The 280,046-nt window shown below is 52.1% G+C and overlaps 9 protein-coding genes and 1 pseudogene across 17 annotated transcripts in view; 5 read left to right on the top strand and 5 right to left on the bottom strand.

Annotated features, from left to right (window-relative positions):
* The window catches only part of OSGIN1 (oxidative stress induced growth inhibitor 1), a 10,634-nt gene extending 8,924 nt beyond the window's left edge, over positions 1-1,710 (top strand). Inside the window, 3 exon segments of the mRNA XM_071209522.1 lie at positions 162-823; positions 825-995; positions 997-1,710. Of these exon segments, the coding sequence (XP_071065623.1) occupies positions 162-823; positions 825-995; positions 997-1,314 (1,151 nt within the window). The 3' untranslated portion in view covers positions 1,315-1,710.
* A 4,270-nt stretch (positions 1,711-5,980) lies between these two features.
* Positions 5,981-31,983, top strand: NECAB2 (N-terminal EF-hand calcium binding protein 2). 4 transcript variants are annotated; one of them, XM_058279521.2, is made up of 12 exons: positions 5,981-6,005; positions 12,303-12,411; positions 14,176-14,201; positions 14,333-14,430; positions 21,560-21,696; positions 23,762-23,880; positions 24,051-24,121; positions 26,504-26,557; positions 26,959-27,071; positions 29,768-29,845; positions 30,720-30,811; positions 31,474-31,983. In XM_058279521.2, the coding sequence occupies exons 4-12, from the start codon at positions 14,350-14,352 to the stop codon at positions 31,500-31,502; spliced, it is 774 nt and encodes a 257-aa protein (XP_058135504.2). In that variant the 5' UTR covers positions 5,981-6,005; positions 12,303-12,411; positions 14,176-14,201; positions 14,333-14,349; the 3' UTR covers positions 31,503-31,983. The 4 variants fall into 4 exon arrangements, 3 of the variants coding, with proteins under 3 accessions (XP_058135504.2, XP_071065145.1, XP_071065144.1); XR_011646264.1 differs by lacking the exons at positions 5,981-6,005; positions 12,303-12,411 and having other exon boundaries at positions 13,578-14,201; positions 29,743-29,845; XM_071209043.1 differs by lacking the exons at positions 5,981-6,005; positions 12,303-12,411 and having other exon boundaries at positions 13,593-14,201.
* Positions 31,984-36,871: 4,888 nt separating this feature from the next.
* SLC38A8 (solute carrier family 38 member 8) lies at positions 36,872-58,064 on the bottom strand. The gene is made up of 10 exons (XM_058279649.2): positions 57,882-58,064; positions 54,917-55,115; positions 51,507-51,639; positions 50,446-50,547; positions 49,204-49,261; positions 43,765-43,879; positions 41,747-41,894; positions 39,884-40,092; positions 39,744-39,795; positions 36,872-37,180 (listed from the first exon to the last, which is right to left on the bottom strand). Exons 1-10 carry the CDS (start codon positions 58,062-58,064, stop codon positions 37,087-37,089), a joined length of 1,293 nt encoding a protein of 430 aa, XP_058135632.1. The 3' UTR covers positions 36,872-37,086.
* A 10,768-nt stretch (positions 58,065-68,832) lies between these two features.
* On the bottom strand, positions 68,833-127,789 carry MBTPS1 (membrane bound transcription factor peptidase, site 1). Of its 2 annotated transcripts, none has more exons than XM_004470882.4 (23): positions 127,203-127,789; positions 114,812-115,291; positions 113,841-114,098; positions 110,003-110,206; positions 107,777-107,887; positions 107,226-107,335; positions 105,689-105,805; positions 105,090-105,157; positions 101,966-102,068; positions 100,080-100,231; positions 96,865-97,026; positions 90,569-90,713; positions 87,545-87,733; positions 84,538-84,710; positions 83,495-83,610; positions 82,806-82,962; positions 82,088-82,212; positions 80,206-80,283; positions 77,460-77,600; positions 75,673-75,804; positions 74,314-74,440; positions 70,969-71,099; positions 68,833-69,691 (listed from the first exon to the last, which is right to left on the bottom strand). In XM_004470882.4, the coding sequence occupies exons 2-23, from the start codon at positions 114,978-114,980 to the stop codon at positions 69,495-69,497; spliced, it is 3,165 nt and encodes a 1,054-aa protein (XP_004470939.1). In that variant the 5' UTR covers positions 114,981-115,291; positions 127,203-127,789; the 3' UTR covers positions 68,833-69,494. The 2 variants fall into 2 exon arrangements, with proteins under 2 accessions (XP_004470939.1, XP_058135631.1); XM_058279648.2 differs by lacking the exon at positions 127,203-127,789 and adding an exon at positions 116,121-116,233.
* A 1,556-nt stretch (positions 127,790-129,345) lies between these two features.
* Positions 129,346-157,012, bottom strand: HSDL1 (hydroxysteroid dehydrogenase like 1). Of its 2 annotated transcripts, XM_058279646.2 has the most exons (6): positions 156,862-157,012; positions 148,026-148,087; positions 143,293-143,524; positions 142,214-142,659; positions 141,779-142,006; positions 129,346-131,673 (listed from the first exon to the last, which is right to left on the bottom strand). In XM_058279646.2, the coding sequence occupies exons 3-6, from the start codon at positions 143,510-143,512 to the stop codon at positions 131,575-131,577; spliced, it is 993 nt and encodes a 330-aa protein (XP_058135629.1). In that variant the 5' UTR covers positions 143,513-143,524; positions 148,026-148,087; positions 156,862-157,012; the 3' UTR covers positions 129,346-131,574. The 2 variants fall into 2 exon arrangements, with proteins under 2 accessions (XP_058135629.1, XP_004470937.2); XM_004470880.4 differs by lacking the exon at positions 148,026-148,087 and having other exon boundaries at positions 156,862-156,960.
* Positions 157,013-157,071: 59 nt separating this feature from the next.
* Positions 157,072-190,256, top strand: DNAAF1 (dynein axonemal assembly factor 1). Its single transcript, XM_004470879.5, has 12 exons — positions 157,072-157,328; positions 159,263-159,398; positions 159,847-159,938; positions 161,487-161,708; positions 161,832-161,998; positions 173,102-173,223; positions 179,191-179,357; positions 180,792-181,061; positions 185,845-185,951; positions 187,514-187,570; positions 188,838-189,189; positions 189,865-190,256. The coding sequence occupies exons 1-12, from the start codon at positions 157,193-157,195 to the stop codon at positions 189,954-189,956; spliced, it is 1,920 nt and encodes a 639-aa protein (XP_004470936.2). The 5' UTR covers positions 157,072-157,192; the 3' UTR covers positions 189,957-190,256.
* On the bottom strand, positions 187,521-199,822 carry TAF1C (TATA-box binding protein associated factor, RNA polymerase I subunit C). Of its 4 annotated transcripts, none has more exons than XR_011646263.1 (15): positions 199,679-199,822; positions 197,139-197,277; positions 195,555-195,636; positions 195,242-195,339; positions 195,082-195,171; positions 194,918-194,991; positions 193,945-194,381; positions 193,725-193,842; positions 193,567-193,638; positions 193,314-193,449; positions 193,009-193,152; positions 192,158-192,332; positions 191,924-192,061; positions 190,741-191,848; positions 187,521-187,655 (listed from the first exon to the last, which is right to left on the bottom strand). XR_011646263.1 is itself a non-coding variant. In XM_058279644.2 (15 exons), exons 2-15 carry the CDS (start codon positions 197,274-197,276, stop codon positions 190,956-190,958), a joined length of 2,514 nt encoding a protein of 837 aa, XP_058135627.1. In that variant the 5' UTR covers position 197,277; positions 199,679-199,822; the 3' UTR covers positions 190,261-190,955. The 4 variants fall into 4 exon arrangements, 3 of the variants coding, with proteins under 3 accessions (XP_058135627.1, XP_058135626.1, XP_058135628.1); XM_058279644.2 differs by lacking the exon at positions 187,521-187,655 and having other exon boundaries at positions 190,261-191,848; positions 193,917-194,033; positions 194,143-194,381; XM_058279643.2 differs by lacking the exon at positions 187,521-187,655 and having other exon boundaries at positions 190,261-191,848.
* Positions 199,823-204,184: 4,362 nt separating this feature from the next.
* ADAD2 (adenosine deaminase domain containing 2) lies at positions 204,185-209,694 on the top strand. Its single transcript, XM_023592397.3, has 11 exons — positions 204,185-204,419; positions 204,522-204,665; positions 207,195-207,335; positions 207,615-207,662; positions 207,747-207,872; positions 207,970-208,120; positions 208,188-208,355; positions 208,438-208,667; positions 208,768-209,011; positions 209,269-209,389; positions 209,466-209,694. The coding sequence occupies exons 1-11, from the start codon at positions 204,185-204,187 to the stop codon at positions 209,568-209,570; spliced, it is 1,713 nt and encodes a 570-aa protein (XP_023448165.2). The 3' UTR covers positions 209,571-209,694.
* A 4,075-nt stretch (positions 209,695-213,769) lies between these two features.
* On the bottom strand, positions 213,770-234,713 carry KCNG4 (potassium voltage-gated channel modifier subfamily G member 4). Its single transcript, XM_004470884.2, has 2 exons — positions 233,964-234,713; positions 213,770-221,976 (listed from the first exon to the last, which is right to left on the bottom strand). The coding sequence occupies exons 1-2, from the start codon at positions 234,711-234,713 to the stop codon at positions 221,170-221,172; spliced, it is 1,557 nt and encodes a 518-aa protein (XP_004470941.2). The 3' UTR covers positions 213,770-221,169.
* A 10,634-nt stretch (positions 234,714-245,347) lies between these two features.
* Positions 245,348-247,521, top strand: LOC101434963 (DNA repair nuclease/redox regulator APEX1 pseudogene; annotated as a pseudogene).
* Positions 247,522-280,046: the final 32,525 nt, after the last annotated feature.

Below are 280,046 nucleotides of genomic sequence, written 5' to 3'. Positions count from 1 at the left end.
GCCACTAGCTGCTGCCAGGTTCCATCCTGAGGGCTTTCGAGCCATGCACGTAGTCCTCTCAGCACTCTCCAGTAGGAGGCACTGTCACCATCCTCCTCATCGTACACGTGAGGAAACTGAGGCACAGAGCCAGATTTGCGCCCAGGCAGCCCTGGGTTGAGCCCCACCCTGCCTGCCACTCTGGGGTCGGGGTCCACATCAGCTCCACTTTGCAGAAGAGGAACCCGAGGCTTTGAGCGGCGAAACCTCTGGCCAAGGCCCACAGCTGGTGCGTGGCGGCGCAGAGCGGTCAGCTCCGGGGCCCAGCACCGCCCCCTGCCCAGGAGGCTCGCTGACCGCCCACCCCTCGTCCTTCCCCACAGGGGTCCTGCGCAACAGCCGGGCCACAGCCGGGGACATTGCCCACTACTACAGAGACTACGTGACCAAGAAGGGCCTGAGCCACCACTTCATGGCCGGCGCCGTGGTCACGGCCGTGCGGTGGGGGGCGCCCGGGCCCAGCGGCCCCGGGGCCCAGGAGCCCGGCCCCCTCTTCCAGGTGAGCGGCTTCCTGGCCACCGAGGAGCAGAGCCCACAGCCCTTCTCCCTGAGCGCCCGCAACGTGGTCCTGGCCACAGGCATGTCCGACAGCCCCGCCCGGCTGGACGTGCCCGGGGAAGACCTGCCCTTCGTCCACCATGGCCTGGCGGCCCTGGAGGCGGCCACGCGGGCGGGCGCCGTGACCCCGGCCTCGGACCCCGTCCTCATCGTGGGCGCGGGGCTGTCGGCGGCCGACGCGGTGCTCCACGCCCGCCACTACGGCGTCCCGGTGATCCACGCCTTCCCGCCGGCCCGTGGACGACCCGGGCCTGGTGTTCAACCAGCTGCCCAAGATGCTGTACCCCGAGTACCACAAGGTGCACCAGATGATGCGGGAGCAGTCCATCCTGTCACCCGGCCCCTACGAGGGCTACCGCAGCCTCCCGCAGCACCGGCTGCTGCTCCTCAAGGAGGACCCGCCGGGCCGTCTTCCGCGACGCCCGGGGCCGCGAGGTGGCCTTCGACGTCTCCCTGGCACTCGTGCTCATCGGCTCGTACCCCGACCTGTCCTTCCTGCCCGGGGGCGGCGCCGACCTCGCCGTGGACCCCGAGCAGCCGCTGAGCGCCAAGAGGAACCCGGTGGACGTGGACCCCTTCACCTACCAGAGCCCCCACCGCGAGGGCCTGTACGCCCTGGGGCCGCTGGCCGGGGACAGCTTCGTGCGCTTCGTGCAGGGCGGGGCCCTGGCTGTGGCCAGCTCCCTGCAGAGGAAGGAGATCAGGAAGCCACCCTAGCCCGGCCTGGCGCCCAGGCCCTCAGCGAGCTCCGCAGCCCTGCCAGACGCAGGGCCCCGCCAAGACGCCCCGGTGCGGGGAGGGGGGACACGGGCCTCTCCTTGCAGCAGACGGGGGGGACCGTCGGCTCGGGCGCCCGCCCCTCGGTGAGCAGGTGCGGGAGAGCCAGGCTGCCCGGATCCTCGCCAGAGCCCAAGGTGTGAGCAGAGCGCCCAGGCCCCGGGCAGGCCCGGACCCACCACGTGGGGTGAAGGCGGCCGGCAGCCGCGGGGCCCATGCGGCCTCGCCCGCTTGCCCAGGCCAGCCGCCACCAGGCTGGGAGGGCTCCGGGCCCCCGCTCCTTCCGGGAATCTGGAATAAAACCAGAATCCCAAATAAAACCAGGGCCTGCCTCCACTCCCGCCCGTGTCCGAGGACTCTGTTTGGGGCGGGGGCCTGGGACCCTGTGCTGGGATTGGTGGGGAAGCACAGGGCTGCGGGGGTGATCCCAGGGTGAGACCCATGGGCTGGCGTGGGGGGCACAAAGCGTGGCACCCAGAGAGCAGGTGAGAGGGCAGTTGTTTAGAGAAGCTGAAGGCAGGGGGAATGGGGTACTGCAGGGGTGAAGGGGGGAGTCACAGTCCCTGCCCACAGCTCCATCCTTATCCCTGCCAAACTCCATTCTAGCTACACTGTCTCTGTTCGGTCCACTGTGCCCCCCATGCTGGGGCCTGCCCCAGGGCCTTTGCACAGGCTTTTCTCAGCTCTCTTCCTTTGACTCTTCGCAGGGGAAGGATCGTTTCCCCTAAGAAGCCTCTTCTCACAAAACCCTCCACAGCCCCCAGGCCTGCGCTCCACAGCAGTGCAGCTCTAACCCCCCATTGCAGGCACGGCGCTGCCCACTTGGCTGTGAGCCCCCAGAGGCCGAGGGCCCGGTCTGCTGTGCCCAGCATCGGAGGGCCTAGCCCGGGGCCCCCGGCAGGTGCTCTGCAATGGGGCCCTGCGGGCGGATGGACGGACGGGTGGACGCACCGATGAGTGCGCCGTCAAGAGGGCGTTCTGGGGTGAAGATTCCTTTCGGGCCGTCGTGGGACAGGAGGGCGGTCCGAGGGGCGCGCACGCCCGCTCGCGGGAGGGCGGGAGTGGGCGCCCGCGGGAGGACGGGGCCCGCCCGGGGCGCGTGGGCGCGGAGCCCTGGCGCAGGCGCCGGCAGAGGGCGCTCGGGGCTCGCCGGACCCCGCGCTCCGGCCCCTGCGGCGCCGCCGGGAGGGGTGGGGGGTGGCTACTTCCAGGGAGGGAGGGGAGACCTCGGGGCGCAGCTCCCAGGTACGTCCCTTTCCCCGCAGCCAGACCCCCCCCCCCAGCGCCTCGGGGTCCGGCCGGGGTCCCCCGCCTCCAGGCCGGTCGGCGGGGGCGGGGCGCTGGCCGCGGGCATGTGGCCGGGGCTCGGGAGGCGCCCCCCTCCCCCGGCCCCCCTCCGTGCCCCCCCCCCCCCGCCCCCTCTCCCCGGCGCCGGCGGGTCCCGGCGGTGTCCGCGGGCGCGGGGGCCGAGGCGGGAGGGCGGGGAGCGCGGGGCGGGCGGCCGGCGGGCGGCGCCGGGGAGGGGGGTCGCGCGGGGGCGGGCGCGGCCGGCGGGGGTCGGCGGGCAGGCGGCGGCGGCGGGCGCGGCGCGATGTGCGAGCGGGCGGCGCGCCTGTGCAGGGCCGGCGCGCACAGGCTGCTCCGGGAGCCGCCGCCGCAGGGCCGGGCGCTGGGCGGGCTGCTGCGCTGGGTGGGCGCCAGGATGGGCGAGCCCCGGGCGCCCGCCGCCCCCGCCGCCCCCGGGCCCGCGCCCGCCGCGCCGCGCGGGGGCACCGCCGTCATCCTGGACGTGAGTACGCGCCGCCCGGGACCCCCGCCGCCGCCCCCGGCCGGCCTCCCCCCCGGGACCCCCGAGCCCCTCCCTCCCCTGTCCCGCCGGCACCCACCAGGACCCTCCTCCCCGAGCGGGGGACCCCGAGCCCCTCCTCCCTCCCCTGTCCCGCCGGCACCCACCAGGACCCTCCTCCCCGAGCGGGGGACCCCGAGCCCCTCCTCCCTCCCCTGTCCCGCCGGCACCCACCAGGACCCTCCCCGAGCGGGGGACCCCGAGCCCCTCCTCCCTCCTCCCTCCCCTGTCCCGGCGGCACCCACCAGGACCCTCCTCCCCGAGCAGGGGACCCCGAGCCCCTCCTCCCTCCTCCCTCCCCTGTCCCGGCGGCACCCACCTGGACCCTCCTCCCCGAGCGGGGGACCCCGGCCCATCGCCCCGGGGGGCAGGCCCTTCCCCCGGCCCCTCCACGCCCCGGACGGGTCTCCCCCACCGAGTCCTCTCCCCTCCCTGGTTCTCTCCCTCCACTTTCCCCCTGGCCCTGGCCACCTCCCCCCTACTTTTGTCTAGGCAAGCCCCGGTCCTTTCCCTAGCCCGGCACCCCACCCTTTACCCCCATCCCTTTCCAGACGGAACCCCTGCAAGCCACAGCTCCCTCCTTCTCTGGATGCCAGATCCCTCTCGGAGTTGCTACTTTTTGGAGACCCCCGCCCCGCCCTCCCCCCCCCCCCCCCCCCCCCCCCCCCGCAATCCCAGCCCCAACCTTTCCTCCTCTTCCTTGTTCTAGACCCTGAAGTCCTGTCTTTGCATTCCCAAGTTAAAGCCCCTCTCGCCCCCCAGCCACCCCCCCCCCCATGCCGTCCCCCCACCTCCACACAGTCCCCTCTCATTTCCAGAGAACTAGAAGCACCCGCCCCACCCACCCACCCTGAGCCGGGACCCCTGGGGACTTCTCCCCCGTACCACCCCCACTCTACTCCCAGCCCACTTCTGATTTGCATTCCCTCTCCCCGCCACGCTCCCCCCCACCAGGAATCCTGGACCCCAGACCCCTCACCACCCACCCCCCTCTCCCCATCCTCTCAGGGACCCAAATGGCCCACCTCTAAGGAGCCTCCGCCCCTCCCGCCCAGCCCCTGTGGTGGGGGGAGGATTCTCTGGGTCCATGGCTTGGGGGGACGGCGACCTCCCTCTGGAGAGGGCTTGGGGGACATGGACAGGCCCCCGTCCCTGGCTCCCCCCACGCTGTGCCCTGAGGGTCCAGGGTGGGGTGCGGCTGGGGGACCCAGGAGGGATTGCTTCTGGGTGTGTCGTGGGTTTCTGGGAGAGTCGTGGCTGTGTTTCGGTGAGCGTGACATGTGCGCCACGGGTCCCTGCGCGTGGGGGGCGCCTCGGTTTCCCCTCTCCCTCTCTCCATCCCTTGCTCTCTCCTGGAACCCGAGGGCGGGAGGGCTCAAGGAAGGCGGCGCTGGTGGCCCCTGGGGGCTCGTTGGCTCTGAAGACCCCAGCAGGATCCAGGGCTGGAGGCCCCGGGCGGGTCTGTAGACCCCTCCCTGGTGCCTCCCCTGAGACCACGAGGGCGGGGCCTCTGGGCGCCTCCTCCCTGGCTCAGTGCGGGCTCTGAGCCCCCATCTCCTCCTCTGTGAAATGGGGGAACCCGCAGGTGCCCCCGGAGACTCCAGGAGCTGGCGTCGGCGGCGGTTCTGGGGCTCACTGGGTTAACAGGCCTGCCCAGAGGGTGCCAGGCTTGAAGGAGGCCCTGGGGATCCCCAGGGTGGGACCCCAGCCCCGAGGGGCTTGCAGTCAGGAATAGGGGCGCAGGGTGCCCAGGCCGGCTCCCGAACCCTGGGGCCTTCTCCGGCTTTTATTTGCATACACACTACCCCCCCCCCCCCCGGGCATCTGCTTAAAATGCAGGTTCTGATTCTGGGCCTGGGTGGGGCCCGAGACTCTGCATTTCTGACCAGCTCCCAGGCACTGCTGCAGCCTGAGCCTTGTTGTGTATAGCAGGGTCCTCACGGGCGGGTTTCAGCATTGGCTGCACCTGGGTCCTACCCCCAAAAGGCTGATTTAATTGCTCTGGGGTGTTCAAAGTCCCCCAGGTGATGGTTGCTGCTTCAGCTGGGGGAGGGCTGTGCTCTGCCCGTGCCAGCCCAGCCTGGTGGCCGCTGAGCGGCTCTGCCCCAGGTGTGCGCAGGTGTGCACAGGTCACTGGAAAGGCTGGAGGCGAGGGCACTCCCTGGCTCTGCCTCCCCCAGCACAGGAGGGGCCCCCCGAGGAGAGAGCCTTCCCTGCGGGTGCAGCCGCCGCCTTCCCGTCCCAGGCCTCCGGAGCCCCTGGCAGCCCCCTTCGACCCACCCCGCCCCGTGGGGTCTAGCCAGTCCCTGCGCCTCGCGCTCCCTTTGGACCCCTCCATTCACTCTTGGTTCCCCTCCGAGAATACCGGGGGCCCCCGGGGCCCGTGGCGTGCGGTGGTGTAAGGCGTGCCCGTGGGATGCTAGTTCTGAGCGTGGTTGTGTCAGTGGGTGCAGCGGCATGGGCGATGACTGTGCGCACTGCACAGGTGTGAGTGCGTGTGCGTGCGTCTGCCGGCGTGGCCGGGGGCAGGCTGGCAGCACCGAAGCGAGAGTGGGCGGCTGCTTCCGCGGCGGGCGGCTGCGAGAACCCTCCCCCCCAGTCCTGCCTCGCCCGGGGGTCTCCTCCCAGCCAGGGGGGCTCCTCCCCGCTTCGCCAGGCCTGGAGCTGCTCCTGGGGGAGGGCGGGATTGGGCGCGGGGTGGCGAGGCGCTGGGGGGCACCCCCCCCCGGCCCGGGCTCACTCCGTCTCTCTTCTCTGCAGATTTTCCGCCGAGCGGACAAGAATGGTGAGTTCCCCAGGCAGGTTGCTCGGTGCGTGGGGACCCGACTCTTCTGCCCTGATGGTCCACGGGAAGGCTCAGGGGGAGGGACACGGATGGCCAGAAACCGAAAGGTTATGAGCACGGGACTCTGAGGTCAAAGCCAACTCGGGGCGCTGCTCACTGCCTCGGTTTCCCCATTTGTAAAATGGGGTTCTTCATGGCCCTTCCCTAACAGGAGTGCTATGAGGATTCATGAGTTGATGTCTGTGATGCCAGGAGGGGGGCCTTGCCCTGGTAAGTGCCTGGTGTATCTACCTGGGCTGGGTCCGAGCACTGAGGAGGTTGTGCTGATGCCAAGCCCAGAGAGGTTAAGTGACTTGCCCAGGGCTGCCCAGAGGTTAAGTGACTTTCCCAGGGCTGCCCAGCCAGCGTGAAGGGAGCCAAGGCTCTGCTGCGGGCCCCCGGCCTTTCTCCCACGTCACCCATCCTCCCACAGCTGTCACCAAAGGAATTCATGCCACTAAACTGCCCCTGGCTGCTGCTGCTTTATTTTTTTAATTAGAACAATTTTTAATTGAGGTAAGACTTACATAACAAAGTCAACCATTAACCGTTTTACAGGATGCAATTTGGTGGCATTAATAACATCACAGTGCTGTACAACCCCCATTGCCCACTGTTTCCATGACATTTCCACCACCCCCAGGGGGAGCCCCCTCCCCACCAGCAGTCACTCCCCCGATACCCCTTGTGGTCCCAGCACCCGGCAGCCACGCATCCGCTCTCTGCCCTTGGATTTGCCTGTTCTGGACATTTTGTGTGAATGGAATTCCCCAACATTGGTCCTTCCGTGTCTGGCCTCTCCCACGGGGCATGGTGTCTTCAAGTCTTCAAGGTTCATCCGTGTCGTCGCATGCCTCAGAGCCCCATTACTCTTCACGGCTGAAAAGGACTCTGTGGTCTGGCTGGACCACGTGTTTCTCCATCGTCTGCTGATGGACACTGGGTCGTGCCCGCCTTTTGGCTAATGTGAATAATGCGGCGGTGCGCATCTGTGCACACGTATTTTGGAAGCCCTGTTTTTCACTTCGGGGTTAACCCCTCTGTTCTCTTGACTTCTTGGAAAGGCTCCCCACACGGCACCAGGAGAGCTGGGTGCTGAAGAGTAACGTGGGTTCCAAAGACCTTCACAAGGGTGGAATGAAATAACAACTAGTACCCCACCTTCTACAACTACCACTATCGTTTTGATCAGACGCGGAGCAGCTCCTCGTCTCCCTGAACCAAGGCACTGTCCCCAGCTGTGAAATGGGGGCAGCAGCACTTGCCCCGCCTGCGCTCCCGGGCGGTTGGGGACCTCCAGGAGGACTTGTGGCTGGCAGGCTTTTGAGGAGCATCAGGTCGTGCTCAGCATGTGCTTGTTTAGAAAGGCCTGTGCTGGGGAGGCTAGGGACCAGTCTGGCCTCGTGCCTGACTTCAGGGACCCTCCGGCCTCCCCCAGAGCACCCCCTCACTGTTCCCCGGCATAGCCTGGAGTTCAGGATGGTCCAGTGGGGACCTGGGCTCCCTCCCTTCCCCTGCAGTCGCTGTCGGCTTGTCCTCCCCAGTGACTGCGGGCAGCTGGGACGTGAGGTCTTGGGGGATGGACGGGGCGCCCAGGCCGGCGCTGGCATTTGTGGCAAAGGGGTCTCGCTCCGTCGCCCCCTGGCCCCTGAGGGTGATGGCAGCCCCTCCCGGGGAAGGACCCCGTGACCCCGTCTGGAGGGGAGGGAGGAGGGCAGAGGGTGTGGAAACGGCCCGGGGGGCGCGCAGCCCATGGTCGGGCGCTGGCCTGGAAGCTTGAGGTTTGCTGAAGACGGTCACCGGGATTTGCCCGCGGGAACCGCCGTCTGGGTGGTTCTTGGTGGGCGGTGGGCGTGTGGCCGCGTGGTGATGTGTCCCCGGGCTGGGCCCGAAGCCCACTGGGCAGGGGGTCCTCGGCGGGGGTCATAGAGGAGAGCCGCTGAGAGCGCAGCAGCCGCGGCCAGGGCTGTCTCCGTGGGACTCTGCGTCTGTGTGTCTGTACCGTCTGTGTGTCTGTACCGCCGTGAGTCTGAATGACTGGGCCTCTCTGTACCTGTTGACGTACTTACCTGAGGATACCTGTGAATGGGCAGCCCCGGCAGGAGCTGCTGCGGCGCGGGGGTGGGCTGTCGGGGGGCCGCCCAGTGCTGCCCTCCCCTGAGAGGCCGTTCCCCCGGGCCCAGGCCAGCAGCCCGGCCCAGCACAGCCGGGGGCCCCCAGGGGCCGAGCCCGCGCCTCCTCCTTGGCTCAAGTCTCCCCAGCAGCCGCCGCGTGGCCGTGGAGGCTTGTCACCGAGTTTAACGCGGGCCTCGTGGCCCGTTCCGCCGGAGCACCCCGGGTGGGCCCCAGGCCCCCTCCTCTGTCGCGGGCACCGCGAGGACACCGGCTCTGGAGCCAACTGCCGGGGCGCGATCCTCAAGGCAGGTCACTAAACTCTCAGGTTCTCGGTTTCCCTGGTGGCAAAGGAGCAGGACGATAATAGGACCTTCCCCAGGCTGGTGGGGTGAAGTCAAAGGGCGGGGCCCCGGGCTTGGTGCCCGGCAAGAAATCAAGCCCCCCACTCCCGCGGGGACCTGAGGAAGCCTTCGAGAGCGGCGCCTGCGCGCTTCCCTGTGCACAAGCGTCTGTGCCCGCCCTGTGCTCCCGGCCTTGAGGTCCGGTGGAGGCTGTGGTCGTCGTGGGGCACCTGCTGCATGCCAGGACTCGGGAGTCTTCCTGTCTGCGACCCTGCGGGATTTGAGGAACCCGCCCCTCTCTGGACATCTTTTGTACAGGTGACAAAGACAGGACTCGGTGAGAGCAAAAACTACATGTGAGATCCTCAGTTGTCCAGGAGTGCAGGCAGAGTTCCAGTTTAAGTCAGCACGGTGTAAAAATACTGCATAGTTGTGTGTGATCTATGTATCTTTAAAAAAAAAAAAAGATTAAGAAAATGAAAAAGAAAACACTTTAAAAAAATACCGGAGAGGAGCAGGTGTAGCTGAGAGGTTGAGTGCCTGCTGTGCACGTATGAGGTCGCGGGTTCAATTCCCGGCAGCTCCTTTAAAAAAACTTGTATGGGTGTGGGGCCCAGGTGTGAGTGTGGGTGTAGATACAGATGTGTACTTATACATATATTTGTTTAACGCAAGCAAATGCCTGGCCTGCCCGGGGGGCCCCAGGAGCTGGAGGTCTCGGGATTGGGTGCTGGGATCAGGGGTCTCTGTGGGTCAGTTGGTGGCTGGCCCGTTCTGGCGGCCCCTCTGATGCGCTTACCTGAGGACAGGTTGCGTTTTCCTGGCCTGAGGGGGTGGTTAGATGGAGGGGCTTGGCTCGTGGTCCGGGATGTAAACCCCCCGAGCGTGGCGTGTGGCAGCCACAGAGGATTGAATGCCAGCCTGCCCTTCTCTCCGGGGACGGGCCCTTGGGAGGCACCTGGCATTTGAAAGGCCACCCGCCGCAGCGGCTGAGCGTGCTAATGAGCAGACGGGCCTGGCGGGGCCTGTGCCGGAAGCAGAGACGCCAGGCGCGCTGGTCTAATTGGGCCAGAGGTCTGCCTAGGAGATGTTTTTCCCCTCATTAGCAGATACGGGTTCATTAGGCGCGTGGTTAGACATTCAGGATAAATGTCAGCGAAGAAGGCTTGGTGATCGGGAGACTCCGCGGGCCTCTCTCTGCCTGTCTGTTCTCCGTCTTGGTCCTCCTGAGTGCAGAGTGGGCAGAGGTGCTGGGACAGGCACAGGGAGACCGGGTGGGAAACGGGGACCTTGCCACTGGGACTCCCCATGCCCGTGCAGGCATGGCTAATCAATCCCAGCACTCCTCCCACTGGATCCAGCTGTGGCCTCAGAATGTTTCTCCATGCCCACACCGGTGCAGACATGGCTAATCAATCCCAGCACCCCTCTCATTGGATCCAGACTTGGCCTGAGGATACTACCCATGCAGCCCAGCAGTGACTCTTCAAGACGTGACCACTGGCTGTCCCTTGCCAGAAAGGTGGGGAGCCTGCCAGTACTGACTACATGGAAGGTAGAAGGAGCTCTCTGGAGGTCATGCCCCAGTTTGAGTTGAGAGCTTGTCCTTGGGAGCCAGAGCCTGCATTGAAATTCCATCTGTGCGACCTGGGCAAGGTCCCTAAACTTCTTTGTGCCTCAGTTTACCCCCCTGTCAAATGGGGGTAAAGTACTACCTATAATATAGCGCTGTTAGGAATTCTAAATGAGTGACGTTTCCAAGATTCCTCTGGCACAGAATGAAAAGAATCATAACTTATATTTTGTGTATCTCACAACTGACTTTGTGTCCTTTTCAAGGTTGGTTTTTGGGTCTTTTGTTTGGTTGGGGTTTGTGTGTGTGTGTGTTTTGACAGTGACAGATTATTTCTTGGTCTGTGATGTGCTGTGGCTCGGGGTGTTGGCGGCATATGGGGTGTTGGCCCTAGCCCCCCAAGCGTGCACATACACACGCTCATGTTTACCTCCCTTTTCCCTTCCTGACCTTTATACTTTATGGGACCAGAGCGAAGGCAGGTGGGGTGAGGCCAGGGCGAGGCGTGAGGTGCCCTCTCCAGAGTTTGTGCTTTTGCCCCACCCTGAGCAGAGCCGCCAGAAGCAGAGGCGGGCACAGGGGCAGAGTAGTGGCTTCCGTTCTGGGCCCCACGTCCGTCCACCGCGTCCGCTCGGGCAGATGCTGCCGGGAACGGGAGGGCCTCCAGTGCAGCCTGCGCTCCACTCCCAGCTTGTGCTTCCTCACCCAGGGCCATCTCCCCTCTAAGGAAAGAGGGGGCAGCTTTTCATAATCCATAGTATGGACTAGCCTCGTCCTTGTCCCAGGCACCCAGCTTTGATCACCCAGTGGCTGTAACAGAAGGGGTTCTGTGTAGAGAGGCTGGGGGCCGGGAAATGCCGTGGACTTCCCTTCTCACCCTTCTTGACCTCCACTGCCTCTCTTGGGCATCGCTCCCATTCAGAAGGACCAGGGAATGTTCTGGATCCTTGAGGAGGAGGGGTAGCTGCAGGGTTGGGACTTGTGTGGCTGGACTTTGCTTGTCCATGTAAGAGGAGCTGAGGGTGTTGGCTTGGGGACAGCCTCTCCTGGGATCACTAACATTCTGTTTTGAGTCTTCCCTCTCAGTGGCCCGGTCTGATGCCAACTCCCAAGATCTTCCTGGTGGGGCCAGGAATGAAATGGACACTGATGCCCAGAGCCACCACAAGCGCAGGGAGCAGGGGCAGGGATGGGATAGGGGGCACGCATCAGCTGTAGGACGCTCTCCATGTGGAGGCTGGCAGAGCCCTGCCCTCCCCACCCCAGAGCCGCAGCTCCAGCCCAGACCAAGGACAGGGCAGTGCTGAGCCAGCGGTCAGCTCCCAGTGCCTTCTTCCCTCATGGTTTGGCATCTGACAGCTGTGTCCGTGGCCTGGGGAGAGGAAGCAAGAGCATGCCAACGTTTTGGCAGCCATATCCAGTCAGACCAAGCGAAGGCCGCCTTGGGAAGGGCTCGAAGTTTGCTGTGTGGACGGGAGCAGCAGGGGCAGAGAAGAGGGAGGTTGTTCCCTCTCCTGGAGTCTGGAGTTAGGTGCTGGGGTTGGGGATCATCTAAATTTGGAGAGAGTCTCTGAGCATCACATTTGGTGGTTAATCAGACTCCCCTAACCAATCATGTTACCTTGGGCAAGTGATTTAAACTTGGCTACCTTAAATAGCCCAAGTGGTCATGTGAATTAAGTGAGAGAAGATTGCTGGCAGGAAGCAGACACTCTGTATTTGTTGAGTGCATTTAAAAGGCATGGTACATAATGAGCCTCCAAAACTAGTTATTAAAGTTGCATTATTGTTGGCTTGGAAATTATCTGTAAACAGATGTTGGTCTGTTGTTTTGGGAATTAGCTGAAAAAGTCAAGGACTACGTGTACTGGAGTTTACTGGTTAGTTTGGGAATTATCTGCATGGGCAGGCATTCTCTAAGATGGGTTCAGTCTGTTAATTTGTGAATTAAGTGAGGTCAAGGTTATCTGAGCTGGAGCTTCTTTTAGTTTTAAGAATTACCTGTGTGGGCAAGGATTAGCTAAGCTGGAATTTAGCAGAGAATTAGCTGAGTAGACAGGGGTTATCAGAGCTGGAGTTATCTTTTGGTTTGGGAGTTAGCTGGGTAGGCAGGGGTTATCTGAGTTGGAGTTTGTCTGTTGGTTTGGAAATTGGCTGGATTTGCGGACCATGTAAGCACAGTCTTATCTCTCTAGACACCAACTGCTTTCCCTCCTTCCTTCCTTGCAGATGATGGGAAGCTGTCCTTGGAGGAATTCCAGCTCTTCTTTGCAGATGGCGTCCTCAACGAGAAAGAACTCGAAGATCTCTTCCACACAATTGACTCTGACAACACCAAGTGAGCCTAAACCCTGTTTCCCAGTGCGGGGATGCTGAGTGGGTCCATGGAGGCAGCATCTTCTTTCTCATCCAGTAGCAAGGCTCCATTTTCCACACTCTTGTAGGGGCCAGCGTGCTGAAGAGTCCCCAAACTCACTAATCTGAAAGTCAGGTCTATAATGCCTCATTGCCTCAGTTGAATTGGGGTGGGAAAATTGATATTGCATTGGCTACTATCACAAGTTTGTCTTTTCTAAACACACAAGACTAAGCAAGGAGAGAGCCTAGAATTTTGCACAGTAGACTCAAGATAATGGAAATGGAAGGCTGGTGATGGCTTTATCGTTCTGCTAACTCAACCCAGTTCAGACTCTACCCCCAACCCTAATGCCTAACTCTCAGTAAGCCTTGTGCCTGCTCCCAGTGCCCCCCTGCAGTGTGATATTGAGCCTCTAACCCCCATTCCAAACCAAAGCGAAGCCAAACACTAACCCTTAATCCTACTTCTAAGCCTACACCTAATTAAATCTTTGCTACCAATCCAATCAGAACCCTAACCTGCCATCTCAGAATTAACCAAAACTCTGACTCTGACCCATCTCTAAATCAAGTGCGAAAAGCGCTTTCTATTCACACATACCTCTGATCCTTCCCCGCCTTCCTCCAAGCTCAGCGCTTTCCTTGTGGTTCCCCAAATAGGATGAGGCCTCCCCCTTTCCTTAACCCCATCTTCAGAAGGGACCAGACCCCCCCCCCCATCTGATTACCTGCCTCAGGCCCACTTGGGTGATCCAGAGTTCCTAAGGGGTTGTTTAGGGAGGACTTGGTCAGTGGGAGTCCCCTGAGACTGGCTAGAGATGCTCTGGAGAAGGAGCTGCCACCTGGCTGGCGTGCAGGGGACCCAGACGTTAGGGCTGAGGATGTCCTGGGATGTGTGAAGAGGCCTGGGCTGGGGGCCAGGGCGGAGCAGGTGGAACTGGCATCACCTGGGGAAAGCCCCTCTGAGGCTCCTGGGTGAAATGGCTGCAGGCTGCAGGAGAGAGGGGCATGGTCTCCAGAGTGGGTGCCTGCGCCTGGGACACTTCAAAAGGGCCATCGGTTAGTGCCTTTTGTGGTGGGGGTAGGGAGAAGGAGGGGGTTCAGGTTTCAGAGTTCATCATGAGAGTGGGGGGTGGGGGAGGGAGGGGAGACTTGCCATTGTAGAGTCAAAACCGAAGACCCTCAGGATTCTTCTCTCTAGCGTTCCCCAAAGAGTGTGAGGTGAACATACGCTCCTTGGGATGCTGCGTGTGCATTCTGCCCAAAACAGTTGGTGGATCAAAAAGATTGGTTAAATGCTAGTTTAAATGAAATTAAACAGGTTTCCTTTCTGCAGGACTTGTCAGAACCTTTCTTACGCAGCATACACTGGAGAGACCCCAAGAGTGGCGAGAGAGCGTGCAAAGCGTCTGAGCCCAGACTCATTGGGCCACAGCGCCCAGTGATCAGAAGCACCTTGGGGGCCAGGTCACACCCAGCAAGGTGGCCAAGGCCAGCCCAGGTGGGGGAAGGAGGGCCCAGAAAGGGGAGCTTATCAGAAGCTGCACAGCACTCCAGCTCTCGGCGTCTGGCTAGTACCGTCCACCTCCTCTGGCCGCAGGCGATACCTGTACCTTCACCTCGTGCTCAGCCTCCTCCACCAGGAGAGGCCAGGGTCCTTTCCCCTGTTGTCGATGGGGATACGGGACCCAGGACTGTGGGGCAGTGGATGGGACAGGCCAAACCTCTCTCTCTCTCTCTGCAGCCACGTGGACACCAAGGAACTATGCGGTAGGTGCCAGCTGCGCAGGGGCCACGGATGGGGGTGCTGGGATAGGACGGGGAGAGGCAGTGTGGGCAGTGGCCACGCAGGGGGGAGGGCCTGGGGGGAGGGGCCGAGTTCCCTGTGACCCTTCCCCCAGATTACTTCGTGGAGCACATGGGGGACTACGAGGACGTCCTGGCCTCCCTGGAGACCCTGAATCATTCGGTCCTGAAGGCCATGGGCTACACCAAGAAGGTGAGTGGGGGGCGTGGCCCCGGGGTCAGGGCCTGCCTGGGTGGGGAGGGGGCCGGGGAGGCAGGCGAGCGGCTTGGTGCCTGCCCTGTCCGAGGGAGGCCGGCAGCACCATGGACTTGAGCCTCAGGGTCTGCTGTGGCGCTGGAGGCCCCTCCCCCGAGCCGGGTGCCTGTTCGGGGGGAGCACGTTGGGTGGGTGTCCCAGGAAGGGATCCCGAAGGCAGCGGCGGTCACGCCGAGCCCTCGGACCTGCTGTCGGACCTGCTGTCATACCTGCCAAGCACGTGCCCTTCTTCCGCAGGGCCCCTGGCCTGGAAGGGGAGGGACTCAGGGCGGGTTCAGTGCACGTGAACTAGACCAGGGGGTCTGACATCTCGTACAGGAGCGTCACAGCGGAGCGGGACCCCCGCGCTGGGCCTCCGGGCCCCGCACAGGTCCGTGGTGTGGCGGGCTGTCCCCCTCCCCTTGCTGCATCTGTGTCCCTGGGGAGGACAGGGCCGGCCGCGTTGGGGCCGGTGCCGCTGGGCTGCGGGCCCTCGGGCCCTCCCCGCATGACCGGGGGTCTCTTGGATGGATGTAAGCAGACCATTCCGGAGCTTCCCTCCTGCCTCTGAGTCTGTGCCCCCCCGGGCCAGACTTCTGGAGGCCCACACAGTGTGTCCTGTCCCTGAGTCCTCAGAGAAGAGGCGCAGTAGGTGCCCCGAGAGTTCCAGGTAGGGTTAGGTTAGTGGCGTCTAATCCTTCCCGCGTGCCTTCACCTGCCCGCGTTACCACTGTGGGAATGGAGGCTCAGAGCGGTGAAGCCGTAGCATCAGGCTGAGATGAGTGGGGGAAACTGAGTCAAGGACCTGGCAAGAGATAGAGAGCACAGCAGGGGGCTCCATGCCCAGGGGCAGCTGGATGGAGGTTGCTCAGCCGGGACACGGCCCGCCCGCAGGGTGGGAGCGAGGCCACGCAGACCCCACGGGAAGCCCTGAGCCCCGGTAGCTCAGGGAACGCCCACCTCGCCTGCCATGGGCACAGGGGGGGACCTTCAGGGATACAGCCAGCCAGACCTGGTTGAAGGACCCCCAGCAGGTCACTTGCCTGAATGAGCCTCAGTTTCCCCCATCTGTGAAATGGGAACGCCCACCTGAGGGGCTTAGTGAGGGTGGAATGAGGTAAGGCTGGCAAGGCGCCTAGCGCAGGGCCCGGCACCGAGCAGCCCACGGCGGTTCTCCCGATCCGGCGGCTCTCACGTGCCCGGGCTGAGCAAGACCAGCGCGCTGCGTTCTCCCAAATGCTGCTCCCCTGTGGCCCCGCCGTGTAGTGGGGCCCCCTTCTCTTCCCACCTGTCCAAAAGCAACGACCCCTCTTCCTGCCCTCTGCCAGTCCACACTGCCGGTTCCGTGCTAGCGTGGCGCTGGGTTGAGTGTTGCTGTTTTAAAGTATATTTTAATAGCACGCAAGGCTGATTTCCCATAGCCAGTCGTCTTTTTAGAATATCATTTGATATTCTGAAAGTGTCGCGGCGGGCAGGGGAGCGGAAGGGGGTGTGGCAAGGTCCCAGGTTTCCGAGCCACCCGGAGGGCGTTGGGCCCAGCGCTGCCCTCCTGGGCTGCGGGAGGGTCCCCTGAGCCCGCGTGGGCTCTGGGCACTCGACCTGTGCGGCTGCTTCTTGGCCTCTGGCCGTGCTCTTCGGGAGCAGCCCCTCGTTCTCCACCGAGGAGGGACCCCTGACCAGCCGCCGCGCAGCTCACACCTGCCTTGGGGTCTTGTTCCGTGAGCCGTGATGTTCGGCGGCCTCGGCGCGTTTTTAGCCATGGTGGGTCATTGCGGGAGCAGAGGGCTTTTTTTTTCTGTTGGATTTTCTATGGCTGGTTTTGTTGTTAGGACCGCAACTCGTTGCTTGTTTTTCTGTAAAAGGCTTTCCTTGAATCCATCGATCTTCGTGGACGCCTTTGCTTTCTCGAGGCAGTCACAGCGTCAGTTATTAACTCTTCTATTCCCATTTCATTTCTAATATGTGGCCCCCTTATTTCTTTGGTATATCCTCTTGCATTTCCCCCGATTTCTAAGACATCCTAATGCTGCTTCACCCGGCAGCCTTCTTTGCCTGCTCCATGTTCAAGGGCTTTTTAGATTTGCTCCACTAATTATTATATTAGTTCCAGCTCTTGTTGTTAGAATCCTCTTCAGCGTCTTAAGGAAATATTTTTCTGCCTTCCCTTTGTTAAGTTTTGTCTTAGGAGGTGGTAGTGATTTTTTTTTCAAATGCCTTTTTGGTATTTTTAAATGATCATATGATTTTTGTTAAGCTATTGATGGGGTGGCTTCTATTATTAGCGTCCCTTATTGGGCAACCCTTCGCTGCCTGAGATAAACCCTAATTGTGCAGTATTCTCTCATTGCACTGCCGAGTCCTGTCCCCACATGAACATTTAATCCTCCTCTCTGCTGGGAATTGAGTTTGGTTCATAGTTTGGGAATGAATTGAGAGGTGGTTTTGAACGCTTTCTGTGCGTGAATCAGCGTCGATGTAGAATCATTTTCCTATTCAAAACGGAAATGATTTATCCAAAACACTTGTGTCAGGGTTCTAAACGGGAGGGGATTATTTTAATACTTTTTTTAAGGTCAACCCTAGTTTTAGTCAAATTTTTTACTGTGTCCATTTTAGTGTATGCATGTAGATGGTCATTTTTATGATCAATGATGCAGTTAGTAGTCTTTAAAAAACCTAAAACCTTGTTTCGCCCAAGACAGGCACTTAGTACACATTAAGTTCAATAAAATATTGGTTATTATAGCTTAGGTCTCCTTTTAAATTTTACATTTAAATTTTAAATTTTTAATTTTTAATTTAATTTAATTTAATTTTTAAATTTTAAATTTAAAAATGTAAATTTGACAGAGGTTAGCCTGTATGAATTTGCTTTTTCTGACAACCAACCCCAATTTGTTTATTTAAATTTCACCCTATGCTTTCTGATTTATAGTTTTGACATTATTTCCTTCCGCATATTTCCTTGGGTTTTTTGTTGTTGCTGTTCTTTTTCATATGTGAAATGGAATGCTTAATTTTTTCCTTTTATAATAAAGTCTGAAATTTTTAAATTCTTCACTTTTGAAGGTTTTAATCTATATTGTTTTCATTGTCGTTTTTTAAAGTCTGTCATATTCTCATTCATTTCCCATGTCATTGTGTTATAAGACTGAATGATGAGTGAAAATTCTCTATTTTTTTAATATGTTGTGATTTTGTCATATTACATATTACATCATATTTTCTTTATGTAATTGCCTCATGGATGCGTGGATCATGGTTTTGGAATATAAAATTTAAAAACAGTCTTTTCTTCGTTATGAAATCTAGATTGTTAAAGATGAAGTTTTAAAATGGTAAAATCTTGTCTCTTATAGAAATATAAAATGAACATATGCCAAAGATTTTATTAACTAATTAGTTAATGAGGGAACTAGAAAGACGTTAAAACTGAAAGAATAATTCCAAAAACTCACGTACATATGTAGGCAACCAGGAATGGCGAAATGACTCTGTGAATAGATGTAAAACTGATCACCATCTACAGGTGCAAAAGTTAGTTGCGTTCTGCCAGACATAATTAATTTGCATTTCTGTGGACAAAAATCATTTGTGTTTGTAGTTTTCTGTGTCTTAAAAGAGTTTTAAAAGGAAAGACTTGGGAAAAGGGTATCCTAGCCAGGAAATCCAGTCATCTTTTTGGCCCATTTCACAGATTTTGCCAGTTTTTCCTAACAATGCCTTTTGCACCCTTTGTTGTGTTCTCAAATTTATCTGTCCCCTGGGACGGCAGTGAGCTGATTGCTGTTACTAACTTGCATTTTGTCATTTAGTCTTTATATTTCCCATGTTTTTCCTTTCTAGATTTTAGTCTTTATTTTTGTGCTTTTTTATTATATAAGTAGTACATGTTCAATATGCCAAACTTAGGAAGTAGAAGAGCATAAAGAAAAAGTTCAGATCACTTCTCATCCCCACTCTCCGTAACCAGCGCTAACATTTTAATTTATTTCCTTCAAGCCTTTGCCCACAAATATTTCTTTAACATATGTAAATCTTTCTGCAAATGGAAGTTTTTCTGCTTTTCTCACCTAATATTTTAACATAAAGCTTGCCCCCGTGTTGTTAAAACTGCTCAAAAGCATCATTTTAAATATTCTTATTTAAATTTCTTATGAGTTCTCTCTTGTTGGGCATAATTAGGTTATTTCCAAGTTTTTGATATTCTGAATAACAACACTAATTAATACCACAGGGCGTAAATCTTTGTCCACATTTTGGATTAGTTCTTAAGGGTAGATGATCAGAAGTGGAATTACTGGATCGAAGAATACGTGCTATTGAAGTCTCTTAATCAAAAAGGCTCTCAGATAGAGCAAAATTATAGAAAGGGTGTATCCAATACCTGTGCCCCAGTAGCCACATTTATGTCAGTATATCGTCCAGTGCCTAAAGATTGAACAGCGCCTTGTCCGTGGCACGCTTATGCCTTTTGTCAATAGATTCTTACCCTTATCTTGGGTAACACCATTTCATTCAAGTTCTAACTTGGGAGTGATATTACAGCATGTCCTGTTTGTTCGGCCACATTTGGCTGCAGAATCTTTGCACAGGCTTTTCTCTGTAAATCCTTCTGTGCTGCTTCGGTTGAGCTGTTCCTCTAGTCGGGTCTTGTTCCATCAAATCTGGGGCTCTGTCTCCACGTAGGGGGTTCAGCTGCTGTTTTTATTGCTATGATTGGTACATCTGTCTGCCCTCTGCCCGCTCTCATACTTGCCATTTTTGGTGCTTCCTTCGAGCCCTTTGTGGTTTACCTTTCCACGGGTCTGTTCTCTTTGCTTTTATCTTGGATTGCTATTTGGAAGGTAACCTTCTAGTTTTCATTTCACTAATGACTTTAAAAAAACATGTTGTTAAAGTTCTCAATTCTACCTTTATGCTTAGCTAATAAGAAGAAAAAACTTTCTATTTTGTAGGATAAAAAGCGTTTTTGAGGGGAGCTGATGTGGCTCAGTGGTTGAGCACTGGCTTCCTATGTACAAGGTCTGGGGTTCGATCCCTGGCCCCGGTACCTCAAAAACATAAAAATAAAGCATTTTTGAGATTTTTAGCTGTTTTCCTTCCACACATTTATATTCTTCATTGTCTTAATCCATTGCGGTTAAAATTAAACTATGAGTGGTTAATGTTTTTATTTCCTGATCCCTGTGACCCCTATGTCTTATTCGAGTGACTCCCATGGCTTCTTTTCACAGCTTCCCTATTCAAGAATTCGTTCTCTAGTTCAACCCTGGGTGATGAAAACATTCTTTGCAGAAAAGGTGCTCACGTGGTAAAACTTCAGAGACTTTGCCAATTTTTGAATGTCGCCCTGGTGCCCTGCAGATGAGGAACCTGCCCCCCGATGGGAAATTCTTAGAGCTTCTCCTCTCCCCTGGGATCCGTGCAGCTGGTGGGTTGGCAGAGGCATTGATTGTGGTGGCAAAGAAATCTGCATGAGCCGAATTGTTTTCCTTCTTTCAAAATGAGTTGTCTTTTTCAGAATTCCACTCATAAGTTACATTTATTGACCCCTGAGCTAGGTCCTTTTAATATTCCTGCTGCATCACTCCCAAGGGCCTTTATCTTTGCATTTAAAATTTTTTTTTACCAAGATGGGTCGTCCTGTTGGTTATTGGCCAGTTGTTGGGAGCCCACTGATGACGGGACTGAGTGTGGTTTCTGCTAGGAAGCTGGGTGGACACTTCCGGTACATTAGGATACCAGCACCTGATGTCCTGCCACACATGGGGCCACTCTGGCTGGCTCTTGGCCAGGACATGCTGCCAGCCAGACCCCGGCGCGCCTCTGCCTTCACCCACAGCCGGCTGCCCCGCTCCCACCCCCGCCTCAGTCTGTCTCTGGGCCTTGGTCCCCACTGGGCCATGATTGCTAATTAATTCCCAGCCCCAGTGAGGGATGGCTTTATTTGCTTTCCTCGAGAGCCCTGCTTTCCCTGGCCTTGCCAGGGCCTGGGCGGGATGCCAGGGTGCCTGGGGCAGGTGCTTCAGGAAGCGAGGTCTTGGCAGAGAGGCCCGGAGAGCGTCACAGGCGAGGGCCTGAGGGCAGCGGAGTCCCCCGACACAGGGTCAGCGTCGGCAGCACGGTCCCTGGGTGACCTTGGGGAGCCCGCGCTGTGCCGATTTCCGCCGGAAGCCCGGTGGTTCCAGAAGCCTTGGAAAATGTCTTTGTTAAAGACTCGTGGCAAGGGAAGAGATTCGGTCTTGTACTGCAGAGCATATTTGCAGAGCCCCCTTTATCCATCTTGCCCCCCGGCTACCTCTCCAAGTGGCATCGGCTCCTCTCCCCGCTTCTGTTCCTGGGCTCGGGGTCTCCCCCAGACTCCTGTGCCCACTTCTGTTCCTGGGCTCGGGGTCTCCCCCAGACTCCTCTACCCGCTTCTGTTCCTGGGCTCGGGGCCTCTCGGTGGGGAGCAGGTCAGCCTCCCTGGGCTGCTTGTAATTCTCTTCTCCTGTTCTCTGAGCAGCAGCAGGGAGCCCCAGTGAGCCCAAGAGCTCCTCCGTGGAGGAGAACAGGGAACAGGGGCTCTGGACGCTTCTCCTCCAATACAGTACTCCTGTCCCCAGCAGTGACAGTGATGACACCATCACTGCTGCCACCATCACCTCCATCAGCACCCCCACCCCTGCTACCGCCGCCCCCACCGTGGCCTCCACACCCCCCACCCCCACCGTCAGCACCGCCACCACCGTCTTGGTCATAGCAGCTCTGCGGTTATTGTCCACTGGGTATCTGCTACTTGGCAGGCGCTGGGCTGTGCATTTCCTATGCATTCTGTGCATCAGCCCTTACCACAGCCTCGGAAGACAGATGCTACAGTGACCGTTATGCTCAGGGAGGCCAGGTCACTTGTCCAAGTCCCATGGCCTGCGGGCGGGGCCGCCGGGCTTCGCCCCGCGCCTCCGCGAGCCTCTGGGGCGCAGGGGGCAGTGGCCTCTTCCCGCACGGGGCACGGGCACCCGCATATGATGGCTCCTCGCTGTGCCGGCGTCCGCCCAGCCCCTCCTCCGGCTGCCCCGCCCTCACCCCTCACCCGCCCCCGCAGGTGTACGAGGGAGGGAGCAGCGTGGACCAGTTTGTGACCCGCTTCCTCCTGAAGGAGACGGCCAATCAGATCCAGTCGCTGCTGAGCTCCGTGGAGAGCGCGGTGGAGGCCATCGAGGAGCAGACCAGCCAGATCCGGTGGGTGCGGGGCGGGCCTCGGGGACCGTGGGGGGGACGCGCGGGCTCGGAGGCTGGCACCCGTGTGCCTCCGTTTCCCCAGCTTCCAGCACCCGCTCCTTGGGTCGCTGGGGACTAAACGAGAGCTGCGCCCGCAGAAGCACCTGAGCTCAAGCGGCGCCCGTCGTTTGCCACCTCCCCCTCCACTCCCCACGCGGGGCTCCCCGGACCCTTCTGTTGTTGGCCTCGCGTCTAAAACGGGATAAAGTTAGGAAACCTGGCGAGGCTCCCGCAGTTGGAATCCCAGTGTCACGCGCCCGCGATGAAGTGGGAAAGGAGCAGGCGCGGGTGCCGCGGTCCCTCACGTGGCAGGAGCCTAGAGGTGCTGGAGACACAGCAGCTCCACGCGGAGACCGGCTCCAGAGACTCTAAAGAGTTGGAAACGGGATGACTGCCTCACCACGCGGTTTAGTGGTGGTTATGGCCCGGTTTGCACCCTTGAGACCACAGAAACGCGCCGGGGGTCCCTCTCTGGCGGGGGGGTGGGAACGTACCTGGGGTCCCAGGGAAGAGCAGCCCTGCCGAGGGCCAGCTTTCCTTCCGGCTCTGAGCGCCAGCCCCGGGGTCCCCATTTGCTATCCCACGTCAAGACAAACTCCTCTTGGCCTGGTTCTTCCCGGAACATCTGACCTGCCCAACGCAAAGAGGCCCTGAGAGGAGAGCAGGTGGGCTGACGGGCAGGCGTCCGGGCCTCGGCTGCCCAGGTCAAGGTGCGGCGTGCCGTGTGCCGGGGCTGGAGCGTGGCTCACTGGGGTGAGAGGCCGGCGCCCGGGCAGGGAGGAGCGCAAAGGCCGCTGAACTGCGGTGCTGCTGAGAGCAGCTGGGCCCTGAGCGCCTGCGGCGGAGTCACCTGGGAATCTTAGAATGCAGGTTCCTGGGCCCCGGGCCAGACCCGCTGGATTCAGATTCCAGGACTCTGCATCCGTGAGCTGTCTTATAGGGATTCTGAAGACAGATAGGACGCGTCACCAGATTTCACCCCTGACTTGCTGCATTTTGCCATTCCCATCACATTTCAGGGGCTACACCTGTTCACCCCATGTGGGGACTTGATTTGGGGACATTGGGAGTCGGCTGCACACACACACACCCCAGCTTCAAAGATCCCCTTTCTCAGCTCCCAGCTGAGCTCTCAGCTCCTGCCCTGGGTGCAGCCCCCCCAGGATCCGGGGACCCAGGCACAGGGCCTCCGCTCCGCTTGGCTCCTCTTCACGGCCTGAGGGACGCGTTTCATTTGCAGGCGCTGCAAGCCTCTTCCCCTCCCTCGGGGGTCTGGTTTGCCCCTTGGCACAGGGGAGGGGCTTGCTGAGCTTCAAGGTTCAGGGATGGGTACAGGTGGGGGTGGGGGTGGGCCCTGGGGCGTGCCAGGCGTGCACATGGGAGCCGTGTGTGTGCGTGTGGGTGCCTGGGCATGCATTTTATGTGGCCGTGCAGGTACTGTAGGCCTGTCTGGAGTTTTTTGGTGTCTGTCTGCACAGGGGGCTTCAGTCAGTCCCCCAGCCTTTGTTGAGTACCTACTGTGTGCCAGGAACCGGGCTCCGTGAGCAGCATGCATATTTGTCTGGCAGCCGTGGGAAGCAGGTGGCTGTGCACGTGTGTGCGTGGAGGGGGCTTGTATGGAGCCAGGCGCCAGGCCCCCCTCTCCCCAGGGACGTGGTACAGCCCCACTCTCAGCCACCTCTGCGAGCTCCCGGTGGGGAGTGCAGGTGGGGGCCCCCCCAGACACCAAGCGGGCTCCTAGTGGGGCTCGGCAGGTGCCCCGGCGGGGGGAGCAGCCCCGGGCTGCAGGCTCTGCCCTCGGCTGGCTGCGGGACCTTAGCCGAGGCCCCTGCCTCACCAGCCTCAGTTTCCCTCTCTGCAAGGTGAAGGGGATCCTGGCTGCCTCCCAGGGCGGGGCTCCCTGGGTGAGTTCCATGCTGGCTTCAGCCCCCAGTCAGTGCTCGCGGAACATTCCTCGAAGCTGCTGAGAGGGCTCAGGCCTTGTCACCTCTGCCATAGCCCACGTGCTACCCCCCTCCAACTGCAGGCAGAACCACGGCAAACCCAGCCACGGCGCCGTGGAGGCCTGGCGCGGCCACCCCGCTGCTCCCTGCGTCCTCAACCACCAGCCGGCGGCCCCGGAGCAAGGAAAGGGCCTGCCTTCTGGTGAGAGCAGTGCTGGGCTGGGGCCTGGCTGGGGGCTTTGGGGGAATTCTGAGAGTGCCCAGCTGGGGCGTGGGCCTCCAGCCGGGCCCTGGGGCGCTGGGCATCTAGGGCGCCAATGGGGCGTCGGGCCCAGCCTCCACCAGCCTGTGTCTCCTTCCCAATTTCTGCAGACCCAAAGGAGGAGGGCCTGGAAGCCCAGGTCAGCCGTTTGGCCGAGCTGATCAGGAGGCTGGAGAGCAAGGTGAGCCCCTCCCGCTCCCCTGCCCCACCGCGGGGGGAGTTGGGCCTGCAGCTCAGGACAGAAATCAGGCTGCAGAAAGTTCCGGGAGCTTTTCAACGGGGATCACCCGGGGAGAATGCGGGAATGGAGTGCGCAGCTGAGAAAGGACTGGTGCCAGGGAAAGGGGAGCAGAGCGGGCCTGCTGGGGTCACAGGCCACAAGGGGGATGGGGCGCCAAGGGACTCTTTGCTCCAAGGCAGGCGGTGCCCAGAAAGGGTCTTGAGTGGTGAGTGAGAGACGGAGGAGAGGTTAGAAACCACCAGCAGTGGGAAATCTATTGAATAAGATATGGCACACGTCCACAGGGAGAGGAAACGAGCTAGCCTTGACAGAATCTTGTCAGCAGAGCCTTTCAGGACTCCGTGGAGTATTCACAAGACAATATGGAAGAAAAATCCAGTTTGCCTTAGGGACTGCCTAGGTTCAAATCCTGATTGTACCTCTAACCAGCTGTGTGCCTTTGAGCCAGCGACTTGCCCTCTCTGAACCTGAGACCTCCACTAAAGATAAAAGACAATAACGGGGACAGTAGCGCACCCTCATGGGGATTGTATAGTTTGTTTATGGCATGGCAGAGTCTGGTGTGTGGTGTGCATTTAATAAATATTAGAAATTATTATATTCTTACAATTCTGATACCAAAAAGCTATACACACATGCCACACTCTACCTCCGAGAGAACAGCCATCTCCTGTTGGGATGGGAGGTGAAGGTGGGCGGAGGGGGATTTTGCATTTCTTCTGCTTTTCTCCATTTATTATTTTTTTGCAAAAGGCATGCAAGTACTTGTGTGGTCCTGGGGGGTGGGGGGCGGGATTCCGAGGGATTGGTGCGGGCTGGGGCTCCCCACCTGCGGGTTTGAGGCCAGGGCGGCTCGGCCCCGGGAAGCCGGCTGTGGGGTGTGGGGTGGGAGCGCTCGGCTGGGCCCCTGTAGCCCCGGTTGTCATAACAACTCAGTCGGCGCGCGAGGAGGGCGGCTCTTTGAAGTTTATTTTTAGCGCCCGGGTCGCCGTAACAACCGGGCAGGTGACGGAGCTGGGCCGCCTCGCCCGCCTCTGATTGGCTCGGGCTGCGAGCAGGAGCCAATCGGGGCCTGGCTCCCCGCCCCGCCCCCGGGGGCCCACCTGAGCCGCCACGTGGCCGCCCCGGAGCCCCGGCGGTGGAGGGCGCTGTGTGCCCTGGGAGCGGGTGGGGTGGGCAGAGGGGGTGACCCCCGTGCCTCCGCCCACCTGCCCCGCAGCCCCTCCTGGTCCTGCCCTCCAGGAGCCCCGGGGCACCCCGCCCCTTGCCAGCGCGGGCACCGGGTGCTTGGGGGGATTCCCCGCTCTCCAGCACTGGCGGCCGGGTTCGCAGGGAGGTGCAGAAGGAGCGTGCCCTGTGCCTTCTTCAAAAAGATTAAGAGTTGAGAAACCTGTGCGCTGGCCCTCCGGCGCGGGAAGGCCCTGGAGCCGGCCTGCCACCCCCTCCCCTAACACCCTAACAAGGCAGTGACCTTATGTTTGAGGGGGAAAGACCCGGGTGCCGGCGACTGAGGGAGTGCCCGTCCTCACGGTGGATGGACGGGGGCGACTCAGAGGCGTGTGTACTGGGGTGCCCGCGGTCGAGGCAGGGGAGCTCGGGCCTGTGTCAGCGAGGCTCTGCCACTTAACCAGCCTTTGTGACAAGTGACTGTCTCGTTGAGCCTCGGCTGGGAAATGGCTGTCATTCGTCCCACACCCCTGGATCACCTGTGGGATGCTGCGTCCTGGTCTGGGCACCGCCACCTGGAGATGAACAGGTCGCAGGTGCTTCCTGCTTGCCAGGGGTGCACGGTGGGCGGTACCTACTTAAGGGGCCTGGAAAGTTCAGACGTCTTTATGAGCTTAGCCCAGGGCTTGGGTGGGATGCAGCGAGGATCGCACCCCCTCACAGGGACCACTCCATCTCAGACGTCAGGTGCGGGAGGCGCCAGGGCTTAGGCTGAGGGTGACTTCTGCCCAAATCAGCGTCCTGGGTTCGCCTCCTGAGCCCCCACAGCTGCCTGGCCCGAGATTCCCCTGCACAACTTGAGCCTGCTTTGCCCCCCGCGGGGATCTGCACCCCCCTCTGAGCCTCTCAGAGGCCCCAGCTGCCGCAGCCAGGAGGGACTCTCCCCCACCTCCGGGTGGTCCCCTCCGTGGTCGGCACTGCATGGAGGGTGGACTGACCCCTACCCAGCAAGGCTGGCCCCCGGGGAGCTGCCTCCAGCCCAGGAGACTCCAGAGGGCCCTGGTGGCTGTGGGTGCTGGGGTGTCATCGTGGTGAGTCCCCTCCTGCCTGGAGGAGCTGGTGTCTCCAGGATCACCTTATGGTTCATTGTTTCAGACCCTCTGGTTCGACCTGCAGCAGCGCCTCTCGGATGAAGAGGGCACCAACATGGTGAGGCCCCCCCCAGGCCCCGGGCCCCCCTCTTTTCCTGGCAAGAGGCAGATGGCTCCACGTCCCTGGCCACCGTGTAGGGAGATGCCAGCCTCCAGCTCTTGATCCCCAGGGCCCAGCCTCCCCTCCCAGGGCTGTTTGTTTTTGAAGCTCTAGATGCTTTAATCAAAAAGTGCAGGCATGGGTGTGTTAGTTTTGTTTTGGGGGCAAGGAGCCAAACTGTCCTGTTCTCTTCTGAAGAGAGGAAGTGGGGAATGGGGTCTTGAGCTGTGGCAGTGGGGCTGGGAGAGGGCTTGGCGGGGAGCCCGGGGTGGCAGGCAGGCCTGCGGGTGTCCTTGTCCCCCTCTTGCCCCCCCCACGCCCACACACCCTTCCCCCCGCCCCGCGTCTCTGGCCCACAGCACCTGCAGCTGGTCCGGCAGGAGCTGGCCGTGTGTCCCGAGCAGCTGAGCGAGTTCCTGGACTCCCTGCGGCAGTACCTGCGGGGCACCGCCGGGGAGAGGAGCTGCTTCCAGTGAGTGAGCGGCCGGGAGGGGCGCGGGGACAGGGCGGGGGGCTCTGTCGGGGCTGGAGGGGGCAGACCGGCTTCACCCAAGAGCCAAGCGCCCCCCAGGGAAATGGAAGTCGGGTCTTCGCCCTGGCACTTCCTGGCAGGTGAACCTGGCAAGTGACTTCCTCTCCCTGACCTCAGTTTACCCATCTGTAATATGGGACTGACGGGCCCCCTGCCCAGGGTGGTGAGAAGGTGCAGAGGGGATGACGAGCGAGAAGGGCTTGGACTGGGGCCAGGTACACAGTGGGTGGCACTCGACAGACGCCGCGCCTGTCGCTGGCCCGTGTGCCATAGATACTGGAGGAAGGAAGGAAGGTGAGGCCCGAGGGGAGCGCCCAGGAAAGGTGGCCGCTGTCCTCTCCTCGTAACCCCGGCCTGTGCTAGAGCCCGGCCAGGAGTTGTCCTTGGTGGGAGGATGGACAGCACCCCCCGGGGCCGCGCTGCTCCCTGGCAGAGCTGAGGGCGTGGCCACCTCTGAGATGTCCTGTCCCCTGATGGCCCAGGGGGCTGTTGGCACAGCCAGCCAGGCTCTCTCCCCGCCTCCGCGGCCAGCCCGCTGGTCCACCCTCCCGTGCCTTGTGGACGGCAGCTGTGGCCTCGGAGGTTTCCCTGCCTCAGTTCTCTCCTCCTCCAGCCTAGCTGGCCTCTGCCCCCTCAGCGGGCACATCTGTTCCGCTGTGGGCCCAGGCAAGGGGGCTGGACCGCCCCGGCAGAGAAGGGTGACTCTGGATGGCGAGGCATCTTGGGAGGGGGCGGCTGGTGGAAGGAGCTGCATTGGTGGAGGGGCTCCTGGCGGAGGCACGGCCCAAGCTGCGAAGTCGGAGGGCAGAGCATTCTGGGCAGGGGCTCTGCCCTGCCAGGATCTGGGGCCGGGACAAGTGTGGCAGATTTGGGGACGAGAGAGCAGCCGATGTGGCTGGACAGTGTGACGGGCGAGGGCCTGGGTGCTCTAAGAACGGCAGCCAGTGCTGGGGGCAGGAAGGCGGCACCGTGAGTCTCCACTGGGAGAAGCAGCTCTGGCCGCTGCCGGGCAAAGGGGCTGGGTGGGGGGCAAGCCTGCAGCAGGGAGGCCCGCGAGGAGGCCCGGCAGTCACCCCGGAAAGGGGCCGCGGGGCGTGGGTGGCCGGTAGGCAAAGCTGGGACTGTCTTGCTGCAGGTGTGACCCGATTTGCTAAGGGCTTGGGTAGAGGGAGCCAGGCTGACGCTCGGAGCCTTCGGCCATCTGCGGGGGAGAGGGGGAGCCACGCATGGGGTTGGGGCCACGTTCGATTGAAGAGGCCAAAGTTCAAGTCTGGAGGTCCTGGAGAGGGCCGGGCTAGGCAGGGGCTGCCAGGAGCCCGCGCTCGCCACTCCCCCCTCCAGGCTGAGGCAGCTGCTCTCTGCCCTGCCTCCCCCACCCCTCCAGCTCTTGGCACCCCTTCCAGGATGACTTTGGCCCACTGAGTTATACTGGCTTGGCACAGGCCTCCCCCCCACACACACATAGCCCTTCTTGGGGGCTGAGATCAGGGTCCCCTCAGGGTCTGTTTGTTGACAGTGTGTCCTCACGGCCCCCATGCTCGCCTGCCGGCCCTTCCCACTGTCCCCAACGTGCATATCAGCTGAGCAGATGCCCTCAGCAAGCTTCCACCACCCCGCAGTGAGCGAAAGGAGAGGCGCCCATTGCCCATGGTGCCCTCTGCCATTCACTGGGGACCCCGGAACCAGAGCCTCCCAGCGCGGGCGCCCCTCCCCTCCACTCTCGGCAAGAGCCCCGCAGAGCCATGTGGGATTTCAGGCTGGGAAGCTAAGGAACTAATGACACGATTAGCGGGCTTGTCCCCCGACTGCCATCGTGCACCACAGAACCTGGAACTGCCGGTGATTATCCAGGAACATCGCCGGCCGCCGCCGCTGCCTCGGGCGCGTGGAAAAGCAGAGCGGCCCGGGAGCCGCACCGGGCCGGATCGGGGTGCGGGGAGAGCTGGGCCAGTCCTGGAGGCGGGCCCCCGATCCCCCCAGCTCCAGTACATTCCGGGAGCGTGCACATCGCTGGCCCTTGCCCCCTTGCCAGCCCCAACAGCGTCTCCGGCTTGCATGTCTGCACCCGGCAGGGCCCCAGAGAGACTGGGGGTTCCAGCGAGGCCACCCAAGGCTCCAAGTCCAGGGCCAAGCCCTCCCCAGGCCCCGCCTCTGCCAGGTGTGACAGGGACTAAATGAGGCGGGTTCTGAAGGAGAGCTTGGCAGGAGGAGGAGGTTCCTGCTTTTAAAGTTAGGACTTTAAAAAATGACGGTGAAGTCTTAAAATGACACTCCATTAGGGTTAATTCAATAAAGAATCGCTGGCCGCCTCCCAGGCGCCGGGCCTTGGTCTGGGTGGCTGGGACCCAGCCCGGAGCCAGCCAGACCGGGGTGCCATCCGCGCACGGCCCCTGACGGCTGGTACCAGTGCCCTGAAAGGGGGACCCGAGCCCCGGCTCCTCCACGCCCGCCCTCGGGGTTGCGGGTTACGCCAGAGCCACCTGCCACCCGTGCTCGACTTCCGTGGGGTGGAGGGAGCGGGTGGAGACGGCAGCTGGGTGTCCGCGTCCCAAGGAAGAGGGCCCGGGGCGGGGCGGGAAGGGGGTCTCCGGCTGATCCGGCTGGCCGGCAGCCTGCTCCTCTGCTCCCTCCGACAGTGTCACCGCCGTGAGGATGGCCGACGGCCTCACCTTCGTCGTCTATGAGTTCTGGGAGACAGAGGAGGAGTGGAAGAGGTGGGCACGGCCCGTGGGCCCAGGTGATGGGGTCCCACCCAGCCCCACCCCTTCCTTCTCGCCACCTTGGACTGAGTGTCCTCAAAGGAGACACAGGGGACGGGATAACGAATCCAGGGTGCAGACACATGAGCTGACGTGCGCCCCTGGGAGGGTCGAGGCCCTGCTCGGCTGGGGGCGCCCCCCTCCCCCACTGCGCGGCCGGCCACCCCCTGCCGAGTCTCGGGGTCTGGGGCTGAGGCACACGGAGTTTGAAAACCCCCCCGGCCTCTCCAGCTCCCGCCCGGCCCCGAGCCCCCCTGGCAAACGTGTCCATGGGTTGACGGGCTGAGGACCCAGGTTGGGAGGGCGCAGGGGGCTGCCACGTGGCTCTGGGGACACGTGCTGGGGGACGGCCCCAGCTGGCATGTGAATAAGGGGCTCTGGGTACAGCGTGGCCATCGGCACCATTCCCCTCCTGGGGTGACACGGGTGAGGCCATGCTCTTCCTGTGGGCTGGTCCCCTCTCATCAGTCCAAGGGGGTGGCTGCTGTTCCCAGGGAAGGCCACCCTCAGGCCCGATGGCCTCCCAGACCCCCGAGCCTGCAGGAAAGTTCTCAGTCAGGTTCACTCCCTGGGAGGCAAGGACCCGCTACGCTTCCCTAACTCCACCACTCAGACCCCGGGGTCGTCCTCCTGGGACCAGCCTCGTCGTCACACCAAGGCTTCGCAGCCGCTGAGCCCAGAGCGCACCACGTCTCGGTTTTGAAGCAGCTTTTCCTGGGCTAGGGGTCCACTGGGGCCCCAGGCCCCCGGCTCCTCCCCCGCAGGCCTCCATGACCCCCTGGCCCCCCGCCAAGCCCCGAGAGCCAACCCGTGTCCCCCTGGCCCGCAGGCACCTGCAGAGCCCCCTTTGCAAAGCTTTCCGGCACACCAAGGTGGACACACTGAGCCAGCCCGAGGCCCTCTCCCGGATTGCGGTTCCAGGTAAAGGGCTGGGCCAAAGCTCTGCTTCCGAGGAGCAGCGGCGCTTTTCCAGGGCAGAGGCTGCGTCAGGAGTGGGGCCGGAGCCCGGGAGTGGGGGCCCGGGCCCCAGAAATAGGAGGGTGGAACCTGAGCCCAGAGCTGGCCCCGGGCATCTGATCACAGAGCACAGCACGTGGGGGAGATGCAGGGGGACGTGAGAGAGGCGGGGGCCCGAGAAGTCCGCCCCATCCCAGCGGGGTCCCCAGAAGTCTGCCCCATCCCAGCGGGGTCCCCGCCAGCGCTCGCTGCCAGACCCACCCTGCCTGGAGCTGGTGGCAGGACAGCCTGGGCGCCCAGTGAGCGCCCCTGCACCCCCAAAGGGGCTCCAGGGCGGCCTTGCTGTGCCCACTGCCCCCTCCCAGCCCCCCACTGCCACCGTGCTCCAGCAGCCCCCCGGCCGCTCGCTGGCCAGGGCACAGCTCGGGGTCAGCCCAGCCAGGGCTCTCCTGCCCACTTAGCTGGGGGAGCAGAAGTTTCTTGAGTTGGGGGGGGTGACAACACAGTGCATTGCCTGCCCCTCCCTGTCCAGGGATTCCGTTGCCCCCTGCAGCCTCCACGGGACAGGGTGGGGAAGGGGCTGCCCCTGTCTCCCTGACGCCCCCTCCCCTCTCCCTCCCCTGTAGCCGCCTGGTGCACTGTGGCCCGAGACTGAGCACCCCAGCCCAGCCGACCAGCCAAGCCTGCCCGCCGCCCTCTCACGACAACGGCCTCCCCCTTTTCTAGAAACTTCGGTGTCCGCGCTCTCTTCTCAATACACCTCTAAACAAGAATGTACACTCCCACTGTTTGACGGGAAGGAAGCTCCTGTCCCCGGTGCTCCCCAGGGCCCCGCCCTTGCTGGCAGGGCAGCGCCTGAGCTGCGGGGCCCTGCTGCAGCCAGAGGCAGGTGGGGGTGAGGCTCCGGGGCCAGCACCCTCTTCCGTCCCCACCTGTCCCCCCGCATGCCCCAGCCCGGTAGCAGAGGCTCTGGGGAAGCAGCCCCGGCCACGCCGTTCTCCTCTCCCCTGCTGCACCCGTAGGAACCGTGCCCCCCGCCCCAGCCGGGCTCACGCCAAGCCCCTGTAACCAGGCCCAGGAGGGGGGCACTGGCCGCTGCCGGCCGCAGGCCCAATAAACTCTGGCTGGGAACGCCGCGTGCTACGTGCTTCTTGGTGTCTGTACTGCTGGGCAGCCGGTGGGGTCCCGCGGTGAGGGCGCCAGGGCCCTGGCCGCCAGCTGGAGGATGAGGGGGCCCTCGTGGCCGCAAAACCTTGAGCCAGGCGTGCTCTGAGCCCCAGTGGCCTTCTCTGTAAAATGGAGGTGACTGCCCAGGCCACTGCAGAGAAGCTCAGGCCTGGGTGCCAGCTGCCCACCCAGACAGGCGAGCAGGCCCTGCGGGTGGAGAGGCCTTTTAAGTCCCGTTCCAGAAGCTTTGTGGCTTGCCCTCTTCTGGTCTCTGTCTTGGTGAGCACAGAGGCCTCGAGGGGCCCCGAGGACAGAGAGAGGGGTAAGGGACAAGGCTGGGTGGGGAGAAGGTGCTGGGCAGGCCCAGGGCAGGCCTTGGGCCAGGCAAGTGGGACCCGGAGGGCCCCTGTGCCGTCCCACTCCGGGCCTGGCCCAGGGCACGTGGTCAGCACAGCACAGCCGTTACTGATGGCCCAGGCCACGGGGCCCCCACTGGCTGCTGGGAGCCCCCACCCCTGGCAGGCCTGCCCACCGGGGGTCCTGCCCGCTCCCAGCCCCTGCCTCGCAGCACGTAACGCTGCTCACCCAGGACGGGAAAGCACATCACGGACTTGCAGAAAGAAGAAAGCGCGCCTTTGAATTCCGGCTCGGCCTCCTGAGCTGCATGTCCCACCCCTGGCAGCTCCGAGCCTCTGTTTCCCCATCTGCAGAGAAGACCCCAACCGAAAGGCCAGAAGCTGCCTGGCTCGGGAGAATGCGCAGAGGCTGCCATTTTTCCAAACAGTATAAAAATATTCTCGGGGCGTGGGGGGAGGCTGAAGGTCTTTGGGGTGCAGTGGGGAAACCCACTCAGCCAGCGTCAGGCCTGCTTACCCCCAGCTCTCCCCCACGTGGTCATGTCATGCGCACTCAGCACCTGCCAAGCCTCCTGGAGAACTTGAGTGGGCGGGATCGGCTCTGAGCAGCACAGGGCTGCTCGCCAAAAGGTGGAGCAGCTCCCACCGAATTCACACTCCAGAGCCCGGTGCCGAGTCAAGCACTTTGCAGGCACCATCTCGCTTGATCCTCACTCCGCTGTCCCTATGATAGGCCGATGTAGACAGAGACTCAGAGAGGTCAATAACTTGCCCGAGGTCACACAGCAAGGAGGCCCAGCGGGGATGCAAAGCCACAGCCCACTGTGCCACATCAGCACCGAAGCAGGGACAGCTCCCGATCAACCCAACCACGTTCCTCAAAAAGCTACGCAGAATTACCACGTGACCCGGCATGCGCCCCAGGCCCGTGCCCCGGAGCACTGAGAGCGGGCCCGGCTATAAGCCTGTGCTGACAGCAGCAAGGCGAGCTAACCAGAGTGTGGAGAGAACCCAGTGCTGTCAGCAGCTGCATGGAGAAACTGTGGCAGAGCCACACAGTGGCTGCTGAGAGCCACAAAGAGGAACCGCGACATACTCGTGCTACAGCAGGGACGAGCCCTGACGTGACGCCAAATTAAGCCAGTCCCAAAAGGCCATACGAGTCCATTTGGGTGAAATGTCCAGAATCCCTAAGTCCGGAGATGCAGAACAAGGATTAGTGCCAGGGGCTGGGGGGAGGTGATGATGCTAGTGGGGGCGGGACCTCGTTTGGGGGTGAAAACGCCCTGGAATGGAGCGGGGCACTGGCTGCACAACACTGCCCGCGCTAAGTGCCACTGCAGGGTGGCTTTAAAGTGGTTGGTTTTATGTGATGTGAATCTCACCTCCATTTTCAAAACTCTGGATGGCATACCTGCCCCAGACAGCAGCTCCCCACCTGTGCTCACCTGGCCCACCCGCAGCCTTGCCAGACCCGGTTCAAAGGCCAGGCCTCCCGCGGAGGCAGGCAGAGGCCGTCCTGGGCCAGAGGGGCCGACTCCTCAGGTGCTCTGGGCCAGCCATGATCTCACCCGGGCAGGTGCCCCTCGGCAGTTACCGGAGGGCACCTGAGGCAGTGGACAGGTGCTTCCCCTGGGCACCCGGTGGCCCTCATGGCATGTCATACGCACTACAGAATGTCACGTGGCCTCGGTCGCAGTCATTATTCGAGACAGATGGGTCCTCAGCCCCCGTGGCCACCTGAGGGCTTGGCAGGTGCCATCCCAGCTCACCTCCCAGCCCTCCTAGGAGGCGGGTGCTGCCATGGGCTTGGCTTTAGAGGAGAAAAGTCTGGACGAGGACAAAGGGGACCGAGAGGGGACCAGCTGGTGTGGGCCAGCCTCGGCGCCCTTCCTCTGGCTTAAGACGGCGCTAATGAAGGGTTTCCTGCCGTAGCAAGCTGGGGCCTGCTTGCTGTGTTCAGAGAGGGCACGTGCCTTGCCCGAGGTCACACAGCTCCAGATTCAGAACATGCCCCAGGTCCCACATGGTGCCACCTAACCACTGAGGACAGTGGCAGCCCCAGTCATGCAGGTTCTGGGAGACGGTTTGTGACCTGCCCTTATGATATCAGACATGACAGGGTGACACCCCAGCCTGAGTTCTCTGACTGCACGAGGCTACAGTCTTGAATTACACCTGCAGTTTTTACAGCTAGTTCATTTGAGGCTGAGTTTGCACCTGTCACAGATTCAAGTAATTACTGTCCCCAGTGGTGCTATTTGGTCACCCCTTAAATTGAAAAGCCCACCCTTGGCTCCTCATAGAAAATGTTTAATGCCAGACTACACCTGCTCTGATGTGCTTTCCTGCTTTGGGGTGAGCCCTAGGGTCCCCATATTGTCCTTTTCCCCTTGGCTGCTGGGAAGCTCAGTATTTGCCTCCCCCACCCCCACTCCCCAGGCTCCACCTAGGTGTTTAGGGACTGGTGCTCCCACTGCTGGGTCGCTGCTGGGTGAGGGGCATCCCACCAGCTGCTCCAAACTTGCCTTCTTGCCCTTAATCCTCCCACTCTGCCTGCCTCTCGCAGCATTCCCATCTGCTGCAGAGGAAATAGATTCTTTGAAGAGGTTCGTATGTAAATTTACCCAAGATCCTGAGAGAGCAAATGGCAGAGCTGGTATTCAAAATTCAAAACCAGTAATCCCACTCCAGAGCCGGTTCACACACTTTATTCTTATTCTCGGACTCCCGTGCGTGGTCCTCTCTTCACCCTGGCCTCCTGGCCGGCGTCAGCAAAGCCTTTTGGGAGGCAGCTGGGAGAGGTCAGGGAGGAATGACCGCTACGCCTTCTCGCTGGCGCTCCAGGGCAGTGAATGACCAGCACCAGTCCCAGCTCCTGAGGCTGTGCCCGGGATCAGAGCCTCCACCTGTGGCCACACCCACCAGCCAGATGGCAGTGGCCAGGGTGCAGGAGGGCAGAGGCTGCCCCTCCTTCTCAGAGTTCTGCAACCCAGCCCCCGCTGTTTTGGCCACACCTCAGAAGATACGGGGTGGAAAGAAAATAGATGATGGAATCCAGCCCCAAATGGTTCTAACCCAGGGCAGGTGGCCTTGACCTTTCCAAGCCTCAGTCGCCTCATCTGTCAGATGGACACGTCTGAAAAACACGCTGCTGAGTGAAGGAAGCCAGGCACCAAAGGCCACGTGTGGAATGATGCCGCTTACGTGAAGTGTCCGGAAGAGGCAAGTCCACAAAGAAATCCACAGTCGATCGTGGGTGGCTGGGGGAGGTGGGGGGAGGACCACCAATGGGTACAGGGTTTCTTTTGGTGCGATAAAATGTTCTGGAACTCAGTGGCCTTGTGAATGTACCAAAAACCACTGAAGGGGAGACTTTAAAAAGGTGCCTGGGGAAGCGGCTGTGGCTCAACCGATAGAGCATCTGCCTACCACATGGGAGGTCCAGGGTTCACACCCAGGGCCTCCTGACCCATATGGTGAGCTGGCCCACGTGCAGTGCTGAGGCATGCAGGGAGTGCTGTGCCACGCAGGGGTGTCCCCAGTGTAGGGGAGCCCCACATGCAAAGAGTGTGCCCTGTAAGGAGAGCTGTCCCACGGAAAAAAGCACAGCGTGCCCAGCAGTGGTGCCACACACACACAGAGCTGACGCAGCAAGATGACACAACCAAAAGAGACACAGATTCCTGGCGCCCCTGACAAGAATACAAGTGGACACAGAAGAACACACAGCAAATGGAGAGAGAGAGCAGACAACTAGGGGGGGGGGAAGGAGAGAAATAAATTAAAAATCTTTAAAAAAGAAGGTCCCTGTATAGTCTGGGAATTTTATCTCCATAAAGAAGGTTCCCGCATGAGGGCCAGTGGGAAAAACCAGCAATAAAATGGCCGATTGGCCGCCAGCTGGCATGGCACTCTCTGCCTAACCCGGCTCTGGGTGCCACCAGCTTCTAGGGGGTTCCCCACGGCAGAAGCAGCGTGGCCTGAGTCCGTCAACATCCAGGACGTCCCCGGGGCCCTGCGCGGGGTCAGTGCCAGCGAGGACACAGACACGGCTCGGCACCTGTCCCACCCCCCTTTCCCGCGGCCATCCCCGCATGGACCCTCCCCTCGTCCCCTCTCACCCACTCCTCGCCCTCTGCGGCTACGGGCGACCCTAGGCCCAGAACCAGGGGTGGCGAGGGGGGCAGGAACTGCGGGGCAGGCAGCCCACCCTGCCCAGCCCCTCCAAGCCCGGCGAGGCAGCAGGCAAAGGCGGGGCTCTCCGCGGGGTCCCTCCCCGTCGCCGCCGGGGCTCGGGCCCCTACACGTTGTGCCGCAGGATTCCGGCATCGCCCACGCCCCGGCCCAAGGGCCGGTTGGAGTCCCCCATCATCCCCAGCAGAGGTACCCGGAGACCTCCCAAGCCCCCCGCCCCGTCCCTTTCTTTCCCATGACCCCCAGCCCGTCCACCTCCTGGCCGTGCATCCCACAGTGCATTGCCCTCATGCACTGTCTTGGCTCACAACACCCCCAAAGTAGGGTTCCCGGGCCTCAGCCCCCCCCCAATTCCCCCAGAAACCCTTTGAACAAGGACAAGCCCGAAGGAGCAGTCTGACACGGCGACACGGAGCCTCTTCTCCAACATCTTTATGATGAAACACTTTGCTCTGCCTCCTGCTGGACGGGCGCAGCTGAGCGGGCCGGCCCAGGAGGCGCGAGGGCCCCTTGCTGCGCTCAGGGCAGCTCCAGGACGGCCGTCGCCACGCTGTGCCCGAAGATGAAGACGCCCACCAGCACAGAGACGGCGCCCCAGAGCTCCAGGCCGCACCTGCCGAGCAGGAGAGCCGCGTCAGCAGGCGCCTCGCGGGATAAGCCAAGTAAACGTGTAGAGATCTCTTAATATTTTGAAGCCCAGTGGAAATGCCAATTTGGAAAAAAAAATTCCAAATATCCTTTACCTGCAGAGATGGGTTTGGAGCTGATGGGACAGAGTACCAAGGCAATCACGAAAGCTCTCCCTTCACCTGCTATTTCACAACCTCGCCGCTCCCCAATATTTAGCAAAGAAACGGGGGTGAAGACACCCGTTCCAAACCCCCTTCCTTTCCACTCCCATCGCAGGTTGAATCATATTCACCACCACTCCACCCCCAAAAAATGTTCACGTCTGAATCCCTGGTCCCAGGAATTGGTCCTCTTGAGAAATGGGTCTTTGAAGGCATGCTTAGACGAGGCCACGCTGGAGTAGGGGTACCCTAAATCCAACGACAGTGGCCTCAGAAGAGCAGGAAACCTGAGTCCCAGACACCCAGGAAAGACGGCGAGGGCAGCCGGGGCAGGCGCGGGAGCAGCTCCCCCCGGGAACGCGGGCACTGCGGGCGGCACAGGTGCTGGGAGGGGCCGAGGAGCCCGCACCTGACCCCAGGCCCCTGCCCCCGCCCGGGGGAAACCCATTACTGCTGTTTTAAGCCGCCCCGTTTGTGGGCCTTGGTGGTGGGGGCCCCAGGAAACTCGGGCACCCACCGCTGAGAGCCAAGAGAGAAGAAAACTTTCAACCACCCTCGCCCAGAGCGGCCCCAAGCTCCGGGTGCCGAGCCGAGGCGGCTGGGGCGGGCGGCCGTGAGGCCCACTGGCGAGCTCATGATGCCCCCGTGGCGGCGAGATGCAGACAGCGAGGCAAGCGCCGTAATAAGATTCCCACAAGATGGCAGGGCCGACGGGAGAGTTCTGGCCCCATTAATAAAGGCCAAAAGGATCCGTTGCCATGGAAGGCGCGTCTCTAGCCAAGCAGCATGCTGGAGCAGCTGTGTACGCCGCAAAGGGGCAGGAAGGGGCAGGCGTGCCCGGGGCTGCAGCCCGAGAGCAGCTTTTATGAAGCACAAGGCCCTCAAGAGCTAAAAATATCTTGAAAGCCCGTCGGTAAAAACTGCTGTGAGCTTGGATCAAGGCCCAAGCGAGATGTCAAAAAGTCAGCATGGGGAATGTCACTCACAGGGTCCCAGGACCCCTGGGAGCCTGTTCTGTGCCCAAGTCAGGTTTGGAGACATCCAGAAACACTCTTCTCCACCCAGAAGTCCCCCCAGCCAAGCCACCCCTTTGGGAAAACCAAGCTCGGCTCGATGTGGCTGGAGGAGCAAGGAATGCCACAGCACGAGTCGGCCACGGGGCCCCAAATCCATGGCTGTGGCGCCTGCGGCATCTGTGGTGGGGTGAGTGGTGCCCCCAAAAAAAGACCCATCCACCCGGAGCCCGTGAGTGTGAGCGCATGTGGAAATGGGGTCTTAGGGTTGTAATAAGTTAAGGGTCTCAAGGCGAGACCATCCTAGATTAGGACGGGCCCTAAATGCAATGGCACGTGTCCTCGTGAGAGGACACCAAGACGGGGAAGACGGCCTCGTGAAGACGGAGGCAGAGCGGGAGGGACGCGGCCGCAAGCCGAGAACGTGGGGTGCGGCAGAGCAAAGCAGCCCCCCTGGAGCTTTGGGGGCGGCACAGCCCTGCCCACCCCTGCCTCTTGTCGCCTGATCTCCGGAACTGTGAAGAAGTTTCTATTGTGTTCGGCCTCCAGCTTGTGGCCTCTGTCAGGGCAGCCCCAGGAAACGGGTCTGGCCTCTCTTTACCTCCCTCAGCCTCAGTTTCCACATCTGTGAACTGGGAATGGTGCCGGCCACCCCTCAGGGTGCCCGAGGATCTGCTGAGGCAGAGGCGACTGCACGCCCCTCACGCTGCCCTTCCAGCAGGGTCAGACCAGGCCCCCCGAGGGCAGGGTCCCGGGCTCTCAGCTCCCCAGGACAGCCCCGAGTAGGAGGGACCTCGGAAAAACGGGCGCTGAGCCAGGAGACGGGCCGCGCTCCCATCCTGCCAGCAGCAAGGGGAGGGAGGGGGTCGGTTCAGGCTCCGGCTCCGGCAGATGGGCGTGTGCGCCAGCCCTGCTCGCACCACTGCCAGAGCTGGCGCGTGCCCAGGCTCCCGTGGGACAGGGAGCCCACGGTGCAGGAGGGCAGTGAGCGTGAAAGGGACGTGGCCGGGTGCCTGGTCAGAGACGGCCGACTAGGTCTGCTCCCTGGCCGTGAGACGTGCCGTGCCCGGGAGCTGCCCGGCGCCAGCACCTCCGCGCCATCGGCCCCTGAGGACCTGCTGGGCCTGAACTCAGGCCCGAGGGGCGCGAGAGTGACAAGCCGGGGCCTCCAGACGGGCAGGGACGTCCTGAGGCTGAGTAGCCCCCACCCACAAGAAGCCCCAGACCCCTAGAAGAAGGGAGGCGCAGGTGGGCCTGGGCACAGGCCCCCTCCCTGCGGCCCTGGCTGGACAGTGGGACCTCCATCGTCCACTGAGGCCCTCACGCCTGGGGGGCCCCTCCACGCCGCTGCCCCTGTCTTGGGGACACGTACTTGACTCTTGGTCCCAGGGGCTCGGCGTCCAGGGCACGGATGAGGCACAGGCCTGCAAAGGAGAGAGGGAAGGCCAGCTCTTGGGGACCGACTCCCAAGCGGCCCCGAGCGCAGGGAAACGCGGGACGCAGGCGACTCACCTGGGAAGATGAAGATGAAGAAGGCGCTGACGCCCCCGATGGCGCCGATGATCTCGCTGAGGTCAGGCACGAGCAGGGCCACGGTGAGCGTCAGGGCGACCCACAGGACGGTCAGCGGCATCCGCACCCACAGCCCCGCGGGGTCCACTGGGGCCCTGGACCCGCGCGCCCAGCGGTGGGTCCTCCTCCAGAGGTCCTGCATCACCGACCTGGCCACAGAGGACCCAGGTCGCCTGTCTGCCGGCTGCCCTCCCCCCAGGCCAGGTGGGGGGCTGCACGCCCACGCACCCACTCCCCCCGCAGAGCTCGGCCAGCTCGGTGGATCGCCCACCATCAGGCAACCCTCGGAGAGGTCAAGTGCAGGGACTCCGAGCCAAGTTCCAGGCCTGGCTCCGACCTTTGCCAGCTGAGTGGCTTGGGGCCAATGACCTAAACCTCCCATGCCTCCAGTTCCTCACCTATAAAGAGAGATGGTGGCGGCCCCTAAAACAAGGAGCTAGCGCAATGCCCCGCACACGCAAAAGTACCACAAACACGGGTCGTCACGGGGGTCCTCCCCAGGGTGCCCCTGGCAGAAACAACACGGGCTTCCAGGACAGGGAAGCGAGCAGCCACAGGAAAGAGCGGCCAATGATGCTGTCGGCAGAGAAACAAGCCCCAAGCTGGAGGAGCGGCAAGCTGTGCTGCTGGGTCAGGACAAAGCGGAGAAGCCCCTTCTGGTCCTGGCCCCAGGAACTGCCATGTGTCCTGAGCAGTCAGCTCATGTTCCCCTTAAAGACCTGGTGGACCATGTGACTGACCAGCTTTCCCTCTTCACTCTGGCTGCTGGGATGCTCAGAGGTACTTTCTCAGCAGGTAGAGCCATATTTTTGGTGATGTCTTCATCTAGTTGTAATTTGCCTGTCTTGTTGTCTTGCAAGCACCTTATAAGCCAGTTTTGTGCTTATTTATCTGCCAAAGGCATGGAATTGGATGGGATCAGCATCGGTAAGGCTGCAAGGTGTGGAATGCGCTAGAAATGCCCACCTTTCTGAATCCAGTGCCCACACTGACATTTAAACCTGCTTGGCTCAGCCTGCCCTACCCCTCGCTCAGGTTCCTCTGCTGTGGACCGGGGACTGGTCATTCAACAAAGAGTTGAGTGTCCAGCTGAACCTCTCCTTTCGGGGTCCCCAGGTTCTTTAGGACAGATGTCCTCCTCTCGACCCCACTGGAGACACATGGTGAAACGTCCCCACCAGCAAACAGCCAGGGGACCAAGAGCTCAGAGGCGGGGCTCGACCAGCCAGCTCTGCCCCCCAGCTCCGTGACCTTGGAGAGTCACCTCAACTTCCCAGCCCTCGGCGGCTCCATCGGAGGCCAGGATGACGGGGGGGAGGTGGCTGCGCCCCCTTCACGGGGTTGCTCTGTGAGGGCCCCGCACGACGCCTACACCAGGAGCTCCCCCAGTCCTCCCAGACTGGGCTGAGCTAGGTCCCCGAAAAGGACACGGCCAAGACCTAACTCCCAGTAATTGCGAAAAGGCACCTTATTTGGAAATAGGGTCTGCTTTTTTGCTTTTTTTTGTCGAAATAGGGTCTTTGCTGATGGAATTAATCAAGGTGAGGTCACACCAGATCGGGGTGGGGCCCATGGATATGACCGATGCCGCTAGAATAAGAGAGACAGCGGCCCGGGGGAGGCCGTGGACGACGCTGCCATAAGCCAAGGAGCGCCGGAAGGGGCAGGGAAGGAGGGCGCGGCCCGCGGGCTCCCCGATCTGGACTCCTGCTGTTCCCAGCCCCAGCAACCGCCCGCGCCCTCCCCGACCCCAGCCTGAGCGGGGCCAGCGCAGGAAGGGCCCCACCCGCCTGCCCGGCCCACCTCCCCAGGAAGAGCACGATGGGGTAGACGGTCACGACGGAGACGGCGAAGACGACTCGAGCCACGAGGACGGCCACGTCATCAGCTGGGTAGGACATCAAGATGTCAGCAGACGCTTCCGTTCCGAAGGTCAGGAAGCCGTAAGCCCCTGAGGACGGGAGGAGAGGGGGCCGGTGAGCCATGCCACGGCCCCCCCGCGAAGGCGGACGGCACCCGGCGTCCTCCACCTTGACCCGAGTGGCGCCGGGGAGGGCAAGGCAGCACCTGTGGACGGGGGCTTCCGAGGCACGCTTCCGGAAAACCGACCCCCTCCGAGACCCGACCCTGGGGCTTCTGCACACACGAGCTGGACCGTCAGGCCACGGCGCAGGACGAGCCCAGCCGGGCCCGGAACCTTCCAGGAGGAGCCCCTCATCTCTCTTGGAGTTAGTAAGTGGAACCGAGTCGCATCATGGCCGTCATCGTGCTATTAACGCACGGACACGGGCTGGGCGCTTGCTGGGCGCGGGGCACCATTCACACGTTGCTGAGAGGCTTGTTTCAGAGGGCACAGCTAGTGGGGGGCATAGCCAGGACTTGAAGCTGGGGAGTCTGGCCCCAGAGTCAGGCTCTGGGCCCTCCGGCCTCTTGGGAAAGACTAGGACCCTCCCAGAGAGCTCAGCCTCTCCTGCTGGCTCGCGGGCTCCTGCCGCAGGGCCTTTGCACCTGCTGTGCCCAGAAAGCTCTCCCCCCCACCACTCCCCAATATCCCCCAACTCATTCCCTCACCCCCTCAGGTCTTCAAAAGTCCCCTTCTTGGAAAAATGATCCCGACTCCCCCACCCAGGCTGTGCCTCCACCCTCCAACCATGTCCCCGACTCTTGCTTGCCCCTTCCCTGCCGTCTTCCTCTGTAACCCTCCTCACCGTCCAACACTCTCTGCCTTTTCTTATTTGTCTCCCTTCCCTGTCCCTGTACCCCAGGACGTGGACTGATTGAGGGCAGGGACTTGCCCATGTTGTGTTCACAGGGGCTCCCCAGATGCTCACATCCTGGATGGACAGACGAACGGCGAGCGGAGGCAGGCCTGGGGGCCCGGGGGCGGGAAGGCCGAGTCCCTGCATCCGTTTCTCACCTGCGATGATCTGGGGCGAGAGACCCCACCTGCCCAAGGGTAGCTCCTGGGCAGGCACCTCGAGGGACCAAGAGAAATGGCAGGTCCAGGCCCTGGGGGTGGAGGGGCAGGGACAGGGGGTGGGGGTGGGAGCTGCTTCCCAGCCGGGGGAGCCTGGGCCCCTGACGCTGTGTTGGAGGTAGAAGGGCCGGGGTCCAGAAGGAAATCTGAGCACCGGGGAGGGTGGCAGGGGAGGAGACAGAGCTCGCCCAGCTCACGACACCCAAAGCCCCCACCTTCACAGGGGTGCTAGGTGCACCCAGGGCTGTGCGCCATCACACATGCACGACGGCCACAGAGAGCAGCCGGCGGACGTCCATTTTCCAGGTGGGCAGAACCAAGACCCAGGAGTCACTGATGGCCAGCATCACACAGCTCGGGGTGGTGGGCTCGGGGCGGCAGGGCCCCACACCCCGCAAAGCTACCTCCTCGCGTCCAGGGTCCCCTGCCCCATCCCGAGACCTCTGGCCAATGTGGAGGCTGGTCTCGGCTGCAGGGTCCTTCTCTCTGGGCCCTACCCCAAAGGCCCTGAGGTCCCCGGGAAACGGGGTCATCTGGGGTGGCCGGAGTCACGGGTCCCAGCGCCCCAGGCCAGCAGGGGCCTCCCAGCTCTCAGCAGGTCCCTGGGAGCCGCGGCAGCCCCTGGCCGCCCCGACCCGTCAGGTGCAGCCCCAAGGTCCCGGCTTTGCCCTGACCTTGGACAAGCCACAGAAACCCTCTGAGCCTCAGTTCCCACGTATGAGACACGGGGACGTCTCTGGGGCATTAAGCATGACGGGTTGGGGCCCCTGGCGAATTTTCAGTGAGTCGTGGTCACTCCCGTTCCACACGGCACCCACCCACGCCCCGGCTGCCCGGGCCATACCTGTCAGCGAGTAGACAAGGCAGCATGCCAGCAAGGACAGCACGGAGACCAGGGCCCAGTGGGACAGAGCCCGGCTGCGCATGCTGCAGTAGACAGAGACAGCAGCTTCGTGGCACTGCAAGACAGGGGGTGGCCGCAGGTTCCCGGGCCGGCTGGACCTGAGGATCCCCTGGACCAATTATTTTATTTTATTTTATTCTCCCCCTCCTTGCAGCTTTTGCTTGCTGTCTACTCTCTGTGTCCATTCACTGTGCGTTCTTCTGTGTGTCTGTATTTTTATTTTTATTTATTTTTCCTCCCCCCCCCCTTGTGGCTTGCTTGTTGTCTGCTCTCTGTGTCCTATCACTGTGTGCTCTTCTGTGTTTTTACTTGCCTCCCTTTTTGTGGCATCACCTTGCAGAGTCTGCTCTCCATAGCACTTGCAGGTGGTGGCGCTCCGCAGCGTGCGGGCTTCACAAGCAGCAGGCCCCGGGACGCGAACCCAGGGCCTCCCATATGGTAGACGGGAGCCCGACTGACTGAGCCACAGTCGCATCCCCCCTGGAGCAATTTTTATAATACCCATGTCCCAAAGACTTCCGGAAAACAACCCAGACATCCATCAACAGTAGAATGTAGAAGCGAAGCAAAAGAAATTCACGTGGAATAGCACACAGTGATAAAAAAGGACAAATGCCACCACACACCTCAGTGTGGGTGAGTCTCAGAAATCCGACGTAGAGCAAAAGAAGCCAGAAACGAGAGAATGCACTCTGCGAGGCTCTGTCGAGGTCAAGTTCAAGCACAAGCCACACAAATCTGGGGCAGAGTTTCTCAGCCTCGGCTGTATCAGCACTCGGGGGCAGAGAATTCTCGGCCCGCTGCCCTGTGCCACGTCCTCACCTCTCCCACCCGCGGGCTGCTGTTCGCCCCCCGCCCCCCAAAGGTCTGCAGGCAGTGCCGCGTGGCCTGGCTGAGCAGCACTGCCATGTGGTGACGGAGGCAGAACCGGACAGCCGTTGCCTTGGGGTGGGGCTGGCTGTGCCCCGGGTCCTGGCCAGGCACCGGGCACAGTGACATGGGAGCACGCAGGCTTCAGGGGAGCCTGGTTTGGTGTATATGTGATATTGTGATTAAAGACGTTGCATGTAAAATACACATAACCGAAGCCAAGCGCCCATCCTGCGGCTCCAGTGTAACCGGGCAGCGGCAGGTCCTGGACATGACAGTGTAAACGCAGCCCAGGGTCGCTCAGGGGCTGTGACACTCCGGGTCCTTCCCAGGGTCCTAGGAGGGTCCCACCGCTGCACTCACTCTTTAAAGATTTACTTCTTTCTCTCCCTCCCCAACCCCCCGTTGTCTGCTCTCTGGGTGTTCTTCTGGGTCTGCTTGTCTTCTCATCAGGCGGCTCCGGGAACCGCTCCTGGGACCTTCCGGAGTGGGAGAGGCGATCACCCTCACACCACCTCAATTCCCTGTTTTGCTACGTCTTATTTTCTCTCCTCTGTGTCTCTTGTTGTGTCATCTTGCTGCGCCAGCTCTCAGCATTGGCCAGCATTCCTGCGCGGGGCGGCTTTCCCGCACTGGGCGGCATTCCCACGCAGGGGGCACTCCTGCGCAGGGCGGCATTCCAGCGTGGACTGGCACTCTGTGTGGGTCAGCTTGCTGCATGGGCCAGCTTGCCCTCACAGGAGGCCCTGGGCATCAAACCCCGGACCTCCTCTATGGTAGGCAGGAGCCCAATTGGTTGAGCCACATCCATTCCCTCACTCACTTCTGACCGACCCTTTCCCGGGGCCCCTCCTTTTCTGGGCCCAGGGCCTCTGCCTGCTGGCCCTGGCCCAAGGGCCACGCTCCCCGCTCTCCAAGCTCAGACCACCTCCGCTCCTCGGGTGACCCAACTCTGCGCTGCCTCGGGGCCTCTGCCCACGCTCCCTCCTCACCCAGGGTCTCTTCTCCCGTGACGGGCTCCGCCTCGTCCTCCAGGAAGGCCCGCCCCAGCCCCCGACCCCACACTAACATGCCCGAGGTGCCTGTCCAGAGGCGGGCGCCACGGCCCCGTCCGTGCTGCTCTCCGCTCCAAGCTGACGGCTGAGCCCAGAGCCGGGCACGCGGCGGGCCGCTCTTGGGCTCGTCCGTCTGAGGTCGTGGCTGCCACGGGGCCTCCATCTGACCCCGGCTCTTGTCACCCCGGTGCTACCTGGCACCCCACCAGGTGAGAGCTGGGGTGTGCAGTAAACAAGTCCCCACAGGCCCTGCCCTCCTGGGCGCCCACTCTGGAGGGCAGGGTCAAGCCAGGTGCAGCCCCCCGAATTCCAGCCGCGGCTGTGCTTCTAGCGCCGCATGAGCTCAGGGAGCAGCCTCTGGACGCGCCGGGGGCCGTGGGAGCAGCCTCCTTGCCAGCCGTGAAGCAGGCAGTCTCGGCCGGGCAGAGGGTGCCTGATGGCCCTGGGACCTGTGGCCAATGGGCAGCGGGACTCGGCAAATCAACGTGCCCCCTGTTCTTCCATGGGCCTTGCTGGGGTGCGCCCTGCACCCGTCCGGCGGCCCAGGGGGCCAGGAGCCCCACTGCCCACCCCAGCACCCTGCAGGGGGTCCCTACTCATCTCACATCCCTGCTCCAAATGGACCACAGCCCCCAGCCTCATCTTGGGGGTCGGTCCCCAAACCCAAGGCTCCATGTCCTGCAGGCGGCAGCAGAGCCCACGGCTGTCGAGAGAAGACTCACGGTGGGAAAAGATGCTGGCATGGTGGGCACTCATCCCTGCCTCCTGCTTTCCCCCAGACCACTTCACCAGGCTCCTGTGGGCTCGTCAGGACGTCCAGCAGTGCACTGCCCAAGGTGGGGCCTGTGCCGTCCCCAACAGCCCTGGGGTGGCAGCGCCAGGCCTGTGCCGTCCCCAACAGCCCTGGTCGCTAGGAGATGGATGCAGGAACGGGGACGCACATAAGAGCCCCAAAGCGGAGACGCCCCGCGTGTCTCTCAGCTGATGAATGGATCAAAGTGCAGCTCATCCGTGCGATGAAATACTATTCGGCCATGGAAAAGGACTCAGGTTCTGCCCGCTGCTGCCCGTGGACGAGCCTTGGAGCAGGTGCGAGAGCCAGGCGCCGGGCGATCCACCCGCATGAGCTCCAGAGCGAGCAAACCCACAGACAGAAAGTAGGGCTCAGGTGTCGGGGTGACAGCTAAGGGGTTCAGGGGTGGTCAAAGTATTCTGGAATTGACTGTGGTGACGGGTGCACAAGTCTGGATGTATTCAAAGTCATGGGCTTAAAAAAAAATAAAATAAAAAATATAAATAAATAAATAAATAAAAGCCATGGGCTTGAACCTGAGGTGGGTGGGCCGTGTGGTAGGGGGCCCAGAAGGCAGGAACGCTGGTGGAAAGGACAGCAGAGGGTCAGGGAGCAGGCCAGGAGGCTGGGGCGGGCCCCACGGCCCACCTGGGCTCCTCCGTGGCCCCTCCACCGACGCTCGTGGAGCAAGGCGGGGGTGCTGCCCCATTTCTAATGTGTTTGGGGGCGTCTGAATGAGGCCAGAGCTCCTGATGACAACAGGTGGCTTTCTCACCCCTCCTCCGGCCGTGCCCCCACCCCCTCAGCCGATTTCCTGCCGCCTTCACCTGTATTTATTCACCCCCCCTCCCCCAGCCCTGCCTCTCCATGCCAGGTCCCTGTGCCCTGGGGCTCACGCCGCCCCTGGCCTGTCCCGGCAGCCCTCTCGCTCACATCCACTCCAGCTCTCCACCGCGGCGCCCGTGTCCCTGGCAACGCAGCCCGGGCCTGGTTGCCAGGAAAACGGGACGGGGGGGGGCCACGGCAGAGGAGGGGCAGCCCCACGCCTTGGGGAGACGGGCGCCCGGCGCGGGCCCATCCAGCCATCTGGCGCTCGGGGATGGAAGAGGGGGATTGCTGCTCGAAATCCAGACGCCTGACAGCCACGTCGTCGCTTTAGAGCTTTCAAAATATTGGGCACGCGAAAGGAAATGCGAGAAATGCCTCTGAGCTGCTGGCAAAGCCACGGTCCCTCGTAAGGAAGGGAGATGGCAACCTTTCAGAACTCCAAAAACAAACGGTAGTCAAGAAAAGCGCGATGAAGACTGGCGTGGCAGCTAGTTGATGGAGAAAGGATATTCTGCTATGGAACCATTGTGACTAGGAATGGAAGAAAATGTAGCATTGAGGTGGAGAAAGTGGCCACAGTAGTTGCTGAGGGCAGGGAGAGGGAAGAAGAGATGTGATGTGGGGGCATTTTCGGAACTTGGAGTTGTCCTGAGGGGTGCTGCAGGGACAGATGCTGGACATTGTATGTCCTGCCATGGCCCACTGGATGGACTAGGGGAGAGTGTAAACTACAGTGTAAACCACTGTCCATGCAGTGCAGCAGTGCTCCAAAATGTCTTCACCAAATGCCATGAATGTGCCACGATGACGAAAGAGGTTGTTGATGTGGGAGGAGTGGGGTGGGGGTGGGGCGGGGGGTATATGGGGACCTCTTATTTTTTTTTATGTAATATTTCAAAAAAATAAATAAAGAGAAAAAGGAAAAAGAAAGGACACTCGAGTGGCTCAGAAGCTCAGACACCGCCTCAAAGCCTGGACGGCGCTCCCTGGGCGCTGCGGGGGCGGCGGGGCGGTGGGCATTTCGAGGAGACAGAAGCACATCTTCCCTAAAGCAAGCAATGAGAGCGCGGGGCCGGCCGCCACCCTAGGACTGGAAAACCAGAGACCCACCAGAAGATGGGGCACCATGCCACGCCCCCAGCTCGCCCCCCACGGTTTGATTAGAACCCCCAGCCCTGAGGCACAGCCGTCCCAGGCACCTGGGAGCCCCCCGCACACCTCCCCAGGGCTGTCCTCTCCCCCTGCCCGCCCGCACCCGCCCCAGCCCTCCAGGGGTCCAGGGCCCCTGGGTCCACCCTGGGGCCACATTGGAAGCCCCTGCACTGGGCTCCCCACGCCCACCCGTACTCCAGCCCCATCGATGGAAACTTCTGTGCATCCTCAGCCTCCACACTCCTGCAGTCCCCTAGAGCACAAGCCCCCTAAGGCGGGAACCAGCCCACACCTTTGCTCCCAGGTCTCCCCGTGGCCCCACCTGCGCAAAGTCGGGCTGCGTGAGCACTCAGGCGGCCCTGAGGCTCCAGGCAGGGCGACGAGCCGAGGGCCCGCAGAGGGGCAGGCCCAGCGCCCCCTTCTCCACCCCACGCCCGACAGCGTGCTTCTGGCACCGGCCCACCAGGGGGCCGGGCCCCCAAGTTCAAGGGCAGTTTCCACCTCAGCGAGCCCAGGCGCCAGCCCCAGATGCACGATGCTCGGGAGACGGCCCGTGGGCAGAAGCGGTGGTCAGGCCATCACGTGCCTCTCCCCGAGGGAGGCAGCGCTCTCCCGAGGGAGCAGGGTGTCACCCGACACCTTGGAAAGTGCCACACGCTTCAATCCAGACGCTGAAATTACCTGAAATCCAAAGCAGATGGTGGGAAAGACGCTGAATACAGAGGTCCAGGACGAAGGGCTGGAAATAGACAAGAAGAGGTGTTTATTAGACTAGAGATGGACTCCAACACCTGTCAGCTTGAGAGAATGACAGTTAAGCAGCACCAGGAAAATACACCTGGGCACGACCGCCGCATGCGGCTGTAATTACTGCAGTGCCAGGTTTGGGGAGATGGGAAAGGAGGCTTCAGAATGCTGCCCTTTCTAAATAGACCTTGGCAGGTATTTGGCACCTTGACGCTCCCATCGGCTCTCCTCCGACACCTGACGGGCTCGGGGCCACCCATACCCCCTCTGGGCCTGCGCCAGCCGCATCTCCCTCCTGCCCTTGCCTCTAACTCCACGCGCTGGTCTGCTCGGCGTCTCCACTCAGATGTCTCAAAACTGTCCAGCCCCCCGGCTCCCCCCTCCCCGCTGCGGGTGCTCAAGCCCACAGCCTCAGAGTCAGGCTTAGCTCCCTGGCACTGTCCACTCATGTCCACAGCACCAGCCGCGTGGCCGGCAGGGCCCAGTGCCAAACGGACGTGAGTGCATTGTTTTTGCAGCTGTCCTGAAAGTTGGTCATTATTTCAGAATAAGAAGTTTAAGGTAAGAAATGAAAATGCAGGGCACCTGTTCAGCAAGGATGGAGCATGTCCAGGAGGACAGCAGGCTTGGGGCCCTCGGGCGCAGGGACCCGTGGGCCGCACAGATCATAGGCCATGGGGTGGCCTCAAAGGCCACTTCAGCCACCCCAGGGTCTGAGCAGCCCCCAGTGCCTCCAGTGCCACCCTGCTCTGAGACGCCAGGCTGCGGCGGGGGCCCTACCTGCTCTGCCCTTGACCCTGGCAGACCACCACGTGGCCGGAGGGATCCTTTTAAAACAGAAGCCATGTGGCACGCCCCCAGCCTGCCCCTAAGCACCAGCACGTCCGCCCTCACTCTGCCTCCTCTCCTCCAGCTCGCCCCTGCCCAGGAGCCTCCAGCCACACCACCTCCTCACTGTCCCTGAGCCGGGCACCGCGTCTCACTGCTGTGGGGCGACAAATCCACCACCCCCACCCCAGCAGCCCAGGCTGCTGGGCTGTTCAGGGCCCCTGTGACCCTGGTCCTGGGCCCCGTGGCTGAAGGAGAAAAGGGACCTCCACGCCGCTTCCTGCCATCGGAGCCACCGCGGCTTTTCCTCTGCGTCCCCGCCCCAACACGTCACTGCCTGAGACTCACCTCCGTGACAGGCGCAGCTGGCGGACCAGGCCCTCGGGCGGGAAGTAGTAGTGCAGCACGATGACCAGGGTGAGGTAGCAGGCAGCCCAGGTGCCCAGGAAGCTGGCACAAGGCGGGGGCGCGTCAGGGGTGCCCCATCAGGCAGGGGGCACGTGCCCCGAGGCACGGGTCAGAGGGCCTGCCAGGAGGCCCACGGGCTCGGATTCCAGCTCTGCCCCTTGCTATGGGGCGTCAGGCAAAGCAGGCCACCCCGCGAGCCTCGGCTCCTTATCTGGACAACGGGGACGGCAGTAAGGCCATCTCGGGCCCAGAGGAAATCAGACTTGTCGGGTCACAGTAACAGGGCAGCGTTAGGAGCTTCCACCTCGCTGGCCGGAGCTGGCCGGTGGCCTGGGTGGCAGCCCAGGCAGGACCCTCCCGGGCTCAGCCACACCTCGGAGGCATGTGGGAGCCCCAGCTTGGCCCAGCGAGGGGCTGGGGCTGCCGAGGAGGCGCAGTGTTCCGCCCGCCATACCTCTGTTCTACTCCCAAGGTGAAAAGCCTACAGCAAGGAAAAAGGAATTACGGAAACTCCCCGGGATAATTTTGCCAGGTTTTAATTGTTTCAAAAGTGGATGCAAAGCCTCGGACCATAAAGTGAAAAGTACGTGTGCATCTGTGTCTGTGTCTCATGCATCTGTGGGGCTGTGTGTACACACCTCTGTGTGTACATCTGTGCACCCGTGTGCCTCTGTGTCTGTGTGCACATCCTTGTGTGTACATACGTGTGTGCCTGCGCACGCCGTGTATCGGGGTGTGCACCTGCAGGTGTCCGTGTGCCAGCGTGTGCACCTGTGCCTGTGTGTACATCTGTCGCCACTGTATGCAAAACCAAGTGTAGAACGACTGAATACCACAACTCCAGCAGCCCCCGCTGATCTGCTGGGTTGTGGACTTTGTTCCGCCCGCACGGACACGCTTTCCCCGTGTCCTGTAGAAGTGTCCTCCCTCCTCCGGATGGGAAGTCCTTCCCCAGCGCCAGGCAGGCAGAAGGCGCTGCGCGGACGCCCGCGCCCCCGTACCTGGTGTACTTCTGGGAGCCGAGCTCGCGCGGGGCCGACAGCGGCAGGAGGACCAGCGCGGAGAGCAGGGTCAGGGCGACGCGCTGGTCGGCGTACCAGGGCGGCGGGCTGCCGGGCAGCAGCGAGGCGCTCACTGGCGGGGGGAGAGGGGACGGCTGCAGCACGGGCCCGTGCCCCCAGCCCTCCCGCCCAGCCCTGGGCCCTCGAAGGGTAGGGGGGCTGCTGTGGGTGCCAAGTCAGCCTCAGGACCCTGAAGGGTGACGAGTGTGATGGGGGCACAGGCCCCCACCCGAACTCGTTCGATAAACGCGCACCCAGCACCCCGTGCTCCGGGTTCCATGTGCCAGGGGGACAGCAACAAGCTGCCTGGTGCACAGCCCTCGGTGCTCGGCCATGGAACTTGGGTGCGTGGGGCCCAGCAGGGCTGGGGGTGGATTCGGGGCCACATCACCGGGGGGTAGCTCTAAGCGGCTGCCGGGCCCCAGAACGCGGTGGCTTAGAGCCACCACCTCCTCGTAGCACGTGGTGTGGTGGGGAGTGATGGGGGCAGGACTCAGTGGGCCCTCGTGGCACAGGGAGGGTCTGCGGGGCCTGAGGCGGCGACATCCTCTCGCCGAGATCCCACTGGGGTCTCTCCAGCAGCAGAGGCACCCTCTCCCACCGCAGCTCAGGGCCCATGAAGCCACGGCCAAAGCTGCCCGAGCGACCGAGGCCCGGCCCCGAGCTGGCTCGGCCCCACGACCGCCGCATCCTGCTGGCCACAGCCGCTGCGGAGCCACCCCGATTCAAGGGCAGGGGGTGCAGAGCCCAAGGGGAAAGGTGCGCCCACGAACCGCGGAGACCGTTGTGTATTGAAAGGATATTAAAGCCTTGAATCCCCAAAATAGTGTCAACAGGGAATGTAAACCAATTGGGAAAAACGTGCCTTCGGAACAGCGCCGACCAACGTTTGTGCCAAGATGAGCTACGGGCTGGCTTGATGCCAGCCAAGGGCTGCCCTCCCTCAATAAAATAGTGATGGTTGGACCTCGGAGGCGTAAAAACCCAGTGGACGCTGCTTGCGCGCGCAGCACGAGGGGCAGGCTGACCCGGGGGTGCTGACTGCCAGCCCCGGTGCCCAGGCCTTGCCTTGAGGCCACCCCGCCACCGCGCTGCAACCGGCTGCAGGCCCTCCACTGGTGCTGCCTTGGTCGAGCGCCCGAGCTCCCCTTAAAGGTCCCCGCCACCTCCTCCGGGCCCCTCGGCCAAGGCACCATAGAGACTCTTGTCCCTCCACCTTTAAATGCCTTGGGTGCCCTTGACCTGGTTCCGGGGCGTGCTGGCAGCTGGCAATTAAGCAAGCGAATAAATTGCCTTGAGCATCCGACTAGCGACTGGTCCACTGCTGAACTGACTTTGAATTCTGTCTGCTTTCAGTTTGTTAGGACAGCGACATCTACACAGCGGGGACCATGCGTAATCCAGCGCAAAGAGAGGAACGCAAGGGGGGAGGGAGGTGGGGAAGGGAAGAGCGGAAGGAGGCTGGGACGCGTGCGGGGTGGGGGGCTGCGAGTGCCCCCCACGCTCCTGCTCCCTCTTAGAGGAAACCTCGAGTTCCGGCGACGTCCGCCTGGCCGTCACGGAACCCCCTTCCTCGTGCTCACGAGCAAGTGCCCTGCCCGCCTGCGAGGGCTGGGGGCCTCCGCCAGGCCACAGACGCAGCGTGGGAGCCAAGCGGGCGCGTCCGCGGGCTTCCCTCCTCCGCGTGGCCATCTTATCTAGCCGACCCCTGCGGCCAGGAAACCGGCTGACAGGAGGGCTACAGCGGCCCCTTGCTGAGCCCGCTCCTCGATGTTCTCAGTACCAGTCACTGCATTCAAATCATTTGCACCCGACTTCTGCAATGACTCCCCCAAGCACCCACCCAGAGGAGACCCTCCCCTCCCCCCTCCCAGGACGGAAACAAAGACACATCCCTGAACACACAAACGCACACTCCTAAGCAGTACGGTCTCCACCCGATCAAGCACCCAGAGCTGGGGGGCCATACCCTAATCCATGCTCTAAGCAATGGCACTCTACTACCAAGCCTGAACACAGCCTCAGAATCCTTCTTAACCCAGCAACACTGCCAGCTGACTGGAGGTGAAATGGAGGTGAACTCTACTTGCCACTGGCAGGCAGGGGGGCATTTTTGGTGCCCTTTCACACCTGGAGGTGCAGATATACGATCTTGGGGCTTTGGGGGATAAGATGTGTTTCCCAAGAGATGGAAGCGTTTCATTTCAATCTCTCATAGCCACAGACCTTTTCAGTCATGGTTCAAAAGACAGAGAAGAGAGAAAATAAATAGCAAAACAGCAGACCTAAATCCAACAATAATTACATTCCCGTCTAAAAGTCTACGCCCTCCAATTAAAGCCTGAGATTGTCAAAATGGACAAAGAAGCCAGACCTGACCATATGCTGCCTACGAGATACCCATCTTAAAATCCCAAGCCACACGGGTTCAAAGTAAACAATGGAGAGAGAAACGCTGTGCAGGCACGAATAGTCAGGAAGCTGGAGCTACACATTAATATCAGAGAAGGTAGATTTCATGGGAAGAACCCCCAGAGACAGAAATGGACGATTCTTCATAACCAAGCGGATTGACTCTTCATTCGCACGTGCCTCACAACAGAGCTTCAAAATCCACAAGGCAAAATCTGACAGAAAGGGAGAAACAGACAAATTATCAGAGTTGGGATTTTAACACCCCCTCTCTCAGAAATTGATAGGATAATTAGAAAAAAAAAATCAGTAAGCTATGGGAGAGCTGACCAAAACTGTTGACCATCTCGACAACAGACCTTTCTAGAACATCGCACACAACAACGCAGCACACACGTCCTTTCCAAGAGCGCACCGAATGCACACCAAAGCACGCCCGGCGTGTTGGAACAAGTCTCAAGACATTTCAAATGACTGGAACGTTACAGAGAATGTTCTCCGACCACCATGCCATTAAAGTAGAAACTGAAAAGATAATCTAGAAAATTCCCACGCAATTGGACATGAAGCAGCACGGTTCTAGACGGTGCCTGAATCCAAGCAGGCAACCCAGGGAAAATTCTGAAACCGTCTGAAAGGAATGAAAATGACCAGAGAGTAGGTCCAGCTGGGTAGGGTGCGGGCAGCAGCGCTTACAGGGAGGCGTTAGGGACCCCCGAGGGTCAAGGACGGGTCCTGAATCCAAGGTGCCGCCTCTCCACAGGGCTCCCCCTGGCCGGCTCGTTCCGCCGTCTGTCGCTCGGGGTGTCCCCACATGGCCTGGCCACAGCGCCTCCTGCCTCCCGTCGTGCTGTCCCCGCGAGTCCCAGCCCCCCTCCCCGGGAGCTCCGGGGTGGTCTCTGCGGGGGGAGGGGGCTCCGCGCAGCAGAGGGACTTACGCTTCTCCAGCTGGTCCCCGATCACCCGGAGCAGGGCCACGGAGATCATGAGCAGGTTGCCGAGGAAGCAGGCGTCGCAGAGCGCGCCCGCGGCGGGGCCGCACAGCCCGCGGACCACGCCCTGGTAGGTGCCCTGGCCGCTGGCAGAGGCCGCGTAGCCCAGGACCACGAGCCCGCTGGCGAGGAAGACCAAGGACACCTGCAGAGCAAGAGCGTGGAGCCAGGGCCGGCCCCGGCCATCCCCATGGCCCCCACGGCCCGGTGTGGCCAGGCAGCTCGCCGGCTGCGAGGCTGCAAATCTGGGATGCTCCTACCATTCTGTTCATACCATCCTGTTCCAGCTGAATGGAGCAGGCTTCAAAAACCCAGAGAGGTTGAGCTGCTCCCCCAACGTGGCACAGCTCAGGGGCAGGGGCCAGGAACCAGAGGCAGAGAAGCCCTACCTGGGCTGGGTCTGTAGCTGCCACGTGCCTGCTCTGCGGCCTGAGGCCATCGCTCGCCTTTGCTTTTGTGCTTGTGAAGGTGGGCAGTACCACCTACCCCACGGGGGCGGTGACCCATTAGGACTGAACAAAGTCTGGCACAGGGTGGCGCTCAAGGAAGGGTGGCAGCATCCACTAGTACCTTCAGGACTCCCTCTCCAGTGCTCCCTCTCCAGACTCCTTCTCCAGTGCTCCCTCTCCTTCAGCTTAAATGTTTTTCCCCAACATTTATAAGAAAAATTTCAAGTATATAAGAAAATTGAAAGAATTTTCCAGTGAACATGCACACCCCACTACCTGCATTCTACCTTGAATAGGCGGTCCTGCTTTCTCACATTGCTGTGTCTTTCCCTCTGTGCATCCATCAAACCACAGTGATGTTTTTTTGTTTTTGTTTTTTTAAAGATTTATTTTTTATTTATTTCTCTCCCCTTCCTGCCCCCAAAACCCTGTTGTCTGCTCTCTGTGTCCATTCGCTGTGCGTTCTTCTTTGTCCACTTCTGTTGTTGTCAGCGGCACGGGAATCCGTGGCTCTTTTTTTGCGTCATCTTGCTGTGTCAGCTCTCCGTGTGGGCGGTGCCATTCCTGGGCAGGCTGCACTTTCTTTTGCACTGGGTGGCTCTCCTTATGGGGTGCACTTCTTGTGCTTGGGGCTCCCCTATGCAGGGGACACCCCTATGTGGCACGGCACTCCTTGCCCACATCAGCACTGCACATGGGTCAGCTCCACACGGGTCAAGGAGGCCCGGGGTTTGAACCTTGGACCTCCCATGTGGTAGGCGGGCGCCCTAACCACTGGGCCAAGTCCGCTTCCCCACAGTGATGTTTCGATGCATCTCGAGGTACAGGCATCAGTGTGCTTTTCCCCAGCATGCCTATCACAAATTAGAGCTTGGCATTTGTTTTCAGCCCTTTTTCTCCCTTGTAAGGAAAAGTTCATATCGAACGAAACTCACAAACATCCACTGTTTGGTTTGAAGAGTTACGTCAAACGTCCCAGGACAAGCCAAACCCCTCTGGAGCGAGACCAACGCCTCCTCCAGGGAGTTCCTCGTGCCCTTCCCAGGCCGTGCCTGCCCCCAGCCCGTCCCCAGAAGCCACCAGGGATGGGCCACGTTTCCACGGCCGCGTCCTTCCGTGTCAGCCTCTCCCACCGGGCACGGCCATGCGGGGCGTCTGCCTCGGTGCGGGCATCGGTGGTTTCCTGCAGGTGCTCTGTTATCGGGGGTGTTTTCAGTTTGCAGCTTCTGTGAACAACGCTGCGTGGAGTGTTCTAGAACGAGGCTCTTGGAGGACACAGCTGTCACTTCTCTCAGACACACGCCCGGGGCTAGAGTGACCGGGTCACAGAGGAGGCATCGGGGCGCTTTGTAAGAAGCTGCCAGAAGGCTTTGCACAATTTGGACGCCCCCACCAAGGGCGAGCACCAGCCCCGGGCGCCCGGGCGGGGGTTTTGAGCCCCTCCTGTCCTGACTGCGCCCAACTCTCCGCAGAAATCTCAGACGCCACCAGCCCAGGCCGCTGCCCGTGGCTCTTGCCGCGTTCCTCCAGAAGCCACAGCGTACCTACTGGACAGGGCACCGAGGTGCCTCGCGCGTGGGAAAACGCCATCCTGGCCCCGCCACGGGACCCCTGTCCATGCTGCTTCCTCTGCTGGGGCCCGCCCCGGCCCACTCCGCCCCTGCGCCCCCCCCCCCCGCCCCCGGCTCCTTCGTCCTGCTGCTCCTGCCCCAGGCGCCGACAGCGCCATGCCCCTCCTGGGGTACCGGCTGGCCCCCGGAGCCTGTAAGGCGACCTGCCCGGAAAGGTCTTTGCGGAGATGAGAGCAGCCGGGACGACTCGGAACCCAAGGACCAGTGCCCTCTGGGAGGCAGCAGAGGAGACCGAGTCGGCGGCACGGGAGGCCGGGGCAGCGAGGGGGGAGGGCTGGGCATCGAGGGGGGAAGAATCTTCCAGAAGAAGGCCCTGTGCTCAGCGGGAGGCTCTTCGGGCCCCGCAGCGGCTTTCTGGGAGGGGAATGCAGACCTACAGCGCCCGGGGAGGGGCGGGCTCCTGCGCCTTGGCCCGCGTGTGTGCGACGCGCGCGTGGCGTGTCACAATCAGTAGGAGGCCTGAGCTGCAGGCCCGGATTTAGGACTCAGTTACCCCGCTGAGGCCAGCAGCCAACAACGGTCACTCGCAGGCGGGATGGTGGCCTGCCAGCCGGACGGGGCTTGGCGCCATCTCTACCTCGCGCCGCGGGGCTGCGGGTTGGACCCAGCAGGGGCCGTGGGGGATGCTCTGTGCCGGGACCACTGTGGGATTAACTTTCCCCCCGTTCGCCGAGCGGGAAAGAAAACAAAATCCCAAAGGGGCTGTTCGTAAGGCAGCTGTGCCAGTCTGCACCAGCGCCCAGGGCCCCACGCGTGGCCCCCATCGCCCTGGCACTCACCAGCTCCACCGGCAGCGCAGCCCCCGCCGCCCCCCGTCGCCCCGGCACTCACCAGCTCCACCAGCAGCGCAGGGCCCACGCCGCCCGCCCTGGCGAAGGCCCAGGGGAAGCTGAGCAGGCCGGCGCCCAGGGCCGACTTGAGCAGGATGACGCCGGCACCCAGGGCCGACAGGCCGGGGGGCGCCGCGGCCGGAGGCGGGTCCTCGGGCCGGGCCCCGCTTCTCGGGCCTTCCATGGCTGCGGGCGCAAACGGAGGGCGCGGGGCGGGCCTCCCCAGCTCAAGGGAGCGTTCTTGAGACACGACGTGTCCCACCAGCGGGTCTGGTCCGCCTCTTCCTTCGCCTCTGCTCCCCCATCCACACCGTGGCACTTCCACGTGCCCCCAGCGTGTGGTCCTCGGCCCTTCCCCACAAACCAGCGCCGCCCCCTCCCTCCCCCTCTTTATCCTCACCCTTTCCAGCCACTCAACCCCGCCAAGACCCTGACCCCCTCCCCAGGCCTCTCTTCCACACCCCCGCCTCCTCCCCCATCTCAGGCCACTCTCCCTCCATCCCCCCCACTTCCGGCGGGCTTCTGTGGCTGGCAGTGCGCCAACCCTTAGCCCTTACCGCGGAGGCAAGCTTCAAGGTGACAAGGTGACCGTCAGCCCTCGGCTGGGGAAGGGGCGTCAGGCTGGCTCCAGGTTTAGCTGCATTTCCCGGGGGTGGAAGGAAGGCTCTGGCTCGCCCGCGCTGGGTAGCTAATTAAGGAAGCCCAAGACAGTATGGGCAGGGGTCACGCCCCCGGTCCTGGGAGGACAGGGGCGAGTGGCCAGGGTCATCTGCCCCTCGGCTTCTGAGCCGGGCTGGTCTGAAGTCTTAAGACCCCCAGCCCCCACCCCAGGTGCAGACCCCTCCCTGGGGGTGGGGCTTTCTCCCACTGCCCGGTGGCTGGCTCAGGAGAGCTCAGCTGGGGGGGCAGGGGTCCCCTCCTCAGGCCCATGCCGTGACCTGGGGCAGCCTCTCCAGGCCTCCCTTCTGAGGCCCCAGCCTGAGGAAGGGGCATGGAAAGAGCACAGACCCCCCAGGCTGGTCCGTCCCCTGCTTCAGGGTGAGCGCCGGGCCTCAGTGTCGTCTACAAAAGGGGGCTTAGACGCCGCCTCCCAGGGGCGGGGGGTCTGTACCCTCCTGGGAAGGTGCCTCCCCCGATCGCTTCCTTCCACTTTCTCTCCCTTCCCCTCCACCAGCTCCTCCTGCGGTTCCAGGCCTTGTCAAGAGGCACCCTGGGGCCCTCCAGGCTGGGGCGCTGGGTCTGCAGCTGGCACCCGCGCCCTGGCCTCAGCTGCTGGCCCCGGGACCTCAGAGGAGCGGAGCTCTGTCTCTGAGCTGACATCTCTTGGAGACCAAATCTAAGTCGCCACCCGATGCGGGGACAGCTAAGACGGAAGCGCAGACGGGTTCTGTTCTGGGCACACAGGCCGGGGAACGAGGCCAAATCTGGGGTTCAAACGGGCCTGTTTGTGCCTCCCTCCAGCTCCCGCTTCCCGACGCTGAGCCTGCAGCAGAGCCGGCCGGAGCGGGTAGAGCAGACCCCCGGGCCCCACTCAGCGGCCCCTATGCCAGAGGTGTGGGCTGGGGTCTGCAAGTGGCTCCTGCTGCCTGGCCCCGCCCGGAGGAGGGCCGCCTGGGCCTTGGCCCTCCCCCCGCCTCGCTGTCAGCCCCATTTCAGGCCCTGGGGGCTCTTCTCCAGGTCTCCAAGGACCCCGAGCCCTGCTTCTGTCACCTCCCGGCAGGAGGGTTCTACCCGCAGCTGGCAGCGCCTCTCAGGGCCGCCGGCGAGAGGGAAGCCAGGGCTAGGCCGGAGCTGGGTGGGGGGCACGTCTGGGTGGCACCCGAGGCGCCGCCAAGTCACGAGGGCTTGGGAACTGGGCTCGGCGGGAGGGAACCTACTTCCCACTTAATGCTCACTCCAGTTCTCCACCAGGGTCTCTGCTGCCCCCACCACACGGGCGGGAACTGGGCTCAGGCACATGAAGCCAGTGGCTCCGAACGTCAGAGCTGGCGTGTGCCAGTCTTGGGACGCATGCTGAGCCTGCCTCACCTCAAAATCCATGGTGTCGTGCCACCCCTGGCTCTGACGGCGCCCTAGAGAGCTAGTTCTCAGTGGCAAATGACTGTGGGAAGGAATCAATGGACAGATGGTGGAATAAAGAGATGGAGGAACAGACTCCAGAAAAGGAAAGCTGCTTGGTTTCCTCCACGGATCTGAATCTGATCAGTCATTCAACAAACACTGATGGATTAAGCACCTACTACATGCCAGGGCCTGGGAATTCAGAGAGGCAAGAGAATACCAGTGCTCCTGAGGAGGGGACAGTCCCGGGGGAAAGGTCAAGACCAGATCAGACAAGGATCTCAGTCCAGTGGGAGAAAGGGTGAGCCACCAAGAGGAGGGACTTCCCAGAGAAGGGCCCTGGGGGGCCGACCTGCAGGCTGAGAGGCTAGAGGTGAAGGGTGGGCGAGAAGCCTCCGGGGAGCAGGGCCCTCCATGGGCGAAGGGTGTCGTGCTTCTGGGGCTAGAGACCCAGCCAGGGCTGGCAAGGCCGTGCCCTCCAGGAGGGAGCTTTGCGAGGGAAGGCGGCGTCACGCCTTGGAGAGGGCGCCGGGCGAGCTGGAGGGGCAGTGGGCGAGGCGGTGGAGGGCACAGAAAGCCCTGAGGCCCACTGTGCCCGGGCAGGCCAGCTCCTCCCCCAAACCCGGCCTCCTGATGGCAGTGAGGGAAGATGAAGAGACCTTGCAGGGGGCTTGGCGGCGCCTTCATCTCGGCTTCTGGGGGCCGATGGGTCCCCCGTTAGCTGCCCATTAATGCGCGTGACTTCGCGATCGGCCACCGGGCTGTGAAATTCCAGGCCGGGAGAGCGGCTTAGCTCCCAGGGCTTTGATACCCACCGCCCGCCGGCATCAGAGGGCCGCGTGACCTGCCCTCTTAGGGGGAAGGCGCCCCCCCGCCGTGCCCTCATCTGGGACACCGCCTGCTCAGGCCCAGCTGGGCCTGGCGCCAGCTCTGGTGTGGAGACCGAGGGTGGCGCAGAGGGGCCCTTGGGGACCTCTCTGGAGTCAGAGCAGGGGAAGAGTGGGGAGGGGGCCCAGGACGCAGAGCTGACGGGCCGACCACACCACAGCGCTCTCTCCCTGGCCGGCCGGCCATGATTCCAAGTACTTGACTGGCACTTCTAAGGGGCTGGGGAGGTTCATAGGAAAAATGAAAGGGCCAGTTTGATCTAACTGCTACAGGAGTTAGCACATAGTCCTTATTGCCTTGGCTGCGGGGAAGCTCAGAACTCTATTCTGGATTTGGTTACAGGCAGTGTGGCTTAGACTTCTCTAGAACACTTATTTCCATTTTTTTTCTCTGTGGCCCTTATTCTTTCATCCTGTCATGGCCCTGTCTCAAGGTTGTCATTGCAGGAAAACCTTGATTTTGGAGGTAAATGGTGGTATCAACAGCCCAGGGCCATGTGGGGTTGGAATTTGGCTAGAGCAGGAAGACCCAAGCAGGGGCCACTCCTCCACCCGCGTCTCTCCCTGCCGCCTTCCCCCAGGTCCCTCTGCACTGGCAAGCCCCGCGGCTGCGCTCTCTCTCTCTCAAATCAAGAGCCCGGGCTTGGGGAGTCCCAGGGCTTTTGCCACAAGGCCAAGAGAACAGGACTAAGGCGATGGACCATCAAATCTGGGCCTCCAGGAGGAGCCTTGGAGGAAACCCTGCCTGGTGCCGCTCGAGCTGGGAGGTGGACGGTGCATCCCAGGGACCAGGGCGGCCTCCAGCACAAGGCCACCGGGCCAGGGAGCGTCCTGGGCCAGCGGCAGCCCAGAGTGTCCCCCTTCTCCTGGAGGCCGCGTGGCCCCGGGGGAAGGCCACAGGCCCTGAGGTTGGACACGGCTGGCCTGGCGTCTCACACTGGGGCCCACCAGGCAGGGTGTCCTCCCGGTCCAGGGGGACGACGTTAGGACCCCAGCACGGCCGGCGTGGCGGGTCGCGTGCGCGCGGGGGCTGCTGACCGCACAGCCCCTCCCCTCCCCCTTTCCGAGCGTCTCCCCTTTTCAGCCGCCACCTCTTCTTCTCCCGTCCCCCACTTGCCTCCTTCCAGGGAGGCCACCGGCCCAGGCCCGAGTCCTGGTTCAGAGCCCGACCCGAGGCCTCGGACCAGGCGTCACCTCGCGGCCTCCTGGTCTACAAACATGGCGGGAAGGGGACCCACGCGTGTGGGGCGCGGCCTGCGGGGTCCCGCGGGCGGCAGGCTTCGCTTCTCCCCTCTTCGGGGCTGGCGCGGCCCTCCCAGGCAGGCAGCAGGGGGCAGGCCCCGGCTAGGACTCCCGCTCTCCTGACCTCACGTCCGCCAGAACATTCTGGATGGACAGGCAAGGGCCAGGCCTCGGGCCCTGGACCCGCACCCCGGCCTCACGCCCTGGAGCTGTCACCGTGGGTCTCGCTGGGGTCGTCTGTAGACTGTCCGGGTGAGTGAGGACGCGCTCGCGGCACAGAGGCGGGCCGTACGTGTCCTCCTGCACTGCAGGGCTTTGTGCTCCTCGGCTGGGCCCAGAGCTTCTAGGAGAGGGGCCCGGCCTGAGCTTCCGATGACCTTGGTCCGGGTGGGGGGCATCGCCGTGCTTTAAGGCTCACCCCCACCTCCCCGGCCCCGGCCCTCCCCCAGCCTTCCGCACCGGGCAGGCCCACAGAGGGCAGCGCGACACAGCCCGAATGCAACCATGGACCGAAGTAGACAGGATTATCACAGTAATGGAAGAACTTTGAGCATTGATACAAAGATAATGGTTACCGGAGGTTCTCAGGGGAGGGGGAGGGGGGATAGTTGGAACATAGGACATATTTTGGTCATTGGAATTGGTCTGCATGGTATTTCAATGACAGATATAGGTCATTATATTTTTTGTCAAAACCGATAAAACAGCATGATGGCAAGTACAAACTATATTGTAAACTATAGACCGTGGTAAATAGCAATGACACATTTGTTCACCAATTGTGATAAATGTACTGCGATAATGTAGGGTGCTATTAATAAGGGAAACGCGGGTGGAGCCGGGGAGGTGGTGGGGCATACGGGAAGCCCCGAAACTTCCAGGGTAACTCTTATGTAATCTATAACTTCATTACAAGTAAACTTTATTATATGAAAAAAAACACAACACATTGGACCGGACGCTGGCGGAGGACAAGCACGTGGCGGACTCCAAGGGCAGCTCCACCGCAGCGCAGCAATCCTGCAGAGAACGGGCCGCCCCAGGACAGGCCGCCCGACACCTGGAACGTCCTCGCCCTAATCTCCAGAGCCTGAGACCACGCAACGACACAGCGAAAGGATTTGGCAGGTGGGGTGCAGTGAAGGTTCTCGCTTGGGAGATTATCTGGGATGATCCTGGTGGCCCAGGGTCACCACAGGGGCCTCATGAGGGGGGGCCGGGGGGTCGGGGGTCGGAGGGAGCCCCGCAGAGCTCAGGGCTGTGGAGGAGCAGGAGGGGCCCTCGGTGCAGGGAGGGCAGGCGGGGAGGTCCTCCCCGGGCCTCCCGCTGGAGTCAGCCCTGCGGACCATGGCTCTAGCCCAGTGGGACTGAGAGCTATGACCCACCTCCAGAAGCGTGAGAGAAGAAAACAGCGGCCATTTGTCCCGGGGTGAGCACTGCTGCAGCCAGCAGCCAGGCGCTGCTCCTTGGGCAGCTTGGGCTGCCCCTGGGCGCGACAGCAGGGTCCTCTCTGCGCAGAGCTGAGGCTGGGAGCTTCCGGGGGCGCAGAGGAGCTGCTCGAGTGTGGAGTGTTTGGGCCCCCTCTCCAGGTGGAGGAGAAGGGAGTCTGAACCTTGGCAGGCAAAGGACACATTCTTAAAATGCTCTCCGAGTTCAAGTTGACTTTCCTTCTTTCCACAAAATGCTTCCAAAGGAGGACACTTCAGAGAGCTTGCAGCAGCCAGACTTGAGGCTAAGCCCCAGGGCAGGGAGCACGGGGGTGGAGGAGAGCTGGCTGATGCCCCTGCCCCTCCAGAGGCTGGGGCTCTCCTGCAGGGCCAGGGTGCTTCTCCCGGTCTCCAAGGGGGTCCCCGCCTTGTCTGGCTACAAGAGTCTCCTGGTGGCTTGTTTTAAATTGTGGTAAATTTTAACTGTTCTAATGAGCACAATTCAATGGCAGTCTATTCACAGTGTGCTGCCACCATCAGCTCCACCTCGTTCCAGAATGTTCTCATCACCCCAGCAACCCTGGGTCCATTAGGAGTCCCTGCCCAATCCCTCCCCCAGCCCCTTTCGGTCCCTGGATTTGCCTGTTCTGGACGTTGCATCTGAACGGGATCCAACAGGCGATGCCTTTTGGGTCTGGCTGGTCACACTCAGCCTCATGCTTTCGGGGTCTGCCTGTGCCGCAGCAGGGATCAGGATTTCATTCCTTTTGTGTCCAAATACGAGTCCGTTCTCAGCATGGGCCACATTTGGTTTCTCCATCTACTGAGGGATGCTCGGGCTGCTTCTACCCGTTGGCAGGAATAACACTGCTCTAATATCGTGTCCAAGTATGTGGCCAAGTCCCTGCTTCCGGTTCTTTGGGGTCTAGAACTAGGGGTGGAACTGCCGGGTCATATGGTAATTCTGTGTTTATCCTGGGAGCTTTTAAAACATTTTCAGGCCCTCTCCAAAGAACATATGCTTTAAGACTAAGCTGAGGCCCAGGAATCTGTATTTTTAGGACACTTTCTACAATGCCTTGATGTCACTACCATAAAGTCAATATCCTGGGTGTTAACATTCTAAGCGGGGGCACCATTTGTTTAAAAACACACAAGAATTTTAGTGTTTTTATGGAAACGTCTATTTAATCTGCATGGGAAAGAGAAGGCACTCTTTTAACTAGCCTTAACTCTCTTCATCTTGTGCCCAGTATCTCTCGAACAAAATGTGCATTGTTACCTGAACGTCTGCAAGCAGGGAAGCCCGGGGCGTTGAGCAGTTGAGCGCTCAGCCAGGCCAGGCCTGCTTTGAAAGCCGGTGGTGCCTCAGTTTCCCCATCTGAGAAGTGGCAGTGAGGGCAGCGTAGGATGGAGCCTACAGGTGGCATCCTGTGAGCAAGACTTCAGCCGCCCCGGGCAGGCAGCAAGGCCCACCGCTGCCGCTCGGCTGTGCCCGTGGCAGGTCCCCCACGGGCAGTGCCTGGGTTTGCACAGAGGCGCCGTGCCCGGGAGAGCCGCTGTCCGAGCACGGGGTGGGCGGCTGCACCTGCAGAGGCCTCACACTTGGGTCCTCACGCTGGGGGCAAGATGGTGTGGCTTAGCTCCCTGCACGGGTACCCGTCACCACAGACGAGCTCGGCTTCAACAAGCAGCAGGGATTGGCTCATGGTTTTGAGGCCAGAAATCTAAAATCAAGAGGTTGGCAGGACCAGGCTCCCTCCCCTGGGCTGGGGGTCATCTCCGGGGCCCTTGGCCTGTGGCACTGCCTCCCACCACGGGGCACTCTCCCCCTCGGGGTGTCTCTCCCCACGGATTCTCCAACTCCAGCTTCCAGCTTCTTCTCTCTCCAAGGCGTTTGGATGAAGACCGCCTCGTTGGGCCGGCCACACCCTAACTGAAATCAAGATCCTATTTGCAACAGGTTCCCGGGCCCAGGAACGCAGACCAGGACTGAGAAAGCGTCTAAGCTGGTGTGTGCCCTTCGACCTGCCACGGGGTGGGGTGCCCAGCTGTGGTCGTTGCCGCCGCCTCACCTCACACCACACCTGACATGGTCCCTGCAGTCAGGGCCCCTGCCCGACTCCCAGAGGAGAAAGCGTGGCTGAGAACGAAACCTGGGGCCCGGCCTCGGCCACTGGCCCTCGTGGGGAACCCAGGGCCCCCCGCAGGCCCAGGAGTTCTCATGGTCTAGGTGTGTTGCTGGCTTTTTGTTTTTTCAAACGATGTCACTGTTGGTTGGGCCTGACGGTGAGAGTCCACGTCAACGCAGAAAAGGATTCCTGCGCGGCAGGGAGCGGGCCTGGCCTGGCCAGAGCAGGGGGCTTGGGCCCAGCCCTCAGGGCACCGCCTCTCAGCAACAGCAGGTGCCGTTTAGGGAGCTGTGGCTCCGGGTGGAGTGGCAGGCTGTACCACTGCTTGCAGCACCTCACTGAGCTCAGAGACGTGAAGGCACCTGTCTTGAGGTCCACCAGTAGAAGTGGCCAAAGGTGGACCTCAGGTAATGAGTCGAGAGTGCTGGCCAGGGCCACAGTTCAGCATCCAGCCTCTCTAGAACATTCCTCCCAGGCAGAGACTGGGTGTCCCACTTTAGCACAGGGCACATCCCTTCAAGACCTCCCACCTCAGACAGGCACCAGATGCTGGGCCCCATGGATCCGGCTCTTCCGAGACCGAACCCCTCCCCGTGTCGGCTCACCCCGCTAAGCCGCTTTCCTCCAGGCCAAAGCTCACCCGCTCCTGCATCCACGTCGTTCCTCCTGTGGCTGTGTCCAGGCCCCATTATCCCAGATGCCCAGACACGGGACCTCAGGCAAATTCTGACTGTGATGCTCGTGAGTCCACGGGACAGGGCCCACGGCCCCACCCTGCAGTGCTGGCATGGGGATGGAGCTAATGCGGGTGCTGACGACACTGAGCACCTGGCACGTGGGCTACCAGATGGACACAGCTCGGCCTCGACAGTGCGCCTCTGTGGACGCGGCCTTGGCAGCACACAGCACCGAGGCTGCTGAGCAGAGACCCCCTTCACGCTTTGTTCACAGACTCCAGCTCTTCACATGTGCTGCTGGTGATGTCAGTTAAAGGGCACCCCCTCCCACGTGCCCTAAAACCTGCGGTTCCTAAAATTCTCTCTTCTGTCCTTGTCTCAGCTTCACTCTGTGGCCTGGGTGTCATGCCTGTCCATTCTCTGTCCCCCTCCGGACCTCACCAACACCAAGCCCCAGGTTCACGGGCCACTGCGAGACAGGCCGCGCAATCCCTGGCCAGCGGGGCCCGTCCGTCCCAACGGGAAACCCACTTGGCACCTCTGGCTGAGAGACGCTGCCAGGGAACCCTCTTCCAGCCTCTGGAGAAGGCAAACGGAGACGTGGGGAAGGAGATGGGGCCAGGAGAACTGGTCGTGGAGGCAAACAGCGTGCAGATGTGCACCCCACACACAGCCCGGCGCCGGCTCCGCCGAGCAGGCGGGATCGAGAGAGACTCCCCAACTGGAGGCGCGCTCTCCAGGCCCCCATCCCAAAGCACACCACCTACGGTGCTGGGATGAAGTTAGCAGTGTCAAATGTGTTTTACCCGATTATTTCCCAACACTGAAAACGGGGAGAATTTCCATCACCCCGATTTCAGGCTTCTCTGGAAAAATCAAAAGCGTAGCTCCCTGAGAAGGGCCTGGGCGACCAGTGACCTGTGTACACCCAAACCATTTCCTTCCTTCTGGGGCCTGCCTGGGCCATGGGGGCTGACGGTGGGCCCTGGGGTCCCAGCCTGCCCGGCCCCAAGGAGCAGATGGCGGCTGCCCTCACCTCTAGAGAACTGGCAGGGAGAGGACAGAAGGTGCCACGCCTGCGCGCCAGCTCGTTTGGGTACACAGAGACCACACGCACACCTGTGGCCGGACTGCTGCAAGTGAGCACAGGGAACGGCCTCTCGGCGCCGCCTGTGAAAGCCCCAAGCCAGGGGGGCTTCCTGGGCCCTTAGCAGCACCTCCAAGTCCTCGACACCACAGGGGCCCCTGAGCAGACATCAGAGCCGCCAAGGAGGAAAAGCCACCAGGGCCTCAGCTGCTCCTCGCTCTTCCCGTTGCCCACGACCCCCTCTGCACCCCAGGATCCCACACAGGCTCGCCCCCCAACTTCCCAGTCACTCCACCCTCACCTGTGAAGGCGCACGTTTGGTCAAGAAGGACTGAACATTAACGGGTTGTCTTGAATGAAGCCACCCACAACACAAACAAAAACAGATAAATTGGATCTCACCAAACTTAAAAACTTTCGTTCTTCAAAAGACATCAAGAAAGTGAAATGACAACTTACAGAATTGAAGAAATATTTGCCAAACGCACACCGGATGAAGGACTTCTACCCAGAATATATTTTTAAAAGTCTTACAAGAATAATAGAGACAATCCAAGAAATGGGCCAAGGATTTGAACAGACATTTCTCCACAGAAAATACAGAAATGGCTAATGAGCAAATGACAAGATCGACCCCAGCCACCAGGAAATGCAAATGAAACCCACTTCACAGCCACTAGGATGGCTACACTCGAAGAGAAAAACAAGCGCTGGCGAGGCATGGAGAAACTGGAACCCTCACACAGGGCCAGCAGGAATGTGAAACGATACAGCCACTGCGCAAGAGTCTGGCCATTCTCAAATGATAAAACATAGGTTTTCATGTGCTTTCATTCCTAGGTATATATCCGAGAGAATGGAAAACTTAAGCTTATACAAAAACTTGCACTCTAATGTTCACAGCAACTTACTCCTAACAGCCAACAGGGAGAAACAACCCAAACGACCGGCAGCCAGGGAGGGGATACATACAATGGGGCTTATTGGGCGCACTGGAATTTCACTTGGCAGGAAGAGGGAAGGAAGTACTGTTACACGCTCTAGCATGGATGAACCTTGGAAATACTGTTGGTGGAAAAAGCCAGTCACAAAGAGCCACATACTGTACAATTTCAGAAATGTCCAGAACAGGCAAATCCAAAAAACCAAAAGCAGATCAGTGACTGCAGGACTGGGACGAGGGAGAAATGCAGAGCAGCTAACGATGGTTCAGGGTTTCTCTTGGGGTGATAAAAAGGTTCTGGAATTAGGCTGTGGCGATGGCTGCCCACACATGTGAAGACACTGGAAACCACCGAACAGTATACCTTACGACGCTGAATGACAGTATGTGAGTTATAGTTTAACTGAAAATGACAAAAGGCGGATTCAGAACCCCATCTAGGCTGACACTACAGGGAAATGGAGGCGGAAACAGAGCTGGCCATACATGCCTCAGCTTCAGGTAGGTAATGCGTATTTATTGAAAATTTTCTTCACCGACAACGGTGAAATCAAACCCCAAATTACAAAACATAATGGCAGATCGGACTTATAAAAATAAAGTGAAGGTCTATGTTTCACAGATTTGTGCTCGTTTCCTTCAAACCTCAGTCTGTTCTTTTCAACAAAAAGGAAAGAATGGAACCTGTGTTATTCCTCATGATGTAAGAGTAAAAAACTGCATTCCGTTGGAAAAAAAAAAAAAAAGCTTTGCTTCCAAACAGCACAAGTCTTTAAAGTGACTCTTTCCCAACAATAAATATAGAAAATAGCCGTTAGCCTCTTCTAGCTTGGTCAGGGTTGTTTCGTTTGTTTAAAAAGTGTCTCTTTCCTCCCGGGTCAGAAGACCCCAGGCGGTTCTCCGGGTCTTTGGTGCGCTCAGCTCCTCGGCATGACGTCCGCACTCGGGTCGACCCGCCAAGTCCCTCCTGCTGGGGCCCTTGGCTACAAGATGCTTCCAGAGGTCCCACGAGCCTCTGCCACATCACAGGAGGGGAGGCCTGTCTAGAACAGCTCTCACCCTTCTCGAACAGGTGGCCTCCTGTGGAGATGCCACCAGCTCACCAGCCCACCAAAGGCAGTCCATGAGGCGCTCCCACCCTCGCAGCAGAGGCGTCAGTCACACAGAGGGCGCCTTTGGCGGGTGGGCCTGCTGCATGAGCTGTGGGCGCTTCACCCTGGGTTTCCTCCGCTTCGGCCTGCTCTTGGCCTTGTTGATTTGGACCACAAAGAAAGCCAGGACCACCATGGCCCCCAGGAAGGCGAAGACGGGGATGGTCTGGCCCACCTCCTGGTTGTAACGGCCGGGCATTATCCCTGCAGGAGGAAGGGAGACAGCGGTCGGCAACGGCCTAGAGCTTTGGGCTCTCACTGAGTGCTTCATCAGGAGCTGAATGCAGACTAACATAACTGAACTTGCAGGCAAAAAGGTGGTTGAAATCTTGGCTAAGTCCTGACCCACAGCCCTCAGAGAGAATGGGTGAGAGGGTCTGCAGCTACATTCTCAGTGAGCGAGGCTGAAGCCTCCTCATGGGGTGGAGGGCGCAGGAGGGCCTGGCTCCGCCCCCGCCTCTCCTGACCTTAGACAGGTGACAGGACAGCCTTTGTCACATGCAATCCACAACAGGGGTGCCCAGAGTTGCTTTCTCTTTCTCTAAGCAGGGAAAGTGGACAGGTCTCGGTCCTGGGAAGGAAAAGGGCCTGCTGGTGTCATCCCAGCCGAGTGGCCTCTGGCTGTGCCCGTGTGTTCTGGGAATGCCCTCCTCAAATGGAGCAGGTGGTCCAACACGAGGACCCCTGGTTGTAAATACAGTCTAAGCACATGACTGAGCAAATGCTGAGGGTTCCAGAATCTACCACCTTCGGTGCAGCCTGTGGCCTCCAGGCAAGGCCCTCTGGACCTTGGCATCACCAAAGTTACCAGCATTGCACCGCAAGTGCCAGGGCACCTCATCCTGATGCCCAGCGCTTCTGGCTAATTCCTGGCACCCATGGAAATGCCCCTCAGGTCTCGTTGACTCTGGGAAGGGGGGGGGGGGACGTCCAGAGCAAAAGGGCTGCCAGCACTCCTCTGGGGTGCGCTGGCACTGATCCTCCAGTCCAGGCAAGCCACAGGCCTGGCCCCACTCTCCTCAGACCCCAAGTCCCTGTGGGGACAGACATGTGTCTGCCACTCAGGGTGAGGGGACAGTCCTCTCACCGGAGGGGCACACACCACATTTGGCTGAGAAGCCCAGCTCAGCAAACCCCCACCACAGATGGGATGTGCTATACCCAGTGATGCCAGGGCAGAGAATGGGTGGAGAACCCCGGGTTGAGGAGTCGGGGGTCAAGCTGGTTACCACCACCAGCCTGGACCAAAAGCAGCAGGTGACCAGTAGGCCCTGTGGTGCCAACACGTGTTACAGCACTTGAACAAGGAGTGGGCCAGTTTCTCTGCTGGGAACAGCTGAAGTGTAACGCCTGGCCAAAGCCTGTGTACAATCTTCTAAGCAGGCCAACACCTTCATCTGTCCAGAAGGGCGGGGGAACAGCGAGACTGCTTTGAACAAAACGACAGGATGAGAGCAACAGGAAAGCCCTCGGGCACTCACCTCCAGGGATGTCCCAGGCACCACTCTCCCCAGGAGACAAGGGCCTTACTTGGGGGCGATTTGATCTCAAGCTGGGTAATGCCACTTTGTCCAGGTCAATGGAGAGTAACTTCTGGTGTTTCCAAAGATTACTTCAGGAAAATGGAGTAAAACAGAATTAAAGTTAGCAATTATCCTAGCGTAGGAAGTTTAGCAACACCTAAGGAATGGGAAGAGATTTAAAGACAAGTGTAAAAGGACATCCCTGTCCATCGCTCCAGAAGTACAAGTGCATGACAATCACAGGGACAATCTGCAGGTCCCCAGCACCAAGATGACACCGAAAAACCAGACTCAAATCCTACCGGGTCTCTAATACTACCAACCTGGGAATGTCACCAAGCAACGTAAGAGGAAACAGTCGGAGCACAAGGCAAGAGCCACTGAAGGCCTGTTGGACAGGGAACTGGGTACAGGAGGCACCCGAGGGCCTCTGGCCACGACAACCACTGCATCAGAGCTGCTTTCTGACGAACTCAAACCCCTGCAGCAAGCAAGACAGCTCAACTACAAGAGGGAGCCAGACACCGCCCTTGACCTCAAGGAGACTACCTTGGGAAGCAGAGTAAGAAACACGCGTAACCACACAGCAGAGGGCGGCTGGGCAGGGAAGAATGACGAGCAAACGCAAGCCTGTGCTCTGTGAAGTGCACTGTACTAACGAGGGTAGCAGCGCTGCCACTGCCGTCACACCAACACACCTCATAACTGAGGAACACAGAGGGCTGGTGGCTGCAAATAGCAGCAGAAGGCTGGGGAGGACTCCAAGATTAGAGCAAAGAAGACAAATGGGAAATATGAACCCTGTTCTGGCTCAAGGAAGGGAAAGGAGTGAAACAGTGTGTGCAAAGCAGGACCTCCCTACTTTTCTGCTGCTGCTTCCTTTGGAAACGGCTGGCCTGTCTCTTGAGCGCTGGCAGGGGGAAAGCAAGCCAGGCCGCCCTTAGGCAGAGGTCTGCCGTGAAGGCTGGAGCCTGGCTTTCCACGCGGGAAGGAAAGAAACGCTGCACTACCGGATCCTTCCAGCTGGGCTACTGCTGAGAAAATGCCAAGGAGTCTTTTCATCTGTTCCATTTTATACAATTAAACTTTATATTTCACGCTTAATCAGTCTGAAAATTAAAGTGACAATATTATGTTACAGAATCAATGGCATTTAAGCTTTACGATTTTCTAGCTGAATACCTATGGGGCTATATTTTAATTCCAATCGATGATATCTTACTCTGGAATTTAACTGTTTGATGAAGGTGTTTTCCAGGTACTGCTGTACTAGAACACTTGAACTATCGTTACCAGGCCTCACAGGATGCTGGGGGAAGGAAAGCAGTGTCACCTTGGGCGTGGGCTCCCACTGGCCTGGCTGCTGCTGCAGCCACCTGTCCTACAAGGACACACACCGCTCCCGGCCTTGGGGCACAGACACGACCGTGGAAAGCCGTGCTAGGCACGAGCAAGGGGATGTCCCGGGTGTTGCAAGGGCGGTCTAGAGCTGCTGAACATGAAGTCTCAAATCTCATTTTGAGATACAGAATGTATCTCGATCCAGGTCTCAGAGGACTGAGAATAATTTCCAGCAAGATGTAAAACGAGAGATAAATGTGAAGCCTGATAGGTGTAGCTGGAAGGAATTGCTGAGCATGATAGTAAAAAATCAAATTCTGGGAGCTGTGCATCAACATTCTCGAGGGACCAGGTCGGCATCTGATGGACTATATGACAAGTGCAGGCAATACCCAAGGATATTGTTATCTGTGTCTCAGCGTCCTGAACTCCACCATGGAGAACAGCTGGGTTTCTGGAACTTTAGCTGACACTGACTGTCCACTGAATAGGAACTGCTGACCGTGCCTGAATAGAAAGTCTGGTTTGAATGATAGGATAATGAGCACTTATAAGTAAGTGGGAAGTAAAAATGGACACTTATCAGAGATTTTTCTACAAGATGGGCTGTGACCTACAATGACAAAGTCCTCAGAAATAAAAGTCTCACGAAGAGGACTGCTGATGGGAAGGCAACGTGCAGAGCCAGGCCTTCTGCTGCCTTCTATTAACCACTTTCCCCATGAAGACACCCGGCACCTCATGAGTGGTCTATCTAGCGCTTTCTGTCCATGACGACGGCGAGGCAGAAGGCTTTGATGCCTGCCTTCACGCACCCTCTTTGCGGTTTCATTACAGCCTCGACCATGGCCCCCCTCTGACCCCTGCCACACCCCCCAGGCCACAGCGACAGCTGAAACCTCACTGAGGTCTGAGTAAAGGGCACAACTGAAAGGCAGCCTTGTGAGGGAGAGGAGAAGGCACAAGACACTGCTGTGGGTGAGAACGGGGAGGGCTGATGGCCAGGCAGCGGCCGGCCCTGGGGAGACTGGGAGCACCTCCCCTGCTGGCGTGTCTGAGGAGGGCCTGCCTGGCAAGCAGGGAGAAGGCTGCTCTGCCTGTGCTCGGGCAGCAGTCGCTGGGGGGAGGGAGGCTGGTAGTAACAGCTCTCCTTCAGACACTGGTCCCTGCTTTGCCATGCCAAGACCTCTCATCAGGAAAAGCTCCCATATCCATGAAGGAACAGGATACTGTCCTGCTCAGGCCAGGGGTGCCAGCAAGAGAAAGAGGGGAGAGAACTGGAGAGACAGAAACCAGCAGGCCAAGCTGACTCGCTCGGCCCCAAGAGGCAACCGCAGGAGGGGGCTCAAGTTTTGGCTTCGGAAAGGACATGTCAGGAGGGAAGGCTTGCTAGGTAAGCAGGCGGGGCTGTATGGGCACCACACACAGCTGCGAAGGCAAGGGGGAGGTTATGGGATGCCGTTGCATAAGCTGTTTCTGGAGAGGGCCAACATGCAGCTCCACCCTCATCCAGGCTCTGACTGCAGAACCCTGAATGCACTCAGAGGATCCTCCGCTGCCGGGATACATGGCAAGAAAAGGCTGCTCTGTAGCTGATAAGCTCCACCGCCTCAGACAGGGCACAGCCCCGATGGCAGTGCTCGACTCCCTACGAACGGGCAGCGCCTCAGCTCAAGGCGCACCACCCTGCTGGGTCACAGCTTTTTAAACAAGAAGCAACTGAACTGAATGAACTTCAAATAATCGAAAGCACTTTTCAAGCTTTACCACCAAAAAACTTACTTCTAAACGTCGTATTGAGGCTCACTAATTTAAACAACCATCCCAAAATGACAAGTCAGAAGACCTGATTATTCAAGAATGATGCCAGTAAAATTCCATTCTCTCTTATTTAAAAAAAAAAAAAGAGCAACGACTCATAAATGCTGCAGGAAGAGCAGCACCGCCTGGGAGAACACTGACCTGGGAGCCGTCTCGTTCAAGGGTTGTGGCTTGGCCCAGGACAAGTGTGGGCAGGCTGGCAGAGCCCGCGGCTTCGGGTCCCCCAGGTGGGCCTCGAGCACCTTGGAGTGCCGGTGAAGGTGGTTCCCTGCAGTCAGCACAGGCCGTGACAAAGGAAACCGCCGTCGTTACTAAAACTCAAGGACGAACAAGCCTGTCTTGGCCCGTCCCTGTGCTCCCCTGCCGTCGGGGCCAGGCTGCGTGCAGCTAACCTGGCTTCCAGGTGTCTTTTCCAGCAGGGGCTTCTCCCAGGCCACTTGTGTTTCACAGCTGAAGGTAAGCGAGGAAATCAGAGCAGGTGTCCCTGGCCCATGCCGGCAGGGGGCGGGCACTGGCTGCTCAGCCCTCACTGACCGTCAGCTACGAGTGCAAGGCTACCCGGGGACCTAACCCGTACACCTACCCCCTCCACGTAAAAGTCTTCCTCTTCTGAAGTATTAAATTCCATGGCCCAAACAGGCAAGCAAACAAACAAAAAAAACACCCCAAACCAGCCAACCAACCTGCCATTTTAGAAATTCCAAGTTCCCTCCAATTCTTAGATCTGCACCCTTAATACTGCCCGCCGGCCCAGGCACCAGAGGCCACAGAGCAGCTGAAGCGGGTTAGCGCCACGAGCTCCAGCAATCACTTTTGATCCTTGAGCTAAAATCTATCACTAAAGTGAATTTCATCTGTTTAGACTTCTTACGCGGCTACTGGAAAGTAGACCAGGGCCCATGAGCTCGCATCCCCTGCTGTCAGGAAGCTGGAGGTGGCCACCAGCCCTGTGCCAGACAGGCACTCAGGGGCTCTGCCCCATGTCGCTGGCCCGGCCTTGGAGCTGCGTGCCCAGCATGCTCCATGGCGTAGCTGCCTAGGGGATCCCCAGCCATGGCTTAATTTCTCTGGCCCTCCGATTCTTCATCTGTACACTAGGAATAACATCTATTTTCACGAGGATGGTGAGAGGTTTTAGTGGGGGAATTCGCATAAAGTCCCAGCCCAGGGACAGTGCCTGGAAAGTGCTCAGAAATGCTCGCTGGCCTGGCTGAGAGCCTCCAGGGGCCAGTCTCCTCCCTGAGGAAAGCAGGGCAAGGAGCAGAATGAGAAGCCGTGTGAGGTGAGCACCGGGCACTCAACAGGCTCTTAGTGAGTGCCGGCTCTGTCAATGGGACCCAGTCAGCTGGGACCCAGCCATTAGCTATTGTGCCTGCAATCGTTTACAAAAACACCCGGGCGCAGGCTAACTGGCTCCGTTTTCTGGCAGGTACACACTACCCTGAAGCAGCATCATGTGAGCTTGATCCAAGTACCCGGAGGTGCTCTGGGCCCACTTACCTTCCATCCGCTCCGGAACGACAACGCCTGATCCGCTGGGAGGCCGCTGCCGACTTCCAGAGTGACTGAGGCTGGGGGGGGTCACCCCGTACGACGTGTATTGGAGGAGGGCATCCAAGAGCCAAAAGCAATCTGTGGGTTTAACAAGCGGGCTGATGAGGGGCGAAGGTTTTTAAAAAAGGAATCTCAGTAGGAAGATAAAAGAAAGGCAGCACCCAAAATGAGGAGGGGAATGGAAGGTGAAAGATTCAGGCCAAAATAAACACATGGTCCAGGCTCCCCTGCTGTGAGGAACCTGCAGCCTGAAAGGTTAGCGCCCAAGCACCCCCCTCACAGTCCATCGGGACTGACCCTGGGGCTCGGTCCTGGTGGCCCAGTGCTCCGGGCGGCGTTGGCACCGACTTTTCCTGGACCAACTGCCCAAGCGCCACCCTTGGCTCCGGGCCCCTCATGAAGGAGGAGAGAGAGGCACCCAGAGACCAAGGCCAGGCAACACCCACAGGGTGAAGGGAGGTCCCGAGACAGGGACTATGAGGCAGAGGAGAAAGCCCTCCTGGGCAGGCCGGGGCCGGCTGTGGCCACCGCAGGGGAGGGTCCATGTCAGGGGGCTTCCAAATGCACAAATGATGAACGCAGAGAACGGGCAGTTATTTTTCAGGGACAAGATGGGACTCTAGGTCCTGGGCCACAGGCAACGCCTGTTCCGAGAGCCAGGCAATGGAGCTGAAGCTGCTGTCCGCAGCTTCCACCTAAAGCCAGTGTGTCCACTGGCTTTTCCATGCCTGCCCATTTCCAGGACCATGGACACTAACCTGGACAGACCTGGGTTTAGAGGAAAACAAAAACACCATGGGGTCTGCTCTCTCGAGCACTTCTGATCAAGTCCTTAAAGCCCCTGAGAGACCCTAAAAACTGCAATCGGAAAATGTAAGGGCTAGGACCACCTCTTCAAGCATTTGAAATTTTAACAAAGACTTATCAGGAGAGCCCAAGTCTTAGAGGAAAATTCCTGTAAATAAAACATGAATCTTCTCTCAACAGTCACACTAACCCTTTTGATTTTTAAAACAACCAATTACATCCTAAGGACTTATATAAAATGCTTTAAGTGTAGCCGCTTATACTCAGAGCGAGAAGGTAGAGTGGTGCACGACACGTGGTCACCCTAGCAGCTTCGTTTTCTTTTCACTTAGGCCTTTTCACTCTGCCCCCGCCCCCAAGTTCTCATTTCCTGAGTTAAGATGCCCAGGTTTTGTTCCTGGTTTTGCTGCTACCTTACTGGGTGAAAACATGTAATACTTTCACCACTCCATTTCCTCCTTTACCAAATGAGAAAAACAAACAGCTTGTAACCAGGCTCAATGCTGCAAAATGTGGAAGCTGCACAGCCAGAGCCTGGAAAGAAGAACGGGGTGGGGCAGCAGAGGGCGCCCCCCTGCAGCAGTGCCGAGACAGTCCCAGCGGGGCCAAGGGAAGGCACCGAGGGGCAGAAGCCCAGGAAAGGGGTCTCTCCGCCAGCACGCCGGTGAGGGGCGCCCGTAAGGATGAAGGTGGAGGAAGGAACTGCAGCCTGCAAAAGCCGTTTCATTTTTTAAAATGTGTCCAAACTTAGAAACCTATCAAAAAATTCCGAGCAACCAAAGCAAGTGGGATTTCCCCCGCTGTCCCTGGGGACAAGGACCTGCTTCTTCAGCGTCTAGCCAGCTCCTTGCCGGGGCAAGCAGGAGCAAGGCCCTGCCAGCGACTCGAGGAAGCCCACATGCTCTGCGCCACCCACCCGTCCTTACCCTTCTGGCGGTGACTGTCATCCAGGCAATTGGAGTCCCCATACAGCACAATGCGGCCTCCACCCTCAGCTGGAATCTGATAAAGTCCCAAAATGGGGACATTTTCAATGACTGCTGTTTCCTGCTTTAAAACCTCCAGCCCTAAAACAAGACAACAAAAAGAGCACTGAGAATTTTTGTTGAGAAAAGAATTACAAATTATTTTAAATTGCTAATTAACCTGAGATTTAATTCATTTGACCAATGTAAAATCACAGCAAAGTCTAATTCTCCGTCCAAACAGAACAAACTTTTAAGGATAAGGAAAGTGATGTTTTTAAATGTCATTAATTTGGGTATTAGCAAAATTCACTAATTCCATCCTCTTTAATGTTAAATGTTAAAATTTGATGTTAAGTGCTGGAACATAGCATTTGGTTCCCAGCCTTGAAACTGTCACTGTCATTTCTCCTTTTTTTATCCTAAAACAAAAACAAAAGCCACCGACACCACTGTCCTCTCTTGTTCTAGACTGCATATACAAGGGCAAACAGCCAGCAGCTCTTGCTAAATACATAGACAGCCCTATGGGTAGCACTATGTATATACTTACACTCAGGTTTCGTGTTTTATTACTGAAAACTATGACAAGTGGAACTACTTTTTAAAGTGTATGTCCAAATAACATTTTGACATTTAGTTTAAGGTCCTTGTTGTTATATTAATCTCACAAAAACAAATGTTCCAGCAGCAGAACCTTGGAGAGCACAGCCTTCTTACCTCTGCCCAAATAGACAACAAAAATTGTTTGATGTAGTCAGAAGTAAAACACATGTAAATGCCACAGGCACACCCTGTGCCTTGTGATCTAAGAGTCTGTTTCCCTAAAGCAGGTGCTTTCCTCGGCACTAGAAAATGACAGACAACTTCATCAGAATCTGGCATGTGCTGTCTTAATAACATTTAAAACGGCTGGGCCATAAAAATGCAACATTTCATGCTCTCCATGTGTAGTCCCCTAGGACCTCAGCAGGAGAGAGTCAAGATTTCCTTCAGAAGGAGAGAACAGAGCAGCGGAAAGCGAGAAGGGGAAGAGCACGCCACACGGCCTTGTGGCCTGATGGGGTTCTGTTTCTGGCAACAGGGTCATTTCTGATCCGGCAAAACCCAGATTTCTCAAATTTCTCTTTTGTATACCAAAGATTATTCAACTAAAGCTTTTTTTGGAAATAAAAAGCTTTATTAAAAACAAAAAACACACACAAACAATGACAATGGAACTATACAACACAGTGACCCCTACGTTAAACCATGGATTTTAATCAATAGTACAATTATTAAAATGTGCTATCAATTGTAACAAATGTTGCACAGCAATGCAAGGTACTGGTGCTAGTGTATGGGAATCCTGTATTTTATGCATGATTGCTCTGTAAACCTACAACTTCTCTAATAAAGGGAAAAAAAAGGTGTGTGTGTGTGTGTGGGGAGGAATTTCCAGGTAATGGATTTATTTTCAGACTGTAGTATAACTACTTAACCCTAAATTTGATCCCCTCCCCCACCCCATCTGCCAAACAAAGAGCCACCAGATGGCAACAAGCCAGCAAGGAGACCACTGCTTTAACCTCTTGCATGTACCTAGTACTATAAATGACACTGTCCTGGAGAAACTGACTTTAGGGAGAATCACTGTCCCAGTGTAAACTGTGCCAAGTGACTGGGAAGACATCAACACTTACGAGCTTCAAGTTAAACTATAACCCTAGGAAACACAGATCCATTTATTGACTGACCTTGCTTTGATGAAAGGAAAAACCATTTCCAGGTGATACAAATGGGTAAAGACTCTAAAAATAAATTTGACCTTGCAGCTGCAAACACACAAATGAGAAGTGCTGCCTTTTCATCATTTTCAACTAGAAAAACCGTCAACTTACAATTACAGACTACGGGAAACATTAATGTGGAGGGGCCCTCTCTGTTCTGCAATACAGAAATAGCAGGCCAAGTAAGGAAGCGGATGCACCTCGTCACTTTTCACAAGTCTCGTTTTTGCTTTGTAGTATATCTCAACTCCTGCCAGGCACCAAAGGCACTAAATCATGGCTCTGGAGCGCCCTCTGCCTGCTGCCCACCAGCCCAGCTGTCCTCCACCCAGGGCAGGCTGACGGCGGCCTGTTCCTCTGCCAAGCAGAGGCATGCTCTCCAGGCTTCCTGGGAGAAGGCAGACCTCTTAGTGAGATCACAGAACCACCGCGCACAGAAACGGCACGATTCATAAACAGTAACAAAAACGTCAAGCAGCTCTGAAGGAAAACAATCTATCTACACTAATATTCAAAAGCCCCTCTCCTGAGGACTTAGGTGTATTCTGTAGGAGTTACTACTATGTACATATATATATTCAGATTATCTGCAAGAGGCTGCCTTACTATCCATCTATATACCAATCCCACCCACCAAGCCCTTATTCTTGCCTAAGTAAGTATAAGCAAATAATACTGCAATAAATGTAAAAGAAACCAAAGCTGCTGATGGTGCAAGGTTTCTTTTGGGGGTGATGAAAACATTCTGGAATCAGGGGTGATGGCTGCACAACTTTGTAAACACATCAAAAACCAGTACATTTTGCACTTAAAAGGATGGTATATATATTTAATAAAGCCGTTATTTTCAAAAGAAGAAGAGAGGAAGAGGAAGAGGAGGAGGAAGAAGAGAAGAAAAAAGAAAAGAACCCAAGAAGCAAATGACTAGCATCCCTTACCTTGGTCCTTAAAAGTCTGCGTAATCACTATGCCATCTTCTGGAAATTTAGCAATGCTGCATCCTGATGCGTAATACACTAGAAAAGAATTGTTTCACTTTATAAGAACATGGAAATATGGAACAGTTGTTTCAACAGCTAATCATTTACCCAACATACATTATTTAGAAATTATATATATTTTTAAAAATTATTTTTAATCTCAAGAGCTGCTATTGCCTGTCACCCTCAAAATACAAGCAATTACTTCAAAATTCAAGTTAAAAATATATATTTTTCTTTCAACTAGAAAACGACCTTGAATTAAAGGTTCAATGCGGATCAGCAGAATATCCCTGCCTACATATAATAACATGACTTTAAAATGCTGTTTGACCTAATGTAAGGGGGAAATGGAAAGGAGAAATGAGTTTATATGGCTACGAGTCTCTAAAAAAGAGTCTGGAGGTTGTCAGAAGGATTGCCCTTATGCACAACTGAGCAGAGTCTAAGAGACAGATAAAGTAGATACAACCCCAGGTACTGGTTCCTTTGAGAGCTAAAGAGACCCACGGGTTCTATGGTCATGGCAGAAGGGGTTCACTGCCATGTCAGATGGCCCTTCTTTGGAGCTGGTGTTTCTGCGTGATGGAACTGGACTCAGATGGGATCTCTTTTCACAAGACTTTTATGCTACTTTACTGGAATTGTAGTTGGTGTTGGGGTTTAAGATATATTTAGGGGATTTGAATCTCTGGACTGACAATAGGATAGCCAGGCCCTGAGCCTCAACAGACTTCAGCTCCTACACTCTGATTTATTGGACTCACCTCACTCAGCTAAGATGGAGTTGAAGAAGGACAACCACCACACCATGGAGCCTAGAGTGCCTACAACTCAAAGTAGGAGGATTGCATCCAGTATCCATGTGGAATCTGAGCCTCCTCTTGACATGGAGGTGCAACAGACACAACCAATCCAAGGTCCACAGAGAAAAGGTGGCATTGGTGTGGGAAAAGAGGCCATGGTGGCTGATGGGTATGGGGAATGGGAGGAAGAGATGAGAGGTGGAGGCGCCTTTGGGACTTGGAGTTGCCCTGGATGGTGCTTCAGGGGCAATCACCGGACATAGTAAACCCTCCCAGGGCCCACTGGATGGAACGTGGGAGAGTATGGGCTATGATGTGGACCATTGACCATGAGGTGCAGAGATGCCCAGAGATGTACTTACCAAATGCAATGGATATGTCATGATGATGGGAGTGAGTGTTGCTGCGGGGGGAGTGGTGGGGTGGGGGTGGTGGGGTTGAATGGGACCTCATATTTTTTTAATGTAATATTTTTACAAAATGAATTAAAAAAAAAATACCTCTCAATTGAAGTAGAAAAAAATATATATATATATATATTTATTGACTTAAGGTTTCACTGAACAGATCTTGTAAGTCAGAGCTGTCAGACTTGAAACAATTTATGTCAGGACCAGCAACAAAATAACTGATAATGATGCTCAAGATATTCTAAAAACTAGCTACCAAAACCTATCTGTGGGGAAGCTTCTTACATGAGATATGCAAACTTATTGCATAAACAGAATTTTATAACCAAGAACCTACAAGGTATTTGCTATTTGGGAATATATATAGTGTATAAAAAATCTATCGGGGGCCCTAAAATTAGGAATATATTACAGAAAATATTTCAATGTAAAAAATCTGGACAAAACTAGAGAAGTCAACACAAAGTTTTACGGATACACCTCTTGAAAATATTGACTAGTTCTCCCCACAGGTCATAGCTCATTTAGGGATCATTATCATTCCACCACTTGGAAACTCAAGACTTCAATATACACGTCTTCAGCTCGGACACTCCCAGAATACTGTTGCTATTAAGCCCTTACTGTCGTGGTTCGCCAAGGTGAAGTCTCCCTCATACAGGCCATCGCTGAAGCCCATGTTCCAGACGGAGAGAAGTTCATTGAGAGCTGGGATATTAGCTCCTCCTGTATCTGGCATCCACCACTGCCTGTGAAAGTGACAACATGGTGCACATGCTCTCAGGACACCGAGAATTAACATGCCACCATCTACATTTCATCTGTTCAGGCAAAAACTCCCTCTCTCCTGCCACGACCAGTCCACACATTCAGGCCACTGCTGACACTAGCTGCTCGGGCCTGAGTCATACTGTAAATGTCAACTGCTTCAACCCATGCATAGAAAAAAGTCCACTTAAAGCGATTTATATGACGTGAAAATCAGGACTTCACTGAAAGATACCTCCTAGGACTGCTTAGCCTAGACGCAGGAAGGATAAGGAAAGAAAACAAAACTTTAAAAAGCTGAATTCACAGGCTCTAAAGCATTTAAATTTGCATCAATTCAGTAGCGGAGAAGGGAGGACAGAAAAGAATTAAACAAAACATAAAGGTCAACTGTCTAAGTCCAACAGGAAAAGATAACGAACCCTCCGTGTTCACACTGGGAACCATAAGCATCTTACTTACACTAACTGAAAACACCACCCACAGGTCAAATAGTCACGACAGTTATTTGCTGGGTAGAATTTAATTCCCAAAAAGTCACATTTCTTATCCAGATTCCAGCTCCTATCAGTACCTTGTGTTTTCATCATAAAACTTTACTTTTCTCATAACGGACGTGTTGTACCAGTCACTGAAGACGATGAGCGAGAGGCCGCTGTCCGCGTCCCTCCTCAGCTTGGCAATCTCCTCGGGAAAGTACTCCTCCTCGCTGTCCACCATCAGCAGGGTTCCTGGGGACATAGGGCCAAGGCCCCAGGAGTTTCGTCTCTGAACGACAGGGCAGCACAGTTCCAACCCAGCGTCTCACTGGGGTCCATATCTCTAGTTCTCAGTTCCTAAGGTTTTGGTTCATGCCCCTGTACCACCTTAAAAAGGGGTGAAAAGTAAAGGACCAGGTTCCACAATGCACAGGGACCAACTGACTGTGGCCTTTGGTTTCCATTTGTGATGCCTAACGTAAAGATTTGTCACTGATTTGAGAAGGAGCAAAACAGTACTAGAGCTTCTTTTAACTTAAAAAAAAAAGAAGTACAAATGTCCTAGTCCCCCGTCTGACAGCTTTGCATTTTAGCTGAACAAGAGAACCATCGCGACCAACCAGGAAAGCACAGCGTGCTGTAGCAGCCCATCCTGCCCTTCACAAGGACGAGGCGCCAGAAGGAGGCTCCCTTCGCAGGCCTCCAACCGAGACACCTTTTAAAGACTTAACCAACAAGCAGCCGCAGCGGAAAGCACACGGGACAACACATCGCCACTGTTTACCATACTGATTAGCGTCAAAGCACGTGAAGGGAGAACCGAGCACTTCCACAAAGTAGCCCATGCTTCTCAGATGCTGGTACATGTCCCTGAAGTTGGTGTGAATGTGGTCACCATTCCTGAAAGAGAGTAGGCCGTGGCATCAGAACAAGCACCTTCTCCTCATAATAAGGCCTGCCTAGCCACAGAGTTCACTGCTGGGGCCCTTCTGTCTCAGAAGGGGTAGAGCTAGAGAACCACAGGGAAGGCCTGGGATGTCTGTGAGGTTGGCCCTCACTGACCTAGTTTCTCTGGGCTAGACATATAAAAACTGATAATAAAAGAAAACCATGTGCATGGCATATGTGTAAAGAAGATAAAATAAGAAGAAACTGCCAGAGAAATGTTTTCTAACGTGCTGTGAAGCGCAACCCTAGCGCGCTGCACACACGTAAACTGCTAGGAACCATCTGCGTTCCTAGGCGGCCTGGCCGGCAGCCAGGTGAGCACAGTGACGCTGGAGTAAAGTCGCACAGCAAACATGGGCGGGAAGGACCGGCGAGAAGCGAGGCTGTGTGGAAGTCTGAATGAGTTTGAAGAGGCAGCCACGGTGGCACTGCCTACCAATCCAGACTCAGGCGAAGGAGGTTACTGTGGCTGCCATGCACAGAGTGGCCCAAGGGACGCGAGCCTGGGAGCAGTGACGCTTGTCAGGAGGCTGCAGAAACCATCCTGGTGAGAGCAGGGGCAGGGGCAGAGCTGTCAGATACAGGAGGCCTTGGGTGACAATCTGGAGGTGGAGCTCAGGGGACTGACAGCCTGATTCAAGGTGGGACGTGAGGAGGAGGGCAAGGCAAGGATGACCTCCACAGTGATTTCATTCCAACTGTGACAAGCTTCACAGGAGAAATGCAGGGGCTCTCAGAGCATGATAAAGGACCCACCAAGTCTAGGGGTCCTGGAGGTCATGGCACCCCAAGATGATAAGCAACATTGACTCCCCAAACAGGAGTCCCACTGTGGAGGGCTGGGCAGGTGGCAAGCATCTGGGTCTGACAGCTGCTTACCAGTCCAAAGGGTCGTTTTTCATCCTTAAATTATCCCTGGGGAAATAGCCAGGTGGATAGCGAAGATTGTGGTACTGATCCCAGAGAACTCTCTTGCTTCGAGGAGGAGTAGGAATTATCTTCACCTTAATTGGGAGCTTCACTGTTGAAGTCTGCTCTGCACCATTTTTGGACTGGAGAAATAAAGGAACTCATCGAGTCAGAATCTAGAATACAGGTTTACCAGGGGACAGGGTGGGGACAGGGTGGGGACAGGGAATGGAAAGTTAAGGCTTAAAACATACAGGGTTTGCATACAGGGCAATACTTATTGCAGTGATGGAAGGTAAAACTTCAGAAACAAAGCTTTTGCATCTTTTAATTTTTTGATACCCCAATTTATTTTTACTGTAATTTTTCCAAATTAATATTTATTCTATATCTAACCTTCAAACTCATCACTATATTCCATTTTACTATTAATGGAACCTGGCAATATATTGGGTTTCACTTTTCAGGAAGTTTTGGATCACAGAGAGGTTCAACAATGGCAGTGGAGGAATACTGGTGTGGGATGTTATTGACAGGGGACACATGGTTGGCAGGGAGTTCTCCAGGGCATATATCCAGGGTACATAAAAATGTTTGGATATTTTCATAGTGGATACAATTAAAAACAACTGAGGGAGTGCTGAGTTCCTAACCAGGGGAGCTCTATCACAGTCCCTAAAGGAACAGCAACAATCCCCCAAGTGCAACAGCAAAGACCAAAAAAGAATGAAGGTCCAACAATGAGCCCGTGATACTAATGACTATGCTTGTGAGCCTGTGCACCTGAAATAAGAACAAGGCCTAGAGCTGCAGGGTGCCTAAGAGTTATCTCCTGAGAGCCTCTGTGTTGCTCAAATGTGGCCAGTCTCGAAGCCAAACTCAGCATATAAATGTGTTGCCTTCCCCCCAGCATGGGACATGACTCCCGGAGATGAGCCTCCCTGGTGCTGAGGGATTACTACCAAGTACCAGCTGATGATACTTGATGAACTAGAAAATGACCTTGAATAAAAGGGTCAACTCGGACCAGCAGAATATCTCAGTCTACATATAATACCAGAAGTTAAAAATGTTTTTGACCTGGATCAAGGGGGAAACGGAAAGGACAAATGAGTTTAGATGGCTATGAGTCCTCAAAAAGAGCCGGGAGGTTATCAGAGGGGTTGTCCTTATGCACACCTCAGCAGAGTCCCAGAGAAAGATAAAGTAGATACAACCCCTTGTATTGGTTCTTCTGAGGGCTACAGAGACCCACAGGTTCTATGGACATGGCAGATGGAGTTAGTGTCATGTCAGTTGGCCCTTCTTTGGAGTTTGTGTTTCTGTGTGATGGAGCTCGAATCAGATGTGATCTTTTTTCACAAGCCTCTCCTGTTACTGTTGCCAGAACTATAGTTGGTGCTGGGGTTTAATATATACCCAGGAGACCTGAATCTCTGGACTGACCATATGATAGCCAGGCCCTGAGCCTCAACAGACTTCAGCTCCTACACTCTGGTTTATTGGACTTATCCCACTCAGCTAACATGGAGTTGAAGAAGGTCAACCACCACACAATGGAGCCAAGAGTGCCTACAACTGAAAGCAGGAGGATTGCATCCAGCATCCATGTGGAATCTAAGCCCCCTCTTGATATAGATGTGCAGTGGACACAACCATTCCAAAGTCCACAGGATGGAGGAATAGAATATGGATTAGAGTAGACTTACTGATATTCTATTTATGAACTATTGTGATTAGTAATCAAAGAAAATGTGGCCATGGTGGCTGCTGGGGGTGAGGAATGGGAGAAGAGATGAGATGTGGGGGCATTTTCGGGACTTGGAGTTGTCTGGGTGGTGCTGCAGGGACAGTTGCCGGACATTGTATGTCCTCCCATGGCCCACTGGGTGGAATGTGGGACAGTGTGGGCTATGATGTGGACCAATGACCATGATGTGCTGCGGTGCTCAGAGATGTATTCATCAAATGCAATGAATGTTTCATAATGATGGAGGAGACTGTTGCTATGGGGGGAGAAGTGGGGTGAGAGGGGTGGGGGTATGTGGGGACCTCATATTTTTTTAATGTAATATTTAAAAAAATAAGACAAAAAAAAATAAAACACATTAGCACTGCCAAAAAAAAAAAAAAAAAAATACAGGGTTCGTATCTGGAATGACTGATAGAAATGTTTCAGTAACAGATGATGGTGATGGTAGCACAATACTGTAAATACAATTAAGAGCAATGAATTACACGATTAAAAGGGAAAATGTTAGATCATATATACAGTAACAGAATTAAAAAAAATTTTTAAATCCATGTTTACCACACAGTGAACCCTAAGTTAAACCATGGACTTATACTTAAGAGTACATTAATTAAGAGCTATCATCACTTGTAATAAATGTCCCACACCAATGCAAGGTACTGGTGATGGGGTGGTGCATGGGAATCCTGTATTTCATGAACGATTGGTCCTGTAAACCCACAACTTCTCTGATAAAGGGAAAAAAGTCTAAAAAATAAAAGAAACTTGAAGTGCCCCCTTTGCCCAAAAGAAGTCTCCAGGTTTTGTAACTTAAAACACCATTTTTATTTATCAATTTAATCTACATGTTTTGAACACAACAATTTCCAAAAGCAACATTCAAGTACCACAGTTAATTCCAGTGACTTGTCTTAAATGAAAAATTAAAATGCATGGTTCTTTATCACTAAAACTTACCAGAGCTGCACTGGATTAACCCTCCATTCCATTTTAGGATTTCTGGTCCCACCCGCGCGAGCCTGAAACCTGGCACAATACAGGCATCTCTGCTGCTGCTGAGCAGCAGAGAAGAGCCCTCTCTAAGTATGGGGGCTCTAGAGAGCTGGGGACTGCCACGCCTGCCTTCCGGCCACACTGCTCAGCAGGTGCACTGCAGGCCCTGGGACCACTCTAAGCCTACCCTGCCCCTCCCGGCAGGTGACCTCTCTTCTGGCAGGTACTCACCTCCAGGTCTGCTGGGGAGGCCACGGTGATCATGACGTGTCCCTGGGCGATGCCTTCCCATGAAGCCGCCTTCTTGGTTACAGAGATGGAAATGGCCAGGTAGCCCGACCAAGGCCATAACACCGAGGAGTAAGAGAAGGCAACTTCAATGTTGTCCCCATTCTGTGGCAAATAGGGCTGCCACTCAGGCTGCAGGGAGAGAGAAACAAGCAGAGCTGAAGCGAAATGCTCAGGGAGAAAATGTCTGGAAACAATATATCATCTTAATTCCTAAGCTATTTTTATCAGTTTTTGAGAAATGTTTCATTAAATAAGGCAAAATAAAATTCATATGCAGATAATGAGCAACCTAAAACCAAAATAGTCTATGGAATATCATCATCCATTAGGGAAGTCTAAAAAGCACTCCAATTTTAGAGTCCTTATATTCCCAATTTAAAATAAAGGGGGGGAAGCACATACAGTTTGACAAAAACCTTTTACCCGATTTGAGGACTTATGTAAATGAAAAATTAGTTACATGCATAAAGACTCACATAAACTGAAAATAAAATGACAAGGATGCAAAGAGTTCACAATCAAATTCTAAAACTAGCGATTGGGCCAGCAGAGGCTTTGGAAAAGCCCAGAACCAGGGTTGGCACGGCTTGAGAGGCAATTGAGCTTTCAGTATCTCCTAGGCTTAGGGAGGGTGGAGAGGGTAGCACGAGAAGAAACAAACGAGCTTTTGCAATCAACCCGTCTCTCCAACTAACCCAAGCTACCCATTGCCCTCACAAAACAGATGGTGAGAGTGCACTCCTCAAGTGAGTCAGGAGATTAAAAAATACTCTAACAAAGAAGTCAAGGAATGGGATTTTTAATAAATGCTCCACTGACCACAGGTCAGCATTTGAGCAAAAAGTTCTTTTTTCTATCTCTTACAGCACATATCACAACTCCACGCAGATGAAAGAATCAAAATATTTAATAAGCCATATAAAGGAAAACTAGTAGAGAATAGAATTAAGAGCTTTTTCTATATCTGGAGGGATAAGTTTCTAATCTGTGCAAAAAGAGGAGAAATCACAGATAGTTTCAACTATATGAACATGTAAAACTTTCACATCCCCCCAAAACTGTGAAGACTGCCACAGTAACTAACACTTAAGGGAATGGAAAACAATAATGTGGGCAGGTTCTTTGCACACACACACAAAATGGTTAATTTAGCTATGATATGAAGATCTGATAAAGAATGGTAGGGAAAATCCTAATTCCAGTAGAAAAGTAAACCAAGGAAATGAAAAGATAATTCACACAAGAAGAAATGCAATTGGTAAACAAGTTTAGAAAGATTATCTACATCTCACAAATAAGGAAAGATATGCAATAACAAGGTAGCCATTTTGCCCCCTCTAAATTTAATATTGAAAGATGTACCATCCAGAAATAACCCAGATATCCATCAACTGAAGGATGGATAAGCAAAATGTGGTATATCCATGCAAGGGATGATTATTAATCATTAAAAGTAACAGAGTACATGCTACAACATAGATGAACCTTGGAAACATTATGCTAAGTCAAAGAAATCAATACAAAATGTCTTGTGTTACACGATTTCATTTATAGGAAATGTCCAGAATAGACAAACCCATACATATAGATATAAGATCAGGGGTTTCCAGGGGGGTGGGGTGGGATTAGAATGGGAGGTGACCGCTAAAGAATGTGGGATTTCTTTTTGGGGATGATGAAATGTTCTAGAATTAGACAGTGATGATAGTAGCACAACTTTTTGAATATACTAAAAATCACCGAATAGCACATTTTTAAAGGGTGAATTTTATGGTATGTGAATTAGATCAGTTCTTAAAAGCTCACAGAATCAAAGACAAGGATGCAGCATCCACTGCAGGCACAGCAGGGATGGCATCGCCCTGCCTGGCCTGGACCCAGTCTGGACTGATGTGACTCTCAGAAAGCAGCAGGATGTGTCAAGAGCCATAACAACATTCACGTCCTCTGACTCAGGACTTCATGTTAGGGAAATAATTCAGAGGCAAAGAAAATCCTACATGCCAACATACCCAGTGTGACCAAATTCAGATTTCAACCTAAATATTGAAAACCACCTAACTGTTTAAGCCAAACGTCAAAATGTTAAGCAACCAGGAGAAAGCATATGCAGGCTGTACATGTGATTACATTTTTTAAAAATGTTTAAAATATGAGAACTGAAAATAATTATTGACTGTACATCGCTGCCTGCTGGCTAAGGATAACTAAAACTAGGTATTTCCAATAAGTCCTGAAAAAGATTTAAAAAAACAGTGGGCACATCAGTAAGCTGGGGCAGGAAATGGTGCTTCTGTCCTGTCCTGCTGTGACAACGTTAACCCAGTAAGTAAGAAGGAAAAAAATGATCAAATTGAAATTTAGGGGAGCAAAGGTGGCTCAAGCAGTTGAACACCTGCTTCCCATACGGTAGGCCCCAGGTTTGGTTGCTGGTGCCTCCTAAAAACAGGAAAACAAGCAAACAAACAAAAATATCCAACTCAGGAGAGCTGATGTGGCTCAATGGTTGAGTACCAACCTCCCACATACAAGGTCCTGGGTTCAATCTCTGGCCTTGGTACACCCCCCCCCAAAAAAGAAATTTACAAAAAAGGTCATATCTTCCAAACACCAAGGTCATACATGTTCATAACACACAAAGTAATTACAAATGGGCCTTTAATTATAGGTGGCAGATGGTAAAGATGAAGATGGAAAGGTGATGAGTTAACTCCAGAGCAAAGCTCAAGATGCCAAAGGAAGAGGAGTAAAAAGCTGGATTCGGTTGTTTATACTGATACTGTGAAAAGAATTTAGGGTCAGACCAATTGTTGCTCCCATCATCCCCAGGCCCCAAGACAGGCAAAGAGAATCTTTCTTCTCATTTCTTTTCACCACTTCAGAGGTAACTGACACCTAAAGAAGCTGGGGGCCGTGTCCAAGACCCCCCACAAAGCCCAAGAGCAAGGCTGAAGGAAGCGTCACCTTCTCTACAATTCGTCCTGTGACTCCCATGCCGTTGAGGACCGTGACATTAACAATGGTCGGCATCCCTCCATAGTAGATGGGCTGGGAGCAGTAAGGCCACATGTAGGGACACTCAGTCAGATCTATGTAGCTGGGGCTCAAACTGAAACAGAGAACAGAATGTTAGAGCAGACAGGACTAGGAAACTGCAACAAGCACACGCGTGTACAGGAAGGAGTTCCTGAGGAGGGCCTGTCTGCGCCTCTAGCTTCTGGATCAGAAACTTTGGTAGCTGTGGCTGGCAGAGAAGGCGTCCATGAGCAGCCTCCATAAAACCCTTGGCCCAAGTCTCCAGCAAGCTTCGTGTTGGTGCAGGTGGCACTGGGGAAGGGGGCACGGTCTGTGTGAGCTCCCAGCAAGCGGGAGAGAGCAGAGGAAGCCAAGTCTAGATGTCTGCCAACTCTGCCTGACGTGTCTTCTCTCCTTATGATCTGGCTGTGTCTCCATGAGACCTTTGAGAGAAGCATGAACCGGGGGTGGGGGTGGGACCCCGAGCAAGTGGCACCAGAAGTGGTAACATAAGGGCTCCTGCAATCCTGTTTCCCCTCCTGTTGATCCGACCATGAATTGGGGCTGCATCGGTGAGAAGCCCTTCAGGAGATGAGCACTTCACACTGGACATGGCCCCAAGACAGCCCCGCTAATAAAGTACAACAGGCACTCCTGCACCTGCTGGGGAGGCAGCACCTACTGCAGGGGATGCAACTCTGCTCGGCTGCTTAATCTTATTAAGGATTTCCAGCCTACTTAAATCAACTAAACAAAGAGGACTTTATGTTAATTCACTTTAACAGAGATTTATCAGAGCCAAACAGATTAGCTTAGTACATGTTGATTATAACTGTCCAGGAAAGTCACAATCTGTCTACGGATAAGTTTGCTTTCAAACAGAATCAGTGATTTAGAGTAGATACTACCTAGTTTCCCGAATTGGAAGTGGACCGGCTGTGTGGCTACCACTTTATTTAACTGCAAAGGTAGCTGATCTACCTGAAAAATGTTGATAAACTCTGCTGGAACCTGTGCTCTACAAACAGCTACATTCAACTAATAAAATTCAAATAAGAAATTATTATTAGCAAACAGAATTGCCCACCACATAAAGAAAAATATTACACCATGATCAAGTGAAATTTATTTATAATCCTTACAAGGAATCTAAGAATGGTTCAGTATTAGGAACATCACTGATATCACAAGTCATGTTAATAGATCTACCATGATTATCTCCAGAGATGCTGAAAAAGCCTTTTACAAAATTCAAAACACATTCCTGATGAAAAACACTCAAGAAAACAGCAACTGAGGGATAATCTCTTACCATGATGAAACAGACGGCATGAGAGGCATTTCTGCTGAGAAACAACATAAAGATTTCCACTATCTCCACTACTACTTAACATTAGCCAATGCAAGTGGACAAGAGACATACATTAAAAGCGTAAGAATTGGTAAAGAAGCAGTAAAGCCATCTCTGTTTCTATACTATACTACCTGGTAAACTTTAGAGAATCAATAATAAAACAAACAGATAATAATTTAGTAAGTTAGCAGGACAGTAAATTAACATACAGAAATCAATCAGCCTGTATATGCTACTAGAATAAAACTTAATAGAAAAAAAAAAGTAAAAAAAAAAAAGTTTAAACCATCGAAATTACTAATCAAGGTAAGTCATACATCAGCTAGATACTATAGCCTTATGACTTTTAGTACAGATTTATTTTATTTGTAAAACAAATGTGCACCGAGGACCTTCTATTCCCAGGACCTGTTTTAAGTAAGGTAATATAGTAAACAACACAAACAAAATTGTAAGAAGTTACATATTGCATATATCTATTTACATGAAATGCTCAGAAAAGACAGATTTATAAAACAGAAAGGAGATTAGCAGTTGTCTGGAGTTGGTAGGAGCCAATGTTAACTGCGGAGAAGGAATCTTACATGGGAGACACATATGTTCTAAATGTGGATTGGGTTGATGTGCACACAGCTGTGTAAACTTACTGAAAATCATTGAGTAGTATATTTAAATGGGTGGATTTATGGTATGGAAATTATACCTCTGTAAAGTGTTTAGAAAAATAAAAACAAACCAAAAAAAAAAAATCAGTCAATAGGTTAGAGGATAAAATGTAATAGTAGAGAAAAGCCCATGTACAAGAACAGCAAGAAGATTAAATGTTAATACTTAGGAGTACACTTAACCAAAACCATGTAAAACCTACAGGAAGAAAATTACAAAATCCTTCTGGGAAGACACATAACTATACTTGGGCAAAGGTACACCCTGTTCTTGGGTAGAATGACTCAATATTATAACAGTATCAGTTCTACCTAAATTCACTGAAAATTTAATGCAATCCCGATTAAAAATACCCACCAGCTTTTCCATGGAATTATATGTAAGTAGATACTAAAGTTCACAGGAAAAACATTCACAAATAGCCAGGAAAACATTAAAAAGGAAAAATTACAAGGAGAAGTAGCCCTACAAGACATGCTGTTTCTGTAATTAAAGGGTGTGGGACTGGTACAAGGACAGAAAGACTAGTGGAATGGAATGGGAAGTCCAGAGGTAGATGCAGATACCGACAACAATTTAGTGCACGATGAGGACAGCATCCCAGACCAGGGGAGCAATGGGGGATTTTTAAATAAACTGTGCTGGAGCAACTAGGAGGCCACTTGGATGAAATCAGAGCCACAATTCACACCACACTCAATCGACTCCAAATGGACCATGAATTTCAGTGTAAATAAAAGATGCAAGCAGGTACTAGAAAAAACCTGGGGGAATCCCTCTTAACTTCGGCACACAAAGAAGCTTTCTGTGACTTGAAATCCAGAGGCAAGAACACAAAGATTGACAAGTTTGGCTACATTTAAAAATCGTTTTCCGTGGTAAAAAAACACAAAAAACCTTGAAGTCAAAAAACAACCAACAAATCAGAAGAAAATATCTGCAACAGATATCCCAGACAACGGACTAATATCCCTAGTAAATAGAATACTCTTAAAAATAGAGAAAAGGATATGGACAATTCAAAAGAAAAATATAACAATGGCCCTTTAGCAGAGAAAAAGTGTTCATATGGACTTACAATTAGAGAAATGCAAATTAAAATACTGAAATACCATTTCTCAGTTATTTGACTGGTGAAGAGTAAAAAGGATGACAGTACATCCTGTTGGCAAGGCCACGGGGATACAAATGCTCTCGTATATTATCCTCTGGATGAGAACCTGACAATACCAAGCAAACTACCTCCATACTTTACTTTGACCCAGCTATCCCATTCTAGGAATATATTCTGAGGATACACACCTCCAGCAAAACTAAAACACACAGGCACAAATTATTCACTACAGCAGCTTATAACTGCAGCATATTGGAAACAACTTCAACCCACCGAACGGAGAATGGCTCAGTCAACCAGGAGAGTGGCTCAGTCAAAAAGGAGGGTGTCTCAATCAATAGGTGCCCCTCAACACCATATAGCCTAAGGAGGAGGACACTCTCTATGACCGGGCAGAGAGTGGGCTACAGGCTATGTTAAGGGAACAAAGCAAAGTGCAAAAAAATACAGCAATGCTAGTTTTCATGTAAGGAAGGGAATATGAGAAATGGGAGCGAAGAAAACACACAGGTTATTTGTGTGTTTGTACAAAAGAAATACAGGAAGGAAGAATAAAACAAAAACCAATGTGGGGCAGGTGGGAACGGGGTGGGTGGGGGCAGAGGGGGACTCCTTGGGGTATACTCTTTAGTGCAGTTCTGACTTTAGCACTGTGGTCACATTTCACAGACCCAAAAAATAAATAAATAGTTAAACTCAACCAGGATGTGGGGGGATCCAAAAGGAACACAAACACTAAAAGTTAACCCAACTATATTATAAATAAACAAAAAACCCACTCCAACAGGGGTGAGGGAGAAAAGAATAAACCTGAGTAACTTTGGAAAACAGTGTGACTTTATTCTGTAAGTCTAAAGATTAAAAGAACTGTACAAAAATATTGTACTCAGATTAGTATATATGTTTCTCATGAGGAGATGGGTTAGCAGTTCTACAACTATGCATATACACGAGGACTTAGTGGACTAAGCAAACAAGGGACTACAAGGTAATTAATCAGAGCCCGGTTTCTCACTGTTGGAGAAAGGCATTACAAATAAGGAAGGGGGGCAGGCAGGAACCTGCGGTGTTGAAGGGAATCAAAAGGAGCCATATGCACTCGTGTTTTTAATACATGTACAGACAGATGGACAGCTACAGAAGCGGGCAGAGACAAGTATGTGCATGTGTACATACATACATTTCCTAGCTCCAGCTGAAAAGGCCCAGAAACATCTACGAGCACAGCTTCAAGCACACAGAGAACCCAGATCTTGGCTCCTAGAACATCGTTCTCCCACTAAAGGAACCAGGACTGCTTGAAGAAAGACCTGACACCAAGGCTGGGGCAGGGAACTACACAATGGAATCTCCTGAGGTACCCAAAAACGATGGAGACATGGAAAGACAGAGAAACCAGCTAGAAGGAACTCCCAATGGCCAGATTTGGGACAATCTGAATAAGAAAATAATGATAGTAATGTATAAATTATAACCCATAAAATAAAATAAATATCCATGTTTTTACCCAGAAATAAATCAATGTATAAATAAGTGAATGAGAGAGGAGACAATAAATACAGAAGGAATAGACGCAGAAAACCACGCGGCCAACTCCACAGGAATCAACACTGGAGGCAAGAACCCTAGTGAGGGAGCTGAGGAGCAGCACTCACAGCCCCACGGTCCACATGAGGCGCCTGGCAGTTACCGAGGGGAGATGAATAAGCACAGTTGCTGCCGGCAGCCTTCCCCTGTGCTGCTCCGATCTCCAGCTGCGGGGCAGGTGGCTGGCGCCTGGCACCTCTGGTCACCGCCCCTCCAGATGCACCCCCACCACCACTATTCCTTGCCAAGGCCACACCCCCCAGGCTGCTCCCAGCCACTAAGGAAGCCTGGTGGAGGCAGAAATGCAGGCTCGCACCTGAAGCCCACAGGCCTCTGCTGAGGGGTGACTCTGGCTCAGGGGTGACTCTGGCTCCAGGGCTCCGACGTGGTCTGAGACTCTTCCCCGAACCGCGCCCTCAGGCTCAGATCTGCCTCACAGCCCTGAAGCTCTTCCTTAGACTCAAGCTCCCTTCCCTTTATCCTTCATTAGTAGTCCCCCCAAAAATAAATCTCCCACACGCCTAGCCCATGTTGGCATCTGTTTCTTGGAGATTCTGAACTGACACACCACTTTAACCAAATGATCAAAACAAACATCACCAGACAAAGAAAAACTGAGGACCTAGGCAGACTGAAAAAGACAAGGAGACGTGGCAACTAAGGGCAATGTGGTTCCTAGACAGGATCCCAGCTCAGGAAAACGACATTAGTGGGACAATGGGCAAGAACTGAGTAAGGTCTGTAGCTCAGTTAACAGGACTTTATCAACATTAATTTACAGGCTTTGAAACATCTATCAGGCTGATGTAAGATGCTGGCATGAGGGAAAACTGAGTGAAGGACATAAGGGTTCTCATGTATGACTACTGCAACCTTCTTCTAAGTGTAACATTTCAAAATAATAAGGAAAAAAAAATCTTGCCCAAAATATATGTCCTCAAACTAGCCTTCAAGAAACATCGCATATCCCAAGCAGAGGGACCTCTACAAATAACTTCAAAGATGTCAATCAGAAATGACACGAAATGACAACTGGACTGTCTGAGACTGGAGGAGACCCTGACCACAAATGAAGGTGGGGGCACCCTGGCCCCGGGTCGCAGAAGGTCCCGAGTGGGAGCACGGATGACTGATTCCAGCGCAGCACAGGCGCCAACGTCCTGGTTTTAACACTTGCTCCAGGGCCACGTTACGGGAGCCTGGGTGGAGAGCCTAACGGAAACTCACTAGAATTATATTTGCAAAATCTCCAGAAATCTGAAATTACTGCTAAAGAAAAAGGTTTTAAAGTGAAAAAAGGAAACAGAAGCTCATGATTTAACTATTCACATTACAAGTAAAAGAACATGGGACTATGCCAGGCAGCCAGTACCACAGAAGCAGCAGCAGCACGCGCGCTCCCTGGCCCAGTGGGCTGTGCGAGGGGCGGGCGCTTGAGTCCTGGGCTCGCACCGTGCAGAGGAGCGCCGCCCTGGGAGTCCCGGGAGGAAGAGAAGGGCCGCCGTGACGGCGAGGCATACGGACCTGGCCTGTGGCTTGTAGCTGTTGAGGATCTGATAGGCTCTCAGGAGGTCGAGCTTGCCGTGGCCTTGCTCAAACATATTAACACCAGGGAGCCTGCGGGCGGACGCGATCAGGGCCTGCTTCATGCTGGCAGGGTTCACCAGTTCCCGCTTCTGGACCGTGCTGCGGGGAAAGCACATGTTTGCTCATTTTGTCTCAGGAGAAGAACGAAGACCAGTCCCTCCCCCAGCCGCGAGGTGCTGGCACACGCCCATCAGCCTCGCCTGACAGCTAATGGGGTCGGGTGTGGGCATCGATGCGTGGCGAGGAGGAGCACGTGCCGGCTGCTGTACCTGCGTCAGAACTGACCACTGAGGAACCTTCCGTATGCCTTCCTGGAACAAGGATTTACAGGGCTCGTGCCTGCTCACTCTGAAGTTAGCAGCAGCTCTCAGCTAAATTGACCGCACAGGCTTCAGGAGGCAAGAACATTTAGGAGCTTTCTCTTCCCTTCCTGGGGAGGGAAGGCTTGCTGGGATGGAGGCTGGCCGAGAGAAACAAAGTCAAACAGGTGGATTCCAGGGAGGGAGCGAGATACAGGACCATGAAGGCACAGGGGAGAAAGACTGGCCCAGGGCCTGGGGCCAATCCTGCCTTTTTGTTTCCAGGCCTGGAGGCCTGTGTGCATGAAGGCCCCCGCCCCTGTCCAGGCAGCACTAAGCAGCCAGACCTGAGGCTGCCTTAGCACTTCACCCCCAGGATGCATCTGGACAACCGGCAGCACTCGGCTCTACTCTGCTAGGAACCTGGAGACACTTAGCATAATCAACTGCTTAGGAACACAAGCACCGAGGCCTTCACTTTTGTATAGCTACGTGTTATAAGGACAAGTAAATTTTAATTCAGAAATGCAGGCAAAAAATCCCAAAGGCAAAGAAGGGAAAACCTACTCTCCTATGTTCCTAAATGTTTTTCTATGGCAGAGGTTGGTCTGGGCATTTAGGCAGGTTTTTTAACAGGTCTAGATGGGATATCTAATAGAAAGAGAAGAACAGAGCCAGTGGGACTGGTTCTTAATGACAGAATAGAAGAACAGCTAAAAGCTCAGCTTAGGGCAACCCTCCTCCTCCCTTCCTGCCTACAGAAAAGCAAAGGTGAGGTTCTATTGTCCTCCAGAGGGCTGGAAGGTTAGGCGCTAAGGATGCGCTTCCTTGTTGCTGAGCATCTATTACAGGGGTTCTTAACCAGGGGTCCACGGACGCCTTGATTTCAGAGGGTCCGTGGACATGAATTGAAAAAAAATCAACTTAGTATGTTTATTTTCTCTGATCGCTAACTGAAATGTAGCATTTCCTTCATTTATGAATGTATACATTAAGTTAATTACAGTAGTACCCATTTCACCTGACTAGCAAAGTGGAACAAAAAAGGTTATGAATCCCTGATCTATTGTGAGCTCTTTGTCAAGTCACAGAACTATCTTTGAACTATCACAATGGCATTTTTATCTACTGCAGAGGAATGAGGAGTGCTAAAGGCATCTGTGACGCTGAAAATATCTGTACTCAGAGATGCCTACAGGAATGACCTGACAGGCGCAGTGGTGAGTCCTAAAGGCCCATTTCCTGTTAACAATCATGGCAAATGGGGAACCTGAACCACTATTTTCAGTTTTTATAATTAACAAGAAACAGACACCCTCACTCCCTTCTCTTCACCAGGCTGATCTAAGACCAAGAGTGAACCAGGTACCAGCATAGTCTGACTTCCCTTCTCTTGTTTTTTTTTTTTCACTTCCTATAACATGAAAAAGAAAGATGATTTTCCCTATCGGAATGTTGGCACGAAGGGTATCGGGAATGAAAGACAAAGAGAGACTGGGATCAGGGTTTTGAGAGCATTGAATCCTCAAGCTCATCAGACAATGTTATTGTTTACAAGTAACATATATACTCAAGCTACTGTAAGCACAAGCGATAGCATGTAGCTGCACTCAAAAATTCTCACAAGCTGCAGGACTAACATCTTATCTCAAGATGAGTTCAAGGTCGTAGTGCCCTCTCAGACTACAAAGTGTGTTTTCTCATATTGCTCCCAGCCCCAAGACAACTTCGGTCCTGTTAACTTTCTGCATTCCTGTGTTAACAGCGTAACCATGGAAACAGCACCACCGTGCCTTAGTTTCCCACATTTCCCAACAAGCAGATATTTATTCTCCAGCTAGATTACCCTAGCCAATTTCAAAACCTTGAATAATTTGGCTTTCTATATAAAGAACGGACAGGAAAGGAGGCAAGAGCTAGAAACCAACCTTAAGGATGACTCAGAAACAAAGGAACCTTGGACATTAGAAGCTAAAACCAACATAAATTTGTTTTTAAAGAGAATTTTATATATAAAAATATTTTGTAACATTTACCCGTTTTTAATTTTAGTCTGAAATTAACTTGGAAAATAAAATCTTTCAAATATACAGTTTTGGGTATTAATGCCACACAAAAACTCAACTAAAAACCTCACTGAGACAAAAAAGATTTGGGGGGAAGACTGTGACAAAAATGCCAGTTTGAAAGACACCTTTTTGTAACTCTTTGACTATGAGAACATGGTCCATCAAACTAAAAGTCAAAGCGAGTGTGTTTTGATGCCAGTTCTACAACCTTTGAGAGCTTGGCAGTCTTCCGGTTTCATTATTTGCAGAGTTAATGGCTGCTCAAATGTGTACAAGATTCAACGAGGCAAAGAGGATAAATACATTACACAGAGAAACTTGCCTTTCATAAAGGAGCAGGGGCAGACTGGTTTGACGTTTCATTAGCTAACATTAAATGGAGGACCTGGAAAGGAAAATATCTTATTTTTTCCCTCCCAGATGAATACACTTGTCTGGCTATACCAACCACAATTCTATCACACAAACAGTATATTTAACAGAGAAGAAAGAATTCAAATATGAAATAAAAACAGTAACGGGGAGTTTACCTTGAGTTGTGCTTTATAATGCAGAGTTCACCAAGTGAGTGCACATGTATTTCATCTAACGCTCAAGGGAGTCTCTACAGTAAGACAGCCTCCCCGCCTCTTCCAGAGAGGAGGAAACAGAGTCAGAGCAAGGCTCTATGGTGTGCTGAACCGCACGAGCCTAGCTGATAGCAGGGGCAGGGCTCGCCTCTCAGCCTCAGGCCCCAGGTGACCTACCCTGACATTGGAGTCCGTCTCTGATGAGTAACACTCACCTTACTAGTAAGGTGACAGCACCCGCCACCACCGGAGAAGCGACACTGGTCCCAGAGAGGGCCCGGCACCCCCCTTTCACACCGGAACCCCTCACTCCAGCACCGTAGGTGACAATGTCAGGCTTCACACGGCCATAGCCTCCTGGCAGCTCCTGTGGATAGAAGCAGCCAGTCCCTCTCTGTCATACATGCTGGCACACTGCTACGTATAGTTGGGTCAGTTAAACAGAGCATTAGCTTGGAGAGGTACTGGCTGTAGTAGGAAAATCTATTTTACGTGTTTGATAATAACACAGAAAATAAAATTATTTTTGGTATGTTTTACTAACAGTACATTAACAAGGTCATAAGGCAATAAAAAGCTAATATTTATATTTTGCTAACATGCAAAGTCCAGAAACTGGAAATGGAACTTAGTAACTACTAAGACCAGAAACTGGAGACTGATTTATCTCTAGGTAAATTTAAAATTACAACTATGTTAGAAGAATTATAAAATTAATAGAAAAAAATTAGAAAAGAAACATGTTTCTGACAAGGAAAAAAGTTCATGCCATAACTGAATATTACAAACTATCATAAAAGGGGAAATAAGAAACTCTCTAGAAAAAGAGTTATAACAACAGTACGAATAACCTAGGATCAGATTTTAATTGAGGATTACCCAAAGCTTCCTGGAAATTTGGGCCAAATGAGAATTAACAATGGGCTCTTACATTCTATCAGATAAAAGTATACCAATTTGAAGGAAAGTCTTTTCTGGTCATCAAATATAAAAGGCATTTGGATCCACTTATGTTGGACACAGTAAATATTTCTTCAACTGCAGCTCTGTAGATGAGTCAGGAACATTTCTCAAAATGTCATTAAAAAACAGACCTTTGATGAAGGCCAGGGGCATGACATTCCTTCATAATTCAGTGAAGGTATTTACACTGGGAGCTGGGCATTGTTTCCTGGTATTTGACAGTACAAAGAAAATGCTTGGGAAGCACAGACAGATACACAACATTTCCCTGGGGGCTGACTTTCTCCAGGAGGGGGTCCACCAGACCACAGGAGGCAGGGGCTCTGGTGGGGCCGACTACCTGCTTTAAGCCATAGACAAGGCGAAGGAGAGTCGATACAGCCATGGTCTCAGGGTGCCAATGGAAGGCCACCCTGCCAGGCGGGCTGCAGGTGTGCTCAAGGCCCACCGCGGCCTCTGGAAGTTCAGAACCTTTCCGAAAGGGACTCAACCCTGAGGCCTCGGAGCTTGGCAGGCAGCAAGTGAGGGCACAAGAGACAACGTGATCCCAGGGATCACCAGGGGCCGTGCACCCTGCAGCCACCTCTAGGGTCAAAGCATATCAAGTGCTGCCCAAGAGCACCTGATTTTGAACCAAACTCTATTTTAATGGGTAAAGCAGGATCAATCAGCCACACAATCAACCCCAAGTAGCTGAAGCAAGTGCCAGTTATTTAGATTTTGTCCAGCTAAACATAATCATTTCAGTTGCAGGGGAGTTGATGTTAAGCTGTTCTTGCTGGCTTCGTCTGCTTCTTCAGGCCAAAACTGCTCAGTTTCCAGATCTTCTCACTAGCAGAGAGGAGGACTGCCTACCATACTACTAATGAGAACAAGCAGGCATGAATCCGATGCACCTACAGAGGCAATTATTCAGAAATGAGTTAACAAGTAGTACTGGGAAAGATCTTGCTTTCCCCCATTTGTAGCCGTCCCCTGGCCTTCTGGCTGGCTCTGAACTGGTCATGGTGAAATGGCAGGTGTGGAGGGTCAAGCAGGCTTCCAAGCAGCTTCTCTACATGCGTCTTCATAAACACACCCCGAGACTCTTAAACAAACGACACCCCGTGGCATGTTAAACTAATAAAGAAAAGCTCACCCAGGTTGTCATTCCCCTAGAAGAAAAGCGGGCGATGTTATCTTCAAAGTCAATGCCTCCCACTCCAATCACATCCATTTGATCAGCAGGGTTATTCAGAGTGCTAAATGGAGGCACAGAAAAACAGGAAAAGAGAGAAGAAATCATGCAAAATGAGTAACTCAAATAAAGGCAACCAACACACAGAGAAACTTAAGACTCTATCTGGTTCCTTCTGCAGCTGTGGTGGACTGTTTTTTCTAGAAACACATCCTCCCAGCTGTCCTGTGAAAATGCCATGGCCCTGCCACCTTCGTGCTGTGCTCACAGGACTGTCTTCCACCTGGAACACTGGCCTTTCCCCGCTCCTCTCCAGCTTATCATCTTCTGGCCCCACTCCAAACTTACTCTTCCCCTCACTACTCCAGGGTCAAGGCTCTCCCTGTTCTCTAATCCCCATGACACTCAACACTCTCACGATGCATCACCTAATCACACATTCTCTTAGCACTTCAAGAGTTTCAAGTGCACTGCTGGGAAGGCTCTGTATTTGCCACTGCATCTGCCATGGTCAGGAGGGGAGACAGGGAGTGACGGGGCTGGGCCCTGAACAAACGTGAGAAAGGGGAGAAGCGGCTGGTGTGCATTTTTGTAGTGAGTTCCTCCCGGGAATGTGAGAACGGCTGTAATTATTCTGTAATATTGAGCTCCTTGGAGGAAAGACAAGGAATGGCAAGTAAAAACCATGCCATTCTCTTCAGTACCTCAAATGCACTGGATTTGCAAAAAAAAATTACTGTGAAATGAATAATGACAAAACTGTTTAAACTATAAAAGGCAAGTCAAGATGAAGCTGAACTATTTAAAAGTATGAAACAATAAGTTATGTAACTCATTTCTATCTGCATTTCTGAACCTTTCTATGATGGCTTTATGACCCAAAGACTGCACCCTTTGACAAATCGATAATGACACGTGATCCCAAGTGGCTTAACGGATATTAGAAGCAGGACGTCTGGTGCTTATTTTTTCAACCAACTATGCGGATCACACTGGGTCTAGACTGGCACTGCTTTCTTCACTCACTGGCCACCAACACACTACCAGGTTATCGTGCAGAAGCACCCACAAGTGTTTTTGCTTGGCCGATGTTGAAATTTTATCAATTAATTTCCATGAATTCAAGAAGCAAAAGCTAATACAGAAGTTGCTGAAAGAACTTCTCATTGAAGCTGACACAAAAAAATGCCACCTTCCTACCTTCTCCCTACCTGGCAATCCCTATAATCTTCAGTGTGCTGTGAAAGCATAAAAGTAAGGGAAAGCATTAAGATGAACGGACCTCTGGAGAAAGCCAGCTGGGTCTCGCTGGCACCATAAAGCTTCAGAGGACCAAGCGTGCAGGACCCAGAGAAAAAGCCCTGTCCTGGGGCCCCGTGGGGGTGGACACATTGTTTCCCGAGCTGCTGTGATAGTGGGATTGTGTCCCCTCAAAAAGATCCAGTTAAGTCCTCGCCCCAATAGCTCAGAACAGGACCTTATTTGGAAATACGGTGTTACTGACGGAATGAGTCAAGACGGGTCACCCTGGGGTAGGGCCCTTCACCCAATAGGACCCATGTCCTTAGAGGAAGGAAAGAGACCCCCCAGGGAGAAGGCCATGCAAAGACAGAGGCAGAGACTGGAATGGTGCAGGCACGAGCTCAGGGTGGCCTGCGATGGACAGAAGCTGAAGAGGGAAAGGAGCTTCCCCGAGAGCTACCAGGAAGAGCAGGGCCCTGCTGACACGCTGGTGTGGGACTCCTGGCCTCCAGAGCTGTGAAATGAGTCTGGGGCACTCTGTCACAGCAGCCCCCTGAAAAGGAGACAGGTGCTGCCAGTGCAAGGCCAGCGGGGACGGGCTAAGTGCTTGAAGCACGTCACTCCTGTGGAGAGCACGAAGGGCAGCTGCGCTGATGCCCCAGCAGTAAAGTGGTCACCACCGGCCGGGCTGCGATAACCTCATGCAGGACACGGGGCTGGCACCAGGGGCATAAAAGGCATGCTGGTGACAGGGCCTTTCCCTCCACGGATTTCTCCTCCCATACACTATCCACCAACAACTCCCTGATCAGAAGCTATGAGAAGTCCAACGGGCCAGAAATGGCACAGGAGTCAGAAGGGAGACTGGCTGAGCGATAGAGTAGTCAGAAGAGCAGGTGAATGAGCTGATCACCACAATGGGAAGATGAGAAAGAAAGGCACACCAGGAAGACCAACGACAGGAGCAGGCATCTGGAGATGGAAACACACAGCTTGCTACAGAGAGACCGAGGAGGAGATGAGATCTGAGGAAGACGTGCACGGGCCAGTGGAAGACCAAGCGGAAGCAAGAGGTTCAGGCTAGCAGAGGGACTGGCAAACTACAGCCCGCGGGCCACACCTAGCCCACCCGCTTTCGCAACTCATTCATTTACTTGTCATCTGCGGTGTTCAAACACTGAACTGAGTAGTGGCAACACAGACCCTATGGCCCACAGAGCTGAAGCTACTTACACACCCACTCTGGGCTGGAATCTGGAGGACCTTGAAAACCAAGAAATATTTGGATTTGACCTATTAGGCAGTAAGGAGCCAGTGAATACCCTTAAGCAAGAAAACCGCGAAAAAGTATACTTTAACAGTAGAAACGCAAGGGCAAAAAGGAAAATTGGGATCTCTGACCCAAAGAAAATTAACTATGAGTCGAGGAAAGATGTTTTGTGCCTGATGAGCTTTAACATCCACACCTTTTCCATGTTCACACACGGTGGGTCTCAATAAATACCGTGGGAGCCATTCACCTCTCAACAGGTTTAGTTTCCCCATTGATGATGGGGAAAAAAATAATTAAAAAAGAAACTTTAAGCCTCTAACTTACTATGTCGGGCAAAGTAACCAAAAAATTCAAAAACAGGTTCAGGCTTGAGTCAGTAACCACTAAAGCTGACTGCTAGGTGCTTGGGAATTCCTTATATATTCTCTTTATTTTAAATATAGTGAAAATTTCAGGAACATAGTTTTACACAGACAGGCTTATATAGCTACACAGGCAGAAAGACAACAATTCTTCAGTTGTTTCAAGAAATGCCACCTTTGAAGGTCAGGCTGCTGCAGGGCTACTTACCCATAAAGAGGCCCGTCGTTGCCGATTGCAGAGACCATGATGACGCTGTTTGCTGTTAACTCCCACACCTACCAAGTCAGAGAGCACTTACTCAGGAAATCACACTGCTTTTAAACAATACACATGTGTCCCAAAAAACTATTTCTAGAAACAGTCCTAAAAAATAATCGAGGGGAGGGACAGGGCAGGGAGTGCCTCCTCCAGGGAAGGGAAGACGGCAAGTCGGGACCGTGGACACATTTGGTAACTGACAGGCTCAGAGAAGGCCGACGCCAGAACACTGGCCCATGCACTGTGCAAGCCGGGACACTGGCCTCCCAGGCAGCTTCAGGAAACCAGGCTGTGTGCTCAGATAAGAAGGAATCAACAAGGCACTGTGGGCTGCAATAAATCCGTCCTTCTGCCGCATCTAACCCACTGGATTTATGACATGCCAGTCCCAGGGCTCGGGTCAGTAACATCTGCCCCACGAAGCTGGGACGCTGGAGTGGGAAGCCCCCAGCCTAGCAGAAACACAGCTCTCCAGGTCAGCGTCCCAAGAGCAGGAGCCACCCTCAGACCCTCAGAGCACAACGTTCCCACCTGGTGGCGCGACCCACCTTGTCAACAAAGGGGTGGTCCATGAAGTCGGGCCCGCCGATGCTGAGGTTCAGCACGTCGATCTTCCTCAGGATGGCATAGTTGAAGGCGTCCAGGAACCAAGACGTGTAGGATACCTGGCCAACATTAAACCACGCTGTCAGCAGTACAGCCGAAGGCTCACGGGGCGACCACACAGGGCCCACAGTTAAGGGCATACACAGACTCTTAGCGTCAAGACTGTCTAACATTTTTGGACTAACAAATTGCAGAAATAAATTCCAAGTACAGATAATGCTCTGAAATGTAAACTGCTGTGCCAGAAATTGCAAGTCCAGGGCTAGAGTCAAAGGTGAGGGGGCTGTCCCAAGGGCGGTCGACCCTTCCAGTCTGACTGTGCAGCTCTTTCTCTTAAAGGGAACCTTCCCTGAGGGAACCCCAAGTCCCCCAGTGTCCCTATTATAAAAGAATCCATCCTAAGACAATTCTAGTGAGTGGAGTGTTTCTAAATCGTCTTGTGCATTTGCCTAGCACACTAAAGGATAAATGGCATTGATTTTTAAAGATCTTTATTTCATAGGATTATTTCCCTGATGTTCACATTCTCCTGGTTTCCTTATAGAAGTTAAATTCCTTCATCTATTACCATTTAGTTGCTTTTTAAAATCCAGAAATGTATGGTGTAAAACATAATTAGTCTCACAATGAAGAATTACTTTTTTTTTTTAGTCCAGTAAAAAGAATTTATTTGGAAAATGGGGGAAAGAATAGAGCTTGCTGAGAAATGGGAGAGAAAGAAATACACACCAAGATTTTGTTCCTCTGGGCAGAGAGAGCCAGAATTACTTATTAAAAGGCTTAAAAACAGAAGTGTACATATTTACATTTGCTTGTAAATCAAAAGAAATCCTTGGAGGAAATGGCCTAATAAATTAATAATACCATGAGAGACGAGGCGAAGCAGACCAAGAACCTTCTGGCCGGAGGACAGGGTGGGGAGACTGACTGCTGTACTGCCTTTTGATCTTTTTGAACGATACATTACTTATTAAAAAATTAAACTTTAAAAATAAATAAATGGTAGGACCTTCCCTCTTTTTTATCAACAGCCTCCAAATGGAGAGCAGGAAGAAGAAAGCTCTTAAGCGCACACACCAAACATAATGCTCGGTGCTAGGGACGCATAAATAAAACCGCCCCTTCCCTTGGCAGTTGCAATTCAATGGAGGAAGAAACTAGGGAAACATGCAATTATCATCTCGTGTAGAAAGCACAAGTGTGCCCAAGCCATGGTGGTGCAGAGCCTTAGGCAGGCCTGAGGTCAAACAGAAACAGAGCAGTGTCTCTGGGGTCAGGGTGGGCGGAGGAAGGCAGAGGAGGACAAAGGGCAAGGTGCACAGAAGGGAGAGGGATGAGACCACAGGGCACGGGGGGTACCAGAGGCAGCCAGGATGGCTCACCTGCACTGCTTTCACACACGTCAATGATTTCAGTGCTGTTACTTTTTACATTTCCTTATCGATTCTTCCAAAGTCTCCGAGATCTTAAAACACTTACCTGGTTGTTGGTGAAGACCCTGAAAATGTGGAGTTCTGCGTCTGGAGCAAATCCTTGGCATTCCCTCATGCTGGCTATGACTCCTGCCACGAATGTGCCGTGACCCAACCCTGTGGCCCACAAGGGAAAAAAAATCATAAAACATAGATGACGATGTAAGCCAAAATGAAATATCTCAACTCATCAATGCAATACAGACTTTCTTCTCAGAGTCCTGATGGAGACTCTGCCGATTCTCTCCTGCCTGCACTCAGAGGTTCTTGAGGCCCAGCCACCCCCGCTTCCTTCCCTCACCAGGCACCCCTCACTCTCCTCAAACACTATTTCCAGGCATCCTCCAAGGAACTTAGAAACATTGCTGCCATAACAAACGGCCACAAGAGCATGGGTTTGTCTGAATAATTGCTGTACATATTTAATCATTAGCACGCACAGAAAATACACTCTGAATGGATAAGCTCAGAGGATGGCAGTGATACAATCAGTCAAAACACAAGGTCCGTCTGTGATGAGAGAATGCATCATCATGCCCCCGCCGTGCTGCAACCTACCGTCATCCAGCGTTCTCTCGTTGGTCCAGTTGGTTCTCTCCTTCACGTTTTTGAAGTGGGGATGCTTCTCGCTCAGCCCAGTGTCAAACACAGCAACTCTGACATTAGCACCTTATCCCGTAAGAACAAAAACAATCACATTTGGAGCAATCACCTTTTGAGATTTTTGTCTATACAATAAATTCCTCCTTGGGATTCACTAGGAAGGACGTGTCAGAGAATGCCAAAGCCAGCCCAGAACAGAACTCAGGCCAGACACTCAGCTCCTAGGAGGGATGTCCCAGGATGCCTCAGCAGCCAGTTGGCCAAGACTTGAAGCAGAGGGGGGGAGTAACCACTGTTAACTGCTAAACAAAAACCCACCCGGGAAGCGGACTTGGCCCAGTAGATAGGGTGTCCGTCTACCAAATGGGAAGTCCACCCGTCAAACCCCAGGGGCCTCCTTGACCTGTATGGAGCTGGCCTACACACAGTGCTGATGCGCACATGGAGTGCTGTGCCATGCAGCGGTGCCCCCGCGTAGGGGAACCCCACATGCAAGGAGTGCGCCCCGTAAGGAAAGCCGCCCAGTGCGAAAGAAAGTTCAACCTGCCCAAGAAAGGCACTGCACACATGGAGAGCTGACACAACAAAAACAGATTCTCGTGCCACTGACAACAACAGAAACGAACAAAAGAACAACACACAGCAAATGGACACAGAGAACAGACAAATGGGGCGGGGGGGGGGGGGGAGGGAATTTAAAAAAAAAAAAAAAGAAAACCCACCCAGATGCCCCTCCCTTCTCACCGATGTACAGGAATGGAACTGCCCCCTCTCAAGCCTAGAGTCCCACCAGGCTACAGTGTACCACTATGACTGATTTGCCCCTTTGGGCACCTTCTGGCAATTTCCTCCAGGTCTTCACCCCCCACCTCCTTGGAGAGGCCCTACGGGGTGAAAAGCTCCCACAAAGGACAAATCTAAGAAGGGCGTCATACCCGAGGAAAGAGGAAACCATTCCCACTCCTGCAAAGGCCTGTGATTTCCTGACTGACACTCAGTAAGAAACTCTGCCAAGAGGGCCATCAACAACATGCAGGTACAATCCCATTTTAAGGAAAACCACCATAATGTGCACTTTTCTACAAGAATGAGTCTATTTTGGATACTAACCCAAAGCCACCTGCACCAAAGTGAAATACAATTTCTTCTGTCAGATCAAAAAATTCTAAAAAAACAAGGTAGTTTTATTATTTAGCAGCGAACTGACAAAGAAAGGCATATCTGTGTGGTAAGAGAGGTGTGTTGAAGCATCAATATTATGTTAAATAATTATACTAAAGTAACAGTCAAAATGTATTGCTTACTTTTGGAAAATGAATACATAAAATTGGGAACCATTTGGTTTTTGAAATAAAAAGTGCTTTTCTGAGGATTAGAGAATTGTGAAGAAGTTCTCATGTGAAAAGAAAGATAAAAACAAGACGATCATTTTAATAAAATGATCAGGCAATTTGAAGAGCAAGGGCTAAGGAAATCCAAGGGGTCAGAGCCTAGATATCCAGGAGATAAAGGTGAGGAGACCTAGCCACACTGGGACACACTGGCAACCAGGACTGGCTTGCATTTAAAAGCCAGGGTACAAGCCTTCACATTAGTTAAAACAGGAATTTTCTGCCATGATGAATCACTAAGGGGGGAAAAAGTCTTTTTGGTTCTGAGTTTATGTCATGTGACATGGTCATTAGTATTGTTTCCTATCCTGAAACAAACGATCAGCAAATAAGATAGCCAATTACTTAGTCATTCTGAGTATATGGCACTGAACTAGAGGGATAAATTAATTTTCATCAAATTGCCCACATCAGGGTAACCATCCTGTTCAAAGTGAATTATTTTCCTGAGAAAGAAATCACAGAAGTTTGCTGGACTTACAGCCAGCTCTGGCTCTGGCTGTGAGCAGTGGCATGTGGATTCACGTATGTGGTAGCAGGAGGGAAATCCTTGGTCACCTCCCTCTCCTGGCCCCAAAAACAATAAACAAATGATGAAGAGATTAAAAAATTAGGCAAGCCACATACACAGATGCCCAGACTAAAAGGAGACAAAGATAAGAAGCGGTTGACTACATCAATTCCACAAATATTTACCATGACAAGATGCACAAGGTCTCACGGCTTCAGTGCTAAGCACCTCAGATGCTTGCCCCAAGCCCCTCGCTGCTTCCAGGCCAACAGCACCCACCTGTATATCCCATCTGCCAGAGCGCGTCCGCCTGCAGAGTCTGGGCGACCTGCCGCGGGATGGCTCTCAGCAACCGCCGACTGGAGTGTCTCCCCGTAGCGTGCCAGAACCCAGAGCCCAGGGAGAGGCTGGCTCTTCGAAGGGGACGTGAGGATTGCCATTTCTGGCTCCATCTGGTTTCATTACAGGGTGCTATGGGATCGGCTAGATCCGAGGAAGGGAAAAAGAGGAAACACATTTACACCAAACTATATTCCTGATGAAGAAAACCACCTGAACACAGAAATGATTCCCTTTTGAAAGCCTGTTTGAAGGACAGTGAAATTCTCTCCCTTTTCTAGAAAGACTTTTTCCAGTGGTAATTATAGGATATTAATTAGCTATCACATATTTTCCAAATAGTTCTTAACCTGGGGTGCTCTAACCAATGTGAGGCAGAGAAGGAGTGATAAAATAATTTTTAAAGAAAAAAAGCCAACTGTGATAATAAAACTAAAAAAACAAAATTGACATTTTCATCAGCAACTTGTTCTCACTGAACTAGAGAAGGAAAAGAAAAAAGCTGGAGAAAACAACCCCAAGCTTATAGCACTAGAGGGACACAAAAAAGCCAGGTCACTCCATTCAACATACTTCTGGCCCAACATCAAAGGGACCTTTCTCCAATCTTACATTGATCAATGGCCTTCATATGCTCATCTACGAGAATGTCACCTTTCCAAGAGGAAAAGAACTACAAAGTGGCACAGGGGGCTTTGGAGAGGGTGACAGAACAAGTCTCTATCTTTATCCTCTTGGTACAGACACAACTATGTATTCTGTCAAAACTCACCAAACTGTACACGAACTTTACTGTCTGTAAATTATACCTTGATTTTAAAAACAGGAAAAAGGGAAACGGACTTTGGCCCAGTGGTTAGGGCGTCCGTCTACCACATGGGAGGTCCACGGTTCAAACCCCGGGCCTCCTTGACCCGTGTGGAGCTGGCCCATGCGCAGTGCTGATGCGCGCAAGGAGTGCCGTGCCACACAGGGGTGTCCCCTGCGTAGGGGAGCCCCACGCGCAAGGAATGCACCCGTAAGGAGAGCCACCCAGCGCGAAGGAGGGAGGAGCCTGCAGAGGAATGGCGCCGCCCACACTTCCCGTGCCCCTGACGACAACAGAAGCGGACAAAGAAACAAGACGCAGCAAAAAGACACAGAGAACAGACAACCGGGGGAGGGGAGGGGAATTAAATAAATAAAAATAAATCTTAAAAAAAAAAAAAAAAAAAAAACGGGAAAAAGGCAAAAGAAATATCCCAAGGGTTTTCCCTTTACCTTCCAAACTCCATGCTATAATGAAGAACAAATCCTATTTCAAATCAATTTTAAGATGAGCCAATCTTTAATACTCTGAAGTTGTTTCTAATGCAAATTGCTCTAATTTTTACTCCAGCCTTCCCATGAAGTATGGGAGGCTGGGAGAATATATACTCAAGTCAACTCTATGAAGTAGTAATTTACAGAGTCCAGCTGAACTGTTCATCTCTGTTGACTGTGCTGATTAGGTCAACAGCAGGGAAAGTCTTGGAGGCACTAACTGTAAAACAATATTTAGAACAAGGGAGGGGTCTGTTCTTCACCTCAAACAGATCAGACTACACTTGGAGCACTGAATTCAGCGGTAAGCATCATACTTTATGAGCAATTTAGAGAAATGAAGAGGTTCAAAGGAAAGCGAATACAATGGTGGGGGGACTGGAAACCCTGCTATATGAGTAAACACTCAAGCAACTGGAGATTTTTATTAGCCTGGAGAAAAGAGACTGTCAAGCGGAACACACACAGACATATGAAAGGCAGATATCTTCACAATACCTTCCAATGTGGTCTTGTCGAAAATAGGTTAGCTGTGGTGCAGCCCACTGGATAATGCCAGCAGTGCATGGGATCCAGAGGGAGTGGGTTTCAGCCCAAAACAAAGCAAAATTTTCTAACACTAAGAGTCACAGAAACAGCATTTAACGTCTATTTACAACACCCTAAAAACTCTGCTAAACAATATACACATTTCACTTTATCTTCAAAAGAACCTTATGATGCAGGCAGTATTATCTCCATTTTATTGGTGAGAAAATTGAAGTTATAGAGGAAAAGCTGCCTACCACTCAAGATCACCGCTACCTTGTCTTGTCAGGAAGTAACAAGTCCTAAGGAATGTCAAGCAGAGCGTAAGACAACCACAATGGGTGTGATGAAGTGATGAAGGGAATTCCAATATTGAGATTCTGATTCCTGAGCTAAAATTAGGCATGTTCATGTTTTTAAAAATATTCTAGAGCTCTTTAAGGTAAAAAATAAAATAAAATAAATATAAAACACCGATGCAGCAACAAGGACTCTGAAGAAGACAGGTATCTGAATTCTTCGGCTGACCCAAGAAGTCACACTATACAGATGATTTAACCTCCTCCCATATGTGCTTTCTAAAAAATTCAGCAAAACCTCAGAGGCCTCATACATGACAGAGAGAGGAAGAAGAGGGAAGCAGACTGGGCCCAACGGATAGAGAGCCCACCTACCACATGGGAGGTCCACGGTTCAAACCCCGGGCCTCCCTGACCTGTGTGGAGCTGGCCCATGTGCAGTGCTGATGTGCGCAAGGAGTGCCCTGCCACGCAGGGGTGTCCCCACATAGGGGAGCCCCATGCGCACGGAGTGCCGTGCCACGCAGAGGTGTCCCCCGCATAGGGGACCCCCTCCATGCAAGGAGTGCGCCCCTGTAAGGAGAGCTGCCCAGGGAGAAAGAAAGTGCAGCCTTACCAGGAATGGCGCTGCACACATGGAGAGCTGACACAGCAAGATGATGCAACAACAACAAAAAAGAAACACAGATTCCCAGTGCCGCTGATAAGGATAGAAGCTGTCACAGAAGAACACACAGCAAATGGACACAGAGAGCAGACAACTGGGGAGGGGGTTGGGGGAGAGTGAAGAGAATAAATAAAAAATAAACCTTTAAAAAAAAAAGAGAGGAAGAAGAACCAAACTATTTCCTTTCCTTCCAATGAAAGAAATGACAGTAAACAATACTAAAACTAGCAATTTTTTGTCTTGGATTATGCAAGAGGGAAAAAAGTTTTCTTTGGTAATACATATACTTTGGAAAGTAGTATATAATAAATACTCAATTTATTATCTGAGCATAAACTTTATCTTGACAAGCCCAGGTTGTAATGAAATAGGAAGGAATAAGCTCTCCAGCTGATGAAGGAATCTTCACATTCCTCCATCCTCACACCTGTTCAGCTGACGGTTTAACTGTGCACAGCTGAGCCATCATCCTGAGCATTCATGAGGCTCTGGGAAAAACAAAAGGAAATCCAAGGAAAAGATGTTTTGTGAAACTGCCTTAAAAGATAAAACATAGACTGCCAGAAGCAAAATGAAAGTAAAGAGGAAACTCAATAAGATAACTGTTCTTCAAAGTGCAAAGAAGAACCTTGCCCTAAAAAAGTCTGAAGGCTCTGAAATTAACTGGAGTGAAAAGCAATTCCAAAAAAAAAGAGAAGATAGCACTATCATCCTCTACTGCAAACCCTCAGATTTATTTTCTTCCGACAGAGCATGAAGCCTTACTTAAAACAATATATTCTTGCCAAGAAAATACAACAGGTGAAACGAAATGAAGAGATACGGGTGTTCACTGTACTATTTTCCAATTATTCTGCAAGGGTAATATTTTACAAAATAAGGAGTTGGGGATAGATTGGGAATTTGTGTGAATATGAACATCTTCTCTCCAATTCAAAGTGAAACTGAAGTGAGGGAGATTCACTGGCAATCAAATACTCACATTCAGCATACTTGAGGGAACGTAAGACTTTCCTTTGGGGGGTCACTCGTTTGATGTTTGGATGGTCTTCCAGCGTCAGCAGCCCAGCTTTCTGTTTTTCTTTTATCTGAATCACCTCAAAATCACTAGGGTAGTCACTGGATGGATTGTTTCGAGGAATAATTTTCCAATTGTCTATTTCACTACTCTTCAGGGCACTTGAAATGAATGAATTTCTAGCTTTGGCTGTAAAGTATCCAGTGAAAGCCACAATATATTCTGAAATCAATAGCCAGAAATACAAATAAGAATTTATGTACATGTAACACAGATTATACTATATCCACTCCAAAATCTCAGAGTGAAAAGACAATTATGTATCTTAAAACCCAAATTAAAAAAACAAACAAACAAAAAACCCAAAAAGGCTACTTTTAAATGCCATGGGCAGTAGTTTGCAGAGCTTTGCCTTAAAATGACCTGTAGAGATGCCCCTGTCACAGAATACATCATTCAAAATCAGATACATGTGCTATTTTAAATAAAACAAAGATTACAGGAGTTTGTACAACAAAAACATTTCTGTGAGCTTTTCAAATAGGAAAAAGGAATTCAGAGAAGTCAATCATCAGTTTTTAGTGTAAACAATGACAACTTCCTGGAGTGATTACATGAGACTATTTATTTAGTCACACTGGGTCACTGGACCTCCAGAACATAAATATTCCTACCTCCGACGCCCCTACCCTCCCCACCCACAAGGGCATCTGTTCCTGGAAGTGTTAGGTAAATAATCCAGAGTATCAATTTCCTTTTTCTCCCCAAGCTAACTACGTCGGGACACAAAAAAACTTGTTATGTGTTCTTTCCCCATCTGAAAGTTATAGTTTAAATTTTACAAAAGGGGTATGTCCTTTGGCAAAAGCTAATGTTTAAAGTAAACTAGGGGGAGCGGGCAGGGGAGGGGGGTCCTCACATTAAAATAATATTACCATATTCCACAACTGTGGAAGAGAATTCCACCTTCAAAGTCAGGTGGGAACAGCCAGGGCACGGGGTCTTTTCGAAAGGTTTCTTTTCCAGTCTGTCACCCAGATGTCTCTTCCCAGAGAGCAAAACAACGAGCAGAGGCAGCCAGATGTTGACAAGCTTCATGGTCATCCGTGAATATGGTCATAAAATCACAAATTCAAATCACACTTTCTGCTTCCTTATCAGTTAATTTTTGCTTCTGCGAAAAGCTGAAGCATTACTGATCAGCCATCTTACAGTCTTGTCCAATGTAAATAAAAGTTGAATTTCATGGCCTTTTGTGGTTTGGCCTGAAAGAGGCTTTCATTTCTTTCTTCGCTTCTTCTCCATTTTGGATATTAAGGCTTCACTCACTGGCTGAGACTACTGAGTCCTACACTCCATTTGACCACGAAACCAAAGTCCAACGGGGGACGATCGACCCGTCTGTAAGGCAATTTCTGAAACCAAACACAGCACACTCAGAAACGAGCAGCACTCGGACATACTCAGGTATGATTTACTTACATTCACGATGTAAGTAAGAAGACCAAAAAGATACAGCATTATAAGGCAAATGAATGTGTGATACAACCATGAAACTTTTTATCTCACTTTATTTATTTAGTTGTTCCTTGTCTCTTTCAGAGGAAAGAGTTTGAGGGCAGCTTCAAAAGCAAAAAAGAATCAAATAAACGAGGAAAATGGATAAAATGAAGGATACCAAAATAGCACCAGGAAAAGCAAGCACCTGGGGCCTAAGCATCCTGGCAGTCAAAGAGAAGAAAGACGCACGACACCAGAGTCTGATTAGCAGTTGCTTGTATTTCAGATTTCATAATTGCCAGTCATTTGCACTTCTTCATCTCCAGGGCATTTTCACAATTATCACTTTAATTTCCTACAAATTACACCAATTTTTCAGGCAAAACCTTGATAAACATCCTTACTTTCTGTTGCCTAATATCTAAGAACAAACTAATTTCCATACAAGTCATGTATTTAGCACCCTTCTTGAAATGTTAAATACATTGTGCTTTAAAATGATCTCAAATTACACCTTTTCTTAATTTGAAATATTTTCTGCCAGGTGTATGAAAAGTAAACAGAAGGGTTTTTCCTGTGATTCAATTTATGTTACCTGAAGCCTCAAGCTTAAAGAACGTAACCTGCTGATATAAAGCCAGATTAAACCTTTACTGGAAGTAAAAACAGGAAAGGACATTTTGTGCTAAAAGAAAACATTATCTGATTATAAAATTACACATGGGCAGACATCTTTCAAAATACCTGTATGGAAGGAAAACCACCTTTCTTGATGTTGAAAAGGAACAGCGGTTAAGACGTGATGCTGTGGCAGGCACAGAGGGTCAGCTACTGATCCCAACTGAGACTAACAACCCACTGGGGGGAGGGGGGCGAGAGGAAACAAGACAGGCCTGCCACTGCTAATTGCTGGAAAACAGAAACGTTTACGACAAGAAGTTGGCCTCCTCTCAAGAAAGGTGGGTCACTGTGTGAAATCCATTCTCTGTCAAAATCTGGTGCTTTATATTAACGAGATGCTTTCGCTTTCTTGGCAACTACCCATGTAAGCTTCTCTATGCAGAAAAACAGTGATAAAGACTAAGGACTAACGAGTCTAAAGAATTTTTCAGAGTTTTTAAAGTGTAATAATTAGGACTTCCATTACTGTACTAACAAATGATTCTGAAAAGCAAGCCGATCTCTAGAAGTGGAACTGGAACTGGAGACTAAATTAAGGTTGGTGGAATGGAACTCAGCACATGCAGATGAAAATTTAAAAGTTACTTTCCTATCAACATGAAGAACAAGGAGAATATCAACCACAAGAACAAAGAAAGAGAAAACAGCCCCAAAGAGAAAGCACAGAGAAGGCGCAGAGGACACACAAAGTCACCCCAACGTATTTACAGTAATCCGCTCAGGAGTGAGCCCCCGCTTTTCCTGATATGCTTGATACTTCCAGACAGGGGGTATCCGAGAATGTGATTACATGAAGCATATACCTAGCTTACTTCAAGTATTACTGGTCAAGGAAGAGAAGGCTAATCACCAGTGATAACCGTCCTCATGTTATATTAGAGGAAATCATATTCAAAAACTGAAACAGATCCCTGACTTAATTAAGGCAATTTTAAAAGTACAAATGAACAAAAATTTCTCTTAAAACTCTTCTGCCTCAAGCTAAAGAATCTGTGGCTCATCTGAGCTACATACAACACAAATATTAGTGAGCAATAATAGCAAGCAAATCTCAGACCTAACTAAATTAGACCAACTTTAATTAAACCTGCTCCAAAATAACTCACTCACAAGTAAGGCAGTGCATGTAGAACGCAGCCTGCCGATGCTGTAAGCCCGGGGAGAAGCCTTACTTTAAGGGAAAGAGAATAGAGAGGGGGTAAGTGGGGGATTTATTTTAAAAGGAAAATGATGCCCACAATAATCAGTTCACCCCAAATTAAAAACCGTGTCAGATTTTAAGGTTTTGGGGCACCAGGACACTGAGAAGGCAGTCTCCTAAGACAGCGTGCTCTAGTTGGTGTGTGGGTGCAGTCACCCAAGGGTATGGAGCGCTCACCAAGCGTCAGCCCGCACCAGGCTCTGGCAGGCACAGGCGCAGCTCAAGGTGCAGGCTGCAGAGGAGGCTGCCACAAACGCAGGTGCCTCGACGACAGGCTGGCAAGGAAGGGGCCAAATGGACAGCAGGAACAGCGGCCCAAGGAAGAGCCCTGAGTCGTGGGAAGGCTCCTGGGGGCTCTGTAGGAGGTCTGGAGGACAGAGATTGAGACATGCAGTTGATTCTGCGCAGAGCACCCCACAGACCAGGGCAGCAAGGGCCAAGCATGGAGAGCAGCCAGCAGGAGGGGGCCGCGAGGTGCCAGGAGGAAAGGCTGCTAGGCAGAAAGCAGGACAGGACGCAGAACGAGGGGCAGGCAGAGCATCTCACACGGGGGGAGTTAGCTGCCAAGCTCCTTCCTTCACTCTCCCATGCTTTTCCTCAGCAACTCCTAAAGGCTAGGCACTAGGGACAGAGCAAGGAACAAAACAGGAGCAGGGCAGAAATGTCTGCCCTCGGGGAGGAAAGGTGGAAGATGAGGGGAGAGCATAGGGGGAGACAGGCCACGGGGCCTTGTCAGTTGGAAAAAGGGCTTCATCTTCTGGAGTGGGAAGGGAAGATGGAGAGCAGCACAAGCCGACCTACATTTTAACTCATCACTCCAGCTTGTGTGCGGAGGGCGGCAGGGGACCACAGGAGGGCTCCGGGGTACAACAACCCAGGGAGAGACGACAGAGGCTTGGACCAGGGCAGTGCAGTGATGGTACGAGGCGGTCAACTTGGGCTTATAAAGGCAGAGTTGACAACGTGCTGACAAACCAGATTGGGAGCCAGGAGGGGAAGGCGTGTGCAAGCAAGAAGTCAAGGACAACACCAAACTTTGTTGCCCAAACAACTGCAAGTATGGAATCTGCCTTAACTGACCTGGAGAGAATCTGGTTTGGGAAGCATTATCAGGGGCTGAGTTTTGAGTATGTTAAATTTAAGACGAGAGAAGTGGAATGTATGGCTTAGGTCAGGCTCTGAGGAGGAAAAAGGAAAAGAGGTAAAAAGAAAACCAGTCAATGGAAAAGAATTTCCATGAGGAAGGGTGGCCAATTGTGCTAAATAATTATAGAGGAGTAAAAGAGACCCCCAGATTAGTTAATGAAAGGGCACCAGCTGACCTCTTTCAAAAAAGACTACACTGGAGAGCATGAGCCTGGCTGCAGGCTGCACCTTCAGATGCCCTGCTCTAGTCACCCACATGGACAGGGGAAGAAGACGGCCTCAGGGAAAAAAGACTCATGGGAATAAATGATGGCACAGGGAGAAGCCTCCCTGTTTTGTTTGGATATGGATGCCCTAATGATATTCTTAAAAGGTAGACTAAAATCTGGGTTCCAAGGCGTTCAAAAAACACTTTACCGTTTTGGAGGGCCGGAGTCCAGCACAGGTCTCGGTGGTCTAAAACCAAGGTGCCGGCAGGGCTACATCTCTTCTCCTTGCCCTTTTCCAGTTTCTAGAGGCCACCTACACTGAACTATGGCTTGTAAAATCTGTGACAACTGATCCTGAGGTTTCCCAATCCTAGAAGAAAAGGCTTCAAAATACAAATTCCCTTTGAGGAAAACATAAGCAACACATGGGAGCTAGAGGCTTGGGAAACAGCCCGGCCACTGGTCGGTGATGCCTGCCACCTACCAGTCAGCTCTGTGCTCTGGGGCCTGCTGGCTACCCCACTGACTCGTCTACATCTCACTCTCCAGGGCCAAACCCTTTCATTCGCCTCCGTGGTTCTCCTACAGGATGTGAACCTGGTGAGCATTTTCCCTGTGCAGGCTCGCCACCTAGAGGCAAGCAGGTAAGCAGCAAGCTAGAGAGAGTGCACGTGTGGGGAAAAAAGTACTTTTCAAAACCAGTTCTTACTTCTCCTTTTCTTCTTAGAATAATTAAACTGAGGCCAAGATGACAGGTGATCAGGTGCCACAGGGGCCTGGTCCGGGTGTTGGAGTCTAAGTAGGGTGAGGAGGGAGGAGATGTCTGGAGAGGGGTACAAGAACCTGAGTGGGTGTCGAAGGCACCACAAAGGCGACGGTGTGATGATGACAGTGATAACAGAGGAAAACTAGCAGCAGGGGCGAACTTATGTGATCAAATGAGCAAATATGTGAAGGATAATGAAGCCAGGTTTCTCACTGCCAGAGAGGAGAATTACAAATCTGAAAAGGGAAATAAGACTGAATGAATTGTGGGGTATCAGATGAAAACTGGAAGCAGTGGTGTGAACTCAAAGGTTTCAATATATAGATGGAGAAATAAATATATGCAAATTTATGTATGTATATGCACATGCATATATATGTATGCATACAAGCATAGATATATACACACACACAGCTACATTTCCCAGCTGTGTCTCTTAGCCAACAGGTAAGAACAAAGAGAGCCTGGACTCCTCAGGAATTGGGAATAAAATATGGACTAGAATGGTCTTACCCATATTCTGTTACAGAATTCTTGTGACTCTAGCAATGGAAGAAACTAAACCACTGATGTGGAGACAGTGACCACAGGAGTTGCTGAAGGCAGGGAGAAGGAAAAGAAGGTGTGATGTGGGGGTATTTTCAGGACTTCGAGTTGTCCTGAATGATATTGCAGGAACAGATGCAGGGCATTATAAATCCTGTCGTAACCCACTGAATGGACTGGAAGAAAGTGAACAACAGTGTAAACTATAATCCATGCTGTGCAGCAGTGCTCCGAAATGTATTCACCAATTGCAATGAATGTGCCACACTAATGAAAGACGTTGTTGATATGGGAAAAGTGGAGGGTATGGGGGGGCATATGGGAACCTTTTATATTTTTTAATATAACATTTTGTGTGATCTATGTATCTTTTAAAAAGAAATTAAAAATACATTTTAAAAATAAAGAGCCTGGACCATCTTGTGCCAGAAGGTAAAGAGGTGTTCTAAGAATGATGGGGATGTGTCAAAGGACACAGAGGACAGCAGGGAGGGGCTCCCACTGGCCAAATGTGGGACAATCTGACCATCAAAATAAATAATGAAAGTAACAGATCCTGACTCACTGAATAAAACAGGAAACCTTGAGTCCATACTGATAAATTATAAAATAAACTGAAGGCTGGAAGAAAAATGGGGTTATTTACGTAGTCTCAAAATGCCTCCCAACAAAATTCTTAATTACAAAGGGAAAAAGATAACTTTACAGGGGAGAAGCGTATCAACTTCAGAATGTCATACAGATGCACCAAGAAGAACACGGCATCTTGTCTGAGAGACTCCGGCCCAAGATGCACAACTTGAATTGCATGGCAATGAAAAGCCAGACAGATCCAAATTTGGAAACATTCTAACAAAATAACGGCCTAGAATCTTCAAAAGTATCAAGGTAATAAAAGTCAAGGAATGATTGAGAGAACTTTGCAGATGGAAGGAGACCAAAGAGACATGACATTGAAATGTAACTCATGATCCTGGACTGCACTGACCTGCTATAAAGGACATTACTGGAACAACCAGCGAAATGTGAATGGAGCCTGCCAGGAGATTACGTGGTAGTGAGGTATCAATGCTCCTTTCCTGATTTTGAAGGCTATTCTTTGATTATATAGGAATGGTTGAGGGAAGAAAAGGTTTTGTAAGCTCATGTAACTTTTCTCTTAGGTTAAGACCATTTCCAAAAACAGCAAAAAAAAAAAAAAAAAGTTTTATATTTAGCCTTAGTTGCCAGGAATGCACTTGCAAGGGGAAAGGGAGACTAAAAAAAATTTTAAGTGGTGGTGGGGGGAATCATGTCTCTTTTATTAGACTTAGTCTGTGCATAAACAAGACCATATACTATATCTAACAGACTTATATACATCAATTGTATAGAATGATATCTCCACAGACAGAACTGATCTAATCAAGGTGAAACTGAACTATACCTCATTCTAAGGAATTCACAGAATTACTGATAAGATAACATGGTCAAGTAAATTTTTGCTAAAATGAACTCCAGTGTTTCTGTGATTTATAACATAAAAATAAGTAAGTTTCATGTTTAAGAATTCAGCAAGTTCAAAAAAATGAGTACTCTCAGACACTGCTGGGAAATGTAAAAAATTATATCCTTTTAGAGCAGCAATTAGCCAATACATAATTAAAATCTTCAAAACTTTTTTGTTTAATCTTCAAAACTTTTGATCTATATACACAGCAAATCTAGTAATAACAGCAAACACTACCACTTACTGAACCTTTCTCATCGGCAGGCACTATTTCAAAGTAATTTGCACATATTTATGCCCCTAAGCCTCACAATAACCTATAACTAGCCCCATTTTCAGAAGAGAAAGACTTTTGATCTCGAGCAGCTGAGCCTGTTGCTTGGGGCTGCACAGCCAGAGAAAGGTTAAGCTGGGTGGGAATGCAGGGGGTCTGGCCACACACTTAAGACAGAGGTTATAGTGACTTTTTTTTAATCTCCTCTAGGAATTTATCCCCAAAAAAGTGAGAATCTCAAAGCATACAAAGATTTACATCCAATGATGAGAACTGCAAGATTATAAATGGGAAAAAGCAGAGAGAATCTAAATGTGTAAAAACAGGGGACTGGCTAACCAAATTACGGTTCATTCATGCTATGGAATGCTATGCAGCAATTTCAAGCTATGGTCCTGTGGTGGTCTGAACAGTGCCATCCCCAAAGATGTCCCCATCCTAATCCCAGAATCTTTGGGAAGGTCCCCTTGTATGGCCAAAGGTACCTGGCAGGTGTGATTAAGTTAAGAATTCTGGGTGAGGCGTTTACCCTGGATGAGGCTGTAATTATCCAATGTCAACACCACAAAACTCCTTATCAGAGGCAGGCAGTAGGAGATGGAAGGACAGACACACAGGGCCGGTGTGATGTAAGAAAGGGGTCAGGAGCCAAGGAAATGGGCAGCCTCTAGAAGCTGAAAAAGAAGACCTGGAGACGGATTATCCAGAGAGCTTCCAGAAGGAATCAGCCCTGTGGACACCTTGGCTTTAGCCCAGTGAGACTGATTTTGGACTTCTGATCTCAAGACCTGTAAGACAATAAATCCATGTTATTTAGACCACTAAATTTGTGGTAGTTTGTAAGAACAGCAACAAATTACCCAAAGAACATACTTTCCAAAGAATACTTAAGAATATAGGGAAACGCTAATGAAAGAGGAAAAAAAGCAATTCATGTAGTTTTATCCAAATTCTTATTTTTTTTAAAATGTGACTATGTGCATAGTGAAAAAATAACACTGAAGGTATATGCCAAAACGTTAATAGTGGTCCTACTTTTTAAATGGTATGATTGCAGGTAGTTATTTTCTTCTTTATCCTATTTTAAAAACATGTTTTTAAAATAAATTTTAAAGAAAAAATCATATTTTCTGGTAAGACAATGACACAGAATCAAAATATGTTCAAGAATTCATTTTATTGGGAAACGGACTTTGGCCCAGTGGTTAGGGCGTCCGTCTACCATATGGGAGGTCCGCGGTTCAAACCCCGGGCCTCCTCGACCCGTGTGGAGCTGGCCATGCGCAGTGCTGGTGCGCGCAAGGAGTGCCGTGCCACGCAGGGGTGTCCCCCGCGTGGGGGAGCCCCACGCGCAAGGAGTGCGCCCGTGAGGAAAGCCGCCCAGCGTGAAAAGAAAGAGCAGCCTGCCCAGGAATGGCGCCGCCCACACTTCCCGTGCCACTGACGACAACAGAAGCGGACAAAGAAACAAAAGCAGACAAAGAAACAAGACGCAACAAATAGACACCAAGAACAGACAACCAGGGGAGGGGGGGAAATTAAATAAATAAATAAATCTTTAAAAAAAAAAAAAAAGAATTCATTTTATTTGTACACATAGCAGAGCTTAAAAAGGACACAGAGAGCAGACAACTGGGGGGGGAAGGGAGAGAAATAAATAAAAATTTAAAAATCTTAAAAAAAAAAAAAAAGGATCTATTTCCAATGAGTTATTTTCAAAAATCTACAGCTAGCCTAAGGAAAGAATACCCTTTGAAAACATTAAGTTTTTAGGCAGTTCATTCTGAAAAAGCTTATCTTTTGAAGTATCACTTATTCACAGGGCCTGGTTAGGGCTGTTACCAGATCTGCTAAATGTGTACTGGATTTAATTTCTATAAATTCTTTATGAAGACGACCTGGTTATCTGTTCATAAAAAGGTATAGCCCTAAAAGATTATTTCTAGAACTACAGATCTCTTTAGTAGGGTTACACCTCTAATACAGGTCTAAATTTTTTATTTGGGGAGGGCGTGTTCGGAGTTTGAACCTGGGACCTCATGTGTGGGAGGCCAGCACTCAACCACCGAGCTACATGGCTCCCCAAGGATTACGGTTTGTTGTTGTCCTCGTTAGGAGATGGGGCAGGGATGACTGAATACAGCACTTCATACATGGGAAGCAGGCTCAAACCACTGAGGTACACCTGCTCCCCCAGGTGTAACTATGTGACATCAAATACTAAATGGAAAAAGCACAGTTCCAGTAATGTATACCAGGAATAAAATTTAATGAAATATATGTGAAAGAGGGAGACGAAGGAGAGGAAATCTACTACTTGGGCAAGCAATCCATATGTCTAGCTGACAGTTACTATTTCTTGCCAACTCTGAGATTCTTACAATTTGCATAAAAAAGAATATCACTAAGATGATAATTCTAGGTATAACAATATAGCTGAACTTATTCCTTTGAAAATAATTAAAGAACACAACTCAGGTAGGAAGAAATGACATATCACCTGATAAACGTCTAATTATGCAGATATGCTTTACTTCTTAATAAACTATTTTATCAAAATAGCTCTAGAAAAGACTCTGAATTTCATGTTTGGGCCACAAAGAGGGGCTGTAAAATATCACTTTCGTAACTAATTGCATACTCGGCTCTAACACCATTGTTTGATAGGCTGTCACGTAAGCAGTGCCAGACCACACTACCTTAAAATAAAGATGCACTCTTAACAGGGGTTCTTAACCATTTTTGTTCCATGAACCCCCTTGTCAGTCAGGTGAAAACTACAGACCCCTTACTAAGTCCACACTATACTGTGTATTATCTAATAAACATATCACTCTCGCACCAACACATCCCCATAAGAATTTTTTTTAAATTTCAATTCAAGCTCACAGGCCCCTGGTTAAGAACCCCTGCTCTTAAACCTAAATGAGCCATTTCTTCGTGAACATTCTATCAGTAGACCTTGTACAAAACCCCACAAATTATCCCGCCCGAAGAGTCAATAGTACCAAGGCTGAGAAACCCTGGTCTAGATGGCCTTTTACCAAACCTATTAATTCACATATGCTGTTCCTCTCCTTTCATTCTTCTCTTATTCAAGCCACCTGAGGACTCCAGAGTCAGTACCTTCTTCACAATTTGTTTTCTTAGGCGGAAAAGAACTTGTCAAGACGAATAAATCTAGTTAACAGATTCTGCAGCACTTCCAAACTGATTAGGCCAAGATGAAGGGGAAATCCACTCAGTAAGTCTCTTTTTACCATCTCCTTAACCTGCCTCAGACAAAACACTGAAAGAGAACGAGTTTCAACCCTCACTCTCTTACCCAAATATCAAGTACAAGGTCTTATACACATGGCCCTCCAGTCTTAGTATTTCAGATAACTCAGGGCTTGAGTGGTCAAGGGTTCTAATAAAATGGAACCATGCTCTTCACTCCCTCCAGATGGAAATCTCACAAAAAGAACCCATTTACTCAGTGGCTGAGCAACTGCTTTGCATGTAGGAAGTCCCAGATTCCATCCCGGGTACCTCCTAAAGAAACAAGGCAAACAAACAAAAAAACACTAATGGAGTAAGGTGCATAAGGTGCATTTGCCCCAGCCTTCTAATTACAGGTGGCATTTACTGTGTCTGCCATCTAAATAAAACTGCAGCTAGTAAGTACTGTCCGCCCCCAGTGATAGAAAATGGAATCCAAGAACATGTGAACTTGAAGGGAATGCTAAAAATCTCTCAACTAGATGAGTTCTCACTTGATCCATGGAACCTCATGTACTTCAAAGGCTCTGCAAGCACGGAACAGAACTTTTCTTTTTACAAAGATATGCGAACTCTGGGTTATTGGGGATGCTGGGTTACTGGAGATACCTAATGGGGCCAACCCAGGTCACCACTCCCAACCCCAGTCAACAGCTCTGTCATCTCTGTATCATACATGGGGCATAAAACAAAAGTGTATTTATGAATGGATAGACAAAACGTGGTATACCCAAACAACTGAATAGTATTCGGCCATAGAAACAAATGGAGGATGCACTGATTCATGCCAACAACACTGATAAACCTGGAAAACATGCTCAGTGAAAGAAGCCAGTCACACACATTATTCTATCCATATGAAATATTCACAAAAGGCAAGATTTAGAGAGTCAGAAACTAGATTCATGGTTGCCTGGGAATGAGAATGGGTGCTAATTACGAATACGCACTGGGGATCTTTTTGGGGTGATGCAATTATTCTAAAAGTGGATTGCGGTGATAACTGCACAACTCTGTAAGACTACTAAAAAATTACTGAATAGTAAACTTAAAACAGATGAATTTTATGCTATAAATTTTAGAGTAAAGCTCTTACACAAAAAAGACAATTAAAAAAATGCGGGGCTGGAGGGAATCACTGCTCTCTCGAAGTCCATCATTTTTATACAAGCACAAACTGAGACCTAGAAGTAAGAGACAGTTAATTACTAGTATAGTTAAGACTATTAAGAGCCCGTTTCCAGGATTCAACACTTAGGTCTTATGGCATGCTCATTTGGAAGTTATCATGCAGAATCTAAAGTAAACGCACATATTTAATTCAGCTTGTGTAAATCAATAGGTCAAGATTCTCAGGGGCACAACCCAAAAGAAGGTTGGGTAGATGCTCTCTAACAGTCGTAAAATGGTACAAGCATGACACTGCAAAGCAAGATAAGAAAATCTACAGGTTTAAAAGACATCCTGGCCCTGAAAGTGACACAAAAAGTGTCACGGGTCCATGTTGCCCACAGTTTTTTTTTAAAACCATAGTTTTAAAAATCACCGGAGCAAAGTGTACAAACTGAGATATGGCAAAGACAAACGCCCTGTCCTATGGCAATGAACTATGCTACCAGGAACTGAAGTCAATTCAAGTCTAAGAGCATTTCCTCCCTGGGTGCATACCTGGAATTCTGTGTTACGTCTGGAAGCTCAGCACCAGAGTTGGGCATATTACTTCACTAAGGTGAGGTTTACTTCACATGAGGAAAACGTTCAAATGGAACAATCTACCAAACTGTGCAAACACCTGGAAAGCGCCAGGCAGGATACAAAGCTGTAAGGCATGGCAGGGTCTGGGGAGAGGGAGAATGAAGGGACCGTCCCGCTCGACACGACAACGTACTGTACTTCGTGGTTAGAAACGCCTACTTCGAGAGTGTACAAGCTCCCGTAGTTAGAAAAGGCCATCTTTAATACATGACCCCAAATGCCCCCAAACCTGTGCGCCCAGCTGCTTCCTGCACCTCGACATCCTGGCCACGCGGGGCTGCCCTGTCGCAGTGCAGTGCCCAGGTCCCGCGGCGCTTCCGCGGCCGCCGAGCTGGAGGCCCCCGACCCGGCCCGGACCCGCGCGGACCCCCGCCCCCGCCTCGCCTCCCGCGCGTCCTCGGGGCCTCGGGTGCGGCCGGGACACCTGAGGGCCCGCGGCGGCCGTGGCCGCGGCGGACGGGCCGGGGGAGCCCCGAGCGTCGTGCGCGGCCGACGTACCTGCGGCCGCCCTAAGCTCCGGCCCCGGGGGCCCGGGACATCGGAGGTTCCGCTGCTAACACGCCTCGGCTCGCCATTCGGGGCTGTTTACTCCCAACTCTCGCGAGACTGAGCGGCCGGGGCGGGGACACCGAGAGTGCCCGCCCCTCTGCCGGCCCGGCGTGCGCCGCGCGCCCCGGGGTCTGCGTGCGTGCTCCCGGTGCCGGGAGAATGGGCGGAAGTCTCGCGACATCTGAGAGTCGGGGGCCCGATGATAGGCAGCGCGAGACGGAGCGCCTGGGCGGTTCCGGTCTTCGGCCCGGGGTTCCCGAGGCCCGAGTTCGCGAAAGGCCCCCTTTTCCGCCCGGAGCTTGCCAGCACTGGACCCTCACTCCTACTCCTGCGGGGCACCGTGGGGTCCACAGTCCAGCGCCAGGCCGCGCCCCTTCTTCCCGCCCTTGGGCAGCCGAGGGTCCCAGCCCTCGCTTAATGGCACCGCCTAGACACCTACTCTGGGGATCTGTGTCCTCGTCGCCCTCTACCCGGGGACTTCCCAGGTGCCCGGGCCAAGCGCTAGTTCACTGCTTCCTCCCCATCCTCCCCTCCCCGCTGCGCAGAGGCGGAGCGGCTGCCCAGTGCGACTCCCACCCACGAGCCAGACTTTGTCCCGCAAATCCCACCTGCTAGATCTCAACCCTTCCCCGCTCTGACCTGTTTAGGGAAGGCCCGAGAGCAAACGTCAGCCGTCTGGGATACCTGTGCCTTGAGAAACGGAGAATTTTGATGGCTCTTGTTTATGTGTTGAGCTCTCTGAAAGCTTTGCGTCCCCCAAAGTGTCTGGGAGACATAAATACGAGGATGGCAGATTGTTTCTAGTGGCATTGGGCACAAATGAGTGACCGAAAGCCTTTTTAGGTGTTGCTCACGAACAGTGATACTCAAAACTATCTTGTCTGAACTTTCCATAGCACCACATTAATGGTGAATTTCGCCAACAGGACAAGAAGTCACAGCACTTTATTTCTTCCCTTTAACATTATTTAACCAAAGTGATTTAATACAGTGGATGGAGAATCCCAAAGTATCACATCCCACTTCAGGAACTAACTAGAATTGTGATCTTGTGGTCTAGTTGTTTAACCTCTTTGTACCTCAGTTTCTCTCCTGAAAAATGGAAACAGTATTATCAACATCAGAGGTGAAGATTAAATGAAAAACTCATCAAGTATCTGCCCGGTGTACCTCTTCAATAAAGGGTGGTGGCTGGTATCCAGATCAGCCCACCTCAGATTCTTGAGTCCTTTCCCCCATTCTGAAATGGCATCTGCTTTTATGAACTTTCAGAGAATTCTTGACTCTTTTGCATTTGTAACTACTCCAAGTTAAGAATTCTGCTGCCTCCACATAATGGACTTGAACTTAAAACGGTGTTGTCCTGACCTGGGGTATATTAATTTTGGTCAGAGTTCCTTTAACAGTCCTTTAGTCACCACCCAATAGAATACCTAGCCTGGCCAGTAGGCACTATTAGGAACTGGGCAGTAAATATACTTGTCCTGTGATAGTGAGGCCCCAGAGCAGGGGAGAGGTTAGGGCTGTTAACCCCTGAGAATGCCTAGAAATTGAAAGAAGTAGCTTGGAGGTAGACCAAGGAAGATGGAGAGCTACAGGATCCTGGTCGACTGGTTTTCTACCAAACCAGGTTCTAAAATAACTTCCTAAACCTACTGCTTCAAGAATATAATAGAGCATTTGTGATTGCATGGGAAAGTAAATATTTCTTTAAAACTAAATGTTATTTGAAAAAGTAACAGCCAAGCCATTAATGAGACGGAGACAGACAGATGGGCTGGTTTTAGAAGAAACAGAATGTCAAAACTGAGGCCACAGCACCTAAACCCCTGGTTCCCAGATGTGACAAGATTTTAAGTAACTGAGGTCGGAAAAAAAAAAAAAAAGAGACTCCTCAGAAGAGCCGTGTCTATTTGCGGCCTCCCTTCTCTACCTCCCAGTCTTTCTTGAACCCACTCTGCCAGCGAGCTTTCATCCCCACCATTCCACCGACCGAGCTCTACTGAAAGGCCTCAGTCTTCATCTTACTTACCTAGGAGAATGAGAACAAGTAAACAACTTGGTAGTTTCAAAAGACTTACTAGAGACATTGTTATGTACAATTTTCTGGCTTATCAGCTTTTAATGAATCACTACAGGTGTTCAGAGGTTCAATTAATTTTTCATAAATTGTTTATAATTGTTTCTATGGGAGAAAAATGTGCCTCTAATTTCCAAATAAATTCTAAACACATGTGGAGCAAACCCTCTTCCAAAGAAAACAGAAGCAACTGTGAATTTTCAGTTCACAGATGAAGTTTCAAAGGCTCTTCTTTCCCATACTCTTAATAAGAAACCCATACCCACAAACAGTGGTCCAAATAAACCTCTCAAATAAGCGCTAGCAAAAAAGTGTTATGAAACATAGAAGCATGGGAGATTCTAGGTTGTGCTTTCACTAAAGCTATGGACAACCTTGTACCACTTTAACACTGGTCAACATTTTACTTACGTCCTGCTAAGCAGAGAATTTACACATCACTGACATGGTTTATTTATTCTCATTACGTAACAATGACTGAACACCTAATTTATGAATATAAGCCATTATGTACCATATAACCTTAGATATATTTATCTGATGGTATTTTTATGTGAAGTTGTGGCTTGTTACACATAAAAACTTCAGGTCAACGTGGCATGAGGACAAATTTTTTCTGTTCAACATGGCATGAAGTCAAAATGTTTCTGGTTTTACTGATCATAGATTAGTTGTGGGGTAGGGGAATATCACGTATGGCAAAATAAAGGCTTCTGAGATAACTCCGTCAAAACTTTCAGTGCTGTGTAGTAGCTCCAGGGCATAATTTTTCACAAGTTATTTTCCTTAGGTTAAGGATACACGGTCTACAAGGGAAGGACTTCTGAACTTAACGGCTGTTCTTCTGAGAAATACTGAATGTGAAGATCACCCACACAATTGTCTACAGGACATAAACAGGTGCTTAGGCACACTGACAATGGAACTGCATCTCCTAAGAAAACAATTCCATTGACTTTACTGATTTACTAGCTTCTGCATCAGAGTTACAAGATTAAACTCTGAATTTTAAATATGTGCATAATGTCACAGTATGTTGTCCTCAAAAAGTGTTTGGCTTTATATGACCTGAACCAAAAACGTTTCACAGTAGGTTTCAATGCTAACTCATATTCCGGGGGGGAGGGGAGGTGGTATAACCTTTACACCAATTAAAGTATTCACTCTAATGCAGAAATTCATTACATGAACCAAGAATGAGCTTCTAATTTCTTATTTTTACAAATACATCACATCACACACATAATTTGTCCATATTTTAACTATTACTCCATAAATACTTGATGTTTGTACTAATAATGCTACTGGAATGGAATCATAATACATAGAAAAATGTCTGAAAACCAGATATAACAAGCTCTAAAGGGCTAATTTTCACTTATAAAATGGGACTCAGGCTGAGAAATCACTATTTATCCACAATAGTTATCTGAAAAAAATCAAGAGATGACTCAGGGTCACTCATTACATGTCCAAATCTAGGAGTGAATTAATTCCATAATAATTAAAACAAACAAACAGAATATAGTAAGCAATGTTATACATGACAAACCAATAGCACAAAATTGGGTGAGCTTGTTTAGTATCAAAAGGAATAAGGCTCCACTTTAAGCCATCCTGACAATCTTTTTTAAAGTAATTTAGCCATAAATAAAATTACTCAGACACACACAATACACATAACACATAAGGTTTTCTAATGAAATACCAATCAAAGAGCATTTTCATACATAAACAACTAGATATGCAATATAATACACACAAATTTTTACAGCTAATAGTACCAGCAATCTTAGTTCTAAATAATGCTTTTAAATAGTCTTTCCTGATGAACATTTGAAAACCAACACTGTGAATCATCTAATGAAATAGTAATTTCCCTTAAAAACATATTTTAAGTATATTTCATATGGTAAGTACATTTCAATTTCAGATTGCCTTGGTTCACAGAACAACATAAATCATACAACATTAAACAGCTTAGGGAAAAAACTATCAAAATTTAGCTTTCTTCAATGTATTCTAGTTGGCCATTATTTACTCAGTGCCATCCAAGTGACACTTGAGGTCTTTCCACAGCTTCTCTAAAAGCACTACGTTTGCTTTGCAAATGATGACTCAACAGTAGGCTACAGTAACCAGTAATGAAAGAACAGACGTAAGATCAACTGTGTCCTTCCAAACATCAGAATACTGTCAGTTCCCAGAAGTTGGCAAAACTTCCTAAAGGATCTTCTGGATTCAGGCTTTGCAGGATAAGGCCTCGTTGCGTAAAGAACGATTGAGAATATTTGCTCCCCACACCCAGAGCCATTCAGGCATATACTGTGCAAAAAGAAACTGAAAAGGAAAAAGCAGAAGGTTCTAAGTTAGAGCCCATGGTCATCAATGCCGACTGGAATGCTAAGACCCGCATATGACTTAATCCAAGGTACACTCACCAGGCTCAGGAAATACAACGAGGGCAAACGCAAACACTTCCGTGGTGCTCAACGGAGCGCCTGCTATTGTGTAAGACCCTCCACTAGACGCTTCGGGGAGCAGAAACATGATCACCGCCTTCCAGCTTTCTCTACTGAGGCCTGACCAACAGGCAGGAACATAAGGGTCATAAAATCACTCCAGGAATAAAAGGCAGCTGAGACAGATACTGTGTGAGAAAATCGAGTTGAGGGCCAGGATGGACCTAGGTTAAATAGAACTGAGTTGAAAACACCAGGGCCTTAGGACGCACCTTGGGAAATGAGTGAGGAGGCTGAGGGGACCGGGGCAGGAGTCCTGTTGTGCTGCTCTTGCCAGGGGACCTCCAGGGGACACTGGGCAGTGTCTGAGTTGTCAGACACTTTGGTTATCCCAACTGGAGAGCTGTGCTGCTGGCCCAAGAGGGGATCGCCAGGGACGCTCCTGAGCATCCTAAATGCACAGGACGGCCCACCACAAAGCTTCCCGGCCCCAAACACCAGTCATTCCGAGGTGAGAAACCCTGCGCTCCTCTGAGGGTTCCGTCCTGTCAGGCAGGGCTGTGGACAAGCCCCTTGGCAAGTGCTGCAATTCTAGCCTTAACTGAAACTGGAGTGTGACGACAGAGGTTACCCAAAAGGCCGCAAACGGGCTCGGAAGGGTTTGCTTCCTAGCGGCGGGGGTTCCTCAGAAGCTCCAGATCAGCCTCCCGGGGGGAGCCTGTGGTCGGAGCCAGGAGCAACTTCCTGGGGAAATGACTATGGCCTCCATGGACCTCTTTAAGAAATCAGGACTCTGTTGGGAAGATGCCTGAACACAGGCCTGTGCCCGACAGCAAGCCATCTAAAACCCAGGAAAGAAAAGAAGGTAGCTGAGGGTCCAGGCATCAGCGCCCAAGCCTAGGTCATCAGGGTCCCCTTCCAGGTGACATTCTTTACATATTTTCTCAGTTTATTTAGCCAGGAAGGGATCAGCATCTTAAACTGATTTGTCGTTTCCAGCCATGGCCACTGTCTATTTCAGAGGGATCAACAACATCAAGGAATAGTTTGCCAGTTCCCTCAGGAGGTGCCATTTCTGGCTCAGTCCAGTAGGATTTCAGCACCTGGCGAGCAGGTGGTGGAGAGAGAGAAGGCAAAGTGAGCAAAAGGTGCTGACTCACCCATCAGTTTAAATGATCACATCGTCAGAAAGGAATGCCAAGTGTCTCCCACTAGAAACTGCAACCAAATGCAACCAAAGGACCCGTTGAAGTAAGAGGGGGGATGGGGGGGGAGAGAGAGAGAGAGAGAGGGAGAGGGAGGGAGGGAGAGAGGGAAGGAGGGAGAGAGAGAGAGGGAGGGAAGGAGGGAGAGAGAGTGTGTGTGTGTTGAGAGAGAACTGGGTTTCTATCCTTTCTCGAGGTCCTGACCCAGGCTGAAGCCCAGGCAGGCCCGTCTCCTCTGAGAGTAAAATGCAAAGGTCATACTTGCCCCAGAGACCAGGCAGGTGGAACTTAAAAGAGGTAAGGAATAAATGCCAACGGGAACAGAAGAGCCCGAGGATGCGGAGCTGGAATCCTGCCTGGAGCCACTGCCAAGTTAGGAACACGCTTTCATGACGGTGTATGGAGAGCAGAACAAAGCAGTGCAGAAGGGCTTGGCCTGGCCTGGGGCCTCGGGTCTGGCATCCTCAGCCCCACCCAGCTCCACTTCTCCCAAACACCACTTATCTTTCAGTCACAGTAAGATACACAAATAGACACATACACACACATTCGATACCTGTTAACAGACACATCAAAAATAGGTACTAATTCAGAACAGAATGTGAGCCCGAGCTAGGCACCTCACACCCCCCAATCCAAGCCGCTCTCCGATCAAGCATGAGTTTTATAAGCAAGAGCCTTACTGGCCAAGTTACAGAGCTAATCGTGTTTCAACCCAACTATACCAGAAGCTTCTGGCCTTGCCGTGAGGCATCACAAACAGAAGCTACAGCAGAAAGGCTCTTTGTTTTTTTGTCAAGTGCACTGTGAGTTGTGAGGCTGACAACGTAGTAGGCACATTCACTAGTGCCTACTGCTGAAAATAAAAGGCTTCCAAAATCAATACTGACCATTTGTTAAGAAAGCAATACAGTTTGAGCTTATTTCTAGTTTGTTTTATAAGTCCAAATCATTTTTTTTCTACTTTTAGCTTGCAAAACTTTTCTAAGACACTTAACATAATTCAGCAAGAAAAAACTGCTACACTGGCCCAGCAAAAAGAGCCCTGTTGCGCATCATCTCCCAGGCTGCTCATTTTTTGAAGTGCTACTTACTGATACTCCAACGAGGACATGTGTGACAAAGTCCCAGGCCCTGGGAGCAGTGAGGAAACACGTGTCCTCACCTGTGCGCACGCTGGGCAATCTTTTTTTGTTCTTGTTAATAACGATCACTTGATACATTATATTCTCAGTAAAAACCACTGTGAAAATTGCTTTCGATGCCATCCTCAAGACAGTATCACACGTCGAAATGAAACACGCCGAGACTGAGCAGGCTGGAGGCGCCATCGGCTCTTGGCCCCATCGTCACCTCTGCCAGGAGGAGTCTCCCCAGCCAGCTCACTCCCCACCCTACACTATTATTTCGGACCTTCCCTCTCCCTGCAACCTCTGGCGCCTTCCACGCCCTCCCTCCTCCCAGTGCAGGCACTCACGCAGGAGCTTCAGCAGAACCTTCCACCTCTCCTCTCGCCCTCCCTCGCTTCCCAGCTGTTCTAAGTTGGAGTCACAGGTTCCCGCTCCTTGTGCACTGGGCCCTATCCCTCCCATTCCCGCAGGAACCCCTCCTTCTCCACAAGCTCCTGCTCTCCAGCAGCTCATTATAGTCAAGTCTCCCCTAGCCAAACAAATTAACGAAGAAACAAACAGAACCTTCCTTGGACCAGATCCATTTCTCCTCAGCCCCTGCAGAGCCTGATTTCTTGAATGAGCTTCCTCTACCCACGTTCTCCACTTCCTCATCTTGTCGACTCCCTGCTGTGTGGATTCTGCCTGAAATGCCTCCACAACTGCTTTTATCAAAGTCAACGCAGATTTCTAAAACATTAATCCCTACAGACTTATGCTCCGTGACAGCTGGCTTCAGCTGGCCCTGGCGGCCATCCTGCGTCTCTGCTCCCGAGACCCCACAGCCTCCTGTTCTCCTGCCAACCCTCTGGCTCCTGCCCCTGCTCAGGCTCCTTTGCGGGACTTTCTTCCTCCACAAGTCCCTGGAAAGGTGGAGTTCCTTGAGACTCTGACCACACTCTCTTCTTCTCTTGAGACACTCTTCTCGGATGACGCCACTCTTCGCCACAGCCTACCGTCCAGCTAAACGCTGATGATCCTCAAAACTAAACCTCCTGGCTGTGCTCCCCTTTATCCCCTTGCCAATTCCACTGCTTCTCATAAATACTCACCAGGACCTTCAAATCCAACATCTGTAAAGCTCTAGTCCTCCTTTCCCCTAAAACCCGCTTTCTTCCTTTCGTCCAACCTCTCTGGGCAAATGGCACAATGAAGTTTCTGAAGCCATAAACCTGAGAATCTTTTTTGATTCTCCCTTTCCTTCAATCCTTCCTATTCAGCCCATCACTAGATCTTGCAAAGAGGTAAAAACAAACTATCATTCTTACCTAATTCATAATGTAGAAGACTTAAATGAAAAAAGTAGCACAAAATAAAACTAATAACATGTCAAATTTCATATAAAATTCTTACAGACTGAAGATTGACAAAGGATGGAAATCTTGACAAAATTGAGACCTGCAAAATTCAACCTGGAACAATGGAATACTATCCAGCCATAAAAAGAAATGAAGTGTTGATCTATGCTACAAGATGGGTGAACCTGGAAAACATGCTGAGTGAAAGAAGCCAGGCACAAAAGGACAAACAGTCTATGATTCTACCTAAATGAAACATCAGATTAAGCATATTCACACAGACAGAAAGTGGGTTAGAGGTTATCAGGGGCTGGGGAGGAAGACTGGGGCGTTACTGCTTAACGGGGTACAAAGTTCCTATTTTGGGTGATAAAGTTTTAGTACTAGGAGCTAGTGACGGTAGAAAACCATTGTAAAGGCCATTAATGGCACTGACATTGTACATATATAAAGTCGCTAATTTTATGATATATATATATATATATATATATATATATATATATAACCACAATTTATAAAAAATTCAACCTGGGAAATTGTATTCAAAAGAAATGATGACTACAAAAGAAAAGTCTTAGTGGCAAATGCTATTAGAGAAATCTACTATGGACAAAAGAGCAACTGAGGGATCAAATCTTTGTTGTAAAATTTCAGAAAAACAAAAATCAGGAACTGATTATATTCAAAACCATTTGAATAAAATAAAAATGAAGATAGAAATAAACAGTTAACAACTTTGTATAGATGACTACTCTAGGAATTACTTTGGCCTAACAGAGTTTCTTGGCAGAAAAAAATATATATTCTCAATAAAATTTCATCAATGTGAACAAAGCTTAATTGCAAATAAAATACAGGTGTTTACAAAATGCTGTCAAAATATCTACTACATCTAAACTCTATTCCCATTATATCTTCATTTCTATGAGGACTTGGGGACTACTAGGACTACTTTTTAGATTTTTAGGTTTCTTTTCTTTTCTCAAGTAATTAAGGAACTGGAAACAACCATTTAAATAAAACTGATTCTAATTAAACAAACTTTTAGAGAAATCTTGAGATAAAAGTAAAAAATTAAATTCTGATTTACTTACATATTAACTTGGTGGTGCTAAATCTAATAATCTTTAGAAAATATGTGTTTGCTAATTACAAAAGTCTATGATAATTACAAAAGTCTATACAAAAGAACAAATATTGCATGGTATCATTAATATGAACTAAATATGAATAATAAATGCATGGAATTAAAACCTAGAGTATAGGTTATTAGGAGATAAGAGGAGGGTTCAGAAGAACCACTGTGGCTTAATGTATGGAGAATTTTTAATTGACTATAAAAGTGTGAAATGGGTAGAGTTGGTAATACATTATGGTGAGAAGCAGCTGGTTTATAAATGGGATTGTGATTGAAAAGGGTAGTCTGGGGAAGTAAATGTAACTGAGAGAAAGCTAGAGAATGAATAACACAGTGAACCCAGAGGTGGATGAGAATTGTGGTTGATGGTACAGATACAAGAGTATCCTTCTGTGAGCTAGAGCACACATCACTATTGCAGGGTGGTGGGAATGGGAAGAAGCATGGGAAAACTAAAATTGGTGTGACCTATGGACTATGGTTAACAGCAATACTGTAACATTCTTGCATCAATGCAAAAGATATACTGTGTTGATGGGGGGGGAGGCCATGGAAAAAGTGTGCCAAATGTACACTATGGACCATAGTTGGTATATAACAGTTTGATGATATTATTTCATAATTTGTAACAAACATTCCACCATGGTGTTGTGTGTTGGTGAAGGGGTGTTGTATGGGAATTCTACACACATGCATGATTGTTCTGTAAGTTCACAACCTCTGTAATAAAAATATACTTTTAAAAATAGGGTGGGTTGGGGGAAAAATACACCAAATGGAAGATATGGACTACAGTTAGTATAATATTTTGACAATGCTATTGCATAGTTTGTAACAAAGGTATCACAACAATGCAAGGTACCCCTGTATGATGTTATGTATGTTTACTTTGTAAGTTCACAACCTTTATAACATACTTATTATTTATGTATGTTCATGTATGAATGATATACTTCAATAAAAAATATTGAAAAAAAAAAGTCTATGCAAAAGATTATGGTAACAGGACATGCACCAAATCAAGAAAAAGGCTAAATAAAAGTGGTAGCAGAGCCAGCCCTTGCTTCTAGTGTGGATCCTTGGTCCTGATTCCAGAGGGAGCAGAGTAACTCTCGGGAACATACTAGGAGCATGTATGTCTGGCCCAGTCCGTCTGGTGATGGCCTGAGGGACTTGTCCTAAGAGCTGCACGTGGAAGGCAGCTCACCAAGCTTTCCGACAGAACCCTGTGGGAGAGCAGTCAAGTGGCAGCCTGGGGCAAGGAATTGCTGGTTGTAGGACACACAGTGCAATGCCCGGGACCTTGGGGAAACTGTTTCCTAGTGAGGAGGGGACATTTGGAACCATATAAATGGGGGAATTCCTAGGGCCAAACACACATACCCAAGACAAGAAACATGCAGAAAGGATCAGGGAAGTCCCCACCCGTTGGCCTAGTGCTATTCTCTAGACTCATTGTACGGCTAAGCCCTGTAAGCCCTGAAGGAGAGCAGTCACACAGGCCAATCTGCGAAGACTGGGAAAGGGGTTTTCTTTTCTCTTAACCTCCTTTTTTTTTTTTTTTTTGGTTAGTGTCTGACAATTAAGGAAAGCCCTGTCATAACACGAGCTGGATAGACGCTTAAGGAACAGACACCCCAGAAGCTAAATCCCAGCAATAACACATTAACTACGAAAACACCCAAGTTTCAACAAAAGGCTAAAAGAAATAAAGAAAGAGGAAGCGGTGACCCAGGCAACAGAGAAGGCTGAAGCACTAGAAACCTTCAGTGAGGAGGACCAGACCTGGGACACGCAGGACAAAGACTATGGACCTAAGTATCCTCGAAGAGCTGAAGAAAAGCAGGGGCAAAGAACCAAAGAAAATCAGGAAGACGATATATGGACACAAAGAGTATCTTTAATAAAGAGATGGAAATTATGAAAGGAACCAATAGAATAGATGACTATAGTAAGAGAAATTAAAAATTCCCTGGAGGGGCGCAACAGCAAATCCAAGCTGGCAGAAGAAGGAAGCAGTGACCTTGAAGACAAGAAAAGTAAAATCATCCAGTCTAGGAGCAGAAAGAAAAGAGAATGAAGAAAAATGAATAGAGCCTGAGGAACCTGTGGGACACTGCCAAGCCTACCTATGTGTGCACTGTGGGAGTCCCAGCAAGAACAGAACAAGAGAATGGGGCAGAGAGAACATTCAAAGAAATAATGGCTGAAAACTTCCCAAATTTTCCAAAAGAGAGGCATATACACATCCAAGATACTCAGCATACTCCAACCAGGAAAAAAAACAAACAGGGAAACGGACTTTGGCCCAGTGGTTAGGGCGTCCGTCTACCATATGGGAGGTCCGCGATTCAAACCCCGGGCCTCCTCGACCCGTGTGGAGCTGCCCATGCGCAGCGCTGATGCGCGCAAGGAGTGCCGTGCCACGCAAGGGTGTCCCCCGCGTGGGGGAGCCCCCACGCGCAAGGAGTGCGCCCGTGAGGAAAGCCGCCCAGCGTGAAAAGAAAGAGCAGCCTGCCCAGGAATGGCGCCGCCCACACTTCCTGTGCCACTGACGACAACAGAAGCGGACAAAGAAACAAAAGCAGACAAAGAAACAAGACGCAACAAATAGACACCAAGAACAGACAACCAGGGGAGGGGGGGAAATTAAATAAATCTTTAAAAAAACAAACAAACAAACAAACAAACAAACAAATACACACCATGCCATGCTCTAATCAAACTGCCAAATGCCAAACATAAAGAGAATTCTGAAAGCTGCAATAGAGAAGCAAAGTGTCATATAAAAGGGAGCCTCGAGAAGATTAAATGCCGATTTCTCATCAGCAGCCATGGAGACAAGGCGGCTGTGGGAAGACATGTTTAGAGTACTGAAAAGTCAAAAACTGTCACCTAAGAATTTTTTTTTTAAAGGCCACTCTCTAGTCTCTTTTTTTTTTCTTTTTTTTTTTTATCATAAGAATTCTATATCCAGCAAAACTGTCTTTCAAAAATGAGGAAAGAATTAAGACATTCCCAGATAAGCAAAAGCTGTGGGACTTCATCACCACTAAGCCAGCCACAAAAGAGATGCTAAAGGGGGTTCCAAAGGCTGCAAGGAAAGGTCATTAGACAAGGGAGCAAAGTCACATGAAGAAATAAAGATCTCTGGTGAAGGTAATGACATGAGTAAATAAAAATACCAGTACTACTGCACTTTTTATTTGTAACTCCACTTTTTACATCCTACAGGCGCTAAAAGGTAAGTGTATAAAATGTAATTAAAGGGAAGTGGACTTGGCCTGGTGGTTAGGGCGTCCATCTACCACATGGGAGGTCCGCAGTTCAAACCCTGGGCCTCCTGACCCGTGTGGAGCTGGCCCATGCGCAGAGCTGATGCGCACAAGGAGTGCCGTGCCACACAGGGGTGTCCCCTGCATAGGGAAGCCCCACGCGCAAGGAGTGCGCCCCGTAAGGAGAGCCACCTGGCGTGAAAAAAGTTCAGCCTGCCCAGGAATGGCGCTGCACAGATGGAGAGCTGACACAGCAAAATGATGCAACAAAAAGAAACACAGATTCCCATGCCACTGGCAACAACAGAAGCGGACAAAGAAGAACACTCAGCAAACAGACACATAGAACAGACAACTGGGGCAGGGGAGAAAGGGGAGAGAAATAAATAAATAAATCTTAAAAAAAAAAAGCCAATTATCTTCTAAAAAATGTAATTAAAAATCAATGGTTTTTGGACTCATATATAAATATGCCATTTGTGACAAGAACTACAGAAAGGTGGAGAGACAGAGGGATATAAGAACATAGTGTATGTACATTATTGAAGTTAAGTTGGTATCAAAGCAAACAAGATTGTTATAGATTTAGGATGTTCAATTTAAGCTCCATGGTAACCACAAAAAAAGTATCAGAGAATATGCAAGTTCATAGAGATAGGAATTAGAGTGCAGGTTATGGGGGAGGGGGAGGAGGTAAGAGGAAATTTATGTAAAAGGAGATTAGGAGGAAGGGACAATTTTAGTGCTGGCTGGTGGCGAGGGTACTGTAATGTTGAGACACTGAATGGTGCTCATGGTACGTGGTGGGATGGGAAGAATTATGTTGTCTATATGTTTCCACAATTGTAATAAAGAGATAATGACAATTCAGTGCAATACATGATCCAGCATGGGACCTGAGAATGGAGGAGAAAAGACTCAAAAGGACATTGTAAGAAAAAACTTGAATATAAACTATGTTCTACATCAACGTTAAATTTCTTGAACTTGGTAACTGCTTTGAAGTGATTACATAATTGAATACCTTGTTCACAGGAAATGTGCATGGAAGTATTATGTGTTCAAGGAACATGGTATGTACCACCTGCTCTCAAATGTTCAAAAAGAGAGCAAGCAGGGCAAGGGTGGCAAAATGTTAAAACTGGTGGTTCTAGAAACCTAGGAGGCTGGTGTTCTCTGTATGGGGTTTGTATTTTTTTTGCAACTGTCCTGCAAGTTAGAAATTTTTTCAAAATTAAAAATTGAAAAAAAAAAGAAAACTCTATATATTAGAGGAAAAAATCTCTAAACAAGGGCACTTCCACATACTATGTCAGATAAATACAATTTATTAAAATAAATCACTTTGAGTTCTCTAACTAATACTTAGAATTAAAATTTCAAATATGTAACAAGGTTACTTTCTAAAATACTAAAAGGCCCAAATCTTTCATTCTTGAACATACTTTTTAACAAGTTTCTATGCCTTTTGAATAAACAAATCCAAGACCGTACTGAGATATTATCTGACACAACGAATGTAAGAAATAAAGACCCAATTTACAGTTATATGATTTTCAGATTATACTGTTGACTGAGAAGTACCCTGTAAACATTTCTAGAATCTTTTTCCATTGAAATTACCATATAAATACTCAGTATTTTTATATTGCTATCATCTATTTATGTTAAAGCAGCATATTTCATCTCTTAGCTATCATATGGATTTCACTTCTGAATATTCTTAATGTAATAAGTCCGACAAAGAGAGTTTCATGATTTACCAATCATTAAGTGTCAGGTTTAAGAATCAGAATTCATCACTTTCCTCTCTCAGCATCAGGCTTCGACCAGATTCCTACATGTCATTTAGAAACGTTTAGGATGCACTAATCTAATTTCAAGAACTGAGCGTATACCTGAATTGAATGGGACCAGTATCCTGTGGTCCTTTTTGAAATTCCAAGGGTAGAAACTGCATGGTGTGCATAAACTTTTGGTGAGGGCACCAGCCACCGGCATTTGTGCAGGAAACTGCTCTGCGGAGTCCCGTTGGTAGCTATGTAAAATGGGATTAGGCTCTGTACAAATATCCCTTTAGAAGCATATTCATATTGCAATGCACGGCTGAAGTGGTCTAAATAAGCCTGTTAAAACAGAGGGGAGAAAAAAGATTTACTTTTAATTTTTCAGGAAACTAAAAAATTTCAGGGAAAAAGAAGACCCATTTATTCATCATTTCAGGAAATAATAAGCTAATATGAGTTGCTAATAAGCCGCTCAACCAACCAACCGAGCAATGGAATAAATGCTCCGCTGCGTCCTATTTCACTGTCCCATCAGTAACACATCACCTTAGAAGCAGAAAACGCAGCCAGCTGGGGCGTGGGTTTACAGCAGGAGCCAGACGAGATGGTGACGATGGCCCCTTTCTTTCTCTCCACCATTCCTGGGAGCACAATATGGACCATCAAGCTGGCAGCGGCGATGTTGACGTTGACGATGTCCCAGAGCTTGTCCTCGGAGACCTGAGTGAAATACTGGGGGTAGGGGTAGAACACGCCCACGTTATTCACTAAGATGCCAACGTCTCTGTCCTTCAGGGCTTCTCGAATTGGGAAGTAGATCTCACGGCCACTGCTGAAGTCCGCCACGATAATATCAGTTTCCACTTTGTAGGTGTCAGCTAGGTCTTTAGCAACAGTCTGCAACTTCTCCTTGTTCCGACTGATCAGGACAATGTTGAGGCCTCGGCTTGCTAACTCCTCAGCATAGGCTTTTCCAATCCCATCCGTTGCACCTACAACGCAAGCCAGGAGAACTGAGCATTCGTTTCAAGGCGTGACCTCGAAAATGGGGAAAAAAAATAACACGAAATAAACCCGGTTCTAATATTTGTCGGTCAAGGACAATGTTGAGTCAATGTGAAAGATGCATGCTAGTTAAGTACTCTCCCAGACACTGGGAGAAGCCAACGGAGAGCCCAAGGTAACTGAGATGCAGTAAGGAAGTGTTTTCAAACTTGACTTGAATGTACACCAGGTGGTACTTTCCTGAAAAACAATGATAAATTAAATGAGGTTTAAAATAGGTGAAGAGTGCTAACACTTCCCAAGGACAATTTCAAAATGGGCAGCAAAAAGGAAAAGCAAGGGGTAGGAAAGTAGATCTGCAGTAGGACTGGGAATAAGAGAGTGCAGAAGAAAAAGGATAAAAACCAGGAGGAAAATTCTTCCTAAGGAGAGGTCAGTAAAAAAATGGGAATGTAACTACAATAGGAGTAGGAAGTTTTCTTTCTCTGTCAGCATGGTCCCGTGAAAACATCCCATTAAGTTCCGTAGTTCCTTGACTAATGCATCTGATTTAAAACATAACTGACGTGAAACGGTTAGTGCAATTTTCACATTCGGCAAGAACTGATCTCTTTTCTTACCACTGATGACTGCCCATCTTCCGTACTGCTTGATCAGATCTGCTCTGCTCACCAGCCGAGGAATAAAATGCAGCCTAATCAGGCTGTAAAAGTCACAGACAACGGTGATGCTTTTTCGGGCCGTGTACCAGGCTCCAACCAAAGCCAACGCTTCCATATAGCAATTGCAAGACCTGGCAATTTCCCTGTACAGCAGGTAGAAGCTGTCGACAGCAGCCATGGCAAAGGCAGCCTGCAGGGGAGAGAGAGAGAGAGAGATCCGCTTAATCAGTTAAAGGAACATGCAGAGTTTGAATTTAGAAAGACACCTGGGGACATGAGATCTTGATAATTTTGCATTCAAATAACAGTAATTTTTCAAATGCACATATCCAGAGATCCAAATCAGTCAATTTATGATCTCATTATTTAATAGCTGTAGCTTATCAAGTTCTCTTCTTCCCAGGAGATCAACAGCACCAAGGGTTAGCAAATTCCTACTAAAATCCAGACATTGGCTACATGCTGTGGATACAGAGATAAACACAGTATGCTTTGTGCCCTAAAAAAGTTCCTTGTCTAACATCACGGCAGGCAGACAGCGTGTGACTCATCCTACAGCAGAGTGGTGCATTTCTCGCTTTACCTGCCATTAGGAAGCACAGAGGCCCTGCTCTGCACGGAAAGACCAAGCAGAAGAAACAGCATTAAGTCATGGCCTTGGCCTCCAAGTGCTTACAGTCCATATGAGACAAGACTAAGCTTTACTCAATCTGAGCATAAGTGAAAAGTGTATATTTTTAAAAGATACCCCCAAAATTGAAGTAATAGACTTTTCAAATAGTGATAGAGGAAGCACGCCTCTATCTTACTAACTTCAACTGGGCACTGTTATCTTTGCCTGGCCCTGTAAGTTTGAGGAAAAAGAAGTCTAATACTCCTCTTCTAAAAATGCAGACACAAGCAATTATATGTGCCAGAGACTGTGACAGATTCAAACATGAATGAAGAGGTTTTACGCAAAGAGGCAGACATATAAACCATACTTCAAAATGCCATCTGGTCAATCAGATTACTGTGCAGAGGTGGACAAAGACCAGGTCACAAGACGACCTGATATGACTAAAGGATGTGAACTTCATCTTAGGAGAACTAGGCAGTGTACCATGAGGGACAAGCTATCAAAAAGCCCATGGCAGACTAAAACTAAATTGCAAGGAACTCAGATATGCACAAACACAAGGTTACAGCACTCAGTATATAGAAAAAAAGTGGATTGTAAGTTAAAAAAAAAAAAAAGATGAAACATAAAACTTCTAGAGGCAGCCCCTTACAGAAATCCCATTAAAATAGCAGGGGCAGAGGAGGGAAGGGCCTGAAACTAACAAAATACACAACGATGGCAGCGGAAATCGGCCCAACCCTCAGGAAGAATGAGTGAATCCCCCTCCTCCAATGCAATGTAATATGAGCCCAACCGAAGTTTCCCAGAGTAAAAAAAAAAATTGGGGAAAATAAACTAACCACCGAAACGGAACATGTACAAGAATGACACCCTACTGTAATAAAAGGCACATAAAATAATGAAAAAATGGGGAATATATGTGTGTTAATTTGCAAACCAATAAAACATACAAAAGAAATGAGAGAAAAATGAAGAAATGGATAGGCAGTGGGATTCCTAAACATTCCATAAGATGAATTTTAATGCTCTTTTTGTAAAAGGTTTATTTATTTTTTCTCTCCCCTTTTCCCCCCATAGTTGTCTGTTCTCTGTTGTCTATTTGCTGCATCGTCTTCTTTGTCCACTTCTGTTGTTGTCAGCGGCACGGGAATCTGTGTCTCTTTTTGTTGTGTCATCTTGTCGTGTCAGCTCTCCGTGTGTGTGGTGCCATTCCTGGGCAGGCTGCACTTTCTTTCCCACTGGGTGGCTCTCCTTACGGGGCGCACTCCTTGCGCGTGGGGCTCCCCTACGCGGGGGACACCCCTGTGTGGCAGGGCACTCCTTGCGCGCATCAGCACTGCACATGGGCCAGCTCCACATGGGTCAAGGAGGCCCGGGGTTTGAACCGCGGACCTCCCATGTGGTAGACAGACGCCCTAACCACTTGCCCAAGTCCACTTCCTAAGATGAATTTTAAATTTCTACCATATTATTAATTAAGCTGACATGGCATAGATTAAGTGGAATCAATAGGTGCAAATTTAAATTGTGACCATAATATAAAATCTTACGATCCACTTGAAACAAAATTAAGCTTTAATAAACATTAATGTATATTAAAATGCATATTTTTAAAATTCCCCCTAAGTTTAAAAATTGTTTTTCTCAAATAAGTTGGGCCCCTTTATTTTCTATAGGTAAAATGCCACACGTTAGGTTCTGTTCACAGAAACAAGAATGCCAAAATTCATTTTTAAAAAATTAGAATATGCCATTATAAACATTTCTGAAGTACTTAAACCAAATTCTTAACATAAAAACAATGAAATAAATGCTCCTTTGAGGTAATTTTTCTTCATGGGCCAGGCTAAGATTTCCTAAGATAAGAGAGCAAGATCAGTGACATTTGGACTGAAGAGCCTCTTTTTAACTGATCAGTCTTCCATACAGCAAGCACTGCTTATTGTTCCCAGATACTTTAAAATATATTGTCAGAAGCGGACTTGGCCCAGTGGTTAGGGCATCCGTCTACTACATGGGAGGTCCGCGGTTCAAACCCCGGGCCTCCTTGACCCGTGTGGAGCTGGCCCATGCGCAGTGCTGATGGGCGCAAGGAGTGCCCTGCCATGCAGGGGTGCCCCTGCGTAGGGGAGCCCCACGCACAAGGAGTGCACCCCGTAAGGAGAGCCGCCCAGCGGGAAAGAAAGTGCAGCCTGCCCAGGAATGGCGCCTCACACATGGAGAGCTGACGCGGCAAGATGACGCAACAAAAAGAGACACAGATTCCCGTGCTGCTGACAACAACAGAAGCGGACAAAGAAGAACACGCAGCAAATAGACACAGAGAACAGACAACCGGGGCAGGGCACAGTGGGGCAGGCGGGGTGGGGGAAGAGAAATAAATAAATAAATCTTTAAAAAATATATATATATATAGTCACAAAAACATTCATTCTGGAGTTAAACTACAGCGTAAAGGTTAGGAGGTGACAGAACAGGGGTGGAGAAGGGGGAACTGATGCTAAATGTATGTAGAATGTTGAAGGCTGACTGTACATATGTGGAAATGGATAGTTGATGGTAGCACACTATAATGAGTATAACTAACACTGCTGATTTATAAACGTGTGACTGAAAGGGGTAGGGAGGTTAATGTTAATTGAAAGACAGCTGGAGGATAATCCAAGGAGCGGATAATATAGTGATTTCAGTGGTAGATGAGGACTGTGGTTAATAACACAAACACAAAATGTTCCTCTATTATGAGGTAAGAATACAGAGATAGAAGCTGTCAGGATGCCTGAGTGGTCTAAAGCGCCAGACTCAAGAAATCGGTGATACATAGGAAAAATACAACTAATGTAATTTATAAGACTATAAATTGTAATATTTTTGTAGCAAAGGCAAAGAAGGTACTATATCGATGCTAAAGGTAAAAAATATTTATATATATGGGATTTAGTTTTATGAGATGTGAATATGATCAAGCATTTTTTTCCTTCATTTTCTTCATTAACAAGGAGACCTTCCTTGGCCACCTCATTTAACCAATCTGCACTCATCTTTCAGAAATTAGAGAAACAACTGAGATCGTTTTTAGGATTAAATAAGATAAATGTGCCTGAACAGGACTTTTTAAAAGTAATGCTTCCATAATTGTTAAGCTATTATTTTTTGAAGCTGAAATAAAGCTTTAAAAAAAAAAACACTCATTCTTCTTTTGCTGTGAACAAATGCCTCTCCACGGTCTCAGACAGTAGAGATGAGGGTGCGCCCGTGCTCTCCAAGGTCCCTGCTCTGCCAGGTCAACAAGTCAGGGAAGGACCCACTGATGGGGGCTTGTGAGCTGGACACACCACTGCCTGGACAGGCTATCAGAGGGCAGTGCCAGCTGCCATCCCCGAACAGCCATAATTACAGGACTTCCAAAGAAAGGGCCACACATCACGTTCTCATTAGAAGGAACACGAAGATTGAGAGTCCATATTAAATCAGCTTAAATTGGGCATTCCTGAAATAACTTTTGCAATGTGTATGAGTGCCTTTTGTTGTAATTAATCAACTTTTGCAATGTGTATGAGTGTCTTTTGTTGTAATTAATCAAATACTAGACCACAAAGAAAGTAAAGGCAAAAAAACAGAAGTTATATGCAATAGTACTGTTAAACTAAACGTAATCAGATTAGAAACAACAAACCTATGACTGGAAAAAAAAAAAACCTATGCACTTGGAATATCAAATCTATTCTTCTAAATAACAGGTGATTTGGGACACATACCTATCCAGGTTTAACACATGTTTTTCAATGACAAATACCACATGTCTGAAGATCTCCAGGCCACCACCACAGCAATACTCCTGGGGAAATTCCTTACACTGAATGTTATAGCTACGTTCTAGCTAATGAGAGAGAGGCCGGGTGTGCCTCATCCAGTGACACACTGGTGGGAAGCTGGGCAAGAGGAACTGGTTCTCCGCTTGAGCACAGGTTTTTCAAGAATTTCACTTAAACCAAAGGTGACTGCCCACAAGGGGATCTCCCGATATCCCCTGCCCAGCCCTTACCCTGGAGCCTTGGTTCTCCCATACCTTATCTCTGCCACTTCGAGGCCTTCAGAGATGGGCTGCTTTATCTTTCTTATAAGGCCAATCTGTGGATAAAAACCCACAAGAAACAAGTTCTTTTGTTTCACTTGTAGCTCAGCTGGGAAACCTTATTTAAAATTAAGATACAAGTTTTTAAAATGTAAGAAAACACAAAGGGTCTTATACCATAAATTTCTGTATAGGCAACAAAGCATTTATTAAACTCAAAATAACCTCATCTCAGAACTAGAAAGGCACCGAGAGTGTCTCCCTGGTGAGGGCGCACTCCCCCTTCAAGGCCTGGCTGGAGTATGCTCCTCTTTTGCTAGACCCCCCCACCCCACCCCCGTTGTCTGCTCTCTGTGTCCATTCACTGTGTCTTCTGTGTCTGTCGTATTCTCATTAGGCAGCTCCGGGAACCCATCCTAGGACCTTCTGGAGAGGTGATCATTCTTTTGCTCCACCTCAGCTCCCTAGTTCCCTGTCTCATATTGTCTCTTTTCCGTGTCTCTCTTTGTTGTGTCATCTTGCTGAGTCAGCTCTCCATGTGGTCTCCTGGGCGGTCTGCTCTCCTGCACGGGGGCTGCACTCCTTGCGCAGAGGCCTCTTCTTGTGTGGGGGATACCCCTGTGCGGAGCAACACTCCTTGAGTGTGGCAGCACTCCACGTGGGCCAGCTCGTCACTCGGGCCAGGGGGCCCTGGTTATTGAACCCTAGACCTCCTTATACGGTAGGCGGAAGCACTATCTATTGAACCATGTGCACTTCCCTTTTTTTTCCTTTTTAGGAAGTACCGGGGACTGAACCCTGGGGAGCAGGTGCTCAACCCCTGAGCTACCCCTGCTCCCCAGGACCTTTTTTCTTAAAGAACATTTCATCAGATGGAACAAAAACCCATTCAAATTAGCTTCAAGGAGGCAAACTGCAAAGCTACCAGGGACAAAAAGCAGGGGAAAGAGGCAGGGCCTCCTGGGAAGAGCGTGCAGGCAGCTACTACCCTAACCATTCTCTGGAGCGGGTGGGCTTTCCTCTTTGCCTCATTCTTTCTCTCTGTGAGCCACCTTCCTCCGCTCCCCCTGCAGAGTCCCCCTGGACTTCTGAGTCAAGAAGCCAGTGCTACTTGGTGTCTCTACTGCCACTTCGTGCTAGAGATTCTGGCTGGCCTCCCTCAGCCATCCCTGTGCAGTCGGCTGTGGGGAATTGGGGGGTGCCAGGCGTCAGGCAGCGTTTGGGGTAAGCCCTTCTAGGCTGTGAGTGGGGCAGGAAGGGCGAGGACTCCCCAGGAAACATTTTCCCTCTTCTCCCCCAGACATATTCTGTGATCACTGTCTGGGATCTGGTCCACCTCCAGGTGGCTGAGCTCCTCCAGGGCAGTGGCCGAATCTGATTCCTCTCTGTCCCTTGGGCACCTTCCACAATTCCCAGCACAGAAAAGGAGCCCAAGAAATGCTGAACTAAACTGTGCTACTGAGGCTCCAGCTGGAGCTCTCAGGCTGAGGTTTTTCCTGTCTAGCTCGCAGTCTTCACAGCAGGCTCAGGAGTGGGCTACAAACAGGACCCCTCGATCCTGACAAGCAAAATCTTGTGTGCAAAAGCGGCCAGGGTTGCCCTGCTCAGGCCCAGCGGACGAGCGGCACGTGCAGTAGAGCAGACACAGGGGCGCATGCCAGGGCGCCCCCCCCCCCCACCTGGGCCCAGCTTCCCCACACCACCCTTTTGATTCCATCACCGTCTCATCAGGGGAGATTCTGCTGGGAAAGCTTCAGTTGGAGTTCTACCGTGTGCAGATACCGCCAACATATTAGAACACTGCTACCTTCTTAAAAATCAGAAGAGGGCTAATGGATTCGAGGTCCTCAGCTTTGACGTACTGAAACAGGATTTTATCTTTGCTTGGATTTGTTCATACCTCGATGGAGCAGAAGTGGAAAATAATAGGAAATCATAGATTCATACATCCTCTTGATCCTTTTCCCCACCCTTAAGCACACAGGGGAAAATGACATCTCTCTAATGAAAGCAGCCAATTCTTCCACCAAAGCCTTTGAATTTCAGGAAAGCTTGCAGCCTTACCTGAAACACAGTTTTAAAGGAGCTTATTACACATTTAAGACTAGAAGCCAACCAACATATGAATAGATATCAAGCTGCATTTAACTTGTTTTGGGGGTCTGATTGGTTAATTTTCCTGTGAATTGATCAGTTAAAAGTATTAGTCTGGGGAAGCAGATTTGGCTCAATGGATAGTGTCCGCCTACCACATGGGAGGTCCAGGATTCAAACTCAGGGTCTCCTGACCCAGATCGTGAGCTGGCCCATGCGTAGTACTGATGCGCACAAAGAGTGTCATGCCATGCAGGGGTGCCCCCCGCACAAGGGAGCCCCCACGTGCAAGGAGTGCACCCCGCAAGGAGAGACGCCCTGCGCAAAAAAAGTGCAGCCTGCCCAGGAGTGCGCCGCATACACGGAGAACTGACGCAGCAAGATGAAGTGAGAAAAAGACAAATTCCTGGTGCCGCTGACAATACAAGTGGACACAGAAGAACACACAGGATATGGACACAGAGAGCAGACAACTGGGTGGGCGGAAGGGGAGAGAAATAAATAAAAAATAAATCTTTAAAAAAATAAAGTAATATTCTGTAACTTAGAGAAACCCATTATTTAGAAAGCAGCAAGAGAACACAATAGAGTTCTGACCCCTGGGCTGACCCACCTGTAAAAAGGCACTCTGAAGTTTTGTTATTTCAACAGAAAACTAAAATGTCAGTGAAAAAAACAAAACATAACAGAGAGAAACAAGCAGAGGAAAACGGTAAATCAGAACTGTTCCAACAGAGAGAGAGAGGAGCAACTCCCTTCCTGACTTCAGGCATTTTCTCCCTCCATAGCGCCCTGGCGGTCAGGGCTGACTCACCAAAAACCCAAAGGTAATATCACAGCAGCAAAAATGTCCCAGGAGAATCACAAGCAAAGCTGCAAGGGCAAGGTAACCTCTCCCAAGCACAACCGTCAGCCTGGTCTACGGGTTAGCCCGCTCGACTGAGCCCTCCACCAAACCCAAAGCCCTCCATGCACCAGGAATTCTGGAAGAAAAGTCTTGGCTGAAGCACAGACATCACCAAGTTAACCAAATGAAGGCGACCTGGGGTAGCTGGTAAAAGCACATAAAATAGATTGGCCAAAAGGCTGTTAAAGAAAATAGAGCAAATATGATAGAAAAGAGAGAAGCAGCGCACAAGCAAACAAAGACTGTGTTGTGGATGGAATCCTGGCCTCCAGAGATGTTCACACCCTGATCCCCAGAACCAGCTAATGTGCTACCTCACGTGGCAAAGGGGCCTTGGTCGATGGGATTAAGTTAAGGACCCTGAGATGGGAGATTATCCTGGGTTATCCCAATAGGCCCTAAATGTAATCATACATGTCCTTCTAAGGGGGAGGTGCGAGAAGACAAAGATGACACATCGACAATGAAACCAAGGTCAGAGAAAGATCGGAAGATGCTGCCCACTGGATATGAAGAGGGAGGAAGGGGCCCCGAGCCAGGGGATGCGGGCGACTTCTAGAAGCTGGCAAGGGCGAGGAAATGGATTCTTTCCAGAAAGAAAGCCAGCCCTGCTGACACTTTGACTTTAGCCCAGTGTGAATGACTTTAGGCTTCTGCCAGAACTTGAAGATCATCAATTTGTGTTGTTTTAAGCCACTACATTTGTAGCAATTTGTTATAGCACCAAGAGGAGACAGGAAATTGGTAGGTGGGTAGGTAGATGTATAGCCAGACAGCAGACAGGCTAGTTTTTAAGCGGGTAAAGAGACACACTGCCAGTTCTCTACATCCCTTGAAGCCAAAGCCTTTGGGTGTATTCAGGAGCCAGAAAGCTCCTTAGACTCCTGCAATCGTAGCCTGCGCGGGCAGATCCAAGGTCCTCCTCACCGTTCCCCTCAACAGCTAGTATTACCCAACTTTCCAGTAAGTCCCCAGGGCTGTGAACTTTATTTTCATTAAAATGTTCACTTCTGGGAAGAGGACGTGGCTCAAGCAATTTGGCACCTGCCTACCACACAGGAGGTTCCTGGTTTGGTTCCTGGTGCCTCCTAAAGAAGACAGAAAGGTAGAGCGACAGGCAGGCATGGCAAGCTGACACAACAAGAGACACAAGAAGAAAAACATAATGAGAGACACAGCAAAGCAGGGGAGAAGAGGTTCCAGGTGCCTCCCAAAGAGGACAACAAGACTGCAGCAAGCTGATGCAACAAGATGATACAACAAGAGACACAAGAAGAAAAACAGAATGAAAGATACAACAAAGCAGGGAACAGAGGTGGCTCAAGCGATTAGGCACCTCCTTCCCATATCAGGTCCTGGGTTCGGTTCCCAGTGCCTCCTAAAGAAACAAGGAAGACAACAGACACAGCAAGTGCAAACAAGGTGGAAGGGAGAAATAAATAAAAATTACTCTTTTAACTAAAAAACAAGTTCACGTCCTAGCGGATCTCACTTCTTGATTTCAGATGGGAGTTCAAATCTGCCTTGCTCTGAGCACTCTGAATCCTGTCAAGCCCCGTTTCCTCTCCTCAACTCAATTCCAGCACTTACCGGTAAGGCCCTGAAGTGCCAGGCCTTGGGGCCTGCAGCCCCATGAAGCCCTTCCTGTCCCGGCCCTGGCACTGCACTCACCTCCCAGCTCCTCGCTGCCTCTCCCACCCCTTCGGCACTTCCAACAAACCGCTTTGGATTTCATTTAAATGTTCAACTTATTTATGTCTTGGTTTCTCAACTAAAGCATCAGCTTCCTGTGGGCAGGAATTGGTTCTAAAACTAATTCAAGAAGATTTGAAAAATAAACATAAAGGAATATAAAGCCTATTATGAACAGTTCAAAGAATAACAAAACACATCACCTCCACAGCCACCGCCCTTTTTAACAAATAGAATGAGTTTCTTTAGGAATCCCACCGGCTTCTTCCTTCAGCACAGGCCTTTCCTCCGCCCTGGAAGTAACCACTCTCCTAAATCCCAAGGAATCATTCCCATGCATTTTTGGTCTGCTTAGTTTGTGGGTGCTTTTTAAAAAATTGCTGTACCCCCAAGCATGTATTCTGAAACAAGAGTAATGTTTAGTTTTGTCTGGTTTTGAACTTTCTACAAAGGAGCCACACTAGGCACCTGGTGTCTTTCACTCAACGTTGGAGGTGCCGCCAGGATGGTGCCGGGGGCTGTCATTCACGCACGTTCACTGGAGAGCAGTGCAGTTTGATATTACTGATGAATTCCAAAAGGAAATACTGGATTCTGTTTGTAAACTGAATTTTTCCTCTGAACATATTAGATTATATTGGATTCAGAAGTATACTTAAGTAATTACATAAACCTCTTGTGCCAGTAGGGCCTTGAGTCCCCACCCACCAAAGGCATGGCAAGGGACAGTTAGAGGTTTCTGATGTTGGAGTTTGCTGTTGAAGCCTTAAGCTGGAGCCCCAGGAAGTGAGCTCACAGAGGAAATAAAAGCAAGACCCAGGAAGAGAGAAACCCTGAGCCCAGGAAAAAGAAGCCTGAGGAAGGGGGAACCCAGGAAGCCTGAACCCTGGCAGATGTTGGCAGCCATCTTGCTCCAACACGTGGAAACAGACTTTGGGAGGGAAGTACCTTATGCTTCACGGCCTGGTATCTGTAAGCTCCTACCTCAAATAAATACTCCTTATAAAAACCAACCAGTTTCTGGTATTTTGCATCAGCACCCCTTTGGCTGACTAATACCAGGAGTATCCATTCGGTTTTGTTTTATAGTGACAAGCAGTGCTGCCACATACATGCTCAGCCAAGTCCCCTGGGCACATGGGCAAGAGTTTCTCAAAGAGATGTACCTAAGAGTCCAACTGCCGGGTCACAGAGTGACCAACCAAAGACTCCCCCCCGCAGCACGGGCAAGTTCACAGGCAGCCTGAGCAGTGGCCGGCACTGTCCAGCAGTTCACCTTCTGTCAACAAGGCAGGTGAAAAAGGTATCTCCTTATGGTTTGGGTTTACATATCCCCAATCACTAACACAGTTAACATTCATTTGATGTTTACGTGTTGTGTTCTCACATTTATGAAACACCTGTTCCTACCTTTTGCCCGTTCCTCTATGAAGTTGAGTTTTTCTTTCAGAATTATAAGAATTCTTTATATATTCTAAAGACATTTTCTGCATCTTGTATTTCTTTAAAGGAGTCCAATTTATCAATCTTGTTCATTGACGGTTTGTGCTTACGTTTTTTGTTTGCTTGTCTGTTTTCAGAAATCCTGGCTTAGCCCCAGGTTACAGAGATATTTTCCTATATTATTTTCTAAAAGTGTGGCAGTTTTGCTTTTCAGATTTAAGTCCTGAAACCTCCTGAACTATGTGATGGTGTGAGGCATCTCGTATGTCTTTAACACTCCTCCACAGCACCTGACCGGCTGCTGGATTTGTTGACACTATTCATACAATACTTACATTTATTTAGTAAATAAAATCAAAATAAAATCAAATATTTCCACCTGTGCATAACAAAGTTTTACTCTTAAGGAGAAAAAAATTGAGAGGGTTCTGAAATTTTGTATCAGCACTTTGAAAACCATATGGGTATTTAACAACTTTTTGCAATGTTCTCACCTTCCTTTGCCAATTGCCAGCATAGCATTAGACTGAATAGTAGTGAAACTGAGTGGTAAGAGCAGCAACTTGGACTTGGAAATCTGGATTCTTATCCAAAAGTCAATACTCTTAAATTTCCTGTCTCCACTTGTACAGTAGGAATTAAAGTAACATTTCACTTCTCAGTATATACCCGAGAGAATTGAAAATGGACGTTCACACAAGAACTTGGACACAAAAATTCATGGTAGTTTTCATAATGGCTAAAAAGTGGAAACAACCCCAATGCCCATCAACTGAATGGATGGACAAAATGTGGTCTACACAGACAAAGGACTATTATTTGGCCATAAAAAGGAACAATGTAGTGATCCATGCTACGACATGAACGCACTTGAAAACACGAGGCTGAGTGAAAGAAGCCAGGCACATTGAGTCCATTTATATGAAAGGCCCAGAAGAGCCAAACGTTAGAGGCAGGAAGTAGACTCGGGATTGCCAGGGGATGGGAAAAGGGGAAATTGGGAGTAACTGCTAATGGGAATTCGATTTCTTTTTGGGGTAATGGAAATGTTCCAGAATTAGAGAGTGCAGATGGTTGCACAGCTTTGTGAATATATTAAAAACCACTGAAATGTACCCTTTAAATAGGTGAAATGGTGATTTTACCTTTTAAATCAACTTTTATCTAAACAAAAAAAATTCTACCTAAAGAAAGTAATAATAATAGCACCAATTTGTTGAACTCTGTGTCCCTGGACTATTAATTAGTATAGTGATTAAAACCACAGACTTCAAGAGAGACAGGCTGGGTTCAAGGCCAGACTTCCATTTAAGAGCTACGTGTCAGGGACAAGGCAAAGCTACTTCACCTCTGTGCCTCCCTGTCGGGTGAAAACCGTGGACCTCTTACTAAGTCCACACTATACTATGTATATTATTTAATAAATACATCACACCCACACCAACAAGTCCCCACAAGAATAATGTGGGGTTTTTTTATTTTCCAATTTTCAATTCAGCTCACTGACTCCCTGAAATCTTTCCACGGACCCCTTTTAGGCATCCGTGGACTCCTGGTTAAGAAGCCCTGCTCACATCTGGGAAAAGGGGGATAACAGTAACAGGTCGTGCCTGAGATGATGATGAGAATTAAAGGAGGTAAAACATACACACTGAGAACAGAGCCAGGACGGGAAGCGCTGGTGACCCTCGGCTCCCGCCGCCGCATTCAGCACCCAGCGGTCACCGCGGGCTGGCTGGCACTCAAGAGCTGGCACTGCGCGCCGACTTGCTGCACGACGCTTTGCGAGGAGGCTTCATTCCTATCACCTGACGGTGTTCTCTCATCAGCCTTACGAGGGAGGATTATAATCACCTTTACAGACGGGGAAACCGAGCTCTCGAAGGACCGGGGGCTAAGCGGCCGGCAGGAATTCGGATCAAGGTCCGTGAAGTCCCGAGCCCCGGCCCGCGCCCCCAGGCGACAGCGCCTCCCAGGCCACGCGGCGGCGTTCCGGTCCGCGGGGCCGCGCCCGAGCCGCAGGGACCCGCCTAGTCCTCAGACCCCTCCAGCGCCCGGCCGGGCCGTGCGGACCGGGGGGAAAACCTCGGCGATCTGGCTGAGCAAATGCCCGCGCGTTCGGACGCGTCTGTGCCCCTTCTTTAGGAGGGCTATCATTCTTAATTATTTCAGAAAGAAAGAATTCTAAACCCCACTCCAACCAAATCGTTTAGAATGCGCGTAAAGACGCAGGGAGAGAGGGTGACCCGAGCCCTCAGGCAGGACCCGGGGTGGGGCTGGGGGTGGGAAGAGACACGTGCCTGGGGTGGGTGGGGCCGCCAGGGGTGCCGGGTCCCAAAGGGCGGCGCTGCGAGGGCCAGGAGGAGGGGCCCCCCGGGTGTGCAGCGCCGGGGCGGGTGGAGATGGGAGTCTGGGAAGGAGGTGCCCCGGGATTTGGGGGGACGGGCCTGGGGGTGCGGGGTCCTAACGGAGGGGTGCTGGGGGCGGGGGTCCGAGAGCAGGATGGGATGAAGCGAGTTCCGGGGGGGTCCGAGGGACCAGAGCGCGAGGAGGCGCCCACCCCGGGGGGCGTGGTTGGGGGGGTGCAGAGGGAGGGGCGGGCCAAGAACCCCGCGAGGTCCTGGGGGACCGGAAGGGGGTCTGAGGGCGGGCGAGGCGCTGGGGGGCGCCAAGATGCGCGGGGGGGCGCGGTACCTGCAGGGCCGGCGCAGTGTCCGGAGATAGTCCCGCCCGAGCCGCGCGGCCACCGCCCCCGTCACCGCCGCCGCAGCTGTCGCCGGACCGAGCCCCCACGTGACGCGCGCACGCGCCGGGGGCGGAGCCGTTGCAGGACCCGCCCCCTGCGTCTCCGGCGCGCTGGTTCGGAGTGCGCGTGCGCGGCGGTTGCCGTGGCGACCAGGGAAGCGTTAATCTGCCGAAGACGCGGGCTTTAGTGGCCGGCGGGAAGGGTAGCGAGACCTGCCTGTGGCGGCCGGGGACCTCGGCGACCGCGCGGAACAGAGCTCCCACTCTTCCCGGACTAGACATGTATCCCGAGGCCTCGGAGCCAGCGGGGGACGGGGAGGCAGAACAGGACTGCGCCCAGGAGCCCGGCGGGGAGCCCGGCGTGGACGAGTCTGCGGAAGACCACGGCAGCGCAGGCCCAGGGGGCCGCAAGGAAGGTGCTAGCCGCCGCCCCAGGGAGGGAAAGGGGGACGATGGGCCGGCCCGGCCGGGCGCTCCGGCTTCCACGCAACGCCACACACCTGATCTTCACAGTCAATAATAAGACTAATAATAATAGCCGCTGACATTTATTAAGCGATACGTGCCAAGCACTACCCGCATTTGAGCCTCTGCTGCAGGCACTCCTCTTCCCCTTTCGTACAGATGAGAAAACCGAGCCTTAAAGAGGTTATAAAACTTGCTCCAAACAAATCACCCTCAGCTAGTCAATAACAACAGAAGCATCTGGATAGACCGACTGCAGGTTCTCTCCTTCCCCTTCGCCCCTCTTTTTATGTTTTGAAGTAATCCCTTTCTTGGTTTCGCCATCCAAGATTAAAGCCCTCTCCCCGTCCAGACTGAACGCAATGTCAGGGCTGCATATCCTGCTTGCATCCCAGTGCCCAGTCCAGTGCCAGGCACGAGTCAGACAGAGAGAAAAGCTGGTGGTTCTGAGTTCAGTGATCTCTCACCAAAGTTTCCCAGAATGAGCTTGGAGCACACACTACATCCTCTGCTCCCACTTGGTTCGGAGCCCAAAGGGAAAATGTCTAATGACCAGATTAAAAATGTAATTTATTTTTTTAATTTTTGAACCAATCGACTAAGATGTATTGAGCTGCTTCCATCCGGGCAAGTCCTGCATGAGGAGTTACTGGGAAGCCATTTTACTCAGTGGAAAGATGCAGGCTTTGGAGCCAGTCACGTTGGCTTCAGATTCTGGCTCAGCAGCTCGCCAGCTTTGTGGCTGCTTAACCCCAGAGTTCAGCCTCTCTAAGCTTTAGTCCCCTGATCTGCAACTGACTTGCAGAATATGTAAGACCAGGTGTTGGTGCTTCTGGCACATAGTAGGACATTTATAAATGGTAGCTGTTGTTATTATTGTTATTATCTTGTTATTATTAATAGTAAAATCAGCCCATGATTAAATATGTATTGAGCACCTCTTCTTGAGTGATTCCATGAACATTGATCTAGTGCGTCTTATGACTGCATTGTATGCATTGGAAATGGAGAAGGGTAAAGACTGTTGAATCTCATCCAACAGATCACAGGAATACACAGAGTAGCAGCCAACAGCCCTGAAAATAAGTGCATTTGAATATGCTCTTTTTTTTTTTTAACAGGAGATAATTCCTTTTTCTATTGTTCCATTTTTGGTGGTTTCTTTTTTGAGAAATTTCTAAAAAGAGAAAAAGAACAGAACAATGTAACAAACACCCATGTGTTGCCATCCAGAATTGAAAATTACTAACATTTTATCATATTACTTGAAGTCTTTTTTAATAGAATAAACCATTGCAGATAAAGTTGATTGTCCTCCCTAGTTCCAGTCCCTTCTCCCTCTTCCACAGGAGCCACCAACTACTGTGGCTTGGTGTGGCTTCTTTCAGTCCTATCTCTAGACCCATATCTTATGTCCTTAAACAATATATAGTGTTGTATTGTGTTTTTAGTTTATATGAATGGTACCCTGTGCTTACAATGAAACTTGCTTTCATCACTTAATATTTGTTTCTGAGAACTATCCACGCTGATTGATGTAGCTCTCATGCATTCTTTCTTAAAGGCAGAATATAAATCCATTGAATTAATATAGCATGTTTTATTTGATCAGTTCCTGAGAGTGACCATTTTAATTGTTAGCAGTTTCTGTCACAAACAATGCAGAAGTGAATATCTTTGTGTACCTGTACAAGAGTTTCAACAGAGGGTCTCCCTAGAGCAAAATATATCCAGTCCTGGCCAATGCTTTCAAAACTGTCCTGCATGTAAACATACCTGGGGGTCCGTACTAAACAGTGGAAAGAGTCAGGAATCAGATTGAAATGGGGGAGTTTTTAAATACATTTCTTTGATCTCTATTGCACCCCTCTCTTTTATGTTCCAGAAATTAGCCATCCAAAGGAACCATGTACAGGTCCTTCAGATGCCTCCCACCAAAGCGAGCAGAACCAAAGTGGTGACAGCAGGTCAGACCGTCGCTTGGCACCCCAAAGAGATGACAAGGAAGATCACAGCCCCAGGTATGTGGACCTGACCCATCCTGGCACACGTTTACCAAGGACAGTAGATGGTGTCATCACCCTCTTCTAAGATAAAGCGATTGAGGCTCATGGAGATTAAATAGCCTGCGCAGGGCCTGAGAATTCAGTAGGGAAGCTGGGACAGCACTACTTATGTTACACGGCTCACCTCCATCTATTAAGCTTTCATGCCAGTCCTGGAGAGAGAAACTTGATGACACGATTAAAAATATTTTTTTAGAATATACCTTGCAGGGTTTAAGAATGCTGAAAGTAAGAATATTGGATGGAATCCCTAAAAGCTATTTTAAAAAAAAAAAGGCTGTAAACTAGCTATCAGGCATAATAGGATATTATGGTATTACTTAGGAGTGGGGGAGGTTGGAGAATCTATTTTATAGCTGACAAATTGAAATAAATTTGTAGTTCATGTTTCTCATTTTAACAGGATAACTAAAAGTTTCCTGCAAAAACTCTGCAAGCAACACAAGCTTTATATTACCCCAGCATTGAATGATACGCTTTATTTACACTTTAAAGGTAAGGATCCAGGAGTTGCATTATTAGGCAGGCACTAGTGGTATAAAAATTTATTCTCAGGGATCATCTGGAGTTCTCAAATTATAGCTAAGTAGCAGTCTGAGATTTTAGTGGAGACCTATGGCAAAGCAGTAATATTTCTTTGACAGAAATGTCTTTATAAAATTGGAAAAAGGCAGGCCTTGGCCCATTGGGCTGGTTACCTCAGTACAAAGAAGACTGGAAGCAGGCTCTAGCAATTAGGATGTCAGAGGAGGGCTTAGCCCAGTGGTGTCAGCAGCGGCAGGCCAGGGAGGGACTGGCCTCAGCGAGGAGTGAGTTGGAGGCAGCCCTGTGGAGCCAGCAGAGGGCCTTTCCCCGCGTCGGACAGTGAAGGGGAAGGAGGTGGCTGAACACTGCACAGGGCAAGTCCAAGAGAAAATCCAGACTGTCAAAGACAGACAAGCCTGTTTCTTCAACAAAAAATTGCAGGCCAGACAGACAGAGACTGTTAAAGAGACTTAAGAGACATCATCATGTGCAATGTATGGACCTTATTTGGGTCCAGATTCAAACCGCAAACAATTAGAGGAGAGACGATGGATAAATGTGAACAGCGAGCGACTCCTTGATGATACTAAGGAATTGTGGTTAAATTGTTTAGGTGCCACAGTAGTAAAAAAGAAAAAAGCCCCTATCTTTAAGAGATACTTCAGTCTGAAGACTTTGAAGCAACATAGAAAATGTTTCTGTTATTATAATGTTTTATGAAAAAATGACAGCCTTCTTAAAAATATATCTATAGTATTCCTATAATTAAATGTGTTCTGTGATTACAACTGTATAAACGTTATGTATGTTTACAACAAGGTTGGAAGGTAATAGAGAAAATGATTATTGGGGTGGCAGGATCATGGGTACGTTTTCTTTTACTTACTATTGGTAGTATAATTTTTAAACCAAAATTCTTTCAGTCAACAAAATAAATAATTTTACAAGTTTTGATAATAGTGGATGAGCCATAAATTGCAGATCGCTAATACTTATTAAAGAAAACAAAACTGTTTGCTTCCCTAACCCTAAATTTGGCTCAGAAAACTGAGAACTAAAACAAAACCGAGGGGCTGAACCAGCTGTAGGCTTGGCCGGATCCAGGTGCTCATGGGAGCTGACTCCCTTTCTCAGGCCGGCTCTCCTCTGTGATGGTTTCAGACAGATTCACCCCTCACCCCCACCCGCCCCCACCCACGAGGGCATGATGGCTACAGCAGCCCCCCTCCCCCTACCAGGCTGGCAATTTCAACCGAAAAGGACCCTCTTTCTGATGGAGCCGGCAAACCTTCCCCAGGGTTTGTCCCCATTGGGCCCCCTTGGCTAAGTGTGACAAGCCCCAAATAAAAAGTGCCTCTGATTGCCCAGCCAGAGAGCCAGGGACTAGAATTAGGAGAGGGATGTTCCCCCAAAAGAGTTGCCTTGGTGTTAGGAGAGGAAGGAGGTGTGCCTGCTAGTGGAGAGCGGCAACGAGGGCGGCCTCTGACCACTTCCTCCTGCCCCCTTCCTTCTGGCTAGGTTTCGATCGCATCGAGAACTTGGAAGAGTACACAGGACTGCGCTGTCTTTGGCTGGAGTGCAATGGGATACAGAAAATCGAGAACCTGAACGCCCAAACCGAATTGCGTTGCCTCTTCTTACAAGTGAACCTGATTCATAAAATTGAAAACCTAGAACCGCTGCAGAAACTGGATGCTCTTAACCTTAGCAACAACTACATCAAGACCGTTGAAAACCTCTGTAAGAATGCCATCTTTTAATGTCACCGTGTTGATCATTTTCCCTTGGGGGAGTGTTAAAAAGGTGTGTTATGGGTGAGAAACCTTTTAATGCTTGCTTACTTGTGCTGACCTCACCTTCCAGCCTGCCTCCCGGTCCTGAACACCTTACAGATGGCACACAATCACTTAGAGACAGTGGAAGACATCCAGCATCTACGGGAATGTCTGAAACTTTGTGTCCTTGACCTTTCCCACAATAGGCTGAGTGATCCAGAGATCCTGAGCGTCCTTGAGAACATTCCTGATTTGGTAAAGAAAAAGAAATCTTGCTTTATTCTATGTTCTTTAAATATCAAATAGCTTCTTTTTCCCCTTCCTTCCTCCCTCCTTCCCTCCCTCCCTCCCTTCCTTCTTTCTTTCCTTCTTTCATGCTTTTTTCCTCTATTTTTTTTTAAAAACTGGATTACCTTAAAGCAAATGCCAGACATCATATCATTTCACTGCAAATATTTCAGTGTTTATCTCTAATAGATAAGAACTTTTTTCTAGTATAACCACAGTACCATTATACCTAAAATATTATAATATCTGCATTTAATACCCAGTCCATGGTTTTATTTATTTTTTTATTTCTTCATTTTTATTTTTTTTTATTGATTTTGTAAAAATGTTACATTAAAAAATATATATATGTATATGAGGTCCCATTCAGCCCCACCACCCCCACCCCACCACTCCCCCCCCAGCAACACTCACTCCCTTCATCATGACACATCCATTGCACCCGGCAAGTACATCTCTGGACATCTCTGCACCTCATGGTCAATGGTCCACATCATGGCCCATACTCTCCCACATTCCATCCAGTGGGCCCTGGGAGGATTTACAATGTCCGGTGATTGCCCCTGAAGCACCATCCAGGGCAACTCTAAGTCCCAAAGGCGCCTCCACATCTCATCTCTTCCTGCCACTCCCCATATCCATCAGCCACCATGTCCACTTTTCCCACTCCAATGCCACCTTTTCTCTGTGGGCCTTGGATTGGTTGTGTCCATTGCACCTCTATGTCAGGAGGAGGCTCAGATTCCACATGGATACTGGATGCAATCCTCCTGCTTTCAGTTGTAGGCACTCTAGGCTCCATGGTGTGATGGTTGTCCTTCTTCAACTCCATCTTAGCTGAGTGAGGTGAGTCCAATAAATCAGATTGTAGGAGCTGGAGTCTGTTGATGCTCAGGGCCTGGCTATCATATTGTCAGTCCAGAGATTCAAATCCCCTAAATATATCTTAAACCCCAACACCAACTACAATTCCAGTAAAGTAGGATGAAAGTCTTATGAAAAGAGATCCCATCTGAGTCCAGTTCCATCACGCAGAAACACCAGCTCCAAAGAAGGGCCATTTGACATGGCAGTGAACCCCATCTGCCATGACCATAGAACCCGTGGGTTTCTTTAGCCCTCAAAGAAACCAATACCTGGGAATTGTATCTACTTTATCTGTCTCTTAGACTCTGCTCAGTTGTGCATAAGGGCAATCCTTCTGACAGCCTCCAGACTCTTTTTTAGAGACTCGCAGCCATATAAACTCATTTCTGCTTTCCATTTCCCCCTTACATTAGGTCAAACAGCATTTTAAAGTCATGTTATTATATGTAGACAGGGATATTCTGCTGATCCACATTGAACCTTTAATTCAAGGTCATTTTCTAGTTCCATCTTCAGCTGGTATTTGGTAGTGATCCCTCGGTGCCAGGGAGGCTCATCCCCGGGTGTCATGTCCCACGCTGGGGGGAATGCACTGCATCTACATGCTGAGTTTGACTTCGAGACTGGCTACATTTGAGTAACATGAAGGCTGTCAGGAGGAAACTTCCAGGCACAGTGCTGCTCTAGGCCTTGTTCTTATTTCAGGCATATAGGCTCACAAGCATAGTCATTAGCATCATGCTCTCACTGTTGGAACCTCATTCCTTCCTGGTCCTTACTGTTGCACCTGGGGGACTGCCACTGTTCCCCTAGGGACCATGACAGAGCAACCCCGGCCAGGAACTCAGTACCCCCCCAGCTGTAGTTTTTAATTGTTGCCACTATGAGTATATCCAAACATTACCATGCACCCTGGGCATATGCCCTGTACAGCTCGCTGTCAGCCATATATCACCTGTCAATAGTATCCTATACCAGTATTCTTCCGCTGCCATTGTTGAACCACTCTGTGATCCAAAACTTCCTGAAAATTGAAGTCCAGTGTAATGTCAGGGTCCCTTACTAGTAAAATGGCATATAGCGATGGGTTTAAAGGTTAGATATAGAATATGTGTTGACTTGGAAAAATTCTACATCCTATCTTTTTTTTTTTCCCTATTTACTGAACTTCTCTTCACAAGAGCCCTAGACCACAATAATTCATATATATAATATACAGTACTCCCCCACATATACCATTAAACCTTTTCCCTTCCACAGCGATATTCTTATAACTTATTCATATCATATTTACTTAAAGTGGTGTACAGACTCTGAGACAATAGCTTTCAAACAAGGTGACATCTGTGCTTACATTGTGTTCCATACTTTAGGATATACAGTTTTCTAAATTTTTAGTTATCCTATGTTTTACATTATGGTTTACTTTATTAGTCTGTCGTCCCCTTTATGTTTATGGTGTAATATTACATGTTTTATATCCATCCTTGTGTACTCTCGTGAAAGTCCTCTCTTACCCCACATTTACTTTGGTTCCACACATTTAACATCCATTTTCCCATCCCCTTGGTGCCCACAGTGACAGCCAGCCTCCGTTTCCCAAGGAGCCCCGTCCAGAGACACTTGCAACATTGTTCCAGGCCTAACTTGCTCAATTACCCCAATGCCCTGGGAGCCACCCTTTCTCTCGAGAGATACAGTTCCCTCTATCTGATGGCATTAGTCTTCCCCAGGATGTGGGTACCCCCACTCTCACTACTTGGGTCTCTACCCAATGGTATCACCCACTCTGGCAAAATGAGCATTCAGACATTCCCCAGGAGCCCGTCCCGCATCCGACCATCCCCTCTGAGCATCGTAAACAGGTAACCCTCTTAATTATATTTTGATATGATTTTCTCAGCATTTTACTCTCGACCAACACCTGACACTCTCCTATGTTTGCATGCTACCCTTCCCTCCCCCCACTTTTTGGGCAATATTACCCATCCGCCCATCCCCAGCCTCCCTCAAACCCGCAAAGCCCCATCCAAAGGCAACCCCATACCCCCATTTTATCTCTTCTTTGTGTTCATACTTACCGCCAGCTCATCATAAATTCCATCCCTGCAGACGTCGGCTCACATCCTTCCTCCACCCCCCGATTTCCTGTAAGCCTATCGTTCAGTCTCTAACTCTCTGAGGCAGCTTTCTTATTTCATATCATTGAGTTCATGTAGTATTTGTCCTTCAATGCCTGGGTTACTTTATTCAACATAAGGTTCTCAAGATTCATCCATGTTATCACGTGTGTTTGTAGTGTATTTGTTCTTACAGCCAAGTAGTGTTCCATTGTGTGTATATACCACATTTTATTGATCCACTCATCTGTTGATGGGCATTTGGGTTGATTCCAACTTTTGGCGATAGTGAACAATGCTGCTATGAACATTGGTGTACATATATTGATTTGTGTCCTTGTTTTCAGTTCTGCTGGGTATATACCCAGCAGTGGTATTGCTGGGTCATATGGCAAATCTATGGTTAGTTTTTTGAGAAACCGCCAAACTGTCCTCCAGAATGGTTGGATCCTTCTGCATTACCGCCAGCAGTGGATGAGTGTTCCCATTTCTCCACATCCTCTCCAGCATTTGTATTCTTCTGTTTTTTTCATAGCTGCCAATCTTATGGGAGTAAGATGGTATCTCATTGTAGTTTTGATTTGCATTTCCCTGATAGCTAGAGATTTGGAGCATTTTTTCATGTGCTTTTTAGCCATTTGTATTTCTTCTTTGGAGAAGTGTCTGTTTAAATCTTTTTCCCATTTTTTAAATGCGTTGTTTATCTTTTTATTTTCAAGATATAGGAGTTCTTTATATATGCAAGTTATAAGTTTCTTATCAGATATATGGTTGCCAAATATTTTCTCCCACTGTGTTGGCTCCCTTTTTACTTTCTTGACAAACTCCTTTGAGGTGCAGAAGGATTTAATTTTGAGGAAGTCCCATTTATCTATTAGTTCTTTTGCTGCTCATGCTTTTGGTGTGATATTCATGAATCCATTTCCTATTACAAGGTCCTGTAGATGTTTCCCTACACTGCTTTCCAAGGTTTTTATGGTCTTGGCTCTTATATTTAGGTCTTTGATCCATCTTGAGTTGATCTTTGTACAAGGTGTGAGATGGTAATCCTCTTTCATTCTTCTACATATGGCTATCCAGTTCTCCAGGCACCATTTGTTGAATAGCCCACTCTCTCCCAGTTGAGAGGGTTTGATGGCTTTATCGAATATTATATGACTATATATGTGAGGTTCTATATCTGAGCTTTCAATTCGATTCCATTGGTCTGTGTGTCTCTCCTTATGCCAATACCATGCTGTTTTCACTACTGTAGCTTTGTAGTATGTTTTGAAGTCAGGTAGTGTGATTCCTCCAATTTCATTTTTCTTTTTCAGTATGTCTTTGGCTATTCGGGGTCTCTTTCCTTTCCAAATAAATTTTATAGTTAGTTTTTCTAGTTCCTTAAAGAAGGCTGTGTTGATTTTTATTGGGATTGCATTGAATGTGTAGATCAGTTTTGGTAGGATAGACATCTTAATAATATTCAGTCTTCCTATCCATGAACAAGGAATATTCTTCCATTTATTTAGGTCTTCTTTGATTTCCTTGACCAGTCTTGTATAGTTCTCGGTGTATAAGTTTTTTACCTCTTTAGTTAAATTTATTCCTAAGTATTTGATTTTTTTATTTACTATTGTGAATGGTATTTGTTTCTTGACTTCCTCCTGTTCTTGCTCATTATTGGTGTACAGAAATGCTACTGATTTTTGCGCATTGATCTTATAACCTGTGACTTTACTAAACTCATTTATGAGTTCTAGAAGCTTTGTTGTAGATCTCTCAGGGTTTTCTATGTATGGATCATGTCATCTGCAAATAGTGAAATTTTGGCTTCTTCCTTTCTCATTTGAATGCCTTTTATATCTGGTTCTTGCCTCAGTGCTCGAGCAAGTACTTCTAAGACAATGGTAAATAGGAGCGGAGACAATGGGCATCCTTGTCTTGTTCCTGAGTTTAGCGGGAAGGATTTTAGGATTTCTCCATTGTAAATAATGTTGGCTTTAGGTTTTTCGTATATACTCTTTATCATGTTCAAAAAATTTCCTTGTATTCCAATCTTTTGGAGTGTTTTTATCAAGAAAGGGTGCTGTATTTTGTCAAATGCTTTTTCTGCATCTATAGATACAATCATGTGATTTTTTTCCTTCAATCTGTTTATATGGTGTATTTCATTGATTGATTTTCTTATGTTGAACCATCCTTGCATACCTGGAATAAATCCCACTTGGTCGCAGTGTATAATTCGTTCAATGTGTTGTTGGATATGATTAGCAAGTGTTTTGTTAAGTATTTTTGCGTCTAGGTTCATTAGAGAAATTGGTCTGTAATTTTCCTTTCTTGTAGTGTCTTTGTTTGGCTTTGGTACTAGGGTAGTGTTGGCGTCATAGAAGGAGTTCGGCAATGTTCCTTCTGTTTCGATTTTTTGGAATAGTTTCAGCAGGATTGGTGTTAGTTCTTTCTGGAATGTTTTGTAGAATTCACCTGTGAAGCCGTCTGGCCCTGGGCTCTTCTTAGTTGGGAGATTTTTAATGACTGATTCTATCTCTCTGCTTGTGATTGGTTTGTTAAGATCATCAATTTCTTCTTTCGTCAATATGGGTTGCTTATGTGTTTCTAGGAATTTGTCCATTTCCTCTACATTGTCATTTTTGTTGGAATATAGTTTTTCAAAGTATCCTCTTATGATAGTCTTTATTTCTGTGGGGTCAGTGGTGATATCGCCTTTCTCATTTCTTATTTTGTGTATTTGCATCTTCTCTCTTTTTTTCTTTGTTAGTCTCGCTAAAGGTTTGTCAATTTTGTTGATCTTCTCAAAAAACCAGCTCTTGGTCTTGTTTATCTTTTCAAGTGCTTTCTTATTTTCTATTTCATTTAGTTCTGCTCTTACCTTTGTTATTTCCTTCCTTCTTCTTCCTGTTGGGTTACTTTGTTGTTGTTTTTCTAATTCCTTCAAATGTGCAGTTAGTTCTTCAATTTTTGCTCTTTCTTCTTTTTTGATATATGAATTTATGGCTATAAATTTCCCTCTCAGTACTGCTTTTGCTGCATCCCATAAATTTTGGTATGTTGTGTTATCATTATCATTTGTTTCAAGGTAGTCATTGATTTTTTTTGAGATTTCCTCTTTGACCCACTGTTTTTCTAAGATTGTGCTGTTTAATTTCCACATCTTGGTGTGAAACCTGGGCCTCTGTCCCTTGCAAATTTCCAGCTTGACTCCACTGTGGTCAGAGATATTGTTTTGTATGATTTCAATCTTTCTGAATTCATTAAGCTTTTCTTTGTGGCCTAGCATATGGTTTATCTTGGAGAATGATCCATGTGCGCTTGAGGAAAATGTATATCCTGCTCTGTTTGGGTGTAATGATCTATATATGTCTATTAGATCCAGCTCCTCTAATATACTGTTCAAATGTTTTGTTTCTTTAGTGATTCTCTTTTGTGATGTTCTGTCCAAGGTAGATAGTTGTGTATCAAAATCCCCCACTATAATTGTAGATGCATCTATTGTTTCACTTAGTTTTTCCAGCGTTTGCCTTACGTATTTAGAGGCACCCTTGTTAGGGGCATAGATATTTATGATTGTTCAATCTTCTTGACAGATTTTCCCTTTCACTAAAATGTAGTGTCCTTCTTTGTCTCTCACAATTGTTTCACATTTAAAGTCTATTTTGTCTGATATTAATATAGCTACTCCTGCCTTTTTTTGGTTACTGTTTGCTTGTATGATTGTTTTCCAGCCATTCACTTTCAATCTCCATGCGTCTCTGGGTCTAAGATGTGTCTCTTGTAGACAGCATACAGATGGGTCATATTTCCTTATCCAATGACCCAGTCTGAATCTTTTGATAGGTGAGTTTAATCCGTTGACATTCAGTGTTATTACTTTCAAGGAATTATTTGTGTTAGCCATATTTTGATTGGATTTGTGTTTGTCATTTTTTTTTTTTTAAAGATTTATTTATTTATTTAATTTCCCCCCCTCCCCTGGTTGTCTGTTCTTGGTGTCTATTTGCTGCGTCTTGTTTCTTTGTCGCTTCTGTTGTCGTCAGCGGCACGGGAAGTGTGGGCGGCGCCATTCCTGGGCAGGCTGCTCTTTCTTTTCACGCTGGGCGGCTTTCCTCACGGGCGCACTCCTTGTGCGTGGGGCTCCCCCACGCGGGGGACACCCTTGCGTGGCACGGCACTCCTTGCGCGCATCAGCACTGCGCATGGCCAGCTCCACACGGCTCAAGGAGGACCGGGGTTTGAACCGCGGACCTCCCATATGGTAGACGGACGCCCTAACCACTGGGCCAAAGTCCGTTTCCCTGTTTGTCATATTTTGTTTGTATTTTTTTTCTTCTATTTTTGTCTTTTTTTGTTGCTCTTATACTCTCCTCCAACTCTGCCTGTCCTGTTTTTTCCTTTCTTCCTGCAGAACTCCCTTTAGAATTTCTTGAAGGGGAGGTTTCTTGTTGGTATACTCTTTCAGTTTCTGTTTATCTGTGAATATTTTGAACTCTCCATCATGTTTGAATGCTAGTTAGCTGGATAGAGTATTCTTGGTTGGAAATTTTTTTCCTTAGTACCTTGACTATATCATACCACTGCCTTCTTGCCTCCATGGTTTCAGAAGAGAAATCAGCACTTAATCTCATGGAGCTTCCCTTGTATGTGATGGTTTTCTTTTCTCTTGCTGCTTTTAGAATTTTCTCTTTGTCTTGAGCATTGGATAATTTGACAAGTATGTGTCTTGGGGTGGGCCTGTTGGGGTTTATGACTAGTGGAGTGCGCTGTGCTTCTTGGATATATACATCTGTCTCTTTCAGTAGATTTGGGAAGTTGTCAGCCATTATTTCCTGCAACACTCCTTCTGACCCCTTTCCCTTCTCTTCTCCTTCTGGAATGCCTATAATATGTATGTTTGAGCGTTTTGCATTGTCATTTAGGTCCGTAAGTCCTAGCTGGATTTTTTCTATCTTTTTATCGACCCCTTCTACTATCTGTTTGATTTCTGATGTACTGTCTTCCACATCACTAATTCTCTGCTCTGCCTCTTCTAGTCTGCTGATATTTGCTGCAAGTGTATTTTTGATTTCTTGAACTGTGGTGTTCATTCCCATCATATCTGTTATCTTTTTGCGTATGTCTGCAATTTCCCCTCCGAGTGTTGTCTTCATGTTGTTAACCTCTTTCATTACTTCATCAAATTTGTCGGTGATAAATGTTCTGAGATCTTTCATTGCTTGAGCGAAGTTCTGCTCCCCTTCCTGATTTTTAGTTTGTTGATTGGATTCAGCCATGTTTTCCTGATTGCTGGTTTGGTTTGTAGGTTTTTGTTGCTGTCTGGTCATCATTTTATCTTGACGGGTTTAATCAGTTCCTTAGCTTCTTTGTCTAGTCTTGGAGATTAATTAGCTGTTGTTTTTGCGTAAGTGTTATATCTTCTCTTTGTCACTTTGTTCTTCTTATTCTAATTTCTTGTTGCTGGTTAAGTTCACTTTAAAGGAAAGTTTTAGTGCCGGGGAAAGGTAATTGTGTAAGCAAGGAAAAAGTGTTAAGTAGTATTGGTGATATATGTTAACAAAGCAAGAATATGAGATCTGGGAGGATGGAGATTAGATTCATGTAAAATTGTGTAGAGTTATAGCAGTAGGTAGAGTACCTATTATGAGGTAGCTGACTGAATATGGGAGGAATATGGTATGAGCTAAAAAGCTATTGCTTTCGTGAGAGAAGGAAAGAGAAAAGAAAGGTAATAGTTTCAAGAGTGTATAACAGACAGAAAACAAAGCAAGGGTATTAGGAATTAAGAGTTAGATACTTTGTGGATCAAAGAAAGGGAGATGGGAGGTGGAATATAGGAGAGACAGTAGATGATGGCGGATATCAAGATGTAAGGGAAAGGGGATAGTGTAGGTAGCCTAAATCAGTTCACATAGAAATGAGGCAGTGGAGGATGAGAAAACCCAGCAAATGTGAGGTGTTCCCTGCAGCACCTATTGTATAAATGAGTTAAAATAAAATAAGTAGAAAATGAGGGACAAGAGGGAGAGCGAAACAGAAAAAGAAAAAACAAAAAAATGAAGAGAGAGAGAAAAAAAAAAAGAAAGATGAGAAGAAAGGAAAAAGAAAAAGGGGGGTGGGCAAAGGGTGGGGAACAGGTAGGGGAAAGAAAAAAACAGATATACGCAAACCACAATTGCAACACCAACTACAACAACAACAACAAAAACAACCCTAAATAACTGAATAAAAAAAAAAGACTTTGGGGAATACGCTGGGAGAAAAGACTAGGGGATAATGCAATATTAGCACTCAGGACATTAAAAAAAGTAAAAAATAAGATAAAATGAAAATAGAAACAAAACAAAATGAAACGGTAAAGAAAAAATGCAAACGTTGAAGGCTAGGGCATTCAAGGACCTCAGATGGACCTCAGGGCGTGATGGATTCAGGGGTGGAAAGTCTGAGATATTGAAGACTCAAGAGGTGTGAGTCTCTGGGGTGTGGGCCACCAGAGTTTAGGGGATTCAGACCTGGCAACCTCTGATCTCGTCAACAGGAAGCCTAGGAGCCCCGCAGTGTAACACAGCCCTCAGGGATCCCCGCAGCTGGGTGCCAGCTCTATGGGGGAAGTCAGATCCGCAAACTCTATATTATGTCTGAACCCTGCAATTCACTTACTCACTAGGGTTTATTTATGTGGATATTTCGTCAATTCAGCTATCTAATTCCGTTGCAGATCGGCAGTAGGGCCTGTGGCGGCGGGGCTCCAGGTGGAAGTGCTATTATTTGTGTCCACAATCAAAAATTCCCCGCTTCACAACAAAACACCGTCTGTCTCCCCAAATCGATCCGCAAAGGCGGCCCATCCCATCAACTCCCCAACAGCCCACCCAGGACTCTCGAATTCCCCTGCACCGCAGAGCCACCAAAAAGCGCGGCCACAGTGCGGGTTCTGCGGCTCCACCCACCCCCAAGGAGGGAGCAACCCGTGTGCAGATCTCACCTCCGGGCAATAGAACCCAAATTATATCTTATAGACCAATCCTCTCCGTTACCTTCCCACCAAATCGATGTCCACACACTTCCTGCCCTGCAAAAATCCCGAAAAAGCCTGGTCCCGGAGAACCTCCAGCAGCGCCCAGCTGCCTCTTCCCAGGAGAGACAGCAAGGCAAGCTCACTCAGCCACCATCTTGCCGGAAGTCCCAGTCCATGGTTTTAAGTCTCTACAGACGATGCACCCTTTGGTGGCCCACCCTTGAGGCATCTTGCGCCCACCATCAGCCCCCCTCCCTTTGGTAGTAGATCACTGGAAAATATAACAAAGTAGTGAAAAGGGTGTGCAAATGAAGTTTGGGAAATGCAAAACTAATTAATTTAATATCTTCCTCCAATGACAAAAAGCACTTTTAGATATGAAAAAATGTTTAATCAGTTTAGGGAAATGGTTTTTAAAAAAACAGTTCACCCACGTATCGGCTTAACCACTCACTTTCCTTGCGCTTCTTCAGGCAGGAGAGGGGATGAGCTCAGAAGGGGGGAGGAAGGCCACCTGGCTTGAACCCATATCGGCGACTCCCTTTCTTTCTCCTGGTGCTGAGCTGACTTCAAGCCGCTCTGTGAGCCCGGCAAGAAAGGCCCCCTGTCTAGCGGCACTCAGAGCTGACAAGTGGGCACTTTAAACTCTCGTCCCTTAGTCGCCATTTCTCATCTGTCCAGCTATTGTGCATGTTCCCATAAAATGTTCTGACTGCAAAGGAAAGAAAACAGCTTACTCTCAGTAAAAGAGACTGGTGGGCAAAACTCATGTAATGACTATAGTGGGAAAGCCTCTGGGACTGTTTTCCAACATTGTTCCATAAGGACTGAGCTCTCGGCTGAAATCAAAGTAGAAGAGAGGCTGCTCAATTATCTGGACAGTTCCGCAGCACAGAAGCAATGGAAACCTCCTAGTTTCCCTGATAATGTCGCCAGGACACGAAGATGGCACTTCCTCTCACTCAAGAAAATATATTTTATTAAGTATTCTTAGAGTTCATAACATAGAAAACATTTCAATCACATATAATACTTTTTTTAGTAATTCCTTTGGTTCTGCTTCTTTGCTTACAGCGTGTACTGAATTTAATTGGAAACCCCGTTATTCAGCAAATCCCTAATTATCGAAGGACCGTTACTGTTCGACTAAAACACCTAACCTACCTGGACGATAGGCCAGTTTTTCCAAAGGACAGGTAAGAAGTGACAAGTGCTTTGATCATGTTTTTTGTTTTGTTTTTAATTTATTTCTCCCCCCCGCCCCCTCTGTCTGTTCTCTGTGTCCATTTGCTGTGTGTTCTTCTGTGTCCACTTGCATTCTTGTCAGTGGCACCAGGAATCTGTGTCTCTTTTTGTTGCGTCATCTTGCTGTGTCAGCTCTCCATGTGTGTGGCACCACTCCTGGGCAGGCTGCACTTTTTTTGCATGGGGTGGCTCTCCATGCAGGGTGCACTCCTTGCGCGTGGGGCTCCCCTACGTGGGGGACACCCCTGCGTGGCACAGCACTCCTTGCATGCATTAGCACTGAGTGTGGGCCAGCTCCACACGGGTCAAGGAGGCCCTGGGTTTGAACCCTGGACATCCCATATGGTAGGTGGACGCTCTATCAGTTGAGCCAAATCCGCTTCCCTTGATCACGTTTTAATATTTGAGCATACTGAACTTTTGTTTATTTCTGGTTTATGAGCATTTTCATGTCATTAAAAATATTCTTTGTAAGCAACTTTTTTTTTTAAGCATTAAGTATTTGTTGTATGAAATCTTTAGTTTTAAGCAGTACAGAGTTACAGAGCATAATTTTAACACTTAGTTGCAGGTATATTAAGTCTGGTATTTTTCATCGAGTAGAGGAAAATGGGCATTTTTGTCTTCAAATTTACTACTGACAACTTATTCTGAACAGTTCTGCTAAGCATTGATGTTAGAAAAGTAGAAATCAAAGTGTTTATTGTTGCTTTTTGCCATTTGGTAGCACTTTACACACAGGCTTTGGTCTTCAGAATACCCTGGATTCAGTAGAAAAACCTTTTAAATGAAGTGTAAGTAGTTTTAATGGCTACATACATAATAGAAAATTCCTGTTTTTGAACACTTTCTTTATATTCGATTTTCCCAGTTCTTTGACAAATATCCTTTGATAAATATCCTTGCTTATAAATCATTGCCCTCATCACTGATTGTTTCCTAAGGACTGAATTCTAGGAGTGGTGTTAGTGGCTGAAAGAATGTAGTTTTTTGAGCAGTTTTAAAAGCTCTTATCTATATTTTCTAACTGTATTCTAAAAAGTTTGTACCTACGTTAACCTCACCAGATACAGCCATTTAAAGGAAATCTTTGCCAAGTTGATTGGTAGGTGAAGATTGTGTCTCATGGTTTTAAATTTGCATTTTTGGATACGTGATGAGATGGGTCTGTTTTTCACCTTTATCTGCCATTTACATTTCTTTCTTTATGAATATTCTGTCCACAACTTCTTCCCGGTTTCCTTGGAATTTTTCTTATTGATTGGTGAAGAACTCTTTTTTATGAGGAATATGACCCCTGGACCAGCAAAGAATACAAGATACAAAGAAATGTATCTTCTAACATGTTTTTTTAAACTCAGGAACTTAAATGGAACTAACTCATATGTCAAATAGCAAATAGTTGGCGCCAGCCCTGCAACTAGGTGAGGACACAAGTGGAAGCCCTGCCCCTGGGGAGCTCAGCAGAGGCGCCGGCCCCGGGCTGGGGCGGATCTCCCAGGCCTCAAGTTGCTCACCTGTGAAGTGGGGAGAACAGCACGAGCCACTGTGAGGAGCCTGCGGGGCCTGGCAGGTGCGGCTCAGGGAGGGTTACCGAAGGCAGAGAACGCAGGGCTCCGACCTGGGGCAGTGCCCAAGAGCAGGATGGTGAAAACACGGATTTGGGCCGGGCCCTTTGGAAAGGCTCACCGTCCTTCACAGTCTAGACAGCACGAGACTATCAGGGATCCGAGGCACCTGCTTTGAATCTTAATTCACGCATTTACCAGTCGTTCAATATGGAGCAAGCCAGTTTGTCTCGCTGAGCCTTGGGTCCCTTGTGGGTACTTGGGGGTGATGCCTCTTGGGGTTGTGGGGAGGCTGGACAGGCAAGAAAGGGGAGGGGGAGGAGAAGGGGCGGAGCCTCCGAGTACTTAGCACGAGGCCCCGCCCCGGGAAGCCCCCGGCCACCCGCAGGAGCAGGACGGATTGACCTTGGTCACTGAGGACGCCGCCTCCACCTCCCCCTGGCGCGGCGGGGGAGCAGGCCGCCGGCTTCAGAGGCAGGCCAGTCCGGGCATGGGTCCAGGCCACCATTTAGGACGGGTGGCCGAGGTCGCCCTTGTCCTATCAGAGCATCTGGCCGGCTTTGCACTGTGGTTGGGGAGATCACGGCACCCTCTGGAACAGCTGGTCCTGGCCATCTCCAGGCTCAGGTGAGGCGAAGGGAGCGGGACAGCAGCTGGAGGGCACAGCACCCCCCGTAGGGGTCACCTGCAGCCAGACGCCCACTCGGATCCTCCTGCCATACCAGCCCCTCCCCCACCCTCCCCCTCTCGGCCAAGGGCAGCTCCATCCTTCTGATGGTGCTAAAAAAAAAACCTTGGCATCACCCAAGACCCCTCTCCTGCCCCGTGGCTCACAGGCAATCAGTCCTCAAGCCTGACGGCTTCGGGCCACCTCACCTGTGGCTCCCCAGTCCAGGCGGGCTCCCTGCTGCTGCCCCTAACCACAGTCACCCTGCCCTGCCCCCACCAAGTCTGATCTCCACCCAATGTCAGAGCAGCTCCCTCCTCGGCCCAAATCCTCCCATGACTTCCCAAAGCCCCCAAGTCCGCAGAGGCCCCAGGCCCTCCTCTGCCGCTGGGGGCCGCTGTCTTGTCCATGCTGCTCCAGCCACGCTGGCCTCCCTGTTGCTCCTCACGTCTGCCAAGTGCCCTCCCAGAGGAGGGCTTTGGCACCCCCTGCCCCCTCCGCCTGGCTCACTCTGCCCCAGGCACTTGCAAGCGTCTGCTCGCTGAGCAGTTGTACTAAAGAGAGCTGCGTGGCCACCTTATTTCAACAGCACCTTTTGCACGTGATCTCCCTTTAGCCTGATTTCTTCTTAGGTGGCATCAGCCTCCGGCATGTGCTTGTTTCCTTGCCCCTCCCCTCCAAGAGAGCAAGAAAGATGTCAGTCACCCCTTTTGCTCAGTGCTCTCTCCCCGGGTTCTGGAACACATAGGCAGGTGTTTGCTGGGTGTCCGTGCCTAGGTGAAAGGAGTTGAGGTTTTCTCGCTGATTGGGTAAATGGACCTGAACATAGTTTATTCACTTCAGTGCAGTCTATCTAGTAACCTGCTACGGCATGCTTCACAAAACCCTAGCGGACTATTTCCTCTCTCTAAAGCTAAGACTCCTGTTTTTAAGCCATTAAATGACTTAAAAAGTATATATATTAGCACTATTGTGATCTAATCCATATACCATACAATTCACCCATATAAAGCACGCAATTCAGTGGGTTTTAGTACATTCACAGTGTTGTGCAACCATCACCACATTCAGTTTTAGAGCATTTTCATCACCTCAGAGAAGACACCCTTACCCGCTAGCACTCTCTCCCCGTCCGCCCCAACCCGGCCCTGGGCAGCCGTGAGTCTCGGTTCTGTCTCTGTGGGCTTTTCCCTGTTCTGGATGTTGACATGGGTGGAATTATCCGGCATGTGGTCTTTCGTGCCTGGCTTCTTCCACGTGCAGATTGTTTTCAAGTTTCATCCAAATGTAGCAGCCGTCCTTTTTATGGCTGAATGATGTTCTGTTTGGAAATACCACATTTTGTTTATCCATTTGAGTTGTTTCCACTATTTGGCTATTATGAATAATGCTGATGTGAACATTTGTGTGTATAGACATATGTTTTCAATTCTTTGGGTATTAGTCAGCCATAGGGGTGCTGATGCAAAATACGAGAAATCTGTTGGCTTTTATAAAGGGTATTCATTGGGAGTAGGAACTTACAGACACCAGGCCATAAAGCGTAAGTTACTGCCCTCATCAGAGTCTACTTCCACGTGTTGGCGCAAGATGGCTGCCGCCGTCTGCCAGGGCTCAGGCTTCCCGGGTTCCTCCCTTCCCGGGGCTCGTTACTCTGGGCTCTGCTGCTCCGCTTTCTCCACAAGGCCTTCTGTAAGCTGTCAGGTGAATGACTCATCTCTCTTCCCCAGGCCTCTGCCTGTGTTTAATGGAGACTTCTCTCCTTCCTCACGGAACTGCTTCTCTGTGTGTTTTCTTCCCAGGCTCCAGAATCAAAACTCCAAACTCTCTTCTCTGTGGTATCAAGGGGGCGGGACTCAACGTCCTACTGACATGCCCAATCAAAGCCCTAGTCTTTATTTAATCTAGTAAAAGGAGAATCTCTGACTCCAATAAAATCTAATAAACCCAGAAGAAAAGACCAGTCTACAAACATAATCCATTGTCTATTTTTTGGAATTCATACACAATATTGAACTGCTACAGGTATATATCTAGGAGAATTGCTGGGTCATATGGTAACTCTAACCTTCTGAGGATTTGCCAAACTGTTTTCCACAGCGACTACACCATTTTGTATGCCCACTGACAAAAGAAAAACTTTTCCTGTGCTTTAGGATCTCACAGCTTTGCGGAGCGTTTCATGACGCAGGCAGCATCCCATTCGGAAAGTAGAAGGGAGCTAGGCTGAAGGGGTGGAAAGCGGACGCCCACACAGGGCCAATGTGGAAGCCAGTGAGAAACTGTTCTGATTGGCTGCCATTATGTTTCCATTTTACCTGGAGGGGGTGTCTTCCTACAAAGTGGGGAGCAGCTATCCATTGGTTAGCATGGCATGCCTGTCCATTCTGATCAGCTCTCTCTACTGGACCCAAACTAGTTTTATCACCACCTGTCGCTTCTCAGGGACCCTGTAGGATGTGTTCCATTTTCTCAGAAAATCCCTGCAGGTCAGCTGTCTTTGTCTTCTGAAAAAGCCTTCTCAGAAAGGAGGTCTTCTCCTGGCAACACCCAGGGCAGGCGGTCATTTTATTTTACTCACCACCACTATCAGCGTTTGAGGGTTCCAGCTTCTCCCCTAGCCAACACTTATCATCTCTCTTTTTTATTCTAGCCATCCTAGTGTCAGTGCAGTGGAATCTCACGGTGGTTTTGATTTGCATTTCCCCAATGGCTAATGATGTTAAGCACCTTTTCATGTGCTCATTGGCTATTTGTATATCTTCTTTGGAGAAATATCTATTCAAGTTCTTTGCTATTTTTAATTGGGTTAGTTGTCTTTTCATTTTTTGAGTTGCAAGTTTTCTTTTACATTATTCTTGATATAAAGTTCTTGATGAGATATACGATTTGCAAATACTTTCTCCCATTCTGTGGGGTGTATTTTCACTTTCTTGATGGGGGCCTTTGCAGCACAATCGTTTTTCATTTGGTGGAGTCCATTTTATCTATTTTTTCATTTGCTGCTTTTGTTCTGTGCCATATCTAAGAAGGATTTGTGAAAACCATGAGATTCTTTAAAGATGAAAATGCACGTGTGTTCACTTTTATCCGCACAGTCAGGTTTCATGTGCCCTTTATTCTGATTCTAAAGAAAATGAGCAGGGAGGAAGTGGACTTGGCGACAGTGGTTAGGGCGTCCATCTATCACATGGGAGGTCCGTGGTTCAAACCCTGGGCCTCCTTGACCCGCATGGAGCTGGCCCATGTGCAGTGCTGATGCGCGCAAGGAGTGCCGTGCCACGCAGGGGTGTCCCCCGCGTAGGGGAGCCCCAGGCGCAAGGAGTGCGCCCCCGTAAGGAGAGCCGCCCAGCGCGAAAGAAAGTGCAGCCTGCCCAGGAGTGGCACCACACACACGGAGAGCTGACACAGCAAGATGACGCCACAAAAAGAAACACAAATTCCTGTGCTGCTGACAACAATAGAAACGGACAAAGAACACACAGCAAAATAGACACAGAGGACAGACAACTGGGGCTGGGGGGGAGGAAGGGGAGAGAAATAAATGAGTGAATGAATGAATGAATGAATAAATAAATAAATAAATAAATGAGCAAATTTGAGCAGACAATATATTTTGAATATTCTTTTAACCTAAAAAACCAAACCTCCCTTTTTCTGTTTTTTCATTTATTCTTTAATAGGGCTTGTGCTGAAGCCTGGGCGAGTGGAGGGTACGCGGCTGAGAAGGAGGAAAGAGAGCAGTGGGAGAGCAGAGAGCGGAAGAAGATAACGGACAGCATCGAGGCCCTGGCGATGGTCCGGCAGCGGGCTGCCGAGAGAAAGAGACAGCAGGGGAGGCCGGAGGCAGGTACGCGCGCCGGGCAGGGGCCAGGAGCCGGGGACGGCCGAGCCGGCGAGCAGGCCTCCTCTCCGGGATTTCTTCTTAGTCGTTTGCACACATTTACCTGCGGATCCATCTTCTCCACCTCCCAGGGGCAGCGAAAACCCTCGACAGTTACGGGCAGCTTCAAACCACTTTTACTGATTAAAACACAGTTTGTTAAAATACTATGTTTTTAAAAATAAGTGATGTGTAGGTCTTTGTTGCGCTCTATCTGCTCCCAATGTGTTAGTTTTTTATAGTTATTGTGACAAACCGCTGCAAAATTTGTGGCTTAAAATGACTCAGAATTATGATCGAATTGCAGTTCTGCAGATCAGAGGTCCAAAACAGGCCTCCCTGGGCTAAAACCAAGGTGTCGGCAGGGCTGCCTTCCTCCCGGAGCTTCTTGTTGCCTGTGCTTCCCGCACGGGCTGGCCCAGTGCTTTGGCTCCTGGCCCCTTCCCCACCTTCAAAGCCAGCAGCAGGGCAGCTTCGAAGCTCTCTGACTCGGTTTCTCCCGTCACACCCCTCCGACCATCCTGCCTCCTCCTCTACTGCTAAGCCCCCTGCGGTTACATTGGGCCCATCTGGATGATCCAGGATAATTTCCCCATCTCTGCAAAGTCCCTTTGGTTGTGTCAGGTAATCTACTCACAGGTTCTGGGATTAGGACACGGGCACCTCCGGGGAGCTGTTATTCTGCCTCCCATGAATAATTATTATTCATTCTAGCTGGAGCTTTATAACAAAGCATTATAATACTGCCTAATTATTTTAGATACATTGAGTGTCAATAATAGTAATAAAAACAGGCAACATATGTCCTGGGGCTCCCTAACTGCCCTTTGTGCCTCATTTTCTTGTGTTTTGTTTTGCTTATTTTTTTGAGGTTCTGGGACCACGAGTGTGGGAAGCTGGCACTCAACTGCTGAGCCATATCTGCTCCCCTGAGCTGATATTTTCGTTTGTTTGCTTGTTGTTGTTGTGTTGTTTGTGGGGAGGCACCAGGAACTGAACCTGGGACCTCCCATGTGGGAAGCAGGTACTCAACTGTTTGAGCCCCCACTGCTTGTTTTAATCAGAGTTATGCTAATCTTCATCTTTTTAAGTTGTTTCCATTTAGAACCAATGATGGATTTTTTGCCACACATCTGCTACACACACACGTTGTATTTTCTTAATGACTATGTCCCATTTCATTAAATGTATATGCGAGCAATCTCTTCTTGTGGACATTTAACTCCATTTATTTGGCAATTGTAAACACTTTGGTAAACATTCTTGCATGTCATTTTCTCTGCATCTCTGAATAGTTCCATGGTTTTCTTTCTTAGACATTCATCGTGTGTCCCCAACAGACATGCAGACAGCCTGTCCTCTTAGGAAGTTTCAAGGTCACTTTTGACTTCTCTTGTTTAGGGGAGACCCCACCACCAAACCACGATGAGATTGCAGCTGCCCATGTAGAAGGAAAGGAAGAGCCTTTTGTGGACCAAGAAACTCAGCAGAAGATGGAGCTGTTTGTTAAGGAAAGCTTCCAGGCTAAGGATGAGCTATACCCAGAAAAGTCCAGTGGAGAAAAGGAGCTGCCTATGGAAGTTAACGGAGAGATTGAAGATCAAGCGTCAGGAGGCATGCTCCCAGCAGAGGCCCCGACACAGCCGCCAGCTCTTGGTGCTGCCCGGGAAGGTAATGGGAGCTGAGGAACAGGGGTCAGCACAGGTTCTGCTCCAGGGAATCTTATGTGTGAGACCTGGGGCCTGAGTCAGTTCCTCTTTATTGCTATTTCTATGAGATAAAGTATACCAGTTGTCTCATTATCTAAGGCAGAGCTGATCAATAGAAGTATAATAGGAACCATGTATGTAATTTAAAATTTTCTAGTCACCATGGTCAAGAGTAAAAAGAAACAGATGAGACTATTAATGATACATTTTATTTGACCCAATATATCTAAAACATAATCATTTCAACTTGCAGTCAACATAAAATACTAACCTTTTGCATTTTTTTTCAAACTGTCTTCAAAACCCAGGGCGTATTTGATATTTGACACAGTACATTTCAATTTGGACACTAATTTTCCAACATGAAAGTGAAGCACAGTCCTACCAAAACAAGCAAGTTGTTTTGTACTGCTTCCATCTAAAATTTTAAATTACAATTAATGAAAAGTAAATACAATACAATACAATTTGGGGACACATTTCAAGTCCTCAGGAGCCACCCGCGGCCTGTGGCGATGGTAATGGGCAATGCAGCTCTAGGGAAGAGGAAAGCCCTTGGCAGCTTCTAGCCCTGTTCCTTGCCTTCTGCAGACAAACAGGCCAGCCCAGGACTGCCCTGCGACCCCATTACTGTCGCCGTGGTGTTGGTGGGGACAAATGGCCCTGACCAGGATCATCCCTGGGAGAGGGGAATCTTCTGTGCCCCACCCCCAGCAGGATTTAGCGTCTCTGGCCGAGAATAGAAGGTTTCCCAGAACAGAAGCTCTACTGTCTGGGAGAGACGCTGAAGTCAAGCTCTCCTCTAGGCAGCCGTGGACACCAACCAAGGGAGAAGGGGCCATGCCCAGGCGCACAGGGGTTCTCCTTCGAGCTAGAGGACGTGGACAGAACAGAGCAGCTCAGGGATTACACCACCTGCACCCTATTTAACTCATTGACCCCACTCCCCACCTCCAAATACTTCCTGCTCTTTTACTCGTTTGTGTGGCTCACTCACCCCCTTTTGTGCAGTAATATCTGAAAAAACGTATCCTCTAGCTTAGGATCTTTAAGAAAATATATGTGGGAAATAAGGGGAGCAGGTGTAGCTCAGTGGTTGAGCATCTGCTTCCCACATAAGAGGTCCCAGGTTCAATCCCCGGTACCTCCTAAAAAAATATATATATGGGAAAGAAAAACCTGTGATAGGAAGGGGCATGCAGATGTCCCAGGAGCTCAGGGTCAGTGTTCCCTCCGCTGGCACTCAGGAATTTCCCAGGGATTCTGAGCCAGATGACTTAAGAGGGACTGGAAGGAAAGAAGGGAAGGAGCAGGAAAGAGACAGAGTGAACAAAGCTCAACAATGGAGGCCCACCTCCAGGGGCTGCAGGGAGAAAGAGAGCTTGAGGGTGCCTGTGAACTCCACAACTGCCGAAAAGAGAGACGTTCACCCCAATCTCTGATGCTCTGCTCACACCGTTCTGGGTGTTTGTTGCAGCTGCCAGTGGCTGTCACTTAGGTCAGCTTTTTAAAAATTTGTGATGAAATACACTTAACCAAATTTGCCATTTTAACCATTTTTGTGCATACAATTCAGCGGCATTAATTATATTCGCAATGTTGTGCTACCATCACCACCACCCATTGCTAAAACTTTTCAGCACCCGGATCAGAATCCTTGCACTATTTAGCAATAACTACCCACCCCCTTCCCCCCAGCCTGCTAATCTACTTTCTTTTTTTTTTTTTAAGACTTATTTTTTATTTATTTCTCTCCCCTCTCCCCCCCTTCCCCAGTTGTCTGCTCTCTGTGTCCATTTGCTGTGTGTTCTTCTGTGACTGTTTCTATCCTTATCAGCGGCACCAGGAATCTGTGTTTCTTTTTTGTTGTTGTTGTTGCGTCATCTTGCTGTGTCAGCTCTCCATGTGTGTGGTCCCACTCCTGGGCAGGCTGCACTTTCTTTCGCGCTGGGCAGCTCTCCTTACGGGGCGCACTCCTTGCGCGTGAGGCTCCCCTATGTGGGGACACTCCTGCGTAACACGGCACTCCTTGCGCACATCAGCACTGTGCATGGGCCAACTCCACACGGGTCAAGGAGGCCCAGGGTTTGAACTGCAGACCTCCCATGTGGTAGGCGGACGCCCTAACCACTGGGCCAAGTCTGCTTCCCTAATCTACTTTCTATCTCAATAGATTTGCCTATTGTGGACATTTCATGTAAATGAAACCTACAGCGGGTGACCTTTTAGGCCAGGCTACTTTCACTTAGCAAAATGTTGCTGAGGTTCATCCATGTCGGATGATGCGTCAGTACTTCATTCCTTTTTTATAGCTGACTAATATTCCTTTATGGGTAGACCACCTTTTGTTTCTCCATTCTTCTGTCGACGGGCACTTGGGTTGTTTCCACCTTTTGGCCACTGTGAGTAACGCTGCAATGAGCACTGGCATACAGTGCTCTTGGGCAGACACCTAGGAGTGGAATTGCTGGATCTTATGGTAACTGTTTAACTCTTTGAGAAAGCTCAGTCTTCTTTTGACTTTGAAATGAGACTGGTATTGGGATGTTTCTCAGAGAAACATGACTGCTTAGAGGAGGAGCCTTGATTTGGTTTCATTTTTCCTCATGAAACCCTTAAGGTGCTGTCTGTGGCTGGCTGGATCCTTTTGCTGGCTGAGGATTTATGACCTCACCAGCCTGATGACTCCGTGGCTATCTGGAAGAGAATTTCTACCTAACATTCTTCTAGAGCTTTTCAGAGATGGAGCGGTCCTAGAGCTAAAAGGTGCAAATGTCTCTGTTCTAAACCTCTAGGGGGCGCTATCCTGTGGGCTGGACAGACACCCCGAGGGCACCGCCCAGCCCCCCCCTTGAAGTAGCCGAGGGACCTCAGGCAGCCCCTCTCTGAGCCCGGAACTACCCCCCATGCCCCGGGCCGGAAGGAGCTGATGCAGGCAGCGCCCCAGGCCCTGCTAGTCTCTTCCCCCCGACGCCTGCCCCCAAATGAAACAAAGCACAGGGGGCAGATTTTAGTAAAGGAGAAACAAAAGGTCCTGGCGGCCGCCTGGACACAGCTTCGCAGCCGGGGCACCTGGGGCACGGTGCCCACGGACAGGAGGGGGGGGGCTTGGACAGAGAGCCAGTGCGTCCCGGGGGCGCAGCGCAGCAGGCATCGCCCCTCCCCGGTTCTGGGGCCAGGGGTGGAGGCTCAGGCCCGGGGCGGCGCCTTCCCGGATCCCCCAGCCCCTGTGGCTGCAGCGCGGTCCCTGCCTCCACTGCCACGTGGCTGCCTCCCCCAGGCCCCTGCGTCCTCTTCTCACCAGGACGCTGGTCATCATAAGATGACCCATGGTAAGATGAGCCTGGTCTAAGCCAGAACCATCTCATCTTGAGAGCCTTAAATTAATTCGACCTGCAAAAAGGGCCGTTCCCAGGTTCTGGGGGTCAGGAGTGTGGACGTGACTTTTGGGGGCCACTGTTCAACCCACATCTGAAGAGGGACGTGGAGAGCCGGCCATTTAGACAGAGGGGATCTGAGAAGCCATGGCGACAGCCAAGCAGAGGCTGCAACAGTGAGGGACTCGAGGGCAAGGCCGGGGGCCAGAGCTGCAGGGCGGCGCTGGGCCCTCCCCAGGCAACTGCGGGACACCCTGGCCCCGCTCCTCGGCTCATCCCCAACGGGTACCCGGACGTGGCTATTGGAGTCAAATGGGCATGGTTGACGTGCAGGGTAAGTTTGTGGTTTCTTGACCTGTGTGGAATGAGGACAGTGCAGGACAGTTCATCTCCAGCAGACTCACTGCAGAGAGAGCAGCAGCCAGGCCCAGGGATACCGCCTGGGGACCCGCGAGAAGAGGGGGCCTGGAGGAGGACGGGAGCCACCCGTATTCCCAGGCCACCTTGCGCCCTTCAGCCAGCATCCCCGGTGCTGACTGGGGCACGGGCGGTGGATGGGTACCTGCTCGCCAACCCGCCTCGCCTCTGTGTCCTGAGCTGGCCGCGTCATTACAGCACATCCTTCATCTCCTTGTTCATCCATCTGCCGCCGCCTCCACGGCCGCTTGACTCCAGGCTGCTCCCTGCACCTCACAGGGTCACCGACCGTGCGGGAAGGAGGCAGCTCTTCCCTTTTTTTTTTAAGATTTATTTTTTAAAATTTATTTCTCCCCTCCCCCCCAGTTGTCTGCTCTCTGTGTCCATTCGCTGTGTGTTCTTCTGTGTCTGGTTGTATCCTTGTCAGTAGCACCAGGAATCTGTGTCTCTTTGTTGTTGTTGCGTCATCTTGCTGTGTCAGCTCTCCGTGTGTGCGGCACCACTCCTGGGAAGGCTGCACTTTCTTTCACGCTGGGCGGCTCTCCTTACTGGGTGCACTCTTTGCATGTGGGGCTCCCCTACGTGGGGGGCACCCCCGCGTGGCACGGCACTCCTTGCACACATCAGCACTGCGCATGGGCCAGCTCACCCCATGGGTCAAGGAGACCTGGGGTTTGAACTCTGGACCTCCCATGTGGTAGGCGGATGACACTCTATCCGTTGAGCCAAATCCGCTTCCCAGGCAGCCCTTCTAGCCTTGGCGACTGAACCTCATCCCAAGCCTGTGCCTCCCCGTGGCCTCCCCGAAGGGCAGGCGGGCCTTGGCTTTCGGACCCGAATGGGCTTTGTCCTTCTGTTCTGGAAATCCGTCTGAGCCCTGGGCTTGTCGAGCTGACCACCGTCAATAAAACAAGCTCCAAGATGGACCCCTTTGTTGTTGTCGTTCCTTAGAATCGACTCCACAGACTGTGGCCATCAATGGGGAATTCCTTACGGAACTCGAGGACGCTGAAGAGTTGGAAACGAAACTGGAGACCCAGGAGAAGTTCTTCATCCAGGTAGGAAGGTCCCTGCACTTGGAGTTAAGTAGCTGTTTAAGGTCATCAGTAAAACAGGCTCTAATAAAAATCCTTAAAACCCTCACTCCCGGAGCGTGGGCCTGGGCCCGCAGCCCGGCGTCACCTGGGGGCTCTTCCACCTGCAGCGCCCAGGCCCCACCCAGTGGGCTGAGCTGCTCGCAAGCGGCGTTTTAGTAGGAGTGCCAGGTGAGTCAAACATATGCGTATTCAAATTTGAGGAGCTCTGGCCTAAATGACCTCCCTTTGAACTATATCTAGAAAACCGTTGTTTTCCCCCCAAAGAAGTTACATTGCCAAGCAATTCTGACCAGTTCGGCCTTTGAAAAATTGTCAAGAAAGGTCCATTTTACCGTCTGAGCTTGCAATCCCCCGTCAGCCGGCTGCCCTCGCCGCCGCTGGTGCTCTCAGGGCCCGTCGCTGTCCTGGCTTCCAGGGGGCGCGTCGCGACCTGACTGTTCAGTGCCCCACATGCTGGGGGCCTGGCCACGTTCGGTGGCTCCACGTGGACACTGGTCCCATTTTGGGCCCCAGGAATGAGTCCAGGTTGGAATGCAGACATTTGACCATGACTCCTGGAGCTGAACTTCGACGGGGCCGGGAGTGAGGGAGGCGGCCTGGCCCCTCCCGGAGCACACCAGCTGGGCAGCTGTGCCCGCTGTGCCCGTGGACTTCCACCCTTGGGCGGAGCTTTGCCCACATCCTTGTTTCACTTCTAAACTGGTGCTCCATTTCTAAATGCCCAAACTTCAGATTTTCACATGGCTCAATTAGTGTCAAAGTTCACGTGGTCAGTGTTCATGGTGGGTTCCTAGTTTTCTGGACAAATGTACAATTAGAAGCAATATTGGGCAATTGATTTCTAACATTTTAGAACTGTATACAAAATAACAGCTTATATATATATTGAGTTCTTACTCTAATCTTGACAACTGTTCTGAACATACATTGACTTAACCTTTCCAATAATTCTTAAGGGTTAGGTACTATTATCATCTCCATTTTACAGATAAGCATACTGAGGCAAAGAGAGGTTAAGTGAAACGCCCAGGGCCACACAGCCTGATTCCATCTAACTACCACCCTTTGCTGTGTCCCCTCGTGTCTGAATGATTGGTTGCTATGGGTGAAGATACCAAAAAGGCCTAACAGTTTGGGGGCATATGTTACCAAAGCCAACTGAATTTATGCCACGTGGTGTCCAGAAACTAAATTTATACAGAGGAAAAGTGGGAGCATTTGGTTTGGGTGCCAGATGAACTGGCTGTGTCTGTAAGCACAAAGTGGAGTGGGGAAGATCCAGAAATTCCTCCAACATGCCACTCCTTACACACCCCGGTTCATCGTTAGATCCAGATCCTTGAGTTGCAGTGTCTGTTCTGAGAGGGTGCAGGGGTCGGGCCGGGGTGCGGAGGGGTTTGGGTCACTCGCTCCTCCTCTACACTGACTGCACGTTACTGAAGGCTGAAGGTGCTGGTGTCTGCACTTGCTTTGCCTGCCAGGACGCTCACAGGTGATAGAAGGCTCATCCTTTGCTCTTTCAGGACCTACCTGACTTGGAAGACGTTGATTCAGGCGGATTTTTTGAAGACCAGGACAAGGTTATCAGCCCACATGCCCCTCACCCCCGTGCCCCGGCATCTTTCCACTTCCAGTCTTGTCGTTTACGAAGTCTACCGTCTTTCCCTGAAAGAAATGCGATGCCGCTTGATGAAAGCAGTGTGCGACCAGCCTCCGCACGTCACAGATGTCGTTTGCTGTTGCTCACGCCTCGGGTTTTGATTAGCCACTTGGGTCTCCTTGAACGTGTATTTTATCATTGACTCGTGTGTCCTGTACATGCCTGAAAGCATTTTCCTGCCCTTGGAATGTATTTAGATGTTCATGTTGTGAATGCCTGAGTAGAGCTACACAGAGAGGGGATGAGGGGGTGTAGGGGGCACAGGGTGGGGGGCATTCTCCCCAGCTGACCTGAGCCTCCCTCCTCCTGGCATTCCTGACAAATGTGCCGGAGCCGGTGTACCGAGAGGGAAGGAAGGGGCAGACGTAGCTCCTGTGCGTGAGCCCAACATCAAACAAAGGGGACAGAGACCCAAGGGCACCAAGTCCTAATGCATTTTAAAAATATTTTTTAGAAAGATTTATCTATCCCCCTCCACCCCATTGTCTGCTTTCTGTGTCCATTTGCTGTGTGTTCTTGTGTCTGTCTGTCTTCTCTTTAGGCAGCACTGCGAACCAATCCTGGGACCTTCTAGAATGGGAGAGGTGCTCCATCTCTTCCGTCATCTCAGCTCCCTGGTTTGCTGCGTCTCTTGTTGTCTCTGCTTTTTCTTGTGTCATCTTGCTGTGCCAGCTCTCCTCTTGGGCCAGTACGCCACACGGGCCAGCTTGCCTTCACCAGGAGGCCCTGGGAATCGAACCCTGGATTCTTACGGTAGACGGGATCCCACTCGCTTGAGCCACATGTGCTTCCCTCTAGTGCATTTTTGAGCAGAATGCTACCAGGCAACTGGGTCAAGGTGGACACCAGCCCGGCTGAGATCAGCCACTGGGGAGCTGAGCCTACACTGGGACGGAGCAGGCAGGGGACAGTCGTGGGGACCCTATAGGGAGCTGGGAGTGGCTCAGAAGGCTGCAGACTTTGGCCATGGAGCTCATTGTGACTTTGGGGGCACAGAAACGGTGTGCCAAGGAGCACCCATGCCCAGGCCTAACTTTCAAAGGGCAGAGTCCTTTGTTTTCTTGGGCCTTTCTTACATGTGGCAACAGAATGTTTGGTGATAGACTTAAGAAATAATTTGCATAATACACTTGAAGTGACTGTTGTGAAAACAGAAATGTTCCACACATTTTTTCTTCTCTCAATAGGAGACGTGCTTTCCAAAGATTGAGACAATTTCATGCTTGAGCGATGACAGTGACCCGGAGTCGGAGCCCACGGCACTCCCAGTGTTGGAACACTTGCCCCCAGACGCACTTTCAAATATATTTACAATTCCTAAAGATCCCCCCCCGAGGGTCGAGACACCCTTCACAGGCATATTTAAAAAAGAAACAGAGAGGGACCCGGGGACGCAGAGCAAAGCAGCCCAGTGCCCACGACCACTGATTGAAGAGCTCGACAAGCCATTAGATCCCCTGCCAACGTCCCCAGTGAGCAAGAGAGGTGTCCAGTGCCCCCCTGCATGGGAAGACAGAGAACTTCCAGCTTCTCTGCCAGGTAAGGCAGCCCTCGGCAGCGCAGGGGCTGGGGCCCTGGTGGAGAGGCCAGCAGCTTGAGACCCCAGCCCGGGGTGGGCAGCCCGTGTCCGGGCCCAGAGTGGCCTCTTCTCGGCTTCTCCCCACGAGCCGCGGCGAGCGTCAGAGATGGTGTTCCTGAATTTACAGCCCCTGGGCTGGGAAGCAGCTGAGCCCACCAGCCCAGGGTCAGCCCTGGGCTCTCTAGAGGCTTCTGAGGGACAGGACCACTGACGCCTCAGCTGGGGAAGTTGGGACGACAGTGACAGCAGGCCTGAGGAAGTAGGTGTGACAGTACTGGCTGGGCCAGGACAAACAAGGCCAGAGACTGGACGTACCGGGCCTCTCCTAGAGCTGAGGCCTGACCACGGCGGCTGCAGGAGGTTTGTGGGGGCAGCTGGCTCGCACTTCCCAAGGCCAGCAACCGGTGGCACTTTTTTCAGTCTTTAGATGGCCAAATTAGGGAGTGCCAACTTACAAAACAGAATTTGGTTGAACCTAGATCATTCCCATTTTTAGTCAACACTAATGTATAGCCAGTTGTGTTCTTTTTTTTGGGAAAGAACTGGTATTGTTGACTGAAGATCTGCATGAAGGAAGAAATGGGGGTGACCCTATTTCCCAAAAATACCGAGGTACTTTCTTTTTTTTAACTTAGGAAACAGCCCTGAAAACAATGAAGCAAGGTCTGAGCCCGAGGAGCCCATGGAGGGGGAAGACCGCGAGGACATTGAATTTGGGTTGGACTGAGCCCCGAGGTGGCCCCACTGCACCCCTGGGCCAACGTGACAGCCAGCAGGCGGCCGGGCTGCAGGCCTGACCCCATGGCTGGCAGAGTCAGCCCCTGGGCCTGGCACCCCTTCCTTCCAAATGCCGCTGTCACTGTGACAAGGTGTGCGAAGTGGCACAGCTCGTTCCTGTCTGCAAACGTGGCGCGGTGCCGTGCTCCTTGTACTTAAGGTGTAAGACAGTTTTCCTCATTTGTAGTGAAAACTGTACAATGTTAAGTGTCTCGTCTGAGCATTATAAGTATTTTCAAGGCCATCTGAACCAGTGCTGTTGGATTCTTTAATATCCCTGAGAGTCCCATGTGATTCCTGTTTCATCAGCTACTTTGAGAAAAGATCCCTCCCTCTCTTGATGTGAAAAGAATCGAGTGCAGATACTGGTCCCAGACACTTTTAGTGGAGGTTTCCCCACCAAAGAGCAGAATCTTCCACTGGAGCTACAGAAATCCAGAGGAAGTGGGACTTGAACTTCAGGCCCCAGAAGCTAGGTAAGGGGGCTCCGTCCAGTCTGAACCCACAGGAAACCATGTGCAGACAAGTCCACCGATGCCGACACCTGGGAGACACCCAGTAAACACAAACCACCACGGCCACTACCGCTGCCAGCTCTGCACGTGCCTCACCTCCCCCTTACAAACTCAGGGAGGTGCTGGTGACTCCCTGGTCCCCAACTCCACACGAGGGCCCCGCACCCCCTCTGCCCAGCACGCCACCATGCACCCCTGGCCGGGAAGCCCAACGCTGACCTTCCCAACAGGCCTGTCAGGCTCCTTCCACGTGCCTTTGGGAATTCTCTCTCATCCTTCTACCTCTGCTCCTCTAACTGGCTCCAGGCTGTGTTTGGAGGCCTTGGTTACCACTGGGCCTGGGGAGGCCACAGGCCAGCACCGCTGGTTCCTCACTGCCTGCGTCCCACCAGGGCAGGCAGGCCTGGCCCAGGAGGACAGCTGTCCCCAGGCCCTCAGAAGCCCATGCGGGGCTTCTTCCGGGGCGGCTGGGAGCCAGACAGGCCCGGGGCCTGCGTTCTGGAAGGCGTGGTCCGGACACTTGAGGTCTGGGAAGGGGTGGCAGGGGTGAGCGTGGCGGGAGAAGGCAGCTTGGCCACGTAGTCGCGGAGGGTCTGCTGCCGCTCCACTGGGACGCCCCGGGTCCACGGCTCCTGGGTCAGCGGCTGGGAGGGGGGTGTGGTGGGTGGCCTGGGCCTGGGCTCCGGGGACGCGCGGCCTGGGCTGAGAGGGGGGCTGTTGCCGGTGGAGAGGTCCAGGCGGCCGCTGAGCGAGGAGAAGGTGCTGGACAGCGGGGTGCGGCGCTTGGGCCGCCTGGGCTGCTTGCCGGACCCTGAGGCCCCACCCTGCCGCCTCTCCCACCACAAGGCCCCCCGGCCCTCCCAGGCTTCCGCCAAGCGCTCGCTGAGCTCATCTTCGGGGCCGGACTCGGGTGCTGGGGGCGGCTCTGCTGTGGGCGCCGGGCCCAGGTCCCTGGGCCGCAGGAGCTGCCCCTGGGCCATGGCCACCCGCAGACCCTTCCTCACGGCCCCCTCGTCCACTGGCTGCTCCTGGCAGCACAGCAGGTGGCGGTGGGAAAAGGTGGGTGCAGTCCACACAGGGGGTCCCAGGGGCACCTCCTGCAGGGCCTCTAGCCAGCGGCTGCAGTGGGCAGTGGCCTGGGGGCTCCAGGCGGCCAAGGTGGGGACGTGGGGGCCGGGCCCGGGGTCGCCAGGGGGCCCGGGCTCCCCATGGAGGCTGGCGTCCTCCTGGAGACAGAGGTGCTGGTAGAAAACGTCTCCGGCCGCTGAGAGCTGGAAGAGCGACAGGACGGGCCTGGAGGCCGAGGGTGGGAGGGTGGCGGCCAGACCTGGAAGGGAAGGATGGTGACCCTCCAGCCCCCAGGCTCTGCGCCGCCGCCCCTCCCCTCCCCCACCCGGCGCACCTATGGTTGGCGCTTCCAGGCGCTCCTGCAGCTGCCGCTGCCTCCTGGGCTCCAGCAGCGGGAAGGCAGAGAGGGTCTCGGTCCTCGAAGGGAGCGACTGGGGAGGGCCCGCCAGCCGGGGCGCCGAGGCCTCCTCCGCTGGCAGACAGACAGACGGCTGAGGCCAGCCGGCCCAGGGGCCCGCCGCCCCGGCCCTCCCGCCGCCCCGGCCCTCCCGCCTCGCCCGGCCCTCACCTGAGACGTGCAGCAGCTGCAGCTGCCCGCCCCGGCCTCCCAGGAGCAGGGGCGACGGGCACCCGGGGCGGGGCGGCGGCAGCAGCTGGGCCAGCAGGGGCGAGGAGGGGAGGCCGTGGTCCCACTTCAGCATCGGCACCAAGGGGAGACGCTCGTCCACCAGGTAGAGCGAGAACTGGGCCGAGGAAGGAGCGAGACGAGGCAGGTGAGACGGAGGTGCTGGAGAAGGATCTGCTGAGGAAAGTCTCTCTGGGAGCCCCAGGGGCCCTTTCATCCCACGAAGCTTCTGGGATGAAACCCAACCCCCCCCCCCGGGGGGCCCTCAGCCGTCTGCCCCACTTCTCCAGCTCAGCCCTGACCCGGGGGACACCTCCCAGGGAGCCCATCCCGCTCTCTAGTCCTGCCCGACCCAGCTCAAGGGGGGATCTCGGGGAAGGCACAGAGGGCTCCCACCACGCAGACACCCACCCTGACTCTTACCTGCCATCCCCAAGCTCACCCAGGCCTGGGCCCTCGGGGGAGCCACACCTCTCGGCATCCTGAGGTGGGGGAGACCCTCAGGCGACCCAAACCCTCCACCCCTTCTCCTGGACACGGCAGGAAATCGTCCCGTTTTGCAGGCTGCGCCCCCAGCCTGGACACCTTTCCTCCTTTCCCCTGGGCAATCCCTACCCACCCCCCAAAGCCGGAATAGATGCCACCTCCCCTGCGAGGGGACTCCAGAACTCGCTGCACCTTCTAGCTAGACTCCCGCCGGGGCTCTCGGGTCCCTGGTTAGCCTGAGACTTGTCCCGGAAGCAGTCAACCTCTGAGAGGACAGGTGAAAGGAGGGGAAAGAAAGTGCTGCTCACCTGGGTGCAGACGAGGTGGAGGGTGGGTGGGAAAGATTCGGGGCCGGATGCCCCCAGGTACTGCGTTAGCAGGACACGCTCCCCTTTCTGGCACGAGGCCTCGGCACCCACACGAAAAAGCATCAGACCACAGCCCGGTGGGCCCTGGGGGGAGCACGGGGTCAGCCCTCCCTGACCGCCCCAGGCCTGTGCCATCATCCCCCCGCCCCCGAGGTCACCCCGGGCCGGGCCTCCTGTACGCTGCTGCTTCTCGTGCACCTGGGGAACGCCCCTGTCTCCACCCGGGGGCTGCCCAGGCCCCGCACCTGAGTGTCCATCATTTTCATTCCAGTGCGATCAGCAACTGTCAGCACCCGGGGGTGGGCGGTGAAGTCCGCCCAGCGCCAGGGCGAGGGGTCTCGGAACACAAGGGTCTCTGAATCCTTGTAGAATTGCCGCAGCCTTGGGGAGATCAGAGAGGCATGGCGGGGAGAGGGGCTGGGGGTGGGAGACCAGGGGCCCTGGCCTTGGGGCTGGGCGGGCCGAACAGGGAGCAGGGGAATCTGGGGAGGGCCCTACCCATCCTGGGGGGTCCACAGGCAGACGGCTCCCGAACGGCTGCTGACGGCCAGCTCCCCGGGCAGGTGAGGGCTGCGGGCAACGGGGCGGTGACCGGGGGGTCGGCGTCCCCTCTCCACGCCCGTCTCCTCGCCTCCCGCCCTGACTCGCCGCCTCACCTGAGCTTGACGCCCGTGGCACCCTTCTCGACTTGGAGCACCTGGAGAGGGGTGGGCCGCCCCTGCCTGCCGACCCTCCACACGGCGCAGTGGTAGTCAGAGCGCACAGCCAGCAGCGCTGCGGGGGAGGAGAGGGTCAGGGGCCGAGGGTCACCCCGGCAGGCCAGGGGCAGAGGTGCTGAAGGGACTCACATTCTCCCTGGACGGTGAGGGTCACCACCTGCCGGACGGGTCCCCGGAGCTGGATGTGGCTGGGGTCCCCGTGGAGCTGGGGCTCGCCGCTTGGGGTCACAGTGAAGTTCTGGAAACCTGGGCTTCTCACTAAGGATCAGTGCGTGGGCTCTGCAAGCCCCAACGTCCTGCCCTCTCCCGGACCCGGTGGGAGCCAGGCGGGGCCCTGCCCAGCGGGAAAGGATACGCAGCCTGTCCAGCGCGCCTCCAGTGGGGTAGATCAGCTGCCCGACCCGGGGGCTCCTCCCCGGCACCCAGGCCAACGCGCCCCCGGTGAAGGCGTCGTCGAGGAGCAGCTGCCCCCAGCGCGTCGCCAGCTCCTCGTGCAGCAGCTCGCCCAGGAGGCGTGCCATGGAACTGGCCAGGACGGGGCCCCCCAGGACGGAGAAGCGGCGCTGTCGGTGGCTGAGGTAAGCCCAGGGACACCTGGCGGGGAGGGCCCAGCAGGAGGGTCAGCGCAGCCGGGGAGGGGGCTCAGGCGCCGCCTGGGGCGGGCGGGCGCATTGGCACACGCTGTCTTCTCTACCCAGACTGTCCCCGCCCCAGGGCAGACGCAGGACAGAGGCCCCCACGGCCCTGGGCCAGGGACCGGCTCCCGGATGGACATGATTCCCACGTCAAACCAACCCAACGCCCTCTGGGGCTGCTGCTGGTCCCCCCAGGAAAGATGCTGCCCCTTCCCTTAGAACTTTAAGCCTTCTTCCTACCACAGAACAGCTTGTCTAAGAATTAAGCCAGGCAGAAGCAAGTGGATGCAGCCATGCCTGAAATCCATGAATTCCCAAGTGGCAATAAATTTCCTTTGCCCTTTAGCTAGTAGTTTTACATAAGGAAGTATGAATCATGACTGCACAAGGGAGGGGGCGGTCAACTGCGGCAGGGCCGGCTCCATGTCCCTGCTCTTTCCACATGCCATCGCCAGCGGGGCCACCCCGTCCCATCCCTCCTCACTAGCCACTTGCCCCCAGGGCTGGTGTCCGCTGAGGTCCTGGAGCAGCCTCTTCACGCTGACCACTGTCTTCCTCTTAGCGCGGCTCTGCAGAGAAAGGCCTCGTCACGCTCACACCCCCTGGGGCCACCCCGAGCCGAGGCGGGGAGTCCCTGCCCTGGCCAGCAGGCGACTCACCCGGGCTCCCTCCAGCTTGAAATTCTCCTGCATCAGCTTCCCCAGGGGTGCGAAGGCGACGTCCCCGTGATCCCACAGGAACCGGCTGAGCTGGGGAGGAGAAGGGGTCGTGACCACCCGCCACCTCCAGCGCCGGCACTGTCTACCTGGGGACACCCACCTGCTCAGTGACATCCAGCGTGGCTCGTGGCTGTCTCCGGAAGTGACGACTTTCCCGGAAAAGCAGATCCTTGGCAGTGAGCCCAGGCTCCCAGGGCTCTGAGGGAAGAGGGAGGTTGGGGAGAGGGATCTGTCCTGAGGCTGGGGCCTGGGCAGGGGGCGAAGTGGGGCCAGGCGTCCCAGGTGACTGGAGGGAGCCCTGGGTCCTGGGAGAGCAGAGGGCGCCACAGGGAGAGGGAAGGCTGCAGGGGCTGGAGCGGAGAGAGACGTGGCAGGGGGCACTGGGGGCGAGAGCAGAGGAAGGAGGAGCTCACCGGGACTCGGTGGAAGCAAAGGAAGGGGCCCGGGGGTCTCCGGCTCCCACCGCAGGACCCTGGCGGAGGGCGGCACCGCATTCTGGAGGAAAAACCACCATGGCACTAACGTCACACAGGGCACTCTCCCAGGCCGGCCCTGCTGCCCACACTCCACTCTGCGGACTCCAGCGACACAAGCGCCCTTCAGAGGTGGTGCAGCGCTGCTCGCCATTTTACCGGGGAGGAAGTGGAGGCCCAGGGAGGTCAAGCCTTGTGCCGCGGGGCACAGAGCCAGGAAAGAGAGGGCACACACTTGAACCCAGGCAGCCTCACAGCAGAGCAGTCTGTTTTTTTGTTTTTGTTTTTTTATTTCTCTCCCCTTCTGCCCCGCCCCCCAGTTGTCTGTTCTCTGTGTTCATTTGCTGTGTATTCTTGTTTTGTCCGCTTCTGTTGTTGTCAGTGGCATGGGACTCTGTCTTTTTGTTGCATCATCTTGCTGTGTCAGCTCTCCGTGTGGGCGGCACCATTCCTGGGCAGGCTGTACTTTCTTTCGCGCTGGGCGGCTCTCCTTACGGGGCGCACTCCTTGCACATGGGGCTCCCCTATGCGGGGCATACCCCTGCATGGCACAGCAATCCTTGCGCGCATCAGCACTGCGCGTGGGCCAGCTCCACACGGGTCAAGGAGGCCTGGGGTTTGAACCGTGGACCTCCCATGTGGTAGACGGACGCCCTAACCACTGGGCCAAGTCCGCTTCCCTAGAGTGGCCTGTTTACACCTGGCCTGTGCTGCCTCAGAGAGGAGGCCCTCGGCCACTGCCTGATGAGCCAACTCCCCTGACTTCTCCCTTGGACGGCAGAGACTGTGGGAGAACTGCCCCTGGGAGCCTCCTAGGTTCTTCATCCTTGGCTGATAGGGTGGGCTCTCAGAGGGACGCCAATCTGATGGCACACCTGTTCTCATCAAGGTGGTCCTTCCTCCTCCCCCATCTGTCTCTCTGTTTCCCGACCCACTTGCCCTGCTTGGCTCAATCCTTAGTCAGACGGTCTCCAAGAGTCACCCAGCAGGCTCCTGACTCCAAGGAAAGAGCCAGGGTCCTAGCTGAGGGCAGTGGCGGGAGTCCTGGGAAGGCCGAGCCCCCTCACCCCCACCCCGCCCGCTCTGCTCCGCTCTGGCGTTCCTTTGCTTCCCCCAAAGCTACCATCACAACCTGTAGTTATTTCACCTATCCCTCTGTTCACTTGTTGTCTCTCACTGGTCACACTCTAAGTTCCACGGGGGCAGGGATGACGACTGGACTCTCTCCACTGTGCTCCCCATGCCCAGTAAGGAGGGTGGGGCCTGGGCAGTACTGCTCAGCGAGTGTGTATGGAACAAATGAAGGACTGGGGGAGGCAGGTGGGACCAAGTGAGCCAGAGCTCCTGTGGGTCCAGGCGTCCCCCACAGCCTGACGGAGGGGACTCTGGCTCAGCCTGTGCCTTCGCTGGGTTGGGCTACCATCACCCACCCTGGGCCCCTGCCAACTGGCGTGCCTGCTTGGAAAAGGGGCCCAACTCACGGGCCCACTGTGACGCTCTCAGGGCCCCTCCCTGCCCCCTCACCTCCGGATTCTGGGGCTTGGACACTGGCAGGGTCAGTGCATCTCTCCAGCTGCACATAAAGGACAGGTCGGGGACGCTGCTCAGGCCCAGGGGACCGGTCGTAAACAATGTGGGGCGGAGGGAGCTGGGAAAGTCCATCCTGGAAAACAAGAACCAAACATCTGTCCTTCCCAGGAGCCTTGAATCTGACCGTGGCCTCCAGGTTTCCTGGGGAGAGTGAAAAGTGCCCTGACAGGATGCCACTTTCCTTGGGGAAAGACATAATGAAAAACCAATGTATAGCCCACTGAAACGAACAAACAGTTCCATATTAAAACACAACAACCAGCCATGAGGAGGGCACAGCAATGGGCTGACGCCAGGGAGAGCCGCACTGAGCAGCTGGCATTCGAGCTGAGCCAGAATCGAAGGAGGGAGAGAGCTGTGCAGACAACTGGGAAGAGGGTTCCGGGTAGAACGAACAAGAGCAAAAGTCCTGGGGTAGGGCATGCTTGGCATGTTTGGGAAACAAGTAGGAAGCCACAGAATGAGGAAGGCGGAGAGTGGAAGGGAAAGAGGCCAGACAGTGGCGAGGGTTCAGCAACTGTCACGGCTCTTCACAGCCGGTATTATCACTCTATGCTTCTAGCTCTAACTCCTAAGGCTGGGCCCAAGTTCCCCGAAATCCAAGGATGCAGTCGTGTCTATCTGTCTTCCCACTGTCATGCACAAGGTCTCCCAGAAAATGCACTTCAAGTGTGTGTTGAAAAAAAAGTAAGTGATGTTCAAGAGATGGAGATATACAAAGTACCCTAGATATAGGGTGCCATATCCCTTCTTTTTAGAATAAACACACACGGAACAGCAGCACCCACTTGCTGAGGGCCACCTTCAGCCAGATAGGCACTATGTGCTTTCCTCTTCTTCCTAACACATCTATTTTGGAGTAGAGGAAACTGAGGCTCAGGAAATGGCAACTTGCACAAGGTCAACAGTGCCTAAGTGCCAGAGCCAAGACTTGAGCCCCCATCCAATTCAAAGTGCAGGTTTTGAAGCTCGAGATGCTTGTGTAACTTAGCAGCCTAAAAGTCTCAGTAAGCAAAAATCTTCTCCCTCAGATGCCCCTTGCACTTTACCAGTTTATGTTGCAGCCTCTGCACATCCAAGTACCCTCAGCACCACATAAGTGCCTGTCCCACAGCAGGCACTAAGTCAATGCTTGTCAAGCGAATGGATGAATTTCTCAGAGCATCCGTCAGCCTCATTGTAATCATAGTCCTCGGGTATGTCTTGTCTCCTTCACTAGACTGGGAGCTCTCTCAGAGCAGGGAGGACAACTGATTCATTCTCAAGTCCCTGGGGTCTGTCTGCTATTTTCCTTTGCACGACAGGAGAGGATAGTGTCAGGGACCAGGGAGGTACTCAGAGCGACTCTTTGGAAGAACACGAGCTTCCACAGGCAGAAATCACACCCAGGGCAGTTCTGGTGCACCGCGCTTCCCTGAGACGGCTGCATCCCTGAAAAACCAGCAGGCACAAAAAACAAAAATCACCTGCAGCTCGTCCTTGTCCTTGGGCTCCAACCACACCGACCTCCTTTGCGTTCTTGCTTATATGTTCCTTTTCGCCACAGGGCCTGTGCACACTGTTCCTCTGCTGAGAATGAGCCCATCCCCAGTCCCTCCTGACAAAAAATCCTACCCCTCCTTCAGATTTTGAGTTGATCGTATCTTGCTCAGGGAAGCCTCTCTCAACGCCCCAACCCTATTCTCCCACAATGCTCTGCACCTTTCCTTCGGCACTTGCATAGCAATTTGTGACTAGATATTTAAGAATGAGGCTGTTTGATTCAAAGCTGTTCTAACGGGCCACCTAAGAAAGAAACACTGTATGTATATATACACATACATCTCCAGTGCCTTGGAATTTGCCACATGGTAACAACCAATACAGACAACTTAGAAGAACAAGTCTAGGAACAAATGAATGAAAGGAGAGGAGAAAGGAAGCAAACAGCCTCAAACAAACGCAAGGCGGCTGAGGGCACTAGCGGAATCCAGAAAAGCCCTCAGAAAAGGCAGCCTCAACTTCCCCTTGCCCACTTCCAGCCCATACTTTAGGCCTCCAAAGGTACACAACTCAGTCAGGTGTGGGGACAGCAAGAAATGAAGCTGGGAATGCGGGAGGGGGTCAAAACGTTGGCCCCTCATACATCTTCCAATCGTCCAGGTCCTCCCGGACATCCCTAGTCCGAGCTCCTCCCCGTCGACCCCTTTCCTCGCCACCCCCAGCCTCGATAACAGCAGAGGCCTCAGGGAGCTGTGTGCGGGAGAGCGGCCACCACGCCGCACATCTGTGGAATCCTCAGCACCCCACGAGCCAGGGGCTACTAATAACCCACCTTGCAGATGTTAAGGGGCTCGTCCCAAAGCCACACAGTTTGGGGCCTGCGGACCCGCGCACAGGTACACCGAGCTCCCCTCGCGGGCCGGGTATCCGCCTCCCCGCGACTGCCCGGCTAGCCGCGCTCCCTCCTCCCGCCGGACGGCCCGCGCACTTACGTAATCCGGGCCTCGGGGTGCTAGTCTGGAAATGAACCCCGAGCGACGCTCTTCCGTCCGTTCTCCCGGGAAGGAGCCCGAAAGCAGCCACACCAGCTTCAGCGACCTGCCCGGGAAAGCACTCACGCTGCGAATGAAAGGTTTTCCGGGTCTGGACGGAAGTGCTCCTTCCAAGACAGGAAGTCCCGCCTCCCGGCTCAACCTCCCCGGCGTCCTCGCGCGCCCCTTCCCGGGCGGAGGGGGAAGTGAAGGCCAGGGAACCTGGATTGAAAACCGCCCCCATCTGCTTAACCAACTTTATTTTTTAAATTTATTATTTTTTATTTTTAAAGATTTATTTATGCCCACCTCTCCCCCTCCCTCCCCCCTCACCCCACCCTGTTATTTTTGCTGTCTGTATCTATTTGCTGTGTGATCTTCTGCATCTATTTCTTTTTTGGTCTTATCTTCTTATTGTTTTCTCCTCTAGGATTCACCAGGATTCGATCCTGGGGACCTCTGATGTGGAGAGAGGTTCCCTGTTAGCTGCGTCACCTCTTCCTGGTTTCTGCTGCGCTTCACCTTGACTCTCCCCCTCGTCTCTCTTTTGTTGCTGCATCATCTTGCTGTGTGACTCACTTGCGTGGGCACTGGCTCACCGCGTGGGCACTGGCTCACCACGCGGGCACCCAGCTCACCATGCGGGCACTGGCTCACTGCGCAGGCATGCATTCTCTTCTTTTTTACCAGGAGGCCCCAGGGATCGAACCCAGGTCCTCCCATATGGTAGGCGGAAGCCCTATCACTTGAACCACATCCACTTCCCCAACTTTCAATCTCATAGCATTGTTTGTATCAAATTAATTCATTCAACGAACACTTACTGAGCGCCTGCTCAACACATGCTCCTGTGTTAGCCAGTAGGTATTCTACTGGTTGTCCTTGAATCCCAAACAGCAGTTCCCTGGGATGCTTGAGGATTTTCCCGGTGAAGTCATGCCGGTAGAGTTGTTAAAGGCAGTGGTTCTCAAATTCCATCAGCATCACCTGGAGTGTGTGTTGAAACAGTGTCTGAGGCATGGGATGGGGCCTGGTAACAGGCATCCCTTTATTCCCTGGTGGCCTGATAGTGCTTGTCTGGGACCACACTTTAAGGGCCACAGCCCCATGATAAATCCTAACCATTAGACTAATTCAGTAGGTTCTCAAACTTGGGCATCCTCCAGAATCCTCAGGAGGTGTGAGGTAGGACCCAAGACTGGATTTTTAACAAGTCCCTGGGTGGTACTGATGCTACTGGTGCAGGGATCATACTCTGAAAGCCACTGCTTTGAAGAGTCCATTTCCAAATTCTCAACTTCCATTCCCACCCCTGGGAGGTGCTTGGAATTGAGGGCTCTCCTTTGGTCTCTTCCCTTTCACAATCGCTCTTCTCCCACCATTGGGCATTGCCTCTGGTGGGTGCTGAAACAGGGGATGTTTTCACCAAGTGGGACTCCTACAGGAGAGAGCCCCTAGAAGCCTAAGACAAGCAGGATCAGTAAGAAATGATGATGGAAGGGTACAGGAGGGGGGCTTCTGGGGACTGACAACATTGTTTCTTCATTTGTTTGCATGAGTGTGTTCAGCATGTGAAAATTCACCTAATGATCTGTGTACTTTTTTTGTATGTATGTTTTTGCACTTTATTTTTATTTTTTATTTTTTTAAAGATTTATTTATTTATTTAATTTCCCCCCCTCCCCTGGTTGTCTGTTCTTGGTGTCTATTTGCTGCGTCTTGTTTCTTTGTCCGCTTCTGTTGTCGTCAGCAGCACGGGAAGTGTGGGAGGCGCCATTCCTAGGCAGGCTGCTCTTTCTGTTCACGCTGGGGGGCTTTCCTCACGGAGGCACTCCTTGCGCGTGGGGCCCACGCGGGGGACACCCTTGCGTGGCATGGCACTCCTTGCGCGCATCAGCACTGCACATGGCCAGCTCCACACGGGTCAAGGAGGCCCGGGGTTTGAACCGCGGACCTCCCATATGGTAGACGGACGCCCTAACCACTGGGCCAAAGTCCGTTTCCCTGTTTTTGCACTTTAATAAAAAGCTAACAACAGTTAAAAAAAAGAGAGATGAAAAAAGAAAATATTGAAAATATTGCTGGCTGTGCCATTTTACTTAACAAGACTTCAAACTCCTGGCTAGGCTACATGCCTAGAATTCAGAAGCCACTCTAGAAGATTGGAAACTCTTTTGTCTGGGTTGTTCACTATGTATCCCAAACATCTAGGAAAGTTCATGGCATATATTAGATGCTCAAATATTGGGTCAAAAACAGAGAGTAAAATGAGATGGTTCTTCTGGGAAAATATCAATACATTTATTTAAATTAAAATTAATGTCAGACTTTCTGATAGGAAGTAAATCTGATTTAGCTGGTTGGTTTGACTATGAGGCTCGGCTTTGCCAATTAGGCCATATAGAGGGTATTTTTCATAAATTAATGAAATCACCTAAAGGACATTGATAATATATAGCAGATCAAAAATTACAATTTTATAACTAGTTAACCTTGGTATGAAAAATTTGGCATGCATAGTGTTTCAGAAATATTTTAGGGAGTATGTAAGCAAAACATTTGAAGATACTTGCATGAGTTTCCTCTTTCTGTTGTAGCAAATTACCCCAATTTTGTGATTTAAAAAGAACATGAATATATTATCTTATAGTTTTGGGGGTTAGAAGTTCAAAGTAGATCTCACCGGGATAAAACCAAGCTTTCGGCAAGGCTGCATTCCTAATAGAGGGCCCAGGGAGGAATCCATTTTCTTGCCCTTTCCAAATTCTAAACACTGCCAGCATTTCTTGATCCATGGCCCCCTTCTCTCTTCCAAGCCAGCAATGTCTAATTGAGTCCTTCTCACGATGCCATCTCTCTGATTTGGACTCTTCCCATTTAAAGACCCTTGTGATTCCATTGTCCCCACCCCTGCACCCACCCCCACCCTGGATAATACAGGCCAGCTGATCAGCAACCTTAAACGTGCCTTTCCAGGCAGCATAACATAGTCCTAGGTTCCAGGGATGAGGACGGGGACTTCTTTGGGAGGTTAGCACTCTGCCTACGTCACTGTTCCATATCATGTCAGGAGCTACCTACCCAGCTTCGGCACTGAGAGGCCAAGCTCCTCCTTCCTCCTTCCCTTCCTTCATGCTTTTTCTCTGTTCAAGTTATTTTTTTCTGTTACCGAAATAGACCCTACATATTGTAAAATGCACAGATCTTAAGTGTGCAGCTCGCTGGAATTTTATAAATGCATACGTCTGTGTAGCATCCACCCAGATCAAGATGGAAAACATTTCAATCACCCCCAAAAATTTTCCTGGTGCCTCTTCCCAGTCATTATCCCCCTCAAGAAGTCACCACTGTTCTGACTTTCATGACCACAGAGTAGTTTTGTCTCTTCAAGAACGTCACATAAATGGAATCGTGCAGAGGACACTCCTTTGTGCATGGCTTCGTTCACTCAGAGTGCCTGAGTTCACTCGTGCACGCAGCAGCAGTTTCTTTGGTTTCACTGAGCCACGTTCCTTTATAGGACTATACCACAATTTGGGTATGCATTCCTGACCAGGTGAATCTGCCCTGACCTCCCACACCTTCTCCTTCCAAGCCAAATTGTCCCTTTTCCACCAACTGTTCTCATGAGCCACACTTCACAATCCTAGCTAGCACTGTCGGGTCCGAGGGTAACAATCAGCAGCAGCAATTACAAAGGCCACAAGTTGGAAAGATACTGTGACCTGAGTAGTCACATTTCTACTCAGTTAAATGTGAGGCCCCTTCGAGCAAAGACATGTTGCATCATACCATGTCCTAAGTAAATTACCTTCATCCCCTAATTCACCTTATTTTCCCTCTTTCTCCTTCACCCCTAGTTCCTCACTTTACAAAGCAATCCCGTTCTGTTCTATGTTCGGGAGTCAACTCAAAATCCCAAGGCGGCGGTGGGGAGGGGAGGCCTTCTTTAACCAAACGGCTGCATTTTTTTGGCTAGAGATACACGTGGCTGACTTCCGGTAGGCCTTACGTGAACACGTTCAGAATCCAGGTCCTGTGGAGTCTGCAGGGCTGCTACTATTGCGACGCTTTCATTGATCAGACGCGGGCCCCAGGCTCGCCGAGGCCCTGGGGAGAGCTGACGGGATGGGGGACGGCCTGGAGCATCGTAGCCAAGGGCTGGGAAGAGACCGCTGGGGCGCCCCGCCCCCGCTCCGGAAGCCCCGCCCCCGGATCCGGAAGCCCCGGCCAGAAGTGAGCGGTTGGGCCGGAGGCCACAGGTCCCTTACCCCGCCCCCTGTTCCCCTCCCCCCCGCGCCCTCCCCCACGCACTGTCCAGCATCCGGGCATCTGCTGCGCAGCCGAGGGCGGGGCTCTCCGTGCGCTGCCAGCCGCGTGCTCCCCACGCGGGCGCCGGCCCCGCGCGTGTAAAAGGGTGCGGGCGGCGCGAGATACGGGCCGCGGTCTCGGTGCTCGCGTCCCGCCATGGCTTCGCCAGCCAGCGCGGCCGCGGGCGCCCTGCTCGCCCCTGCGGCGGCCGCGGAGGACGGTGGCCGCAGGAAGCCGCGCCTGGCGGCATCGCTGCACATCAGCCCCGGGTCGGGGCGCTGGCGGCCTTCGGCCAACCTGGGCCAAGAGGCCTGGGAGCGCGAGCCGGTCCCCGGCGCCGAGGAGGGCAATGAGGCGGGCGGGCAGCCCCAGGCCTCGGCGGCGGGAGACGGTGGGCCCGGGGTGCAGGCCGGAGTCGCGGGTGCTGGGGGCAGCCCAGGCGTGGGAAGACTCCGGATGGGAAGGTCTCTGAGGGTCTCTGTCCTACTTGCAGGGCCCACCGGGGACTTCCAGACGGCGGCCAGACAGCTGAAGCTGCAGCTTAAAGACCTGCCCCCCGGCCAGGCCGTGTCCTTGCTGGCGCAGTACGCCGCCGGCATGGGCGTCTCCCTGGTCTTCCGAGAGGACCAGACCGCAGGTGGGCGTGGTGGGACTGGGTGTGCCACCATGAGAGCAGGGCAGGCAGACGGCCAGATCACTGGGCCAGAGGGCGGGAGGGCAGACAACGGCCTCCATGGTCCGGACACTTATCAGTGACCAGTGAGAGAGGGTCTGTGACCTGGGTGGAAGCCTGGGTCTTGGAGGTGCTGCGCCCCCCAGCAGCTTGTATTCAGGGAGCTCCAGCTCCAGGCCAGTGGGTGTTAGACCCCTGAGTGACCTGGGGCTGTGGTGAGGCAGGGCAGGATTAGCCCCATCTGAAGCTCAGGGAGGTTAAAGGCAGTGCCCAAGCTATCCAGCCTTTCAGCAAACTTTTTTTTTTTTAAACACGGCAGCTGCCATGCCACCGTTGGAAACACCCGAGCCAGGGCCAACCCTCAACTTAAATAATTTAACACCACACTTGGATAATGGTGACACATGGAAGAGGTTTGGTCATTACTATGTCCTGTCTCCATCTGCAGTAAAGTCCCCACCCCCACAGCTAGAGACACAAGAAGCAGCACGCCAGCTCCTAACCCTAAACCAGTGCATTCCCAGCTCTAAGGAGGCGGCAAGGGACTCGTCCCTCAAGCTGCTGACAGCGTTCCAAAACCTCCCCAGAGAAGCCCCAGTGAGCAGCTCAAAAGGAGAATAGTGAACAGGAGTGAGTCCGGGAGGACATGCCCGGCGCTGGTTGAAGGGCTGTGACAAGGTCACTGACTGAGCCCTCACATCGGTGCCTAAGGTCCGGATAGGGAGACTGAGAGGCTGTCTTCCCCAAGTCACACAGGCAGCGAGGGTCTTCCCGAGGTCACAGAGACAGTGAGGGGCCGGGCCACAGTGTGAGCCCAGGGCTTTCGGGTCCATGGACTGAGTCCTGAGCAGCTGGGTGGTGCTACCCCTCCCTCTCTTTAGGTTGTCCTTTTCTGTTGTTTAGGTGGGTAGGTGTGTTTTCTTTTTTGTTTTTTTTAAGGACCCAGAAAAACATCTGTTTATCTTATAAAGCATGTGGCAGGTTCTTAGGAATGAATGCAGTACTAGAGAGAGAAACCTAATCAGGGATTTAAATAATTTGTTTTAATTTTTTTATTCTGATAATATTTCAGAGAATAGCATGAAAGAACGCCCGTAAACTTTTCACCTAAGTCCACCATTTAACATTTGTCACAGTTGTTTTGTCTCTTCCTCCCTGCTTTACTTTTTTATATATAATTACCCATATTATTTTTCCTAATAACTTGAAATTCAGTTGCAGACACCATACCTGTATGCCCTAAACACTTCAGCGTGTATTTCCGAAGAGGTACATTGCCTAGTATAACTACAGTACAAACACCAAATTCCAGAAGCCTAGCACTGATATTCCTAATTACCATTTACAATCAATTTTGCCAGTTTTCCCAAAGGTGCACTATGACTGTTTTTCCCCAGTCCAGCATCCCATATTACACCAGCTGTCACATCTCTTTAATCTCCTTTTATCTGAAGTCCGTTTGTGCTGTTATCAACATTGCCAGTTGTCTAGGAGCATGTGCTTCAGCTTGGGTTCTTTTCCTCTGGTTTAGACTCAGGTTGAAGTTTGGCGACAGGAACGCACATGAGCAGCCGGTGCGCAGCCTGTCCCCTGCCTGGTGATGTGTCTGTGACGGCCTTGTTAGGGCGGTGTCTCCCAGGCGTCTTGGCTCTCCCGTCTGTGTCTAAGTAGTAGTTGAAGGGGAGGCCCTTGGAGAGCGTGTCGCCGTCCTCTTCCACAGGACACTCCCCTTGGTGCTCGCCTCCTTGGTGATTCTCACCAGGCTCGGCTGTTAAAGTGGCTGCGGTGGTGGCTGCCCAATGCCCACTTTCCTTCTACGCTTGTTAGGTGGCATTTTCCGTGCCCTTTTCAAAGCAGAAACATCCCAGGGCTAGTGAGAGTGCCAAAAAGGATTCTCTTCTAAATGGGATAGCTCTCTTGGGAAACAGTTGAGCAGCAAGTACCAGCGAGTGCTGTGAGCTATGCCCTTTGGCCAAGTGGTTCCAATTCTAGGATGTTCTGCTCATTGTTTTAGAACAATAGAGCGTTTGATAGACAAATCTTTCAAAAGTAGAGTCCAGGGAGAAGAAAAGAGACTAGTGTCTGGTGGAAAGGCAGGAGCTGTGCTGTGTGCTCCGCGGCTTCTGTCCCTAGAGGAGCCTGTTATAGGCTCGAGTGGTGCTGGGCTTGGGGCAAGCACCTTGGGCGAGCTGCCCATCCTTTCTGGGCCTCACCTGTGAAATGGAGTCGCAGCTCCCTAGTGTGAAGGCTGGGCAAGGCTTCACACCCCCTGATGCTGGGGCAGAGCCGGCGGGGGCACCCAGGCCTGGCGTGGGCGGGTCAGCAGCTCCTCGGGGCAGTCCTAGCCTCCTGGTGTCAGTGGCCCTCGCTGCCAGGTGGCAGGAGAAAGCCCTGTGAGAGCTGGGGGGGGCTGGGTGCTGGACCCCTCCCAGCAGGGGGCCCATGATGTGGGCAAAGGCCGGGGGGCTCCTTCACAGCGCCTTCCTTCCCCAGGCCCCTGCCCCCCCTTCTCCGTGTGCGCGGAACTGGATGGCGTGGTCTGCCCGGCGGGCACCGCCGACAGCAAGACGGAGGCCAAGCAGCAGGCGGCGCTGTCTGCCCTGCGCTACATCAGGAAGCAGCTGGAGAGCCTAGGTGACTGGGGGCAGCTGGGGACAAGGGCGGGTGGGCTTGCAGTCCTGGGGAGGCCAAAGTGGCCATGTGTGTGCAGGGGAGGGGGTGGTGCGACAAGGCCCCCCACCAGCATGCCGACCCAGGCTCCACGTCCAGCCCATAGGGGGGCTGTGGAATTTTGGTGTCTGGAAGATGGAAACCTCCCGTCCTGTGGTCCCAGCGGAGCTTCTGGGCTTCCCGCAGGATGGGGGGCATCCTCGCCCTCCCGTGGTGGCCCAGCTCCCCTCGTCTCTCTTCCAGAGCTCCCCAAGACCCCCAGCCAGCCTCCGCTCCCCTCCCCGAGTGTAGGTAGGTGTGCGCTCTGACCCGGCCCCTGGTGACAAGGGAGGTGGCGAGGCCCGGGACCCCCACTCTGCTCTCTCCCCTGCCCAGAGAACATCGTGACGCACGAGCAGCGCTGTGCGGCCGTGGTCAGCACCGGCTTCGACCGCCTGCTGGACGAGAACTCGCCCTACCGGGCCTGTAAGGGGACCGTGGCTGCCGTGATCCTGGAGCGGGGTAGGGGTCGTGCCACCCCTCTCCCCCACCTTGGGAAGCCCCCGCCCCGAGACCTGGCCTTAGGATGGACTCGCTCTCTACCCCCTCCCTTGCGCAGAGATCCCGGGTGCCAGGGGCCACACCAAGGAGACCTACGAGCTGGTGGCGTTGGGCACGGGCAGTGGCAGCTGCCCTGGCTGGCTGGAGTTCTCGGGCCGGCAGCTGCACGACTGCCACGGGCTGGTGGTCGCCCGCCGGGCCCTGCTGAGGTGAGGGCGGGCGCCCTGGGGTGGGGGCAGGACGCACGGCCCCCCAGCTGCTACCCCACCCCTCCAGGTTTCTCTTCCGGCAGCTTCTGCTGGTGACACAGGGGGGCCCCACGGGCCAGGAGCGGTCCGTGCTGGCCCCCCAGCCGGGCCCCGGGCCCCCCTTTGCCCTCAAGCCCCGGATCTTCCTGCATCTCTACGTCAGCAACACCCCCAAGGGTGCTGCGCGCGACATCTGGTATGTGGGCCCGGCGGGGCGGGGGCTGCCCGGCTCCGGCTGCATCAGCCCACGCTGCCTGCCCACCTGTCCGCCCCTGCAGCCTCCCGGCACCCTCGGACGGCGGTTTGCTGCACAGGCCCCCGTTCCGCCTGCAGGCCCACTTCTGCGGGGAACTGAAGCCCGCGTGCTACGTGGCGCCCCTGCTGCGTGACACCCATGTGGGCTGCCTGTCGGTCAGCGACAAGCTGGCGCGCTGGGCCGTGCTGGGGCTGGGGGGCGCCCTGCTGGCCCACTTCCTGCCGCCTCTCTACGCCACCAGCCTCGTCCTGGGTGAGGGGCTCCTCAGGGCGGGAGGCCGGGAGGCGGCTCTGTGTGAGTGGGAGAGGGCCCAGGTGGCTCACGCCTCCCTCCGTGTGGCTTCTGCCCACAGCGGACCCCTGTCACAACCCCCCCACCCTGAGCAGGGCCATCCACTGCCGACCCAGCCTCGACAGGGCTGCGGGGCCGTGCCTGCCCCATCCCTACGCACGCACCACCCTGCACCTGTTTGCAGGGCCCCCCGTGGCCCCCCTGGACTCCACCTCCAACCCCTGCATGGGGCTGAGCCTCAACTGGAGCCTGGGGGACCCTGGCGTCGAGGTCGTGGACGTGGCCACCGGGCGTGTGAAGGCAGAGTGAGAAGGGTCCCCAGGGCGGGGCTGGGAAGGAGGGGGTCCCCGTCTCCCCTGCCACGGTAAGAGCGTGCGTGTGAGTCCTGGGCTTGGGTTCAGGTTTGAATCCAGGTTCCAAAAGCCTGGTTGGACTTCGTCTCCACCCGTGGCCCTCCCCATGCACCCTCCCGTGCGCTCTCCCCACACACCCGCCCCGTGGCCCTCCCCGCCCATCTGCCCCGTGGCCCTCCCCTGACCGCTGTGTTCCCACACTCTCCCAGTGGGGGCCTGGCGCCGCCCTCGCGCCTCTGCAAGGCTGCCTTTCTCAGGGCCTTCCGCCAGGCCGCCCATGCCCTGGACAGGCCCCAGCTCCTGGCCTTGAAGACCTACCAGGAGGCCAAGGTCAGTTCCGCCCCACCCCCTCCCCCCTCCTCCGCCGAGGTCTCCCCCAGCAGTCCCCTGCTCTGTCTCTGCCCAGGCCGGGCCCTACCAGGAGGCTCGTCGGCAACTGTCTGTCCTCCTAGACCAGCAGGGCCTGGGGGCTTGGCCCTCGAAGCCACTGGTGGGCATGTTCAGGAACTGAGAGCAGAGCTCCGGGGACCGGCGACCCTGCACGGAGCAGGAGGGGGGGGCAGGCAGGGTGGAGCTGGGACAGGGAGGCCTGGAGGGCAGGGGCCTGGGGGCTGCTGCACATTTGGACTTGAATAAAGGAGCTGTTTCTGGTGCTTCTGCGTGTCCCTGGCTTTTTTGGGGGGTAGGGTGCGTGGCCACCAACCCTTCCGTTTCTGAGGCACCTTCTCCCTGGCCCCGTGGAGCTGGCGAGCAAAAGTCACGGGCCACCATGTGCTTGCTGCGCGCAGGCCGGTCAGCACCCACGGCCTGGGGAGGATGCGGGCACTGGCAGCCAGCGCGGGGCCAGCCCTCGGGGCCTCCTGCAGACCCGGGAGGATCCTGCGGAGTGGGGTGCAGGCCCTCGCCCTGTCCCACTGGGGAAAGTCGGGCCTTCTGGAGTCCGTGTCCTCCTCTGGGGAGAGGCACGGCGCTGCCCGCCTCACAGGGCCCCGGTGCTGCCTCCCCCTCCGTGCAGGCTGCGAGCCAGCAGGGGTCAGGCGCCCTGTGGGCCTCGGGCGGGCGGGGAAGGCAGTGCACCCTGCACGCACATGTACATGCACACGTACACAACTGTGCAGACCTGGGCGCCTCCTCGCCAGCCTGGAGGGCAGTCTGGAGGACAGTGAGGAGGACAGCCTGGAGGGCTGCCTGGAGGACAGTGAGGAGGACAGCCTGGAGGGCAGCCTGGAGGACAGCGAGGAGGACAGCCTGAAGGGCTGCCTGGAGGACAGTGAGGAGGACAGCCTGGAGGGCTGCCTGGAGGGCTGCCTGGAGGACAGCGAGGAGGACAGCCTGGAGGACAGTGAGGACGACAGCCTGGAGGTCGAGGAGCACTGCCAGCCCCCTCCCTCCTCGGCGCCGGCACCCCCCAGCAGTTCCCGGTGTCTGGGCTACAGACTGCCCTCCCGGGGGGCTCGGGAAGCTGGGGCGGGGCCTGCCCTCCCTCTAGGCCGGGGTTCCTCACCAGGCTCCACGGAGACTTCAGGGGCTCCACGGGCTTGGATTGAATTTCAGGAAAGCCACTGTCCTCGTGGGGCCGTGCTGGTGCGGGTGCGACTTCGATTTATTAAGTAACACACAGTACAGTGTGCGCTTAGCAGGGGGTCGGAGGAGGAGGCCGGCCTGGGGGGTCTGCTCGCCCCCCTTGCCCCCTGCAGGCCTGGGCCTCCTCTAAGCTTGCCACGGCCCCGAGCTCTGCCTTCAGCACGTCGCTGCTGCCCATTTGGGGGAAACCTGAGGGAAGCAGTGGCAGAGGACAAAGCAGTCACTGATAGGCTTGAGGCTCTAGCAGGCCCTGTGCCCAAGGCTTTACGTGCGTCACCGTTTTAAACCCCTCGCCAACTCTGCAGAGAAGTTCCTGTCCCCTCCATTTTACAGGTGAGGAAGTTGGCAAGGTGAAGCTCAGAAACTTCTGGAAGCACACACAGCATGTCGGGTTGGGGTGGAGCAGACTGCTGGACCTCAGAGCCCTTCAGCCCCGGTCGCTGCCCTGGGCTGCTGGTGCGGTGGCTTACGTGACCCTGGACAAAACGCTTGGCCTCCCTGGACCCCAGGTGGCTCATTCCTGCAGGGAGGGCCGGACAGCTGCTTCCTCAAGTCCCCTCCTTCCTTTGACTCTGCCGGCTCCTCCCCGAGCAGGAAGATGTCCTTGCTGTCGGGAAAGAGCCGCAGGCTGGGGGGTCGGGGGAGGCCGTTCCCCGGGGAAGGCTAAGGTGGAGCAAGTGGCTAGCAGCAGTGGGAGCTGACGCCTGAGCTGGAGAACACGGAGGACCGGAGGACCGGAGGAGAGGTCCCGCTGAGGGAGAAGGTGGGAGGAGGGGAGTTTGAGCCCGGGGTGGGGTGGGGGGTCCCAGCAGCAGGGAAGTGCTGACTTTTCTGTATGAGAAAACAGCTGTTACTTACCTCTAGCTATTAAAAAGACAAAACCGCACTCACTCTTTGAAATTATTCTTTCTCACGGTTACGTTTTTGAGGGATGGAGAGGGGTTTTCAAACACCCGAGACTATTCATTAGCCCGTTTATTAGCTATCATTCGCCCCGGGAGATAATGTAGATTGATCTACTTTTTTACTGCAGTGGTGACAACAACCAGGTCCAGAAATTGCCAGATGTACCAGACATTCCAAACTGCAGCTCTATGCAATGAGCCTTTTGGTATTCATTAATCACACCATCCCTGGATAAACAAGTTATTCAAAATGACATACACTGTGCTGTATTCTGCCAAGTCAGTGATATTTGTCCCTGGCTGTGTAAATCTGCCTGCCGGTCCTCCGCTCCTGAGTCGTTCCTTGCGCAGTACCCGCTCGGGCCCTTGGTCAGCTTGTTTGTTATTGTTGGGCGGCGATGACGCTGTTGTGAGATGGAGAGGCTGGCAGTGTCTTCTTGGCCTCCTCTCTTCGGGATGAGCTTTTGCCAACAAGCACATATTTAAGTTGGGAGGTGCTGCCCTCCCGGGTGGCACAACTCTAACGCTGCCTCCTCCAGGACCCCCACCCGATCACCGCCACCCCTGAGCTCGGGGACCTTTCTTGGGCCCACGGCATGGTCTGCAACGTGTTGTTCCCGTGTGCGCCGGGTGGAAGTGTGGACCTGAGAGTCCAGGGGCCGCTCGGCCTTCCTGGGCCTCAGTTTCCTCATCTGGCAAATAAAGGTCATTTTCCAGAGCGTGACCTGCCGGCTTCCATGAGGTTAGACAGGAAGCTCACCAGGAGGCTCTCGACCGCCCTCCAAGAGTCTGTCCTGGTGACTCCTGCCTGCTGTAAGCGTCCTGCGGGTGGCACCTGAGGTCCTGCCTCTCCCCCGCTCCCGTGGGGTCTGCCATATGGAAAAGGCCCAGAAAAAAATATCGAATGGAAAATGAATGAATTATAGGGTCTCTTCTTTAAAGGAGCAGGCTAGAGGGAGGGAATGGGAGCAGTGTTCAAAAATGGTTTTAGAAGACATTTTGAGGGGAGCAGCTAAAGTGGTTGATTGAGTGCCTGCTTCCCATGTATGAGGTCCTCGGTTTGATCCCTAAAAAAAAATTAGAAGTCATTTTGAAAAGTTCCATGTGGTCATAGAAGCAGGTAATAAGGATGTAGAGAAGAGCAGATGAGAGTCTAGAGAAAAGAGAAAGGGGGTCTGCTCTAGAAGCTGTTGCCCTGCTTCATGTAGTGGTGAAGTGACAGGTAAAAAACATATAACGATGTTTTTAAAAAATACTTCTTTTTTAAAAAAATCAATGTTCCTGGACATCCGCATGCAGAAGAATGAAGTTGGACTCCTTCTTTACACCAAACACAAAAATGAATTCCAAAAGGACCATAGACCTCATGAGAGCTCCAGCTATAAACCTCACAGAAGAAAACACAGGAGTAAATCTTCATGCTTTGGGTTAGGCAAAGCCTTGTTAGATAGGATGCCGAAGCACAGCAAAAAAAAAAAAAGATACATTAATTGAATTCCACCAAGATTAAAAAAGTTTTTCTTCAAAACATATGAAAAAAGTGAACAGAACTTGCTGAATGGGAGCATACACTTGCAAATCTCATGTCTGATAAGGAACTTGTATCAGAGTATATAAAGAACTCTTACAACTCAATACTAAAAAGGCAAATGAATCAATTAAAAATGGACAAAGGATCTGAATAGACTTTCCTTCAGAAAAGATCAAAAGAGCGCCAATGAGCACGTGAAAAGATGCTCCCAGTGGTAACAGACCTGGGAACCCACCCACGACTGATGGGTCCTGTCCCTCCCTGCCTCCCTTCCCCTTCCATACCAGTCATTCCTGGGACCCCCACCCAAATAAACTCCTTGCTTCAGGGCCTGCTTCTGGGGGAACCCAAAGATTGAGAGGGGTCCAGAGTCACTTCCTCAAAGGCGTCCAAGCCCAGCTGCCCCCTCCCCCGTGTACGGTGACTCTCCACCTGCTTCCTTCCTTCCTAGGCCTTATGACATGTGCTCGCCTTATGTACTTGTTGTCCCCACTCCTTCCCAGGTCGCAAGAGCACCTGCATTGCTTCCGCGGTCGCGCAGTGCTAGAACAATCCAGCCCACGTATGTGCTTACGAAACCAACCATCGCCCCACCCGGCTTCTCACTTGGGGGCCCCCCTCCCATCTTCCCAAGGTCAGCCCCCCGCCTCCTGGCCAGAGCTGCCCCAACAAACCAGAGGAGCCACTGAATTGCTTCTTAGTAGTGTTTAATGCCTGTCTAGGCTCTGTGCGGGAGCGGGGACCCGGAGAGTTAAGCTAGGAGGTGCAAAGTGGAATTGCCAGGCTTCCCGAAGGGAATCTCAGTCGGGCTGGTCTTCAGCTGGAGTATAACAGAGGCCTTTGGAAGCAGCACGGATGACTAATTTTAGCTCAGGGTGCCCAAATCCATTCCCAAGTGTTGTCACATGGAGCCCAAGTTCCCTGCCACTTCGTGACCCTCCAGCAAAGGTGAGTTAGAAAAGTCACACTCGAACAAAGGACTCGGCGCTCCTCCCCACGTCTTCTGGAAGTCAGCCACCACAGAGGCAGGGCCACGTGTACTCAAACATAGTGAGGGCCACTTCCTGAGGGACGGCGATGGGTGACCAAGCAGGTCATGGCGCCCACAGGGCCAGCCGGCATCCCGTTGCTCTGTGTTATTTTTAACCAGTGTTGTGTTCCTGGAGGGGCCGCTGGGCAAGATGTCAAACAGAGACTTCAGCGCTGGACAGAGACGGCATGGACAAGGAGAACCTGCACCGGCCAAGACCACTGGGCTGAGAGCCCTGGCTTGGCCGCTCCTGGCTGGGTGTCTTGGGCAAGTCCCTCCCTGGTCCTTAGCGCCCATGTCTGTACAGGCTCTAAGAGTCTGTGTGGCAGCCACTCCTGAGCTGGCCATGGCGAGGGAAGGACCCATATTACAGGTGCAAGGAGAGGACTTCCGGGAGGGGACAGTCCAACTCACGGAGGTGGCCCGGTGGCCTGTGCTCTCAGCCTTCTGGCACATTTTTGGTGGTCTGCATGGGGTTTTGATTTCTTTTATTATTATCTGAATGCCTCTGGGCCAGGCCGGCACTCCCCAAATTCACTTCCCTACCCTTTCTCTCTTCCCCACTCTCCTACCAGGATTTCCGGGGATCCCCCCATGTAGTGGACTTGTACATCACTGATGAGGGACATTGCACCCCCAATGTGATGCCCGAGAATGACCCAGTCCCTCGGTGTCCGAGCTTTGTAGTGTTCTGGCTGGGGAGGCGCCACCTGCCCCTCAGCAGGACAAATGCAAAATGGGAAATCTCTACTAAAAAGAGGGGCTGTACTCTTCAAAAATTCCCATGCCACTCTTGCAGACTGGACACTGCTGTTCGGTGCCAGTCGGGCCCCGGACATGACTCTAGCACATAAATCACCTCCCTGAGCCTCGGTTTCCTTTTCACATCAGGCAGGAGCATGATACCGCCCCACAGAGTGGGCAAGAGGCTTGAAGATGATGGATGCTAGTGGGCTGGCCTGAGAAACAAGGACACGCACAACGGGGGCAGGCCCTGAGGACACAGGAGCCCGCAGAGACGGCCAAATCTGGGACAATATGAACATAAGATTAACTGCGGGCAGTAATGGAGTGTAGGTGGTTAAAAATGGGACTCCATGAGCCTGTGCTGCTGGTAGGGAGATAAAGCAAGCGAGATGTATCATGGGGGGAGAGGCTCCTGCCCACAGCACAATGCCCAGTGGAGGCTGATGGAGACGGAGGGTGTGCCCGAGTTAGGAAACAATCGTCCCACGACCGTCGGAGAGAAGGTGGAGTCACACGAGAGCCACGGATGGAGGCTAAGCTTGGGCAGACGTGGCAAGGAGCGTCTTACGGGGACGCCCCACAGACCACTGGCTGGTTGCAAAATAAGGAAGAGCAACTGCAGTGGCAAGATCAGAGCACGCCTGGAAACACTGCCACAGAGGGCAGTGGGGTGGCATGGGCGTCCGAACGTGGCATCTGATAGGACACACCTCACTGACGGAGGGAATGCACGACCCAAGGAGGAGGAAATGTCACACAAAATGGGAAGCGTTCTATTAACCATGGGGAGGGAACAATAGTCATCCAACATGCCAAAGTCATACGAGACAAAGAAAGCTCTGGAAACATTCCGGTTATAGGAGGCTAAAGAGACACGATAAGTAAACGCAATGCCCGGTTCTAGGCTGGACCCTGGACACTGGGTGGAAAGGCAGTGCTGGGAAGGACATTCTTTAGCTAAAGGACAAAATCAGACTGGACGTAGATGAGATGAAAATATTGCCCCAAAGTGAAAGAGAATGAAGTGGATCCTGCATGTGGTGTGTAAGAGGAGAGCCTTATTCTTAGGATCTACACCCTGAAGTTTTTAGGGGTAAAAGACCTTGATTAAATTCACTTACTCGCAAATGGTTCAGAAAAAAATACTAAGATATAATCTGCAAATGATAAACCTGACGGGGCAAAACGTTAAAAAAAAAAAAGAGGGGCTATAATTTGGGTAAAGCGTGTTCAGGTGCTCTGTGTACTAGCTTTGTTCTTGAAACTTTTCTTTGAGTTTGACATATCTCCAATAAATTTTTTTTTTAAATTGCCTGGTGCTTAGTAATCATTCAGTATACGGTGTCCAATATTACCAGATAAGCATGAGGAAGAAGAGGATGGGGTTGAACGAGCCGTTGGAGAGGGGCGGGCAGCTGAGCAGGTAGTCCCACGGAGGCAGGCATTTGGGGGGATGGGCTCTGAAGGTGGGGACGAGGTGCCCAGTGATGTGAGTGGGAACAGGGCAGAGCGATCTCGGGGAACTTAAGTTCACCTCGAACTGCTTGCCAATTTTTGCTGAGGGAGCAATTCTCTGGGTAGTTAGGGACCCTGATCAGCTTTTCTTTCTCACCTCTCCCTTGTTTTTCAGCTGCCCCTCTCCATGGTATAAATTGCTGCAAGGGGCTCTGCTTGCCAGAATCGCAAAGCTAGATGGTTTTTAACAATCATCCGGGACAATTGCTCAAGGGATAAATAAGAAAAGGAAGTTCTGGTGAAATCAATCACCATGTCCCCTGTCATCCACCGAAGGAAGGGTCGGAATTAGAGCCCTCGACTGGCCGAGATAACCCTGTGGGTTCTGCTCAGGATAGCATGGCCATGTGTCATTGTCATCTTGTCCTGACTGTTTTCTTTGAAAGGCCTGAGCACTGTTCTTTGTGAGCCTAAGAGCAGGAGGCATGCTATTCTAGAAAGAGCGTTCTGTTAGGAATCATGATTCTTGGGGTCTTCCTACAGGAACTGGCTGTGTGGGTTTGGGCAGGTGGCTGCTTCTTTCCGAGCCTTGGTCTCCCCATCCTAAAACAAGGAGCTGATTTACTTTAAAGCTTCTTACTCTTTACTGGGAGGTCTTGGATTCCCCGAAGCATCCAGTGAAATTGTTGGCCACTTTGCACTTGGAAATGCATGTAACGGACACATGCGTTGCTGCTGATAATCCAGAGGATCATAGATCCCTCCTGGAAACTTTCAGCTAAGAACCTTTGGACTGAATGATTGTCTTCTAATGCACCTTCCAGTGATCACATTTGAAAGCCCTAAAAGCAAAGCCATCAAAATGGAGTCAATGGAAAGCGGATATGGCTCAACTGATAGAGCATCTGCATAACATGCTCATGGGTTCAATACCCAGGGCCTCCTGACCTATGTGGTGAGCTGGCCCATGCACAGTGCTGCCATGCGCAAGGAGTGCTGTGCAATGCAGGGGTGTCCCCGTGGAGGGATGTCCCACCTGCAAGGAGAGCCGCCCAACATGAAAAAGGCGCATCCTGCCCAGGAGGGGCACTGCACACATGAGAGCTAATGCAACAAAAAAGAGACGCAGTTTCCCAGTGCCGCCTGATAATGCAAGCAGATGCAGAAGAACACACAGCAAATGGACACAGAGAGCAGACAAGTCGGGGAAGGAGAGAGAGAAAAAAATGGAGTCAGTGGGTTCCCTCGCTGTCTAGGTCAAGCACCCCTTCCAGCCCCTCCCCTGTATTGAAGACTTAACCCCCCCCTCCTCAACTTACTTCTTGGGCTCAACTCTGGCTGGTTGGAAAGAGGTGGAACCAAAATTTAAAAGTTACCCCTGGGTACCTTGTCCCCGATACAATCTGTAAAGGCTTAAGGTCAGGTGCCATTCACTGCTTGCTGCAGCTGGAAAATTTCTGCATTGGCCTCAGAGACTCGAAACCCTTCTGGGATCACAAGACTCCTTTTCAGTCAAAGGGAGTGAAGAATCTGCCTGGCACCTTGCTTGCCCCCCCCCGGCATCCAATCAGCGTGGGGGACAGGCTGTGCAGGCGCAGCCAGTCTGAACCAACTTGGACCGAGCTGCTGGGTCGCTGCCAAGGAGGAAAAAGAGAGTCACGAATTAATTCCCATTTGTGAGACATCAAGTCCAATTAGCCATCGCTAATTTAGTAAAGAATTATGACTGGGCACGTATTAAGATACTACAGAATCTCATAATGTCGGGGATGGGTTCACCCAGGTTGATTCTAAATTTGCCTTTTAGCCCTGGCACACTTCCGTTGAGATGCCCGGTCTGTGAAACAGAGGAAACTGGGGACGGCTGAGTGGCAGCGGTCATGGCGACTGGCCGGCGCACAGCGCACAACGGGCCTGCGGCCAGCAGAGGCAGGGCCAGGCGTGGGGCCTAACAGGGGCCCAGGGGCCCATGTCTTCCTGTCTCCAAAGGTAGTTGAGGATTCCTCTCTCATTGCAGGAGTGAGGTTGCACCACAGTCCAAAGGATGCGGAGGGGTGTTGACTCAGTCCAGGGGAGGGTGCCGAGAAATATGCCCATTTAAAGAAATCATTATTTGCCAATGTTGCACCCTGCAAGGCAGAGCCCAGCCTGCCGGGAGGCTCTCCTCCAGCCACTCGGCAGCCCCCGAGGGTGCCTTGTGGACCCCCATTTAGAAACCACAGATCTATCCCAAAGCCTTCTATTGTCAGCGATGAACTGAGGCCCAGAGAGGGAAGAGGGCTGCTCAAGGTCACTGGGGGAGTAAAGATTTGGACTCCAGCGAGCACACGAGTCTCCTAACACCCACCTCCCACACGGTGTTAGCAGAGTCAGTGGGAGTTTACACCTTGTTGAACCATGCCTAAGAGTAGCTGTAACAGATTAGTCTGGAACAAAAGACTCATGGCTGTTGTCCAAGGGGCTCCGTGACGCGGTGTTTCTGCAAGATGCTTACAAGACTTCCAAGTGGCTTCTTGGAGCAACTAGCTGGCTCAGGTGCAGGTGCCTTCCCTGTGTGACTGGCCGCCATGCCTCTATGCAAGGAGCTAGCTTGGTGAAAGTTCAGCTTGGGAAGGACTGGGGGCACCTGCTGGTGCTTGGGGTCTAAAGGGGTGGGGCACATGCCCGTGTCCACTGGGAGGGCACCGGGGGCATCAAGGAAAGTGAGGGTTCCCTCCACGGCCAAGGCTAGCCATGCTGGCTAGAACCCTTGGCAGCTCTGTTGTCTGGCACTGCCATCATCATTCAAAACTGGAATGAAAGGACAGCAAGGAACTGCTTATGGCTGTAAAACGCTGAGGCCTCTTTCATATAAAGCACATGAGATTCATTGTCATCCATGTGTTTCCCAGTGGGTTTTCTTATGGTGAGGATCCATGCATGGGGTTGTGTCCATTGAGACATCTTCCATGTGTATTTTGGGGGAAACAACAAGATGACGGTAATTAAATCATGTACCCCACTAAAGACATGACCAAACCTTAATCTGCATTCCTGTGGGTGTGAACCCATTTGTAAGTAGGACCCTTTGAGGATGCTGTTATTAGTGAAGGTAAGGGCAAGTTGAATCATGGTGGGTCTTATAAAGAGAGGACATTCAGATGCTGTCAGAGAAGCTGCAGGAAGAAGCTGGAAGTCAGAGAAAGCAGGAGAGGAGAGGGATTGCCACATAACAGAGGACCACCATCCGCAGAAGAAAACACGGCCTTGCCTGCACCTGATTTAGGACTTCTAGTCTCCAAAGCCAGGAGACAAAAAATGATTGCTGTTTAACAACATGTGGTGTTTGTCATAGCAGCTCTGGCAAACTAAGACAGACGAGATGTCAGATTTAGCACAGCCTGGTACAATTAATCAAGCTGGGAGGTGGGCCCTCATATCTTCCCTGAACTATGCAACATTCCTCATTCCAAACTGGACCCCCATCCCATCTTACCTTCATCATCATTTCAGCCCACAGCTCCGTTCACATTGCTTCTTCCCTCATATATCTCCAATGTCTCCCTTCCATATACCCAAAGATCCAAATTCTCTAGCAAAGCCTTCAGGGCCCACCGTGGTCTCATCCCAACCCTCCTTCTCAGCTTCATCTCCCAAAATACCCTTCCACACGTGACCCCTCCTCATCCATCTCTGAAACCTTTTGTAAACCAATCGCTCAGATGGCATTGGCCTTTCCTCTTCAGTCTTAGTATGCACAGCTTTGATCTCTAATGACTTGGTTCTCCATCTGCTTAGATGCAAAGGCAGAATCTATTGATGGATGGATGGATGAATGAACAAATAAATGAATAAATAAATAAATACATTTAAAAATAAGCTAAGGACATCTATCCTCTGGTGTCAAAGGATCTGGCCAAAGAGCCCAAGGCTGCCCTTATTTGTGTACTAAAGTGACACTGCGTCCTTGGTGACTGCGTCAAGAAGGCTTAGCCAAGGATTGAAAGCCAAGGTCCCAGCAGTGCTGGAGAAACCGGCAGCAGAAGCAATTCTCTCAAGGGACAATTCTGGGCTCTGAAAGAGTCAACATTTGTGAAGGCCAAGGACGATATACTTGGAGCAGTTCCCACCAAGCATCCGGTTGGGCAACAGGTCCGGGAGGGCCTTTGTGCTGGAAGTGGTGCCCCAGGTGTGTTAGGAGGGGATGGCAGGTTTGAGGCCACAGCTCCCAGTGAGGGATTTGAAGAAAAGAGGCCAGTTCTGCCTGCTTGGCAAAGAGTTTCCAGAGCCGGCAAGGAGGCAGCTGCTTTGGGAAAATGCCACCAGATAGAAAGAGCAAGCAGGAAGAATCTAGCAATCCCTAGAATTTCCTAGACCCAGAAAAAGGCTGAGGCCCCAGGCATTTTGGGTAGGGAGATATGCTCAGAAGGGTTTGCTGTAATTGGACCCTCCAGCTTCCTGGTATTGTCCAGGGAAGAGGGACTTAGAGGAAGCATGGAACCCAGTAGGCTTGCTAATTTAAATGCCATTGGTGACTGAGTCTGTGGACATCTGGGATGTCCAGCTTGGGATGTGCAGGACTCTGTTGGGGGTGGAATGAGAATGAAGGGAGATGGAGCGAGTCCACCATGGTGGGTCTGCTCAGTAAGTGGGTGGGGGAAAAAAGGACGAGGCAAGTGGAAGGGACACGCTCAGCCTGCCTCGTTGCAGCCCCTGGGGATGAGAATCACAAAGACTAAACATCTTTGGCCTCAGCGCCCTCCTAGCTTTGGGGGTGTTCCCTGGAGCTCCGGAAACAAACCACCAGATGCCGGATGGCCCCCCCCCCCCCATCCTTGAGTTTGTTTCAGCCACGAGCAGTGGGTGGAAGCTACAGTGGCTACACCCCCGGTGTATCGGTGAAGGCATGTTGGAGTGGAGTGTACTTGATGGGCGAGGCTGGGCCTTCCAGGATGGGCTCGTCCACGTCACGCAGGAGTTCGCGCTCACTGGCCGTGTGGGCGCGTTGCAGGCGGTGGAGGCGGGCTTGGAGGCGCTCCTGCTCCCTCTTGAGCTCCAGGTAGGAGTGAGAGAAGGTGTGGAAGATGGACGTGGCCGGGAAGGCCATGATGAGGATCCCGCTCAGGATGCTGCTGAGAGCCACCACCTGGCCCGGCACGCTGCGGGGGACCATGTCGCCGTAGCCCACCGTGGTCATGGAGATGATGGCCCACCAGTAGGAGGCCGGGATGCTGGTGAACTCCAGGACCCGCCCGGACTCGTTCTCGGCCAGGTAGACCAGCGGGGAGAAGAGCGTGATGGCCACGCCCAGGAAGAGCAGCAGGAGCCCGAACTCGCGCGTGCAGCGGCGCACGGTGAGCCCCAGCGTCTGCAGCCCCAGCGAGTGGCGCGCCAGGCGCATCACGTACAGGATGCGCAGCGCCCGCAGCACGCGCAGCGCCAGCCCCACCTTCTCCAGGTAGGAGCTCCCGCTGGGCCTCTCGCCCTCCTGCGGGCGCTCGTCGGACACGGCCAGGGACACGTAGTACGGGGAGATGGCCAGGATGTCGATGATGTTCAGGGGCCCTTGGAAGAACTGGCACTTGCTCCGGGCCTGGAGAAACCGCAGGCAGAACTCCAGCGAGAACCAGGCCACGCAGACGCTCTCCACGATGAAGAGATAGTAGCACTTTTGAGAGCACTCGCCCTGCGGGGAGAAGAGGCAACAGACGCAGGGTAGACAGTGCACCTGCAGCCCCTAAAAGCGCGGGAAAAGCGAGTCTACGTATATAGAGTTATTCCCGGCGGCTGTGTCCTACAAAGTCCCTGCAAACAGCGAACTAGCGGCTGCTGGACCAGCTGGGAATTATTTTTTTGCTGCTCTGTGCATGCACGTGTCCACGAATGACAGAGAAAGCCTGGTGAGAATTTCTAGGTGAATTTGCAGATGTGGAACTCGTGCATAATGAAGTCTGGCTGCATCTCGGTTGAGCTCTGTGGTGCAGGCTTTTATTCTTCCACCAAAACCCTGCAGCTGGTACATTAGCCACAGACTACTCTTTCCAGCCTCCCTTGCAGCGAGGTATGGCCCAGTGATTAAGTTCTTACCTATGGAGTATCGACAGAAATGATGTGTGCTGCCTCCAGGTCCAGGACTTAGGGTGTTGGCATGGGCTCCTGCACCCACTTCCTTGAGCTGGGACCACACAGACAGACCTGTAGCTGGGCTTAGAATGGGCAGATCAGGCCAACATCTGGTGCAGGGGGCACCAAGGGGCAAAAGAGGGATTTTGGAAGAACTATGGCCCACTCAGCTAGATTTTTCATCTTGGGACTATTCTACAATAGAGGAAGAAATGTCTGCTTTGTTTGACGCCATTCTATCTTGGGGCCTCGTTGTTACAGCTGCTGGCATTTATCTTGACTAACAAAAGCTCCTCTTATGTCCCAGGTGCTGCCCCTGGAGCTGCCCCTTAAGTCACGTAAGGATGCTGAGTTGGAATCATGACCTCGTTTTAGGGTCAAGGAAATGGTGCAGAGCAGTGAAGTGACTCGTCACAGCTCATGTACGCGGCAAGGGGTAGAGTCTGGACTCTGACCAGGTTTCTTAGACACTGCTCTGGGTTGAATTGTTTCCCCCTAAGGGACATGTTGATGTCTGAACCCCCAGGACCTTGGAACGCGGCCTTCTTTGGAAATGATTGGTTCTGCTAAGATGAGGTCATCCTCGAGTTTTAATCCAGGATGACTGGTGTCCTTTCAAAAGGACAAGAGACACAAGGGGGAGAGAGCCGTGGCAGTGGGAGTGATGCAGCCACAAGCCCCGCAAGGCCAAGGCCTGCCCGCCACCACCAGGGGCTGGAAGAGGCAAGGAAGGGGCCTCCTCCAGCAACTTCAGGGACAGCGGGTCCTGCTGCCACTTGCATTTCATGTGCCTAGCCTCCAAATTGTGAGAGAAGAAATTATGTAGGCTGCCACGTTTGGGGTAATTTGTTACAATACCCCTAGAAATCATCTAGAGCCACTCTAGTCCAGTTTCTAATTCTCAGTCTGCCATCCCTCATGCACTCATTCAACAAACATTTAAGGAGAGCCTACTCTGCGCCAGGCTCTGTGCTGGGCTCCAGGGGCAGGTGATTAGAGAAGCAGGCATGGTCCCTGGGGGCTGGGAGGCTGGGGTCGGGATGGGCTCCCCTGGGGGCATGGAGGCTGGGGTGGGGAGGGGCTGGAGGCTGGGGTGGGGAGGGGCTCCCCTGGGGGGCTTGGAGGCTGGGGTGGGGAGGGGCTCCCCTGGGGGGCTTGGAGGCTGGGGTGGGGAGGGGCTTGGAGGCTGGGGTGGGGATGGGCTCCCCTGGGGGCATGGAGGCTGGGGTGGGGAGGGGCTGGAGGCTGGGGTGGGGAGGGGCTCCCCTGGGGACATGGAGGCTGGGGTGGGGAGGGGCTCTCCTGGGGGCTTGGAGGCTGGGGTGGGGAGGGGCTCCCCTGGGGGGCTTGGAGGCTGGGGTGGGGAGGGGCTCCCCTAGGGACAGGGAGGCTGGGGTGGGGAGGGGCTCCCCTGGGGACATGGAGGCTGGGGTGGAGAGAGGCTTGGAGGCTGGGGTGGGGATGGGCTCCCCTGGGGGCATGGAGGCTGGGGTGGGGAGGGGCTCTCCTGGGGGCTTGGAGGCTGGGGTGAGGAGGGGCTCCCCTGGGGGGCTTGGAGGCTGGGGTGGGGAGGGGCTCCCCTGGGGACAGGGAGGCTGGGGTGGGGAGGGGCTCCCCTGGGGACATGGAGGCTGGGGTGGGGAGAGGCTTGGAGGCTGGGGTGGGGAGGGGCTCCCCTGGGGGGCTTGGAGGCTGGGGTGGGGAGGGGCTCCCCTGGGGACAGGGAGGCTGGGGTGGGGATGGGCTCCCCTGGGGGCATGGAGGCTGGGGTGGGGAGGGGCTCTCCTGGGGGCTTGGAGGCTGGGGTGAGGAGGGGCTCCCCTGGGGGGCTTGGAGGCTGGGGTGGGAAGGGCTTCCATCTCTGGTTCAGCCCCTGGGTGCTTGATTGCAGCAGTGCACGCAGAGGCTGTGGCCCTCACTAGCGTCCAGCTAGACGTTCTGGATTCATCCTGGTGTGGCTGCTGCTCCCTGCCTCCTCTCCTGGCCGGAGGTGCCACCAGCCCTTCTCCATGCCACATGTGTTCTTGGACCAACAGAATTGGCATCCCTGGGGAGCTTGTTAGAAATACAGCATCTCGGGCACCCCCCCCATCCCTACTAAATCAAAACCTGCATTTTTACAAGAGCCCCTGGAGATTTGTGTGCACAATTAAAGTGTGAGACACACTGGTCTATGCAGTGCTTCTCAGCCCTGACTACAATTAGGAACTCTTGGGAAACTTTGAAAAGCCGTGATGCCACATCTGTCCCCCAGGGATCTAATGGACTGATCTTGGTTCGGGCCTGAGCGGTAGAATTTTCAAAAGCTTCATAGATGTGTCTAATGCAGATCCAGGGTTGAGAAACCTGGAGATATATATATATATATATTTGACAGATGAATGAATGAATGACCAAAACCAGTTGCCTAAGTGAAAAGCACGATATTGACAATGACAGTTTCTTTGGATTAAAATGCTCTGAAGTGGAAAAAAGAAATTATTTCCAGTGCCTGAGCCCACAGGAGTACTAAATGGAAATTTTCTTTATGTCTGGCTGCCAGAGAAAGAGACGCAGGCAAGCCCATGCCCAGCTCTGTTTCATTTTCCTGTGCAGGACCAGGTAGCTTTCTCCACGTCTGTCTGGTTGAGCAAAGGGGTGGGAGGCAGTGGATGTGGTAGAGTCCAGTCTCTGAGACCTGGGTTCAAATCCCAACACTTCCACTTACTCGGGTAAATCACTTGACCCCTCTGGACCTTCAGTTCTCTACTCCCCGAAGGGTCCTTGTGACCAGTGGGAATGATGCACACCCAGCAGGCACACAACACACTGTAGCTGTTTTTACTGGTCAATACGTTGATCGCAGGCAGTAGATCACCTGGTCAGTCTAGAGGTAGCCCTCCCCTCCTCCCACCCCTGGGTTTCATGGGAAGCTGAGGACACTGGCCTACATGCCAGAAGGTCTGTGCCCAGTTGAGGGGGATTGGCTTCAGTATTCTAGAGGGCCGGAGAGTTGGGTCCCTGTTCATTTTGTGCTTCAGTTTCCAAAGAAGAGCCTGGATGAGGATCGGTGTTCCTCAAAGCCCGTTCAGACCCGCATGTCAGGATTCCCTGGCTCCGTCACAAATGCAGGTTCTTGGGCCCCCATCGCAAAACCGAAACCCTGGGGCCTGGCCCAGGAGCCTGTATTTTGGCATGCTCCCCAGCTGACTCCAGGCAACCGCAAGCTTTTCAGGCTCTGGGCTAGATTCTGCCTTTAGGGACCCTTTCTCCTCTGATCTGCTGGGGCTGCTTCCCCCCCCCCCCAGGACGCTTTCAGCCTGGGAATAACTTTTCCAAACCTGTGACCCAGCAGCTCAGGAAGGCTTCTCGCAGGAGGACAAGCAGGGTGGTGGGGCTTGCCCTCAGCCCTTGGTGCCGCGTTTAGATATTCCAGACACGCACGGCCCCCTGCTCCCTCCCGCCTGGCCCGCCGGCCACCCCCTGCACTGCAGCGAGCTCTGCGGCGGTGTCTCTCCACCTGCCTCGCTGCTCTGCTCTGAATCCTTAAATCCCATCACCGCTCTTTGGAGAAACAGCCGGCTTTGGGGCGGTGGGGATTTATGGAGCTGGAGCTGAGGAAATCATTCCCAGGCCTCCAACACCCGAAGAGAAAAAGGAAAAGGAGAGAAAGGAAAGAGAAAAGTTACTCTCTCCCGAGGAAGTTGCTGGTTGCATCTTGCAGGGAGGGTGAACCCGGGTGCTGGTTAGCTCAGAATTCCCTGAGTTTGAGCACTGAAAACCGCAGGTGCTGGGGAGAGCCTGGGTCCCCGCAAAGCAGGCTGGGTGGCCACCCCACTCGCAGACTTTGTCGGGAGTGGGAACAAAGCGTATTCTGACCCCTTGATGCAGTGATGAACTCAAGTCAGCCCTGGGAAGGCTGGACTGTGTGGAAATTTGGGTGAGCGCCAACAGCCTGGACGACTCTCACAGACGGGCTGTTGTGCAAAAGACCCCAAAGGCTAAACACTGTCTATTTCCTTGGACGTGAAGTTCAAGAACATGCAAAACTCATCTAAGGGGGGACAAAATCGTCAAAACAGCAGTTTTCTCTGGGTGGGCTCTGGATTGACTGTGAAGGTTGATGCGGGAACTTTCCAGGGTAATGGAAAACTCTGTATCACATAGAGATGTGTCCATTTGTTAAACTGTACACCTAAGATTTGTGCATTTCAATGTTTATAACTTTTACCTATAAAACTGTAAAATAAAAATAAAACAAACAATAATAATAAGTTTTGGGAGGGGGGAGTAGGAGGAGATAAAGCAGATGCAAGAATGGCAGAATCTTAATTGTTGGAACTGCGTCCCAGGTTCTTGGGAGTTCATCTTATTATTCTGCTCACTTTGTATGGGTCTAGAATTTTCCATGATGTAAAGGTTAAAAAATTTTTTTTCAAAAATCAGATATCGAAATCACCATTAGATACCACTTCACACTGATGAAGATGGCAATAATCATAAAGATAGATAAAAACAAGGGTCAGCGAGGCTGTTGGAGAAATCGGAACCCTCACACCTGCCAGTGGGCATGCAATGTGGAGGAACTGCTTTGGATAACAGTCTGGCAGTTCCTCAAATGGTTCAATATAGAGTTACCCTATTATTCCCAGCAAAAATGAAGACCGAGATCCATCAAAAATCTGTGCACACTTGTTCACAGAAGCATTATTAGAGCCCCCCAAAATGGAAACAACCAGACTGTCCAACCACTGACAAATGGATGAACCAAGCGTGGCACATCCATACAATGAAATGTAGTCACCAATAAAAAGGAATGAGGTTCTGACACGTGCAAGGACGTGGATGAGCCTTGAAAATGTGATGCTCAGTGAGACAAGCCAGGCACAAAAGGCCACCGATCGGGGATTCCATCTCCATGAACTGTCCGGAACAGGGATCTCTACAGGCACAGAAAGCAGAGTCATGGTTGCCAGGGGCAGAGGGAGGGAAGGGGTGGGGTTGACAGTTAAAGGGGGCAAGGTTTTGTTAGAGGGGATGAAAATGTTCTGGAATTAGCAGCGATGGTTGCACAACTCTGTGAATATACTCTGTGAGCTATACTCTTAAGAGGGTAAATATTACAGGATATGAATTCAATCTCAGTAACAAACACCCAGTTCAGGGTCTGAGCTTGTTGTGTGTGTCCTGGCAAGCCTGGCCCAAAGTACCGCACTGCAGCTCCAAAGGGTGCCCAGCGTGGAAGGCCAGGGGGCTTTCTGAGGTCAAAGCCACTGGCCCTGGGGGCCATTTGGATGGGTTGCCTGGCAGAAGTCTGCAGGTGCAACCAGGGCTGGTTTAGAATTTCCTTCTGGGAGGGGCCTAGGGCTGGCAGCGGTGACCTTGGCGCCATCACCACCTCCTGCTGTCCCTCTTCCACCAGCTCTCCCTTGGGATATGGCGAGGCCCTGCCGTTCCTTGTCTTCCCAGTGGCTGCAGGCCCCTTGGTGGCTCAGCAGATCTGGCTGCCCCCAGACAGTGAAGGGCCCCATTTGTGCCTCTGGCTCCTGCCTTGAGCTCCTGGCTGTTTCCTCCCAGACTGCCCCCTGGGGCCTGGCCCAGTGGAGATGCACCTGCTGACTCGCTCCTCCCCCGGGGCCAGCCACCCCCCTGGCCACAGTCCTTCCTCCCCAGGCCCTCCCCCCCTGCTCCCTCCTGCCAGCTGCCCCCACTTCCCACGCCTGGGACTCGGCAGCTCCAAGCAGTGTTTGGAATGGAGCAAGTCAAGGGTGAACTCAGCCTGCATGAAGGTGGCCCTCTCTGGAGGTCATTCTATAAAATGCAGAGGGTAATTCTCCCCTGCGGGGCAATGGTGGGTACTTCTGACCAGCTGGCCAGGCAGCGCCTCACGCATCTAAACAGCGTTCCTCCTCCTCCTCCTCCTCTGCCCCCCGAGCTGCCCTCCCCGCCTGGCCCTGAGGCTGACCCGGGTGCCCGGCTCCCCTCCACCCTCACCTTAGCCTTCTGGATGGCTCTTCCCCTCCCCGGGGCTCTGTGCTCGAGAGCGAGCAGCTCCTAGTGAGTGCTGCTGCCGAGCCGCTGGTCTAGGGCCTCAGTTTCCCCATCTCTGGAAGGGCCTATGGTGAGGAGTAAGTCAGGGAACGGGGAGGCGACTGGCCCTGGGCCCCAGGTGCATCTCCTGGCTCTGGATCTGGCTGTGGGTTTTCCGCACGAGGAAGGTGGGACGCCCACCCGCCACCTCCACCTGGGTGCCACCGAAGGAGACCCCCGGAAACCCCTCCGGCACAGGGTCCCACCTGTAGTGGGCCCTCCCGGAAGGGCCTGAGAAGGATTCTGGGCAGGGGCTTTGCAGCTGGGTGCAGTGGGGGCTGGACTCTGTAGGCCAGGGGAGGAGGTGGCGCCAGGGGAAGAGCGGGACTGCTGGAGTTGGGAGGTGGACCAGGAAGGAGGAAGGAGGAAGAAGTGCAGCTGGGGAGGGCGAAGAGGGGGCTAAGGAGAGTGCACCAGAGGAAGGAGCAGATGCCACGGGACCCAGAGAGGCTACAGAGAGCCGTTCTTTATGGGGCTGATGCGTGACCCAGGAAAGGTGGAGAGAAGCAAGCAGGGGCTCCAGCATGAGGCTTCTATTAAGGAGGTGGGTGCGGGGGGGGTGGGGAACACGCACAGCCCAAAAGGTGAATCGTAGCCCCCGGAGTGACTGGAGCTTAAGGAGGGATCCTGGGAACACACAGAGAAGACATTGGAGCTGGCTGGGGCCTTTTAGCTTTGGATGGAGCCCGGGAGAGAGGTGGCGAGCAAAGCAGATGGAAGGCGGCGGGGGGGGGGGGGGGGGGGCGTTGTAAAAAAAGACATGCCGGCTCGTGGTGCGTACAATGGGGGGGAGTGTTATAATTACCCTCACTTTCTAGTAGAGGACACAAGAGCTCAGAGAAGTGCAGTGACCCTTCTGAGGGCTAAGCAAAGAGAGCTGAGGAGCTGGGATTTGAACCCAGGACCGTCAAATGAAAGGTTCTGGTTTCTTCCCCTGCCACGAAGCTGTCTGGAGTCATTGCAATACCTGGTAGCAACAAGGTGGAAGAAAGAGGGTAAGAGGAGGAGCGGGGATCCGACTGCCAGCAGCCAGGGAGGCCCAGCCTGCCCCTGCCACCCTGGAAGGAGGGAAAGGGCTCCTGAGGTCAGAGCTGCAGGCAAAGTCTCTGGGGGGTGTGGAAACGGTGGATTTGATCACAAAGGCAGTGTGCAGAGCCAGAAAAACAAGCCAGCAAAGCGGCAGCCGAGAGCAGGCTGCGCAAGTCCAGAGTGGAGGGAGCCAGGCACCGGGCAGCCCGGTCCTCAGCCTGGAGTGGGTGCTCGAGGCCCAGGCAGGGGAGATGGCCTGCCCAGGGCTGCCCAGGACAGCTGCCTTCGAGGAGGGCTGGGACTGGACCCCAGAGCCCAGGTCCTGCCGTGAAGGTGCCTGAGAGCTGTGGCCACGGGGAAGGGAGTTTTGTCTCCTTTCTCAGAACCATCCTGTCCCCAGGGGAGGGGCTCCGTGGGGTGCCCCCAGCTCCTAGAAAGACTAGACCACCTGATGGTCAATCTACAAAAATGGAGCAGGGATGCTCAGTTCAGAAGCTCCAAGATGTTAAGACACGTGCCGTATCGTGCTTTAGCATCACGTCTGAGCTCCAGCATGTGGAAGAATCTTCCTTAGCTGGGGTTTCATGACCATTGGACAAAGGGAAGGCTCGATGTCCTGATGTCCTGTTGACTGACACCTAATGAATCAGTGACGGTGATGGATGAATCAATGAGGACTGACGTCCGTGTGTCAGCACTGTTCACTGCCTCACGTGTTCCTCTTTCAATCTTTGCCAGAACCTCTGTGGAGTCTTTACTAGCTTCCCCATTTTACACGGGGAAACTGAGCTTCAGAGAGGTCACATGACCTCCCGAAGGTCACCGAATTTGTACGGGGTGAGGCCAAAGTTCAAAGCCAGGGCGCTAGCTCTCTGAACGAGGATCCCGGGCTGAAAGCTCCTTTCCAAGTCCAGCTCCTTGGAAACGCTGACCCCGGGGAGGGTCTCCACGGTGGGTGGGCGTGGTCCTCACGGGTCCAGGTTAGAGCCACGCAGACGGGGCCTAAAATCCCGGCACTGCCGCTTGCCAACTGTGAGCTTAAGAAAGTGATCAAGGGAAACGGACTTTGGCCCAGTGGTTGGGGCGTCCGTCTACCATATGGGAGGTCCGCGGTTCAAACCCCGGGCCTCCTTGACCCGTGTGGAGCTGGCCATGCGCAGTGCTGATGCGCGCAAGGAGTGCCGTGCCACGCAAGGGTGTCCCCCGCGTGGGGGAGCCCCACACGCAAGGAGTGCGCCCGTGAGGAAAGCCGCCCAGCGTGAAAAGAAAGAGCAGCCTGCCCAGGAATGGCGCCGCCCACACTTCCCGTGCCGCTGACGACAACAGAAGCGGACAAAGAAACAAGACGCAGCAAATAGACACCAAGAACAGACAACTAGGGGAGGGGGGAAATTAAATAAATAAATAAATCTTTTAAAAAAAAAAAAAAAAAAAAAAAAGAAAGTGATCAAACTTTCCTGAGCCCCAGCCTCCTCTGTAGAGCGGGGCAGTGCTAGCCCCTGCTGGCCAGTTTTGTCTGGAGGATTAAAAGGCTCCATAAGGCCACGTGCAGCCTCATGGCGGGGGGGCCTCAGGGAACACCTATTCTTCCATTCTTTTGGGGATGCTCCAAAGCTTAAGACTTGGCCCTCTGTAGCCACCATCTCCTCCCTCCCCTATTTTAATGTGCACTCTCCCGTACAGACCTTTAACCCCCGGGCCAAGTTCACGCCAAGGGATGTTGCTGTGGAAAATTAGAAAAAGAAAGGGAAAAGTGCTTTCTTGGTAGAGTCCTAAACCTCTACCCAGCGCCCCTCCCCTTCTGTTTTGACAGAGGGGCCCAAGGATCAGCCATCCAGACTCGCTTTTGATAGAAAGCCACATTCCAGCAAAGAAACCCCTGCTGCAGAGGGCACGTCAGCCCCTGCCAGTGGCCTGGCGAGCGTCCCTACTCGTCAGCACTCTGAAAATGCATCCATGTAAATGATTGTGAACTCTCAATGCTTGGGACAATGGCAAGAGTAAAAAAAACAGGTTCCTGAGATCCAATTGCCAGAACGTTTGTCAACTAATTTTATAGGTATGATTGAAATCTTTGACCTCAATGGAAGTTTGCAAAACTGGGTGTTCCAACTTCTGGACCTTTTTTTCAAGTGCTAAAAAATTAAACCAAGCAGCTCAACCATGAAAAAAATTCTCTCCCCGCCCCCACAGTGGCACAAATTGATCTGGGTGGAGGCAGCCCCGTGGGGGACCCCGGCGCCCCCGCCTCCCCCCGTTAGCAGCTAGCTCTCTAACAGGACCGCTTTCAAGCTGCAGCCCCCGGAGACACAAGGCCAAGTGGTGGGGGGAGAAGCGCACCTAGTCCTCAGCCTGCCCGGCTCACGGAACTCTTACCGAAACAGAAAAGCAGACACTTCCAGACCGAGCGGCTCAGCCTCTCCGGGGCACCGCGTCCGAAGACGGGTTCATTAGGGAGAAAGCAGAAAGGGAGCTGCCTGGAGAGGGGCCTAAGTGCCCAATGCCTCGGCTCCAGCTCTGGACCGCGCGGCCCCGCAGGCCCCTCTGCCAGCCCGGGTTCCTGCCCTCGGTGACAGTCAAGGCACCCGGCTCTGAAGAGAAGCTGCCCCGCTGCACGGTTCAGGCCTGGCTGCTGCACCTGCTCCTCTCTAGAAACCCGACGTTGCCACGCTTGGAGGTCCGGGCGTCCTTTGCCGACTGGGATGGGGGCCTCCTCGGGATGCAGCAAGAGGCCTCGTTCTGGTCCTTGGGTGGATATTTCTGTGGAGCTGCAGGCCCTTGAATCACATGAATTTGGGCTAAAGAATGAAAAATGCCTACACCTGGAGCTATGGGGGACGCCCATTCGAAAGCCCCAATGTTTTGAATGGATTGTTTTAGGACAGGATGTTTACAGGTTGGACGAGATACGTTTTACTCAACAAATACTTATAAGAGACTAGGTATGTCAGCCACCCGGCTGGCTGTCCCTCAAATCTGGAGAGTTCTCTATTCTACTGCACTGCTCTGGGATATAGCTTTAAGGAGAGGGAATGGGTGTTGACCGACAGCTGGTAAGGAGACACCCTGTGGGAATTTTGTTCATTGGCTCTCTTGGTCTATGATGGAAGTCCCGTGAGTCAGAGCGATGGGGAGCTATGGAGGAATTTAGAGAGGCAGAGGAGCAACATTTAAAGTTAGGAAACAATCCAATTGTCAGTTCGGACTTTCCTAACAAAATGTTGGGCTTTTATCTCGTTCCTCAGGCCGTCGGGTCCCCTGGCGGGTCCTGAGGTCTCACGCAGCTCCCTGGAAAATAGTGTGGGAGCAAGCAAAACTGTTCTGCCTCGTGGGACAGGCTCACTTATGAGTTAAGTCCTCTCTGGGTTTCCTGTCCAGTGAGACTGGCCAAGAGGTGAAGAGTGAAGGAGACAGCAGGGAAACTCAGGCCTGAGAATCTTTGCCGTCATCGGCATCTTTCCTCTGAGACCCCGAGGAAGCCAAAAGCCCTGTGCCTCATTTTCTTCATCTGAAGATGGTGCTGGATGCCCAGGAGAATGCTGGCTCAGGAAGGTAGCGGCTTTGGCCTAGCATGGTGCTTGGCACTGAGTAGCTACTCAGCAAACAATGTGGGGTGCATTTGATGTGGGAGCCTCATCGCAAGGCTCCTTGTTTTACAGAAGAGGAAACTGAGGTTCAGAGAGAAGTGACTTGTCTGTGGGCCCAGAGCCTGGAGAGGCAAGGCTGGACCTGCTGGGGCCACTCAGACCTGGTGTGGCTTCGTGAAAATCCAGGGCTGGCTATCAGAGGCAGGGCACCTGAGGACTTCCGTGAGCTCCCTCCTCCGCAGGAAAGCAGGAGGAAAATCATCTTTTACAACTGCCTTGGTATAAAGACAAATGGAACCCCGGCTAGATTCTGTTCATTTTCTTTCCTTCTGATTTCCAAAGAAATTAAAAAACACCTCGGGAAGCGGACTTGGCCCAGTGGTTAGGGCGTCCGCCTACCACATGGGAGGTCCGCGGTTCAAACCCCGGGCCTCCTGACCCGTGTGGAGCTGGCCCATGCGCAGTGCTGATGCGCGCAAGGAGTGCCCTGCCACGCAGGGGTGTCCCCCGCGTAGGGGAGCCCCACGCACAAGGAGTGTGCCCCGTAAGGAGAGCCGCCCAGCACGAAAGAAAGTGCAGCCTGCCCAGGAGTGGCGCTGCACACACGGAGAAGAGTTGATGCAGCAAGATGATGCAACAAAAAGAAACAGATTCCTGAGCCGCTGACAACAACAGAGGTGGACAAAGAAAAACACGCAGCAAATAGACACAGAGAACAGACAACTGGGGCGGGGGAGGGGGGAAGGGGAGAGAAATAAATAAATAAAATAAATCTTAAAAAAAAAAAACACCTCCATGGACCCCAAGAGCCTCAGGGGCCCTCGACACCACGCGGGAAGGAGAAGCCGGCCCGGGGGCCACTCACCTTGTCCTCTTCGGCCCTCAGGTCGGGCATGGTGCTGACGCACAGATTGACCGCCGTGGTGGCCACGAAGAAGATGGACATGCAGGCGAAGACCTTGCCGGGCAGCCCCGACCGCGGGTTTTCCACCATCTCGCGCAGCCGGTCCACGAAGAGCCCCCAGCGCGAGGCGTGCGCCCCGGGGCCCCAGGCCTCCGCGCGGCTCTGCAGCGCCTCCTCCCGGCGCAGGCCGGCCAGCTCCTCCAGCTTGCGCAGCAGCTTGCGCAGGCAGCACTTCTCCAGGCGGGCCTCCTCGATGCCCCAGTAGGTCAGCTCCTCCCGGAAGGACAGCACGCACATCTCCCGCAGGAGGACCAGCTTCCCGGCCGCCAGGAAGCTCACGATCGCCCCGAACGCGCTGGGGCTCCGGTCGAAGAAGAACTCCTGTCTGTCCTCGTCGTAGTCGTCGCAGAGCTGCGTGATCTCCTCGTAGTTCCGGCAGAACTTGAGCTTGCTCAGGCGGCTCAGCGGGAAGTCGTCCAGTGTGCTCCAGGGCAGGAGGTACCGCCTGCCCCCCACGTTGACCAGGATCTCCTTGGTGAGGTCGGCCGCCGGGGCCGCGTCCAGGGCGCCCACCCTCTGGACCCTGCGGTAGTAAAGGCCCTTGAGGGTCGGTGGCCCCGGGGGGCCGAACAAGAACGGACTCGAAGGGCCACAGGCGCCGTAGGGACACCCCCGGGGGTCCAGGCTCCCGTCTCTGGAAGGCGATGGCATCTCTGGAGACATCCTGGCTGGAGTTCACCCGCCAACACCCGGAGGGAAAAGGAAACAGAAAAGTCAGCCTCGGGCCAAAGAGTCCTACCTGTCAGGGACAGTGTCTTTTGCGCACGTCCCTGCAGCTTCATCTCCATCACTCACTCCTTCGATCATTCATGCAACACCTACTTAAGGGGCACCTACTATGTGCTTGGGAGTCATCAGTGAACAAAATGCGACAAGGCAGTCCCTTTGCTGGTGGAGCGTGTCCTTGTGTCCCAGAAGGATCTGCCTGGAATGGGCGTCGCAGGGACTGGGATTTGAGGAATTTGGTCCCATCCAGGACAAATCAGAGCTCGGCCACGTATCAGCTTTGTGGGAGGCAGTCAGTAAACATAGAGCCTGAGAGTGGAGGTTCTCAAGTCCCCGGCCAGGTTCCAACCCCTTAGGGACTGCCACCATGGGTGCGTGCGTGCGTGCGTGTGGCTCGGATCTCTGGGCCCTTTGCTTTGTCTGCCTCCTCGGGAGCAGAGAGAATACCACAGCGATCTGTTAAGAAGACTTCTAGATGCTTCTGATGTGCCAGGCACTATTCTCCACTCTTCCCTGATATTAACTTATCACAGTATGACGTGTACCCCATCAGGTAGATGTTAGAGTCAGCATTTTACAGTTGAGGAAACTGAGGCACAGAAACTTGCCCATTGTCTAGCAAGTGCCAGGCAAAAACTCAGTAAGTGTTAGCCACTGAAGGTTAAGGAGACGAGGAATCCGACTGTGCTTAGCCCAGTGTCTTGCTCTCAGCAGAATCTCCAGGCTAGGGACTTGACCCTTTCACAAATGGAGGGCTTTGCTGGGAGGACAGGGGACACGGCATGCCCTCAGCGACAGTGCTCCTCTGTGCTTGCTCAGCCACCCTTGCTGTGTGACCTTGAGCCAGTCCCTCCCCCTCTCTGGGCCTCTTTATCTGCAGAGGGAAGGGGCCTCTGACACTCTCCATTTTCAGAACTATTTGGGGGCAAGCGTTTTAGATTCTGCCCATGCACAATTTAAAGAATCATCACTGCACAATTTCTCCTCTGCTCTCCTGGGCTAGCTATTCTTTCTTAGCCAGAGCTGATTCCAAAGCATCTCAGCCTTACATTCCAAGATGCTCTCCAATCCAGAGAGAAAGTAGGCAGCCGAATGGATATAAAAGTTGCTCTTGACTTCAGAGCCAGTTGGATTCCGGGGACAAGGAGAGCTGGCTCACGGCTTTTGCGTTTCCTTTTTGCTCACCCCACAGCAATCCATTATCCTGCATCTATGACTTCATTCACAGGGGATGACCTGGGGAAGCCGAGCAGCCTGCAGAGAGGAAAATATTTTCAAATTCGGGGAGTCCTTTCTCCCATGTCTCATTTATCCCGGGGCAAAAATGTGACTTGTCCAAGGTCACGCAGCAGATCTGAACGCAACCCAGGGCTCTGCCTTCCAGCCTGGGGCTCTTTCCAGAATCTGAGCTCTCACCTGCCCTTTCTGCATTCTCGGAACAAACCCAACTTTGCAATCCCCTGCCCCCCTGAAACGGTCAGCAAATGAAGCTCCTTTCAGAGCGTGGGAAAGCATTCCCTCCACACAGCCATTCGCGAAGGAGCTGTAACGGCATCTGCCCCCCTTCCTGCAACCCCCACCCCTGCAGCCAACGCTAACTTCCCCTGAAGTTGGACTCACCCTCCTTCTTCAGGGAGCCCGTGTCCAGCCGGTCCTCGCTTGGATGTGGAGAAGCCACGTCTCAGAGCCCCGGGAAGTGGCAGATGTCTAAGGTTGGTGGTGGAGACGGAGGGGAAGGAAAACAATATCCCAAACACAGCAGGGGCTGGCCGAGTTAGTCTCCAAGCTTCCCTCTCTTGCCTCCTCCAGAAGCGCTAAGTTCATCCATCCTGCAGCCCCGTCTCCAGCAGCTGCCGAAGAGCCCTGGGGAGCGGAGGGAGCTGTTCAAAGAGCCTGGAAGCCCCTTCCCTCGTGAGAGGAGAAGACCTGGGGAGTTCCAGCTAAGAGGGCGCCGGGCGAGCGGGGAGCTGGCCCTGCCTCAGCAGCGGGTGCTGCGCTCCAGCTCCACGGGGACAGCCCAGCGGTGTAGTCCTGCCGGCGAAGGGGGTGGAGAGAATGGGAAGGGCTTAGAAAGAATCTCTCCACCAGCCAGCAGCAGGCAGGAGCAGCAGCAGCCGCCTTGCCGCCCGCCTGGGAGGCAGGGAGAGCTGTGCTTCCCCTGCCAAGGCGCAGCAGTGCTCGGGAGTGCGGAGGGCAGCTTGGGGCCGGGCCACCTGCCCAGAGGGAGGCTGCTGGGGTGGCTGGGGCTTGCGGGCGCTCAGGGGGAAGCTGCAGGGGAACTTTTCGCTGCTGTTAGCCAGCCCAGGCCTCTGTGTTGCCGGGGGTCCGAGGGGCGGCCTTCCAGAGCTGGGAGTCATGCACACCTGGGTCTCTGCTCCAGTGCTGAAGGCTGGGTGACCTTGGACAAGTGTCTTAGCATCTCTGAGTCTCAGCTTCGCTGTTTGTAAAAAAAAAAATGGGAAGGAGGGGTGTCCAGGGAGGGTCAAATCAGAAAGGACGTGCCGGAGTGGGGTGGGCGGCGTGGCTGGGGTGGAGGGGATGGGGCGTGGGTCCAGGGCCCGGCCCAAGCTTGGGCCCTGCCCCTCCCTTGCTGTGTGTCCGGGGTCAGTCACCGCATCTCTCTGGAAATCAGCTTCTCTCCTGAAGATGGCTGTGCAGGTGGCGCCTGACGCTGCCAAACCATTTTCCAATGGAGGGGCTTGAGGCGCCTCTGCTTCCTCTTAATTTTCTTAAGAGGCCCGAGGCCCAGGCTCTTGGCTCCCAGAGGCCGAGCCGTCATCGCTGGCTCCGTTTCCGGTGAGGCCCTGGAGGTCCAGAGCAGAGGCTGCCTCAAGGTCGGGCGCCCAGTGAGGTCGGTTCTGCGCTCGGCGGGGGCTGCACCTTCTGCTGGGGAGATCCGGGAGAGAGAGCAGAGCCCCCCACGGCTCCCGGAGGGTGCCACGAGCCTCTGCGGGCTCCCCGCAGCCTGGGCCCTGGGGCCGGGGTTCTGCAGAAGTGACTGAGGGACGTGGCACGGGATGCAACAAAGGGGAAGACAGGGAGACGACACCCCCCGTCTGCCACCCCCGCCTCAACACCGGGGCCCAGGACCCCTCCCGCCCCAAGCAGGGGCCTTCCCGCCTGTTCTCAGACTGCACCGCGGCTTCAGGGCCCCGTGGACCAGACTCCAAAGTCACCCCTCTAGCTCGTCCCACGCCCCCTCCCCACCCGGGACCCCCTCTCTCCTGAACCTTGACGTAGCCTCTCCTGGGTGGACCTCGGCGCCTGTCTCCCTGCCTCCCAGTCCCCTCTGGGTCCAGAGGGTGTGAGTTCAAATCCAGAAGCCACCAGGGCCCAACCGTTCTGTGCCTTAAGTCCTCGTCTGTGAAACGAAGGCCGAAGCACCGCCCTGCGGACTTGTCGTGAGCGTGGGACCAATTCACGTGGGTCTCTTAGGCCCTTAGAGAGGGCCTGGCAGGAAGTCCCTGCTTGCTGCTCTGACGGTCGTTATGTTCACAACTTTTGTCCAGTGGCAAAAGCAAGATTTTGTTTGAAGAGAAGATGTGCTGTTAAAATGTTTTTAAAGTAAAGTTGAGGGAAGTGGATGTGGCTCAATTGATTGAGCACACACCTACCATATGGAGAGTCCAGGGTTCAAACCCAGGGCGTCCTGACCTGTGTGATGAGCTGGCCCACGCGCAGTGCTGATGTGTGCAAGGAGTGCCCTGCCATGCAGCGGTGTCCCCTCCAAAGGGGAGCCCCATGCGCAAGGAGTGAGCCCTGCAAGGAGAGCCGCCCGTGTGAAAAAAGCGCAGCCCACCCAGGAATGGCGCCGCATACACAGAGAGCTGATGCAGCAAGGTGACACAACAAAAAAAGAGACACCGTTTCCCAGTGCCAGATAAGAACACACAGTGAATGGACACAGACAGCAGACAATGGGGCAGGGCCGAAAGCAGCTCACGGTCATCCCCTAACCCTTCTGGAAGTCTGGGATGGGTCTCCCGGAGGGGAAGTTGAGGTGTGGGCAGGGCTGGTTCCCTCCGAAGGCTGCGGGAGAGGCCGTTTTCTGGCCTTTCTCAGCTCCACGAGGCTGCCAGCGTCCCTGGCATGTGGCCGCACACCCCTCCAGCCCCGGCTGCGTCCTCTCCGCTCCTTCTCTGACATTCTCCTCCCTCTTCCATGTTTTAAGGCCTTCTGTGATGACATCACGCCTGTCGGGATAACCCAGGGTCATCTCCCTTTTCAAAGCTCCTTCACGCAGTCACTTCTGCAAAGGCCCTTTTGCCATGTTCGGGGCACGGTCACACGGGACCAGGACGTGGACACCTCAGTAGCCTTGCCAATCCAGCCGGCCCCCCCTGCTTCCAGAAGTGAGGATCCACCCAGCTCGCCAACATTTATGGGTGGTGGACTTGGCCCAGTGGTTAGGGCGAACGCCTACCACATGGGAGGTCCGCGTAGGGGAGCCCCACGTGCAAGGAGTGCGCCCCGTAAGGAGAGCCGCCCAGCGCGAAACAAAGTTCATCCTGCCCAGGAGTGGCGCCGCACACAGGGAGAGCTGACACAGCAAGATGACGCAACAAAAAGAGACACAGATTCCAGTGCCGCTGACAACAACAGAAGCGGACAAAAAAACAAACAAACAGAACACGCAGCAAATGGACACAGAGAACAGACAACTGGGGTGGGGGGTGAGGGGGGAAGGGGAGAGAAATGAATAAATAAATAAATCTTAAAACAAACAAACATTTATGAAGCACCTGCTGCAGTTCTGAGGCTCACTAGCTGGGGACCATGGACAACTGACCTTCCTTTCTGTGCGCCAGGGCAGTGGGGACAGCCCTAGCCCCTACCCCGCAGGGTTAGTGCAAGGAGAGAAGGGGTGAAGTGTTTATTTCAGCGCCCGGCCCTCAAGAAGACTCAGCCGTTATTATTTTCTTCTTCCACATCATCGCTGTTCCGTATTATCACAGAGGCACAAAGTCTCCCCAGCACCAGGGATGAGAAGAGCTGTAGGACGTGTGACTCCAGGGGCAAGTGACATATTTTAAGTGGTAACTGGCTTTCTGGGGTGTGGTGTTTGCCGATGATGGTGGTGTAAACCCTCCTCCCGTGACTCCGTTCAAGCTAACGGCACCCCATCCCCGAACCCGGGGTGGGGAAGCTGTGCCAGGGCTCGGCTCTGCGAGGCTGCCCCAGCTGGCTCAGGGTATCACTGCGGGTGAAATGCACCCGGAAGGCCAGGGAAGGGCTCCCAGAGGCCAGACCCCCGGGGAAACTGTGATGGCTGAGCAGCAGCTGGCAAGGCTGAGAAGCGGGTGCTGGCACAAGGGGTAGGTTGGGGCAAGGCGGGCAAGCTGGAGAACATGGGGCATCCGGGCCACCGAAAGTGTCCAGCACACCAGGGAGCTTGGTCTGCAGCAGCGGGCACCAGGAAGCCAGGGCAGAGAGGCAGGTGGAAGTCAAAAATTGACGGGCGTCCTCCCCCTTGCCGAGCCCCGTGGACTTTGCGCCAGGCCGAGGCACGGGGGAGCCGCTGGCGCATGAAGAGCTGGGGTCCTCAGTCCTGCAGCATCACCTGCAGCTGTGGGAAAGCTCCAGAGCCTGGGCTGCGTCCAGGGCAGGTCGATCAGAACCACAGGGTTTGGGCCGCACGCAGAGGCCTGCTTTGAAAGCTCCCCAGGTGATTGCCAAGTGCGGCCAGCGTCGGGGAACGGCTGCTTTAAATCAGGCGTGACCTGATCAGATCTTCATTTTCCAGAGCTCACTTCTGCTTGCTCAGATATTGCTGGAGGCAGTTGAAATGCAATGACACTTTTAAAGGGCAATTTGGCACAATTGATCAAAATCAGAACCTCTGAGCTACCCATACGCATCTAGGAATGTAGTCTTCAGGTGTTAGAAAGAAATCTTCTGGAAGAAAATAAGGCTCACCCGATTGTGGAGAAGAAAATAATTTATGCTCAATCTTGCAAGAAGGGGCGCACAACCAGAAAATGTGGCTGGCGCCGAACAAAGAAAAATGACACAATTTATACCCCTAGCCTAGCATGCAAGCCCTTTCTCTGTTTCTCCATAGATTGGATACTTCAGAAGTTACAGCCTATCCAAGAAAATCTAACTTTCCTGCGCAAAAGTTTGTGATTAACCGCTTCCCCCATCACTTTCCAACCATTTGGTTTTACCTGCTCCCCTTTGCCAAATAAGGAATGGAATTTGGTGCTGACTTGGTATTGACTTAGCTCTTTCTTGGGCATCTTTTTTACTGACTATAGGATTGGCTTAAGCTGGTTTCCTTTGTTCCTGCTTAACCCGGGAGTGGGAGACTGAGGCAGTAGGCAGCCAGGTTACATTAATCAATATTTTCTTCCTTTATGTGAAAACTAATCTTCGTTTCTTACACAGGTATACTTGTGTATGTGCACCAAAGACGTGATGATGAATATTCATTACCGCCTCGCGTGTGGTAGCAGCCGACTGGTAAGGACAGAAATCTCCCTCAGTGCAGGACTGGAAACACACACGATGGGACAGGAAGGCGAGCAGGGACTCTGCGGCTGCTGAAAAGAATCGGGTGCAGTGTAGACCCTGACGTGGCGGGATTGGCAAGACGCAGAAAGCGCAAGGTGCAAAACAAGTCCTACTGTTTGTGCAGAAAGTGAGGAGGGGTGGGTGTGTAAACCTTGTTATGGGTTGAGTGTGTCCCCCCGAAAGGCACATTGACGTGACCTTATTTGGAAATCGGGTCATTGCAGATGCAATTAAGTCAAGAGGAGGCCACCCTGGAGTAGGGTGGCCCTAAATCATGTAGAGGAGAGACAGACACACAGAAAGTGGAGAAGAAGGCCATGAGGGGAGTGAGGCCGAGAGGCTGTGACGCTGCCCCTAGTTTGGAACACACGGTGATGGCCGGCATGGCCCTGCGGACACCTTGATTTTGGACTCTGCTCCAGTGCTGTGAGGGCATCAGTGACTGTTGGTTTGAAACCCCCAGTTTGAGCCCCCCAGTCCTTTTTTAGGGCAGCCCCAGGAATCTAAGACACTTATCAATGCCACAGACCCTGCTAGAGTCCTCCAAGCACTGTACTTAGGCCACTGGGGTCATTCAGAATGACCACGTTGGGGAAACCAAAGCAGTGCAGTAACTTTCATTTTGGACTTGAAGTAAAATCTCATCAGCTCGTTCTCCAAGAGATGCAAAGTCAAGGAGCCTCTAGGAGAAGGTATGGTGGGTGACATGATGAGGGCTGGGTAGGAACTGCAGTCAAATGGGGACTCCTCACTCACTAAGATGGGATTGGAAGGTGGGTCCAGTGTTGCAGTATCTTTCCATTGTGAAAGAAGAGCCGAGATCTTGATTTTTATGCTAAATCTCCCAGATTCTAAATGTTGCCAACTAACTAAGAAATCAGTAAAGCACCGCAGAGCCAAATGTGCACGTAGAGGATGACCCAGCAATTCTGCTCCTTGGAGTGTGCCCACTAGAAGTGTGCTCACATGCTTGCCAAGAAGCATGGACTAGAAGGGCCATCTCAGCACTGTTCTGTTCTATTGCAAATTGGAATGCCATTAGCAGGAAAACCAATGATTAAAGTGCATGCATTCGTGCAATGGAAGACCATATCACAATGGGAAAGCAGGAACTACAACAATGCCATGGCTGAATCTCTCATTGTGTTGAGTGAACGAGGTCAGACAAGCATCCGTGCAACGTGATTCCATTTATATCAGGTCCAAAACACAGGCAGAACTCAGCTATGGTCGCAAAAGCCAGATTACCCTTGTGTGTGTGTGTGTGTGTGTGAGCAGTGATGTGGAGAGGGAACAGGGGGCATATTCTGGAGGACCTGTCATTCTGGGTTGGGATTTGGGGGCCAGTTCCACCATGTGCTCAGTTTGTGAAATTTCCCCAGGCTGTATACTCATGGTCTGTGCACTTTCAGTTTGTATATTGTATTTAACTTTTTTCAGCAAGCACTGTGGAGGGCCAAACAAAATATACCAGTGCCTGGGTTCAGCCTTGGGCTGCAGTGTGTGCTGGGTTTTCCTGGTGAATGGCTTTGCAGAGGCTTCCAGAGCTGCTGGCTGGCGTGCGTGCTGGTGGCCCTTTCTTGTGCCACAACCACTATTTCTTGTCACCACTGAAGCCTGCAACCACGCCCTGCTCTGTGACTTAGTCCCTCCCCCTCTCCCTCCCAGGAATTAAGGTCCTTGATGATAGAGGACAGCCAGAGGCAAAGGGTTTACCCTGCTCCCTCCACCTCCCCTCTACTTTCCCTTCCTAGGAGGTGATGGAAGAGCTGGTAGAACTATTTACAGCGGGTTAAACTTTCTGTTTAAAAAATATTGTTCAAGATGTAATTACTCCCAGTGAAAGATGCAAGCTCTTCCTGAAAGCGTCTGTCCTTGGGCAGTTTGTGGCAGTTGTGGATTGTCAGGGGCAGCCACTGCTGCAAAGGAACATGCCTTCCAGTTTAAATTTGAAAGGCCAGGCTGTGCAGGCTCTTGCAGCTGAAGAGCCTCCTCTCTACCGGGGGACAGGGTCACTCTCTAAGGAGAACAGAACATTATTATACTGTGATTGGGGAGTCACACAACACAAGCTGGTGGCTCAGCTGTCCCCTAGGTACCTCTAAGATTTTATTATGAAAATTTTTCAAACAAGCAGAAAAATCGGAAGACTTAGTCCAATGAAGATCCCTGTTCAAAGCCTAGACCCATAGTAACTAGCATTTTGTCATATTGGCTACATACACGTATATTTTTTCCTAGTAGCATTTTAAAGTAAATAACGGACACCATGATGTTTCTCTTCTGAATTCTTCAGTATGGATAGCCACAAACAGAAGGGTAATTACCTACATAAACACAAAACCACTGTCACAGTATCCAACACAATGACCAATTCCCTAATATCTTTGAATGCCCCAGGCTATATTCAAATTTCCCTGTCTCCAAAACGAATTTTACACATATTTTTAAAAACAAGGACCAAATTAAGGCTCACACATTACTTTTGGTGCATAGGTTTTTCACTCTTTTAACCTAGAACAGTCCTTCTTTTCTTTTTCCTCTGACACTGATTTCTTTAGATCAGTCCAGTCGTCTTGAAGGGTTGGAAACTGGGTCTGTCTTCTCTCACCCACGCAGCCATCCCTCACCAAAGTTGTAAATCCCAGTCATTTCAGGAAATTCTGGGGCTGGGACCTCACCTCAGAGACCAGGAGAAGGGTTCCCCATGGAATAAAAAAACAGGAGATGAGACCTGGTATAGAGGATGGGGTGACTGGTAACCTGCAGGTCACTTAGAAAGACCCTGAATTCTCCTTTCAACCTGACCTGTTTTTAAACTTCATGCATCATTTTGAAACCTGCTCATTGTAAGAATGATTTAAGAAAATGTCTATTGGTAATAATATAATTAAGATCCAGTTTTATCGATATTATTTTTTAATGGTCAGGATGGTTGGCCAGTTTTGGGGGGGGGGCCCTATTGCAAAGGGGATCCCAGAAGTGCAGATTGTTTGGAGGCACCTGCTATAGCTGGAGTTCAAGTTCCCACTCCGTGGGGGCCGAAGGAGACACAGCTTCGCCCTGAAAGGTTTCACGGAGGGCTTCAGACTCGCAGCTGACTATAACAAAGAGACTTAGAGGAACGTCAACGAGGTTTAACCTGCATGTTTTGGCGGGTCGGGGGACATTGAGATTAATTCAGCTTGGGGGACTCCAGGGAAGACATTTGGAAGAAGGGGCACTTGAGCTGGGCTTGGAAGCATGAGTAGGAGTTTGAGCAGCGACCCTGATGAAGGCACTGGGGGCTGAGAGAAAGAAGGGCAGGGAGTGGGGCCTGTGGCCTGCGGGGAGGACTTGACCCCAGATAAGGGGCCTGAGTGACAACGGCTTTGAATGCCAGCCCAGGCTTTTGGAACTTGTTCCAAATCTCCAGAATCAAGGAAAGATCTATGGAAGCCTGTGAGCAGACCCGGTGTACTTCAGACAAGCTACCTCAGAGTTGGGAGTGGAGACGGAAGCAGAGGAGCCCAGGCAGGGCCCCCCGAGGGTGAGTGTGAGAGGAGGGAGATGGAAGGAGGAGGGTGGTGGAGGCACGCGGGCCTTTCAGGAGTAGTGGTGGACTTGGCGTCTGCCGGGGGCGGGGGCAGAGGGACGCCCCGATTTCCAGCCAGTGTGGCAGGACAGATGGCGAGGGCCCTGCCCGAGCAGGAAGCGATGGCAGAGGAGAGGGCTGGGGTGGGGGGCGCTCCGGCCCCGGGGGAGAGCGTCGGGCTGGGAGTGTTTGGAGCTTTCAGTCCAGAGCCTAGAGGAGGGGTCAGTGCTGCAAGTGCAAGTGCAGCCCCCGCACCCCTCAGCCCCCAGGAGGGGCGGCGAAGGGGAAGACGGAGCGCTGGGGGGCGCCCACGAAGGGACCGAGGGGCGGGGGCTGGCATAGGACCCCGGGGGGACTCCCCAGGGTAGAACAACTGGGGGCCTACGGTGAGGGGCTGGGGAACCCCACCGGGCACTCCCCAGGCACTGAGGGGGGCACTTGGCAGGTCAGAGGTCACTGGAAAGCGGTATCCATGGTGACGAAGGGCCAGAGCCGGAAGCTGCAGTGTGTAGGGAGGGCGAGGAGATTTTCATGGAGACCCCTTTTTCTAGAAGGCAGTGAAGGGAAGGAGGGAAGAAACTTGGGGAGAAGAGGGTGGCGGGCAGGGCGGGAAGGGGGTCAGGATCCGGGGCGGAGGGAAGGAGGGGAGGTCTGGCCAGGGGAAGAGGGACACCCGCAGGTGATGAGGTGACCCAAAGGTGGGCTGCGTGGGAAGAGAGGCCTGTGAGGTGGCAGCCCGGAGCGCCTCTGCGTCCCGAGGGCTGGGGGAACTTGAGGGAGAGGAATTCCTGCAGGGGACCGGGTGGCGGCGGGGTCTGATGGGGGTGGGACAGCCCCTCCCTGCAGGGTCCCCGGGGCTTTGAGCCAGTTTGGGAGAGGCCTGACAGATTCTCCCCATGCCGGTCCCAGGGGGAGTCCTGGGGGGCTTGGAAAAGGACCCTGAGAGTCTGGTAGAAAAGGGGGAGCTTTTTTGATTTTAGGAGGTACTGGGGATCGAACCTGGGACCTCATGTGTGGGAAGCAGGTGCTCAACCACTGAACTGCATCCCCTCCTCAATGAGAATTGGTTTTTGCTTTTTGTTTTGTTTTTAGGAGGTACTGGGGATTGAACCTGGGGCCTCGGACAGGGGAAGCAGGAGCTCAACCACCGGAGCTACATTTTCACACACACCCCCCCCCCCCTGGGGGGAGACTTTTGTTTTTTGTTTTTAAAGGTTTGTTTTTTATTTATTTTTCTCCCCATCCTGGGGCGGCTTTTTAAAGATCCTAGAGGACAGCCTGCGTGAGAGTCCAAGCTGCTCAGCCCGTGGAAACCCTGCTGGGGCTGCCTTCAAAGAGTAAACAGGCAGGCGGCTCGCAGCTGTGCCTCGTCAAGCTGCTAATTGCTTCCTGGCAGAGTTAAAGGGGGGTCTTGGGGGTTCCCTCCCCCTCTTGCCGTCTGAGGAACCATCCTGAACGCCAGCGCTCTGCGGTGTCTTAGGGAAAGCCTGCTTCCCAGGTCTGTTGGGGAAGCAGCTGCTTCCCAGGCTGCTGAAGCAAATACCATGAAACGGTTCGTCTGAAACTATGGGGATTTATTCACTCACGGTTTTGAGGCCGGGAAAATGCCCAAATCAAGCCATCAGCAGGGAGGTGCTTTCTGCCTGAAGACCGGCTGCCTGGGACCCTTGGCTCCTCATGTCCCACGGCCGGGCACGCGGCAGGGCATGTGGCGATGTCTTCTGGGCTCTCCCTTCCCTTCTGGCTCGCGTCGATTTCAGCTTCTTGCTTCTGTGGCTTCCTCTCCCTCAGTCCACACCACATTCTCTTATAAAAGACCCCAGGGAGCCAGGCTGGGACCTGAGCAGGCAACGCGGGTGGGCAACGAGGAACAAGTGCCGCAGGGGAGCCCCAGGCCGGGAAAGCTCACCAGGCGGCACGTCTGCCCCCGTCAGCATCTGCTCCTGGAACGTGGGTGGGCTTCGAGCCTGGGTTAAGAAGGAAGGTTTAGATTGGCAAAAAGAAGCCCCAGATCTCCTCTGTCTCCCAGAGACCAAAGCACCTGCTGAGCTCTGAGACGTGCCTGGCTTATCCCACCGGCCCGGGTCAGCACCTTCGCACGAGGAGGGTGCAGCAGTGTGGGCCTGCTTTCCTCCCGGCGCCCGCTCAGGGGGTCTTATGGCATCGGCGAGGAAGAGCACGGCGAGGAGGTTGCGGGTGCGTCTGTGCTGGTCACAGCCTGTGTGCTGACGCAGGCCGAGGTCTGGGGCAACTCGGGCAGTGCTGGGATGAAGCCTCTGCAAGTTCCTGAAGGCCTCAGCTTCCCGCAAGCCCCGTGTGCCACGTGGGGACCTTGATGTGGCTCACGAAGACTGACCCTCGCAACCCCAAGGGAAACAAAAAGCATTCACCCTGCAGGAGCGCCCAGGCTTCGGGGGGCTGCGGCAGGCTGTGCCGTTGGCTGACAGCTCCGGCACCTCTGCCCCAACACCGCCTGTGCGTACACCTCTTGGACTTGGGTGATGAAGGCTCCGTCCAAGAACGCTGGCTGGCGCCTTGCTTACTTTTCCTGTCGCGCTCTCTGTTACCTGCATGGTGTGACAGCAGGACTCCTTCCGGGCCCGAGGCAGTGAGCACTGTCCTCTCACTTCATTCCAAGCACCGTGACACCTCCGAGAAAATCACCCGGCCTGGGAAATGAGCCCCTAAACCATCATTTCTTTAAAAATATTTCTCTAGAGGGAAGCAGCTGTGGCTCAGTCAGTCGGGCTCCTGTCTACCATGTGGGAGGCCCTGGGTTCAGGTCCCGGGGCCTCCTTGTGGAGGCAAGCTGGCCTGGGCGCCGCGGAGAGCTGGCGCAGCAAGATGACCCAGCAAAGGGAGACAAGCAGATACAGGAAAATATGAGCAGCAAGTGGACACAGAGAAGAGACAGCAAAGAACAGAACAAGCCACAAGGAGGGGAGTAAATAAATCAATCTTCAAAAAAAAATTTCTCTAGAGAAATCTGCACTGTATTCCTTTCTAAAAATAATCTGAGTCTTCCTCCCAGGTACCTAGTGACAGATTTAGGTTTCTATCTCGTTCTGTAAGCCCAAGGTTTTAGTTTTGTGGGCGTTCTTTTAACATTAGACAAGTTACAGATGGTTTCCTTTGACCTGTCCATGTGAAAATAAAGAGCCAAAGTTTCAAAAAATAAAGTAAAATAAAAGACTCCAGGCACGGGATTAAGGTTCATCCTGAACGAGGGGCGACGCCTTAGCTGAAGGCGCCACGTCAAAAGGCTCCCGCCCACGGTGGAGTGACTGAAGAGCACGTTTTACCGGGGCCCACACAACTTCAAAGCCCCACGCCGGATTACGCAGGTTCCTTCCCGAGGGTCTTCACAGCCCCTAGAATGTGGTACTGCGTGGAGTGACCGACCTAGGGGTGGGGCGGCCGGTGGACAGAGCTGGATGGTTTTTATCCTGACTTCTTGGATTCCAGAACCTGTTTTGACAGTCCAGCCTCTGCACTGTTGGCTAGGGGAGCCCAGGCTGGCCAGCTCCAGGCCGCAGTGTTTCCCCGGCCGAAGGGTCTCCAGGCAGCACCCAGGCCCCGTAGCAGAGACGAAGGGGAGGGCAGTGGAGGTGCCCGGCGTGGGTGTTTTCGCCCGCATTGTCCCGCTGGAGAGGAGCACGTTCAAGGTTGAAGACAGTGGGTGAGGGTGCCGGCCGGCAGGTGGTGAGGGGTCGTTGAGCCGGGAAGCCATGCTGCTTGGGCTGGTGGTCCTCTGGGTGGGCACAGGGCTGGCGTGTTGTGGGAAAACTGTAGGAACACCGTTTGAAGTGGAAACGTTTCCATAACGCAGACAACACCTGGCCTTGACTAGATGGAACACTGTCTGGTCAGCATGATAAATGTTTGTGCAAGGAGGCATTTGAACTTTGTATAATCTATACCTTATTATTGTAAATGTTGCTCCTGTCCCTTATTATAGTAAATAACAAACAGCTGCTTGTTGGTTCCTAAATAAATACGAGGTGGAAACTAGGGTTGAGGCTCTCAGTTCCGGAATCTGTGAGTCCCCTGGTCCCATCTCGATCTCTCTCTCCTGTCTCTCTCTCTGTCCTTTATTTCGTACAGTTCTGTGTCACCTTCCCTTTGTGCAGACCTATTGCTGAGCTGGTCTCAGCACTGGGGGGAAGCAGAGCCATTTTCAGACTCTTGGTGGTCTTACTTTCAGAGGCGTTGTCCTACATCACGTCAAAGTTCTTTCCATGTATCACCCACATCCAAGAGTGTTTTGCTTTGCAAAGATGTAAGAGTGTGTTTATTATTTTGCTTTTGGGATCATATGGCTATGAGGTGTTCATTTAATTTAGGATGGGCTCTGAGTTCTCAGCAGACATTGTACCTGCTGTAGCTAGACCTCCTCAAAGGGAGACAGCCCAACAGACCTATTGTTTTCAAATGCAATGAAATACTTCGGATGCAAAATTGATCATGAACCGATGAAAATGTTAATCATCAAAATCTATATTAATAGCAGTTTTTTCCTCATAATTTGGGATCTTCATATGTGTTCACACTCATTTTCTTAGTAGGTCTTTGAGAAGGTTGAGGGTCCTGGAATCTTGTGAGCCAGAGGTGCCTGATGTAGGCAGGGGAGGTGAAACGGGTTGAATTGTGGACCCCGCTGTCTTGGTCTGCGTACTGGGGGTGTGGACCTGCTGTAAACAAGCTCTCTTCAAGATGCTCCTTCAGTTCAGGGCAGCCCCACTGAGCCCAGCTGCGCTTTAATCCCCGTTAAGGGTCCTTTATGAGCAGAGTCCAAGTCAGAGGGGAGCGAAGCCTCAGGGGACAGCAGAAGCTGGAGGTCCACCAGAAGGGAAAGGAGAAGACGCTGCCCTGTGCACTGCCACGTGACAGTGAAGCCAAGGTCCAAGGATCCCCAGCAGCCAGCCGGGAATGCCACAGTCTTCCGGGAGAAACCATCCCCTGGCTGATGCCTTGACTTGGGACTTCTCCTAGCCTCAAAACTGTGAGCCGATAAATTCCTCTTGTTTAAACCAAACCACTATGTGGTATTTGTTTTAGCAGCTAGAAAACTGAAAGAAGAAGACAGCTGAGCTTGGAGAACCAGGAGGGGCTGAAACTGGAGGCCACCATGAGGATAGCAGTGGAGGTGGGGGGTTGGAAAATGGATCAGAGACGGGCATTTCAAAGTTCAGGATATCAGAAGTGGCAGTTTTGGTGGAGAGGTGAGAAGGTACAGAGAGTGTTGGTAGTAGAAACGGATAAAGTGGTGAGTATTTCCACTACCAACACTACCAAAAAGAAAAGTGATCGAAACCTTGAAATTAAGGTCAACAGATGGCTGCAGATCCTTCCAAAGTCCCACTACAGCATTGACTCACAGGCCAGTCAGTGGAGGCTACTGATGATTCTAGGGAACTGTGCCTTTGTTTGACCCTCTCTTTACTACTGATGAGGCAATCTCCCAAGTGAACGCCAAAGACCAAAAAAGAAGGAAGGTCCAACAATGAGCCTTGATACGAATGACTATGCTTGTAAGCCTGTGCACCTGAAATAAGAACAAGGCCTAGAGCTGCAGGGTGCCTAAGAGTTACCTCCTGAGAGCCTCCGTGTTGCTCAAATGTGGCCAGTCTTGAAGCCAAACTCAGCATGTAAATGCGTTGCCTTCCCCCCAGCGTGGGACATGACTCCTGGGGATGAGCCTCCCTGGTGCCAAGGGATTACTACCAAGTACCAGCTGATGATGTAACTAGAAAATGACCTTGAATAAAAGGGTCAACTCAGACCAACAGAATATCTCAGTCTACATATAATACCAGGACATAAAAATGCTTTTTGACCTGAATAAAAGGGGGAAATGGAAAGGACAAATGAATTTATATGGCTATGAGTCTCCAAAAAGAGCCAGGAGGTTGCCCTTATGCACACCTGAGCAGAGTCCCAGGGATAGATAAAAGTAGATGCAACCCCAGGTATTGGTTCTTCTGAGGGCAGCAGAGACCCACAGGTTTTATGGTCATGGCAGATGGAGTTCAGTGCCATGTCAGTTTGCCCTACTTTGGAGTTTGTGTTTCTGTGTGATGGAGCTAGACTCAGATGTGATCTTTGTCCACAAGCCTCTCCTATTACTTTTACCGGAACTGTAGTTGGTACTGGGGTTTAATGAATACCCAGGGAAACTGAATCTCTGGACTGACCATGTGATAGCCAGGCCCTGGACCTCAACAGACTTGCAGCTCCTACACTTTGGTTTATTGGACTTACCCCACTCATCTAACATGGAGGTGAAGAAGGTCAACCACCACACCATGGAGCCAAGAGTGCCTACAACTGAAAGCAGGAGGATTGCATCCAGCATCCATGTGGAATCTAAGCCCCCTCTTGATATAGATGTGGAGTGGACACAACAATTCCAAAGTCCACAGGATGGAGGAATAGAATATGGATTAGAGTAGACTTACTGATATTCCATTTATGAACTATTGTGATTAGTAATCAAAGAAAATATGGCATTGGTGTGGAGAAAGTGGCCATGGTGGCTGCTGGGGGTAGAGAGTGGGAGGAAGAGATGTGATGTGGGGGCATTTTCGGGGTTTGGAGTTGTCCTGGGTGGTTCAGCAGGGACAGTTACCAGACATTGTATGTCCTCCCATGGCCCACTGGGTGGACTGTGGGCTATGGTGTGGAATTGACCATGAGGTGCAGTGGTGCTCAGAGATGTATTCACCAAATGCAATATCTCATGATGAAAAAAAACAAAAAACAAAAAACAAACTACTGATGAGGGCCCAGGCTCCGAAGTTATAGTTGAACTTGCAAATTTTTGTCAGGGAGGATGAAAATGCCTGTTAGAAAAGAAACCCAGGAGAAGCTTATGTTTTATGGCCCTGGAGAACGTTGGCCAGTTTTCTGTCTCATCTCAGGTCCTCATATGCTTTTTTTTGAGGTTCCCAGTCCAGAAATTGAACCGGGACCTTATATGTGGGAAGTTGGCACTCAATCACTGAGCCACATCGGCTCCCCTGAGTTGTTTTTTTTTTGTATTATTATTGTTTTTTAGGAGGCACTGCAACTGGACCCAGGACTTCCCACATGAGAAGCAGATGCTCAACTGTTTGAGCCACATCTGTTCCCCTCATATACTTCTTGAACCAGCTTCGGTATCCCGTTGACTTCCTCAGTAATGAGTAAATAGAGTTTTGATGTGTATTTATTCTATATTGTATGAGAGGCTTGTTTTTTAAAAACTTCCTGGAAATTCTATTTGAGACCCTCTCCTGGTGAAATGAGCCCCCTGGACACCCAGGTAGAGAAGACAGAGGCAGGAGGCCCAGTGGGATCCTTGGAGGAACTTTGGTCATGTGGTACTTGGCAGGGCCTTGGATGTAAGCAGAGCAGTCCCTGAGCTCAGCTCAGGTCAGGGATTTGGGCAGAGTCCAGCAGGGATGGCTTGTGTCTGCTCCACGATGTCTCAGATCTCAGCTGGAAGACTCAAAGGCTATGGGGTGCCTCAAACGTTTGGGGCTGGATCAGCTGCAGTGGGAGAAGCTGGGACTGGAGCAGCTGGAGTTGGGGGATCCACTCCCAAGATGGCCTCATGTCTGGTGGTGTGGCCTGGAGGCCTGGAAGGCTGTGCTAAGGAGGGACGGTTGGCTGGAGCACCTCCTCGTGGCCTCTCCAGCGTGGTGGCCTCAGCCTGTGGCCAGATTTCTAACATGGAAGCTGTGTGGTCTTCTAGGACCCAGTCTCAAAAGTCACCTACCGTCATTTCTGCTGACCCGCCTGGCCAGATGCACTGCTCAGCGGGAAGTGTATGAAAGAATTTGTGGCCATGTTAAAGTTGCCACAGCTCTGTTCACATTTTTTTTTTCCTTTTTGGTCCTTTCTGATAACTAATAACAACTCACCACTCATAATAAAGCACGTTGGCTTTTCAGAAGGCGAGGGAAGCACAGATCTCCAAATTCCAATTTTGTTTGTACTTCCCACATATGATCCCGAGGGTTTTGTCCAGTGGTGATATCTTCGTTACCTTGGGTCTTCCAATCTTGTGGGTGGGCTTCCAATGAGGCATGCCCGCGGAGCTCCAAACCTGGCTGGAAATATGCCTGTTGACAAAGACTGTTCACGCTACATTTGGTGAGTGGAGAAAGCCAAGGGAAAATATATGGGAAGAGTATGTATCAAGATGCTAAGTGGGTTTCCTCAAAGGGAAGGTTTTAAATGATTTTTATCTTGTTTTTACGTGGGTAAAATGCAAAATGTACAATGCATTTTTCTTTTTTTATACAAAACTCAAGTAACATGGAGATGAAGTGCATGAGCCCTCAAGTCAGCCTCCCTGGATCAAGTCAACCCCTTCCACCTCCAGCTTTGTAAACTTGGGCAAGTTACTTAGACTCTGAAACTCAGTTTTCTCATCTGTCAAATGGGCCTAATAATAGGCTAATAGTACTTACCTCAAAGGGCTGTTTAAGGATTAAAATAGCATCATGCAGGTAAAGCACTTTGCATAGTGCTGGCAAAAAGTGAGTCAAGGTTAGGAATAATACTCAGTGATGTGACTGATAGTAATTTTTTTAAAAAATATTTATTTTTCTCCCTTCCCCTCCCCCCCTTGTCTGCTCTCTGTATCCATTTGTTGTGCGTTCTTCTGTGTCCACGTGCATTCTTGGTGGCACCGGGAATCTGTGTCTCTCTTTGTTGCGTCATCTTGCTGCGTTAGCTCTGTGTGTGGCACCACTCCTGGCAGGCTGCACTTTTTTCACGCTGGGTGGCTCCCCTTACGGGGCACATTCCTTGTGTGTGGGGCTCCCCTACGTGGGGGACACCCCTGCATGTCACAGCACTCCTTTTGCACATCAGCACTGCGTGTGGGCCAGCTCACCACATGGGCCAGGAGGCCCTGAGTTTGAACACTGGACCTCCCATGTGGTAGGTGGATGCTTTTTCCGTTGAGCCAAACACGCTTCCCAATAGCAATTTTTTAACAGATAACTGGATCTGAAGTACTTCTGATGTCCTGGCTACAGCAGCTCATGCGTGTGTTTCATCAGGATCACAAGTCTAGTTTTGTTTTGTTTTTTCATTTTTTTATTATCTTTTTTAAAAAAGATACATAGATCACATAAAATGTTACATAAAAAAAAATGAGGTTTCCATATACCCCACTCCCTACATCCCCCACTCCTCCCACATTGACAACTTCTTTCATTATTGTGGTACATTCATTGCATTTGATGAGTACATTTTGGACAATTGCTATACAGCATGGATTATAATTTATGTTGTAGTTTACGCTCTCTCCCAGTCCATTCAGTGGGTTATGGCAGGATGTATAATGCCCTGCATCTGTCCCTGCAATATCATTCAGGACAACTCCAAGTCCCCAAAATACCCCAATATCACACCTCTTTTTCCCTCTCCCTGCCTTCAGCAATGCTCATGGCCACTATCTCCACATTAATAATATAATTTTTTCCATTGCTAGAGTCACAATAATTCTATAGCAGAATAACAGAGGGATTATTACCAAGCACCAGCTGATGATGCAACTAGAAAAAGATCTTGAATAAAAGGGGGAAATAGTAGAGACAAATGAGTTTATATGGCTAAGAGACTTCGCAATGAGTCGGGAGGTCATCAGAGGGGCCACGCTTATGCATATGTCAGCAGCATCTCAGAAACGATCAAAGTAGATACAACCCCAGGTAGGGGTGCCCCTGAGGGCTACGGAGACATCCAAGTGCTATGGTCATGACAGATGGCTCTGGAGTTCAGTGCCTTTTCAGTGGGCCCTACTTTGGAATTTGTGCTCCTAAGTGTGATGGAGTTGGACTCAGATGTGACCTCTCTATGGACGCCTCTTCTGTCAGTTTTACTGGAACTGTGGTTGGTGCTGGGGTTGGTGTAGGCTCAGGAGACTTGAATCTCTGGACTGCCCATGTTCCAGCTGGGCCCTGAGCCTCAGCAGAATTGCAACACCTACTCTCCGACTCATTGGACTTACCCAGATCAGCTAACAAGGAGGTGAGACTGATCAACCACAATACCAGGGAACCGAGAGAGTCAACAGCTGCAAGCAGGAGAATCTCATCCATCAGCCATGTGGGATTTAAACCCCCTCTCGATTTAGAGGTGGAGTGGGCACTGCCATCCCAGGGTCCTCAGGATGGAGGAATAAAATATGGATTAGAGTGGACAAGTCCAGTTTTAGTGCTGGAAAAGCTCATAATTTGTGTTCACACCTTGTAAGAGCTTTTTACTCCAGACATATTCTAACTTTGTGAAGATTTTATAAATCTAGGGCAGTGATTTTCCTTAGAGAGGAAGGAGAAGGTCACCAGGAAAGTGTCCTCTCCTCTAATGGACCCTCAATATTCTAGAGCAAGTACTTAATCAGGCACAATTGAGAAGCTGAAAGCAATAGAATAATTGACCTGGTTTTAAAAAAATGCTGAAACACAAAATCATTTTTATCCTAAAAGAAAATACTTAGACTTGATTTTGCTGTCAGCAGAAATCTTGTTTTTTTTAACCCAATACTCTTCCTAGCTAAATAACTGAGAAGAACACACAGGTCTATCAGTTATATATTTCGAGCAAGTCTGGATGAGGGAACAGTGGAAGAGAAGTTGGGTGATGGTTTCCTTGTCCCAGCAGGAATGGTAGACTGACACCCAGGCCAGCATTGTAGAGTGGAAGCCGACCTGGGTCTGAGAAGTTGTTCTCAAGTCTGGCTGAGGGTGAAGTTGGGCCAGAGCTGCCAGTGGTCAATCACGTACCTTGCATAAGGGCTGCTGTGGACTGGGCATAAAATAAGCATTGGATGGATGGATGGATGGGTGGATGGGTGGATAGGTGGATGGGTGGATGGGTGAGTGGGTATATCTAATCCTCTTTCCACTTCCTTGACCTGCTTCTTGAGGCTCTTGAGTCTTGGATCTTTTTGTGAACTGATTAATTGCCTGCTTAGTGATAAGATGCTGGTTTGGATAAACCAGCTATAAAAGACATTTGTGGGTCAATTGGGATCATTTGAATCTGGGTATTAGATGAGATGAAATCTTACTGGAGGGAAACGGACTTTGGCCCAGTGGTTAGGGTGTCCGTCTACCATATGGGAGGTCCGCGGTTCAAACACCGGGCCTCCTTGACCCGTGTGGAGCTGGCCATGCGCAGCGCTGATGCGCGCAAGGAGTGCCGTGCCACGCAAGGGTGTCCCCCGCGTGCGGGAGCCCCACGCGCAAGGAGTGCACCTGTGAGGAAAGCCGCCCAGCGTGAAAAGAAAGAGCAGCCTGCCCAGGAATGGCGCCGCCCACACTTCCCGTGCCGCTGACGACAACAGAAGCGGACAAAGAAACAAGACGCAGCAAATAGACACCAAGAACAGACAACCAGGGGAGGGGGGGAAATTAAATAAATAAATAAATCTTTAAAAAAAAAAAAAAAGAAATCTTACTGGAATGGAAGATGGAGTTTATTGACTGAAAAAAGCATGTCCAGAATATATAAGAATATAAAGTATGATCTTGTTTGGGTTTTAAAATTATGTTTATATATGTAGAATATACATAAACATATTGAAATGCTGGCTCTCCAAAAATACTAGCAAAATTTATTGTTTCCTGCAGGAAGGATGACTACTACACTGCCAGAGACTTGGCCGTTCCTTGGAAGGGGGAAGGCAGTGGTGAGGTATCGAGGAGTTTCATTTTTCCTGATCTGGTTTAAGGCAGGTCTCTCCATGGGCAAAGTTCACAGTGAACTGACTGGGATTGGTGGTTTTAGAAAGCAAAGGTTTAGGAGTCTTGACTCATCTGAAGAAGTCCTATTGACTCTATTGAGGACTAAATGGATAAATAGATTTGGGAGAAGTTCTTGAAACAACAAAAAAAAATTATTTGCAGCTTCCTCTTCCTGGGCAAGAGTTCTCCTGAAATGGTGAAGTCACCTTGATGAGACAGTGACCATAAGCTCTGGGGGCATAGACAGTTTTGTAGCAAAAGGTGATTGCCCTAAAAAAACAAATGAAACCCCATAGAGGCATAAGGAAGACATTCGATAATTACGTGTCAGGAAAAATTGTGAAAGTTTTTTGAAAGGGGCAAAAAAACAAATGAGAAACCCCTCAATCTGGGGGCTGGGGGGGAGCTCACAGCCCCCCACCCCCCGGCCCCGGTGACCTGCAGCTCGTCGCCTCGCCTCTTGAGCCCCTCAAGAGCCAGCTGTGTGACAGCCTCCACCAGGACTAACTGGCAGGTGTGGGTACCAGGCTACCTTACCAAAAGCTGAGGTAGAAGGAGGATAATTTTGTGTCAGCACACCTGGACAAGCAGGAATGGAATTCTGCAATGAACAAAACCCAGCTGCGAAATGGGCTAAGGCAGAGCGTGGTTCAGTCAGGGCTGCCGGAAGCTGGAGGAGAGAGAATTATTCCTCAGGTGGTGGATCCAAAACTAAATCACGTCTCCGGGCCATGGGGAGAATGAGCGATTCCTGAGTTCCTGGCCGCCCAGGAGAAAGAAGCTGTGCCAGCACCCTCTCCAGAGCTGGGAAGCCAGGACCCCTGCTCCTTCCCAGGATGGGTTCGACAAATCTGCCCACCACCAGTGGAAAGCGCCATTTAACTAAGGATGAAATGGATTCGGTTATCAGAGTACAACTGCAGAATGAGGTAGCCAGTGTCTGCACTGATCTCAAGATACCAGCCTCGATGGTGGGTGGTGTGGGACTGGCCAGGAAGCAAGCATGGCAGCAGGAGAGCTGACCGTGTGTGCCCCCTGCAGCGTACTGCCATTTGGCCTGCCTGTCGCAGGAGATGCCTCCCAGTAGACCCCACAGATATGTATATATGCATAGACACATACATATACCACTACAGCAGCCTGAGGTTTTCCTGAAACAAACCTTGATGGTTGAACTTGGAGACTGCATAGGGATTTTAGGATCTGTGTTTTGGGATAAACAAAAGTGATGTCAAGGAAAATAAATGGTCTGGACTCAATGATGCCATTTCAAAGAAAGGAGAGCTGGGAGCGTGCACATGTATTCAGTAGAGTTTATTTGCTGTTGCGTCTCAAATTCGCAAACTAGAATGTGCAAATAATTAGGCTCAAATAGCTTTAAAATTGTTGGGACCTTGTACATGAATTTTTTTTTTTTTTTTTTTTTTATTTAATCCTACCCCCCCTCCCCTGGTTGTCTGTTCTTGGTGTCTATTTGCTGCGTCTTGTTTCTTTGTCTGCTTCTGTTGTCGTCAGCGGCACAGGAAGTGTGGGCGGCGCCATTCCTGGGCAGGCTGCTCTTTCTTTTCACGCTGGGCGGCTCTCCTCACGGGCACACTCCTTGCACGTGGGGCTCCCCCACGCGGGGGACACCCTTGCGTGGCACGGCACTCCTTGCGCGCATCAGCACTGCGCATGGCCAGCTCCACACGGGTCAAGGAGGCCCGGGGCTTGAACCGCGGACCTCCCATATGGTAGACGGACGCCCTAACCACTGGGCCAAAGTCCGTTTCCCTGTACATGAATCTTTTAGCCAGTTTCCTTTCCCCTGTAAGAGGTGAAAAAACTTGGGATCCTAGAATGAGGGAGGAAGCTCGGACTAAGTACAAGGAAAAACATTTGCAGGCTCCTGTCCAAGGCATCTTCATTTCCTGCAAGGGCTAGTGAGTATTGGTCAGGAGTGCTTATTTTACTCTTGTTTCTGTGTTTTCTAAGAAAAGTTAATTGTCAACAAATGGCTTATTTTTTAAAAATACAACCATTTGATATTATTTTAAAAATCCCCCATCTGGTTTTATCCCTGATGCAATGACTTTGAGCTGTTTTTTAACTAAAAGGGGTAGAAAGCTATTAAAATTGAAAATGATTCTAATCCATTGGAATGAGCACTAATTGTTTTTAGTGGAATCAGTCACTTGTTACCCAGTAGATAGATCTGTTTTGCATCAATTTGCAAATTCACTTCAAAATTCCTTTTTCTATACACACACATATATATGCTTATTCATATCCTCCTGTGAACTGGTTGTAACATCTTACTAGTTCCCTCACTATTTTATGAGTTAAAATATGTTTGATGTGGGTTCATCTTATATTTGTATGAGAGTTGTGGTTTGAGCTTTTGAAGGAGCTATCTTTTAAAGTATGTGTTTTTAAAATTTATGTCTTATTTTTAGTTATTTTTTAGGAAGCCCAGTCCTCCCCTGCGCTGGTCCCTGTCCATGGGCTTTTCTTTCCACACTTGGCACTTCCTGATTCCTGCTCCTCCTCCAGTTTATAGCCCACTGTCTCATCCTTGAGAACCTCTCCTGACTGTCCGTTTCAGATATTCCTGCATTATGGGTTGAGCTGTGTTCCTTCAAAAGATATGTTCAAATTCTCACCCCCCAGTTCCTGGGAACATGACTTATTTGGAAATAGCATCCTTGCAGGTGGAAGTAGTTACATGAAGATGAGGCTGCACTAGAGTTGGGTGGGCCCCTCATCTCAGATCACTGGTGTCCTTAGAAGAAGAGACAAAAGCAGCTTGAGACAAAAGGCAGAGTAGAAACAGCTGAGTGGGTGGCCAGGGGCAAAGGCCCACCTGCTTCAAGTCCAGCAGTGGAGCGCCTGGGAGAGGAGAGGGGGCAATCAACTGTAATCAGCCGAGGACAAGGTGCAGGCCCAGAGAGGACAGGGAGGACTCTGCACTTCACATTCACCTTGGGTGGCCTGCCTCACAGGAGGGCCGAACGCTCATGGAGAGCCCCAGCTACGCAAAGCCAATCTGCAAAGATGTGAAAGGTGCTTTTTGCTTAGCTTAGCTTTCTTTTTTTTTTTTTTTTAGCTCCTGACACTCAAGAAAATCTCTGTCATATCACTAGCTGGATACAAACTCAATAAACAGACATCTCAGGGAATAAATACCAGAATTAACATTTTAAAGTATCAAAATGTAGAGTGTGCAACAAAAGACTACAAGACAAAGAAACGGGAAATGATGGCTCATCCAAAGCAAGGGGATAAAAATCCAGAAAACATCATTGAAGAACACCACACTATGGATATACTGGATAAAGAATTTTTTCAAATGATCTTCAGTATGCTCAAGGAGATGAAGGAAAATACAGAGAATGAACCAAAGGATATCAGGAAAACAGTGAATGAACAATATGAGAATCTCAATAAAGACATAGAAAATTTTAAAAGTAATCAAACAGAACTACTGAAGTTGTAGACCACTGAAATGAAGAATTCCCAGGAGGATTTCAACAGCAGATTGGAATTGGCAGAAGAAAGAATCAGTGAATTCGAGGACAATTTTTCATCAGAAACAAATGTGGCATCTATGTACAATGGGATATCATTCAGTTGTGAAAAGGAATAAAGTTCTAGTAGAGGTGACAACATAGAGGAACCTCAAAATTGAAATGAAATTGAAATGAGTGAGGCCGAGAAAGAGAAAAAGAATTATAAAAAGTGAAAATAGCCTAAGAGACCTGTGGGACACCATCAAGCATGCAAATATACACATTATGAGAGTCCCAGAAGGAGAAGAGAGAAAAGAGCAGACAGACTATTCAAAGAAATAATGACAGTCAACTTCCCAAACTTAGTGAAGACATGGATGTGCACATCCAAGAAGCCCAGTGAACACCAAACACGCAAGCTTGAAGAGAAATACTTCCTGAAACATGCTGGTCAAATTGTCGAATGCAGAGGACAAGAAGTCTGAAAGCTACAAGAGAAAAGAAACATGTTGAGTCCAAGAGAGCCCCAATTAGATTAAGTACTGATTTTTCATCAGAAACAAATGTGGTATCTAGGTACAATGGAATATCATTCACTTGTGAAAAGGAATAAAGTTCTAGTAGATGTGACAACATAGGGGGATCTTGAAAATATCATGTTGAGTGAAAGAAGCTGGAAACGGAAGAACAAATATTGTATGATCTCACTTGTACTAAATAATTGGAATATGCAAAGCCATAGTTAGAAATTAGAGTACAGGTTACCAGGGATGGGGTTGGCGTGGGGAATGGGAGTTCATGCTCATCGACACAGAGCTTCTGTTTCTGGTGATGGAAAAGTTGTGGCTGTGGATGGTGGTGACGATAGCACAACACTTTGAATGTGTTAAACACAATTCAACATTGCTGAATTGTGTGCTTGAAAGTGGTTTAAATGATTTATTTATGTTACCAGAATAGAACTGTACCACACAGAGAACCCTAATGTAAACTATGGACTATAATTAAAAATATAATTATAGTCATGATGTTTCACCAGTTGCAACAAGGTACCAGCCTCATGTCAAATGCTAATAATAGGGGAGACTGTGCAGTGGGGGAAGGCAAGTATATGGGGACTCTGTGCTTTCTGTGTGATTTTTCTGTAAATCTACAACTTGAAAAAAAAAAAAAAGATCTCCAGGTAGAGTGTCTGTTTACACTATGGAAATAAGCATGCAGGTGAGCCTCAGGGCTGGGAAACCAGGATGGCTGTCTCTTCCAAAGGGTGCTGCTCTCCCTGGTATACTGGGCTGTCCTTTGCCAACTTTTGGTTACATGTCAAAGTCCATCTTGCCATGCTCTCCCTGCTGACTGATCAGCCCTGGTACACCTTGCAGCCCCCACATCAGCAATGCATTATGATGCCCCAGAATGGCTTAGGGAAGGACCTTCCCTGGTGGCCAAGCATGCGAGTGACAAAGAGAGGATAGAAGCGCAGGGACAAGGCAGCCACGTGCGCCCTGGCTCGGGAGGGACCACTCTGCCCCAGGCCCAGCCCCCTGCAGAGCTGGCCCAAGGGAGGGTGGAGTTCCCACCCCCACAGCTCAAGATGCAGAGGAGGCTCAGGGTGGAGGGGTGGAGGGGGGGGTCTACGTTGCTGTCACTTAGCTCTGGAGGCCCAGTGCCAGGTACAGCCTCTCCTTGTCATGTGGAATTCATTTCCAGAGGGGCAGCAGTCTTTCTTCTGTTTTATTTTGTTTATTATGTTAACGTGTATAGAATATTAAGCATTTTAACCGTTTTTTAAGTGGCTGCTTCAGTGGCATTGATTACACTTACAATGTGCTACTGTCACCAACTTCTATTGCCAAAACCTTTCCATCACCCCAAATGAAAACTCATACCCATTCAGCAGTAACTTCCCATTCCCCCCACCCCCAGGAACCTCTAATCTGCTTTCTCTCCTGATGAATTTGCTTATTCTAGTATTGTGTGTAAATGGACTCAGAAAACATTTGTCTTACTACGTCTGGCTCTTTTCACTTAGCATGTCTTCAGGGGTCGTCCGTGTTGTTGCAGGTAGCAGAGCGTCATTCCTTTAATGGCTAAATAATATTCCATTGCGGTCACCCCTCGGGCTGAAGTGTGGTTTGCTGGCCTGGCGGGGGAGCAGCCGCGGTAGGCCTAATTCCAATGCCCCCATAATAGGGTGGCTGGTCGGACTCACCGCCACCCCTGAAGGAAGCTCGGCATGGGCGCAGAGTGCCCTTGGGTCTCCCCTTCTCGGCAGCCATGCTTCCACGGCCGCCCCTCCTCCCGGATGGTGCCACACGATGCCTTGTGGGGCGGCACCCTTCTTCTTCTTTCTCCCTGCGCAGACGCAGGGCAGAAAATTCCAGTCTGCCCTTTTCCCCTCCCCCGACAGCAGCAACAGCCAGGCGTGGGCGGAAAAATCCAGTCTGCCCTTTTCCCTTCCCCCGACAGCAGCAACAGCCAGGCGTGGGCGGGAAACTCAAGTCTGCCCTCCACCCCAGCAACAGCAGCCACCAATCCCTAAACCCTGCCCCTTCCCCCAGCAACAGCGACAGCCAATCCCTAACCACCACCCCTCCCCCATCCAGCACCGCCCACTGACCTTTCGCCGGCAACCAATCAGAACAGGGCGTGGCTTTGACCAATCAGCCTTCCCCAGCCCCTATAAAACTGTTGCCTCTCCCTCAATAAAGTGGACTTGCGTGTTTACCTTGTCTCCGCGGTAGTTCTTCTGCCATGCGCCCTCCAGTCCTGAGAGCCCCCGACAAGGGCCTGGCCTCCCTTGTCCCCAGTTCGTCGCCTGCTTCTCCGGGCGACCCCTTCGTCACCGGCTTCGCCGGGCGACCCCGTCAGCCAAACCGCGCAACCCCTGTGAGACCGACCCCTCGTCTGCTGCCGGACCGACCCCTCGTCCCAAGCGGGACCGATCCCTCGTCCCAAGCGGGACCGACCCCTCGTCCTGAGCTGGACCGACCCCTCGTCCGCAGCCAGACCCCACCTCTACCGACCGAGCAAGCCGCCGCAGTTGGCGCCCAACGTGGGGCAAGGCAACTCCACCACAGCCTCACTCCATAACCTGGCGGCCCCCCCCCTCTTCTCACCGTGGGGCTTCTCTCGTGCAACATTGCTGCTACCTGAGCCTTGGCTACCTCATACGATCCACGGCGGTCTGGGAGAATCGCTGGATGGCTTTCTCCTTCCATGTCGGGGGCTTATACCGACCCGCTATGATTAAGAGGAGCCTTGGATTTCTCGCGAGCGCGCGCTTGCACGTCTGAAGTAACCCTACCACAGCCCTACGCCCTCCTCTCTTCTCACCCCTATCTTTTTGCTCTGCATTGCTGCTCCTGAACCTTGGTGACCTCATATGATCCACGGCGGTCTGGGAGAATCGCTGGATGGCTTTCTCCTTCCATGTCGGGGGTTTATACGGACCCGCTATGATTAAGAGGCGCCAATAAAACTCAGGAGCACATGCCTGAGCACCTCCATCCCTGCCTTCACCTCTGCCTCCTCCCCTCCGCGCTTGCTACCCTTTGCCTTGTTCCACTGCTCGTCGTTCCGCCCTCCCCTCGTCAGGGCCTTCTCTTGGCCCGCAACCACCGTTGGAGCCCCACTGGCTCCGACCCCTCGTCTCACCGCGCACCTCGGCTCCCATCGCCACGCTCTCAAGGTAAGGGCCCCTTTTCTTATCGGCTCCAAAAGGCCATTAGCAATGGGTAACATCCTATCTGCTAAGCAAGCCCCGCAAGTTCGGGCCCTCGCCGGTCTCCTAGACACTCACCGGTGTAAGATCTCTTTGAAACAGCCCCAAGTCTTCTGTAACCGCGGCCCCTCATGCCGCCATCGCTCTCGGGCAGCTCCAGCCCCGCTAAACGGCCCGCAAACCGCTTTCCCCGGCCCTCAGCCTGCTTTCTAGCATCTAGTAGCATTTCTGCCTTTGCCTCCCCATGCTTCTGCGGGGCTTCCTCCTGTCTCGACCTCGCTCCTCTTCTCAGCCATCCGGGGCATCCTTTCTCATCCCCTGCCCCCCTCCTTTTTTGCTTGAACCCCCGTTGCGTTGCAGATTGGGCCGCCCCGTGTCGGCACGCCCCGTTGACATCGGCCTCTCTCGCGCCCGTGGAGACCTTGGCCTTCTTGTCCTCGCCTACGTCTCCACCACTCCCGGCGCTGCCGCCGCCACCGCTGCTGGTGCCCTGACGCGACTTGTCCTCGCAGCTGCGATCCTCTAGACCATCGCACGGTCTGCCTCTGCCACTCTTCGCCGCCAGGAAGGGATCAACTACCTGTAACGCGCTGTCATTCGGGACTTTTAACAACAGATGGACCTTATAGCCGCCGAGATCAACAAGAATTGGACATTGGCCACCCTTGCTTGCAACAGCAAGATACCGCCCCCTAAATTGTACATTTATATCCCCGTCATACTCACCTCCCTCTTGAGCCCCGCTTCCCTCATTGCTTACTGCCTCTTGGGCCTCGGCTACTTGTTGCTGCTGCCATCCTGGCCCTTATTTGAAAAGAAGGGGGAAATGCGGTCACCCCTCGGGCTGAAGTGTGGTTTGCTGGCCTGGCGGGGGAGCAGCCGCAGCAGGCCAAGCCGCTGCCCCCATAATAGGGTGGCTGGTCGGACTCACCGCCACCCCTGAAGGGAGCTCAGTATGGACACAGAGTGCCCTCGGGTCTCCCCTTCTCGGCAGCCATGCTTCCGCGGCTGCCCCTCCTCCCGGATGGCGCCACACGATGCCTTGTGGGGCGGCACCCTTCTTCTTCTTTCTCCCTGCGCAGGCGCAGGGCGGAAAATTCCAGTCTGCCCTTTTCCCCTCCCCCGACAGCAGCAACAGCCAGGCGTGGGCGGAAAAATCCAGTCTGCCCTTTTCCCTTCCCCCAACAGCAGCAACAGCCAGGCATGGGCGGGAAACTCAAGTCTGCCCTCCACCCCAGCAACAGCAGCCACCAATCCCTAAACCCTGCCCCTTCCCCCAGCAACAGCGACAGCCAATCCCTAACCACCACCCCTCCCCCATCCAGCACCGCCCACTGACCTTTCGCCGGCAACCAATCAGAACAGGGCGTGGCTTTGACCAATCAGCCTTCCCCAGCCCCTATAAAACTGTTGCCTCTCCCTCAATAAAGTGGACTTGCGTGTTTACCTTGTCTCCGCGGTAGTTCTTCTGCCGTGCGCCCTCCAGTCCTGAGAGCCCCCGACAAGGGCCTGGCCTCCCTTGTCCCCAGTTCGTCACCTGCTTCTCTGGGCGACCCCTTCGTCACCGGCTTCGCCGGGCGACCCCGTCAGCCGAACCACGCAACCCCTGTGAGACCGATCCCTCGTCTGCTGCCGGACCGACCCCTCATCCCAAGCGGGACCGATCCCTCGTCCCAAGCGGGACCGACCCCTCGTCCTGAGCTGGACCGACCCCTCATCCGCAGCCAGACCCCACCTCTACCGACCGAGCAAGCCGCCGCATTCCATTGTGTGGTACGCCACATTTCCTTTATGCATTGATCTGTCAATGCAGACTTGGGTTGTTTCCACCCTATGGCTATGATGTAAAATGCTGCTCTAATCATTGGTGCACAAGTATCTGTTTGAGTATCTTCTGGGTATATACCTAGGAGTGAAATTGCCAGGTCCTATGGTAATTCCTCTTTAACTTTTCGGGAAATGACCAAACCGTTCTCTGGGGCCGGCGTTCATTTGGAATGCTGATAACTTCAGATTCCTTTCTCTGAGCTGTGAGCTCATAACCATCAGCCACTGTTAAGCTGTAACAGGAATTTAATTGCTTCTGGTTGTACCACCTCACTGTGACTGTGGGCATCTAGGGCTTGGAAGAGTGAAGTATAAAGAGAAATTAATTAAGGAAATGCATTTGAACTTGAGACAGAATAAATGAGATTAAAAAATGAAGAGGCCCAGATCGTCAAATATTGGCAGCACGCCCTTTGTGCTTGGCAGAAGAGGAATAGCAGCTGACGTCGGCATAATGTGTTATAATTTACAAACGGCCAAAATGAGCTTCGGTCTCACTTGATTTGGGAGGGCTCTAATCCAATCTTGCAGGTAAGGATGGCAAGACCCAGAGAGGCTGAGTGCCTGGCCCAGAGTCCCACAGCCTCAAAAGACCAGAGCAGGAATTTAAACCCAAGTCTCTGTCTTTTTTTTAATCCCCCCCTTGTGGCTTTTTGCGTGCTGTCTGCTCTGTGTCCATTCGCTGTGTGTTCTTCTGTGTTTTTATTTATTTTCCCTCCCCCCTTGCAACTTGCTTGATGTCTCCTCTCTGTGTCCGTTTGCTGCACGCTCTTCTGGGTTTTTGCTTGTCTACCTTTTTTGCTCTGTCACCTTGCTGAGTCGGCTCTCCACGGCGCTTGCTAGTCAGGCGGCGCTCCGTGGCGTCTGCGGGCTGGCGACTCTCCGTGGCATGTGGGTGAGCCTGCCTTCACAAGGAGGTCCCTGGACGTGAACCCAGGGCCTCCCATATGGTAGACGGGAGCCCACCTGATTGAGCCACAGCCGCTTCCCCAAGTCTCTGACTTTTAAGTCCAGTGCCACTCTGGGGCCAGATCAATAGAATGATAAATTCATTCCTGCAGAAAGTGTTCAAAGGAGGATCTCATCCCCTGGCTTCTCCTTTTCATGTGCATGGATTTGAGAAGGAGAACTCACCACTTGCAAATGTATTTAGAAGGGAAAATAAGTCCCAGGATGTTGGTGGGAACGCTGAAGTTATCGGAAATTACACGGAAGGCTGCCTACTGCTTTGGGTAGGATGTGGACTATTATTATGGAATCAGCTGATTCTGACAGCCCTGCCAAGAGGCAATTTTATGGGCTTCTACAGTCTAACTGTGATCCTGATGTATGTGGAGAAGCCAGATTTCCATTCACGCTGAATCTCATCAAGCCTGCTTGTCTTCCTGGCTAATGTTATTAAACGCCTGGGGTTGATGTAATTTTCAGAGGATGAGATCCTGTCGCTTAATGGGGTAGAATTTGCAGTTGAGCTGAAGCACGTCCTGCTCCCTGCTCAGCCCCTTCCCGGCGGGGGCTTCACGCAGGACGCCCCCTTTCTCTAGCTACGCCTCCGTCTCCTTATTGTCCATGTGGATGACGTAGTGCCTGTCTGAGGACCCACTGGAGGTGTAGTCCATGGTCAGTCACCTCCCGCCACTGTTACGTTGCCAAGTGCAGGGGGCTAAATGATGTCCCTCCCAAAAAAGATATCACCAGGAACCTCAGAAAGTGACTTTATTTGGAACAAGTTTCTTTGCAAACGTAGTTAAGGATCTCAAGATATCATCATCCTGGAGTAGGGTGGCCTCTAAACCCAGTGATCAGTGTCGCTGTGAGAGATGGCAGGGAGCAGACAGAGAGGAGCTGGCCGTGGAAGACGGAGGCAGTGGTGGGAGGGAGGCCACCCCAGCCAAGGGGCAGCTGGACCTCCGGAAGCTGCAGGGGACAAGGATGCTGTGTCCGTTGGGGTTCTTGAGGGAAACAGAACCTACAGGAGGGATCTTAAATAGGGTGAGGTTTTATGAAGTCGTCTCACGCAACCGTGGGGTGCCCAAGTCCAGATGCCATAGGGCAGGCTGCAAAGCAGCTCCTCCCGTGAAGGTCCTCGATGAATTCCCAGGAGATGCCATGTGTCTGAAGTAGAGATGGGAATTCTCTCTGAAGGCTGAAACCACTTCGCCTTTTAAGGCCTTCAGCTGATTGGATGAGATGGCACTCCTTGCTGACATCAGTCTCCTTAGTTGATTGTAGATGCAATCAACCATCTATGCAATCAACTCATTGATGATGAAAGTCCATGAAATGCCCTTGTACTAGAATATAATTAGCCCAGGGCTTGTTTGACCAGACAAATGAGCACCATTACCTGGCCGAGGTGACACATGAGCCTCACCATCACAGAAGGGTTCTCCCCTCCAGGTTCTGGAGAGAATGTGGCCCGACTGACACCTTGATTTGGGACTTCTAGACTCCAGAACCACAAGAGAAGGCGAGCATCTGCTGTTTTAAGCTGCCCGGTTGGTGGTGCCCAGGAAATGAGGACGTTGTCGGTGGGGTAGGCTGGGAGCCCGTGAGCGGCCCATCCTGAGCTGGTGTGGCCCCGTGGGAGGGTCAGGTAGGCTGCAGGGGGAAGTAAGACAGATGCTGGGGGGAACCTGCGCCACAATGAGGCGTACCCCAATTGTCCTCTGGGTGACCAGATGTATGCACGAGCAGCAGCGCCCAGGAAGGCCGGGGACGAGCCCACCCCATGGGGCTCCCGGAGGCATGACCACGACCTCCAGGCCTGAACGCCCAGACGGGGGTCCCCGCACTCAGTCACCATGGAGTCACCCCGGGGTTCGGAACCGCAGGCACTGCGGCAGGAGAGCAGCCTCAGGGGGCCTGCGAGGGCAGCGAGAGCCCACCCCTGCCTTCTCAAGAGGAAAGGCCGCCTTGTAACTGTTAGAAGCGTGGCAGAACTGTCAGCTGGGAAAGGTTCGCTGCGGGTGCTGCCAGTGTTGGGAGATGGTGGTAAAAAGCCCTTCCCTCCCGCCTGGCCAGAGGAGAAAGGAAACCTCTGAGGGGCCAAGATCGCCACCTAGTGGAGAGACCTCCCGCGACAGGGCCCGAGCTTGCAACTCCCACCCTCTGGTTTATTGGACTTATCCCCGCCAGCTAACAGGGAGGTGAAGAAGGTCAACCACCACACCAGGGGGCCAAGAGTGTCTACAACTGCAAGCAGGAGAACTGCATCCATCATCCATGTGGGATCTAAGCCCCTCTCGATATAGAGGTGAGTGGACATCACCACCCCAGGGTCCACAGGATGGAGGAAGAAAATATGAATTAGAGTGGACTAACTGATATTCTACTATGAAACTATTGTGATTAGTAATGGAAGAAATTGTAGCATTGAGGTGGAGAAAGTGGCCACGGTAGAAGAGATGTGATGTGGGGCATTTTCAGGACTTGGAGATATCCTGGGTGGTACAGCAGGGACAGATGCTGGACATTGTGTGTCCTGCCATGGCCCACTGGGGGGGCTGGGGGACAGTGTAAACTACAATGTAAACCACCATCCATGTGGTGCAGCAGTGCTCCAAAATGTACTCACCAAATGCAATGAGTGTGCCATGATGATGAAAGAGGTTGTTGAAGTGGGAGGAGTGGGGTGAGGGGGGTGGGGGGTTTTTGGGGACCTCATTTTTTTTTAAGGTTTATTTTTTCTTTATTTCTCCCCCCCACCCCCGATTGTCTGCTCTGTGTCCATTCACTGTGTGTTCTTCTGTGTCCACTTGTATTCTTGTCAGCGGCACCCAGAATCTGTGTCTCTTTTTGTTGCGTCATCTTGCTGTGTCAGCTCTCCGTGTGGGCGGCGCCATTCCTGGGCAGGCTGCGCTTTCTTTCGCGCTGGGCGGCTCTCCTTACGGAGCGCACTCCTTGCGCGTGGGGCTCCCCTATGTGGGGGACACCCCTGCATGGCAGAGCACTTCTTGTGCGCATCAGCACTGCGCATGGGCCAGCTGCACACGGGTCAAAGAGGCCCGGGGTTTGAACCGCGGACCTCCCATGTGGCAGGCGGACACCCTAACCACTGGGCCAAGTCTGCTTCCCCTCATATTTTTTTAACGTAACATTGAAAAAAAAGAAGAAGAAGAAAAAAAACTGCGCAGGAGGGCACCGGCCCCCTCACCATGCGCCCTGCACTCTTGTCGTCCTCCGGGTTCTGGACGGGGTCTGGTCTGCGGCCAGGCGGCGCTCAAGGAGGTGGTCCCCACGCTGTCCTGGTGCGGGCGAGTGCAAGCGCGTGTGCATGAGAAAGAGGGAGAAGAGGGCGTGTTAGGGAGACTGGCTCCACCTGCCTGCAGCTGGGGAGCACAGACCCCCGGGGCTGGGGCCTGGTCGTCATCTGGGACGGCACGAAGGGCCCTGTGGTCATCGAGGCCCGGGAGAAGCTCCGACAGCCAGGAGGCTCTGGTCCTCCGCCTTCACCGGTGACAGCTGCGGGAGGGTCATTATCCCTCTAGAATTTTGCAGAGGGTCCCCCAGCCCGGCAGGGGCCTTTCTCAGCCGCGTCCCTGGTTCTGATGGATGTGTGCCCCCAGGGTCTCCCTCTGCCCTGCGAGGTGGGCTCTGGGGTGGCAGGACAGCTTGCCCAGGTCCCAGGGGAGCAAGCCCCAGAGGGACCACCGGCGGGAGGGGACTCTGGAGTCGCTGGTGGGAGGGCACGGCAGGCACCTGGGGGCACGTGGGTCCTGGTTCCTCCCTGCTTGGAGGGAAGTGGGCCCATGGAATACGCCAGAATCTCTTTCAAAGTGAAGTTCTCTGTGGCACTGAGCACGGGTGTGCTGGCGCAGGCGTGGCCCCCCACCAATGCTGGGGATGTTTGCCCAAAGACACACACACAATTATTGCCCAATTATTGGAAAAGGGACTCACTGCTGGAAAAAGTAAAGGGTACGTTTATTTCTTTCCTAGGGTGTCTCAAGAGAGCACCACAGCTGAGAGCGGGCAGAGGGCGGGAGGGAGGGGTCCAGGGAGCCCCTCAGACTGGAAGTGCCTGAGGCCGGCAGGTGGGGTCACCAGCTCCCCAGGCCGCCTTCCCGACCGTCAGCTCCTCTCGGGGACCGCCGCACCGCAGGTTGACTGTCTGGAGTCTGGGGAGGAGGCTCCTGAGCTGGGCCCTGTGTGTGTGTGTCTTTAAGGTGTGCGTGCGTGTGTGTGTGTGTGTATGTGCACGCACGTGTGTCTTTAGGCCATGAGAATGGCCTGCACGAGGACGGGACCCAGACATCTGGCTCCTCATTCAGCACAGCTCACTGATGACTCTGAAATCCTGGGCGAGTTGTTTATCTTGTCTGGACTCCACTTTCCCGTCTATAAAATGGACTTAGCCTAAGTTTGCCATAAGCTTCCTGTCTCCACAGGCCATTCTTAGAGTCGGTGATTCTTGTCCCATATCGTTCGCCCCTGGACAGGGAGCTCGTCACAGACTCAGGCTGGCATGGGCGGGGGACAGACGAGAGCATGGGGTGAGCGGAGGGGCAAGGCCCCTTCAAAGGGGTCTCTGCTGGCTGATTGCCACCATGAGGGAGAGCAGACCCCACAATGCCACGTCTTCCTTTTTTTCCCAAGAGAAGCTGGGAATATGGATTTTATAGAAAACGCTCTGGTTTTTAAATGTTGGCAACTAATTTTAAAAATTCGTATACCCCACCGGCCAAATAAATTGCGTCTGAGGACCAGGTTCAGACCAGGCCCCGCTGCGGCTTCTGAACCACCCGGTCTCCATACTAAGCGTTTTATATTTGACATTAGTTTTCACATTAAAACCCACCTTCTAGACCTGCCAGCTCCAGGGAAGAGACTGACGTGCACCCGTTCTGGAAATGCCTCATCTGCTCTTAGCTGCCTGGGCGTGGCGTGGTCGATTACGTCATCTCCCAAGGCTGCTCCTCCTGGGCAGTGGGAGGGCCTCGTGCCCCCAGATCTTCAAGCTTGGCTGATGTCCACACATCCCCCTTTTGTGCTTCCTCCCCACAGCCAGGGCTTCGACTTCCTTGGTCCCAGGCAGGTTCCCCCACCTCTGTCTGCTATCGGACAAGTTTTCCTAGTGTGGATGAGTTCCAGAGTCATGTTTTTTCCTTTCTCATTTTCTTTTTCCAGGGTACTTTTTTTTTTTCTCCCCCCCTTCCCCACCTCCCAGTTGTCTGCTCTCTGTGTCCATTCGCTGTGTGTTCTTCTGTGTCCACTTGTATTCTTGTCAGTGGCACCTGGAATCTGTGTCTCTTTTTGGTGTATCATCTGGCCGCTTCAGTTCTCCGTGTGTGAGGCACCACTCCTGGGCAGGCTGTGCTTTTTTCATACTGGGCGGCTCTCCTTACGGGGCACACTCCTTGCGTGTGGGGCCCCCCTATGCGGGGGACACCCCTGCATGGCACTGCACTCCTTGCGTGCATCAGCACGTAGGCCAGCTTACCACATTGGTCAGGAGGCCCTGGGTTTGAACCCTGAACCTCCCATGTGGTAGGTGGATGCTCTAGCCATTGAGCTAAATCCGCTTCCCTCCAGGGTACTTTGGAAGTACCTTTTTTCAGGGCTCAAGGGGGAGAGAGCCTGAAGGACCTGGCAGCTATGACAAAGAAGTCCTTGAGAGGAAGCAGACCTGCACCGTCCAATAAAGAGGATTAAAGAGTCAGTTCCTCTGTCGCACCAGCTACATTTCAAGTGCTCCATAACCCCATGAGGCTGGTGGCTGCCATATTGGACAGCACAGATCTAGAACATTCCATTCTAGAACATTCCATCACCCTAGAGAGTTCTATTGGACAGCCCTGCTCTGGAGTTTACAAAATGTATGGACTCAACATTTCTCATGTGGATGTTTAAAACTCCATTATTTATAGGTGAGGCTTCCGTGCAGGTGAGAGACCCTGTTTACAGGTAGGAAAACTGAGGCTCTGAGGGCATGGTGACTTGATCTGAGTCACGCAGCTTCTGAGAGGCAGGCTCGAGATGAAAGCGGAGTCCTGGGTTCCTGGTCCTCTCCCTCTTCGAACCCCGAAATGCACACAGAACACGGAGGGCAGGTGCGAGCAGAGGATGGAGGGAGTCGAGTGCCAAGGTCGCCAGCCCCGAGGCACCTCCCAGGCTTCCTTATGGGCGATGGCTGTGCTGGGTGCTTATTTCCTGCGAGCTCTGCTAATATTTCTTGCGGGTGATTTATGAGACGTAACGGGCCAGCTGCTCCGAGGATTAAATCACCCCCATGTCCTGTGGGCTCTGACAGCCTTGGGTTTTAATCAGCTTCCTGACTGCAGTGGGCCCGAGAGATTGGCGAGCTCGTGTGGTCATTCTCCCTCCTCCCAGCATGATGGGGCGTTCGCTGGGCACACGGCAACCCGGGAGAGAGATTGCACCGTCCAGTCTCCCTTGCAGCTCTGTGGCCCTCGGACTAAATCCTGTCCCTGACCCTAATCCCAACCCCAACCCGGATGGCTGTGAGGGTTTGAAGCTGTAGGGACCCCAGGAAAGCACGTTCTTTTTTTTTTTTTTTTAAGATTTAAAAATTTCTCTCCCCTTCCCCCCCCACCCAGTTGTCTGGGGTCTGTGTCCATTTGCTGCGTGTTCTTCTTTGTCCGCTTGTTGTTGACAGCGGCACCGGGAATCTGTGTCTCTTTTAGTTGCATCATCTTGCTGCGTCAGCTCTCTGTGTGTGTGGCGCCATTCCTGGGCAGGCTGCACTTTCTTTCGCGCTGGGCGGCTCTCCCTACGGGGCGCACTCCTTGCGCATGGGGCTCCCCTACGCGGGGGACACCCCTGCGTGGCACAGCACTCCTTGCGCGCATCAGCACTGCGCATGGGCCAGCTCCACACGGGTCAAGGAGGCCCGGGGTTTGAACCGCGGTGTGTGTGGTAGACGGACGCCCTAACCACTGGGCCAAGTCCGCTTCCCAAGAAAGCACGTTCTTAAAGCTGATCCACTCCTGCGGGCTGGACCCATGGTAAGCAGGAGCGCTTGGTGAGTAGGATATGAACCTAAGATGGCACCCACCCCAGTCAAGGTGGGTCTTCGTCTTCTCACTGAGTCCTTTATGAGAGAGTGGAAGCCAGGTGGAGAGAGCGAGAAAGCCACGGAAACCAGAAGCTGGAGGCAAGGACACCGAGAGAAGAGAGAGGCCCGTGGACGGCGCCGCTGGCCTTGCCGTGTGACAGAGGAGTCCAGGATGGCTGGCAGCCGGTCTTCAGGAAGAAAGCATCGCCTTGATGATGCCCGGCTTTGGACATTTTCACGGCTTCAAACCTGTACGCTTGTAAGTTAATACGTTTCCCGTGGTTAAAGTCAGCCCATTTAATGGTATCTGCTTTTGGCAGCAAAGCAAACCAGGACGGCGGCTGTCCTGTGACCCCTTGGCCACGCGTCGGCTTCAGGGGAGGGTTGTACAAATTGCTCAGCTTGGGAGGGACCCGGACTCATTCAGAAGAACGAATCCGAAGAGCCAGACTTCTTCAACTTCTCTGTTCTTCTACTCACCTGGGTTTTTTTTGTTGTTGTTGTTGCTTTAAACCACACCCATCATACATATAAGGCATGAAAAGGGTCAGGTGAAGATGAGTTCCAGTGAGCACCCATCTGCCTTATCCCAGGAGCTTTGCTCTACTACTCATTCAATTCCCACAGTCCTCCTGAGAAGCAGGTCTATCATTTGAGCCCATTCTACAGATGAGGAATCTGTACCACTCTGAGGATTTTGTAGCTGGTCGGTAAATTCAGGAGTTTATTCAAGCAATAAACTGTTAGAAGGCAGGCGGGTGGGATTGGGGGGCTTGTGGCCATCCAGGTTCGTACAGCCGAGCCAACCTTAACACTCAGAAAAATAAAAGCAGGACAAAGTCCCTGGCCCCAGCGAGCCGTCAGCTTGCCAAGCTTCCATTGCTCAGCTGGCTTCAGCCAGTGCCGAGACCGGCAGCGTGGCCTTGCTATTTCCTGCCGTCTTGACCGCTCTGGACTTCCCCACCTCGACCCCAGGTAGCTCCCTGCTGCAGCTGCATGCCCTGATCCTTGCCCTGGGGGGGGGGGGGCACCAGTCTTAGCCTCTCCGTGCCCGCCTCCACGCCCCCAGCTGTGATGCATGGTGCAGGGGTCGAGCTCACCTCTGGGTTACAGAGATGCTGATGACGTGATAACTCAGCCGGGGATTTAACTGACCCCGAGCTCAGCTGGAAAACATCCCTTCCTCAAACAGTCGTTTCATCTTTCAGTCCCTGCCACCACTTTAATGACAGTAAGTCCCCACCAGATGCCACAAATGAGATTTTTTTTTTAAAGACAAGAAATTACGGCCAGGCTGTGGTTTCCTTTCTAGACCATTTTGGAACACAATTGCCTGTATTATCACCCAGCAAATGATCGCCTCTCCCTGGGGATTAAAAGCCACCCACGACCCCCAAGACCCTTTGAAATGAGCAATGAGGCACACAGGCTCCACGGCCAGGACGCCGGGGCAGGTTCTGGGCCATTCCTCTTCCAACGGCCTCTGCGCCTCTTTGCCTTCTCCAGCCATTGCTCTCTCCTTTGAAAAAATGGGGCCCTGGGGGAAATTCCTGCCTCTGCCAACTGGTTAATAGTCCTTGAGGCCATTTTAAAATATTAACAAGAAAGACTCATTTTCAAATGTTAACCTTCAGGAGAAGGACGCCACCAACTCAGAGCCTCGCAAGGGGAAGGCGTGCGTGCTATTTTTGCTTTTAATATAAACTTGATTTTAACAAAATTGAAGGTCAAAAGACCAGAACTTAAACCACACACTAATATATATATAATTCCAGAGCTGTTTCCAGAGAAAACGCATTACTAATGTTATACCTATTTTAGAACTGGCATCGTGTCATAGAGCACACAATCACCCAAGTGCAATTTCTTAGGATTTGGAGGGAGGTCTAAAACCCAGCCTTCTGGGAGCTGATACTACGTTGGAACCGTAAGCGTTTTGGAATAAGAACAGTCAATGCTAACCACGTGTTTCTTGGGCTCTTCATGAGTATGGATGTGAACGGGTTTTGATGAAAGGCTGCGCCCCGGATGCACGTTTGAATCACATTGGGGGTCTTTAAACACTTCTGATGCTGGGTCCCAAGACAGACCAATGGAATAAGAGTCTCTGGGTGTGGGGCTTGGTGTCAGCATTTTCCTGATGCTTCAGGGTGGGCCTAATGGGCCGCCTGGGTAGTAAAGAGCCATTCAGTCTAAGCTACTGGATCAACTCTACCATCAAAGCCAAAAGCAGCCACAGATGATATGTTGATGAATGTGTGTGACCGTGTTCCAATAAAACTTTATTTATAAAAACACGGTGGGCAGGATTTGGCTCATGGGCCACAGTTTGCTGACTACTGTTCTAAGGTAGGGTTTATTGACCTTATTTCACCAGAGGCTTAGAGAAGTTAAGTCACTTGCCCAAGGTCACACAGCAAGGAAGGGGTGAAGCTGGGATTTGAAGCCTATTCTGATTCCAGAACATTCATTCTTAGCCACTCTGTTTTGCTCTTGTAAAATGGGAAGAGTGAGGTCAATTTTGGTAGTTTCCAACTGTTTTTTGTCACGGGAATCCTTTTTCTACACAAACTCTTACATGAAATTCTAAGGGGATAAAGAGCTGCAAGGGAGCTGCTCTGGTTGAGAAGAGTCTGGAAGCTCCTGCCAATCCCTAAAGTGGCCCCAGGTCTTCTCAGAACACAGCCGGGACGTCCCTGACAGAGCGTGGCAGACGTGAGTCCAGAAAACGCTTGCACGTGGGGCCAGCTGCCCCGGGAGGCTTGGTGTCGTGGCCTGGAAGAGCCCTGGGCAGTGGGGGTGTTCCAGCCACGAGCCCCTGGCACGTTCTGGAGGGCGCCCTCGTGCAGGTGGAAGACAGCTCCCTGCTTGACGCTCCGTAAACGACGCACAGATCAAGGCTCAGGAGCAGGAAGACCGATCGCGGACGTTCATTTGGCTCTCCCTCCGTGCCGAGGGCCTGGTAGCTTTGCTGCCCTGCCCTGAGCTTCTGTTTTGATGACGTAGCCAGTGGTTCCAAGGAGCCGCCTCCCTCTCACCCAAATGGAGCTCAAGGCTCAGAAAAGAATTTCACTTCCCACCTGCAATGTAATCTGCGTACGCAGGTTAGAAAGTCAATGAGGAGGATTGTGGGAAGACGACAATGGGCTAACAAGCAGAGCTGAATGCTCCCACAAAAACAACGGAGAAAGAGCCAAAAGCTGTCTGAGGGACCTGCTTTGGGGGTCAGCAGACCACACAGCGTATACAACTCCCAGGAAGGTGAAGGACAGGGAGACGAAGAAACCGAAATGACAGACGTGAGTTACCAAGGCCCTGTGGCTGGGAAGGGCTCCCCTCCCCATCCCCGAGATATTAAGCTGTGGTTTTACCCTGGCTCACGGCAGCGCGACTGAGAGACGAAAAGGGAGGGGAAGTCGGGGTGCTTTTCTTTAGTGAATTCAGCCAGCAGAGCCTGCTTGAATCTCTGATCTGGAGAGTCAACACAGGAACACAGGAAAGCCAAGACTGAAATTCCTATGTGGAAAGGTGCACTGCCTAGTGCCATCTGCTGGCTGGTCTGGAAATTGCATGGACGAAAACTGTCCTCTCTGTATCCAACACCTGGGAGATAATCCATGCTCCACTAGTGAGTTCCTGGTCTGATTTTGAAAACTTAAGCTGGGCAATTTTAAAGACTGAGAGTAAGTTGAACCAAATATCAAGGACGAGCTGTGAAAAAAAATAGGCAAGAGAGAAATTAGCCATTAGAGTAAATTCACCAACATATTCAGATGCCTAGACATCAGCAAAAAATTAGAAGACACATGAGAAAACAGGAAGAGATGGCCTGGGCAAAAGAACAAACCAAATATCCTGAAGAAATACAGGATTTCATATAATTAATCAGTGATAATCACACAACTCTCCTACATCACTTCAAAGAACTTAAAGAAAATATGACTAAAGAAATAAAGGACATTAAGAAGACACTGGGAGAGCATAAAGAACAATGTGAAAGCCTGCAAAAAAAAATAACAGCCCTTATGGGAATGAAAAACACAATGGATGAGATTAAAAATACTTTAGAGGCATGTAAGAGCAGATTTTAATTGCTTGTGGAGAGGTTAGTGATTTCAAAGACAGAATGTCTGAACTGGAAAAGACAGGAGAGTAGAAAGAGAAGAGAATGGAAAAAATGGAACAGAGTCCCAGGGAATTAAATGACAACATGAATGCACAAACATTCACACTATTGGTGTTCCAGAAGGAGAAGAGAATGGAAAAGGGGCAGAAATAATATTTGAGGAAATAATGACTGAGAACTTCCCAACCTTTATGAAGGACACAAATTATCAATATCGAAGAAGTATAATGCACCCCAAACAGAATATATCCAAATAGACCTACCCTGAGACACCTACTAATAAGAATGGGAAATATCAGAGATAAAGAGAGGGTTCTGGAAGCAGCAAGAGAAAAGCAAAGCATCACATGCAAGGAAATTAAGTGCCAACATTTCATCAGAAATCATGGAGGAGAGAAGACAGTGGTGTGATGTATTTAAGGTACCGAAAGAGAAAAACTGCCAACCAAGAATTCTGTATCCAGCAAAGCTGTCCTTCAAAAATCAGGGTGAGTTCAAAGTCTTCACAGAGAAACAAAAACTGATAAAATATGTTACCAAAGATCATGTTTGCAAGAAATATTAAAGGGGGAGATGCAACCTGAAAGGAAAAAATAAGGGAAGCAATTTGGAGAAGAGTTTAGAAATGATGATTATTAGGAAGTGTAAATTAAAGGATAAGAAGACAGACAATAGAATGATATGACAACAGAGAGCCAAAAGACAAAATGGATGAAGTAATGCTTTTACAGTAATAACACTGAATGTTAATGGATTAAACTCCCAAATCAAAAGACATAGACTGACAGAATGTATAAAAATATATGAGCCGTCTATACATTGCCTACAATAGACCCACCTCAGATATAAGGACACAGCCTGTTTAAAAGTGTAATGTTGGAAAAAGATATTCCATGCAAATAATAACCAAAAAGGAGCTGGAGTAGACTGGATAAATATAAAATAATAATATTATAGTATATGAACAATAATTACTCAGTGTAACTGGCAAATTTGTTCCTGTGATCAGTATTCTGTAAATTTTTCATACAAAATAAACACTTACTTCTAATTGAGGAAGACTGAAGAAGTGATATATTTTTGGATACCTCATTATTCTTTAACCCTTTCTAATGCACACTCATTAATTAAACCACTCTATCTGGATCAATAGTGGTTTATCATGACTACTGTTGAACAAGATTTTGAATTTCTATGCCTCATAAAATTATGAGTTGGCAAATTGTTATCTGCTGTAATTCATTCCAATAAGATGTGAAGAACTCCCAAATAGGAACTTGATTATCTAGAAAGAATTATGGCTGTATTAGTCAGCCAAAAGGGTGCTGATGCAAAATACCAGAAATCTGTTGACTTTTATAAAGTGTATCTATTTGGGGTAGAAGCTTACAGTTATCAGGCCATAAAGCATAAGTTATTTCCCTCACCAAAGTCTTTTGCCATGTGTTGGGGCAAGATGGCTGCCAGTGTCTGCCAAGAGTTCAGGCTTCCTGGGTTCCTCTCCTCCCAGGGCTCTGTTTCTCTCTGGGCTCAGCTGCTGTGCTTGCTCCACAAAGCCAGCTGTAGACTATCAGGCAAATGGCTCTGCCTCTCCCCAGGACTTCTGCTGTGTATAAAGAGCAATTTCCATTCCTCTGTGTTTTTCTCCTGTGTGTTCACTTGCTGGGCTCTAGCTCAAAACCCCACTATCAAAAACTCCAGTTCTGTCCTTTCCCATGTCTTTTATCTGTGAGTCCCTACCCACCAAGGGACAGGGACTCAACACTACTGATGTGGCCCAATCAAAGCCTTAATCATAATTTAATCATGCCCAGGTACAGACTAGTTTACAAACATAATCCAATATCTATTTTTGGAATCCATGACTATATCAAATTGCTACAATGGCCTAAATGGAATTTAAATAACTATACCAATCATTTTTTTCATTCTTAGAGATTATTATGTCCAGGAGTTAGAGCTGTAATATAAAAATTAGAATTATGTTATAAATCATTTCAATTATATTTGAACCATTATTTACATTTATAAAAGTTTGCTGCTATGCCATTTTTTATAATTGATTATATTAAATCTAACCTGGCCTCGCACTCTCTTAAAAAATTTGTAATTTCTTTCAATCTATTTCTCTATTTATTTTACAATTTTATAATTAAGGATTTTTTTTTAACAGGAAAATTTAAAAAAAGGAAAGAAAGTCAATGAACCCAAGTAGGTATTTGGTGCCTAGTGGGGGTGGGTGCCATCC

This window comes from Dasypus novemcinctus, chromosome 18, assembly GCF_030445035.2.
Source record: "Dasypus novemcinctus isolate mDasNov1 chromosome 18, mDasNov1.1.hap2, whole genome shotgun sequence".
NCBI classification, from domain to species: Eukaryota; Metazoa; Chordata; class Mammalia; order Cingulata; family Dasypodidae; genus Dasypus; species Dasypus novemcinctus.
The sequence above is the reverse complement of the archived record's forward strand: the minus strand, read 5'-3'. Positions and strand labels throughout refer to the sequence as shown.

Excerpts from the sequence above, each read along its gene's own strand:
- NECAB2 (XM_071209043.1), top strand. The coding sequence starts at position 14,105 with ATGGGGATACGGGACCCAGGACTGTGGGGCAGTGGATGGGACAGGCCA. Across the intron at positions 23,881-24,050 it reads AGGAAAGGGCCTGCCTTCTG|ACCCAAAGGAGGAGGGCCTG; the intron begins GTGAGAGCAGTG and ends CAATTTCTGCAG. Across the intron at positions 24,122-26,503 it reads TCAGGAGGCTGGAGAGCAAG|ACCCTCTGGTTCGACCTGCA; the intron begins GTGAGCCCCTCC and ends TCATTGTTTCAG.
- SLC38A8 (XM_058279649.2), bottom strand. The coding sequence starts at position 58,064 with ATGGAAGGCCCGAGAAGCGGGGCCCGGCCCGAGGACCCGCCTCCGGCC. Across the intron at positions 43,880-49,203 it reads CCATCTGCTTTGGATTTCAG|TGCCACGAAGCTGCTGTCTC; the intron begins GTAATTTCAGCG and ends CCTGTCTTGCAG. Across the intron at positions 41,895-43,764 it reads CCTTGTCTACTCGCTGACAG|GGGCTTACGGCTTCCTGACC; the intron begins GTATGGCCCGGG and ends TCCCGTCCTCAG.
- MBTPS1 (XM_004470882.4), bottom strand. The coding sequence starts at position 114,980 with ATGACCATGAAGCTTGTCAACATCTGGCTGCCTCTGCTCGTTGTTTTG. Across the intron at positions 105,158-105,688 it reads ACCACCCCTTTGTTGACAAG|GTGTGGGAGTTAACAGCAAA; the intron begins GTGGGTCGCGCC and ends CTGACTTGGTAG. Across the intron at positions 90,714-96,864 it reads AGCTACAAGCCACAGGCCAG|TTTGAGCCCCAGCTACATAG; the intron begins GTCCGTATGCCT and ends TCTCTGTTTCAG.
- HSDL1 (XM_058279646.2), bottom strand. The coding sequence starts at position 143,512 with ATGGCTGCTGTCGACAGCTTCTACCTGCTGTACAGGGAAATTGCCAGG. Across the intron at positions 142,007-142,213 it reads CTGCGTTTTCTGCTTCTAAG|GCTTATTTAGACCACTTCAG; the intron begins GTGATGTGTTAC and ends CTGTTTTAACAG. Across the intron at positions 131,674-141,778 it reads ACTGGTCCCATTCAATTCAG|TTTCTTTTTGCACAGTATAT; the intron begins GTATACGCTCAG and ends TTTCCTTTTCAG.
- DNAAF1 (XM_004470879.5), top strand. The coding sequence starts at position 157,193 with ATGTATCCCGAGGCCTCGGAGCCAGCGGGGGACGGGGAGGCAGAACAG. Across the intron at positions 181,062-185,844 it reads TCTTGGTGCTGCCCGGGAAG|AATCGACTCCACAGACTGTG; the intron begins GTAATGGGAGCT and ends GTCGTTCCTTAG. Across the intron at positions 187,571-188,837 it reads TTTTTGAAGACCAGGACAAG|GAGACGTGCTTTCCAAAGAT; the intron begins GTTATCAGCCCA and ends TTCTCTCAATAG.
- TAF1C (XM_058279643.2), bottom strand. The coding sequence starts at position 197,276 with ATGGACTTTCCCAGCTCCCTCCGCCCCACATTGTTTACGACCGGTCCC. Across the intron at positions 195,637-197,138 it reads CCAAGCCCCAGAATCCGGAG|AATGCGGTGCCGCCCTCCGC; the intron begins GTGAGGGGGCAG and ends TTTTTCCTCCAG. Across the intron at positions 195,340-195,554 it reads TTTGCTTCCACCGAGTCCCG|AGCCCTGGGAGCCTGGGCTC; the intron begins GTGAGCTCCTCC and ends CTCTTCCCTCAG.
- ADAD2 (XM_023592397.3), top strand. The coding sequence starts at position 204,185 with ATGGCTTCGCCAGCCAGCGCGGCCGCGGGCGCCCTGCTCGCCCCTGCG. Across the intron at positions 207,336-207,614 it reads GAAGCAGCTGGAGAGCCTAG|AGCTCCCCAAGACCCCCAGC; the intron begins GTGACTGGGGGC and ends TCTCTCTTCCAG. Across the intron at positions 209,390-209,465 it reads AGACCTACCAGGAGGCCAAG|GCCGGGCCCTACCAGGAGGC; the intron begins GTCAGTTCCGCC and ends GTCTCTGCCCAG.
- KCNG4 (XM_004470884.2), bottom strand. The coding sequence starts at position 234,713 with ATGCCATCGCCTTCCAGAGACGGGAGCCTGGACCCCCGGGGGTGTCCC. Across the intron at positions 221,977-233,963 it reads TGAGGGCCGAAGAGGACAAG|GGCGAGTGCTCTCAAAAGTG; the intron begins GTGAGTGGCCCC and ends TTCTCCCCGCAG.